This window comes from Neovison vison, chromosome 14 (assembly GCF_020171115.1).
Source record: "Neovison vison isolate M4711 chromosome 14, ASM_NN_V1, whole genome shotgun sequence".
Classification (NCBI taxonomy): domain Eukaryota; kingdom Metazoa; phylum Chordata; class Mammalia; order Carnivora; family Mustelidae; genus Neogale; species Neogale vison.
Window position 1 is genome coordinate 30,954,113 of NC_058104.1, and position 240,674 is coordinate 31,194,786.

The 240,674-nt window shown below is 42.5% G+C and overlaps 7 protein-coding genes and 1 long non-coding RNA gene across 11 annotated transcripts; 6 read left to right on the plus strand and 2 right to left on the minus strand.

Annotated features, from left to right (window-relative positions):
- Window positions 1-5,640: 5,640 nt before the first annotated feature.
- Window positions 5,641-37,837, minus strand: PDILT (protein disulfide isomerase like, testis expressed). Its single transcript, XM_044234156.1, has 11 exons — window positions 37,636-37,837; window positions 27,317-27,523; window positions 21,163-21,296; window positions 19,922-20,059; window positions 16,528-16,638; window positions 16,320-16,445; window positions 13,580-13,777; window positions 11,016-11,136; window positions 8,495-8,673; window positions 7,067-7,156; window positions 5,641-5,874 (listed from the first exon to the last, which is right to left on the minus strand). Exons 1-11 carry the CDS (start codon window positions 37,835-37,837, stop codon window positions 5,641-5,643), a joined length of 1,740 nt encoding a protein of 579 aa, XP_044090091.1.
- Window positions 37,838-51,175: 13,338 nt separating this feature from the next.
- Window positions 51,176-90,270, plus strand: ACSM5 (acyl-CoA synthetase medium chain family member 5). 2 transcript variants are annotated; one of them, XM_044234155.1, is made up of 15 exons: window positions 51,176-51,335; window positions 54,516-54,734; window positions 58,275-58,485; window positions 61,240-61,447; window positions 63,607-63,750; window positions 66,107-66,260; window positions 67,200-67,279; window positions 69,305-69,428; window positions 70,020-70,100; window positions 70,245-70,346; window positions 79,192-79,319; window positions 79,412-79,511; window positions 81,328-81,447; window positions 81,877-82,025; window positions 90,171-90,270. In XM_044234155.1, exons 2-14 carry the CDS (start codon window positions 54,534-54,536, stop codon window positions 81,985-81,987), a joined length of 1,764 nt encoding a protein of 587 aa, XP_044090090.1. In that variant the 5' UTR covers window positions 51,176-51,335; window positions 54,516-54,533; the 3' UTR covers window positions 81,988-82,025; window positions 90,171-90,270. The 2 variants fall into 2 exon arrangements, with proteins under 2 accessions (XP_044090090.1, XP_044090089.1); XM_044234154.1 differs by lacking the exon at window positions 90,171-90,270 and adding an exon at window positions 82,765-83,116.
- Window positions 90,271-91,020: 750 nt separating this feature from the next.
- On the plus strand, window positions 91,021-116,618 carry LOC122895515 (acyl-coenzyme A synthetase ACSM2A, mitochondrial-like). 3 transcript variants are annotated; one of them, XM_044232956.1, is made up of 14 exons: window positions 91,021-91,140; window positions 93,038-93,222; window positions 98,254-98,464; window positions 101,071-101,278; window positions 102,551-102,694; window positions 104,455-104,611; window positions 106,784-106,863; window positions 107,083-107,206; window positions 108,416-108,496; window positions 109,618-109,719; window positions 110,610-110,737; window positions 110,859-110,964; window positions 112,000-112,119; window positions 116,394-116,618. In XM_044232956.1, exons 2-14 carry the CDS (start codon window positions 93,046-93,048, stop codon window positions 116,496-116,498), a joined length of 1,743 nt encoding a protein of 580 aa, XP_044088891.1. In that variant the 5' UTR covers window positions 91,021-91,140; window positions 93,038-93,045; the 3' UTR covers window positions 116,499-116,618. The 3 variants fall into 3 exon arrangements, with proteins under 3 accessions (XP_044088891.1, XP_044088893.1, XP_044088892.1); XM_044232958.1 differs by having other exon boundaries at window positions 110,859-110,958; XM_044232957.1 differs by lacking the exon at window positions 91,021-91,140 and adding an exon at window positions 91,303-91,498.
- Window positions 116,619-126,387: 9,769 nt separating this feature from the next.
- ACSM1 (acyl-CoA synthetase medium chain family member 1) lies at window positions 126,388-177,726 on the plus strand. Its single transcript, XM_044233026.1, has 14 exons — window positions 126,388-126,482; window positions 128,871-129,112; window positions 150,608-150,818; window positions 153,075-153,282; window positions 154,756-154,896; window positions 157,678-157,837; window positions 158,695-158,774; window positions 163,686-163,809; window positions 165,645-165,725; window positions 166,607-166,708; window positions 173,039-173,166; window positions 174,247-174,346; window positions 175,833-175,952; window positions 177,406-177,726. Exons 2-14 carry the CDS (start codon window positions 128,921-128,923, stop codon window positions 177,490-177,492), a joined length of 1,734 nt encoding a protein of 577 aa, XP_044088961.1. The 5' UTR covers window positions 126,388-126,482; window positions 128,871-128,920; the 3' UTR covers window positions 177,493-177,726.
- Window positions 177,727-185,964: 8,238 nt separating this feature from the next.
- Window positions 185,965-192,477, plus strand: LOC122895470 (protein WEAK CHLOROPLAST MOVEMENT UNDER BLUE LIGHT-like 1). Its single transcript, XM_044232898.1, has 13 exons — window positions 185,965-186,055; window positions 186,215-186,303; window positions 186,535-186,609; window positions 186,947-187,057; window positions 187,552-187,615; window positions 187,781-187,919; window positions 188,291-188,398; window positions 190,136-190,237; window positions 190,660-190,725; window positions 190,854-190,968; window positions 191,133-191,200; window positions 191,322-191,416; window positions 192,401-192,477. Exons 1-9 carry the CDS (start codon window positions 185,965-185,967, stop codon window positions 190,688-190,690), a joined length of 810 nt encoding a protein of 269 aa, XP_044088833.1. The 3' UTR covers window positions 190,691-190,725; window positions 190,854-190,968; window positions 191,133-191,200; window positions 191,322-191,416; window positions 192,401-192,477.
- A 1,300-nt stretch (window positions 192,478-193,777) lies between these two features.
- On the plus strand, window positions 193,778-199,544 carry LOC122895507. Its single transcript, XR_006382227.1, has 5 exons — window positions 193,778-194,029; window positions 194,595-194,677; window positions 196,934-197,068; window positions 198,820-198,892; window positions 199,505-199,544. It is a non-coding gene; the product is annotated as an uncharacterized LOC122895507 (long non-coding RNA).
- Window positions 199,545-202,736: 3,192 nt separating this feature from the next.
- On the minus strand, window positions 202,737-203,502 carry LOC122895876 (RNA exonuclease 5-like). The gene is made up of 2 exons (XM_044233645.1): window positions 203,345-203,502; window positions 202,737-203,133 (listed from the first exon to the last, which is right to left on the minus strand). The coding sequence occupies exon 2, from the start codon at window positions 203,127-203,129 to the stop codon at window positions 202,887-202,889; it is 243 nt and encodes an 80-aa protein (XP_044089580.1). The 5' UTR covers window positions 203,130-203,133; window positions 203,345-203,502; the 3' UTR covers window positions 202,737-202,886.
- Window position 203,503: 1 nt separating this feature from the next.
- On the plus strand, window positions 203,504-221,043 carry LOC122895471 (ERI1 exoribonuclease 2-like). The gene is given in 11 exon segments (XM_044232899.1): window positions 203,504-203,653; window positions 211,524-211,591; window positions 211,677-211,760; window positions 212,268-212,391; window positions 213,462-213,622; window positions 215,161-215,261; window positions 215,786-215,867; window positions 216,504-216,530; window positions 216,533-216,591; window positions 216,797-217,550; window positions 221,018-221,043. Coding segments are annotated over 11 exon segments (1,509 nt in total). The 5' UTR covers window positions 203,504-203,630.
- The last annotated feature ends 19,631 nt before the right edge of the window (window positions 221,044-240,674 follow it).

The following is a 240,674-nucleotide window of genomic DNA, read 5'->3' on the forward strand; positions in this document are numbered from 1 at the left end:
ACATCATCAGACCAGACCCATTCTCTAAAGTAAGAGATCTGAGTTTCCATGAGGATAGGCCCCCTGGGGAGGTGGATAACTTCCGTGACTAAGGAGACTGACTTTTGAATCAGTCCATCGGGCTCCCAATTAGCCATTTATTGTGTGCGAGAGGACTCATTTCTTTAATAATCTTCCTGAGGTCATTTTCGTTATCTGTAAAAGGAAAGTACTTATCTCTTAAAAATTGTTATGGTGGGGGTGCCTGGGTGGCTCAGTGGTTTAAAGCCTCTGCCTTTGGCTCAGGTCATGATCTCAGGTCCTGGAATCGAGCCCCGCATCAGGCTCTCTGCTCTGCAGGGAGCCTGCTTCCTCCTCTCTCTCTGCCTGCCTCTCCGCCTACTTGTGATCTCTGTCTGTCAAATAAATAAATAAAATCTTTTAAAAAAAAATTGTTATGGTGGTTAAAGGAGAAGATGGGGAGAACAGAGGTGGTGTGATGATTCTACCTGTCAGTACTGCTTTGCTGATGTATAGTCACAGGGGTCAAAATGGCAGAGCCTGGGCTCAAGCCCACGGGTCCTGACCCAGCCCCACGTAGATGGCAATCCTTTCTAAGAGTCAGCCCCATAGAGAAAAATTTAATATATGTAAACTTTCTCATCCTGTCTCATTTAGTGGTAGGATAACCATCAGTACTATACAGTTGTCTCCTCAGGATAATTCTGTAGGAGTGAAATTTCTGGGTCAAAGAGATGGTGCATATATATATATATATATTTTTTTTTCTTTTTGGTAAAGATTTTATTTATTTATTTGACAGAGAGAGCGCGTGCAAATGGGGGAGTGGCAGATGGAGAGGGAGAAGCAGGCTCCCCGCTGAGCAGAGAGCCTGATGTGGGGCTTGATCCCAGGACCCTGGGATCATGACTTAATCCAAGGCAGACCCTTAACTGCCTGAGCCACTCAGGCACCCCAAGGTGGTGCAGTTTTAAGAATTTTGATACCTCTTCCCAAACAGCGCCCCAGAGAGAGATTTTTAAAAATAACTAGTTTAGGAGCACCTGTGTATCTCAGTTGGTTAAGCATCTGACTTTGGATCAGGTCATGATCTTGGGGTCCTGGGATTGAGCCCTGTGTTGTGTTCCCTGCTCAATAGAGAATCTGCTTGTCTCTCTCCTTCTGCCCCTCCGCCCCACCCCCTGTGTGTGCACCCACTCTCTCTCTTTCTCATAGTCTTTTTAAAAAATAAGTAAACTCGTTTAGGATCCTACCATTGTACACTTTCCTTCATCTTTGTCAAAAAAATAAGTGAGAAATCTCATTGCTTACTTTGGCATTTCTCCAGCAAAAAGGGAAATCATTATCTCTTCCTTTGTGTGTTATTTTTTTTCTGAACTGTCTGTCCTTTTTTTTCTTTTTCTTTTCTTCTATAGGAATGTCCCTGCCCCCCCCCACCCCTCACTTAAGAAGAAAATGAAAGTTCTTAATATTCTTTTTCTCTATTTTGGATGGCGAATATCCCTTCTGGTTGGTGCATATGAGGCCCTGTCTAAACTAGAGTCCGGTGTCTTTAAAGGATTAAAATGGAGGCTCGAGGTGGCTCCTGGAATTGTCTGGGCAAAGGCTATAGGCAGGAATATGGGGCGTTTGGGTTGGAGACTATTCATCAGTCCAGTAACCACATTTTTCTAGTTTTGTATTTGATGCTTGTACATCTTGGGGATTTACTGACCCTGGAGGGATTGTCCCTCTCAGACTAACTAATTCCTAGAGATTGCAAACAGCTGGCTAGAGAGCTGCCTTTCATATGCAAATGAACCACCCAGAGCCCAGCACCCACTCCCACCCCCCAGCCCTCCTTTGCTGGGGGCTCTCATACTCAGGGCCACTATTCCCCTGCCCTCATCACCCCAGGGCCAGACACCAGACAACCAGAAGCATTTCCTCATCCCAGCACCTACTGAAATTATTCAAACTATCCATCCTAAACCTGGTTGCCCTGCTTCTCCTGCTCCCTCCCATGGAAACCACAAGTAAGGTTCTTGCTCATGGCTTCCCCCCTCCCTTGGCCTCCTGAGTGACCTTGGTGCTTCTTCGTGTGCCCCCTCCTCTTGGGATCTGGGAATCTAATCAACTATGTTTTCAGTGGCATTCATCTTCTCATCTGTTAGCCTTGCCATATCTGAATAATAATAACAAAACTACATTTTAAAACAACAAGCATCACCTGCCCTCAACACAGCTGGAGCATCCTGTGTTATTTCTCTATTTGGTTGTTTTTCCAATCTTTCTTCAAAACCTCTACCATCTCCCAGCCCCACACATTTCATGACATTATGGCATTCTCTCTGGAGTTACTAAGCACTGCCTCCCTTTTTGTCCCTGGACTCCTCTTCCGCATCTCCTCCTCTCCTGCCATGGTGAGAGCAGCTTCCTTCTCCCTGGGCTGATAACCTTTCTCCCTCACCTTCACCTACCCCTTCCTCCTATCACTCCCTCTTCTCAGAGGCACTTGAAGTATTCTCATCTGCTCATCCCATCTTTTTTTTTTTTTAATTATTTTTTTCTGCTAGTCCCTTCTGTAGATACCTTCCTTTAACCCCACACTCCCTCCAGCCACCATCCTATTTTCCATCCTTTCATTGCCAAACTTCACAAAAGATTTATCTGCACACTTTCTCCTCAAATTTACACTGATACATGTCCTGAACGGCCAGCTCCATCGACATTGCTCATGAAGATCACTAAAGACATCCATGTTGCTATTCAATCACTTTTTTTTTCTTTATCTTAACTTGCAGAAGAGTAGCCAAAAAATATTTGTTTGTGAACAAACCTTACTTTACTCAGTTTATCAGAAGTTTCCATCTTCTTGGAATGCTCTTCCCCTCTTAACTCTTAAACACTGGTAAGAAATTTATCTTAATAATCTCGACAGCTGTCATTTACTGAGTGCCTCTCTTGGGTCAGAAACTATGATGATTGCTTTTACATTTAGTGTCTCAGACAACGAGGCCCAGCAACACGTTCCCAAGAAGATTGTAGTTCAGAAATACTGAGTTGCTTCCCTGAGATTACCCAGCTTAGCCCGTGGTAAATCCATACTACAGCCCTTCATCTTCTTCAGATTTTCTCCTATGATGCATTGCACTCCTTGGGGTAAAAAACATTCTGTGCTCAGCCATGAGAAGTAAGTGGTTTCAGGTCTTTTTTTGAGGGACTTAAGCTAAGGTGTGGAGAAATTTGAAAAACTGACCAAACAGAATAGAAAGGATTTTTGTGAGAGTGGTGTATGCTAGAGGGGGTAGAAAATGAGCCAAGGGAGACGACTCTCCAGACAGAAGGGTCATCCCTGGCCTTACCTCTGTTTTTCCCAACCTGAGCCCCCACTTCCCAAGGCCTCAGACAGATGCAGGACCTGCAGGTAGCACATGCATTCTCTGGCTGGTGGCCAGCCAGGGACTCTGTTCCATGTGATTTATTCCTAGCAGCCCGCCCCCATCAACCCCTCCTTTGACCTGCAGCCACATAGCCTTAAGACTGAGGCAGGTGAGCCTCACACCGTGTCCTGAATACTAACACCTGCTCCTGTCGGGGCAGTCTGGCTCAGGTGAGTTCCAGGCTGTTTCCTGCTTCGTCTGGATGTGGACAGGCCAGGTTTAGAGGTGGGAGAGGGAGGCCTGGATCCAGAGGCTTGAAGGAATACAAACAGCCTTTCTCTTAGATGATAGGTGGGAAGTGGAAAGTCCTAGAAGATTTGTAGAGACTTTGGTCTGTAAAATAATATCCCTTTTTTCAAGAGAGGAGCTCTTTTATCACTTGGCCAAAACGTTTGTTACAAATCAGCAGCATTGTCTGTGGTCAGCTGAATGGTGACTTTCCAGTATGTCTGTCCTAATCTCCCAGCAGCTGTGAATGGTTCCTGACGTGACAATAGGGACCTTGCAGTATGATTTAAGTTCAGAGAATCGTGATGTAAGGTTGTCTGGGCAGGCCCGTGAGCTAAGGAATGCAGGCAGTCTCCAGCAGCAAAAGGCAAATCAAGGAATTCTTCCACAGGATACCAACCCTGACGACACCTTGATTTTTTTAGCTCAGTGAAATTGACTTCTGATTTCTGGCCTTCAGAGCTGTAAGAAGGTTGGTTACTTTTTGAGCCACTAAATTTGTGGCTATTTGTTAGAGCAGTAATAGGAAGCTAACACAGAATCTAATTTGTGTCTCTAGGCAACACTGTCAGCACCTCCCCTTTTTGGGATGACAGTGAAATCATGTATCTCAGAGATGGGGTGCTGCCTGATATGAAATTTCATTTGATCTATGGATACTTATTTACTAAGCATCTAGTGTGTCTAAGTAGTGTTTTAAGTATTGGAAATACAGCGGAACAAAATACAACAAAATAGCTGATATATCAGCTCCCCAGGGACTTACCCACCAGTGGGGGAAGCAAGTGGTATATTAGTGCACAGCAAAATAAGATGCTTTTAAATATTGGTATCTGAGAAGGCCTATTTGAGGTGGTGACATTTGAACTGAGGTTTGAAGGATGAAAATATACATCTGCATGAAGATCTGTGAGAGTGTACCGTGTGTGCATTTAGGCAGAAGTAACAACCATGAGGAGAGACAGCACTTGAACTATTCAAAGAATAGACAGGAAGCATGGCTGGAGCCTAGAAAGGGAGGGGGAGAGAGGAAAAAGAAGAAGAGATCTGTGGGGCCGGAACTTTCCAAGCCTTGAAGGCACATTAAGGAGACTGAATCTCACTGTAAAAGCAGTAAAGATTCCATTATACTGTTAAAACAGGTAGTGTTGCAAGTCTTCAAGAGTGTGGCTTTTTAAAAGATAATTTCAGCAACTTTATGGGATATGGATGTCTGGTGGGCAGGGATGTACAGAGTAACAGTAGAAGCACACCATTCCAGGAGACTTCCAGGGCTGAGAATGGTAGGTGGTGGTGGAGGGGAAGAGGGTGGAGTCATCCTGAGATAGGGGGGTGCGTCACTGGATGGAAGGGGGTGGAGCCAGTGCAAGTGGGTGGAGTCACACCAATTGGTGGGGTTTCCTTTAGGGTAGTGAATGAAGGGACTTGAGCATTATGCTAGCAGTTTGGTGCTTAAGAGAGTGAGTCACTTACTGAGATATAGAAGACTGGGGAGTTGTTTGGGTCTGGATCTCTTTCTTACTGTGTCAAAATGAAGCATAAAGAAATCAGTCCCCACCCTGGGGACTCCAACCTAGTGGAGGTAGTGTGTGCATAGTGGTTAAATGCAGTCTCTGGAGTGAGCGTGCCTGGGATCATAAATCAAGGGCTTCCTAACTGTGTGATCCTCACTAGTTGCCTAACGTCTTTTTGCCTCAGTTTCCCCATATGTAAAATGGGGATAATGAAAGTGATGTGAGAATTGCATGACTGAGCAGCATGTTGTAAATAATCATTAATTGTTGCAGTTATGGCTTTGCTTGCAACCCTGTACGAATTTCAGACCAAACAGCTCTTCTAAGGCAGCCCCAACCAGGAAAAAGAAGCAATGAGTAGAACAGGGCCAAAGACATTCAGGAGTTTTTAATCATCTAGCTTCCACCCACCCCAATGATATATAATTTTTTTGGAGTAGATTCCCCTTAGAAAATGGCTCTGGGCTTTGAAGAAGCTACAGTTCTTCCTTCACTTTTGGTTTCTTCTCTTGTTTTGGAGGTCCCTTTGGCTTAGCCACCTTCTCCTCCTCCTCAGCTGTTTCCTTCTGTCCAGCTGGCTCTAACAGCACTGTCACATTCTCCAGCTCAGGCAACTTCTGGTCAGGTAACTCTTCCCTGATAAAAGGTACCTTCTTTTCCTCAGCTAATGCCTCCTCTTCGGTCACTTCACTTTGTTCAACAGACAACAGCTATTCAAAAAAAGAAAGAAAGAAGGGAAGACATAGGATAAAGAAATAAAGAGGCAAGAAATATGTGATAATTGTGATTGTAATTACCAAGCCTTCTTTTTTGGGAAATACCCAGAGACACACAGTTGAGGATCAAAAGCCCATTTGGCTTAGGTGAGGAAATTCCCAACCATGGGAATCCTCTAGAAATACGGCCTTTGGAGAACCCCGTTTCTCCACTTGTAGGCCACAAGTGTGGGTGCCCCAGGTCTAGCTCCAGGGCTGGACGTATGACCCAGGCCTTTCATGAAATCCCTAGCCAGGACATTTGCTAGGACTATGAAGAAATAGATGCCTTCTTTTCTCTTCTCTCTCTTCTCTTCTCTTCTCTTTTCTCTTTTGTAGAGAGAGAGAGAGAGACCACCACACAAAAGCAGGGGGAGAAGCAAGCTCTCCGATGAGCATGGAGCCCAAAGCAGTGCTCCATCCCAGGACCCCGGGATCATTACCCAAACAGAAGGCAGAGGCTTAACTGACTGACCCACCCAGGCACCCCAGGTGCTTGTTTTCTAAGCTGGAAGGATATTAGCTTAAAGCTGTGGGGCCATCTTTGACCCTCCATGGGGAAGTGACTGTTTGAGAATAAAGCCAACATAGAGGAAAGCAGAGATGGGGAGACAGAAAATGAGTTTGAGCCCCTGGATCCACCTGTGCCTGATGTTCTTACCAGTTATATGGATTAAGTTCCCATTGTTGCTTAAACCAAAGAGTAATGTTTCTGACATTTGCAACTGAAAGCGTTCTAACTAGTATAGATGGCACCTTCTTACAGATGGCCTCACTGAGACCTGGATGGTATTGGGGATTCTGAGAGGATGGGGATGGTTATCCAGCCATCAGGAAAATAATGCCAAAGAGCTGGATCCCGTCAAGACATCTGGTTACCAACTCAGGAACGGTGGACCCAAGGAAGCAGCCTTAGGAGACCTCACAGCCTTTCCTTCTGTTTCTAAAGTCTGCTGTTTCTGCTTCCTTGCAGTAAGTGCCCTTGAAATTAAATCATTTACAATAGGTGGTTGTTCACCTGTAGTCAGTGATCTCCAGAGAGCACAAGATTATTGGACTCTTGACACATTCTTCCCTAGTTAATTGAGTTCTTGATGAGTTCTTGTGTGGAACAGAATAATCCTGGGTATTGCCGTTTTTGCCTTACCTCATCCTCATCCTCGATCCTTGTCTTGATTTGACTTTCCAGGAAGTCAGAAAAGCCCCTCAGGGTATGTTCTCCTGTGTACAGTACAGCCTAGAAAGAAAACAGAAGAAGGTCACAACAGTAGCCTCTTCCTGCAAGGTAATCAGGGATTGCTATGTAGGATAAATCCAGGGTCAAATTCCTAACAACCTGAGTACAGTGAGCAGGTTCCTTAGCCTCTCTGAGCCTCCGTTACTATGGCTCTAAGATAAGGGTAATAAAAATTCCTCCGTCATTGGCTCAGGGACTTCACAGCCACACTGTCAGGGCTCAAACCCTGTGTAACCTATGACCCAGTTTTGCTATCTAAAATGTACAGATGATAACATTACCTATGACATACGTTATTATGAGAATTTAATGAGCTACTATATGAAAAGCACTTAAAATAGTGCCTGACTCACAGTGAGTGCTGTATATAGTTGTTTTTACTGTTATCATTAAAAAGACTAGTTATTATTTTACAAAGCATCTGATACATGATCATTGCTCAGCCATCCCTAGTTCCCTTTTGTCTTTCAGTCTTTAAGAAGATTCTGAAGCTGCTTACTGCCCACTAGTTGTCTAATGACAGCTGTACCACAGCTGCACCCTCTCAACCCAGCCTCATTTTCCACGACTCTCCCATGTGCACGTTCTGTACCAGAAGGATAGCCTCTTCTTCACAACACTGTGGCCACCCTTTTGCCCACCTTCTCGTGCCTGCTGCAATTCTGCCTATAGTTCACACCCCTCTGCTAATCTGACTTAAATCTTCAGCATTCTTTAAAATCCCATGTCTGCATGGTATATCTGCCCTCCAGAATCTGTCCCCTTCAATTCCAATTGCAAGTAGAGGTGGGCCCACATCATGACTTCTCTCCCACTCTGTCATACTCCTGTTGGGGCAGGAACCTTTGCTTGCAGTTCTTTGATGGACACCCTTCCCCACATGCCAGAGCAGCACAGAGAGTATGTTCCATGGCACTGGCAATGCTTGGTGATTGTGACACTGGTGTGTAAAAGACATTGACCTATTTTTCCATCATGTGGTCTTCCCTCTTTTCGTAGCACCCTACCTCAAAAATTCACATGGACACCCCCCCACCTTATTCCAAATAGTCTGGGTAGAGCTTAGCCCCAATATCAGAGGGAACCACACCTTCCTGACAATAATGACTAGGTCAGAGAAGAGCAGCTGACCCAAGTGGGACCCAATTCTGCAAGTCTTGGGACTTTGGGGGAAGCTAATGGAGAGCACGCTTCAAAGTGAACATGAGAGGATAAGGGGGGCTGGAGCCAAGAATGAAGCTGATTTGGTAGAAGGCAGAGCTGGAAATCAGGAGAAACTGGTTCCATGATAATAACATAACGGTATTTCCGGGTATGTAGGTCCCAAGAGCCCCTCACTTGTTGAGAGTTGATGGGGAAGAGCCTGAAGAAGGGGTACCGGTCCAGGTACATCAGCTGAATGTCATTTGCTGTGATGTCCATCTTGGCAATGGTGACTGTCGAGTGGTTTTGATACTTTCTGCCCAACTCCTCCAACACTGGGAACAGTGCCTTACACTTATCTGACCAGGGTGCATCTGGAAGAGAAGGGCTGTTGTGTAAGCTCACACTAATAAAGACTGAAAGCCAGCGCTACCCCAGAAATACTGTCACTGTGTTCTACTAATGGTCCTGCTATTTCTGCAAATTGCATTTCTTCCTTCTTTGAATACTATATTACTTATTTTACATTTCAGCCACAGTACCTGGTCATTATTAAATCAATTAGAAAAAAATTAATCTAGTCCTCTCTACCCAGACACTAATATTTTTAGCAGGCTAGGACATTTTCTTCTAATTTTTTTTTTTTTTTTTAACATAGCTTTCCACTCCAGGGGCACCTGGGTGGCTCAGTGGGTTGGGCCTCTGCCTTCGGCTCGGGTCATGATCTCAGGGTCCTGGGATCGAGCCCCACATCAGGCTCTCTGTGCAGCGGGGAGCCTGCTTCCCCACCTCTCTCTGCCTGCTTCTCTGCCTACTTGTGATCTCTCTCTCTGTCTGTCAAAAAAAAATTTTTTTTTCTTTAAAAAAAACAAAAAAACGGCTTTCCACTCCAGTTGAAGGAAAAAGAATATGCTAGATGATTCCTCATGTTCTACCAGAAATTGTATGTGTGTGTGTGTGTGTGTGTTTGTGTGTGTGTGTGAGAGAGAGAGAGAGAGAGAGAGAGCATGCACACACAAGAGTTTTCTAGCAGAGGTTAAGCTCACAGCCCAAGGTCACCCAGGTAATTAAGCAGAGGAAGTGGAATTTGAAGTCAGGCTGCTTTGACTTGTGACCATTCTACCACCCTGCCTTTTAGTCCTTAGGGACCATTCTTTAAATCTGAATCAGGCCCTCTGAAGAAAATCAGGGATGAGCTCTAACCTTCCCTCCTTATCAACCCTTTAAAGTTTCTGGCTCTGTGGGAGGGGTGGCCTCAAGGGCCCCAACACTCTGCATTTGGATAATCATCCCTCCATTTACAAACCAAGTGCCTCCTGACAATCTGGGGCGGGGAGATAATGTTCGCAGCCCCAGGGGGCCAATCTGACAGGTCTGCTTTCAAGAAAATGAGGCTGCTTTTGCCTTTTACCACAACCAAATAGGCATTCTCTTAGCTCTGTGTCAGTTAAGTATAGAAAAGTGGTCCCACCTCTTATCTATTGCACTTAAAGGCAATAGATCATGGTTATTCCATCATATGGCCCTTAAACATCTCACCCTGTGGATGAGAGTCCATTTCAGTGAGTTTTTAAAAGGCGTGCATGATGCAATGCAGCCCTCAGGAAGGAATGGTATCAGAGCTTGATTGGAAGTTTTTGCCTTCCAAGTTACTTACTGCGGGACTTGAGGTAATTAATCTTTCTGAGGCTAAGTTCTTTGATTTGTATCATGGGGAAATCTCCTGGACCTTCCTTAGAGGCTTGTTTTGAGGAGGAAATAAGAGCACGTGTATATAGCCAACTCATGCCTGGCTCATTGTCGGTGCTCCATAGATGGTAAAATACAAGAGATTTCTGAATAACTTCAGCGTCATCCTTCTCTGTGTCTCAAGGTGGGAGAGAGGTCCCTGGCTCTCGTTCTCATGTGCAAATCAGAAACAACAGAGAAAGGGCAGTAGTCCTTAGGCAAGCACTAAAAGTAATTACAACAATAGGAATAATAAAAACTGTCATTTATCAAGTACTTGGAATATGCCAGACACTGCTAAGCCCTTAAACTGCATGATTTGAGTCTTCAGTTTGGCCACACCAACTCAGGTAGGTTCAATACGGGCCATTTGACAAGTTACATAAAGCCAGAACTGCTGTTCTGTCCAGCAATGACCAGCCAAGGCACTGGGGTCAGGCTGTCCAGACTCCCAATTCCAGTTCCAGCACTTACTCGCTGCCTGACTTTGGAAGTTTTTTCACCTCCCTGAGACTCTGTTTAGTCCTGTGCAAAGTGGGAGCAATAATAGTAGCTACTTTCAGAAGTATGTTATGAGGGGCGCCTGGGTGGCTCAGTTGGTTAAGTGACTGCCTTCGGCTCAGGTCACGATCCCAGGGTCAAAAAAATGTGTTGTGAGGATTAAATGAGATAAAGTATAGAATGGCCCAGCAAGAGGCCTGGTATACCATAGCATTGAATCAGTGTTAGCCATTAGCATTATTATTGCTATAGAAGCCACAGGACTAGATTATATGGAAGGTATTCCATATGTTCCAAGAATTGGATTTTCAGGGAGAGTTGAATTGTAGCTGATAGCACCTTGATCCAATCCCTTTAGATGTTTGAAGACCATCCTTGGCATGGTGTTTTGATAGATTTTGGAGATTTGGGGCCCCAGAATTCAGGAGCAACACTTGAAAGGTAATATCTGGGCCATGTATTCTATGGCTTCTGTAGATATACTTACAGAACATCACAAATACATCCCTTTCCTTGTCAAAGACCACTACGTTGAAGTTCTTCCCAACGAGCTGCTTAACTGGCCCCTGGTCCCAATATTTTGGAATGTCTTCACTGGATTGATGTTTCTAGGAAGCAAATTTGAGAGGTCTAACAGTCTCCAGAAAGGGGTTGGCAGTTGGGGCTCCCTGCCCTGACGGGAAACAATGAAAATTTTCTCTTGTTCTTACAACTACTTTGGGAAAGAGTTTGAAGTGCTTGATGTCCAGCCTGAATTATTCAGGGAAGATTGAGAGATCAGAGGGTTGGGAAGAGGCAAGGCTTCAAGCTGGGATGAATTCTAGCATTCCAAATACATGATTCTTGAGGTTCTTAGATGAGAGTGGGGTTCACGTCTTCAACATCTTAACTAGTTTGTCCCTCCCTCCTCCCAAAATTTAGCTATTCCCAATTACTTCAAGAATCAAACGCAAGATAATTTACGTGACCTGTAAGACCTTTATCACACTTTGGCTCCTACCAGTCTCATCAAGTCCATTACCATTCTTTCCTTGGTATCTTCAACTGTACTGATCTTCTATTTCCCCAAAGGGGTAGGCTTCTACCTCAGGCCTTTGTTTATGCCGTAGCTCTGCCTGGAGGGTCTTCCCCACTCCTCGTTCCTGCTCTCTGTTCTCCTTTCCCTTTAAATTGGATTTGCAGTAATTCCCTCATCCCCCTAGCAGCCTCTAGAAATGACTTGAGGATTCATTTTGAGGGAGCATAAAGGAGGGTGGAGGCTGGGCATGGTTGATGGGAAATGATGAAAAAGATGAAAATTAGAAGTGAGCAGATCAGGCATTGACATCTCGTGTCATGTGAAAGGTGCTCATCTTTTTCAAGAGCATGGGAGTATGTGTTGGCCCTTGAGGAGGAGACAGACACCTCCCGAGGTAAACTAGTGGGAAGAGAGAGAGAATGGGTAGAGCTCCCGGTAGGTTTGTAGATTTGGTGATGGAAAATGAGGGGCCCCTGTCATGATGATACATGGTCTTTTACTCAGCTGAGACTGGAAGTAGGAATAGGGTATGAGGACAGAGACACTCAGATTCAGAGAATGAACACACTAAGAGAAATTTATATAGAGATGTCAGGACATTTCAAAGAGCCCCTGGGAGATTTGTGATTTCATGAGGCCTGCCTCATGGTGGTAGTCTTTTTCTCTAGCCTTGGCCTAGAAGAAGTAGGGACATTAAGTGGGTTCAACCAGAGTTGTCATTTTGCTTTGTAAATTCTACAGAGTACAAAGAAGTAGAAGGTAGATTAAGGAATAAAGGGATAAAGAAGTTAAGGGAATCATCAGCAGAGCTATGAACCATGGAATCCAAGTTCATGAAGGAAGGCAGAAAAGAGTTTGTGAAAGGAGATCAGGAGATTGGAGCCCATGAGAAAGGTAAAGAATTGTAGCAATGTGGATATTAGAAAAAGAAATTAAGAGGATGGGGAGCTTGAAATCAGATTTTCAGAGGGACTGCTATCTGTAGTGTGTGGCCCCAAGAGCAGATGGCTGGGATGGCTTGGACATACCAGTTATGAAAGGAGAGAAAGAGAGAGAGACCAGGGTTCTGGATGCTGGCGTCTCTGGAAATGATGGCAGAGAAGGGATGGAGGGCAAGTCTGCAATGAGGAGCTTAAGTCTCCCGATAGCGAAAGGGACATGATCAGAGGACAGCAATGGAGGGAGGGAGCAGGGGATCCAAAGTCCAAATGCATAGGATCTGGGGTTTTGAAGGTAGGAAGAGGAGAAATGACATGGAAAATGTCAGCCTCACCACTTGGCTTGTGATGATGATGTGCATCAGAGAAAAAAAATGGCTTTCACTTGAGAAGGCGTGTCTGTGCAGGAATGGACAGAAGGTAATAGGAATCCTCAGAGGGGAGCTGACCAATCATTCTGGTTTGCCTGGAAAGTTCCAATTTATTCCTGTTGTTCCAGAATACTTTTAAAGAATGCACACCCCCACCCATTAATCTCAAAAGTGGTCCCATTTGGAAAATTAAAAATACGGTCCCCTAATTCAGCAGGGTGGCTGGGGGACATTGCAAATGCTACATAAACAGCAGGAGATACTGTGTTACGTCTGGTCCTGCTACAGACTCTCCTTCCTTTTAGCAAAACAGGCTCCTTTCTAGCCTCCCAATAAGAGGCACATAAAATCTTTGAGGCTAAATCCTGATTGCTTAATATATCCCCACCCTATCTCCTCTCCGATAAAATCCATCTATCCTTAAATCTTTCACAAGAGAGTCTGAAGGGAGGAAAGGTGTCTCCTTTCAGAGAACATTGGCCCTGGGAGCTCCTGCATTTCAGTTCTGAAATGCCGTTCAAAATAAAAAAGTATTGGTGGAATTGTTAAATGGTGGAATTATAGAGTCAGGACAGGTTCAAAGGTGAAAAGATTGGAGATGGAGAGATATGGCTATTTCCCCACTTTGAACCACGAGATTCCGCCTCCCCATTCAGATAACCAAAGCCAGCAAAATTACGCAGTTTTGAGGTTCTGAGTAAACCTTGTCCAAAAGCAAACTTACCTTGGCATTTCTATTCAGGAAGCTGTGGCCAAATTTCTTGAGATTTTCATAGGTTATCTCCTCAGAAGGCATTTTGTACCTTGCGTCAGAGCTTAAGTTTAGGATTTGTACACATGGGATATTAACCTCTGTGATACCGAAGTATTTCAAGATATGTCCGTTTCTGGGTTCATCTGCATTCACAAGGATGAAAAGGATCTGCCAAATCAAATAAAACCTGAGTCTCTCTGGGATTGGAGGCCATGAAAAGGGTAAAGATTGAAATTAGCTAAGGAATCCCTTACTGAAAGAAATTTGGGAAACCTTGGGAGAGCCCTAAGGGAATGCGAATAGCAGGGTCTATGGCTATTTCTATCTGAAAGACAGAACAACTTTCTATTGGGCAGGGGCAGCTCTGTGCCCTAGGGCACAGTCAGAGGCCAGCCCCCAGCCTGGTTTCACCATCCTTGTGCAGGGTCCCATCCACACAACCACAGGAAGTCAGGAGGTCCTAAGCTTTCATCCAGGTCCTTGGACAAAACAGTAACTGACCCTCTCTGTGCTTGTTTCCTTACCCATATGGTGGTGATAATAAGAGCACTCACCTTATAGGGTCACTGAGAGAATTAAACAGGACAATGTGTATAAAAGCCTGGTTTGATACTGGGAAGTAAAAATGCTCAATATGTGTCAACTCATTATTATTCTAGATTATTCTTCGCTCAGGGAAATTCATGACTTCATTCACTCGCCATTTAACAAGTGTTCCGCAGAGTACCCGCTAGGCATTTTGCGAAGCACTGGCAATACAAACTGCCCAAGGCAGATAAGATCTGCCCTCATGGAGTTTATGTTCTAGTGGAAAAGACACACAACAAAGGAGTAAACAAATTAATAAATTCAGATAGCAATGAGTGTTAATTAGACTGTAAAACAGAGCCCCGTGATAGAGAATGACCATACAGGTGCAATGAGGTTAGAGCCCAGTGTTAGGTAGGAGGGTCAGGAGTATCTGAGGTGGTGACGTTTTAGCTGGGACCTGGGTGATCAGTTAACAAGTCAGGGGAACATTGAATCAGGCAGTGGAAATTATCAGTGCAAAGGCCTAGGGTCAGGGAGCTTAGAATATTCCTGAATGGAATGGAAAGACCAGTGTGGCTTTAGCACCATGAGGGGAGAGTCAAGGGAGACAAAGTTAGAGATGTGTCAGAGATGAGATCAGAGGTCTAGTAAGGAGGCTGGCTTTTATCTGAGTAAGATAGAAGGTCTCTAAAGAATAGTGAGAGCCAGAAAGTGCTACAATAATTTTTAAAAGATGACTCTGGTTGCAGAGAAGAAGCAAGAGGCAAAGCAGGAATGCCACAGCAAACACTGATACCCTCAGGTCATTCATCTATCAAAATATGAAGGGCCCTACTATGTGCCTAACAGGCTTCCCTCTGCTGGGGAGTGGAAAACAAAGCAACGCGTTAGAACCATCCTTGGGAAAAAAAAATCCTTGAATATTAACAAATATTGACTAGCCATGAACAAGATAAGATATAGGGGAATGGCCTGTGTGAATAATGTTCATCCATTCATCTTTGGCTCTAAAATGGATCACAATCAAATGGCATTCAGGAAGCTAGATAGCTGGGGTAAAGGCCATCTTAGAACCTTATCTCCCAATATATGCTAAAAAAAAAACTCCACTGAGATTAAAGAGTTAAATAAAAAAATAATCTGGGAGAAATATGGCTATGTATTGACTCTTACAATGTAAGAGACATAGAAGGAAGCAGTCAGATTGTGATCAGCTGAATTACATCAAAAATTTAAAATTGAATAAACCAGGAAGTATATCTACAAGAACTATTTATGTAATTGGAACAAACTCCCTGGAGAATAGTGTGGTGGGTTATAGCACGAACATTAAATATGCACCCTAGTGGCTTTACTGAGTGTTCATTTTGGGTTTCAAAGTTTTTAATGGTTTCATTTGAGTTTTAGAGTAATTTTCATCAAAAGGAAAATAATCTGCCATTACTGTACTTCTCATAAAAAATTAAAAAATGAAGCAAATTGCCCCCACAGTCCAGGTGGTAGGACACATAGGTATGGTGCTTGAGAAAAACAGATTTGTTTCTAACAGTGATGAGAGCAATAATAGCGCTGTTCACTGCACATTTGCTCATTGCTTTACCTGTGACACCTCTAATTCTTCCATGAAGTTCTCCATTTTACATAAGGTGATTGAAACTCAGAGGCTAAGACACTCATGAACAAAATCTCTCCCAAGAATAAGAGAGTTTGAAATCAGGTCTGTGCGATGCTAAAGCCTTGAGTCTCAGCAGTTACTTATCAATCCGTGCCACTTCACACCTGCAGGCTGTTCATACTCCCTGACCTCAGATAGGGGTGCTCTCTCCTCCCCCTCACTTCCAGGCCGAAGACCACCCACACGGCAGTCCTTCACTCGTGCTGGAGCATCTTTGATCAAAAAAGCAGCCAAACCATCATGTTCCCATAGTAGACTTCTCAAAAAGATGAGGGAAGGAACAGCATAGGTATGGCAAGAAAGGAAGAGATGCTGGGCAGGAAGGAGGAGGAAGCTGGTTTAAAATTAAGTAGGAGATAATATGTAACATCAATACGCAAATAAGGGAACTTATGCAAATGAACATGCAAATCACCCTGGGCTTAATTTACAATCACCAGTGCGGCAAACAACATTAGTGTCCTGGATACCCATCCAACAAGGGCAGTAGCACTTTCCACAAACCTTGTTTGTAAATTCCTTCGATGCCAATTTATAATGCTGCATTATCAAACCAAATGATTCCCAGCTTTTGGAGGCGAAGAGCAGCATGTGATTCAGGATGTGCAATTCATAAATCAGGTCCTTGTTCTGAAATTACCAGGGAGATGGGTCATCCATGCACACAGCTGCCCTACCTTCCCTTCTCCCAGGGACCCTTTGGCTCACTGACCTCAGTGTTGTATTCAATAACAAAATCGGTGAGGTGCCCTTTTATGACTTGATTGAGGACATGTTTGTTGGTAATGTCATTAATAAGCTCCTCGCGTTTCACAATTTTTCCCTTGGACAAAAGGAGAAAAGCATTGGAGGACAACAGCTTCCATAATGTAGACACTTTATAGATATAAATAACACAGTTTTCCCCATGGACAAAAGGAGAAGACCATAGTGACAAGCCTAATCTGTAATGTAGGTACTTGGTAAATATGAATGGCCGGGTGGATTAGTGTGTGAGTGAAAGATGGGCCTGTGGCAGCTTTGAAAATCTCCAGTCTATAAAGCAGGGCGTGTGGTCAGTGGGCAGCCAGTTGCTTCATTTTGAAATCCATCCAAATAGTTGTGTTGATGCAGTTCCTTGCACACTGCTCCTAACCAGTGACGCTGTGTTGGGGATACTAAGGCAAGCGCATTTCTGGGAGGTACAGGACTTCTCTGGTAGGTGACGGTGACCAGCTTTCTTAGAACTTCTCTGCAAGCAGGGGACCTTCCTTCCTTCCAGAAGGTCAGACCTGTATGGTGGCCTGATGAGTCTCCCCCAGCTCCTTCTCTTTCCCTTCACAAGCATTTTCCCTAATCTTTTGCATGTCTAATCCTGCTTGAAGACTGCTTCTCAGAAGGACTGGATTAACACAGGGAAGGAAATAGTTCTCTGTAGCTCAGGATCAAAATCTGTGTGGGAAGGAGAGCAAAGACGTAGCTGTCTCTGGATGATTTCTCCCTACTCTATCTCTCTTCGCCTTCATGGAGCTTAACCTGTAGTCCAGACCTCTTCCTGGACTCCTGCAAAAGCTGCCTAATGGTCTTCCAATTTCTCGCCTTGTTTCCCTCCAACCTACCCCGCACCTTTAGCCAGAGTGATGGTCTTACACTCTTGCTCAAATACTTCATAGGCACCGTTGTCCTTTGGACAAAGCTGAAACTCTTTTCTGAACATGACAAGAGTCGATAATTTTAATCAGACTTCTGGAGAGCTCATATTGCATCAGCCACAATGCTGAATACATTATATGCAAGAACTCATTTAATTCGCATAACATTCCACTGAGTTACGAATCATTATTTCTCCCATTGTACAGCTGAGGATGTCAAGGCACAGAAAAGTGAAGTGACTTGCCCAAGATTGCTAAGCTAGTGAGAGGGGGAGCCAAGATTCCAACCCAGAAGTCTGACTCTAGAGCTCATACTCTTAACCATTAAAATATACTGACTCTGTCCTAGTCCATTTTTCATGTTTGCGCTTTAGTTCTTTATATTGTGATGAAGTTTATTCTGTGGAAATTTTAACTTTTTATGTGGTCCAAATTTATCAGTATTTCTTTTCATAGTTTTGTGCATTTCTGTCATGCTTTATAAAAGGGCTTTCCAGCTCCGAGTTTAGAAATCGAAGTCCCCCGTGGCATTTTCTAGTCTTTCCATTGTTTGTTATATTTTTAAATCATAAATCAATCTGCAATTTAGTTACATGCATGGAAGGAGGTTATATAGATTTAGCTTTTTTTTTTTTTCCTAAATGGCTACCCAGTTCTCTCAACACCAGTCATTGAATAACATATTTTATTTTAAGTTTTTATTTATTGGACAGAGATCACAAGTAGGCAGAGAGGGATGCAGAGAGAGAGGGGGAAGCAGGCTCCCTGCTGAGCAGAGAGCCTGATGTGGGGCTTGATCCCAGGATCCTGAGATCATGACCTGAGCCGAAGGCAGAGGCTTAACCTACTGAGCCACCCAGGCACCCCTGATAACATATTTTAAATATCATCTTTATCATATACTAGATTCCCATATGTATTTGGATCTCTTTTTGGACTCTTTGTTGTCCCATTCAAAGACGCAAATCAGGTTATTTTGTTCTCCAACTTAAAACCTTGTAATGACTTCTAAGAGCCTAAGTAAAATTAGTGGCTCACAGTCTTAAGCAGGTCTGGCTATCACTTCGCCCACCTCCCGTGTGGCTCTGGGCAAGTAACCTAACCTCTCTAAGCCATATCTGTAAATAACATGATTATTGTAAGGATTTGGCTTTGTGTGACGAGGGAGTAAGACATGTTCCAGGAACCAGATTACAGTGTCTAGAGTTGCACTGTTCAATAGAACTTTCCGTAATAATGGAAGTGCTGTGCTGTCCACTATAGTAGCCACCATCCACATGTAGCTAGTTTTATTGAGGAACTAAAATGTTAATTTAATTAATTGGAATGTAAATAGTCATATGTGATAGCTGCCTTATTAGACAGCTCGGATGATCTGTTCTCAGATCCCAGTGAGGGAAAGGAGGAAAATGTGTAGTAGAGGCCAGACTGAGGAAGGCCTTGTGGGCCTTATTAGGGCCTTGAGTCTTTATCCTAAGAATAATAAGTAGCCATTAAAGGGCTTTCAGTGGGAAGGAGGCAGGTGGCCATCATTTTTGAGTTTTGGAAATACAACTGTTTATTTTTTTTTTAAGATTTTATTTATTTATTCATGAGAGACAGAGAGAGAGAGAGGAAGAAGCATAAGGAGTAGCAGGCTCCCCCCTGAGCAGGGAGCCCAGTGCGGGACTTGATCCCAGGACCCCGGGGCCACGACCCAAACTGAAGGCAGAGGCTCAACTATCTGAGCCACCCAGGCACCCCATTGTAAATATGACTCTTTAGAGGATAAGAGAGAATGTGGCAGACCAATTGGGTGAATGTTGCATTAGACTATGGGAGATCATGGTCACTTGACTTAGTTAGGATGGTAGCAGAAGAGAGAAATAGATAGATTCAAGGGATACTTTGGATTTAAAATCTATAGGTTTGGGGTGATGGACAGTTGTGAAAGGAGGAGAAGAGGGACGGGTTAGAATAATGCCTAAGAGTATTCTGATTGCTCAGATGGGACTTGGGAGAAATGGTGATACCATTCATTGAGAGGAAAAAAAAAACTGAAAGAAGATTTGGAGGATTGGAAGGGAGATTATGATGTTAAGCTTGGTCATGTTGAGACATCTGGTGATGGATATGAAAGTCTCGAGATAGAGAAGTCTGGCTGAAAATGGGAGATTTGTAAGTCATGGGTGTATGGGTGGTAATTGCTAATGGAGGGTGGGTGAGAGAGCAGGGACCGGAGGAAAACACAGGGGAGACGACTAAGCTTTAATGACTGGCATTTACTGGTTAAGAAGAGGAAGAGGAGCTTACAGTGGAAGATGTCTAGAAAGGCCAGAGAAACTCTGGGTGACTGTGATCTAACAATAGCTGCCTAGTCCATGTAGCTTGCAGGTGGCAGTGGCAGAACCAGAATTTGCACCCAAATTTTGTAGCTACATGCATAATCCATTTTGAGCTAGGGACCCTTCACTAGCAATAGAACCCAAGTCTTACCTTTTTGAACACCAGAACACTGTCAAGGGTGACATGGAAACGTCCAATGACATTGCTAATTGATATCACTCCAAATGTTAGCTCTGGGAAGTCTTTGATCATATCATAGAACAACTCTGCTACTTCTTCCTCTAAATCCTGTTTGGAGAAAGAGATTTGGTGGGACTTTGGTGGAAAGAAAAACGTCTGGCTTATTTAAGGTCAAGGTGGAAATGGTGATCAATTGGTCTCCTCACTTTTCCAAGTTCTGGGGTTTTCCTGAGTTCCCTAAGTCCCCTTTCATGAAGTTACATACGCAGAATACTTCTGTGGCTATGACTAAGACCAAAATAGGCCAATCCACAGAGATTAAAGGAAAGAACTGATAAGCTCAACTTTTTCCAGGTATTTTGAGTAAAGCTGTTCTAACACACAGGTTGAGAATTTTTTTTTTAAAGATTTTATTTATTTATTTGACAGATAGAGATCACAAGTAGGCAGAGAGGCAGGCAGAGAGAAGGGGGAAGCAGGCTCCCCGCTGAGCAGAATGCCCGATGCGGGGCTCTATCCCAGGACCTTGGGATCATGACCTGAGCCGAAGGCAGAGGCTTTAACCCACTGAGCCACCCAGGTGCCCCAAGGTTGAGACTTTTAAACATTTATTCCTTAATTGTTTTCAGAAGAGGCAACTGGTTTGACCATGTGGATCACCAGATATTAAACTTGGTATCAAGATATGGCTGCAGTTGCAGCCTTCTTTCTATAACTTGAAAGAAAATTGGGGCTGTCCAAAAGTGAGATGAGACAGAAAGACGTACGTACTCTTCCTGTGTAAAAATATAATGTCAAAGTTCTGACTTCCACTGGGGGAAGGCAGGAGCCATCCTAGTTACCGGAAATGAGTAAAGATATATAAGAAATTCATTCTCCACAAGGAAAAACAATTTTCAAATTACTTATTACTCAGTGATATTCTAAATGGACCTCCACAAGATCAGTTATATTATCAAAACCAATTTAATAAACAATTTCCTCTCCTCTCTCTGCATTCCTGTCCACCTTTCCAGTTAGCTTCTCCTACCCAGGTCATCTTCCATTCTTTCCTTCTTCATTTTAACTGTTTCCCGGAAAACCAGCTCATTGGAAAACAAAGAATGGGTATGGCACTAACCCAAGTAAAAGACCTCTCCTTACCCTACCCCCTCCCGGACACAGGACTGCTCACCAGTCAAAAAGCCACTCCCACCTCTTGACCCCAGTACCTGGAAGAAGCCGATGATGACCAAGGGCCTAGAATTCACAAACTCTACCACCTGCTGGGTGTTATTGAACAAAAATGCTTTCTGGCTAATTTGTCTTCTCAACCAAACGACCAAGGCAGTAGATTCAACCACTCCTGGAGAGAGAGACAGTTAAATAGATCCCCTATACAAGTTTCCTCTTGAACTGGAGCAAGGCCTGTTTTCTCCAAGCTTAATGAGCAGAAGCATCTGGTCTTGGGCTCCTACCCATTGAAGGGCAAGGCCAGTCCTTTCCGCCCCAACCCCAAAGCATGGACTTTTTTTTTTTTTTTTTTAAGATTTTATTTATTTATTTATTTGGCAGAGAGGCAGGCAGAGAGAGATGGAGAAGCGGCCTGCTGAGCAGAGTGCGGGATTCGGGACTCGATTCCAGGGCCCTGGGATCATGACCCAAGCCGAAGGCAGAGGCTTTAACCCACTGAGCCACCCAGGCGCCCACAAGGCAGGAACATTAACAGCAGTAGCTAAATGTCATGGAGCAATTACCAAAGACAAGGCATTGTGCTGAGCCGTTTACATGTATTACATCCCTGCAACAGCTCTACCTTATGGGATATTCTTATTCTCCCCATTTTGCAGGTGAGGAAATTGAGGTTAGACTTGCCCAGTGGCCACCCATTAGTGAACCTGGGAATTAAACTCAGAAGGAAGCATACCCAGTCTTCTTTTCTAACTACCTTCCAAAGTGACAAGAAGGTAGATTTATTTTTTAAAAATGTAAATGAATGAAGTGTAAATAAAAATACCAGCTAGCTTTGTAACCTTGGGAAAATTCCATTATTGCCTGTGCTTCCAGTTCCTCAGCTGAGATGCAGATATTCACTAAGGTCCTAGATCCTGGCATCCGTTTCTCAGCTATTATATGGAAGGTTCCAAGCACACAGAAATCTTAGCTTTTAAAATTGGGAAACATACACCATATCTGGGGAGACCTAACAGTGTGCTAGAATTACATTAGGCTGCAGATGGATATGTGTTTGCTAGGATCATCAATTCCACATGATGGTATATAATGTAAAATATTATTTTCTATCAAAGACTGCTATAGAAGAGAATGGAGCATTTAAACTGAATGAATTTCTTCATTCGCTATTCATTCTTTCACTCATTCATTCATTTGACAAATATATACTAAGTACCTATCATGTTATCAAGTGCTGTACTTGGTCCTGGGGATGTAATGGTGACCAGAAACAAATACATTCCCACTGTTTTGCAGTTCTCATTCTGTTGAGTAGGATATATGTCAAGTAATTACACAAACAAGTATATAATCACACCCAAAGTAATTACTCAAAAGCAAAGTTCTATGAGCCTGTAGCAAAGATATGTGACCTAGACTGTGAAGTCAAGGGGGTCTTCCTGGAGGAGATCAGTTAGGAGTTGAATACTGAAGGATGCATAAGAGTTAATAAGTAGGCAACAGTAAGACTGTAACTGGACAAGGAAGAAGAGGGAGAGGTTTACAGGCAGAGCAGGCAGACTGTGCTGGATTGCTGCATGGGGTTTGATGAACGCATGTTGAGTTGGTAAATGTACTGAAAAGGACTCTTTTTGGCATCTTCACTTACATTTCCTAAGAACTTAGGCCATTTACAAAACTTACAATGAAGTATGTTTGCATACAGAAAGGTATACAAATTATTATGCGTAGTTTGGTGAATTTTTGCAAAATGAACAGACCTGAGTATCACCCAGATACTGATCTGTCAAGAGACAGATCATTTCGCAGCACTCAAGAGACAGTCTGTTACCAGGCTCTCAGAAGTCCCATTATGCCCTGTCCCAGCTCCTCACCTATCCCTACCTAAGGGTAACCACTATTTTAACTTCTAACAGCATGCATTAGTCTGCCTGATCTTAAACTTTATGCAGGTGGAATCACATTGTGTGTTTTGGGGCCTGGGCTTTGTTACTTTATGAGATTCATCCATATTGTTGTATGTGCTGTGTAGCATTTTGTTGCATGAATATTCTATAATTTATTTATCCATCCTCTGTTGGTGAGCATTTGGGTTGTTTCCAGTTTGGGGCTATTAAGAATTAAATTTCATGCATGTCTCTGGGGGCACATTGGATGCACTTCTTTTGGGTACATGCCCAGGAGTAGAATTTCTGGTCATAGGGAATTGCTACGTTTAGTTTTAGTAGATACCGATTAGGCCATTTTAAAAGCCACGATGAGTCAGGCCCATAGAAGTTCATAGAAGGACGATGTCTTGGCCTCAAGGGACAGAGAGGAGTGAGGGGAGACTTCCTGCCGCTCCCAGATCACAGCACTCCACCCTCCACCCTCCTGCAGTCCCCTTCTCCTCCTGGATTCAGCCCCAAGGCTGAGTTTCTATTTTCAGTGTTCCCAGCCATCTTTCTGGAGGAAACAAGCACATATCATGGAAATAGTTCATCTTATAGGCATTTGTCTGGGAAAAAAAAAAATTATGTTGTAAGTGCTCTGGAAGGAACAGTTTCCAAAGCCCTGAAAATACCAAAAAAGGTGAACAAAACCCCACCAAATGCATTTGAATTTCAGCTGATCGGAACCATTGCTCTGATCTCATGTTGTGTGGCTGTCTCCTGGTCTGCACTGTGGCCACACCCCCATCGTCCCGCTCGCCAGGCTTTGATGTCTCCCCGTCCTCCCTCTGCCTGGGCTGCCTTTCCTCAGTGGTCTGGGCAACTCCTCCGGCTTATTTAGTTAGAGGTTTAGACTTCTCTTATCACCCCCACCCCCATCATATCATTCTCTAGGTTATGACCTGTTGCATTTTCTTCATTGAATTTGTCTTTTTCTGAAATTGTGATTTTTGGCTAGCTTGCTCACTAGCGCCTATTAATGTCAGCTTATACTAGATGCTCAAGAAATAATTACATGGTGGGCGCCTGGGTGGCTCAGTGGGTTAAGTCGCTGCCTTCAGCTCAGGTCATGATCTCAGGGTCCTGGGATCGAGTCCCGCATCGGGCTCTCTGCTCGGCGGGGAGCCTGCTTCCTCCTCTCTCTCTCTCTGCCTGCCTCTCTACCTACTTGTGATCTCTCTCTGTCAAATAAATAAATAAAATCCTTTAAAAAAAAAAAAGAAAGAATTACATGGTAAATGGATGAGGTGAGTGAATCATAACGTAAGCTGGTTTGAGGGAATTCAATCTTAGGCCATCTTCTCTGGGATGTCTGGGCTCTGTTTGCCCCCTCTGAACCCTATGGGGCTGAGGTAGCTCTGAACTTGACAAATAGGTTGTTTCTGAGTGCCTGCAGATCGGTCCCTGACCCCCTTGGGCAGGTGTCTCCGCTGGCACTTGGCTCTGAGCCAGAGGACAGGGTAACAACTGAGGTGTGAACGCTATGTCAATGATTGACTGGGGCTGTCCCTCCACTGCATATTTCCAAGCACAAGCTGTGAATGCATCATTAACTGAGGCCCTGGAGCCAACCCGAGTTTTCCTCCCTCCAGAGAGGGGGCTGTGACCAAGTTTCCCATCATCAATCCTTGGGAGACTGGAGGAGAACCAGAACTCTAGCTTTGACCCAACAAGGACTAAACCCCAACTTGCCTCCTGGGAAGGTTTTCAGAAAAGTTGGTGCAGGAGACCAGTAAAGCTCTGTCACCCCTCTGAGCTCAGGAAAGCTCTGCCAGGTTGGCAGAACTGGCTGATTCATCCTGTTTAGGAGATGAGAAGTTGGAAGACTGGCTCAAATTCTCTAACTTGTGTTTGTCCTAAATCTAGGCTCTGGCTCCCTCCTAGCACCCCACTGCCTCTTTCCCTGGTTGGGGGTAACACTAAAGAAAGGGAGGGTTGGTCAGGCTTAGTAGAAATAGGGGCTGGCTCCTTAGCCCAAGTCTGCCTGCAGTGGGTCCTTGCAGTTCCATCCCATTCAAACTCAAAAACTATTCTGAAGAACCTAAGTGTTGCAGGCAGGCACTGTGCAAGGGTCAGAAAAGTAATAGTTTGATAAAAACAAGAGCCCCATCTGCCGTTTATTTTGAGTGCAGCACACCGTAGAGCAAGGGTTGGTCAATGACAGCCCATGGGCCAATTCTGTCCTGCCAGTTGATGTTGTAAATAAAGTTTTATTGGCAGTCAGTGGTTTATATAGGACTACTTTTCCGCTGTATCCGCAGAGTTAAGTAGTTGCGCAAGAGATTGGCCTATAAGGCCTAAAATTTATTATCTGGCCCTTTGCAGAAAACATTTGTGGGTTGCAGTGCTTAGTAGCTGGGGATTCTTGAGGAAGTTGCTCTACCTCTCTGTGCAGTTTCCTGTGCAGTTTCTCTGTGCAGCACCTGCCATGCTGGGTTGTTGTGACATATGTAAGGGGCCCAGAATATAGTGATGGAGCACAGTAAACGGTTCAGATCCATGTCAGGGCTTGTGCCTTCCAATCTTGTTTCACCTCATCAGTAACTGATACTTCCACCATCTCCCTTTCACAGATTAGGAAAATAAGAGTTGACAAGGGGAAGCAATTGTCCTTCAGGTGCGTGGTAAGGATTTAAAGCCAGCTGGTGCCTGCCAGTTTGGGCAACCTCTTCAGAGGACCCAGGAAAAGAAGTGAAATGAGCTCTTGCTCTATGCTCTCGCTAGAGAACAAAGAACAGAATCAGTTTTGTGAGTGAGGGCCTTGAGGGCACGAAGCACAGGTGCTATGGAACTCCTGAGGAGGGCAGACACCCTGATGCGGGCAGTCAGAGGGGACTTCCTAGGGGAGGTGGTGATGCAGCTTTCCTGCATGACAGAGGGAGTCCCAGGCACTGGCTTCTACCAGAAGGGGCCCAGACAGTCTGGAAGTTGCCACATTGTCACATTTATTGCTTCAAAGAGAAGTCAGACCTCACCTGCCCTGCCCCACCCCCTGCCACCATGGTCCCACAAGGTCCTTGGGAGCCACTGCACTGCCTGGTCTTTTATGTAATGCGTGCTGAAGTTGGCGCTTTTGCAGCACCTTCCCCTGCAAGTCTGGCCTGTGTCTCATGCCCCCTTGTGTCTGCTCTTAGAACTGTAAGGCATACTGCAAGCCTCTGCAGGAGGTTGCTCTCTCTGGGCCCTTTTGGTTTTTGCAACAAAACTCAAACAGGCTTATTGCAGACTTGCTAAATGCCAGATGCTGCAAGACTATCTCAGTTTCCTGATTCAGTCATTCACACATATAATGGGAACATTCTACTAGCATAGTGTAGGCTGTGCTGGGCACCTTGGCATTTGTTAGTTTCGTTCCATCCATCCATCAGTTTTATGGACATTTATGATTTATATATTTAGTATTTTTAAAAATTAGGACCTACCGTGTGCCACACTGAGTCACATAATGCTACAGCATTCTTGATACCAAGATAGGGACTGACACATGTTAGTTTCTCAATAAAGGTAATGAATAAATGAATAAGTGAATAAGGTAATGAGTTAATGAATGAAGTGGATGATGATAGAAGCTCCAGTGTTTGGTAGTCACCCTGTCCCAAATCTGTCTTGTTTTCTCATCTCTCAGAGCCCCTATTCTTGGCCTGGGACCCTGTCACAACCATTCTAAAGTAGAAGATTATGGCGGGAGGTGAAGATTGGGGCGGGAAGTGGGAGGTGGAGTTAGGATCTCACTCTCTGGTCTCTGGCAGTTTATCAGCCATGCATCTCACTATCCCACTTCATGGTGCTTCTAGGGCCCACCAGCTGAGATGTATGCTGTGGTGGAGGCAGCTATGTGTTCACCAAAATTGTATTTTCCTTATGGACACAGATCAGGACCATATTGCTCAACCTTTAAGTTGAGTGGGGCCATGTAACAGAATTTTGGTCATTGAAATGAGAAGTGATGTTTGCCACTTCCAAGCCTGGCTCATGAGCGCCATCAGTGGCAGTCCTCTGCCTCCTTGCCCCAACTGCTGGCTAGATATAGAGAAAATGGCAGGGGCTTCAGAGGCTCTAAGGGAAGATAGAGCCACATGCTAGAAGGAACCTGGGTCCTTGAAAAATTGTGTGGTGCTGAGCCACCCACCTCCACCCTCTGGCTGCTACCTGGGTTCTACATGAGCAAGAAATAAACTCGTAGTTCTGTTATGCCACCTAAATGCTGGTGTTTGTGTTTCCGTAGCTAGCACTGCCTTGATTGATGAACAGGGACTCTTACCTTTGCAACTGATGGGTTCTGACCTGTTGCCCTCAAAAAACAGCTTCAGCTCTGGGGCTTTCTTAACATCAAACTCTTTCTGAAGTTCCTTCTCTACCGTGATGTCCACTTTGCCAAAGCCGAGCCCATTCTTGCCTTTGCCCATGATTTCCACAGCTTGGCCCAACTCCTCAGCCAGATTCCTGGATTGCTTGGAGGATGGGTTGTCTGAAAGAGCCAGTATAAATCAGAACTTGCTAGAGCCTCTCCCACTCCCCATTTCCCAAGAAGGAGGCTGGGTTTGACCAGCTTGGCTACTGTGCTCTGCTGTAGTAGATTTTTCAGAAAACATGATGCGATGGGAGGCACATGTTTCATGAAACTGGACATTTGGGAAACGCATCAGGGTTCTTGGGGCTTAGCTACACTGGAAACCATACAACTTTGGGCCACTCATTCCAACTCTGTGAGTCCCATTTTCTTCATGGGTAAAATGAGAAAAATATTATCAACTATCCCATAGAGTTCTCAGCCAAGTAAGATTTAACAATCAGTTATACAGAGCTTATTAATTTCTAAAAGCTTTCCATGGGTTGAGACTCCTCTCAGCACCCCTGTGGGGTAGGTATGGTTATTATCTCAGTTTTATAGATGTGGAAACTGGTAGGAAGCAAAATGTCCTAATTGCCCGGGGTCCTGCGGCAGTGAAAGATATAGCCAGGGTCTGGAACCACTCAATATGCTGTCTACCCAGCACTGGTAGACGACTCTCAGCATAGTGCCTGACACATGATAAGGACATAATGCATTATTATTACTACTGTTATTATTGTACAATTTTTATGGTCAGAAGTCAGAGGAGAAAGAATGAGAGAGCATGCTCGCCATCTGGTGGAAAGTTCCAGACTTACAGGCCAAATGGAGCTGCTCCCGCTGCATGAATACATCAGGGAACTCTCAAGTAAGGAAGGTCAGGTGTGGGAAGCGGTTATGAAGCTCCCTCAGAGCCTATCCCTTGGGTAAGTGGTATTAAAGAGAACTCACACTCTCAATTAGGATTCCTTGGTGCCTCATATTGCTGGGCAGTCAGGTGGGGATTAGAAGTGGGGAGTCCCCTTCTGGAAAATGGCCTCAGGGAGCTGGCATGGGATTCCTGGCCTAAATGAGAGAGGACTAAAAGGCGCTCACATTTGCCTTCCCTCTTCCTGATAATACTGAGAGATTGCAGGCCCCTACCTGCCCTGATGTCTGCAGCAGGTGGGCCAAGCCAGAGCAAGGGGTCACTGATTCCCTTTCAAGTCAGAATGCATTCCCTGTGTCAGTCCCCACTCCTCTGCCCTGTCTATCTGGAACACACTTGGAGGAGGTACAAAGGAACAAGTTCCAAGTTCAACAGAGAGGGCTTTTGTAAAGCAAAACCCAGAAAGCCAGCTCCAGGACAACTGGCACATGCTCCAGCGTCAGTCACCTGCTCCTGCGATGGAACCCGAAAGTGAATGATTGTTTTCATTAAATTCCCAATCAGTTCACAGGAAGTGAGACTTTTTGCCTCTCCACCACCTGCTTTGTCACCATCATTGTCTTCGATACCCCCCATCCATCATCGCCAGCAGGCTCTGGCCTGTTGCCAGTTGCTCCGGCCCTCAGGCCTCTCCCTGGGCGTCCTTGTGGATCTGGCCCTGCCTGGCTCCTGGTGACTGATTGACATTGTATCCAAATCTGAGTTTCTAGGCAACTTAGAGCAAGAAAAACACAGGGAATGATGGTTCAAATGCTGGAGCATTTAGAGGTTCCACACACAGCCCAGTGCTCCTGAGTGTCTGCAATGGAAGTGAGAGAAATAGTCTGTGACAACAGGAATGCTGAGATCCTAAAGGTAGCCGGATAGGATCTAACAATAATAGTAATGGACATTTATGCATGCATCCACCCATCCATTCATCCAGTTGTTCCTCATTCATTCCACAGATCTTTTCTAAGATTTTCCATGTGCCAGACATGGTTCTAGGTTCTGGGAATTTAATAGTCAGTGGATAAAAATCCCTGCTCATGTTGGAGAAGACAGAAAGTAAATAAGTAAAGAAGTAAAATATGGGCACATGGGTGGCTCAGTTGGTTAAGTGGCTGCCTTCGGCTCAGGTCATGATTCTGGAGTCCTGGAATCGATTCCTGCATTGGGCTCCCTGCTCAGCTGGGAGTCTGCTTCTCTCTCTCTCCTCTGCCACCCACCCCCCATGCTTGCTCTCTCTGTCTCACCCTCATTCTCTTTCTCTCAAGTAAATTTTTAAAAATCTTAAAAGAATAATATTTTTTTTAAAAAGAAGTAAAATTTATGCTTTATTAGATGCTAAGTGCTATGGAGACAAGAAGCAAAGCTGGAGTATCAGCTTTTAGGAGTATCAAGGGGACTGAGTTTAAGTAGGGAGGGCTGGAGGAGACCTCACCCATAAGAGACATTTCAATTAAGACTGAAGGAGGTGAGGGAGGCAGGCTATGTGGATATGTGGAGGAAGAGTTTCCATGCAGGGGAACCATAAGTGCAAAGATCCTGAGGTACGAGTATATACAGCATGTTTGAGGAATGACTAGAAGTCTGTTTGGCCTAGAGCAAAATGAGAAGCCTGGGGTTAGATAACATAGGGCCTTGTTGGCCACTGAATAGATTTTGGTCCCTCTCCCTGACGGTTGTGGAAAGATACTGGAGAATTCGGACAGAATTAGATATGATCCTACTTACTGTTTAACTGGACTGTACTGAATATTATATGAACATTAGACCACAAAAGGGAAAGAGATTGGATCCAGGGAGACCATTTGGAGGCCTCTGTAATATTTCAGGTGAGAGCTGGTGATGGCTTGAGCCAGGGTAGTAGTAATGGAGGAAGTGAGAAGTGGTCAGAGTCTAAGATTTTGGAGGGGGAGATGATTGGTGATAGATTGGATAGATAGGAGAAGATGATAGATTGGATAGGGAGTGTGAGTGAACAAGAGGAGTCAAGGATGACTCTGAGGTTTTGACAGGAGCAGCCAGATGGCTGATGTATGGTGATGATGGTGATGGTGACAGTAATGAGAACAAGGTAACAACAATGACAAGTTATTGAGCACTTACTGTGCCAACCGTGTTGCTAAGTGTTACATGCATTAACCTGGGTATCCTCAGAACCACCTCTGAGTTATCTGCCGTTGCAGGTGAGGAATGTAAGCCCAGAGGTCTTACAGCTAGTATGTGGTTGGGGTACGGGAACAATTTCGATGTACACTGTTGCTTGGGCAGAGTGGAGCCCAGTGGGTTGTGGATGGGCAGGGAGCCCTCTGTGGGAGGCAGAGAGCTCCTGCAGGTACAGCCTTCCTTGTGTCCTAAGCTCAATCTAGATGGAGCTCTTTGTCTGCCTGTCATATGGTAGTCCATGAACTTCATTAGGTCGTTTCATAAAGCAGAGGCCGTTCTGGTGGTTTACAGCTCCTGTGGTCCAGGCAGGTTGTTTTTTAAACATCTCTGTACCTCTGTTTCCTCATCTGAAGAATGGAGATACTAATTGATCCTATACCTTAAGATGGTCCTACATAGTAAGGCAAGGTGTGCAAAGCTCTGGCACAGAAGTGCCCAAAAAACATTAACCATTATGATGGCTCAGGTGGAAAACCCTTGATCTTGCCCTGACCAGGTTCTCTCTGGGAAGGGAGGGTCTTAATGGAAATGTCAGGATCCTCAGAACATCTGGTTCTTGGGGAAAGAGAGATAAGTGTGACTAACACCAAGTCATCCAAAACAGGCCTGGGCCTATTGTGGGGCTCTCATGTGGGTTTTGGGGTAAGCAAATGGGACCCAGGCTCATATTAGAAGAGAAAATGGCTCTCTGAATATCTACCGGATGTGTAGATGTGTTAATGGCTAACTGACCTAGAATCAATGTTTGCCTAGGTTTTTAGTAGATAACCCCAGGTTCCCTTTTCTGAGCAACTAGTGTGAGTCAGAGGAGGGGCTGGTTGTTGGGAAAGTGAGACTATAGAGACTGGAAATTAGCTCTCAGCACAGGGAGCTGGAGTCTGCTTTTCTTTAGACAGTGGTTCTCAATGGGGCACCTTTGGCCCTATTTGGAGACCTTTCTGGTTGTCACCACCAGAGTGCTACTGACATCTAATGGGTAGAGGTCAGGGGTGTCACGAAACATCCTACAATGCATCACACCCCCGCATACAGCAAAGAATTGTCCATCCAGCTGAAGTGTGAATAGTGCTGAGGATGAGAAACCAAGCTTAGACCAAGCTCTAGATCAAGTGTGGAAAAATATTCTGAGAATAATCCTCTCCCCATCGCATATAGGGCCATTAAAGTGTAAAGAGGTGCCCACAGGTGATAGAAACTTTGGGATGGTAATTAATCCCTTCTAGATCCTCAAGTGCCAGCCAACAAATTCCTCTGACCATCACAATGACCTGAAGGGCCTAAAGGACTATACATCCTTTGGGATCTTATCTCCCACTTTTCTTCAGCATCTCAACTTTAGCCATCCTGGCACATTCCCACCCCAGGGCCTTTGCGCTTGCCGTTCCCTCTGACTGAATGCTCTCATCTACCAGCTATCTGTATAGGTTGCTGTCTTCCTGCCTTTAGATCTTTGCTGAATTGTCACTTTCCCAGACCACGCTATATAAATTTATATAAATAAATTTCCCAGGCTACCCTCTGTAAATTATATAAGTTTATATAAATAAACTTCCACTAAGTCTTTGGTCTCTCTGTTGCTTTTTTTTGTTTTTCTCCATAGTGCAGTTAACCTGAAGAATACTACCCTCTTTATTCCTTTCCTCATTTGTGCAGATCATTATGGGCCAAAGAAAAGCTCATTTCATTCAGCCATTCATTCAACATCTCATGTAAGCCTACCAAGCTCAGATGTTAGTAATCAAGAGGTAAATGAGATGTGGCCCCTGTCCCCCAGGGAGCCCACAAGCTTGAAAGCAGTTTCAGTACAGTGTGATAAATGCTATGAAAGGGAGGGTCCAGGGGGTTGTATCAGCATAGAAGGCCTGCTAGCAGTGTAGGTGGGAGTGAGTGTGGACACAGCCTCCTGACAAGGTGGCTTCATGAGCTTAAACACCACAATCCAGGCGAGGAAGTGTAGGAAGGACACTGTGGTCAGAGGGAATTGCAAGTGTAAATGTCCCGGGGCTTGAACCAGTGTGACCTGTCTGGCAACCACAAATTACTCCAGAGCTAGAACGTAGCTCTCATGTGAAGTGGGGAATCTGGCCAAGCAGAGGATTCTTTAGCCATGTTAAGGAGTTTGGAGTCTTAGAGAATCACTGAGGGTTTTTAATCAGGAGGTGACCCAATCAGACTTGCATTTTAGAAAAAAGAAATTTCTGGGTGTGCTGTAGGGATAGCTTTGGAGGAGATGGGCGGATGCTCTAGGGGGCTGTTGTGGTGTTTGGGGTGGGGAACTCTGGCTGGAACGAAGGCAGTGGCAAGGGGCTGGGAAAACTGGAGATTGCAGAGGGCTTTAGGAGTGGTTTCAATGGGACCTAGTGACGAGTTAGATGGAGAATAGAGAGGAGTCAAGAATGACCTTGAGATTTCTGATTTTGACATTGGGTAGAGAGAGCTGCTGTCAGTTAAGGCAGGGTGTGAGACAAAGCAAGTTATAGGGAGCAAATAAAAAATGCTGAGTTCTTATTTTGAGCACATGTGGAATTTGAGACACGTGAGGAACACACAAGAAGTAGTCCCACCGACCACTGGCTCTTGAGCCTGGAGTCCTCAGAGAGCTAAGAACATAGACAGCCGCTAAAGATTTGAGAGTTACCATACAGTATGTCCCTGGGACAATATTGGAAAAATCCTTTTTGTAAGGAGCCTGTTTATTCCCAGGAAAAAAGAAAATTTATAATGCTTTCTCCAAGTGATTAGTTTTTCCAAAGGTCACTTTAGAAGGCCTGCCAGTTTTGGAGAACTCATTTTGTTTAAACCATATATTGGAAGGAATCAGATACTCAAATGTAATGAGCCCGAGTGTCTCTTTTAGATAATGAAATCTCTGCTGGTGTTTACTGCTTTGAAATACCGGCTAGTGGGAATGCTTCAAGTTTCAAGTATTCAAATTGGTTTTCATTTAATGTCATTAAAGAATGTAGAATGATTGGTTCTCTCTGTAGCACTAGATTCAGTGTCAATCCCCAAGTTATGTCAGTTAAAGCTGTGAAGAGCCATGGGCTCCCCCTTCTGCCCTGATTAATATAGTCACGGGGCAGAGGTTTGTATTCTCATGCTAACAGGACAGGTTCCTCTGAATATCTGCCGGATGTGTAGATGTGTTAATGGCTATCTGACCTAGAATCAATGTTTGCCTGGGTTTTTAGTAGATAACCCCAGGACTTAGTAGATAACTCCACCTGCTGCATCGTTTTTGGAGGGTAAGTGTGTGTTGACATGTGTGTTGTGTCATGCACAGTGTGTGGCTCTAGTTCCTTCAACATCGAGGGGCCAGGATCAGAGATTAGGGCTGCAGCAAAAAAGAGAAGATGGATGTATTCTTCTTGGATCTCTGATCTGTGCTAACCATTAGCTTACAATTCTGCAGCAGGCAGAGGAGACCTGCAGGTTCTCAGTTCTTCCCAGAAGGGAACCATGAAACAGATGTGTGGGTGGTGGTCCATGCCCTGGGGTGGATAAAGGATGTGGGGAATCAGCTCTAGGAGTCAGTCAGCAAACCGGCAAGGCCTGCCCCGCTCAGGCTTGTGTAAAGAAAATGACCCAAACCAGATCACCTCTACAAGGTCTTGTTCCATAGGCTTGAAGTAAAATCCAGCATGCACCCAGGCACAATGAAAGAGACCATTAACAGCCTGGGCTACATAGAGGTCAGAAGCTTGGAACTGCTGGATTGAAATTTTATGCATCAGGCATACTCTGTGTGGGATGGAAACAAAAATGACCCAGTCAGATTTTCCCTTCTGGGAACCATCAAGGTTAAGGGCACAAAAAGAGTATTTTTGTTTCATGTTGCTATAAAGTGCCTACACAAGCCAGCTGAGGCGGCTTTGGGACACAGGACAACCGAGTTTCTGAGAATGTCGCATACCCAAACTCCCCCACTGACATGACACCACTCAGAGAGATTGTACCAATTAAGAAGGGACTAGAGGCCTGAATCTCAGATGGGGGATACACACTCAAATGCTACAGGGGTGAGGCTGGGTCTGTAACCATGTGGAGTTGGCTTGGTAGGGATGTGGCAAACTCACTGGCATGTTTTCTGATGAAAAGGAAAAATCATTACTCAGTTCCAGCTACTTGTCACTTTGCAAGAATGTGGGCCTGTGCCTCTAGATCTTCTGTTTCTTCAAGAGCAGATGTAAATTCAACTTTAATTGTGAAATGTCTCAATTTTTAAAACACTGTATGGCCCAAACGTAATCCCCGTCCTGGGCATCTTCAGTCCATGAGCTGCCTATTACCTCCTTGATTTCAGGGTTATGGGAAAGAGGAGGAGCCATAAAGACCTGAGAAGTGAGCCAGGGAGATCAAAGGGAACCAGAAGACAGTGGGCTCATGGACACCAAAGGGTAGAGGTTGTCAAGTTAGGGCTCCAAAGGGGACAAGGAAGGCAAGGACTGACAAGTTCCTATTGGCTTTGGGAACCAGGTGTCCTTGGAACATTAACCTGAGCAAACAGTCCATAAATCAGCCCCAGGAAGGAAATTGTTGGCTCTGCTGCCCAGAAGAGAAAGCTGTTCCTGGTGGTTTAGTGTCAGGAAGAATTTATACCATCCGGCTGCCTCTCAGCCAGCCTGGCTTCAGGTTGTGTTTGAATCAAAGGCTGTTTCAAGGCTCCTGTAAAGTGCAGTGTGATTAAGGCAGCCATTGACTGCATATGCCTGGTCTGCATTTGAGCATATGAGATAATTCTTGGATTTAAGTCATCATTAGCCAATTCTTTATTCCTTGAAGCTGAACCCAGTCCTGCCTGACAGAAAGTTGATGATCTGTCTTGTGCCCCAGTGCCACAGCAGAATGAGGACTCATTTACTGATCATCTCCCATGTGCCAGAACCTATGTAGACACTCTTAGTCAGTCCCTACAATGATTCTACCATTTTTGTTAATTCCCACTCCACAGATGAAGGTGAGAAACAAAGAAATTTACCCAAGGCCACCTGGCTGGTCATGGCAGTATTGGGTTTCATGACCAGGTTGACCTGATTCCCAAACCCATGTACTTTACCCAAAACGATGTCACTTACAGACAAAAGTGTGTGGGTGACTCAAGCTAAAATAGAACAAAACAAAACACTTTAGGATTTTCCAGTACTTGGCATATCGTCGTTGATAATTACTGATGTCAGCAACAGTAGCTTCCAGAGTGCTCATTCCACTGCTCTGGCTGAAGACTGCCCATCCCTGGGCATCACTTGGAGGCCAAATAACGAAGATTTCTCTCACTTCAAGCCAAACTTCAAGGTTCAAGATGCATTTGCATTGACCGGGAAACCCATGTGCATTCCAGGATGCAAGGATGCGGGAGCCAGGATCAAGGAGGCTGCTCAGCTGGTTTGCAACCAGAACCATCATTTCGGAAGACACGTCCAAGCTGTCACTTCTCCATGAGGCACCCAGTGTATACTGTTTGGACACTTCTAATGGCATGAATATTATTGTAAAGAGTTTCTCCTGCTTTGTGACACTCCTGACTTCAACCATAAAGTCTTTGAGAACAGAAACCAAGACTCCTTTTCTGTGGGGCTCCCAAAGCGCCCACCCAAGGCCCGGCACTGAGCAGAGCTGAGTAAAAGTGGGGTATATCAGAATGCAATAATAACAGTTTCTGCCTAATGAATGCTCACTCAGCACTAATGACATATTTGAGCCCATTCTCATCACCACAACTTGCAAGGGAAAAATCATTAATGCTTTTGTGCAGAGGAGGAATCTAATAATGATGATAAAGAGAATGACAGCCAATATATTCTAAAGGTCTTATTATGCACCAGGTACTGTGCTAAGCACCCTAGGAATTATATTGTATTATTAAATTCCCTATTTCACAGCCAAGTAAAGAGAGGCTCAGAGTAATCAAGGTCACCTGCACAAGGTCATCTGGCCAGTAAGTGGCCAGCATCAGAGCCCAGCATCTGAGCCTAGGACTGTGAACTTCTAAAGCTGAACTTCATTCCAGGACATGCATGGATCAGACTGGAGAGAAAAGGAAGCCTGGGAGGGGTCAGGGTTTGAAGAGGGCAAATTGACAGAAGGGAGAAAAGGCTACACCAGAGCAGCAGCCAAAAAGAGAGGGGAAGAAAGGCTGCACGGAAAAGGCCAGAAACCAAAAAGGAGCAGCACCCACCCTGCAGTTCCCTGTCCAGGTCTGGAACCTCAAGTCCTGCCTGGCCTCCAGGAACCTGTGTGCTAGTCAAGCCAGGTACATTCTGGAAGCAGGCTTTGGGGATGGATACAGAGCCAGACACTTCCCAGAAGAGGCTGTGAGGGATTCTGGAATCCAGTGTTCACATCTACTTTTTAACCCATGTAATCCTTGCAGGTGGGAAGTGGTGTAGCACAGGGTCTGCAGGCCCCACTTGTGAGCTCTGTGACTTTGGGCAAATTGCTTGGCCTTTGAGCTTCTGTCTCCTCAGCTATAAAATAGGGAGACAAATGGTACCACCACACTGGCTTGTGGTGAGGATTAACTGACTTAGCATGTAGTGGGGCACTCAGGACAATGCCAAGCACACAGTAAGTACTGACCATGTGAAGGCCGATATGAAAATCCCTTCTACCCTGCCCCAAGGCACAGGTCTGTGTGAAAAGAAGAGATGTCTGCCAATGTAAACAACAACAGTCCAAAGGATAAAAGTGGACAGGCAAAGTTCAGATAAAGGTGATGGTTGGCAAATATTTGCTCAAGAGCTTGCCCCTAACTGCTACCATTTATTGTTCTTTGGTTGCATTCCAGCTACTTGACATATTATCTCATTTAGTCTTTACAACAATCCAGTATGACTGTGATGCTCATGCCCATTTTACAGAGGGGAAAGTTAAGTTTCAGAATATAAAGATACCTAAAAGGAAAGCTTGATACTTTACCTTCAGTGAGACTGAGGAGCAACATATAAATCAAGACTAAAGTGGCAGTGTAGTGTCTTGTAAATTGCTTAACCTCCCTGGACCTTAGTATTCTCATCTGGAAATTGAGAATGGGAGTATATACTTATTAAGTATGTTAATAATATGTGTTCTTGTGTGTTTAACAATATATAAAACTCTTCTGGCTGCCGGAAGCAAGGAGGCAGATCTCACCCCACCCATCACCCACCACTGAGGAGTGGGGGACACTCACGAAAAAGCACCATGAGGAATCGAGTCTGGTTCAGCATCTGGGTCAGGCCAGCAGGTGTTAACACTAGCAAGTTGCCTTCCTCCACGATATGCATGGGCTGGGATATGTTGATGCTGGCTTCCTTGATGTCCTCCTCTGGCAAGCCCCAGACAGTGGAGATGCAAAAGGCCACTAGCAGCAGGGACATCCATAGCAGCTTCATGGCTATCCTTCAGGAGCACAGAGAGGAACAAGAGCCCGTATCAGCATAGGTGGCACGGCACCATGTCATCACTTCTTCCCCCAGACCTTCCCTGCCTACCCAGTTTATGCATGGAGAACATGGCCCGAGCATGGCCCACTCCCTCCCTAGTAGTGCCTGCAGCTTGGCAAGGCACTGGAAGAGAGACAAAGTGTCAGCATAAGCTCACTCCCTGTGTAAACTGCATAGGGATAGCTCAGAGCAACAGGGCTCCACTCAGAGCAGTAAGAATCCAAATTGCACACCAGCCACTTGAGCCCACTGGCTCCCCAGACAACAGGTGAGACTTTTGGAGAGATGAGTCCCACTCCAGAGTCCTAGGGTAAGCCTCTGAGCCTCAGAGATGACTGGTCCAATTCCCCATCATGGCCTCTGCTTCATGCTCCTCCAGCCCCCTATTTGAATGCCCCCTTATGGTGGGCAGCTCACTATTTCACTTCCTATTCATATACCCCATTTGATATTTGAACAACTTTTCTCAACTGTTGGTATTTTAAAAGTCATAACTATAAATCACACTTGTAAAAATTCCAAGTAATACAATGAAAATATGTTAAGTAGAAAATAAAATCCCTCTCATAATCTCAACTCTGAGAAACCTATTAACAGTTTGAAATGAATTCCTACACATGTTGAAAATTCCAAAATAAATACACACTATTTGAGTGTACGATTTTTTTAAAAAAGATTTTATTTATTTATTTGACAGAGATCACAAGTAGGCAGAGAGGCAGGCAAGAGAGAGAGAAGGGGAAGCAGACTCCCCGCTGAGCAGAGAGCCCGACGCGGGGCTCGATCCCAGAACCCCGGGATCATGACCGGAGCTGAAGGCAGAGGCTTTAACCCACTGAGCCACCCAGGCGCCCCATTGAGTGTACGATTTTAAACATAAATGGAGTCAGCTAATGCATATTGGTCAGCATTGTTTTTCTTAATAATACGAAATATATCCTATATATGTGAAATATATCCTATATATATGTCTTATAAAAGTATAAAATTACATTTTAGATCTATGACATGATTTCTGTTCTAATTCTTTACTTTTTATTTTATTTTATTTTTTTACAATTTTTAACTGTTAGAATGGTCTGGATCAGAAGCTTCCTTTCTGACTTTTCTTAATTATGTCTTCCCGAACAATTTAGAGCATAGAATCACCTCCTCAGATCTTCATAATCCTCAATCATAGAGCTGTTTCTCTACGTAACATAGACTGTATGAGTGTCTTAAATAAGAAGACCTATAGCAGTATATTGTAGGTCACACCTTCATATTAAATTTATGAGGATCTTCATTTCTTTGTTGACTGCTGTAGCCTAGCACCTGGCATTGTGGTAGGAAAATGAACAAGTGGCATGAATAAATATGTGAATGAATGAATAAGCACTTTATAATTGCCTGGGAAATTGTTTGTCAAACTATCTGAAGGTTTTTAAAAAATAGATCTAATGTAATTTTTTGGCCTAAAATATAGAGAATTGTGGCCAGCTCTAAAGCTAAATTTTGTGAGTACCTATAGCTTAACATTCTTGTCATGTGCCAGACACTGTTCTAGTACTTTCCACACTGTCGTATCTCTTATGACAACCCTAGGAGGTAAGGATAGTACTATTGTAATCCTCTTTTAATGAGTATAAAATAAGGTCCATAAAGGTTAAATAATTTGCCCAAGATCACACAGTTAGTAGGTGTAGAGGCCATATCTGTTTATTTATTTACTATCGTTTAAAAAAGGGAGGGTATGTGCTGTTGTTTAAAAAGGGGAGGGTGAGTGCTGTGAAGTGTGTAAGCCTGACAATTCACAGACCTGTACCCCTGGGGCTAATAATATATGTTAATAAAAAACTAAAAAAAAAGAAATTCTTGGGGCGCCTGGGTGGCTCAGTGGGTTAAGCCGCTGCCTTCGGCTCGGGTCATGATCTCAGGGTCCTGGGATCGAGTCCCATATCAGGCTCTCTGCTCGGTGGGGAGCCTGCTTCCTCCTCTCTCTCTCTGCCTGCCTCTCTGCCTACTTGTAATCTCTCTCTGTTGAATAAATAAATAAAATCTTAAAAAAAAAAAAAAAGAAATTCTTTATTTAAATTCAGTTTAGTTAACATATACTGTAATGTTAATTTCAGGGGTAGAATTTAGTGATTCATCATCTGCATATAACACCTAGTGCTCATTGCATCAAGTGCCCTCCATAATGCCCATCACCCAGTAACCCCATCCTCCCCACCCACCTCCTCTCCAGCAACCCTCCGTTTATTTCCTCGAGCTCAGTGTCTCCTATGGTTTACCTCCCTCTCCCGTTTTTTTCCCTCTTCCCTTCCTCTATGTTCATATGTTTTTTTCTTAAGTTCCACATATGAGTGAAATCATATCTTTCTCTGACTTATTTTACTCAGCATAATGCCCTCCATTTCTATCCGCATAGTTGCAAATGGCAAAATTTCATTCTTTTTGATGGCTGAGTAGTTTTCTAGTTTATATATATAGATATAGGTATACACACACACACATACACACACACAGTATTCCATTATACATACACACACACACCACATCTTCTTTATCCATTCATCCGTTGATGGACATCTGAGCTCTTTCCATATCTTGGCTATTGTGGACATTGCTGCTATAAACATTGGGGTGCAGGTGCCACTTGAGGCCACTTTTAGGCAGACAGCCTTGGGCAATGGAATATACACAGAGCCCAGAGTGACCCCCTGGCTGAATACAGACAGGCCCATTAAATGACCCACCTCAAAATATCCATAGGCCCTAACTAATCAATGGGCTCCTTACAACCAGACACAGTTACCAAACAAGAGGGAATTCCACATCGCCCTAATGCCTCATATTTCCTCTTTATTTTTTATTTGTTTATTTTTAAAGATTTTATTTATTTATTTGACAGACAGAGATTAGAAGTAGGCAGAGAGAGGGGAGGTGAAGCAGGCTCCCTGCTGAGCAGAGAGCCCAGATGTAGGGCTCGATCCCAGGGCCCTGGGATCATGATCTGAGCCAAAGGCAGAGGCTTTAACCCACTGAGCTACCCAGGTGCCTCTCATATTTACTCTTTAAAAACAGCTCCCACCCACTGCTTCCTTGCAGACAGCCTCTTCTCTGCTGTCCTGCCCACTGCTCCCTTGCAGTGGTGTATTCAGTAAATTTCTGTCTACTTTGTTCTGCCTTAGCTGAGTCCTTTCAACCCCTGTGCCACCAGCTTCCACTCCATCGTCACCCCACATTTGGGGGCAGGCAGTCTAGCTACAGATCCATGCCCTAACCACAGTGATATCCTGCCTCTCTGTGGCCCCTTGGTGGCACAGTAGGTTAAGTATCTGACTCCTGGTTTTAACTCAGGTCATGATCTCATGGATCATGAGACTGAGTCTTGCATGGGGCTCTAAGCTCAGCACAGAGTCTGCTTGTCCCTCTCTCTTTTTTTTTTTTTTTAAAGATTTTATTTATTTATTTGACAGAGAGAGATCACAAGCAGGCAGAGAGGCAGGCAGAGAGAGAGGAGGAAGCAGACTCCCCGCCAAGCAGAGAGCCCAATGCGGGGCTCGATCCCAGGACCCTGAGATCATGACCTGAGCCGAAGGCAGCGGCTTAACCACTGAGCCACCCAGGCGCCCCTGTCCCTCTCTTTTTCCCTCTCCATCTCCCCTCCCACCTGTGCGTACCCTCTAAAATAAATAAATAAAATCTTTTTTTAAAAAATGGATGCTGTGAACAATATTTTGAGACGTTAACAGAGGCTCCCCACCCTGATACCCTTTACCTTCCATCATTGCAGGGCTGAGCCTGCAACAGAGAACAGAATCAGATTTTGATTTGGGGTTGTAAAACCGGCTTTTGAAACTCATAGCAGGAATCAGGCACTTTCTTTAAAGCCAGGGCTCGAGTTACAGAAATGGATTGTGGGTTTTTTGTTTTTGTTTTTGTTTTGAAAGAAAGAGATTTTGAGTCCCCCATGGTTTATCCTCTGAAGGAAGTGTTTTTTCAGGAACTGAGGACAAGAGATCAAATGCTGTAACAAAAGATGCTCCATTGCTCTTATTTTATTGCTCAGGAAATTCCAATTGTTTTGAGAGCTGTGAGCCAGGAATTATGGATGAAGACAAATCTAGATGAGAAATGTATTTGGTCATCTGAATGCCCAAATATATATTCCTTACGTTAAAACAGAAAAAGAAAAAATTCCCAAATTGAATAATTTGAGCCCCTCCCCTTGCCAGTGGCAAACAAGACTCAGTTATAGTTTCAGATTATCCCAGGAAAATAACCTTACAAAAGTCAACCTGAAATTTCTTGTTTAGCAAGATAAATTTCTTGCTTAGTAAGCTTTTAATGAGTATAATTAATAATTCTTGTTTAGTAAGATAATCTGCATGATGAAAAAACCCAAAAGACAAACAAAATCTCTGCCTTTCCCTTCTCCCACAAAACAAGATGTTCTTGCCTGAGAAAGTCCTTTCTTTTGCTAATATCTTCCCCCACCCTCCTGCCTATAACCATCTTCCATTTTGTACAACCCCTAGGGGCATCTCTCTGCTGGCTGGATAGGATGCTACCCAATTTGTGAATTGGTTAATAAAGCCAATTAAGATTTTTAAATTTACTGGGCTGAATTTTGTTTTCTAACACTTAAAATCGAAGTATCACAGGGGCCCTACCCTGTTTCTCCTCTGCACTGAAAACCCAGCTTCAACTCTCTACTGACCATCACAGACCTAGTAATATGCCAGCCCATAATGCTAAGTACATATCACCATGTATGAAGCTTGTATTTGAGCTTTACACATACCATCTTGTTAATCATCACAGCATGTCTATGAAGTAGGTGATGTGGGAAGCAAAGGCAAAAGAAAAATTAAATTTCTTTACTACTTATAGTCCATTCATTAACAAGGTCTTGAAACAGTGACATTCCTCTAGGAACTCAGCTGCCTTGGTGTTAATATTTTACAAAGGACAAAGGCAATCTTAGCCCAATCCCAGGGTCCTGTCGAGCCTAATTTAATATACAGAAATTCCTTTGGAAACGTCCTTTATCTCTGCCCCCCAAGATACGTGTTGAAAATCCTCCTCCAAGCATATGACTCACCGGTGAACATCTGAAGGGTCTCATGACTGAGGTTTTACTAGATAGTAATAAGTGATCTTTTCCTAAGAGTAGCTAGCCTCCTCAAGGTCCTGGAAACCTTGCCAAAATTCGTTTGACACTTAAGCTATCCCTAACCTTCTCCCAGCTTGAAAATATATAATTGATCATTCCTCATGACCCAAGGGCAGCTCGTTTCTGCTGATGGGTTCTGTCCCCATGCTATAATAAAACCACCTTTTTGCACCAAAGACATCTCAAAAATTCCTTCTTGGCTCTTGGCTCCAAACCCCACTTCCTGTATCAGTAGGTAAAATTATGATGCCCCCTTCATGAAGGTAGAGATTCTTACAAGACCACCCAACAGGCAGATGGAAGGAACACATGGGCTCAGGTACATCTAAGCCCAAAGTCTGTGGTCTAAACCAGAGTTCAGCAAACTGGCCTATGGCCTGGTCTTGTAAATACGGTATTACTGGATCACAGCCATACCCATTCTTTTGCTATTGTTTGGCTGCTTTTATTACAACGGCCAAGATAAATAGTTGCAACAGAGATGATATGTAGGCCTGCAATGCCAAAAATTTTTATTATTTGGCACTTTCCTAAAAAAGTTTGCAAACCTCAGTCTAAGTCACCATACCACACTGCCCACATGCCCTCACCTTGCACTCACCCCTCAGATCTTGGACTCCTTCAAATTTGTGAGTTTACTATCAGAGCTTAGCATCTCCATCTGTAGACTGCGTGAATAATGCCTGCCTCTCAGGGTAGTTGCAAGGATATGATCAAGAACTTGTGCTCCAGTAGCTCTTCTTGTCCCAGGATATACATTTATCTCACTGGGAGCTTTAAAAAGCTTAAAAAACAGTAATGATGCCAGGCCTCAAGCAGACGTTAATTCAGAATCACTCAGGGTGCAGCCCAGTTATCTATATGTTTTAAAAGCTCCCCAAATGTTTTTTTTAAACTTTCTTTTGGAAAAAATATTGTATGCAAAAATAGAGAAAACAGTTAATGTGCCCAACATACCTGTCACTCAACTTGGGTTACTGTCCCTGCCAGTCTGTCTTAGTTGCATCACTCCCTGTCCAGGACTATTTGAAAGCCAGTCCATGTGTTACGTTAGCTCATCCATAAATAATTCACTATGAATCTCTAAAAGAGAGAGTTTGTTTGTTTTGTTTTTTTGAAGATTTTATTTATTTTTTTGATAGAGAGAAATCACAAGTAGACAGAGAGGCAGGCAGAGAGAGAGAGGGAAGCAGGCTCCCTGCTGAGCAGAGAGCCTGATGCGGGACTCGATCCCAGGACCCTGAGATCATGACCTGAGCCGAAGGCAGTGGCTCAACCCACTGAGCCACCCAGGCGCCCTGATAGAGTTTGTTTTTTTAAAAGATAACCGCCATACCATTGTCTTACTTAATAGGATGAATGATAGCTTCTTTTTTTTTTTTTTTTTAATATTTTGTTTATTTATTTGGCAGACAGAGATCACAAGTAGGCAGAGGGGCAGGCAGAGAGAGACGGGGGGAAGGGGAAGTGGCTCCCCGCTGAGCAGAGAGCCTGATGTGGGGCTCAATCCCAGGACCCTGGGATCATGACTTGAGCCGAAAGCAGAGGCTTTAACCCACTGAGCCACCCAGGCGCTCTGAATGATAGTTTCTTATAAATATCCAGATAATGTGAGAATTACCCTAGTTATCTCATAATTAAAGTTTATTTGAATTGGGATCCATATGAGATCCATGTGTTGTTGTTGACAGCCCCAGGTAGTTCTGTCTTACAGTCTGTAGGTTGAGAACCACACAGTCAAATAAATCAACCCAGGTGAGTCATCCAGCTAGAGTGAACAGTAAGTCATCTAAAGGTCAGCCAGGCCAGTCACAGCTACTGTTGGCTCCCCATCGCATTCTCCTCTCAGGCTTTTGACAAGAATATTCCCGCATACAGATGGCCAATAGACATATGAAAAGGTGTTCAAAACTGCTCATCGTCAGGGAAATACAAATCAGAACCACAATGAGGTATCACCTCTCTCCTGTCAGAATGGCTAGAATCAAGATAAGAAACAACAGATGTTGGTGAGGATGTGGAGCAAAAAGAACCCTTGTATACTGTTGGTGGGAATGTGCACTGGTGCAGCCACTGTGGAAAACAATATGGAGTTTTCTCAAGGAGTTAAAACTGGAATCACTGTATGACCCAGTAACTCCACTACTGGGTGTTTACCCAAAGAAAACAAAAACTGTAATTTGAAAAGATAATGTACCCCTATGTTTACTGCAGCATTATTTACAATCCAAGATCTGAAATCCACACAAGTGTCCATCCATAGATGAATGGATAATGATGATGTGGTATACACACACACACACACACTCACACACAAACAATGGAATATTAGCCACAAAAAAGAATGAAATCTTTCCATTTGCGACAAAATGGAGCTGGAGGGTAACATGCTAAGTGAAATAAGTCAAAGACAAAGACAAATACTATAGGATTTAACTCACACGTGCAATTTAAGAGCCAAAACAAATGAATAAACAAAGAAAAGAAAACAAAAACAGACTCTTAAATACAGAGAACAAACAGATGGCTCCCAGAAGGGAGGTTGGTGGGGGGGGGGATGAGTGAAACAGGTGATGGGGATTTAAGAGTATCCTTATCATCATGAGCACTGAGTAATGTATAGAAATGTTAAATCATATTGTACACCAGAAACTAATATAATACTGTATGTTAATTATACTTAAATAAAAATAATATATAAATAAAAAACTGAAGAATACTTATAAAAAAACAAACAGGGATGCCTGGGTGGCTCAGTTGGTTAAGCATCTGCCTTTGGCTCAGGTCATGATCCCAGGGTCCTGGGATGGAGTCCCATAGTAGGCTCCCTGCTCAACAGGAAGCCTGCTTCTCCCTCTGCCTGCTGTTACCCCCGCCTGTGCTCGCTCTCTCTCTCAGTCTCTCTGACAAATAAATGAAAATCTTTAAACAAAGAACCAAACAAAAAGAGTATTCTCAGTGGTTCCTGATCAGTTCATGGAGATGGGGCAGTGGGAGGCCCCGAGGAAGTAGCAGGTTTCCTACTAACCTGGGCAGATATGAGTACAAGCCTAGAAGGCCTCCAGTGATTGAGCCTCACAAGGAGACCAAGCCCCACAACTGGTGGGGAAATCCCTCCATGGTCAGACTCCTGTGGACTCTGGTTGACAACTCCTATTCATTCACTCATTCGTTTGTTCATTCATTCATTCATTCAGCATATATAACAAGGTCAAATATATCTTGAGTTCTTAATAAATACATGCTAAGTACCATTCCAGGTACTGGAGATAGAAAAGTAAGCAAAATAGACAATACCCCTTGTGTTCATGGAGCTTACACTCTGCAAGAGGGGAACATAGCGAATGAGATAAAGAAATAGAATATATTAGATATTCTAATATATTAGATATGTCAGATGCTGATGAGTGTTAAGGAGAAAAAGTCCATCAGGAAAAATTTGAAAGTGAGAAGGTGAAAGGGGCACTTTGACATTTTAAATACGGCGACCATAAGCAGCATCACTCAGAATTTGCTGTTTGACTTGTTAAAAACAAGACAACAGGCCCCAAATGGAGTTACTTGTGGTGAGTACCATGTCACCTAACTGAGACTTAACTTAATTACAGTCTTTGGCTCTCCAGAAATGGAATATTAAACCACTCAGTCAGGAGTCACCTGATCGGCACTAGCTAGATCATCTGCCACCCCCTAAAGGAAAGCGACCTTGTAATTACCAAGGAGACTTTTTGTCTGGTGTAACTTCCTTGTTCCTGCTCCCTTCAGCCTACAGAAGTCTTTAGTTTTGTACAGTTCCTCGGAGCTCCTTTCTGTCTGCTAGATGGGATGCTGCCTGATTCATAAGTCATTGAACAAAGCCAATAAGGTCTTTAAAATTTATTTTGTTCAACACACTGAAGGGAGCAAAGAAATGAACTGTATGTATTGCTTGCTGGGAAAAGGGTGAGAGGGGGCAGGTTCTTTCTCTTTCTCCCGGCTTCCCCCCACCCCCTTTCCACACATGGCCCCTTGCTCTCTCTCCCGAGACCATCTCTGGCCACAGATCAGCTCATCACAGGAATCCCCCTCAAACTCTGGACCCCATTCTGGTTCCAGCCCCTGTCACTGTGCCCTCAGCCCCACCTGGACCCCTGTCCCTGCCCAGGAACCCAGCCTCTCCCTGCACCCACCCCTCTGGCCTGACAACACTGGTGGCTCCTCTGTGTCCCTCAGGGAAGCTCTCAGTCCCAGACACACACATTCCAAGCCTAGTTCTGGCTTCTCTAACCAACCCCCCACATGCATGCAGTGCCATGATAGGAAACGTTTATGATTAAGAGTAAGTAATAACAGTAGCTAATACGGAGAGGCTTTGCTACCAGCTGCCAGTGCTCTGAGCACTGAATGTCCCTCGTCTCCACCAACAACAACCCCCTGTCCCAGCCACCATTGTCTCTGGTCTGGTCAGAGTAGTGGCCTCTTCTCTGCTTATTCTTTTTGCCTTCCCCCAATCCATTCCTCACACAGACTTTAGAGATTTCCTTCGTGTCAGCCACGCTGGTTCCTTCCCTTTCTTGCGCACACTCTGCCTAGGACCTTTGCTTCTGCCTGGAACACCCTTCCCCTGATCTGCAGCCCTTTTTAGTCATTCAGATCCCAGCATAAATACCAGTCCCTCCAAGAAAGGGTCCTCCTATGTGGCTCTGTCTCCCTACTGCCACCTCTGCCTCTACCGCTCTTGGCCACATTACCCCTGTTTGCTCCAAATCTGGTTTTATTCTTTCTGAGTAGTTATCGTTTGTGTTTCTAAACTTCTTGGTGTAAGTGCCTTTGTTCACAGCTGTTTCCCCACCTCCTAGAACAGTGCCTGTCCAGATCTGGAGCTCAGTGAATGTGTTTGAATTAATGAATGAACAAATAACCTAATTTAATTCTCACACAAACCCTCGGGTCAATTTCAGTGATTCTCAACCATGACTGCACATTAGGATCTCTTGGGGAAACTCAAAAAAATACTGATGCTCAAACCCAAACATACTAGGTTCTAATTTCCTTGATATCTATGGTTTGAGTCTGGGCATCTTTCTTTTTTAAAGCCTCTTAGGTAATACTAACATGTAGCCATCTATGCAGTAAACCGCACTGTATTTGTAACCACCTTGGCAGAAGCAAGGCAGCCCAGCAAGGCCCTGTGGTCAGAATTGCCATATTCACTCAAGCCCATACCTGTAGGAAGCCTGGTTACACTTGGGCCTGCTAGGGACTTGAGGAGGGAAGTCAGGTCGTGGCCTCAAGAGAAGGCTCCTAGCTTCCCTTTGCAACACAGAAGGACCCACAGGCAGCTGAGTGTTCTGAAGAAATCCAGAAGCAGAAATTAAGTCCCTCCTTACTGGGCACGCAGGGACTGCAGCAGACTGAACCACAGTGTTCCAAGTTCTGGGATTCTCCAGGGTGGCCCTGCAGAAGAATGGCCATTGTTGGGTAAGAAGGCCCTGACCTGCCTGTGCCAAAGGACAGTGGTGGGGCTGGAGGTCACAGGAGGGCCAGAAACAAATCACAGCCTGGGATGCCGGGAGGGGCATGGTAGGGTGGGCTCTGAACTCGGTGCCTAAACATCAGAATCTGAGTCCCAGCTCTGTTCCTCTTAGCTGTGTGGCCTTGGCCATGTCACTCACCCTTTCGGAGTCGCGTTTTCACATGTAAAATGGTACAGCTCACAGGGCTGTTGAAAGGATTAGCCCAGCTAACATGAGCCATGTGAGCCACAGGGTACCCGGAGGGCAGAAAGCTGGCCCTTGTCCCACCTCCTAGTCTCTGTCCCACTCCCTGTTGCAGCCACACTGGCCTTCTTGTCATTTCTCCAGTATGACTGTCACATTTTCATCTTAGGGATAATTGTGGTTTCTTCTGCTGCCAGCTCTAAACCCGGATGTATTCAGGTTCACTCTCTTAATCTCCTGCAAATATCATTTTGCTCAAATACCACTTTCTCAGTCTGGGTCTTTCTTATTCCTTTGTTAAAACCATTAACTTGTCCACTCACTCTTGGGTACTTTCTGTCTCTAGGCTTTATTTTTCTTCACAGGACTAATCACCTTCTAAGTTCCATATAATTTACTTTGCCTGGCAGGTAACAGGTGCTCCAAAATGTTTGTTGAATGACAAAATAAAAGGCAGTTATTGTTATTATTAGCATCATCATTTTTGTCAGTTTGTAGCCCAAGTTCTGTGCTGCCTGACTCTTACCAAATACTAATGGACAACAATGATATTGAAATCAGGCTGCCTGAAGAGCAGGTCATCTGTCCATCCACCTCCCTGAGAGTAGAGATTGTATCTTTAGTTCTGACTGCAGATTTGCAGATGAGAACGTTTGCCTGGGACCCAGCGGAAGCCTGGGCATTGAGGGGAAATGGAATTTGAAGGCCAAAGAGGTGATTTTTCTGTGGCCACACTTGGTGGGGAGGGAGAGGAGCTGCCTCCTAGAAATGGGCCACCCTGACCTGGCCAGGAAATGAGCCAAAACACAGTGCAGGACCAACACCCAGTGTGGTGCTAACTAGAGGCAGCTGATACATAAGCATCCTCTCTTCCATTGGAGGGACTTTGAGCCACTTCCAGGGATAGCTAAGGAAGGTGCTTTGAACAGTAAGTGAACCTGAAGCTCTCACAGATCCTGGAGACTGAGAGCTTACACTGCATTGGATGTGATTCTGGGAAAAAGCAAAAAAATAAATTTTGTGTCTAGAATGCTGAAGGTCAATTTTTATCTGCTACACATGGCAATGTCTGGCAGATAAAAAATGTTCACTAACTATTAGTTCTCCTTTACTCTTCACTGGCTCAATATTTACTGAACTCTGACAATGTGGCAGGGCACTGTCGTGAGGATACGGCTATACTGAAAATCTACAATCTTTGTCGTTGTGGAGTTTATATTCTAGTGTATGTGTGTGACAGGGGACAGATGACACAGTGAGTAAATAGAAAATATTGAACAAGTATGAGAGGTGATGGTTGTATTAATTAAGCTTAACTGTGTAATGTACATGTTGTATACCTTAAATATGTGGAATTTTATCTGTCAGTCATGCCATAATAAAACTGGAAAAAAATAAAAAATTTTTTATAAAATACATTGAATGTTAGAAAGTCATAAATGCCAAGGAGGAAAATCAAGGAGAGAAGGGAGAGTGGGAAGTGTCAGATAGGAGAAGGTTTTAGTTGGGGGTTGGGCGGTGGCTCAAGGCACACTGAGCAGGGCCTGTGTGTGAATGGTGAGGCCGTGAACCATGTGGAAGGAATGTCCTGGCAGCAAAGGCTCGAAGCAGCACTGGCTGGAGCCAGCTCACGGGGGCGTACCAGTGACCATTAATAATTCTTGTTAAATCTTTGGTTGCTTGAAATTGGCTGTGCCACCATGGCAGTATTTAACCGCAGATATTGGCAAACACTGCAAGAGAGGATCTTTTTTGCTGTTGTTCCCAGAGATTCAGGTTACCAGCAGCAGGGAGAGCAAAAGTCGGGCAGACCAGTGCAATGTGGTGGGAGCAGAGCTTATCAAGTGGGTAGGAATGGAGAGCCAGGAAATCACGTAGGGCCTTGCAGACTGCTCTTGGAACACTGGCTTGGACTGTGAACCAGATAGGGGAGCCTTAGGAGGCTTACAAACAAAACAAAAAGCTTTAGGTTTAATTTTACATACCATAACTCATTCAAGTATGCCATTATTACTACAATTATCAGTAGTAGTAGATAGTAATAATACACTTACAGATTTATGCAGCCGTGATGATCACTGTCCAAATTTAAAACATTTCTGTCACCTCAAAGAGACCCCTTGTGTCTATTTGCAGTCATTCCCTGTTCACATACCAGCTTCAGGCAACTACTAATCTACTTTCTGTCCCTATGCATTGGAGGCTTTGGAGGAGAAAAGGAACACAGTTAGCTTATCTCATTGCTACTATTATATCCTTTCTGGTAAAACGTAAGGAAGTTCCTGTTCTCTTTTCCGGTGAGGTGGTGGTGACCTGAATTTTCAGAGAAGATATCCACCAGAGCCACTGGAAGCTGTGAACATAGCTTAGCAGGGCCACTCTCATTGGCTTCAAGCGTGCTGGCCGTGTCCTCTGTTGATTTTGGGCTCTGCTCTCTCTTGGCTGCATCTGGGGCCAAAGTTCCCAGCGGGAGACCAAGTCAGCAAATTGCCTTCTCCAGTGTCCTGGAAGAACCCGAATGTTTAAGGCCCATATTCAGCTGAAATAGGATCGAACGCCTTTTGCATTTCTTGGGTTCAAAAGCAAGGTAATGTAGAGAGAAATCTTTTTAAGGATAGGTGTCAGCTGCCTCTGAGGCCTTTGCTGCTTAAAGCAAGAAGGGGCATGCCTGAAATGGCCTTGGGTTAGCAGGGAGGCTGATTCTAATGATCAGCTGTCAGGGGGCAGAGGAATCCATGGGAGGGAGGCATAGGAAAAGGCTTGGGGGAGAGTTGAAGTGGGGGGAAGATGGAAAAGGGTCAGGGACGGGGAGTCTGAGGACTCAGGGCTCACAGCCAAACAGAAGCCCAGACCTGGGCATTTCTGGGAGGTGAGACCTGTGGTCACTTGTCCTCTTGAAACCTGCCTTTCTGGTTCCATACGTGTTTTGGGATTATTTGTTCCAGCACTTTGAAAAATGCTGATAGTATTTTGGTCAGGATGGTGTTGAAAGTATAGGAGGGGGAGACAAACTGTGAGAGACTGTGGACTCCAAGAAACAGAGGGTTTTAGAGGGGACAGGTGAGGAGAGGGTTAGCCGGGTGATGGATATTAAGGAAGTCACATATTGCATGGAGCACTGGGTGTTATATGTAAACAATGAATTTTGGAACACTGCATCAAAAACTAATGACATACTGTATGGTGACTAACATAACATAACAAAAAAAATAAAATAAAACCCCTATGTTTGTATTTGCATAGGAAAAAAACCCGACTTTATCTGTAAAACAGAAAATAGCATTATATCATAGAGTTGTTGTCAAGATTTAAGGAAATAACATCTATAAAGTACCTTCCAAATGCCTGGTACACAGTAAGCCTTCTGTAAATGGCAGTTATTGTTTTTCTTGTTACTGCCACACATTATTATTGTTGGTGTTGGGGTCTGTTATCAAAGGAACGAGACTGAGACAAAGTGAAAGTTATGCAAAGCCTTATTCTATGCCAAGCATTAGAAGTTAGACTCACCCGCCAGGGGAACGAGACTGAGACAAAGTGAAAGTTATGTGAAGCTTTATTCTATGCCAAGCATTAGAAGTCAGACTGACTGGCTAGGGCTGCCTTCGAAGAGAGCGACCCTCTCCCCCTCTCACAGGCTTGTTTTATAGGGCATAACCGCAGACCCAAGGTATGTGGCTTCTATTGTTAAGGCATTTACTCCCGGACTCGATGCCCGGAACCATACCAGGACAGGGGCATTTATTCCCGGAATGAAGTCTGTGGTTGTAAACAACAATATGGCTACCTAGGCAATATGGAGTTACTCTGGCTAAGCAGACCCTAATAGTTAAACAGGTTTTAACATTAAATTGGCCCTAACATTGGTTACGTCTTACTCAGTTTGGGCAGTTGTCATTTAAATAACATTTATTTCTCATAGTTCTAGGGACCAGGAAGTCCAAGATCGAATTGCGGCAAGTAGATTCATGTCTGCTGAGAGCCCGCTTCTGGTTCATAGACTCCTGTCTTTTTGCTTTGTCCTCCCCATTCAGTAGGAGCCACTGAGTTCTCTGAGGTCTCAGAACCTAATCACCTCCCAGAGGCCTCCACCTCCTGTTACGATCACACTGGGGGCTAGGATTTAATAAAACAATGTGGGAGAAGCTCAAACTTTTAATCTCTGGCAGTTACAGGACCATATTCTGTTATTATTATGGCCGAGAGGAATTTGGTGGGAAGAACCTGCATCTGCTTCTCAGTGCTCTTTAAACAAAGTGCACACAACTCTCTTGGGCTCCTGTTGAAGTGCAGATTCTAATTCCCCCTGCCTAGGGTGGGGTCTGAGGTTCTGCAGGTATCCCAGGCTCCCAGATGATGCTGATGCTGCTATTCTGTAGATCAGACTTTGAATAGCAAGACACCGAGACTGCCCTGTCCCGTATGGTAGCCAGTAGCCACCTGCGGCTGCTGAGCCCTTGGAATGTGGCTAGTCCAAACTGAGGTGTGCTTGTAAGTGTAAAATAAATGTTGGATTACGAGGACTTAGTACAATAAAATAAAATAAAATGGTAAAATATATCTTTAGTAATATCTTTTTACACTGGTTACATGTTGAAATTATAGGATATAGCCGGTGTTGAGCAAGAAAAGAGGCAAAGCTAATGTTTATTTGGAGGTTTCAGAATTGCAATTCAGAGAACACAGATTTGGGCAGCAACCCAAATGTGCCACCACCCCCCACCCCACCCCATACTCCAGGGAACAAAAGGCAAGGGTTTTGTTCTGGTTTTGTTGTTATTGTTGTTGTTTGTTTTGTTTTTTCTATTTTTAAGAGAGAGGAGAGGTGGGCAGAAGGAGAAAGAGAATCTTATAAACAGCCTTTATACCCAGCATGGAGCCACTGTGGGGTTAAGCTGGGGCTTGATCTCATGACCCTGAGATCATGACTCTGAAATATGACCAGAGCTGAAATTAAGAGTCAGATGATTAACCGATTGAGCCACCCAGGTGCCCCAAACGGCAAGGGTTTTTTAAAGACAAGAGGGAATGTTGTATATATTGCTTACAAAGAATTTTGATTGATGTTGGTGGCAGAAAACCAATCTTGACTGAGTATAGTTGATTGCTAAGGCTATCACTAAACAGTCTCCTGCTGTGTAGCAAGTTGCTGGTGTTCAGCCTGAGTCCTTGGAGTATTTGTGGTTTGGTGCAGTTCAAAAGTTCTCGGTTCTACCAGTGAGGACATGAATAAGGTCCACTTCCTTCATGGTCTCCAGGCTCATCCCTTAACATATATGACTCCATTTTTTCTTTTAATCTTTCATACTGGCTAAATAAAATACTATTTTAATTCACTTCACCTGTTCCTTTCCTTTCCTTTTTTTTTTTTTTTTGAATGAAGCTTCTGGAAAATTGTGCATAACATGTGTGGCTCACATTATATTTCCATAAAGCCCTAGAACTTTGTTGGCTTTGTCAGGCCAGTTCAGGATTTACCTTGGGAAAGTGGGCTTGGGAAGCCTTGAGAAGTGGGCTCTGAGTTAACTGACCTCAGACCCACAGAGATCCATAGGCCATGAGAGGTGGAAGGGATGGATCTCAGGCTCAGAGAGAAGAAATGACCTAAATCACACTGTGGAATTAAAACTAAAGCCCAAGACTGTGTTTACAAGTCGGCGTGTACTGTAGTCACCATTGGGGCTGACTGCAGATTTCTCCTCTAGCTCAGTCTCCCCACAGAACCCATAATTCAAGGTCGCGTTCTCTCTCTTCTCTTTTGAAACAGGCTGCAGGCAATAGCAGGATGCTATGGCTAAGAGGATGGGTCCCCCAGGTGCTGAGAAATGCCCGGGGATTCTGTGGGCCTCATGGGCAGCAGCCACCTCTACCTGACCCTCAGAAGATTGTGGCCACCTGGGAAGCCATCAGCCTGGGGAGGCAGCCAGTGCCTGAGTACTTCAACTTTGCCCATGATGTGCTGGACATGTGGAGTCAGCTGGAAAAGGTGAAGCCCACTGTGTCCTAGTGTCCCTCTTGGGCCACAGAGACTGCCCTCAGTTACCTCAGTGTGACTCAAGGCTACAACACAGGTGGACATTTTGACCTGGGAATTTTGCAAGTCCTAAAACTTAAACTGTTAGCATTGAATCCTTAAGGGGGAAAAAAGAATTATGACCAAGTTTCATGAGCCTTAGGTACTTAGCCCAGTGTGTCTCATATTCCTGAACACACATCACATAGTTGAGACAGTTATGCCCTCTTTGATTCCGTTCCCATCATTCTGATCAAGTGAAAGAGAAAATTTTGTTTTGATTCTACTGTCGTTAATATTGCTCTCACTGTTGTGTACTGAGAGAGCACAGAGGTGAGGGTCGGAAGGAGAGAGAGAATCTGAAGTAGGATCCACACCCAGTGCAGAGTCCACATGGTGTTCAGTCTCCCGACCCTGAGATTATGACCTGAGCCAAAATCAAGAGTTGAACGCCTAACTGACTAAGCCATCTAGACATCCCTGTATTTCCCTTTTAAATAAGCAAAGAGCATGCCTGAGGCTCAGAGCTTTTCACAGATCATAGCAGATTCATAGAATTGAATTAGGATTATCTTGATTTCTTTGTGTGTCTCTGAGCATATAATTCCTTCTTTTTTTTTTCTTTTCTCTTCCTTAGGTGTCTGTTGTGTCTCTGTATTTTATAGTCACTTTTTTTATGTTAAGGATGCTAACCTTTTATAGTAAGAGACTACAAACTTTATCTCCATGCAATTTACTTATATTAATTTTAAGAACAGCTTGTGTAAAGAAAAACAGTGAGGAAAATAATACTGTTAGCAGATTCAGTGAAAGTATACTGTCAGTGGATATAGTTAAGTATGAAGGTGGCTTTGCAGTTAGACATGGTCTTTGGATACATGCCCTAAGCCCTTTGGATCTCAGTTTTCTCACCTCTAAAAAGGAAGTCATACCATCTGCCTCCTGGAGTTGTTGTGAGAATAAAATGAGAAGCATATGTAGGAGATGGAACTGGGGTGCCCTGTTCCTGTCTATAAAATCTGAGCTCTTTATCCACACTGGGATCATCCTTGGAGGATTTCTTCTAAAGATATATACAAATAGGGTTATATCAGCAAAAATGATGGAATAAGGACATTCTAAAATTTTGTCCTCTGTAAAAACAACAACCATAAAAAATCTTAGAAAAATTGCCAGAATGAACCTCTTAGAACTCTGGAAACTAACCAAAGGCTGGAATAGGTCAGGAGTGTTTATTAAGGAAGCACTCGTTAAAGATTTGGGTGAATCTCAGAATGCCCCGAGATACTACCTCATTATACAAAAATAACATACCCCTTGATGATAGTTTTGGGAAGAGTCTAAAACATCTGAAGAAGTTCAACTTTCGGGAAACAGGAACAACCAGAAAATATTAGCCTCTCCATTATGTATGCATTTAGCAGCTTACTGAAGTCTGCCTTTGACAGGGTTGAACTGTATGTTTTTTAGACTTGATTCCATTGAAGCAGAAATTATAAAGCTGCAAAAAAAAAAAAAAAAAAAACCAAAACATATCCCAAATTGGTCTAGATACTCAAAGTAACCTTTATTAAAATCTCAGTAGACTTCTTTGCAGAAATAGATGATCTTGTCCAAAGCTTCATGTGGAAAGGCAAGGGGCACATAATAACCACAACAGTCGTGATAAATACAATAGGACTCACACTTCCCTATTTCAAAATCTACTGCTAAGTGACAGTAATAAAGACTGTATGAGAAAAAAAAAAAAAGGTGTGGCACTGGTAAAAAGACAAGTATAGATGCATGGGATAGAATTGAGAGTCCAGAAATAAATCTGTGGTTGGTTGATTTTCAACAAAAGTGCCAGTAAATTCAGGGAGGAAAGAAGCATCTTTCCAACTAGTGGTGCTGGCACATATTATATGATTCCGTTCATATGAAATATCCAGAATAGGCAAATCCATAGAAACAAAAAGTAGATTAGTGGTTGCCAAGGGCTGGGGGGGGTGTGTGGAAATAGGGAGCTCCTGCTAATCTGTATGGTATTTCTTTTTAGGATAATGAGAATGTTTTGGAATTAGGTTATGGCAATGATTATACCACTTTGTGAATATATTAAAAACCATTGAATTGACCTTAAGGGAAAAGCTCTCATCTTTTCCCTATTAAGAATGATATTTGCTGTGGGGTTTTCATAGATGGCTTTTATGATACGAAGGTATGTTCCTCCTATCCCTACACTCTGAAGAGTTTTAATCAGGAAAGGATGCTGCATTTTTTCAAATGCTTTTTCTGCATCATTTGAGAGGATCATAAGGTTCTTGTCTTTTCTTTTACTAATGTGATCTATCACACTGATTGACTTACAATATTGAACAGCCCTTGCATCCCAGGGATAAATCCCACCTGGTCGTGATGGATAATCCTTTTAATGTACTGTTGGATTCTGTTGGCCAGAATATTTTAGCATCCATGTTCATCTGGGATATCGGTCTGTAATTCTCCTTTTTGATGAGGTCTTTGCCTGGTTTTGGGATCAGGGTAATGCTGGCCTCATAGAATGAGTTCTATTTTTTTTTTTTTTTTGAAACAGCTTCAGTAGAATAGGTGTGATTTCTTCTTTAAATATTTGGCAGTGGGGCGCCTGGGTGGCTCAGTGGGTTAAGCCTCTGCCTTCGGCTCAGGTCATGATCTCGGGGGCCTGGGATTGAGCCCTGCATCGGACTCTCTGCTCAGCAGTGAGCCTGCTTCCCCTTCTCTCTGCCTGCCTCTCTGCCTGCTTGTGATCTCTCTCTCTCTCTCTTTCTTAAAAAAAATATATATATATATTTGGTAGAATTCCCCTAGGAAGTCATCTGGCCCTGGAGTCTTGGTTTTAGGGAGATTTTTGATTACTGCTTCTTGTATCGTTGAATAACACTACATCAAAAACTAATGATATGTTGGCTAACTGAACATAATTTTAAAAATAAAGTGAAAAAGATCTATTGTTAAGTTGAAAATATCATAATTGGAAAATGCATTTAATACACCTAACCTACTGAGTAGCTTTGCTTAGCTTCAACATGCTGAGAACACTCATGTTAGTTAGATGGCAGAACTGTTGGTTAACACAAAGCCTACTTTATAATATCTTTAAAAATCCCACTGAATTTTGCACTTCAGAATAGTGAATTTTGTGGTATGAGAATTATAGCTCAAAAAAAGGGGAGGACGCAGAACAGTGTGAATCATATGCTACCTTTTGCATTAAAAAGGTGTTACGGAAAACAGAATATACTTATTTGCCTAAAGAAATACTGAATGGATTTACAAGAAACTAATAATATTGGTCACACGTTGAGGCAGGTAAAGTGGGGAACAGGGTAGATGGGCACAAGGATAGGAGTAAGACTTCTCAATGCATCTTTTTATTGTTTTGAATTTGAACCCTGTGACTAGTAATTACAAAAAAAAAATAAAAAAACAACAAGCAAACAAAAAATTTCAACAAATGTGTTCTATTTCTTTTCTGCCTACACTGCTGTCTAGGCTGGGCACCGGCCCCAGATCCCTGCATTCTGGTGGGTCAATGGCAAGGGAGCAGAGGTCAAGTGGAACTTTGAGGAGCTAGGGGAGCAGTCCAGGAAGGCGGCTAATGTGCTCCAGGGTATGTGCGGCCTTCAGCTTGGGGACAGGATGATGCTGGTGCTCCCGCGACTCCCAGAGTGGTGGCTGGTCAGCGTGGCATGCATACGGACAGGTCAGTGAGCAGAGCTGAGGCTACCAGTTGGGATGGATACCACCTGCCAGAGCTTTGCAGAGTCACATGGTTTGGGAGATGGAGAAAATCAAACCCTATGTAGTTTTGTTTACCTCCCTTTTGCCCCACAATCACAAACTTGATTGAACACAAGGGTGAGAAGGTAATGTAACTGATGAAAGCAGGTCAGTGTGAAGCAATAGGGAGCACTGGGGACTGGAGTAAACTGGAGCTCACGTGCCTCATTATGTGGGGTGGCAAGTGCTTCTCGACCCCAGCTAGATGGGCCCCAGGAGGGCCTGTGTTGCCAGCACTTCTGACTTTGTGATGGCAAACTGGATTTTTATGAAAAAACCTTCTAATTTTTTAATATTGAGAACTGAGTAAATTTTTAAAAAATTCTGAGTAGACAAACCAAACTTATTTTTTTGCTGGTTGTGGTTTAGGAGCTGCTACTGTATAGAGAGCAATGCAGTTATGGATAAGAGACCTTCATTATCAATCTATATTAGTTTCACTCTTAGATTTTATGACTTTTACCACCATAGCATCTACCAGCTCTCAAGGGAAGGAATTGAAGGAGAAAATAATAAAAACAATAAGATTAGCCCTTGAGAGTTCCTCGTCCCACTGTTATGAATGGCCTAGGCAGTGGACCATTGATCTTCCTGGGATGATTCTTCCAGCAGAGGAGGCGAAAGGACACAGTCCAGAGAATTCAAAGGGCCTCTGCTGACCCTGTCTGATGCTCTTACTCAAAGGGCTGGGTTTTGTTTTTGTTTTTTGCTGATTGTACAAAAACAAGACAACTACTTTTGATATCCACCGGGAAATTTCCACCACTTGGAATGTTTCATGTCCATAGAACAACCTACCTGAAAATGCAGATGTTTTCACAAATAATGCTTGCAAAACAGAGGGATATAAACTCACACCAGAGAATTAGCTTTTCTAAGTTTTTTTTGTTTGTTTGTTTGTTTGTTTTTTGACCGATCACAAGTAGGCAGAGAGGCAGGCGGAGAGAGGGGAAAGCAGGCTCCCTGCGGAGCAGAGAGCCCGACAAGGGGCCTGATCCCAGGACTCTGAGATCACGACCCTAGCTGAAGGCAGAGGATTAACTCACTGAGCCACCCAGGCGCCCCAAGAATTAGCTTTTCTATATGAACAAGTTTAATTAACCGTTTTTGTGACTGGATTGCTCCTTCCCCCGAAAAAGGCAGGAACTTTCATTTTATTTTTATATATATTTGCACAATATATCAAAGTGAATGCCATTCTAGTGTATCTAGCTAGAGGAAAAGAAATAGGCACACAGGTTTGAGGCGTTCTCCATATTCTGCCCTGACATATAAGGTTTATTTAAATGAGGGCCAAGGTAAGGGAGCCCTTGTACTTTTCTTGAGGACCTACTATGTGCCAGGCATTGGGTTGGGCAGTTTGCATGATCAAAACTTCCTTTTGGGATATTATTTTCATTCTTTTCCCTATTACCTACATGTCTCCAGCTCCCCCAGTTATGCAGATTCACCCATTTCTTTGATGTCCAAATAAAATAACTCAAGACACTATCACACATGACTGTGTCAACCCCAACATCCTCTCCAGTATCTTAAAGGATACCCAAGCTGGATGTCCTCACATTCTCACATTCCCTTGTTCTCCTGATGTGCACTGATCACCTCTCCTCCAGTCTAAGGTATTGGACTCATTTCTCTCGCTGAAAGCCCTAGCTCTCTGCCCTCTGACTGGGCTCCGAAAGCACCATGCACATCTCCAGGTGGGACAAACTTGTCCTGAAAATAGCTAAAGCAGAGAGATGAACTGAAGAAACACTGTTCAGCTTCCAAAGTGTTCATGTTGGGGTTTAAACCCTGTAAAAGTTTAGGAGATAAAGCGAAGAGTAATGAGAACTCTGGTTTGGCTCCCACAACATTTGGGATTGGCCCCTTCCTTTGTTTATTGGTCTCACTCACTGGCCATGGAAGGATGACTGACTCCCTTAGGATCTCTTTCTTCTCATCTGTGAAATGAGAGTTCTGGCTTCAATGGGGGTGTTTCATCTTCCATTCTGAGATACTCAGGTGGTTTTTCAGGTGTCTGACTAAAATTTGTCCCTACTTTTTGCTTACTCTTCCCTTCTACTTGAAAAAAGATGGACTCAACTTCCTTCAGAATGGCTTTGGTTGAACTTACAGGAGTGCTGGAGTTCCCACCTACTATACTTACCCTCCTGCCTCCCACCCCAAGAGATCCACTCTCAACACTAGGATTTATTGTAGCCTTTTGTATGCAGGCAGGGAAGACCATAGAGCTAGGCCATGTCTAAGGCAGTATAATATATTGGAGATAATGGACCCCTAGGCTTACCTCCTGGATTCACTATCACAGCTCTACAGCATGTTAACCATGTGATCTTGGGCAAGTTATTCCATTTAATTAAGGCTAAGTGTCTGTCTTAGTTGTCGTTGTTGCAGTTTTAATCAGCAAAATGGGTATAATAATAGCACCTACTCTCCAGAGTTGTGAGAATTAAGTGAAATAATGCACATACAGTTCTTAGCATGTGTAATTCCTCCATAAACATATTCTGGATTTCATTATTATCATTATTGTTACCTTTTCCAGTTCAGCCATTCCACCCCTTTCTAATCTCTTCCTATTCCTGTCTCTGATGGGGATATCTGGTCTGGACCTCTTCATAAGGGTCTTCCCCTGCTGCCCCCCAAAAAACATCCCTTCTCTCTCTGATGCCAGGGGCTGTCATGATCCCGGGTGTCTCTCAGCTGACAGAGAAGGACCTCAAATATCGGCTGCAGGCATCCAGGGCCAAATCCATTATCACCACTGACTCCCTGGCTCCGCGGGTGGATGCCATTAATGCTGACTGTCCCTTCCTCCAGTCCAAACTACTGGTGTCAGACAGCAGTCGGCCAGGCTGGATGAACTTCAGGAAACTCCTCCGGTAGGTTGGGGCTCTCTAAAGGACAACATGAAGAGGAGGCCAAGGCTTTTCCCCTTTAAACAATAGGAGATGGAATGCATTACTGACTACAGCGAGAGAGTAAACCAGAAAGGAGCACTCACTGTAGGGCCCAGATGGACCTGGGACCTAATCCTGGTGACCACCTTAAGATCCTTCAAAGTCACTCACTGAGCAGTACTACGATTGTCCCTAGTTTTTGTGGGCATCATTTGCTTCAGTATTGGTGATAGTGGTTGCAGAGCTATGAGCCAAAGTAAACAAGAGAACCCATATGATGCATTTAGGGCATAGTAGGTGATCAGTTAGCAATATAATAATAGCTACCATGCATTGTGTGCTCAGTGTATGCTAGGCATAGTGCTGGGTAAGCATTTACCTACATTCATTCATGTACCACAGATGTGATGAAGACCTGTTTTGTTATAAGTGTTGTGTTTGGTGCTCAGAGCCCAATAATGAATCATACATCATCTTATTTAATCCTTGGAAAAAACCCTATGAAATGCACTTTAACCCAATTTTACAGGTGAAGAACTGATAACTGACTTATATAAGATGCTAACAGGCAGTTACAAAAGCCCTTTGTCTTTAAGCAATGCCCTGGTGGAAGCCTACCTGGCTTCCTGATCAGAGGCAGAAGCGAAAAGGGGCCCTGCCAGGGGCCTACACCATTAAGTCACAAGTCCCACGGACCAACTGCCTCACATTCACCTGGGTGTTGTTCTACTTTATTTAATTTATTCATTTTTTCTTTACTAATATCAACATTTGTTTCCTATTAGTATCTTCATTTGAAAAAGAACTATATGCTGCATTCTCTTAGATGTGTCCCAATTTTTAGTATAAGACCCATAACCATGCATTATAAATAATGTATTATATTTTCCAAAATATATTTCCAACATATGACTTTTTAATCGTATATTATTATATTTCAGTGTAATGATTAGGAGCAGAAACTGAAACAGAAAATATTTAACATGTGTAGGTAATAAAGTTAGGTACAAAAGATATATTTCGAAGTTTGCATGGACATGGTAAATACTCTTCAGATTATTCTTGACTACTCTAGAATGTAAACTTTCTACCATGAAATTATGGAAAATTCTCTTTTTAAAATTTTGTTTAGCTATTTATCTTTGGGTGCTGTTTTTAAATTCAGGTGCCAAGGTCCCCCATCTGACTGACTTAACTGGACATAGCTGAGCAAAGGCCCTGTGTTGTAAGAGATCTGCCCAGATGATTTTGATGAGCTGTCAGGTTGGCCTAGATAAGTGATTCTCAGTTTCAGCTGTCTTTAGAATTACCTGAGGAGCTTTAAGAAAAAAGCAAAAAAAAACCCCACAGGGGTGCCTGAGTGGCTTAGTTGGTTAAGCATCCAACTCCTGATTAAGCTCAGGTCATGATCTCAGGGTTGTGGGACGGAGCCCTTTGTTGTGCTCTGTGCTGGGCATGGAGCCTGCCTAAGATTCTCTCTCTCCCTCTTCCCACCACCTCCCCCACCTTGGCCCCTCTGCTTGGAGTACACACTCTCTCAAAAACAAAAAGCAAAAAATAAAACCACCCACACAAAAGAATTCCAATGCCTAGCCCACCATTGAAGATTCTGGTTTTTCTCTAGTGTGGGGCGTTAGCGATGGAATTTGTTTTAAAAACTAACCAGGTGTTCCTATGGTGCAGCCAGGGTTGAGACCCAGTTGGAGAGAAGATTCTCCAGATCACAGAACTTTAGGAATTGCCCAGATCTCAAATCTCTGAATTGAGGAAACCCTTCATCCCTAAACTATGGGAAATTGAGGTGGGGGTAAGGCTGTGGCCCAGTGTGAAGAAGCACAGGCATGGAAAAGGGGCACGTTCCTCCAGAAGGTCCTCCTGCCCTAGTGGAGGAGCACAGGCACTTCAGAGAGAGTCACTGCACCATTTTTGAGTCTCCGTTTCCTTATTTACAAAGGCTGCTAATGATGGTTGTACTGACCCCGGAAGGTCATTGTAGGCCTTAGAGATGCAAGCTGGAGCATCCAGCACAGTGCCTCATGGTAGTATTTATTAAAATGGTGGCCAGTATTGTTATAAATATTATTATTATTATGACTCTTTTTACTACTTGTAATGCTACCGAGGATTTTTATATTTTACAGCGAGGCATCCACAGAGCACAACTGTGTGAGGACCAAGAGTCAAGACCCTCTGGCCATCTACTTCACAAGTGGCACCACCGGAGCGCCCAAGATGGTTGAGCACGCCCAGTCCAGCTACGGGCTGGGTTTTGTGGCCAGTGGAAGGTACCAAGGGACAGTTCATCTGCTGGTTCCAAGGAACAGAAAGTAGGGAGTGAGCTGGAGGAATGTGAGTAAGGGACGTAGTGGTAAGACTGAGGTCAGAGAGCTAACAAAGTGGCAAATCCAGTAGGATCTGAAGGCTTTGGGCTTTACTTTGAGTGAGGTGAGAAGCCATCAGAGGTTTTTTGTTTTTATTTTTGTTTTTAATTGTGGTAAGAGATGCTTCACCTAAAATTTACCATTTTAACCATTTTCATTTGTAAACTTCAGTGTCATTAAGGACATTCACATTGTTTTGCAATCATCTCCACCATCCATCTCTAGAACTTTTTTCCATTTCGCAAATCTGAATCCATGTGTATTACATAATACACATTACACAATACTTTGGCATTCCCTCTCACGTCTGCCCTGACATTCATCGTTCTTCTTACCGTCTCTATGAATTTGACTACTCTGGGAGCTGCCTGTGGGTGGAATTACACATATTTTTCCTTTTATGTCTGACTTATATCACTTAGCGTAATGTTCTCAAGTTTCATTCATTTTGTAGCATGTGTCAGAATTTCCTTTCTTTTTTTTTTTTTTTTTAAAGATTTTATTTATTTATTTGAGAGAGAGAGAGAGACAGTGAGAGAGAGCATGAGCGAGGAGAAGGTCAGAGAGCGAAGCAGACTCCCCATGGAGCTGGGAGCCCGATGTGGGACTCGATCCCGGGACTCCAGGATCACGCCCTGAGCCAAAGGCAGTCGTCCAACCAACTGAGCCACCCAGGCGTCCCCAGAATTTCCTTTCTTATTAAGGCTCAGCAGTAGTCCCATATATGTGACATTCCAATGCAGTTTATCCAGTCACTCATGGATGGACAGTTGGGGGGCTTCTCATCTTTTTGGCTGCTGTGACTAGTGCTGCTATTAACTTGGGGATATAAGCATCTATTCAAAACTCTGCTTTTAATTCTTTTGGCTATATTCCCAGAAGTGGGATTGCTGGATTGTATGGTGATTCTATGTTTAATTTTCTGAAGTACAGTGGAGTTTTTGAGCAGTGACTTGATCTGATTTTTTTTTTTTTTAAGGTTATCTCATGAGTTTGTGTTGAGAATCAGCTGTAGGGGGCAAGAGATGAAGCAGAGACCCACTTCAGAGGCCAGTGCATTAAGAGGGAATGGTGGAGGCTTCCCCAGGGGGAGTGAGAGGAGCTAAGATTCTGAATGTATTTTGAACGTAGGCCTGGAAAGATCTGCTGATGAGTTTGACATAAAGCAAGAGAGAAAGTGAAGAGTCAGGGATGATGCCAAGATTTATGGCCCAAGCAACCAGAAGCATTAACTGATAGCGAGGAGGCTGGGATAAACTGTCTGATGGGAGGAGCACAAGGGCTCTGTGTTTGAGACGCATGGTGGACATCTCCATACCCTGAGTTAAGAATGGAGATATTGGGGAGGCAGTTGGAGATTCATGTGTAGAGTTAGTGGAAAAGATTCATGGTGGAATTATCAGTAGTACTTAATGCCATGAGATTGGATGAGATCGGTGAAAAGTAATGGACACTAGGAAGAGAAGAGGCCTCAGCACTGAATGCCTGAGGCCTTTCCACAACAAAGGGAGAAGCAAGGAAAACTCAGAGGAGAAGACCAAGAAGAGCATCTATTGAGTAGGTTGAGGACCGGAGACCATATGTCCCCAAATCCAAGTGCAGAACATGATCACTTTTCTATGCTTGCAGGTACTACTTCCCCTTCCTGGGATGTCGTTCCTTTTCTGCCTCCCCAGTGTAGCTCCTGTGCATCATTACATCTCGCTTAGACCCCACCTCCTCTGGGGAAGCATTTCTCAGATTCCATCTCCATTCTTTCTCTGGGTTTGGTGCCCATTATCTGTAATTGCATAAAGCTATTGGTTTAACCCTATGAAAGCTTGTTCTCCAGGGGCCTCCTTGATGTTTATACTTACCAACCTACAAGCCCCCCAAAGCAAGACTAATCATTCTTTCCTACAATCTAATGCCAAGTCCAGAAGAAGTATTGGATAAAGAAAGTGCCCTCATCACATTGTATGGCGATTATGTGTCCCCTTATAGATCACTCCCACTAGACTGTGAACTCTTGAAAGCATGGAATCTGTTTTTTTTTTTAATTCTATATCCTTCCCTTAGGGCATAAAAAGCAAGAATATGCTCAATAAATGCTTGTTGAGATAAAGACTGACTATGGTTCTTGTACAGATTTGATAACTGTCATACCCACAAGTGAGTACTCACTGTGGGAGAGGTTCCAAAGAAGGTGACATGGATAATGTAATCCTTTTTAAAGGTAGAAGCATTGCTGAGGGTTCTGACGTTCTTTAATTTTTGGCAGGCGGTGGATGGACTTGACCAAATCAGACATCTTCTGGAACACGTCTGACACTGGCTGGGTTAAGGCAGCTTGGACCCTCTTCTCTGCCTGGCCTAATGGATCTTGCATTTTTGTGCATGAGCTGCCCCGAGTTGATGCCAAGATTATTCTGAATGTAAGAAACAAAAACATGGCTTGTGTGTTGGATGTAAATGAGATGAGTGGAATTTAGGTTTTGAATTTGCAGGAGAAAAGGCATGAATAAGTGACCATAAGGCTTCTTTGGTATGGATAGCAAACAAAATGGCTCCCAGGACCTTGCCCACCTTTCTAACTTCAATTATTGCCTATCCTCTAACTAGATCCTTAGACATAAGACAATTTCATATATCTGCATATTCTGTTTTTTCCTGCATTGGGTTCTTCTCTGTCTACCACTTTCTTCCCTATGCTCCTGTTAAAACCCTAGTTATTTTTCAAAACTGTGGTGAAAATCATAATCAGAGTGTGTTCTTAACACGTTGATTATCTTTGCCACAGTCAAGCTCACCATCATCATTATTCACTGAGGGCTTGATCAGCCAGTATATGCCTTGTTCCCTCTATTGCCCCCAGGACTTACATGGTATATTAGTTATCTATGGTAGTCAATTACCCCAAAACCTAGTTGCTTAAAACAAATATTTATTATCTCAGTTTCTGGTGGTCAGGAGTCTGGGAGCAGCCTAATAGCTAGTTCTGAATCAGGTCCTCTCATGAGGTTGTGGTCAAGATGTCAGCTAGGTATATCCGTGTTCCAAGCGACATTATTCCTAATAGCCCAAACGTGGAAGCAACCCAAGTCCCGTTGGCTGATAAATGGATAAACAAAATGTGCCACATACATACAATGGAATATTATTCAGCCTTTAAAAAGAAGGAATACGCATGCTATATCATGGATGAATCTTGAAGACATTATGTTAAGTGAACTAAGCCAGCCACTAAAGGACAGATACAGTAGGGTTCACTTATATGATGTATCTAGAGTAGTTAAAATCCAGTTTCCCTGCTCCATCTCCATGAAGTCCCACCCCAGTACCTCTAAGATCTTCTGTCCTTTGTTTTTGCTTAGACTCTCTCCAGGTACCCGATCACCACCCTCTGCTGTGTTCCCACCATCTTCCGGCTGCTGGTACAGGAGGATCTCACCAGGTACAGCTGGCCCATCCGTCTGGTGCTTTGGGGACCCAAATATGTGAATATACAGCAGTATATGCCCACATGCACACCCACCCTCTCATACCGACTCTGTTTCTGTCACTCTGTCCCTGTCTCCTCTTTGTCTCTCTCTTTCTCTATATATGTACACACACACATACATATACACATATGTCTGTGATTCTTTCTCTCCATATAGAATATATATCTAGAATATTATATATATCTGTGGTCCTCTATCTCACACACACACACATACACACACATGCTGAAGCATACACATCTATATCCTTTGCACATGCCCCATAAAAACCCTCTGCACCACCACTCCCTACCCAAGAATTTGTATCCAGATGGAATTGGATAGATTTAAGATAGTCTGGAATTTTAGCACTTGAGGTGGGCTGTCTCTCCATCATACACGCACAGGCCATTCTCTCAGCAGTATGTCTGCTACTTGTGTGAGGATGGAGAAATTGTTGGGTAATTGTTAGCCACCTGTGGAATGGGATTTGTGGCCAGGGCCTGAGGTCTGGTGGGACCAGCAAGCCCACCACAATAGATGTTCCATCCCTCAGCCCCATACTAACTCCATCCAGCCACTCTCTGAGTGAATGTCATTGGGTATCCCACAGAAGGCAACAAGACACTATGTGCATGTGGCTCCCATCCTGGGTGCGTCCAAAGCAATATCTGATAGCAGGACAAGTCTGGTTGCTGAGGTGTGCGGAAAGAGACCTATGACTCTTCAGTAACTCACTGACTGATCTGTCTGCCTCTTCTGTTCTCTTTGCTCATCGCATGTATCTGTCCATGAAGAACCTAAGGGGGAGTTTTTACATGATTCCCCTGTTGAATTCTTTGTTTTAAGAATTTATCCCATTCATTGATCTCTTTTGTATACCTCAAGATCATTATTTTAATTGTAAGCAAACTCTGAATGATTTAAGAACAATTTTGTTGAAAGCTACTAGGTAGTATTAATTAATAGTCAAACCAAGTTTATCCAAAGGGGAAAAATGGTTGAAATATATTTGCAACCACTCATTTTTTACATTTTGGATAATCTGTTGAATGGAGGGGTGGTTTTATAACATATTTAATATCTGTAGGAATTTGGGGCCCATTTGTTAGAATTGTCAGATTCCTAGGGGGCTCCTTTCTGCCTTACAAATTTGCAACTGATTCATTCCTACTGGACTACTTTCTACCTTTTAAATTTGTAATGATTTATCTTTTCTTTTTAAAAAGATCTTATTTATGTATTTGAGAGAGAGAGAGAACACAAACCAGAAGGGGAGGGGCAGAGAGAGTGGGAGAAGCACACTCCCTGTGGAGCAGAGAGCCCGATGTGGGGTTCAGTTCCAGGACCCTGAGATCATAACCCAAGCTGAAGGCAGACACTTAACCAACTGAGCCATGCAGGTGCCCCATGTAATTGATTTATCTTTTTTTTTTTTAATTTATTTTTAAATTTTTTTTAAGGGTTTTTTTTTTTTTTTAAAGATTCTATTTATTTATTTGACAGACGGAGATCACAAGTAGGCAGAGAGAAGAGGAAGCAGGCTCCTCGCTGAGCAGAGAGCCCGATGCGGGGCTCAATCCCAGGACCCTGAGATCATGACCCGAGCAGAAGGCAGAGGCTTTAACCCACTGAGCCACCCAGGCGCCCCTGGTTTATCTTTTTTAACTAGGTGGTTGTTCTAACCAATTTATCATCATTTTGTTTTTAACTGATTTTGGCCAGTTCATGTATAATTCACTATGTTATACCAAAACCTACAATACAAGGTTCTGATTTTATTCCAAAATCAGATAGGATTGATTTTTTAAAAAATTTACTTGCCCATGAGGAATATGCCTACAAAGCCAGAGTATGGGGCACTTGGAATAGGTGATAAAAGCCTGGACTTTACCCTCCAGTGGCTTTAGATGTCTAGACCTGAGCAGTAATACTGGGGGTACAGTGTTGGGTGGAGGGATCCTGACACAAGTGGTCTTGTTTCCCACCTGAGAAAGGTACCAGTTTCAGAGCCTGAGGCACTGTTTGACTGGAGGAGAGGCACTGAATCCTGACGTGAGAGAGAAGTGGAAGAGCCATGTGGGCCTGGAGCTGCATGAAGGCTATGGCCAGTCTGAAACAGTGAGTGCTAGTGGAGCCCGGGTCCCCGGCACAGGTCACCTCTACCCAAGCCCTCAGCCACTTGGTGGAGATGACCAGCTCTCAGAGCCTCTGCCTTCCCGGCTGCCACACCTGTCAGGGACTGCCCTGTCCCCTGGGAGAAGCTGATAACAAAATCCCAACAGTTTATTTTTTCCCTTTTGGCTGATAAAATGATTTCACAAGACACCATAGCCAAAAACCTACTCTCGTGGCCTCGGGTACCATTTGTCTCCACCAGGACAGCCTCTTTCTGTCTCTGGTCAGAGCCAAAGATCTTACCCAGTACTGCCCATAGCCATCTGGGCAGCAGAGAGTTGAAGGGTCAACTGAGTCTTTTGATTTAGTGACACATTTGGTTCTTTATGTGTCAGTGTCCAGTATAACATTCAATAAATGTTTGTTGACTATGGAAAGAAGAGAAGGGAGGAAGGGAGGAAGAAGGAAGGGAGAGAAAGAGTGAGTAGGAGAGGTAAGGAGAGGCCGAAGGGAGAGTGAGAGAAAAGGTGGGCACCAGGAAGGAAGAAGCTACAGGAATACATCTCCACCTTTTTGGAACTGCTTTCTCTCCAGGTTTTAATCTGTGCCAATCCAAAAGGCATGAAAATCAAGTCTGGATCCATGGGGAAAGCGTCCCCCCCTTACGATGTGCAGGTAGGCAGCCTTGCCCAGCTGTTGCTGAGGCTTGGTTCAAAGAGGAGAGCAAAATGCATGTCCTGGTCAGCAACAGCAGGCTCAGCTGGTGGAGTGGTCTGGCTGCACAGATATCCAGACACGGCCCTCTGATCTCTCTGCCAGATCGTGGATGATGAGGGCAACATCCTACCTCCAGGACAAGAGGGGAATATTGCTGTCCGAGTCAGGCCCACCCGGCCCTTCTGTTTCTTCAGTTGCTATTTGGTAAGTGGCAGGGAATGGCCATTTTCACAGTGATTTCTGTGTGCTGAGCATTGTGTTCTGAGATTTATAAACACTTGTTTAACCCTTACAATAACTGCATGAGGTAGGTTGGCACTATTATTGATAAGGAAATGAGAAAGACTGACTTACCCAATGTCAAGCAACTAGTATGTCCAGGACATGGATTTAAGCACAGATATGTCTGAGAGTGAAAATTTATAACACAGAGGACACCCCATCATTTCAATGCTGACAATTTTTTTTTAATATTTTATTTATTTATTTGACAGAGAGAGATTACAAGTAGGCAGAGAGGCAGGCAGAGAGAGAGAGGAGGAAGCAGGCTCCCTGCTGAGCAGAGAGCCCGATGCGGGACTCGATCCCAGGACCCTGAGATCATGACCTGAGCCGAAGGCAGCGGCTTAACCCACTGAGCCACCCAGGCGCCCCATCAATGACGACAATTTTTTTAAAAAGATTTTATTTCTTTATTTGTGAGAGAGGGAGAGGGAGCACAAGAAAGCACAAGCAGCGGGGAGTAGCAGGCAGAGGGAGAAGCGGACTCCCCACTGAGCAAGCACAATGTGGGGCTGGGTCTCAGGATCCCGAGATCATGACTTGAGCTGAAGGGAGTCACTTAACTGCCTAAGCCACCCAGGTGCCTGTAACGATGAGAAAATTGAAGCTCAGAGAAGAGAAGGCACTTCACAAAAGTCAGAGCTTATTATGTCCAAGGACTCTAGTTTGAATTTCTGTGATAATCCAGGAATGACCTCTCCCTCATGCCTGCTTCAGTGAGTGTTTATTATGGGCTTTGTTTTTGCCACACTCTCTCTGTAAATCTCTACTGACATGGTTTCAGCTTTGGTTGCACATTAGAAACACCTTGGAAGCTAAAGCATGACTGATACTCGGGCCCCACTGAGATCAAAGATGAGATCAGACTTTCCTATGATGTGGATCATGTGGTGATTTGACAGTGGAGCCAAAGTCAAGAACCATGGCTTTATTAGGAATTCCACCTGGCGTGTATATGATGCTATCGCTCAGCTACAACACTGGAAGAAACAGTGAAAATCAGTCCATTTGTTTTTAGAATGAATTCTAGTGGCTTTTCTATAACTACAAGAGAGATAGTCTTTCATGGTATTTCATTTAAAGTCACAGAAACTTACCAGCCAGAATAAACAAAAGACAAAACAAAACAAAAAACGTGGGTGGCTCAGTTGGTTAAGTGACTGCCTTCAGCTCAGGTCATGATCCCAGAGTCCTGGGATCGAGTCCCGCATCAGGCTCCCTGCTCCATAGGGAGTCTGCTTCTCCCTCTGACCTTCTCCCCTCTCATGCTCTCTCTCACTGTCTCTCTCTCAAATAAATAGATAAAATCTTTAAAAGACAAAACAAAACAAAAAACCCAAACAGTAATGCAATAATACACTAAGCAGACGTAATTTTAAAATTTTAATCTATTTCCTTATAATCATTTTTGTAAGCAATAGCAAATCCTTGACTTTTCTGAATAATTTATTCATTCATTATTTATTGAGTGACTACTTCATGCCACTAAGTCTACAGCAATGGGGAGGAATGACAAGCGTATAGGTCAGTGACTTTCGACACCTATATACACTTGTGTGACCACCACTGCAATCAAGATATAGAACCTTCTTGTCACCCCAGCAAGTTCCCTTGGGCTCCCTAACAGTCAATCCCCAAGCCATCAGCTTTTGCTAAATTATTTGGTGTTGCTAATAAAATACTTTTGCCTTTTTAAAAAAGAACTTTATGTAAATGGGATTATAAATATTCATTTTTGTATGTCTCGTTACTTTTTTAATAAGACATTTATTTATTTGATAGAGAGAGAGAAAACACACAAGCAGGGATAGAGGCAGAGGCAGAGTGAGAGGGAGAAGCAAACTCCCCGCTGAGCAGAGAGCCTGACATGGGGCTTGATCCTAGGATCCTGAGATCATGCCTAAGCCAAAGGCAGATGCTTATCTGACTGAGCCACCCAGGCACCCCCCTGGTTCTTTCTTTTAAATTCACTTTTTATTTTATTTTTTAACTTAAATTTTACTTAGTTAACATACAGTGCAGTATTGGTTTCCAGAGTAGAATTCAGTGATTCACCACTTACATATAACACCCATTTCCTTATCACAACAAAAGCCCTCCTTAACGCCCATCACCCCTCTAGCCTGTTTCCCCTCTGCCTCTATGAACCCTAAGTTTATTCCCTATTGTTAAGTCATTTAATGGCTTGTTTCCCTCTCCTTTTATTCTTTTCCCCCTTCCCTTATGTTCATCTGTTACCTGTCTTAAATTCCACATATGAGTGAGATCATATGGAATGTCTTTTTCTTACTGACTTATTTCACCTAGCATAATACATTCTAGCTCCCTCCATATCATTGCAAATGGCAAGATTTCATTTTTTTGATGGCTGATAATATTCCATTATAAATACATACCATATATGCATGTATATCTAAATACATGGATATGGCATACACACACACACACACACACATACACTCTACATCTTGTTTATCCATTCATCAGTCAGTGGACACTTGGGCTCTTTCCATAGTTTGGCTATTGTTGATAATTCTGCTATAAAAATCAGGATGCATGTAACCCTTGAATCTGTATTTTTGTATCCTTTGGGTAAATACCTAGTAGCTCAATTATTGGATCATAGGGTAGTTCTATTTTTAACTTTTTGAGGCACCTCCATACTGTTCTCCAGAGTGGCCCCACCAACTTTCATTCTCACCAGTGGTGTAAGAGTTTCCCTTTCTCCACATCCTGACCAACACCTGGTGTGTCCTGTGTTATTAATTTTAGCCATTCTGACAGGTGTGTGTTATCTCATTGTGGTTTTGATTTGTATGTCCCTGATAATAGTGATGTTGAGCATCTTTTCATGTTTCTGTTAGCTATCTGGATGTCTTCTTTGGAAAAGTGTCTATTCATGTCTTCTGCCCATTTCTTAACTGGATTATTTGTTTTTTGCGTGTTGAGTTTGGTAAGTTCTTTATAGATCTGGATACTAACGCTTTATCACATATGTCATTTGCCAATATCTTCTCCCATCCTGTAGGCTGCCTTTTAGTTTTGTTGATAGTTTCCTTCACTGTGCAGAAGCTTTTTATCCTGATGAAGTCCCAGTAGTTCATTTTTGCTTTTGTTTCCCTTCTTGGCATTGTGTCTAGTAAGAAATCACTACAGTTGAGTCCAAGAGGTTTCTGCCTGTGTTCACCTCTAGGATTTTGATGGTTTCCTGACTGGTATTGAGGTCTTTCATCCGTCTTGAATTTACTTTTGTGTATGGTGTAAGAAAATGGTCCAGTTTCATTCTTCTGCTTATTGCTGTCCAGTTTTCCCAATGCCATTTGTTGAAGAGACTGTCTTTTTTCCATTAGAAATTCTTTCCTGCTCTATCGAAGATTAGGTGACTATATAGTTTTCAGTCCATTCCTGGGTTCCCTGTTCCATCTGTGTCTATTTTTGTACCACTACTGTACTGTCTTGATGACTAGAGCTTTCTAATACAGCTTGAAATCTGAAATTGTAACACCTCATTTTGTTTTTCTTTTTCAGGATTGCTTTGGCTATTTAAGGTGTTTTGTGGTTCCATACAAATTTTAGAATTGTTTGTTCTAGATCTGTGGCAAATGCTGTTAGTATTTTGATAGGGAATGCATTAAGTGTGTAGATTGCTTTGGGTAGTATAGACGTTTTAACAGTGTTCTTCTAATTCACGAGCATGTAATGTTTTTCCATTTCTTTGTGTCCTCTTCAGGTTCTTTCATAAGTGTTCTATAGTTTGCAGACTCTTTAGTTAGGTTTATTCCTGGGTAGCTTACTGTTTTTGGTATGATTGCAAATGGGATTGATTCCTTGATTTATTTTTCTGCTGCTTTGTTATTGGTATATAGAAATGCAACAGGTTTCTGGACATTGATTTTACATCTTGCAACTTTGCTGAATTTGTGTGCGAATTCTAGCAATTTTTTGTGGAGTTTTTCAGGTTTTCTGCATAGAGTATTATGTCATCTGCAGACAGAGAAAGTTTTATTTCTTCCTTGTCAGTTTGGATGCTTTTCATTTCTTTTTGTTGTCTGATTGCTGAGGCTAAGATGTTCAGTACTATGTTGAATAGTAATGGTGAGAGTGGACATCCTTGTCTTGTTCCTGACCACATGGGAAAGTTGTCAGTTTTTCTCCCACTGAGGATGATACTAGCTGTGGATCTTCCCGCATATGGCTGTCATGATGTTGACGTATGTTCCATCTATCCCTAGTGTAAGGGTTTTTATCAGGAAAGGATTCTGTATTTGGATCAGATGCTTTTTCTGCATCTAGTGATGATCATATTGTTCTTACTTTTTCTTTTATTAATGTGGTCTATCATGTTGATTGATTTACACAAATTGAACTATAGCTGAAGCCCAGGGATATATCCTACTTGATCATGATGAATAATTATTTTAATGTACTATTGAATTTGATTTGCTAGTATTTTATTGAGAATTTTTGCATTTATGTTCTTCAGGGATACTGGTCGGTAATTCTCCTTTTTTGTGGGGGTCTTTGTCTGGTTGAGCCACCCAAGTACCTCTCTTCTGCTGGCTTTAGGCTTTATTTGCTATTCCTTTTCTAGCTTCTTTAGGTGTAAGGTTAGGTTAAGTATTTGAGATTTTTCTTGCTTCTTGAGGTGGGTCTGTATTGCAGTATACTTCCCTCAAGGACTGCCTTTGCTGCATCACAAATTTGGTGTGTTTTTATTTTCATTCACTTCACTGTGTTTTTTAATGTCTTCTTTAACTTCCTGATTAACCCATTTATTCTTTTTTTATTTTTAGATTTTATTTATTTATTTGTCAGAGAAAGAGCAAGCACAAGTGGGGAGGAGTGGCAGGCAGAGGGAGAAGCAGGCTCCCTGCCAAGCAAGGGGCTTGATGTGGGACTCCATCCCAGGACCTGGGATTATGACCTGAGCTGAAAGCAGGCACTTAACTGACTGAGCCACCAGCCATCCCCCATTCATTCTTTAACCTCCATGTACTTGTGGTCTTTGCAAATTTTTTCTTATGATTGATTTCAAGTTTTGTAGTGTTGCAGTCAGAAAATAGGCATGGTATGATCTCAGTCTTTCTGTACTTGTTGAGGGCTTGTCTCTAGTATGGGATCTATTCTGGAGAATGTCCCATGTGCACTTGCAAAGAATGTGTATTCTGCTGCTTTACGATGAAATGCTCTCAATATATCTGTTAAGTCCATCTGGTCCAGTGTGACATTCAAAGCCATTGTTTGCTTGTTGAATTTCTGCATAGATGACCTGTCCATTGCTGTAAGTGGGGTCTTAAAGTTCCCTACTAGTATTGTATTATTATCGCTGAGTTTCTTTATGTTTGTTATTAATTGTTTTATATATTTGGGTGCTCCCATGTTGGGGATGTAAATATTCACAATTGTTAGATCTTCTTGTTGGATAGATCGTTTAATTATGATAAAATGCCCTTCTTCATCTCTTATTATAGTCTTTGTTTAAAATCTCATTTGCCTGGGTGCCTGGATGTCTCAGTCAGTTAAGCAGCTGCCTTCCACTCAGGTCATGACCCCAGAGCCCTGGAACTGAGCCTTGTTTTGAGCTCCCTGCTCAGTGGGGAGTTGGCTTCTCCTTCTGCCTCTCCTCCTTGCTCATTCTCTCTCTCTCTCTCTCAATTAAATAAAGTCTTTTAAAAAAAATCTAGTTTGATAGAAGTATGGTTGCTCTGGCTTTTTTTTTTTTTTTTTTGACATCCATTAGCTTGATAAATGGTTCTCCATCCTTCACTTTCAATCTGCAGATGTCTTTGGGTCTAAAACTAGTCTCTCATAGGCAGCATATAGATGGGTCTTATTTTTTTATCCATCCTGATACCCTATGCCTTTTCATTATAGAGCATTAAGTCCATTTACATTCAGAGTGATTAGTAAAAGATACCAATTTAGTGCCATTTTGTTATCTGTAGAGTTGGTGTTTCTGGTGATGTTCTCTGGTCCTTTGTAGTCTTTGTTGCTTTTGGTCTTTTTTTCTCCAAGCAAAGAGTCCCCCTTAAAATTTCTTGCAGGGGTTTAGTGGTCACAAGCTACTTTTGTTTCTGTTTGTCTAGGATATTCTTTATCTCTCCTGCTCTGAATGACAGTCTTATTGGATAAAGAATTCTTGGCTGCATATTTTTTTCTGTTCAGCATGTTGAATATATTCTTGCACTCCTTTTTGTCCTGCCATGTTTTGGTGGTCAGATCTGCCAAGAACCTAGGTTAGGTTCTGTCTTCCCTTCTAGCTTAAGGACCCCTTGTCCCTTGCAGCTTTCAGGATTCTTTCCTTGTTTGTGCATTTTGTGAATTTGGCTATGATATGCCTTGGTGATTGTCGGTTTTTGTTGAATTGAATGGGAGTTCTCTGTGCTTCTTGAATTTTGATATCTGTGTTCTTCCTCAGGTTAGGGAGGTTTTCAGCTATAATTTGTCTGAATAAACCTTCTGCCCTTTTTTTCCTCTGTCTTCATCTTCTGGGATTCCTATGATATGAATGTTACAATGTTTTAATAAGTCACCTTTCTTACCCTCTTTTTTTTCAACTCATTATTTTCCTTAATTTTGTCTACTGTATCACTGATTCAGTCCTCTGATTCATCCATCCTCCTTTTTATGGCCTCTATCTGGAATTGCATCTCAGTTACAACATTTTAAATTTCGGTCTAACAAATTTTAGTTCTGTTATCTCTGGAGTAAGGGATTCTCTAGGATCTTGTATGCCTTTTTCAAGCCCAGCTAGTATCCTTTTAATTGTTGTTTTAAATTCTGGTTCAGACATCTTACTTATGTCTATATTGATTAAATCCCTGTCCATGAGTTCTACCTCCTGTTCTTTCTTTTGGAGTGAATTTCTCCAGCTCGTCATTCTGTCCAGAAATGAAAAGAAGAGAGAAAAAGAAAAAAGAAAACAACAACAACAAAACAAAACAAAAAAACTAGACCCTGGGTGTTTCTTGGTCTGCTTATTAAAAGAACCTAGATCCCAAAATAAGAAAGAAAAAAATTACAATGAAAGTAAACAAAAAATAGTATATATGAAAACAAAAATTTTAGAAATTGATAAATTTTTTTAAATAATTGAAAAAATAAAATAAATGAAAAAAATTTTAAAAATAAAGAATAAAAGTACAAAGGAGTCTAGACACTATTTTCCCTTAGAGCTGAAGCTTTGCAGCCCTCTATGATCAATAGACTTTGTGTGAGTGAGTTGTTTGTGCAGGTCTTCTTGGGGAGAGGTCTGTTGCACTGATTCTCAGATGGACTTGCCTTAGTGCCTGTGGGCCTTCAGATTGCAAATGGCAGGCGGGGGTTGGTGTTAGAGGCTCTGGACTCCACCAGGTAGTGCTCTTTTTCTCCCTGAAGCCTTTCAGTGATGATGCACAGGGTGACTAGGACAGCCCCCCACCTTCTAGTCCTGCAGTTGAAAGTTCATGCCCCCCACTCTTCAGTGAGCCCTCATGGAAGAGCAATTACTCTTGTGTCCCTGGTTTCCATTAGAACCCTACATTTACCCTGCCTGTCTCTGAGAATTTTTTTTTTTTTTTTTAAATCTCTGGCGCACAACTGAATTTCAAAACTCCTACATTTTAGGGACTCCTGCAGGTCAGACTGTGCTGTTCTCCGTGGAGCACTGGGGAGGAGGGTGGGGGGGGGTGTCTCCCTACGCTTCTGCTGTTTGCCAGGCCTGTACCAGGAAAGCGGTCACAGTTTCACAGTTGTCAGAGCAATTCACAGTTTATGGCAAAACAGAGCAGAAAGCCAGCACCTGCACTGGCTGTTCTCAGCCACCTTCTATGCTCCTGTGCCTGGAAACAATGCAGCACTTAGGTGCCATCTGTCCTTCTTGTGACCAGGGGATCCTGAGAGACCATGTGAGTTCTGCCCTGCTTTGCCACCTGAGCACCTTTAAGCCAGGCACAAATCCATGGTAGCAGACTTCTAAAAGTTCCAGTTTTGTGCCTTGCTGCTTATAATGCTTTGTGGTAGCCTCCACCTGTGGGTTCCCTCCCTGCCACTGGATCCACAGCTATGTCTCCCCAAATTCAAGTCTCTGCATCTCCTAGCTACCAAAAGGTAGTCACTTTTCTACTTGTAGACTGGAGTTTTTCTTCTCTCAGAACTCTGATTGATTTCTCAGGTGTTCAGAGTGTTTGGATTACTATCTAGCTGTATCTGAGGGACGAGACAAACTTAGGGTTCCCCTAATCCCCCACCATCTTAACTCCTTGTCTGGTTTCATTTACTCAGCATAAGGGTTTTGAGACACACCTGGATAGTTGCACACAGCTGTAATTTTGTTTTTGTTTGTTTGTTTCAAGTAGCTTCTTTAAAGCTTTGAGAATCAGAGTTTGATTAGCTTTTCGTCTTTCCTCGACTCTTGCCTTTTGGCCAACTGCTGTCTTCCTACCTTCAGGGATTCCTGAGCACAAATAATATCAGTATGTTCTTTTATCTTAAAAAATAGAGCCAGTGACCCTGTGTCCACTGTCCTACATTTAACTATGCTTTCTTGGACCCTTCCAAGGAATGGTAGCAAGTGGCTGTCCTTAACCATTTCTGGGGATCTCCTTCTATTTAAGAGAGAGAAAGTGTATAAATTCACAACTCCTAGTCCAGTGGGAAATTCTGGCCTGCATGGTCTTTGGGAACTTCTTTTATAGGTCCCCAGCCTCCTGCATGGGCCTGTGAAAGCCAGAGGTGGCTTGAGTGGCTGTTCGAAGATGGCCCTTCATGTGTTTACTTTGTCTTCCAGAACAATCCTGAGAAGACAGAGGCATCAGAACGAGGGGACTTCTACATCACGGGGGACCGAGCCCACAAGGACAAGGATGGCTACTTTTGGTTCACGGGAAGAAATGACGATGTGATTAATTCCTCAAGGTCAAGCTGTCTACTCTGTCCTTCTCCCTTTGAAGCTTTCTGTGTGTGTGGGGGGAGGGGGTCACTTGGAAGAGTTTGTTTTTCTCTTCCAGCTACCGGATTGGGCCCGTTGAAGTGGAAAATGCCCTTGCTGAGCACCCTGCTGTTCTGGAGGCTGCGGTGGTCAGCAGTCCGGACCCCATCAGAGGGGAGGTAACAGTCCAGCCAAGAACATTGCCTCCTGGTTCTTTACCTGTTCACACCCAGCAGAGTGAGCTGGAAGACCCACATTCCCCCCTATCTCACTCCACATGGGTACTACAAAGTCTGAAATGCCACACATTCCTTTCGGTTAAGCATTAATGTCATGTCTTTAGAGGCCGACTCTTGAGAGGGTCACGAGGAGAGGATACCAACACTTTTGTGTCAAATGGACCTGGAACTGGGTCCAAAAGAGGTGGACATTAGACAGGAGAGCTTGGCAGTGGGTTCAGTCTCTGTCATTCGTCCTGGCCGACAGAGAGCCCTTTCCCATTTGCAGATGAGGATATAACAAGCACACATGGCTGCTGAGAGTGCTAACCTGAGAGGAATATCCATCTTAAGGGATGACAGAATAAGTATCCAGCATGACCCTGCTGTATCAGAAGGATGAGCCAAATTTAATAAGCTGACCTCTCCCAGGAGAAATGCAAATTCCTTCCCATGGGTCTCAGAGAAGTAGACAGAGTGGGAGAAATGAAGCTTTTCACTGGCAAATCCAACATAACCCTACAGTATAGTGTAGTTAACTTACGAAAGTTAGTACGACATCAGACTATGTGTGTTCTCAGAAGCACCAGGGCCAGAGGAGTGGGTCTCTAAGTCAGGGCCCTAGACTACTCACAGCTGCATCATCTGGGATTCTTGTTTAAAATACAGATTTCTAAACTTCAAGTCAGTCTTGCTGAATGAGAGCGATTGAGGATGCAGCCCAGGCCTTCTTCATTTTGACTAGAAGCTCCTATCCAAGTGATTCTGATGCCTGTTAAAATTTGAGGCCAATGATTTAGAATAAGGGAGGTGGGAGCCCCATATATGTTCTGGAGAAATCACACCTGGAAAAGTATACCTCGCATTGTATATCGCAAGTTAGCTTGGGTTGTGACAGATGGGTGTGTGTGGTTAATCTGCGTATACTCAGAATGGAGCCTGGGGCATAGAAAGTAGTCAGAACATGTTTGGTAGTTTTAAGAGTCAGAGAGAGCCTTTTCCAATCACCAGATCTATCTGAACATGAAATGTAGTGAGATGCTCGCTTTTGGGAAGCATGCAAGGATGGTGAACCCCCACCTAACAGGGCTTGGGATGGTGAACCCCCACCTTAACAGAGCTATATGCTGGGGTGGGTTAGCAACCTACTGGCCTTTGACCTCTTCCACTCCTGTCAGAAACCATGTGTCAGGTTGCAGTGTGTCAGGACTCTTCGTTCTTAATGGGAGGCAGCCTGCTAAGAGAGGCTCAGGCAGTAACAGCCAAGATAACAGAATGTCCCTCAGGACACGTGGCATGGAAGCTGTGCAGCAAAATGTTTTCTGGCTGGAAACACGTATACGGGCAGGCTCAGAAATACCCACTTCCCCTCAGTGCATTATTCCCAGTCCTGCATGTCCAAACCTCTGCCAGGTACTTTTCCAGTCACAGAGACTTGGAAGTAAGGGACCCTGGGGAGATTGTGAAGCTTCTCTTTCCACAGAGTATTTGCATCAGAAAAGAAGCTCCTTGGCTGCTTACAGTATTATTTTAGGAAAGAGAAGGAAGCAGTTTGGGAGACAGGTAGGATCCAGGAATCATTCTACAAAAGTCAGTGCTTCCAATAGTTGGTCCTGGAATGGAGACAATAGGAAAAAAAAAATGATGTTGTCTATTTTGCTGGCTGAGCCAGAGGCGCTGGCAGAACTTTCATGCTTGGCTGGCAAAAGGAGAAGTTGTTATAAAGGGATTGATTCTTTCTGGTTTTGGAGGGTTTGTTTTTGTTTTCTTCTGGCAGGTGGTGAAGGCCTTTATTGTCCTTTCTCCATCTTATTCCTCTCAAGATCCTAAGAAACTAACTCAGGAGCTCCAGGAGCATGTGAAAAGGGTGACTGCTCCATACAAGTATCCCAGGAAGGTAAACATCAGGGGTTCTAGGACTTGATGAGCTGAGAAATCACCTGAGCACACACTGCATCTGCTCTCAGTCAGGGCCAAGCCCCGGGTGTGAGGGGTGTGGGTGATGAAGGTACAAATAACAGAGCTTCTCCTTCAGCCTTCTCTCCCTGTTTCCTCACTGGGCCCGCCCCAAACCAGTTTGTTCCTACTCTAAGAAGTGACAGACATCAGATTCAGGGGGGTGGGAGAATGGGGGTGTGGAAGGGCGGGGCTGAATCTCTGTGGGCAAGATCATGTGCCCCAGACCCTGGCCATTTTGGTCATTGCCATTTAGAGAAAACTATGAGTCATGGACACTTTCAACAAAGTGGCAGAGGGTAATGATTCTTTCAGGTCAGAAGTCCTTCTAGGAAAAGATTTCAAACTGTTTTTGTTTTATGGTCACTAGGTGGCCTTTGTTTCAGAACTGCCCAAGACGGTTTCTGGAAAGATCCAAAGGAATAAACTGAGAAACCAAGAGTGGGGGGAGATGAGAGGCAACCCCCGAAAGGCCCCATAGGCCTCTGAAGCTTCTAAGAGGAAATGATGGGATCACTGGTTAGTCCTTGTCTGGGGCATCATCCCTTCAACCCTGTGAACATCGAAGGTTTTCAGTTACAAATGAGCAGGACCCTGGAAGAGAGCAGAAGAATGTCACTAACCTAGATGCACAGCCCCTGCCAGCCTAGTTTATGTTTGATGGCTTGACTTCCCCCTCCTCTGTCTGAAGGCATCCTCAGCAGCTGCCCACTGTCTTATTTCCAGCTGATCCTCTGAGGACAGGTCGCCATAAAGTCAAGGCTCCTGTGATCTCGAATTCACTGCTGGTGGGGAGTCACCACTTGACCCTTTTGATAAAGCCATTTGGTAATCATATCCAGGGACATGAAAAATTGGTCCTACCCTTTCATCTGGAAAGTCCATTTTCAGTAATTACTGCAAAAGAAAGGATTCAAGGATATGTACTGGAGCATTGTTTATAACTATAACAACAACAACAAAGAAAAAAAAAACAATGTCCAGCCAGTAGGACAATGACTAAGTTGTAGTAGCTTAACTCAGTAACGTATTATGTGACCTTTAAAAATAGGTCTTGGGGCATACTTGAGCTAAATTAAGTTTAAATCAGAATAAAAATAATATATGTGTAGTGGAGAACCATAACTTTGAATGGTAAAGGAAAAACTATGGAAAAAAAGCCTGAAAGGAAATACTTATGTTAAAACCAGTATTCCTGGGGATTGAAAATAGTGGTTGATAGTTTTTTTCTTTCCTCTGTGTTTCTCTATTTTCCAAGCTTTCTCCCTAAGTATGTATAACTATTATAATGAAAAAAGTATCTTAAAGAAATGATTCCCCCAAACCACACTCTGCCTCCAACAATCATCTGCTGAAGACTAGTGTGTTATGTTGTGCCCACCACAAAAGATGCAAGGACCCAAAACCACATCTCAGGCCCAGAAACGGAAAGAAGTGGCTCTGGGCCTCTGACACCAGCCACGCAGAGATGAAGCAGATGGAAACTCAATGTGATCTTCAGTGCTGCTTAGCCAACCTGCGGGACCTCCATTCAGCCACCAATCAATATTTATTGAGCACCTACTCAGTGCTGGGCTCTGGAAATATAACAATAAACAAAAGTCAACCCAGTCAGTAGCTGTATTAATCTGTTTGGGCTGCCATGACAAAGTACCATAGACTGGGAGGCTTTAACGAGAGAAATTTATTTCATTGGTTCTTGAGGCTGGAAGTCCAAGATCATGGTGTCAGTGGGGTTAGTTTAATTCTGAGGCTTCTCTCCTTGGTTTGTAGACAGCCGTCTTCTGTGTCCTCACATGATCTTTCCTCTGTCTCCTGTCTGTCTCCTGATCTCCTCTTATAAGAACACCAGTCAGGTTGGATGAGGGCCTGAGGACCTCACTGTAACTTAAGCACTTCTTCGAAGGCCCCATCTCCAAATTCCAACCACATATTGAGGTGCTGGGGATTAGGACATTAGCATATGAATCTGAGGGGACATGATTCAACCCATGAAACTACCCTTGCGGAGTTTACAGTTGAGTGGGGAGGTTGATGTTATTCATCAAAGAGTAAGGCAAATAATGCACAACTGTGATAAATTCCATGAAGGGAAGAGTTTAGTTAAAACATAGATTGTGGGGACTGACTAAGACTGGGAGGACTCAGGATAGCAGGAAACCTTCCATAAGGAGGTCCTTGGTGAACTGGGATTGAAAGGAGAGTGGAAGTAAACTAAGTAAAGAGATTGGGGCCCGGCATTCTGAACACAGGAGACAGCATGTGCAAAGGCCCTGAGAGGGGAGAGATAGGTTAGTGTTTCTAAGAACAGCACACTGAGCAACCAGCTACAGTCAGGCACAGTTCTGTCTATTTTAACTGTCAACCTTCGTGCTGAACAGTACTGATGACATTCTCATTTTACAGGCAGATCAAAGAGGTTAAGAAATTTGCAGTTCAGGATGACTGGAGTTTTGTCTTCAGGGAGTGCTAGGGAGCCACTAAAGGTTTATGGCAGAGGAGTGATCCTTAAAATTTTAATAGCCCTTAAAAAGAAAAAAAAAAAAGAACTTGTCAAAATGGTTTACTTGTTCTTAAGTCTTTTGTCTTTAAGTCTTAAGTCTTTTGTCTTTGTGGCCTTCCTGGGCTGAGTAAATTTTCTTTATGTTAAGGTGGAAATGCACAGAGCTTTGGTGATTTACCCCAGACCCGATAGGTCTGACTCTGCAACCTCATTAGTGTTCTTGGGGTGGGGTTTGGAGTCATGCCTTAGACACTGCTAGAATTCCTAATGAGCCCCCCAAATGTCAGTTCCTTCCAAGCCAGGGGCTTGGATGGAGATGCTACCTGGGGGAAGTGGCTCCTGACATCACTGTGTCATTGTCGTTACATTGTTCCCTTCTCTTAGACTCAGTCTTAGATGCAGAACAGATGATCCCTGGCCTCTCCTCCTTTAAGGTCCTGGGCTGAACCATTCTGTTCTTCTCTAGCTGTAATCAGAGAGGTCCTTTGTCCAGACTTCAGTCAGCATAAGCCTAAAGGGTGGGTGATGATGAAGGGTGGTAGCGGGGTGTGGGGAGGCCCACCCACCCTCACCCCTTCCTGTCCACCCTCCCCAATTCTGCCTCAAACCTCCTCTCCACCCCCTGATGCACTTGACCAACCCCCACCCCTGCTAAGCCAACTCTCCACAGTTGCCTCAGCCGAGCTCAGCTTTGAAAGGAAAAAGGCCAAACTCCCAGAGGCTGCTGAAAGGTTGGGAGCCAGGCACCAGCAATCCACACTTCCCCACCAGCAGCCCCAGCCCTAGAAGTCATCATAGCAGTGACAAGAACGGCTACCATCCCTCTATTGACAAGCTGGCGCTGTGCTACATGCTCTGCTGAGGTCCTTTCACTCTGTTATTCCCCACCTTCACTCACTCCCATGCTGCCTTTGGGATTGTGACTCTCTCCACATACCATGTGTGCTGTAAATCAAATCCTCTTTAAAAGAAAGCATCTTTGCCCTAAGCAATATATACATGCATTAGAGGATGAGTCTGAAGTTCTGTTCATTTTCTTTCTTTCTTACTTTTTTTTTTGCCAATATGCACCAAAAGAACCATGAACGTGAATGCTGCTCAACCAAAATCACCTTGCAAAACCCACATTGGGGAAAACAGAACCAACCCATTTCTCACTCAAATCCTGAGAAGGCATTAGGCTCTCTCCACTTCACAGATGGAAAGACTGAAGCTGGGGATATCTTGCATAGCAGCCCCTCCCTGGGTCTCCACCCCTCTCCAGTCTCTGCCAGGACCCACTTCTCTCAGGTTCCTCTTTCTCCTTCTCACACTTTTCACCCCATTCCTTTCCCTTTTTTGGTAAGTTTTTATTTAATTCCAGGTAGTTGACGTGCAGTGTCGTATTCTTTTCAGGTTTGCAATATAGTGACTCAGCACTTGCCTACTGCACCCCATGTTCATTTACCACATGTGTCCTCAATCCCCATTACCTGTCTCACCCCTTCCCCACCCCCCCACCTCCCCTCTGGTAACCATCAGTGTGTTCTCTGTAGTTAAGGATGTGTTTCTTGGTTTATTTTTCTCTCTTTTCCTTTGCTTCTTTGTTTCATTTCTTAAATTCCACATATGAGTGCAATCATGTGGTATTTGTCTTTTTCTGACTGACTTGTTTCACTTTAGCATGATACTTCCTAGCTGTATCCATGTCATTGCGAATGGCAAGATTTCATTCATTTTTATGGCTGAATAATATTCCACGCTATGAACACATCTATATCCATCTAGCTGTGGACACTTGGGCTGCTTCCATGTCTTGGCTGTTGTAAAAATGCTGCTATCAATATAGGGAGGCATGTATCCCATTGAATGAGTGTTGTTGTATTCCTTGGGTAAATACAGTAGTGTGGTTGCTGGTTCCTAAGGTAGATTTATTTTTAATTTTTTGAAGAAACTCCATACTGTTTTCCACAGTGGCTGCACCAGTTTGCATTCCTATTAACAGCCGGGAAGGTTCCTTTACCTTTTTCTCCACGTCCTCAACAACACCTACTGTTTTTTGTGTTGTTGATTTTAGCCATTCTGATGGGTGTGAGGGATATCTCATTGCAGTTTTGATCTGCATTTCCCTGATGATAATTGATAATGAGCATATACTTTTTGGCTATCTGTATGTCTTCTTTGGAGAAATGTCTATTCATGTCTTTTTTTTAATTGGATTATTTTTTTAATTTTTAATTGGATTATTTATTTTTTGGGTGTTGATTTGTTTGAATTCTTTATGTATTTTTGGTAACAACCCTTTTTTTGGTATGTCATTTGCCAATATCTTCTCCCATTCAGTTGGTTCTCTTAGTTTTGTTGTTTCCTTTGCTGTGCAGAAGCTTTTTATTTTGATGTAATCTCAATAGGTTACTTTTGCTTTTGTTTCCCTTGCCTCAGGAGACATATCTAAAAAAAGCTGCAACAGCTGATGTCAGAGAGGTTACTACCTGTGTTCTCTTCTAGGATTTTTATGGTTTCAGGTTTCACATTTGGGTTTCTAATCCACTTTTTAATTTATTTTTGTGCGTGGTGTAAGGAGGTGGTCCCTTTGTTCACCCACTTTGCCTCTTCCTGGCCTGAGGGCTCAGTGGTACTAAGGCTCAGCTTTTAAGTCTTCTTTTGCAAAGCTTACCCTTCTGCCCATCTCAGGGATCTTTTTGAGGGATCCCGGTATACCCTACCTAACCATATGGTGGCAGCAATAATGGAGATGTTAAGTAGGCTGGGGTTGATGGGCTACAGTCAGACAGTAGCTTTGTATTTTTTTTCCTCCTGCCGCTGATATTCAGACCCACTATGTCCACTTTCTCTTCCTCACCCAGAGGATTGTATGCCCTTGGATATACTCCTTATCTTTTTGTTTCTTCTCATACCTCATTTTCAAGCATTAAAATATTTAGTCCAATTTAAATCTAAACTGAAATCCAACTTAGAGCTATCTCTTTTTCCCTAGCCTAGGCTTACCCAGGGTGTGTGTGGTGTTTTTTCTTACTTCTGCAGTCTGTTGGTCTTAGTAGCCCTTATTCATTCACTGTAATGTTTATTGAGTACCTACTGCGTGCTAGATACAGTTCCAAGTTCTTGAGCTAAATAACCGCCAAAACAGGCAAAGATCTTCTTCCTCGTGTGTTTTAGATTCTAATGGAAGGAGATACAGGCCCAAAAAAAAAAAAAAAAATGAATAAGTAAATTCTATAGTGTGTTAGAATGTGATGAGTTTGCAAGAAAAAGTAACTCTCTCTTCCCTCCCCGACCCCTATGCAGTATTACTTTTTCTTGAAAACTTATCACTTTCCATGTCATTAGCTACCTTGCCTCCAAACTGGGAGAGATCTGTATCAGTCACATTTGTGACCATCTGAGAACAGCAGTCAATAAGTATCTGTTGACTAATTGGCAAAACCAGATATTTGCAGGGAATATGGTATTCTGCTTATCTGGGGAAAATTGGCTCCAGAACTTCCAAACCAGATAGGACTGTTGGTCATTTTGCCCCTATTTCTGGGAGGATAAATTACTTTTTCTTGAGCTTCCTTCCACTTGTGGGACCCTAATTATGATTCCAGGACCACAACCCTCAGTCCCCAAATCTGCATCAGAGATTGGGGGTGATCTCTGGGATCTCTAAGTGATCAGTAGGAATGGTTAGTGACTCCCAGACCCTCTGTACATATGGGTGTGTGGAGTCCAAACACTGTTCTCCAAGTCTCCTATTCTAGTCTTGCTATAATTTTCTGAGTGTTTTACTATATGAGAATGCATTTTTTAAGAAAAACTTTTACCTTCTACTTTTTTGAAAAAGTAAATGTAGCTGGGGCAAAGGTGTGCAAGGGCACCCGGCTCTTGGGGTCTCAAACAGAACAGGTTCAGCCACTCACTGCTGATAAAATCCAAAGTTAGACAAGTGGTGGTAAATGAGAAAGGAATTTGTTTCAGTGAGGCTAACACCAGCAAGACAGCAGACTAGCATCTCAAAGTCTCCAAAGTGTTGAAAATATTTCCAGGCTTATATAAAGAAAATGTGAGACAAAGGTCAGTGAGTATGGGTGGCGGGGGGGGGGGCGGGGGGGGGAGTAAAGGTCAGGTGGAACATTGCCTTGAAGTCAGTCACACAGGGTCTTGTTATTATTGCTTGAGGGGTAGTTTCTGTTCAGTCAGGAGGTGCTTTGCCCACAGGGTCTTTTGCCTGAGTTAAAATGTAATCTGGAAAGAAGAGTTTAATTTGTTAGAAGGTACAGACTGAAGTCAAAGTGCAGGTGGTTGAAGTCCTCTTTGATAAGTAAAAATTTAATTTGAGTTAATAAGAAAACCCACTTATGTCTGTTTAAGTCAAACTTGCTCCTTTCTCCAGAAGCAACTGAGGTGACTGGTTTCTAGCACTCCCTACCAGAGGTATCCCAAACAGCTATCAAGTTCAATCCTCACACATCTGAATGGTCTCCTAGGACTAGCCCCCATTTTCAAGTAAGAAGACTGAAATTCCCGGCAGGAGTAACAACTTCTTTAAGAGCACACAGCTCAGGGGCATCTGGGTGGCTGAGTGGGTTAAACCTCTGCCTTCAGCCTGGGATCGAGCCCCGCATCGGGTTCTCTGCTCATCAGGGAGCCTGCTTCCCCCCTTTCTCTACCTGCCTCTCTGCCTACTTGTAATCTCTCTCTCTGTCAAATAAATAAATAAAGTCTTAAAAAAAAAAAAAGACTGGAAGAACACACAGCTCAGTAACAGGGGAAGCCAAATTAAAATCCAGACAGACTTCATGTTCTTGGTCCTTAACCATGAACTTCTATAGCTTCTATATAGCTGTACTGTGTAGTCATGGATAAAGATGCTGATAACCACAGGAGCTGAAGAACCAGAGGGTATTTGCACAGGGAATAGGGTGTCACGGGCACAGGAGAAAGGAAAATCCAGACTTCAGAAGAGAGCTCTGTAAGGCAGGGAGAGTAGCAGTGAGCAGGAATGCATGGGATGGGGTCAAGTCAGTATCCCTTCCCCAGACCAGGGAAGTAAAAGAGGCAGAGGTGAACAACTTCGATGTTTCTAATAGGTGCCCAAGAAAGAAGCGTAGTTGATCATTTGGGACTCCTCGTAGACCAGGAGAAAGACTGGTAAGGTAGATCCCTTATTTCCACCAGATATCTATGGAAAATGTCATCTCCCTTTCCCAAGCAGATAGAACTATTTCTTAAAGTCCTCTAACAGAGCCTTAGAGAAGGACAGCAACTCAGGTACCTAATTCTGCAGGATTTAGGTCTCTGGGGGGTCCTGTTTTCCTCCCCTCCATGGCAAAGTGATCAAAGTAAAAGAAGTGACTGAACAGAAGGGAAAGGGTTGTTCAGCTGATTTCCTGTTTCTGGTGCCTGAAGCCCCATTGTAGGTAATTGGTGAGAGGGCAGAGAACAGCAACAACAAGAGATATTTAGGGCAGACACTGGGGAGGACTTTCTGGAAGAGAATTAAGAGACTCCTGACAGTGTGATTCTGAGATTTTTAGGAATAGCTATTGCAGGGGTATTTAAGAAGGGACAAAAATCTTCAGGGCCAGAAGGGCTAGGTGGTAGAGTTCCATGAATTTTCCTGGGGTAGAAGAGGAGTTCTTCCCAGGATATGATTGCTGCTCAACATAAACAGGTTTTTCAAGCCACATCATTTCTAGGTTGCCCAGAGAAAAGTATAAAAAGGGACTAGATTGCTTTTAGTACCTTCTCTAGGTCTATCTCTCCAGACTCCCACCTTCAATCCTGGCTTCTTGGGTCTTTAAGCCCTCTAACTTCTTCAAATGTCTCCTGATGTGGGTCTCTGGTATTTGTACCCTCAGTGATGAGTCATTGCTCAGTAACTGGCACCCTAATCTTGTCCATTTCCAAGACTCATGTCTCCAACAGAGACTTCTGCATTTAGGGAGCCCCAATCCCTGCTGGCCATGGGGGCCTTTTTAGCATATGAACCACTGATGGTCAACACCTCAGAGGACTAGCTCTCTGAGTAGATCCTTGGGGTGCATAATGGCCAGAGTGAGAGCAGAAAGGCAAGCTCTGTGGCATTGGGGTACTCTTTCCATCTGAGAAAATATAGGATCTGAGGTGACCTGTAATGTCAGAAGTCCCTTATTCAGCTGCAATATTTTTTCTCTTAGGTTAGTGTTTCTGGAAGACAGCTTGTCTTAGAGGCTGAGAGCCCTCTGCTTTCCAGCTCTTGTCTCAGGGTCTGATGATCCAGATGCCAGTCACCAATTTGGGCAGGTGAGAGCCATTCTACTGGGAGATTAGCATTCTAGGCGTGGGTCTGGGATTGGTTAGCTGTGTGACCTTAAGGAATTATTGTCCCACTCTAGGCTTTCATCTTAACTCCTTGATGACCTGGGAAGGTCTTTGTTTTTCTGATCCTATGGGCCAAACAAACTACAGAAGAGGTATTATTCATTGAGTTGGACAAGACAATATAGGTGGAGTGGGATAATTTGCAGAGACAGAGAATATTAGGTGCCCAGATTTGGGCAAAGTATGTTTGATGTGAATGACAGATATCCAAGGGGAGAAGTCAAGCAGGTTGGGATGCAACAGAGAGATACAGGCTGGAGACACATGTGAGGGTCATTTGCAAGGAAGCTGGGGTCCTAGCTACGGTACTGGGTGAGACCTTGTATGGTCTGAGTGTGGATAAAAGAGATGAGGCAGAATCATCAAAAGAGAAAGTGAAGAAGGGGTTGAAGGAAGTGAAAGAAAGTACATCAAGCCCATGGAAGTTTTGTTTCTCTTTCCCTGGTTGGAGCTAGAACTTGCTGTCAGGCCTGAGCATAAATCTCCTCTTTGCTCCCTGAATTAAAAGAACTGTCTCTGCTGCTTCCCCTCCCCCCTACCCCTACAAGGCTCTGGGACTGTACATTCCATAAACACAGCAGGGAGGACTGCCATCACCCATGTAAGACCCTGTGATTGTCCATAGTTAATGATTAGCTCTGGTCTCCATGAAGGCCCAGGGATTCCTGGAGCTATCTTCTTGATCAGCTGCATTCTTATCAAAGGTGGTAGGGATTCAGGAGCTGTCTGCTCAGGTGGAGGGTGGACCAAAAGATCCCCAGAGAAACTTCCCAAAGGACTTGGCAGGTGAGCACTGTTGTCAGGAATGCTGGCTGATGAGTCACTAGCTGATTTCTAGAAGTCAGGGCTGTGGAGGAGAGTGAAAATCTCCAGGAAAAAGCAGTCTGCTGCAATCCTAGGAACCTTTACAGGGCGGGGTCTTAGTAAGGAGGCAGCCTGGAGCAAAGGAAAAGTGTCTATAGCACAGCAAAGGGAGGGACTGAGGTGGCTGGGAGAAGGGCAGTCAAAGGGGGTGGGAGTTGGATGGCCATCAGGAAGGAGGCCTATCTGAGGAGGTAAGGCCAGAAGGATGAGCAAGAGCCAGCCATGGAAAGAGAGAGCGACCAGAAGGTACAAAGGCAATAATATTGCTGCCTAGGAGTTGGTAAGGATATTTTCACTTGTTCATGTGGAAAATAGGAGAGAAGACACAAGTGTTCATTGACTTTGAGTATTCTGGCTGCTGGTGTCTAGAAAATGGGGTATGGGAATCCAGCCACTGGCGGGACTTCTAGCTAGATTCATTGAATCAAAGGTCCTAGAGTTAAATTCTGTAACCCCCATCAAGGTGAACATGTTGGAACTCAGAGACCAGCCTACACAGCCTTGGAACTATGTTCCCTGGAGCCAACACATAGATGAAAGCAATAATTACAGTAATTAAATTTTCTTTCTGTTGTTGTTATTTTTTTTAACAGTTATAATTTCTAATGTGATTTTAGGTGTAGGCCCCATGTGCTAGGTGCATAGTATTCAAGATACCTCAGTTAATTAAAAGTTTGGATGTTATTAGTTTAGATAGTTACCTGAAAGACTAATGTATAATACAGACTTGTTTATTTATGATTGTTAATAAGTAGGGTAAATAACAGATCCCTATACTATTAGTAAAGTGCTTTATTGCTTTGAGGTATACCTGTAATGAATGTTTCACTCCTCAAATTAAATTTTTCTTTGCTTGAAAAATGATATCTCAGTCAAGATTCAGCTGAAGGAAGTAGATGTCATTTGTATTAGTCAGCATATACTATAGTAACAGTTATACCATATGTCTCAGGAGCTTTTTTTTTTTTTAAAGATTTTTATTTTTATTTATTTGTCATAGAGAGAGAAGTGAGAGCAAGCACAGGCAGACAGAGTGGCAGGCAGAGGCAGAGGGAGAAGCAGGCTCCCTGCCAAGCAAGGAGCCCGATGTGGGACTCGATCCCAGGACGCTGGGATCATGACCTGAGCCGAAGGCAGCCGCTTAACCAACTGAGCCACCCAGGTGTCCCATGTCTCAGGAGCTTATTATATCCACACATTTTTTTTCTCATGAGTCTGTGTGTTGGTTGTGGCTATTAGGGCTTAGCTCACCACTACATGTGCTACCATCCGGGGATCCAGGCTGAAGGTATAGCCCCTATCTGTGATACATTACTCTCATAATAGCAGAAATGCAAGAGTTCCTGACCAACTACACAGTCTCATCTGCTGACACCTCATTGACAAAAGCATTTCCCATGAACAAGCCAAAGTCAATAAGAGGTGAATACATCCTTTTCCCCAGAATGCACTGGGCAAGTCACATGAAAATGAATGGGGACACACAATCCTATGATAGGGAGGAGGCAGTTGTTGGAAAAAATAATTTAATCTACCACACCATGGTATTTTAAACACAAAAGTATTTATTGCATGAAATTAGATGTTTATAGGACTGTCAAGAAGGGCTGGAGAGGTAATATTTAGACTGGGTGTTGTGCTTTTGGAGAATGGCACACCAGAAGGAAACAATACTGAATGCTGAGTGCCAATTCACACATAACCACCACAAATTCCTTTCTGGAAGAACCCTATAAGGTTGTGATGAATCTCCTTAAGCAGCTGACCTAGAGCTGTCTATAACAGAAAGACTCACTACTGTAACCTCTTTATTTTACAGATCTGACCATGCACTGGCTGTGGAAACTCCAGCGGGTTTGCATCCGATGGGGGACCCAGATGTCTAGTCGCACTGTCCACCTTCCTACCAAGCAACTGACATCCCTGCAGTGGGGTCACCAGGAGGCCCCTGAGAAGTTTAACTTTGCTAGTGATGTGATAGATCACTGGGCTTGTATGGAAAAGGTAATGGGGTGGAAAGAGGGCACAAAGTCAAACAAAGTTCATTAATTCATCAACTCATTCTGTAAATATTCATTGAGCACTTATGGGTCAAGTACTATGATGAGCTATAAAGACGTCCGTCTTCCATGAAGACAGCATGGGTAGGAGCAAGAGAGCATGGACTTGGCAGAAAGGGGCACTCTGGGGCTGGTGCCAGGTGGATCAACTTGAACACTTCCCCACCCCAGCCCTAGCACTGACACACAGTTTGCCTATATGTACATGCTCTCTTGTGACCTCTTAGGGTAAAATAAAAAGGGAGCTGTGGTCATAGAGGAAGTAGATTGGAGTTGAGTAAGAGAAAATCAGTAGTGACCAAGGATGAGTTAGTCTTCTCAGAAAATTATGTGTCCTTATCATCACAGGTGTGTAAGCAGGGTGGCCACTAGGCAGAGATTGTTCAAAAGGGCTCTACCATGAGATAACAGAGAAAGAAGGCAATGTGGAAATTTCCCTCCCTGAACTTCTAGAATTCCACCCCATTCAGTGCACCATTCTAGAACATGGACGATGTATCCCTGGCTAATATAGAGGAAGAGGCAGAACATGATGCTCAAAAGGAGTCATACCATGATGTTGGCCTGAGGTCCCAGCACCATAATACAACCTTGATGTGCAGATCACAAATGCTGGTCCTCTAGGTGAAGATGGCCCATGGTGCAGACACTCTTAAAAAATAATAATAATAGGGGTATCAGGGTGGCTCAGTCAGTTATGTGTTCGCCTTTGGCTCAAGTCATGATCCCAGGGTCCTGGGATGGAGCTCTGTATCAGGCTCCCTGCTCAGTGGGGAGCCGGCTTCTCCCTCTGCCCCTCCTACCACTCATGTGGTAGGAACTCTCTCAAAGAATAAGTAAAATCTTAAATAATAATAATAATAATAATAATAATGTAAACATTTTATAAAACAAGTTTTTCAGATAAAAATTTAATCTAAATTAATTTTGGCTTTTCTTTAAAAGTTATACCTCCTTGGGGTGCCTGGGTGGCTCAGTGGGTTAAAAGTTATACCTCCTTAGAATAATGAGGAAGGTCTTTACTACCATGACTCAGAATCCTGACTCCATAAAAGAAATAATTTAATAAATTAGCTACATAAACATCAAAAACCCACTACATTGACAAGTAATGCCATAAACAAAATAAAGAAACTAGTGACAAGTGATCGAAGCTATTCAACTCCTGTGATAGCATAAGAGTTAATATTCCCAAAGAGCTCCTTGAAATCAAGAATAAAGAGACACAACCAGGGGCGCCTGGGTGGCTCAGTGGGTTAAAGCCTCTGCCTTCAGCTCAGGTCATGATCCCAGAGTCCTGGGATCGAGCCCCTCATCGGGCTCTCTGCTCCACGGAGAGCCTGCTTTCCCCTCTCTCTGCCTCTCTGCCTACTTGTGATCTCTGTCTGTCAAATAAATAAATAAAATATTAAAAAAAAGAGATACAACCAAATACAAGTGGGCCAGGTATATGAATGGACAGTTTATAGAAAAGGGAGCTCAGGAGCTCCTGGCTGGTTCAGTCAGTAGAGCATGTGACTCTTGATCTTGGGGTTGTGAGTTTAAGCCCCATATTGGGCATAGAGATTACTTTAAAAATAAAATGTATAAAAAAAAGCAAAGTGAGCACAAATGGCCCTTTAATATAAGAAAAAATGCTCAACCCCACTCATAATAAGAGTAATGTAAGCTAAAACTTCATTGAAATAATATTTTTATCTACCAGTTTAGTTAAATATAGGAATTTGACAACATACTCTGTTGATAGAACTATGAGGAAAATGGCACTTTTACACATTACTGGTCAAAGTACAAAATGATACAACTCTTGGGAATTTTTAAATAATACCTAACACAATTACTATTAAATTTTCTCTGACTTTGTAGTACTGCTTTCAGACTATGATATGGAATCCCTGAAGATACCTGAGGCTCTTTCAGGGTAATCTGTGAAATCAAAATTATCTCAGAACAAAACTAAGACAAATTGGAATCCTTGTGTATCACCAGTAGGTATGTAAAATTATACAGCTTCTATGGAAAATAGTATGGCAGCTCCTCAAAAAAAAAATTTCAAGTAGAATTTCAAAATTCCAAAATTTCAAACAAAATTACTATATAGTCTATATAATTCACTCTTATTATAATACCTAATATAATATAATATAATATTAATATATATAAATATAATATATACCTTAATATAATATAATATCTTAATATAATACTCTTAAAATAGTATGGCAGCTCCTCAAAAAAAATTTCAAATAGAATTTCAAAATTTCAAATAGAATTACTATATAATCTATATAATTCACTCTTAGGTATATATCCCCAAGAATCAAAAGCAGGGTCTTGCTTAGGCAACTCAGTGATTCCATCAAACATAATAACTTTTATATTATAGGAGTACCAGAAAAAAGAAAAGGGGGCAGAAAATTTATTTAACAAAATAAAAGCTAAAAACTTCCCTAATCTGGGGAGGGAAGCAAATCCAAGAGCATAGAGAACTCCCATCAAAATCAACAATAGTGGGCCAACACTAAGACATATTATAATTAAATCTGCAAAATAAAAATGATAAAGAAAAAAATCCTAAAAGCAGCGAGATAAAAGAAGCCCTAACTTAAAAGGGAAAACCCATAGGGCTAGCTGCAGATTTCTCAACAGAAACTTGGTAAACCAGGAGAGAGTGGCTTGATAAATTCAATGTGCAATGGACAAATCAGCAGTCAAGAATACTCTGTCCAGCAAGGCTGTTATTCAGAATAGAAGGAGAGTTAAAAAATCTCCCAGCCAAATGAAAACTAAAGGAGCTCATGACCACTAAACCGGCTGTGCAAGAAATATTAAAGAGTACTCTGAGTGCAAAAGAAAAACCAAAAGTGAAAAAGACAAGAAAGGAACAGATAAAATTGCCAGAAGCAACAACAAAACAAGAAAATGGCACCAAATTCATATCTATCAATAATTGCTCTGAATGTAAATGGACTAAATACTCCAAACAAAAGACGTAGGGTGTCAAAATGGATTAAAAAAAAAATACCCATCTGTATGTTGCCTACAAGAGATTCATTTTAACCGTAAAGACACCAGCAGACCAGAAGTGAGGGGGTGGAGAACGATTCGTCATGCTAATGGATGTCAAAAGAAAGCTGAAGTAGCCTTATATCAGACAAACAAGATTTTAAACCAGACTGTAATAAAAGATAAAAAAGGACACTATATCATAATAAAGGGATCTATCCAACAAGTTCTAACAATTGTGTTTATGCTCCCAACATGGAAGGACCCAAATATATAAAACAATTAATAACAAACATAAAGAAACTCAGTGATAATAATACAATACTGGTAGGGAACTTAAGACCGCATTTACAGCAATGGACAGGTCATCTATGTAGAAATTCAATAAGCAAACAATGGCTTTGAATGTCACACTGGACCGGATGGACTTAACATATATTGAGAGCATTTCATCGTAAAGCAGCAGAATACACATTCTTCTCTAGTGCACATGGGACATTCTCCAGAATAGATCACATACTAGTCACAAATCAGCCCTCAACAAGTACAAAAAGATTGAGATCATACCATGCATATTTTCTGAGAGCAACACGATGAAACTTGAAGTCAACCACAAGAAAAAATTTGGAAAGACCAGAAGTACATGAAGGTTAAAGGACATCCTACTAAACAATGAAAGAACCAGGAACTTAACTTTAACTTCAAAGAAGAAGTTAAAAAATACTGGGCACCTTGGTGGCTCAGTCAGTTAACCATCTGCCTTCGGCTCAAGTCAAGATCTCAGGGTCCTGGGATCAAGCCCCACATCTGGCTCCCTGCTCAGTTTCTCCCTCCCCCTCCTTATGCTCTCTTTCTCTCTCTCTCTCTCTCTCTCTCTGTCTCTCTCAAATAAATAAATAAAATCTTTTAAGAAACATTAAAAAAGGAAATTAAAAAATAAATGGAAGTAAATGAAAATGAAAAGCAGGATCTTGAAGAGGTATTTGTATACCCATGTTCATAGCAGGATTATTCACAATAGCCAAAAAGGTAGGATCAGTGGATGAATAGATAAATAGAATGTGGCACAGCCATATAATGGAATATTGTTCAGCCTTTTAAAAAATGAAATTTTTGTCATATGCTATAATAAGGATGAACCTTGAAGATACTATGTTAAGTGAAATAGGCCAGTCACAGAAGGACACATGTTGTATGTTTCCATTTATATGAGGTTCCTAGAGCAGTCAAATTCATAGAGACAGAAAGTAGAATGAATGCTGGTTTCCAGGGACTGGGAGGGTGGTGAACTGGCGAGATCTTATATACTGGGGACAGAGTTTCTGTCTAGAAAGATGGGAAAATTGTGGCAATGGATGATGGTGTTGATTGCACAGGAATGTGAATGCACTTAATACCACTGAACTGTATGCTTAAAAATGCTTAACATGGTAAATTTTATGGTATGTATATTTGACCATAATAAAAAATAAATACATAGAGAGGGGAAAACAAATAAATAAATCTAAGATAACATTTGCCTTTTTCACTGTCACGTTCTGACAAGTATGTAGGGTCTTTTGCAGAAACTACATGGCAGGTGGTACTGCAGGAAAGTAATGGAATCCAATTATATGCTATTAAGGAAGGTGTTAAAGAAATTTGCAAAAACGTAAAACAAAGCCATTCTTTTGTTTGTTTTAGAAAGTATACTTACCTCTTTATTAAAACATCCTATTTGTGGTAATGTATAATGGTTTGTTTCTGTTATTTGTAAAAGCACACATTTGTAAAATTTCTCAGTTTTAATTTCTAATGTAGTAAGTAGGGATAGATAGAGCCCATGTAAATAAAAGGTCTTTGGAGTGTGGAGGGGATCCTGAGATCAGCAAGTTTACTAAGCACTGATATGACAATTGCAAGGCAGGATTTATTCTACACGCATGTGTGTACCAACCCACCCTAATCAGCAGGCCTTCTCTTTCTTCAGGCTGGCAAGCGACCTCCAGGCCCAGCCCTCTGGTGGGTGAACGGTGATGGGGATGAAATAGTGTGGAACTTCAGCCAACTGAGGGAACTCAGCCAGCAGGCAGCCAATGTCCTTTCGGGGGCATGCAGCCTGCAACCTGGGGACCGTGTGGCGGTGGTGCTGTCCCGCGTGCCTGAGTGGTGGTTGGTGACCCTGGGCTGCATGCGAGCAGGTTGGTAATGAACCTCCTGGCCTGGTCACTATCTCCCTTATGAAGCCGTTGGTAGTGAAATTCTACCACCCCTCCCAAAAGTTGTCCCCTCTCCGTAGCATGCTGTCTTTCCTCATATGTTAATGCCACCCTTTGTTCGATTTTCTAAGTGAATTGTGTACCAAGCAGTGTGCTAAAGGTTGCTAATATAGAGTAGACAAAACGCATACTCAAATGTATAAACTCATGGTTTATACATTCATGGGGCTTAAAGATCTTTGGAGGGAGATTGCCTTTAAACTATTAGTTGCACGCTTAATTATTGAATCACAATTTTGATAAATGGCATGAGAATTTAATAAGAACATATTGAAAGAAAAAAAAGTTGGCAAACGACGACCTATAGACCAAATCTGGTCTGCAGCTTGTTTTTGTAAATAAAGTTTCATTAGAACACAGCCATATACCCTGTTTACACACTGGCTGTAGCTGCTTTTGCACTACAATGGCAGACTTGAGTAGCTGGGATAGAGAGCATCTGGCCCACAAGGCCTAAAATATCTACTATTTGGCCCTTTGCAGAAAAATTTTGCCAATCCCTGTGATAAAAGGAGACCTGAACTGACTAATCTGAGGGGGTCCCAGTGGAATGGTATTTGGGCTGAGATCTGAAGGGTAAGTGGGATTCAGCCAGGAGAAGATGCAGAGAGGAATGTCCTAAGCAGAGAGAACAGCACAGAGAAAATGGAAGCTTGCAAATTATGAGAAAACCTGAAAAGATATCTGTGTGTTTAGAGGCAGCAGGGAGAAAGTGACAAGTGAGCCTGGAACAATGGGCAGGCCCGTGAGGTCCATGGTGAGGGTTCTGAATCCTTATCCAGTGAGGAATGGAAAAGCATGGATGGATTGAGGGACATGATCATACTCTTTGTAAAAGGTCACCCCGGATGGTGCATAAAGATGGGATGGGGGAGGGCTAGAGTTGGAGTGGGAAACCCAGAGAGGAAACAAGGAATGATGCTGGCTTCAACCTTGGATGGGGTGGTAGAGATGTGGTAGAGAGTGGGTAGATTTAAGAGACAATTAGGAGGACTCTCAGAACACCATTTTTTGATGAGTGACATATGACAGAGAAAGAGAGCCATGGAGAGATGGAGAAGTCATAGAAATTCTGGCATCTGGGTGGATGCTTCGAGCTTTCACCAAAGTGAAGACCACAGGGAGAAGCAGGTATGGGGCTGTCAGGTTCAATTCGGTAACTGTTGAGTTAGGGGTACCCATGTGATGTTCAAGAAGGGATGAGAAGTTTCAGTTACAATATAGATAGGTCTTGTACAGCATGGGAACTATAGTTAACAATGCTCTATTGTGTAGAAAAATATTTGTAATTATGTGTGGTGATTGATGTTAACTAAGCATGGTGATCGTTTCATAATATATTCATATATCAAATTATGTGTATGACTAAACCTAGTACAGTGTTATGTGTCTATTATATCTCAATCAAAAATATGTATGGAGAAAAGAAGGGATGGAAAGTGAGCTGTTGCATTGAAGGGCACAATGTCTGAGATGGGGATAGAAATTCAAGAATCATCAGCCTTTAGATTCGAGAGACGAGAAATGGAAAGTTATGAGAAAGCCAGAGAAACACCTGCACAACCTATCTTCATTCCCACCCTACCCTTCCTGGCCTCCCTCACATGCAACAGGTATTCCCATCAATGAGGTGGAAGATGGAAGTATGGTCAAATAATCAAAGGAAGTGTAGGAACAATTGTAGGCACTTGAGGCCCCATGAAGAGAGTGAATAGGCCACACAAGGAAGATGACACTTGGAGATATTACAGTCTGAAAGGAAGGAGAACTTAGCGAGGGACATGTGTCTCTTCTTCTGTGGACCTGACTCGACATGGCCATCGTGTTGGAGACATACTTGGGATGGTTAACAGGTCTGCAGTGTGGATCCTGAAGTGTTAAGAGTGGGAATAAAGTAAGCCAGGGGTACAAGCTGTTCATGAGGAGGAACATGTGAAATAAGCTTTGTAAATGGTGAAATAGAAGTCTAGTTATTCTCCAGAAGAATAAACAAAATCACATGGACCTTATCAAGAAAGAAGACAAAAACAAAGAAAGCTAAGAGCACTCTTGGCCAAGATAATTCTGTGTTCCAGGCTTGGGAGAAGTAAGAAGTAAGCTGAGAGCTAGACCCGTGTTGTAGGATGGAGAAATTCCAAGAGCCTTTCCTTAGTTCAGTTACTGTGCTCACTTTACCAGCACAATCTTAGTTTAATCACTGTATGAAAGTCTTTGGCTACAGGAAGCTCCTGTAGGGCATTGTATGTGGATGGGGAGCAGGAGCAAGGGAGTTAGACTGTCCATGGCATGACATCAGGCAACTCATTTTCTCTCCTTAGTCCTGGTAGACTCCTTACTGTTCTAACACACCCAGGAAATCAGTGTTGAAATCTGATCTTTGGTGCCTTAATATTGATATTCCCCATTGGTCATCCCTTCCTCAACCCCTCTTCCCCCATATGCTCCCCACTGGTTGTTTATATCAGTCTTCTCTAGGAAAGAAGATAACCCTCCCACCTAGTTCTCTCTAAGACATTTGGCTTCTCTAGGCCTTGTCTTCATGCCGGGAACTATCCAAATGAAAGCAAAGGACATCCTCTACAGGCTGCAGGAGTCTAAAGCCAGCGCCATCGTGGCTGGGGATGAAGTGTCCCAGATAGTGGACACCGTGGCCTCTGAGTGCCCTGCTCTGAAAATGAAGCTACTGGTATCTGAGAAAAGCCGGGATGGGTGGCTTGACTTTAAGACTCTACTACGGTGAGTAGCTACATGTCTCAGCCTGTGTTTTCACCAAAAGTGGAAACTGAGCAAAGCACTTATGTGCAGGTGCTTTGTTTGGGAGCTCCAGGGAGCAGAGTGTGGGCCTGGGGAATGTGAAGCAAGGATGAAAGAAAAGCTATTTAAGAGTTTGTTATCGAGTCACTACATGGCATAAGTGGGCTTGATCTGCAGGGACCACACAGAATGCCTCTCAGGATTATTCACTGGAGGACTGCCAAGGTTTGAGCCATCAGTACCTGAGCCCCGTTGGTGGAGGGTTGTATGGGTGGTGGGTATCATCGACCCCACACTTCCAGGCTGCACAAGCATGCGTGCATGCAGAGTAGGCTCAGAGTCCCATGTTCTCGTGGCAACAGAGAAATCCCGGGGCACAAAGTGAATCAGCCATAGTCCACACCAGAAGCTCCATGAAGTGGATTGAAATGCTCAGAGCTGTTTACTGAAAATCTGGCAGGAGTCAGAGGTGAGCCCAAAAGCATACGCAGTAAAATGGAGAGGAGGCTGATATACTGAATATCCTCTTCTTACCCTTGGTATCTCTGGGCTAGTCTTCTGAAGCAGAGGACTGTATGAGTCCTTCCAAGAGTGTATGGCAAGCTTGACTGGAAGAATGCATTTCCCTGTCACATACCTGGACTGCCTCCATTAGAGACATAGACCTTAGAAACCCCAGGGAGAACAAAAGCTTTTCCTAATGTCATGATCTTTAAGATAACTGTCAGAGAAGTTGACAACATGCAACCATCTTTGAGAGCCTTGAAATCAGGACAGGAGAGGAGACAGATGTTCAAGAGAGGAAAGTCAAGGAAATAAAGGAGGTTTTACTGTGAAAACTGATACTAAATGGGCACCAACTATTAACCTGGTATCATGCAAGGGCTTCCAACAACCATCAGGTTAACATGTACTGAGTTTTTTCAGGGCAAGTTGCTCATTATCTTTGTGTTACAGTTAATTTTCTCAGTAACTCTATGAGCCATCTCATATTATTGATGACATTTCACAGATACAGAAAGTGAAACTCAGAGAAGTTCAATAGTCTGAAGTCACATAAAGTGCCAAATCTGAGTTGTTCTTGAACCCAAGTGTGACTGACTCAGAATCCATTGATCTCAACCATTCATAAGCACCCCTTCTGAAGTGAGTTGGCTGACTTGCCCTTGCCAGCATCAGGGAAGGTAGGAATAGGTGAGTTGCTGGGACATCTAGTGTCCCGGTGAGATCTGAGAATGTCTTTGTCTTTGTCAGAGAAGCATCTACCAATCATTGCTGTGTGGAGACTGGAAGCCAAGAAGCAGCTGCCATCTACTTCACCAGTGGGACTAGTGGTCTTCCGAAGATGGCGGAGCACTCCCACGCCAGCCTGGGCATCAAGGCCAAGATGGATGCTGGGTAAGAGAAACCCTTTCTCTCCAGAGAACTACACGACCAGGGCATGAGACATTTCTGAGCTCAAATCCGGTTCTCTTTGGATGGGCTACCATCTGGTGCTTCTGAGAAAGACAGCTGGGAAGGGGGCAAGAGGGAGCATGGCTTAGCAAGTTGGATATCTAGTGACCTTTAGTGGGACATTTTTGTTTCAGGTAATTTGGGATCTCTAAATCTCTTCAGAGCATTAAGCCATGTGTCTAGTAGGATTAGCACAAGGTAGATATGCATTTTCCCCTTCCAGTCCAATCTATATTTTGTCCTTCGAAATGCTGGTTATTTGCACTAATGCTGCCCACATTCCAAGAGGGCATTTTGGATACCAGCATCAAATTACTTTTAAAATCTGTTGAGATGGAAGCTGTGATTGGATTATAGTTTACTCCTGAACAATATAAGGGTTAGGGACACTGGCCCCTGGGTGGCTGAAACCCAGGTGTAACTTTTGATTACCCCAAAACTTAACTACTAATAACCTGTAATTGACCAGAAGCCTTACTGATAAGATAATCAATTAACACCTATTTTATATGTTATATGCATTATATATGGCATTCTTTCGATAAAGTAAGCATGAGAAAAGAGCATTTTATTAAGAAAGTCATAAGGTAGAGAAAATACAGATATAGTACTGTACTATATTGAAAAAATCTGCATTTAAATGGGCCCATGCAGTTCAAACCATGTTGTTCAAGGGTGAACTATAATGAAATGAACTGAAATTCAGAATTTCTGGATCTCAGATCCTATAATTCAGAATTTTCTTTAACTGTATCACCCTCGCCAATGGAATTAGAAAATACAGTGCCAAAGTTGTCATGCAATAATAAGAGCTATTCAGGGTCTTTTTTCCCCCAGGATATCCTGCTTATCATGTTAAAAGTCTAGTATTAGAACTGGAAAAATATTTTAATGCCAAAAAATCTAAAACACTTAAATGCCCCATCTATGTGTCTGTAGTACAGGAAAATTAAATTATTTAATAGAAGAGTTAAAGTAAAGTGCAGTTTCTAAAAGATGGGGTGATAAATCACTTAAATGTAAGTAAGATACTAAATTTCCACCTCTCACCCCTTATAGGCTATGACCCAATTTCCCTGCAGAGCTGAAAATATTAATCTTTTTCAGTAAGAGTCACAAACTGTGATGATTCCCAGTCACAGGGAAGTTCTTCATGTCTAGCTTAAATCATTTTTTGTTCAAGACAGGGCTAATAACTTTTATTCTGGCCTGAAAAGAGAAAAGAGACACATTTCACCCTGTACAAGACCTTCAACTATGCTTAAGCAATTCATGATTCTTTAAGAAAAGAGAACCAAAGGTCTATCTGACCAAACGTGAACTTAGCAAGGTCACTTTTTAGGATATTAATTTAGATGTCTTTTGTTAGTAAACATTTTTTGGGTGGTTACCTCATGCCAAAATCTGTACTAAGTTCTGGGGATAGAATGAGAATGAGACTCAATTATATGTAAGGTCATTGTCAGCTGGATACTCACTCCTTCTTTAAATAGGACATGTGTTTAGAACAACTTTCTTTCCTCCTGCCTGCTTATACTTACATACAGTGCTACAACACACACACACACACACACACACACACACACAAACACATACACACGCATGTGCACACTCACACCCCTCTATGCCTCCAACTCATGTTCCACCCACCCCAGCATGCTATCATGTACTTGGATGTACATGTATTTCTTCTTTATTCTCAGCATATGGATGGGCCTGCAAGCCTCTGACATAATATGGACCATATCAGACACAGGTTGGATACTGAACATCTTGACTTCATTTCTGCAACCTTGGATAGCAGGAGCGTGCACATTTATCCATCTTTTGCCAAAGTTTGACCCAGCAGTCATTCTAAAGGTAAGACAGGATCCAGTTTGCACCAGAAGGTCAGAGATGGCCCAAGGTTTGCACACTCCAGTTTATTACAGGTTCTTTCAATTCAGCAAATATTTACTAACTCCTGCCACATGGATGGACAGTAATCGGTAAGCAAGATGGAAATGGTCCCTGCCCTCATGGAGCTCCTGGTCCAAGAAAGGAGAGACTTATATACAGATAAAAGGGATATATTCAGGAGGCAGTTATCATAGGCCCTTTGTTCAGTCAAAACATATTTAATGGGCTTTTGCTTCAGTGTTAGAGTTAGATTTTTTTCCTGTGGAACTTAATGGGACAGCCATTAAATAAAATCTACATATTTTATGACCCTGGAGCAACAAAGCAATGGAAATGGGGTTATTTTGCTTGCAAAGGCATGCCCTATGTTGGATCTCCAACATAGATGGGAAGTTGGGCCCCTGGTGTCCTGGGGCCTCCAGGTCTCTGAAGCAATTGACAGCCCACTCAGGCTTCTGTTTGGCTAGCAACAGAGACCCTGGGGGCAATCTGAGGCATGGATGGCATACTTAAATGTCCAAAAGTCAAGCATGGTCTGGATTCTCTCAAGAGATTCTCTTCAAATGGTTCTGTCATTCTCTGTTTTAAACAAGTGTAAACAGAGTAACTGCCTCTTTCCAAAAAGGATTTGAAATGGCTTTTGTTAACTGTCACAAATGGAAAACAGCAGCATGAAAACGGATGTAAAATTGTAAAGCATATTAGGAAAATATAGAGTGGAGATATCAGTGAGTTGAGTAGGTTGGGTTAAGGAGAGTAAGAAGTATAGCAAATAAGTAGCTACTTTCCTGTTGAGCTTCCTATAAGGCAAAGCAATAAGGGAAATGAGAAGTTTTTCATCATTTATATCAGTTCATCAGGAACACTCAGAGGAGGGACACCTGGGTGGCTCAGTCAGTTAAGCGTCTGTGTTCAGCTCAGGTCTTGATCCCGGGATCCTGGGATCGAGTCCCACAACTGGAGCATCGGGCTCCTTGCTCACTGGGGACCCTGCTTCTCCTTCTGCCTAATGCTCACCCTGCTTGTGCTTGCACATGTGCTCTCTCTCTGACAAATAAATACAATCTTTTTTTAAAGCACAGTTTGAAGAAATAATTGCATGTTGTGCTAATGTTAATATTTTTTTCTAGACACTTTTGCCTGAATCTCTCTTCGTGATACATTTTGCACAAAGCAAAACGTGGGATGGAGGTAGTGTTGCAACACTTTGAAAGTAAGGGCCAGAAATGTTGGTTCTAGTCCCTGTTAGTTGTATGACCTTGGACAAATTACTTAACCCTCTGATTCACAGTTTTCCTTCTTAAAATGTGGGTGATAATACACACTCCATGAGGTTATTGTGAGAATTCAGTGAGATGGCACAGGGGCTGGCAACTAATCAGTACTAGCTATTTTTAATAACACTTCTACTGAATTGTTTATAGGCACTTCTGACTTTCCTCTTTTTTAGAGGTTTATGTGTTTATTTGAGAAAGAGAGCGCATGTATGTGTGTGAGAGGCAAAGGAAGAGGGAGAGAGAGAATCCTCAGTCAGACTCCACTGAGCATGGAGCCCAACAAGAGGCTGAATCTGAGGACCTCGAGACCATGACCCAAGCCAAAAGCAAGACTCAACCACTTAACTGACTGAGCCACCCAGTTGCCCCCGTATTTTTAACTTTTCACAGCACTTTTCTACCTGAGTTATGTCCCAAGAATGCTTCAGGAAAATAGGGCTGGAATTTATCTATTAACAAAGCGAGACCTGGAAGGTTAAGTGACTTAACCAAGACCATACAACCAATTTGCAACAGTGACTTCCCTTGGGGACTGATGGTTTACATAATTCTAGAAGTGTGTTATTGGAGGTGAGTCATTAAAGTGGCAGGAACAGTGAGCCAGAATTTGACAAATATTACAGGACCTGTAATCTAGTCCTTTCAGCCTGTAGTCCTGGACCTGTATCTCTGTAATGATAGGTGGTTATTTCTCTGTTATTTTTGGCTTGAGGATTTGGTCTGAAATAGACAGAATAAAGAAGGTAGGATTTAAATCCAGAGCCCAACTCCAGGCCCCATGCTTGCAACCACTGTGCATGCTGGTAAATTCGGCATTTAGCCCGGTGGTTAATGTCAGCCGGCTCTCTCCCTCCAGGTGCTGTCCAGCTACCCCATCAACAACATGGTAGGAGCACCCATCGTTTACCGGATGTTGATACAACAGGATCTTTCTAGGTGATGGGGCTTTGGGGGTTGGTATGAGCCTCTGGGTTTATTGGTCCATCCTTGTGTCTCCACCACATATATGTATATATGCTCATCTCTAGGACCGTTAAGCATGGGTTGCCCTTTGAAGCCTACCTCATCATTAAAGTACCTGGAGTCCTCTTGCCTAGACAGAGTTTGGTTCCAGGGAGGCTCAGGGGGAACATTTACCTCCCTTCTCTCCTTCAGTTACAAGTTCCCACATCTACAGAACTGCTTCAGTAGTGGAGAATCCCTCCTTATAGACACTTTGGAGAACTGGAGGGCCCAGACGGGACTGGACATCCGCGAATTCTATGGCCAGACAGAAACGGTATCTGCTCCTAGGGGGGAAACCAATGGGCTGGTGCACCTGGTGGGCTTCGAAAGGCTTTCTGAGAGTAAAAATATGAGCCACCACTTATCAGGCACTTATTCAATAAATATTTATTGAGCACCTGCTATGGAATAGGTATTGACAACTGAACAGAAACAAAGTAGCCAAAGCTCTACTGTCTTGGACATTATATTCCAGTGGGAGTGGGGAGCTGAGACAAATTAATAGATGTAGGACATGGTAGTCAGTGAGATGTTCTAGGGAGGAAAGTAAAACAGGTGAGATGGGGTGATGTGGGATGAGGGACTGGTATTTCCGATATGGTTGTCAGGAAAGTCCTCTGTAATGCGGTAACATTTTAGCAGAGACCCAGATTTATCAAGTGCATCAGACTTTGCCCTAAGCTGCTCAGACAAAAGTGAGCAATGAGGAGAAGAACCCAGTAGGACCCCACCTTCCCTGCTGAGATGACTTCTTAGAACTCTTGGGGCCCCTTGAGCACCAGGTTCATTTGCATTGCTCTGTACACCACTGCTTTATCAAAACAACCTGAGGAATAGTTTCCCCAGCAACCTTTCCAGTGCCTCTTACCTATGACTCTCAGTACCTCTGGTCCCCTCTCCACTATTTTATCCTACACCCCTCTATGTCTAGCGGGCCCCCTGGCAGGATTCCTGCAGGGCTTATAGATGAGAGCGTTGGGATGTGGAAGAGCTTTGCAAGTGAGGATGAGGACAGTGGATGTGTTGCAAGGGCTTCTAGCCTTTCTGAAAAAGCCATATTTAAGGAATGTTCCTTTAAACACCAGCATCTCTGTGGGATTCACTTTAGCCTTCAAGCAGAGCTAGCTCTCTTATGGGAGGTAATTTAATCCCATATTGTTTTAAAGGACTTTTGTGGTCCATGGTCACTTATTAAAGTATAGCTCCCACTAAAGAGATTAAAATGTGGTTGTCAGTTCCTTTTCCCTGGGGAGGGGTCAGTCAGATTGCTTTCCAAACAAGTTAGGGCAACCCCGGGATGGGAGTTCCAGTAAAGGGAAGGGAGCCAGGAACAGGGGTGGAAGGGAGCTACTAAAGAAAAGGCAACTTCAGGACTGTTTTAGAATTTGCTCTGCTTAATCTTCTTCTTTTTTTTTTTTTTTAATTTTTCTGTGACCGTATAACTCCTCCTAAGATTTGTCAATCTGTCTACCATCTTCTGCAGGGACTCACTTGCAGAGTTTCCAAGACCATGGAACTCAAACCTGGTTACCTGGGAACTGCTATTCCCCATTATGATGTGCAGGTTTGTTAGGGGCTCTTAGGAGGGAGGGAAAAGTAGGGAATACACTAATTTTTCAGTAATTTATTTATTGCATTGTTCACTGAGGAAAAATTAAAGATATTTAAATAATATTTAAAAGGGAGGGTAAGGATGAAAAGAAGGAAGGGAGGGAGAGAGGAAAGACCAAAGAAAATGAATCATATTTTTATCGTCCAGAGAAAACCACTTTGAATTGCCAGCAAATTAAGTAGCTAGCCATTTCTATAAATGTATACATTTTTTAAAAATAAGGGTGAATCTTGACATATCATTTTTGTAAGTTACTTTTATCTTGAATAATTTTGGGTGACTATCTTTCCAAGTCAAATAATACCTACCTACAATATGAATTTTTAATGACTATATAGTAGTAGATTGGATGGTTCCACTACTGTTTATGCCTTTTGTTGGTCAGTGGATGATTTCCAAAATTTTCTTTAGTAAAAACAACAAGCAAGATGTCTTAGCCAGAATTTTGCTCTTTTCCCTTATTATTTCTTTGGGCTAAATTCCAATGTATAGAATTTGTGTCTATGGTTATGTGCATAGGTATATGTATCTAAAGTGTTAACAACTTTTACTCTATTCAATGTTATTTGTAATTGCCTGCTTCTCCCTCCCCCTGACTATGATAATCATTTTTAAATACCTTCTTAAAAATACCTTCCTTCATTCTCGTATAGTTCTGTGACATAAGCTATTATCATCCCTGTTAGACAAATGAAGGCACTGAAACATAGAGCTCAGTCAGCTCAAAGTCAACTAGTAAGGTAGCAGAGGCATACTTTGAGTTTTGATCTGTCTGATGTCCAAGTTCATGGCCCTCAAAGAAAATGGGAGGCTATTATATTTACTGAGCTCCTACAGCCAGAAGATTCTTCCCAAGCTCAACTGGTCCTGTCTCCATAAGGGGCTTTGCCTCAACCATCCCAGGCTTAGAAGTTGAAGTGTAAAATTCTTTGCTGCCCTTGGCTTCTTGTTCTTGTTTTTGGTCACCACTGGAGTAAGGGGGTCTTCCATCAGACCAGCCCAACTCTTCCACATTGCCACTCCAGCCACCTCCTGTTATGCAGAATCGTCTTCCTATCTGTTTCCTCTTTCAGGTCTTGGACGACAAGGGCAAGATCTTGCCTCCTGGTACACAGGGAGACTTGGGCATCAGGGTAAAGCCCATCAGACCTATAGGCATCTTCTCTGGCTATGTGGTGAGGAACCCACTCCTCCCCTCTGTTCTCTGTGGGGATAGTGGAGACTCTGAGAGGGATGGTGGGGGACAAAGTTATATACATGCCAAGAGGTAAACCGTGACAGGACTTGGAACAAAGGGTGTCCAGTGTCCAATAATGGGCACTTTGCAGAGAGAAAAAACTGGGTATTCACCCCTGTCATCCTTAACCTACCCCTAAGTTTCCTTTTGAAGAATTATCTTCCTCCTGTTACCCTTTTCCACCCCACTCCAAAACTGTTTCAGGCCAAAAAAGTTTATTGCCCCCAAACTACATACAGCAGTACTCTCCCAAGGGCAGCCCTGCCTCTCTCCAAATATTTCTCCCCTACCAATGTCCTTTAGAGTCACGCTAGATATGACATTGAGATTTCACCAATAGTTGAGAGCATCCCTGTCTTCAGACCTTGGAACATTAGAATTAGATGATCCTTAAGTCCGACCACTTTCCTGTATAGGTGAGGATGGATAGTGAAGTCAGAGATTATAAGAGTCAGCCAAGACCACTACTATTTAAAAAATGGACAGGGAAGACCTCAAACACACACCTTCTTATACCAAAATGATAAAACAATCAAATAATAAATGCCATACTAATAGTTGCTGCCATTTATTGTGTGCTTACTACAAAGTAATGCCCGAGAGCAGAGGTGAGTAAATGCATCAGTATTATCCCTCGGACTGGACCCTGGGGAGCAGGTCAGAGGCACTGGGGACAATAATTGGAATAAAGGGGTAAGTTCCAGGTCCATCTGAGGCTGAGGTTGGCAGGCCCGGTCAAGATCATCAAGTATAGTTATTCGTGCCAGCCCTGGGGAAGAGGATTTCAGCTTTGCAGCTACAGTGATTCTGACTTCCTATGGTCGCTAGGACAATCATGAGAAGACAGCAGCCAACATTCGAGGCGATTTTTGGATCCTTGGAGATCGGGCAATCAAGGATGAAGATGGCTATTTCCAGTACCTGGGGCGGGGAGATGAAATCATTAACTCTAGCGGGTGAGCTTGGTTTCTGGGCTGGGAAGGGAAACCTGGATCTTTATTCTGGCCATCTCTGAGCTTCTGGGCTGGCCTAGAGGCTGCATGCCCAGCGTTCTCTGAAAGACAGGCTCTTCTACAGGTACCGGATTGGGCCCTCAGAGGTTGAGAACGCACTGATGGAGCATCCGGCTGTGGTTGAGACGGCTGTAGTCAGCAGCCCTGACCCTGTCCGAGGAGAGGTGACGGTGGGAGCAGCAGCCTGGGGTTGCAAGGGTGGGAGGTGGGGGTGTGCAGATTTTGGAAACAAAGGCACAGTTCATGGTAGTTAAGATCATGGAATCTGGAGGCTGGAGAGCCCTGCTGCTCACCAGCAGTGTGATCTTGGGCAAGAATTGAACAAGTTAATGTTTGTAAAGTTCTTGCAAGAAGGCCTGGCACATAGCAAACACCATATGTGGTCTATTATTATGAGGCTACAGGGATTCCATTCTGCTGGTTGGCATTTGAATCAGAATTTGATTCCTGACCAGAACAGAGGAAGAATTAGAGCCAAGAGGTAGAGACCCTGAGCCATGGGCTTTACAATGAGAACACAAGGAAGAAGAAAGACCCCTTTAATGCTATGATCATAGAAACAGGCCCAGATGGAGTCTAGCAGAACTTGGTATATGTATAGAGAAAGATAAGGTACAGAGGTGTGGGTCAGTGTCCAAGTACATTTCAACAGGGTACACGTTGAATAAATTCCTATCTCTGGCAGGTGTTGGCCATATCAGCCATTGAAATCACAGAAGCCACTAGGGAAGGGAGGCCCAAAGGGGATCCCCTACCAAAAATCCCTCTGTGCCAAGCACTGGGCTAAGGCTTGCTATATATGGTTTCATTTAATTTCCCATGAATTAAGTATGATAATTGGATCATCATTTTATAGATGTACAAATTGCAGTTTGGAGTGGTTAAAAAAATCATTTAGGTTTATGGCCCCCAGTATTCATTTTTTGCTCTTGTCTTATAAGGAGCTTCTCTCTACCACTGATATGAGATGAGGGTGGTTTCAATTTACAGTCCTACCTGCCCATCCAGCAAGCACTTGAGAGAGAGCTGGAAACTTAGCCATTGTTATCCCTACTTTCTCCCTTTCTCTCACCCAGGTATCTAGAGGCACATTTGAGCGTATATAAAGGGGGTGCTGTGTTGGAAACCTTAGCCCTGCTTCTGCATTATTCCAGGAGACAACAGTACTCCAATGCCTTCTTTCTTGGCCCTCATCTTTGTTGCAGGTGGTAAAGGCATTTGTGGTCCTGGCCCCACAGTTTCTGTCCCATGACTCTAACCAGCTCACCAAGGAGCTGCAGCAGCACGTGAAGTCAGTAACAGCCCCATACAAGTACCCAAGGAAGGTGAGGTCTCTGAGCTCCCTTGCTCCCCCAACTTGAAGAAGGAGAGAAATATCTCTTCTTGTATTTCTCTTCTTCAGACTCTGGATGAGGCCTGTAATTCCAAAGTTATACGGGATTATGACCATCTAGAAGCTGTCTGGAGGCTTGAATATTTGCCTCAGCCTTTAGGGGGCTTTGAATTGAAAGTTGGATGCTCCCAACTTCCTCACCACATTCCTACTCTCTGCACTGGGATCTCGCTATTTATCCAGGATTCTTTCGGTTGTCAGCAACAGAAAGGAAGGCACGTATTGCACGGAGCACTGGGTGTGATGTATAAATAATGAATCTTGGAAACTGAAAAAATTAAATTAAATTTTAAAAAAAAGGAATTAGGGGCGCCTGGGTGGCTCATTGGGTTAAAGCCTCTGCCTTCAGCCCAGGTCATGATCTCAGGGTCCTAGAATCGAGCCCCGTATCGGGCTCTCTGCTCGGTGGGGAGCCTGCTTCCTCCCCTCTCTGCCTGCCTCTCTGCCTACTTGTGATCTCTGTCTGTCAAATAAATAAAATCTTGGAAAAGAAAAGAAATTGAACACAAATTGTATTGCTCACACAACTGTCCAGGGGAAGGGACAGCTTTAGTTGTGGCTGGTACCAGGCATTCAAATAATGTGGTCAGTGATACTTCTTTCACCCTTTGACCCTCTTTCTTTCTGTATTGGCTTCATTTCTTAAAATGTTTCCCCTTTGTAATGGCCAACAGCAGGTCCAAACACAGGTCTTTAGCAATTTAGCTAATCACAGTAATAAAAGAACATTTTTCCCCCAAAGGCACCAGCGAAAATCTTCAGGTTGATTCTCATTGAACACTTTAGGTCAGGAGCCCATCATTAAATAATCCCTAGAACCAGGGTGATGAAACACTCTGGCCACTTCTGGGTCTTGTGATCACCTCTGAAGCAAGTGTAGGAGAGATGGAGCGAAGACTGCCCTGTCCCTATGATCTGGACTGAGGGAGAGAGGGGTGGCTTCTCACAGGAAAGTGGAAGTGCTCTTACCAGAAAAGGCAAAAAGCATAGAGTCCACTCTGCCTGTTTTCGCTCTGGGGCAGGGAACTAAGGCATGGAGGCTGACACTGAAGGGGGGAGCCAGTTTTTGGAAGTGGGTCCAAGATAGGAACTTGCCCCAGAGAAAAGGAAAAGTGTATATATTTTTGAGTCTTGGGTAGAGAAGAGAGCAACTATGTTAAGCCTAAAGCTACTGAGATGTTTATAGAACCCAGATGTTCACTAATGCTTTGTCAGCACAGGCTGATTGTCATAGATGGATTTTCTGAGAAACAGACTCTGGGCAGGAGATAAACATACAAGAGGTTTATTAGTGAGTGCTTTGGAATCAACACCTGGGGAAAGAAAGAGAAGGGAAGGAGAGTGAAGGGAGCAGGACTCAGCAGAAGGTGAAGGGGCACTCTGATGTAGCCTTACGGGGGGCCTCAGCCAACCCCATGGGGACTTCTGCAGCTAGGACAACCTTTCAGAGTTGCCTGAGCTGTGGGCAAGGTTGAAAGGGTAGTTTATAGCCCCATGTAGATCAGACCTGGATGCAGGCTGTGCTGGGATGGGGCTGTGGCCCGGGGAAGGGAATCTGTCCCTGGCTGCAGCAGTAGGGGCTGGGAGGGTTAAATCATTCTTGCAGGGATCTCTGAGCAGCCCATCAAAGAGTCCACCACACAGACTTTCAGCCACAAACTCACAGTGAGGCAGTCAGTATAGCACAGTCTCTGGAATTAGCTTCATTAAAAATTCATCTCCATCAACTTAACAATCTCTCTGTGCCTCAGTTTCCTTATCTGTGAAATGGGAATAATGGTGTTACCCCTTTCCAGGTTGTTAAGAAGAAGAGTTAATATTTGTAAGACTTAAGGTACTCAGAAGACTAGCGCATAATAAGCATTTTAAAAGGAAACTAGAGATTATGCTGAGTGAAATAAAGAGTCAATTATCATATGGTTTCACTTATTTGTGGAGCATAACAAATAGCATGGAGGACAAGGGGCGTTAGAGAGGAGAAGGAAATTTGGGTAAATTGGAAGGGGAGCTGAACCATGAGAGACTATGGACTCTGAAAAACAATCTGAGGGGTTTGAAGTGGCGGGGGGGTGGGAGGTTGGGGTACCAGGTGGTGGGTATTATAGAGGGCACGGCTTGCATGGAGCACTGGGTGTGGTGAAAAAATAATGAATACTGTTTTTCTGAAAATAAATAAATTGGAAAAAAAAAAGACCTAAAATAAATGGAGCAGCACCTCCTTCATGGATTAAAAAAAAAAAAAGGAAACTAGAAATCAAATCAACCCCAAAATACAATGAATTTTGAGTTGTAACTTGATATTTTGGAGTATCCAATGGATCCACAATATAACATTATATTATTCAATATCAATAGATGTGTCTCTTTTTAAATGTCTCTCCTCTAGGGGCGCCTGGGTGGCTCAGTGGGTTAGAGCCTCTGCCTTCGGCTCAGGTCATGATCTCAGGGTCCTGGTGATCGAGTCCCCACATTGGGCTCTCTGCTCAGTGCGGGGCCTGCCTCCCCCCCCAACCCTGCCTGCCTCTCTGCCTACTTGTGATCTCTGTCTGTCGAATCAATAAATAAGAATCTTTTTTTAAAAAAAAGTCTCTCCTCTAGAATGCCTTGGGCAGCATTCTTTCTATCTCTTCCCTCCTTACTGAGACCAAACCCTCCTCAGATCTCCCCTGCTGGCTTCTCTTTACCCTCTATCCCTACCCTTACTCTCTCTCTGCTCAGTTCTGCCTTGTAGTGTGAAAGATCCAGAGACCACTGGGAATGAATGGGTGTAGCTGTGTTGAAATAAAATTTACTGGGGCGCCTGGGTGGCTCAGTGGGTTAAGCCGCTGCCTTCGGCTCAGGTCATGATCTCGGGGTCTTGGGATCGAGTCCCGCATCGGGCTCTCTGCTCAGCAGGGAGCCTGCTTCCCTCTCTCTCTCTCTCTCTGCCTGCCTCTCCATCTACTTGTGATTTCTCTCTGTCAAATAAATAAATAAAATCTTTAAAAAAAAAAAAAAAAAGAAATAAAATTTACTTTACAAACACAGGAGAAGGGCTGGATTTTGCCCTCAGGTTACAGTTTGCCAACCCCTGCTCCATCCCATTGTGAATTTTAACAAACCCCTTCCTCAACAAGTTCAGTCTTGCCTGTGGAAGACCCCCAATATCACCTTTTAAGCAGATACCTTTTTCCATATTGGTGTCAGTATCCCAGTTTTTATTATTTCTATCAAACCCACGACCATCTGACTCCTAGATCAATGCCCTGGCAAGCTGGACCTTGTAACAGGAAGTAAATTGTCTTCATTGTCCATATGTTAGGATTCAGGAATATTAGAGATGGAGTCCTCGACATCAAATGTTTTTTTCCAAAAATCTTTAAAAAAACAAAAAAAAAGGGACGCCTGGGTGGCTCAGTTGGTTAAGCAGCTGCCTCCGGCTCAGGTCATGGTCCCAGGGTCCTGGGATCGAGTCCCACATCGGGCTCCTTGCTCAGCAGGGAGCCTGCTTCCCCCTCTGCCTCTGCCTGCCATTCTGTCTGCCTGTGCTCACTCTCTCTCCCTCTCTCTCTATGATAAATAAATAAAAATCTTTAAAAAAAAATTTTTTTCCCCGCAGATAATGAAAAATGAAATTGGAGAGATTTTATGATTTTGCCAACTGGAAACAGCTGAGCTGGAATTCAAAGTCAGGTTTCCTAACTCTTAAATATTTACTGTCTGTAGTCCAGGTTAATCACAGCCACTGTTTTTGAGTGTTTACCTATTTAGTGTTTACCCATCAAGAACTCAGTCTGCATAATTTCATTTTATCTTCAAATAACTGAGCAGAGTTGTTGCTGCCTCCAGTTTACCCAGTGCAGAAATTCTTAGAAAAGCCAAGTGACTCGTCCAAAGCCAGGCAGGTAGTAGAGGAGAGATGGCAGTCCAGGGAGTCTGATGTGAAAGCTCAGGTGACTGAGGACCATGTCACGTTGTGTTTGCATCAGGCACCATTGACTAGAACTTTATGTCCCATTCCAGCCATCTCTTCTTGCCTTTGTCTCAGAGCACTTTCCAGAGCTTCTTATTGCCTAAGGGCTGCCCTTGGAGTGTTCCAGGCTCAGTCCTCACTCACCTGGAGCCTCCAGCCTTAACAGCTTTTTGTCACCCTATAGCAGTTCCTCTGAAAAACCCATCCTCACTGAGGTCACAGATGGCCCACCCTGGACTAACTTTTCCCAACAGGTGGAGTTTGTCTCAGACCTGCCCAAGACTGTCACAGGGAAAATCCAGCGGAAGATTCTTCGAGACAAGGAGTGGAAGACATCTAGGCAAGCTGGGCCCCAGTGAGACCTGTATGGGCATCACTTTGGGTGCTATACTTCTACTTACTTTCATTTCCCTTTGGGCCTTCTGCCTTCCTCTGCGGATATGAGATTCCTCCTGACAATACAACAGATTTCTCTCTTTCCCTGGTTATTAGCATAAAATCTTGCCATATTAGATTTTGAAAGAAGAAAGTGAGGGAATGAAAGAGTGGAAAGGAGAGAGGAAGAGAAAAGAGGAAAATTAGAGTAAAAATGAAACAGTGAAAGCTATTAGGAAAGAAAAGGAGGGAGGCAGGAAGGTGGGATGGAGGGATGGGGAAATAGAATTGGAGGAAGGGAGAGAAAGAGAAGAAGGAAAGGAGGGAGGGAGGGAGGGAGGGGGAAATAAAAACTCAATAAAAATAGTAAGAGTGACTGATAAAGAAAAATGATGGAAGATGGGAGAAGGGAGAGCAACTAACGATTAGTCCTGCAGATAGAAAACCAGACAGTGGCAGAGTCCAGCAGAACCCTGCATCTTGGGAAGGAAATGAAGGGTCAAATCACTTCATCTCAACCCTGGACAAGGGTCCATACAAACAGGCTCACACACATGGATAGGACATTGGAGCCCTCTCCAAGTCACCCCAAACCTCAGGACAGTCATGACCAGAGGAGGGAAATCTCCATTTATTGAGCACTTGCCATATACCAGACACTGTCCTAGGAATTTTATAAATACTATCATGTTTCACCTCTGTGTGGCATTTACAAACCTTGGAACATAGGTGTAAGAACAATATAGGCACCTCAAAGAAAGTGTCCCTTCCGCATGGCTCATATTTGTGGTAGTATCTCCTCTTCCTGTAATCAAGTAATAAAATTATTTTACAATCAAGACCATAGGGGTTTCTTTGGAGAAAGTAAAGTGGGGGGGTGGTGGGGAGGGAAGGCATCGAACGATGAACCACAGACTCCATTCCTGGGGCCTCTGGGGGCATCATTTCCAACCCAGGGATGGAAGATGAATCTTCCTAGCAGTTTCAAGTAAGCTGGAGAAGAAAGCAAAGAATCTCTGAGGGTCTAAGGCTCTTCTCTGTCAGAATACTTAGTAATAATAGCAATAACAGTAATAAGAATATCAAACACTTATCAGGCTCTTGCCAAGTGTCAGATACTATTCCAAACAATACATATACTGATTAATGTTCACAGTCACCCCTTATTTTCCACATTTTCCAGAGAAGAAAGCAAAGACTTGGAGAATTAAGTGACATACCCCAAAGACTTGTAGCTGATAAATGACAGCTACAGGTTCAAACCTAGATCCATTTGCATACAACACCTATGCGTCCTTTCCTCTTGTTTGCCTTCTCTTCCAGCCCCTGACAAAACACTTCTCTTGCAGTCATCTTAAAATACCTACTAGGCACATGATCTGATGAGCACTGGATGTTATACTCAACTAGTGAATCACCGAACACTACATCAAAAACTGGTGATGTACTACATTTATACTAACGTTGGCTAATTGAATGTAATTTAAAAAAATGAAAAAACCTACTAGAATGTGTACATCCTGTCATATACTCCTCCTGGAATCCACTGGGTGACACCAGAGTTTTATGTTCGGCCTAGTAGAGAGAGACAGTCTGCTAATCAAATAGCAGAACTTTGTCTTTCTCAGTCTGGATTTATCTACGTTTAAGGGAGCATCATTTAACTGACAGCTTCCAAAAGCTTAAAATCTAGCAGATTGTTCATTTTGACACTTTCACTGCTATCTTCATCATTTTTTATCATGTCCCCTTCCTCCGTGCCTAACTTGTAGGCTCAGGAATGATTGGTGATGGGAACTTGGCCCGTTAGGGGAAATGTATGACCCACGCAAAATATACTGTTTTACTCTCCTCCCTCCACTCCATCCCCTTCTCCAGACAGCTTGTATAAAGGAATCATAATATTTAGTCAGTCCTTTTCACAAAGATTGGCTTCCTGTGACTACAATGAAATCACTGAATATGGTCTTTTTCAGGATGAGCTAAAGATAGACCACCTCATCCTTCTTGTGCTTATCAAGCAAAAGCCTGTAGTCTACACCAGGAACGCTGAAAACCAAGAAGTAAGGGTTACCAAGTCCCATTGGTCAAGTATGAAATGTGTATAACTTCCCCGGGCAATCATTAGCTATGGGGGGAATCCCCAAACTAAACAATTTGTGTGTGTTGATGGCGTAAGTTGTCCTAGGCTTGTTGCCACTATTTGTAGATAGAAGGAGGACTTAGCCTGGGAAGGTACACTCAATATTATTTCAACATCAGGTTCAAGTTCTGAAGTGACAAAGGGAGGATTATTTTAACACATGCATAAATGGTTTGGACTTCATCTGGAGGGTAATGAACTTAGGCAACAATGCATTTCTAAATGATTGTGTTGGTAGGTGAAGGGTGAATACATTAGAGGTATGTTTACTTGTTTATGTAATTTTTATACCCAATGTGGGGCTTGAACTTTTCCCCCCAAGATCGAGTGTCACATGTTCTTTTTTTAAAAATTTTTAAATTTCTGGGACGCCTGGGTGGCGCAGTTGGTTAAACGACTGCCTCCGGCTCAGGGCGTGATCCTGGAGTCCCGGGATCAAGTCCCACATCAGGCTCCCAGCTCCATGGGGAGTCTGCTTCTCCCTCTGACCTTCTCCTCGCTCATGCTCTCTCTCACTGTCTCTCTCTCTCTCAAATAAATAAAATAAAATCTTAAAAAAAAAATTTTTTAAATTTCTTTTCAGCATAACAATATTCATTGTTTTTGCACCACACCCATGCAATCTGTGCAATCCGTGCCCTCTCTAATACCCACCACCTGGTTCCCCCAACCTCCCACCCACCCCGCCCCTTCAAAACCCTCAGATTGTTTTTTCAGAGTCCATAGTCTCTCATGGTTCACCTCCCCTTCCAATTTCCCTCAACTCCCTTCTCCTCTCTAACTCCCCTTGTCCTCCCTGCTATTTGTTATGCTCCACAAATGAGTGAAACCATATGATAACTTCTGACTGAGCCATCCAGGTGCCCCAAATTTGAGAATTCATAGCAGAAGAAATTCTATTTCTTGGAACTTGGTGATTTATTGACTAAATAAGTCAGGTGGGGTAGGGGAAAAGAGGCATTTAAGGACGATGTCTAGGGTTTTGATTAGTTACACTGGGTAGGTAATTATAACACTTTCTGAGAGAAACAGGTTTAAGGTGGGAATACTGAATTCAGTTGTGGTCATGTTAATAGAGACCATAACAAGGCTGTTATATATTTAGTGATCAGTTGGATATTTAAGTTTGGATTTGGGAGAGGTCATGATTTTAAATGTGGTTTAGGAAATTATCCAGAGCAAGAGAGAGAATGAGATAGAAAGTTCATAGGGAACGAGAGGAACTATTCACTGAGGATAGGTCCTTGGGGGACAGACAAGGATATCTAAAGAGAAGAAAGAGGAAGAGGATCCTGTGGACAATATTGAGAGAGAAGACTCAAAAAAGGAAAAGTGTGATAACAGAAAGAAGAGAGCAATTAAAGAGTTCATTGATATCGCCCAGAATGGCCAAGAGTCAGAACTGGAAAGGATTCATTCATCTGGAAGCAAGAATATTAGAAAACTTATTTCCAGAAAACAGCAACAACAACAACCAACAAATCAACCATTTCAATCAGTAATTAAGGGGAAAAAATTAGCTATGGCTTATGACAGAAAAGATGGTAACAACTAATGTATTCAGCTATGTCCAATAAACACTAATTGGAAGGGGAAGGAACAGAAGAAAAGATACATAAGCAAGGAAGCAACTTTTGGAGGAGGAAAGGACTTGAACAAATATGGTGAACATTGCTTTTCTCCTGTTCTTATGGCCTGAATTGTGTCCTCCAAATTTCTTATGTTGTAACCCTAACCCCCAGTACCTCAGAATGTGACTATACTTGGAAATAAGGTGTTTAAAGAGTCAATTAAGTTAAAATGAGGTTATTAGAATGGGCCTTCATCCAACCTGACTGGCATGCGTAAAAGAAGAGCAGATTACGACCCACAGAAAGACACCAGGGATGCATTGCACAGATGGATGACCATGTGAAGAGATGGCAAGAGGAAATCAACCCTGCCAGCACCATGATCTTGAACTTCCAGCCTCCAGAATTGTGAGGAAATAAATGTCTGTTTAGAGCACCCAGTGTACAATGTTTTGTTACAGCAGTCCTAGCAGTCTTATACACCTACTCAGTGGCCTTCCCCACAATCACCTCTACCCTGCCTTGTTCCTTGCTAAAGGAACCCTGATTTTGTCCAGAGCCAGAGCTTACCCTTCCGATTTCTCTTCCATTAAGTCAATTACAAAGTCTCAGTTTGTGACTTCTATGTCCTCTGCTCCTGTGAGGTAGAGTAGATTTTTTTTCCAGCAAATACTTGCTTTCTATTCACCCCCTCCCCCATACACACTCTCCTGCGGAGAGGAATATGATTCTCTGCTCCGTGCTGTTGAGCATGGTCTTTGGCTTGTTTTGGCCAATAGAATGTTAACAGAGATGATGCAAGCAGAAATTTTAAATGTAAAAAAAAGTAAAAAATAAACGTACTTATAGGTTTTGGCTTGATTTTGGGTGCCTCTGCTGTCCACTATGCAAAGAGCCACTAGTCTGAGATTTATGAGAGAGAAATGTGTGTTAAATAAATGTGTGCCACTCTTTGTTATGCAGTATTCTCACAACAACAAACAACTGATCAAATCTTAATCTCCTTTTTTTTTTTTAAACAAAAAGAGAACAAGACTGGTCTCATGTATTTGACAGTGAAACTCTATTGGAAATGGGATTTAATAACAGCAACAATTTTTACTTTCACTGTACTCATTTTTAGTTTCTTCCCTGTGGAAAGTAAAATAATTGCTTAATTAGGGATGCCTAGGAGGCTCCATCAGTTAAGCGTCTTCCTTCTGCTCAGGTCATGATTCCAGGGTCCGGGGGTCACGTCCCACATCAGGCTTCTTGCTCAACAGGGAGCCTGTTTCTTCCTCTGCCTGCCACTCCTCCTGCTTGCTCAGCCAGTCTCTCACTCTCTCTGATAAATAAATAAAAAATTTTTAAAAGTAATAATTGAGTAATTATAGTGGTGGTACAGAGCTTCATTTAGACTGCTATGGATTTGTTTGTGGTTTTATTTAATATTTTAATAAGGAAATTGATGTAAAGGAGAATATTGAATAAATAAGAATAGAGGTAATTGTGCATGGTTATATGAAAAAAGAAGAAAGGAAGGAAGGACATGAGGGAGAGGGGGAGGGAGGGAGAGAGAGAACAAGGAAGGAAGGGGGGAGGAAGAAAGAAGAAGGAAAGAGAAGAAATGAAGGTGAGGTATGGCTGAATAAGTCTGAGAAACAGTAGGAATGGAGCAAGATTGCAAAAGAAGAAGGAAGGAGTGGAACCTGTATTCCTTAAGAAATTAAAAATAGAGCTTCCCTATGACCCTGCAATTGCACTACTGGGTATTTACCCCAAAGATACAGATGTAGTGAAAAGAAGGGGCACCTGTACCCCAGTGTTCATAGCAGCAATGGCCACAGTCGCTAAACTGTGGAAAGCACCAAGGTGCCCTTCAACAGACAGACGGATAAAGAAGATACGGTCCATATCATATATACAATGGAGTATTATGCCTCTGTCAGAAAGGATGAATACCCAACGTTTGTATCAACATGGATGGGACTGGAGGAGATTATGCTGAGTGAAATAAGTCAAGCAGAGAGAGTCAATTATCATATGGTTTCACTTACTTGTGGAGCATAAGCAATAACACGGAGGACATTGGGAGATGGAGAGAAGTGAGTTGGGGAGAGTCGGAGGGGGAGACAAACCATGAGAGACTGTGGACTCTGAGAGACAGAGTTTTGGAGGGGGGCTTTGGGGAGGGTGGAGTGAGCCTGGTGGTGGGTATTAAGGAGGGCATGTATTGCATGGAGCACTGGGTGTGGTGCACAAACAATGAATTTTGGAACACTGAAAAAAATAAAACCTGAAAGAAAAGGCAAGTAGTGTCATCTTCACCTAAAAGGAAGTAGCTAGCTAAGGATCCATGGTGAAAGTAGCCAGATTTTATTTTTTATTTCTACTTAAGGAATATACATTGTAAAGTTTTTAAATTCCAGTTAGTTAATGGGGCACGTGGGTGGTTCAGTTAAGTGTCCCACTCTTGATTTCAGGTCAGGTCATGATCTCAGGGTTGTGGAAATCGACCCCTGCATCGGGCTCAGCCGGGAGTCTGCTTGGGAATCTCTCTTTCTCATGCTGAACCTCACCCCTCAAAAATTAAAAATAATATAAAATAAAATAAATTCCAGTTAGTTAACATACACTGTGATTAGTAGTTGTAGGTGTACAGTTCAGTGATTCAACACTTACATACAACACCTGGTACTCATCACAAGTGCACTCCTTAATCCCCATCACCTATTTTACGCATCGCCCCACTCCCCCCAGCAAGAAACAGACACTTAACTAGAGTGCACAAACTGATGGTTACCAGAAATGGGCCAACTTTGAGAGTCGCCAGTGTGACTTCTAGTTCCGTTGCCACAGGGACCCACCCACTGGGAAGCGGTCTTTCTCCAACATCACCACACGGGTGCAGTAGAGATCCGCCAGAGTGACACCCATAGAGGCACCGCCCTGGGTTCACACAAAGCACTAGGAAAAGATACGTGTTTGAGAGGCGCAGTGTGAGGGGCAGAGTGGGGACCAAGAGAATCAGCTTTAATCAAAGGTGCAGTCAGCCTGGGCACAGTATATCGGCTGTGAGAACTCTGATCAGAAGTTAACCTCTTAATTTTAGCTCCCTTTAACTAACCCTTCAGTAGGCTAATAGAGCCAGTTTGCCGCCAAAGGAGGGGTACCAGGGAGGAGTGAGCAGGAAGGGGGCATGTGCTCAGAAGAGCGGGGGTATTTACAGGAACTAAGATGCAGCTTTTTGATTTAGTCTTTTTTTTTTTTTTTGGTCATTCTTTTCTCTCTGCTTGTGGTTATCATTCCATCTCCCATATTCTTCCAGTCTGAGTACTCTGAAAAGAAGTGGATCCTGGCACACCTGCGTGGCTCAGTTGGTTAAGTGTCTGCCTTTGGCTCAGGTCATAATCTCGGGGTCCTAGAATCGAGTCCTGCATCAGGCTCCTTGCTCAGTGAGGAGCCTGCTTCTCTGTCTCCCTCTGCCCTTTCCCTCTCACCAACACCCCCCCGCATGCATGTGCACGCGCTCTCTCTCTCTCTCTCTCTCAAAAAAATAATAAAATCTTAAAAAGAAAAAAAAAAAAAGACAGAGTTACATCAAATTGAGAACTTAAAACATCCAGCTTAGCTGGGGAAGTCTCATGGAGACAGCCAGGCCAGCATCCCCATGGAGAGGCCTGGGTGGAGTGTCCTCCCCCAAGCTGAGACTTCCATCTGACCATAGGGCCATAGGGCAAATGATGGGCTCTGAAGCGAAACATGCCTGCCGAGGCACAGTTTGGAGTGAGCTAAATTCCTATTTTGTGATTTCTTTACATATTCAAGGAGACTGGACTAGCTGTGTTTGCCTTCCCTCCCCTTCAGATTCCATTCTGGTGGGGCTAGCCCAGCCTGGAGCCAGAAGAGCTGCAAGGCAAAATGTATAGCTCTTAGATTCCAGACCAGAAGGGCCAGTTCTGACCTGGAAGCCAGCTAATAATTAACTCGGCTCCCAAGGTCCCTTATGCAGCACAAGTCTCCCAAAACAACATTCTTTAGCCTACCTGCGCACATGCAGGTCCCCGTGGCTGGTCAGGACAAGTCACAGAAACCTCTATCCACACAATACAACAGAGAATGAGGCTGATAGTGTCTCTGCCATATTTTGATGTTACTCTGTCCACACAGGGTTTCCAGGACTACTGAGTCAGGGGAAGAGAGTATAGAGAACTCATAACTGCTCTTCAGTGCCCAAACTAGATGTGACTTGTGTCTGTCTAGTGTTCAATATCCAGACCTGGAATTCAGTGGGCTCATTCAGACTACAAGAGAGGCTTTGAAATGAAAAGAGAAGTGTGAACGGAATCTTCAGAGAATTCCACTATCTCTATCATAGACCCATTTTTACAGATCACCAAACCAAGGCACAAGAGACTAAGAAACCAACTCAATGTCACAGAGCTGGTAACTGGTGAAAGCTAGACTGAACCAGGCTGCCTGGCCCAGAGCTGGACTTCTTCACCCACAACACCAGCGTTGCAGTTCCACATGGGGGAGCCACTGAGATCCAGAGTGTGTCTTGTAGACTTTCCTTCCTGTCCCCATTTTCTTCCCCAAAGTATCTGCCTCTTCTGCTTGAGTATCAGGGCCTTTTATACTTTGATATTTTGGCTGTTTAATCTTTCCTTACTATGGCAAGTCAACTTATCACTGCCTTCTCACTTACTCCTCTCCATAAAAAGTCTGTCTTGAGCTGGAAATTGATCATAAATGAATTGGTCAGGACAACCCACCTCTTGGAAGCCAGGCTTGCTCTCAAATCCGGGAATGTCTTAGGTGTCTCCAGCAATCTTTGTGGTACTTTTGTCCCTGCTTCATTGGAGGGTGGGAGTGAAAAGTTGCTGTGAAAGTTGGGCCGGGGTCCCCAGCAACACCCCCAAAATGGCTCTAGTAGAAGACTAACAATACAAGCCACTTTATGCAGCAATCCAGGCTTATTTAATGCAACGTTAATATCAACGCAGTGTTTACATGTCTGAGCCAAGCACTATGCAGACTTTACCTGGTGCTGTTCTTTCAAGGAACCTGAGGAACATATCTTTTTTTTTTTTTTCATATAAACATTTTTCTCCTTTATTTTTTTTCTTTTTTTAATTTTTTATTTTTTATAAACCGAGGAACATATCTTATTAACAACCACACTCCTCTGTTTTGTTAGAAGAGGCCAACGGCTTGTCCATCAGCCATTTTGTAAGTTGTTGAGCCAGGATTTAAGCCCAAGACCTTGGGATTCCAAAGACCCTGCATTTGTTAGTACACTGAACTATTTCTCTACAAATCCCAAATTAACAAAAATAGCCAATATTGATTAGGCCAAGCACTGTGCTATGTGCTCATCAGGAATTATTCCGTCTAATCCTAACAACGTAATAACAAGACAACCATAAGGTGTCACTGTTATCATTCCCATTTTACAAGAGCTGAAAATTCATTTCATTTATGATCAATTATGAATTACCAATTCATTTATGATCAATTTTCAGCTCCAGACATTTTTTATAACAGTAGAGAAAGGACGTCAGTGAAAGTCAAAGAGATGGTACATGAAAGACTGGAGACTTAAACTCAGATCTTTCTGCTTCCAGAGCGCAGGCATTAACTACTAAGCCATATTGCCACTTGGCTGTCATTTAAATGTGAGCACTAGAGGCATGGGGCTGGGAAAGAGGGCAGGTTAGTCCCAGAGTTAGTGAGAATTCTCCATTTGATTTTGTTTCTTTTTTTTTTTTTTTAAATCTTTTTTTTTTTTAAGATTTTATTTATTTATTTGACAGAGAGAAATCACAAGTAGGCAGAGAGGCAGGCAGAGAGAGAGAGAGGGAAGCAGGCTCCCTGCTGAGCAGAGAGCCCGATGGGGGCTCCATCCCAGGACTCTGAGATCATGACCTGAGCCGAAGGCAGCGGCTTAACCCACTGAGCCACCCAGGCGCCCCTGATTTTGTTTCTTTACACCACAAGTCATCCCGTAAGAATTGGAATGGCTTCATATGGTTTATTTTTCCAACCCAGAGTCTCTCCAGTGTAGGGTTGGGATAGTTTCCTGTCCTGTTCTAACTGAGCATCTCCTCCCACTTCAGAGTTGTCCAATTCCTGATCTCCACCCCTAGATATGGGCAGTCCTTTCTGTGTGCACACCCCTGGGAACTTTCCTCATTAGAGAGAAGTGAGTATATTAAGTCCCCATTTCTCTACAAGCCCGAGATAAAGCCCAGCTGTTTTCTAGACACTGCCAGGTAAGGCATGTAAATGACAACTTCTTTGTGAGGTGTGTGTGTGTGTGTGTGTGTGTGTGTGTGTCACAAGGCAGTAGAATATTTACAGAGACCTGGGTTTAAAATCCAAAGGCCCAAATCCAGATGCTTGTAATGTCATTTATCAGTTAGTTGACTTTGGGCAAGGCTCTTAACTTCTTTGATACTTTGCCTCCTTGATGCAAAATGAAGACGGTGATATTGAATAAAAAGGATAAATGAGAATATATGTGTGATATGCCTAGCACAGTGGCTGGCATGTAGAGGGTGATCTGTTTAAAGTTAGGCAGCTCTGAGTATGGTGAGTCATGCAGGAAGGTACAGAAGAGAGTATGAAGACTCAGAAAGTGAACACTTGAAAGAAAATTCCACTATGCAGAAGTTGGTTCATATTATATAAAGTGAATACCTTTCATCTAAAAAATTTTTTTAAAAATATCTAACCGGAAGAATGGTTTGTTTCAGAATTTGCTGGAAGTCAGAGAGTGTTCCAGTATTTATCGAGCCCTTAGTATATGTTAGGCAGTAGCTGGCAGTGTCGTTTATACAGATTATCTCACTAATTCTCTGGGAAGTCAGGTGGTAGATATTACTAGTGTGTCTTCAGTTTCAGTGGCCAGGGTCATCAAGGTCATCTAATGAACTTGTTTTAACTTAATCACCCCTGCAAAGACTCTGTCTCCAAATACAGTCACATTCTGAAGTACCGGGGATTAAGACTTTAACAGATGAATTCTAAGGGACACAAATGAGCCCATAATAAAGGATTAATTAATTTCCTCATTATTTCTGTCCATTTGCTTTTGTCTTCAGCCACTTATTGAGGGGTTGTTTGGGCTGACCGTGGGTCTTTTAGACCTGAGGTTATTTTAGACTTAAAATCCAAAGGCCCAATTCCAGACTTTTTAGACTTTTAGAGTCTGAGGTTATTTATGTATCTGTGCCTTAAAATAACAAATGAGTCAGGTATTCCTGCTCTGAATCGGTTCAGGCTTATAGAGGGTTAGACAACAGAGAAGGCAGGCTTCTAAAACCAGGTCTGCGCAACACTTGCCTTGCAAACTTGGAGAAATCCCCTTTTGGTGTGTTGGTCTTAATCAAATATTTTAAGCTCAAATATCCAGGGACTTGACAGGAACAGTAAGTGGAGAAGCAAGTAGGCATGACAAAATAAGGAGTGGTGGAAACCATGTGAAATTGGAGAACATTCTATTTGCGTAAGATTCTCAGCTCCAGCCATTTGTGCTGGTTTGATTGCCAGACTTCAAGACTTTTAAATGAAATCTCCTAAGGTTTAAATGTTGACAATTTAAATTTTTCCTCCAAAGACCGAGAGCCAGCAAGAATATGTCTGAGGGCCAGATCTGGGCCTGCGGCGATCTTAGTGTCTCTTTCTTGCCCCAGAATGCTCTGATGAAACCTAAGGTAGTACTGTTGATTGACAGGGATTAAAAAGAGGGCATTACTTTAGTTAAGTCACAAGGCCCAGGGATCCATGCTGACAAGCAAACTGTAATAGATGAACTTTTCGTATATCCTCTCTTCTGGAGACATTAACACAAGGGCATATTTAGCAGTCCCTCTCCCTGCTAGGAATGTGAGGTAGGCTTCTGGGGGCAGCATCAAAATTGGGGTTAGGTTATTATAGGTCTAAACTGGCAGAAAATAAACTAAGGTTTTATTGATCTATTGATCTATTCTATCAATATTCTATGGTCTGTTGTCAAACAGACATAGATCACAAAAATTATGTGATTGCTGAAACTAATGAGGAGAGGAGGCTTTATTAGTTTGGGCGGTAAGGGGCTTGACTCTCAAGCTGTACCTGAAGTGGTTTTCTTCAGTTAACATTCTCATGGAAAGATTGTTCTAGCTTAAGCCAGTTTTCACAATAAGACTTCAACAATAATAAAAGAAGTTTCCGGTCCCATGTAAAAGGGGCCTTTGTTGGAATCTGGAGTGGCAAACAAATCGTATTTCATGTGTCAGCTCTCATGGGTTGGACGTAGCTGCCTCCAATATTATCCTGGGAAAGCCCCCTTCGGCCAGATCTCAGTCCACAAGGGAAGTTGTTGTGATATTAGTACTGAGTATGGTGTTGTCCTGAGTATGGTGATGTGTATTTGTCACATACAATGTGTATTTGTCACTGATTGTCTCAAGTGACAGAAACCCAACTTCACGCAGGAAAAATTGTTGTCCCACAGAATTCAGGACAGGATATTAACAAGAGAGGGAGTAGAGATGTGGATGGGCCTTGGGCCTTCCAAATTCTGGTGAGCTGAAACAAAACTATTACTCTAACAAAGCTATTGCTTTCCTTTTGTGGATGAAATTACCATTCCATAACCAGTCTATTAACCATCCAAGGCAGGTGACGACCTGAGAATTCTGTGCTGTCTTCCTGAGCACTGTCCACCATGCAGCAGCTAATGAGGTTCCTGGGCCTCTGGAATATCCACAAACCCTCCCATGGCTTTCACTCTGCCTTTGGGTACCTTCATTGCCAGGCTTTAACAGAAGTTGGAGCCCCGAGGTGGAATGACTATGATGTTCCCAAGGAATTTAACTTTGCAAGTGATGTCCTAGACTACTGGACTCGAATGGAGAAGGTAAGAAGCCACCTGTGATGAGAAGTGAGGACAGGAATGGCCTCACTGACTTCGTCATGCTCCTATTAGACTGAGAGGCACTGAACCAGGAATGGCTTCCACCTCAGCTCACCACTGGTGTGGGAAAAGCTCATGTTTGGGGGTTCAATTCTCAGCCTGGCCACTTTATCACTTCTCTGAGCCTCGGTGGTTTTATCTGTAAAATGGGGATAATATCATTTAGGAAACAAGAAAGTGGGTGAATATATCACATAACTGTGACCAAGTGCAAAGCTGCTAATAACAAGGTTAGCAAGGAGATGTTAGTCTGAATTCTTACCTTCATCTAAGGAGACTATGAGCCTAACTGGCATTTGTCTCATCAGACTTGGGTCTCACTTCAGGCTTCACTCGTAGGGAAAGGACAGATCACCTGACTGTACAAATGAGTGTCTGGCATCTTTAGCAAAGTCTTGTCATCTCTCATTCTGTGAAGAGGGCTAGTGCACTGGATTCCTCTCTATCAGCTGCCTACTTGAGCATGGCTTTAGGGTCTATCCAGAGAAGAAAGTCTAGAGGTTACACGTCTCTGCAGAAGAACCTAAGTGCTTGGTTTGTCTTTCCCAAGAGAAAGACCAGAGAGTTAACATAAAATGGAGTTAGAGAGTTAATGTGTTAATTAATTGAATTTAAATAAAATAAAATAAAATTTTCTTAAAAAAAGAAGGGTAGAGAAATGTTTAACCTACACTTGTAACATTTGGTCAGAGGTCATAAATAGTAAAATGGTATATTTTTACAAAAAATAAAAAGGAAGTTCATATAATTTAAAATTTCCCATGAACCTGTGTTTATATGTTAGTATTCAGCTAACATGGGAGCTTCCTCCCCACCTCCTTCTTTCTCCTTTCTCTGAATTTCCATAGTAACACCAAGGAAAATAGAGGGCTCAATTAGGGAGAGCAATATATATATATATTTTTTATATTTATATTTATATATATCATATATATTTATATAATATATAAATAATATAATAAATAAATAATATATAAATATATATACTGTATATTTATAATATATATTATATATTTATAATATATAAATATATATGGGCCAAATCAAGCACTTTGCATTTAATACTATGACTAGATGGATACTTAGCCCCATTTTCCAGACAGGAAAACTGAGGTTCCAAGGATTTTAAATAACCCTCAGAAACCACCACATACTCAATAAATGAAGGAGCAGGATTTGGATCCAGGCTGTCTGAGTCTATAATACTTTATTTAATTTGGTCTCACAGTCTGATGATGTCAAACATCTCTGCCTTCAGACTCTAAAATGACTTTGGTCACTGCCCTGACCAGTAATCTAGTTAAGAACTTTTTTGAACCGTGAGACAGGCTGGAGAGGGAGGAGGTGGAAAGGAAGAAGAGTTGCCATCACTTTCCCCCTGATTTATCTTTATTTAGTCCTTATAGTTAGTTAATGCACCAACCCATGGAGATAAATGCCAAGTAAATATGACCCCAGGGATGCCTCATCTTTGTTGGGTTTTCTGTCTTATTATCAATCCTTGCCAATTTGTCCATGTCTCCAAATTCTCCCCACCCCCCAGGATCCTCATCCCCTTAATATTTATTCTCACAGCATTTCTTATTTGTCTGTTTCCACTTTCCCAATTGCCTTGATCATAATGAGTGTCTCTTTAATGAGGCATGGCACCTGTCACCTAGCTCTAGCTTTCCCTCCATAAACATTGGTGGAATAAAAGTTTTGAAACCTGCCTTACAAGCTCTCTAAGTCTTGACGTTGTTCCTATGAAAGACACTTCAGAAGGTCCACTGCAGTCCGCTCTGGCTTCCTTACAGCTTAACAGGTACCACCTGAGAACTGATCCATGACCCAAACAACACAAAGCCATAATGAGTGATAAAATTTGTTTTAATTCACATTTCAACATATTTTACTTATAAAATACGTTAGAAATCCAATTTTTTTTTCAAAATGTGTGTGTGTGTGTGTGTTGGCAAAGAATTTGTTATAAGACGAAAGAGAGTACCTGGTGAGCCAGGCAACATATGTCAAGGCATGGAATACAGACCACCAATTTATAACCCATGACTATTCTTGGAAATTAAATCCTTTGTTACTCTAGGCTCCTAAGATAGATAATCTACTTTAGTAGATTTCTGGAGCAGCCTCCCAAATCTGAGAGGTCACATTCTGTCCAAATTCATTCATTCATTCATTCATTCATTCATTCAGCTAAGACTTAGTGAGCCCCTACCCCGTGCCATTATTATTCTAGATGATGGGGGTAGGAAAGTAAACAAAATATACAACTATTCATTTTTTCTCTTTAGACAGTGATTTCCCCCTTCATGTCTTAGGAGAGGTGAGTCAGTATTAGTGGAGTTGCATTTTTTGTTTTGGCAAAAATCATAACAGAAACAAATTCTTCCTATCACCCCTGATGTACCTTAATATTAAACATTGCTCAGTAAGTAGAGTCAGTTAGGTATTAACCACAAAACTGAAAAAAATCCACAGGTCAATGACATTGACCCATATCACCTGTCTCTTTTACCCATAACATTTGCCAAAAGAAATTAATTTATGAACTACCAAACATTCCAAGCTCCTTACTATTCAACAGTCAGGTCTGCCTAGATTTCTCTGAGTTAGTGACTCTGTGTTTTGTCGCTCCTAAATTTAATTCTGTAATTTTTAAGGATTTTTTTTTTTCATTAGAAAGAGAGCTCTCAAGAGCACAAGCGGGTTTGAGGGAGAGAGAAGCAGACTCCCTGGTGAGCAGGATTCAGGACTCCATCGCAGGACCTGCAGAAGATCATGACCTGAGTAGAAAGTAAACACTTAACCAACTGAGCTACCCAGGTGCCCATAATTCTGTAATTTTACATAAAAAATTAGCAACAGTCCTAGGACCTGTACAGTTCAAGAGGGTCCTCATGTTCTTTTGAAACTATTAGACTTCTATCCTAGCATCCCAGCATAGTATTGCCAAAAGGTCTGTACCTTTTGTAATTCTGATACACATGTAGGATCAGCATCACTAGAATGTAAGTTCAATGAGCAAGTGGAATTTTTACTATTTTGTTAATTATTGTGTCCCCAGCATATAGAACACACCTGCAACATTTCATTACCTATTGAATGAATTTGAATGTGTCAGCTCCCTGAACAGTGGCACAATCAGCACAAGATAAGCAATGTTGGTGTTTGGCCATACTTGGTTGTATTTTAGCAATGGGCTGTTAACATTCTCATGGATATGTTGTAAATATGTATGTGGGAAGAGGGAAGGCTTTGGCTCAGAGAAAGCAACAGAGTATAGGAACCAGAATCAGGATATGGGGTTTCTTTTGTAAAGTCACATTTCATAGTACTAAATGTTCATTCTTATATTGCAACAGTCAATCTGTAGAGCTGAATGGTTGCTCCCAGTTGAGAGACACTTGGCTCTCCAGTTTATGCCAGAGGAACATGGCGGGTTTCTCTCATTTATGTATTTGCCTGACCCATACAACATCTGAGTTTGCCACCGCTGGTGTAAAAACAAGATTATCTCAATTTATCTAAAATCATCCATTTTCCAAGTCAACTTTTTAAAAATTTATTTTTTAAATTTCTTTTCAGTGTTTCAGAATTCACTGTTTATGCACCACACCCAGTGCTCCATGCAATACATGCTGTCCTCAATACCTACCACCAAGATCACCCAACCTCCCACCCCCCTTCCCATCCAAAACCCTTCAATTACTTCCTCAGAGTCCACAGTCTCTCATGGTTTGTCTCACCCTCCAATTTCCCCCAACTCCCTTCTCCTCTACATCTCCCCATGTCCTCTGTGTTATTCCTTATGCTCCACAAATAAGTGAAACCATGTGATAATTGACTCTCTCTGCTTGAGTTATTTCACTCAGCATAATCTCTTTCAGTCCCTTCCATGTTGATGCAAAAGTTGGGTATTCATCCTTTCTGATGGAGGCTTAATACTCCATAGTATATATGGACCACATCTTCTTTATCCATTTGTCTGTTGAAGGGCATCTTGGTTCTTTCCAGAGTTTGGCGATTGTGGCCATTGCTGCTATAAATATTGGGGTACAGGTGCACCTTCTTTTCAATATATCTGTATCCTTGGGGTAAATACCCTGTAGTGCTATTGCAAGGTCAGAGGGAAGCTCTATTTTTAATTTCTTAAGGAATCTCCACTCTATTTTCCAAAGTGGCTGCACCAACTTATATTCCCACCAAATGTGTAAGAGGGTTCCCTTTTCTCCAGATCCTCTGCAGCACACGTTGTTTATTGTCTTGTGAATTTTGGCCATTCTAACTGGTGTAAGGTGGTATCTCAATGTGGTTTTGATTTGAATCTCCCTGATGGCTAGTGATGGTGAACATTTTTTCATGTGTCTGTTATAGATTTGCATGTCTTCATTGGAGAAGTCTCTGTTCGTTTTTTTAAACTAATTAATTTATTTATTAAATAAATTAATTAATTTTTTATTTTCAGCATAACAGTATTCATTATTTTTGCACCACACCCAGTGCTCCATGTAATCCGTGCCCTCTATAATACCCACCACCTGGTACCCCAACCTCCCACACCTCCCCACCACTTCAAACACCTCAGATTGTTTTTCAGAGTCCATAGTCTCTCATGATTCACCTCCCCTTCCAATTCCCCCAACTCCCTTCTCCTCTCTAACTTCCCATGTCCTCCATGTTATTTGTTATGCTCCACAAATAAGTGAAACCATATGATAATTGACTCTCTCTGCTTGACTTATTTCACTCAGCATAATCTCTTCGAGTCTCGTCCATGTTGCTACAAAAGTTGGGTATTCATCCTTTCTGATGGAGGCATAATACTCCATAGTGTATATGGACCACATTTTCCTTATCCATTCATTCGTTGACGGGCATCTTGGTTCTTTCCACAGTTTGGCGACCGTGGCCATTGCTGCTATAAACATTGGGGTACAGATGGCCCTTCTTTTCACGACATCTGTGTCTTTGGGGTAAATACCCAGGAGTGCAATTGCAGGGTCATAGGGAAGCTCTATTTTTAATTTCTTGAGGAATCTCCACACTGTTCTCCAAAGAAGCTGCACCAACTTGCATTCCCACCAACAGTGGAAGAGGGTTCCCCTTTCTCCACATCCCCTCCAACACATGTTGTTTCCTGTCTTGCTAATTTTGGCCATTCTAACTGGTGTAAGGTGATATCTCAATGTGGTTTTAATTTGAATCTCCCTGAGGGCTAGTGATGATGAACATTTTTTCATGTGTCTGATAGCCATTTGTATGTCTTGATCGGAGAAGTGTCTGTTCATATCTTCTGCCCATTTTTTGATATGATTGCCTGTTTTGTGTGTGTTGAGTTTGAGGAGTTCATTATAGATCCTGGATATCAACCTTTTGTCTGTACTGTCATTTGCAAATATCTTCTCCCATTCCGTGGGTTGCCTCTTTGTTTTTTGACTGTTTCCTTTGCTGTGCAGAAGCTTTTGATTTTGATGAAGTCCCAGAAGTTTATTTTCACTTTTGTTTCCTTTGCCTTTGGAGACATATCTTGAAAGAAGTTGCTGTGGCTGATATCGAAGAGATTACTGCCTATGTTCTCCTCTAGGATTCTGATGGATTCCTGTCTCACGTTGAGGTCTTTTATCCATTTTGAGTTTATCTTTGTGTACGGTGTCAGAAAATGGTCGAGTTTCATTCTTCGACATATAGCTGTCCAGTTTTCCCAGCACCATTTATTGAAGAGACTGTCTTTTTTCTACTGTATATTTTTTTCCTGTTTTGTCGAAGATTAATTGACCATAGAGTTGAGGGTCCATATCTGTTCTGTCCATTTTTTGATATGATTATCTGTTTTGTGTGTGTTGAGTTTGAGGAGTTCTTTATAGATCTTGGATATCAGCCCTTTGTACTGTCATTTGCGAATACCTTCTCCCATTCTGTAGGTTGCCTCTTTGTTTTGTTTACTGTTTCCTTTGCTCTGCAGAAGGTTTTGATCTTGAGGAAGTCACAAAAGTTCATTTTTGCTTTTGTTTCCTTTGCCTTTGGAGACATATCGAAAGAAGTTGCTGTGGTTTATGTCAAAGAGGTACTGCCTATGTTCTCCTCTAGGATTCTGATGGTTTCCTGCTTCACGTTGAGATCTTTTATCCATTTCGACTTTATCTTTGTGTATGGTGTGAGAGAATGGTTGAGTTTCATTCTTCTACACATAGCTGTCCAGTTTTTTCAGCACCATTTATTGAAAAAACTTTTTTTTTTTCCCACTGTATATTTTTCCTGCTTTGTTGAAGATTAGTTGACCATAAAGTTGAGGGTCCATATCTGGGCTCTCTAGTTGGTTCCACTGGTCTATGTATCTGTTTATGTGCCAGTACCATGCTGTCTTGGTGATCACAGCTTTGTAGTAAAGCTTGAAATCGGGCAATGTGATGCCCCCAGTTTTTTCTTTTTCAACATTTCCTTAGCAATGCGGGGTCTCTTCTGATGCCATAAAAATTTTAGGATTGTTTTTTCCAGATCTTTGAAAAATGCCAGTGGGATTTTGATCGGAATGACATTGAAAGTATAGATTGCTCTAGGGAGTATAGACATTTTAAGAATGTTTATTCTTGGGCACCTGGGTGGCTCAGTGGGCTAAAGCCTCTGCCTTCGGCTCGGGTCGTGATCTCGGGGTCCTGGGATCGGGCTCTCTGCTCAGAGGGGAGCCTGCTTCTCTCTCTGCCTGACTCTCTGCCTACTTGTGATTTCTGTCTGTCAAATAAATAAATAAAATCTTTTAAAAAAAGAATGTTTATTCTTCCGATCCATGAGAATGGAATAGTCTTCCATCTTTTTGGGTCTTCTTCAATTTCTTTCACGAGTGTTCTTTAGTTCCTTGAGTAGAGATCCTTTTCCTCTTCGGTTAGGTTTATTCCCAGGCATCTTATGGTTCTTGGTGCTATAGTAAATGGAATCAATTCTCTAACCTCCCTTTTTGTATTTTCGTTGTTAGTTTATGAGAAAGCAACTGATTTCTGTAGATTTATTTTGTATTCTGCCACATTACTGAATTGCTTTATGAGTTCTATTAGTTTGGGGGTGGAGCCTTTTGGATTTTCCATATAAATTATCATGTCATCTGTGAAGAGAGAGAGTTTGACTTCTTCATTGTCAATTTGAATACCTTCTATTTCTCTTTGTTGTCTGATTGCTGTTGCTAGGACTTCTAACACTATTGTGGGACAGGAGTGGTGAGAGTGGCCATCCTTGTCAGGTTCCTGATCTCAAAGGGAAGGTTATAGATTTTCACAGATAGATTTTATGAAGTTCAGGAATGTTCCCTCTATCCCTATACTTTGAAGTGTTTTAATCAGGAATGGATGCTGTATCTTGTCAAATGCTTTTTCTGCATCAATTGAGAGGACCATGTAGTTCTTCTCTCTTTTCTTATTGATTTGTTCTATCACATTGATTGATTTGTGAATGTTGAACCACCCTTGCCACCCATGAATAAATCCCACCTGGTCATGGTGGATAATCTTTTTAATGCACTGTTGGATCTTATTAGCTAGGATCTTGTTGAGAATTTTAGCATCCATATTCATCAGGGATATTGGTCTAAAATTCTCTTTTTTGGTGGGGTGTTTGCCTGGTTTGGGGATCAGGGCAATGCTGGCTTCATAAAAAGAGTCTGAAAGTTTTCCTTCTGCTTCAATTTTTAAAAACATCTTCAGTAGAATAGGTATTATTTTTTCTTTGAAAGTTCGGTAGAATTCCCCAGGGAATCTGTCATATCCTGGGCTCTTGTTTTTTGGGAGGTTTTTGATCACTGCTTCAATCCATTCCTAGATATTGGTCTATTCAGGTTGTCACTTTCTTCCTGATTCAGTTTTTGGAAGTTCATAGGTTCCAGGAATGCATCCATTTCATCTAGGTTGCTTAACTTACTGACATATAACTGTTGGTAATAATTTCTGATGATTGTTTCTACTTCCTTGGTGGTAGTTGTGATCTCTCCCTTTTCATTCATAATTTTATTAATTTGGGTCTTATCTCTTTTCTTTTGTGTTATTTTAGCCAGTGGTTTATCGATCTTATTGATTCTTTCAAAAAACCAGCTTCTAGTTCATTGATGTGTTCTACTGTATCTCTAGTTTCTATGCCATTGAACTCTGCTCCTATCTTGATTATTTCCCTTCTTGTGTGTGGGGTTGGCTTAACTTTTGTTGATTCTCTAGTTCTTTAAGGTTTAAAAACAGATGGTATATTCTGGATTTTTCAGTTTTATTGAGGGAGGCTTGGATGGCCAAGTATTTCTCCCTTAGGACTGCCTTTGTTGTATCCCATAGGTTTTGGACTGAAGTGTCTTCATTCTCATTGGTTTCCATGAATTGTTGAAGTTCTTCTTTGGTTTCCTGGTTGATCCAAGCATTCTTAAGCAAGGTGGTCTTTAGCTTCCAGGTGTTTTAATTCCTTCCAAACTTTTTCTTGTGGTTGGGTTCCAGTTTCAAAGCATTGTGATCTGAGAATATGTAGGGAATAATCTCAGTCTTTTGGTATCAGTTGAGTCCTGATTTGTGACCCAGTATGTGGTCTATTCTGGAGAAAGTTCCATGTGCACTCGAGAAGAATGAGTATTCTGTTGATTTAGGGTGGAATGTTCTGTTTATATCTATGAGATATAAAGTCCAAAGTATCATTCAATGCTCTTGTTTCTTTATTGATTTTCTGCTTGGATGATCTGTCTATTGTTGAGAGTAGTGTGTTAAGATCCCCCACTATTAGTGTATTCATATCAATATGACTCTAGATTAACAGTTGTATTATGTAGTTGGCTACTCCCATATTGGGGGCATAAATATATACAAGTGTTAGATCTTGGTGGATAGGTCTTTTAAAAATGATGTAGTGTCCTTCTGTATCTCTGACTACAGTCTTTAGTTTAAAATATAATTTATCTGATATGAGAATCACTACCCCAGCCTTCTTTTGAGGCCCATTGGCATGAAAGATGCTTCTCCATCCCTTCACTTTCAGTCTGGATGTATCCTTCAGTTCAAAATGGGTCTCTTATAGACAACAAATGGATGGGTCCTGTCGTTTTATCCAATCTGCAACCTTGTGCCATTTTATGGGAGTGTTTAGGCCATTCACATTGAGAGTGATTATTGAGAGATATGTTTTTATTGACATCATGTTTCCTGTGAAGTCATTGTTTCTATAGATTGTCTCCATATATTTCTGTTCAGTGACACTCTTGGGTTCTTTCTTCTTTTATAGAACCCTGCTTAATATTTCTTGCAGTGCCGGCTTGGTGCTCACATACTCTTTTAAACCTTGCCAGTCTTGGAAGCTCTTTATCTCTCTATCCATTTTTGAATGTCAGTCTTGCTGGATAAACTATTCTTGGCTGCATGTTCTTCTCATTTAGTGCCCTGAATACATTTTGCCAGCCCTTTCTGGCTTGCCAGGTTTCTGTGGACAGGTCTGACATTATTCTGACGGGCTTTCCTATGTATGTAAGGGATTTCTTCACCCTAGCTGCTTTCAAGAGCTCCTGTCTACAATTATGATTCATCATTTTCATAATCAGGTGTCTCAAGGTCTTTCTAGATTCTATGATCTTGAGGGGAGACTTTTCTGCCTCTAGGACACGAATGCTGGTTCCATTCCCCAAACTGGGAAAAATTTCATAGAGAATTTGTTCAACTATATCTTCTAGTCTTCTTTCTTTTTCCTCTCCCTCAGGGATTCCAATAATTCTGACGTTGGAACGTTTCATGGCATCATTTATTTCCCTAATTCTGTTTTCATGGCTCCTAAGTTGTTTGTCCCAGGCCTCCTCCTGATCCTTTTTCTCTATCAGTTTGTTCTCTAGATCACTAATTCTATCTTCTGCCTCAGTTACCCTAGCTGCTAGAGAATTTAAATTAGATTGGAACTCATTGAGAGCATTGTGAACCTCCTCCCTGGTGGCTTTCACTTCTGCCCTAATCAATTCCATTTTGTCATCAAAAGCTTTCTCCAACCTAGCCATTGCCTGGATAATTGTTAGCCTGAATTCCCTTCTCCACATACTGTTTATGTCCATATCCAATAGCTCTGATGGAGAGGGCACAGTCTCTGAATTTTTCCTCTGTTGGGCATTCCTCCTCCTAGTCATTTTGGTGAGAGATGGCTGAACCGATGTGTAGCTGAATGTATCAACCGCGATCCAGGCAAGGTGCACCTTGGAACGCTTCTGAGCAATCGAGAGTCCCTACCAAAAAGAAAGGAAAAGAAAAAAAAGAGAGAGAGACGGGGGAAAAAAAGGATAAAAGAGAAGGCCCAGCCCAAATGGGCCCCAAAGGTATACTTTATAAAAACAGATAAACAAAAAGACTGAAAAGTAGATGACAAGAGAATAAATAAATAAATAAAGAACCCCATCAAAATGAACCCCAAATATAAGATTTATATACTACCAGAACAAAAACAAATACACAGGAACACTGACAGAAGAAAAAGATGGGAGAGTGGTTATAAATTCTCAGTGTGGGCAAGGAAGTTTATTTTGATTCTTCCTGAATGTATCTTGATATCTTTGTGAAAGGACTCAACTTTCCTGAGATAAAGGGGGTTTAAAACTGGTTTACCTATAGGGGTAGCATTGATTGGGGAAAGGGGATTACCTTGAAGCTTATCTCTATATGAATATAAAATAAAATAAAAATAGAAAAGCAAAAGAAAAACATGGGTATATGTATCACAAAAGTTCAGGTTAAAAGGTTATTATGGAATTTGGTGTACTGAACATCTCATTGTGATGGTAAATAGGTTAAAAAGTTATATTAAAAAAATGAAAAGAACCAGAATAGTGAGAACAAATTAGGAATAAAAGTTCTATCTATGAAGTAGTGGTGGTTGTCTTCTTGGTTTTTTGTTTGTTTGTTTGTTTGTTTTGGTTTTTGTTGGGGGGGGTACTGGCTTTCTGGGGTAGGGGCCTGCCACGTGGTTTTTCAGGTAGTGTTGCTAGAGTTAAGTCCTCCTGCCTCCATCAAGGGGCTGGGCTCTGAGGAAACCGGTTTTTCAGGCTTTTGTTGTGTGGAAGTTTTTCTTTTGTTCATTTGTTTTCTCTCCTCTTGGCTGCTTTTGGCGGTTTTTGGAGGTTTAGTGGAAAGCAAACTGCATCCAGACCTCCCTCTCTGAGAGAAGCCTCCGTTTCTAACCCTCTGGGTGCTCCAGAGTACATAAATTCCCCCTCTGCTGCTGACAGAGCACATCCCCAGTCGTGGTCTCTGGGGTCACAGGAACTCCCGCTTGTGCCCAAAACCACAAGAAATACTAGCTGCGGCTGTCTGGGCAGGTCCAGACCGCCAGTGAGGTCCCAAGCAGAGAGAGCGCACTGAGATTTTCATGCTGGCCCGGGCTGAGAGTGCTCAGACTCACCTGCACGCACCTCTGTCAGGGGAGGGTGTAGGGCCTGACTCAGACTCTGGTGCTGTGGCGCACGCGTGGAGAGTGCAAAAGGCTATGGTTCTGCCAGCTGGTGAGGCTCCCTCACCTTTACTGGCACCACCACCCAGATGCTCTCGGGGCATGCTGGCGGCTCAGAGACCAAGACCTGGCTTCTTTGCTGCACTTGCTCTGGCTCAGCACCAGTGGTGTCTGTCCTGGGTTGGTAGCCCTTGTCCCTAACAGCCTGATTCCCCCAATTTCCCCCTACGATCCTTTGCTCTTTTTGAGTGCTTTCAACCAGACTCCAAATTAATGCTGGTCCCCAATTACAAGGCACTCTCGTATTGGGCTATTACTTTCTAATGGGTCGCTTCTGGTACCTCCCTCCCCCTTTTGTTTATCTTCTGATATCAGTCTGATCGACGTTCCCACTCCGCTTTACATGCCCACTGGTGTCTTCTGTCCCCTAGAGGTCCAGAAGTATATAATTCTAATCTCAGGCTGATTTCATGGGTGATCAGAGTTCTTTGGTAGGTAATCAGCTCACTTTAGGGGACCGGTTGAAACGGTAGGCGCCTCCTCCTACTTCTCTGCCATCTTGTCTCCCTCACACCAAAAGTTTTAGACATGAAGTCTGGAGCTTTCATTGTAGGAAGGCTTTTAATAATGGATTTAACTTAATAGATATAAGGTTATTAAGATTTTGATTCTATCAGTTTTGGCGAGTTGAATTTTTCTTTTTTTAGCAGCAATTTGTTCATTTCATCCAAGTTGTCAGATTTATTGGCATAAAATTATTAATAGATTCTCTTGTTGCTATTTTAATGTCTATAAGAACTGTAATTGCAGGGGTGCCTGGGTGGCTCAGTTAAAAGTCTGCCTTTCAGGGACGCCTGGGTGGCGCAGTTGGTTGGACGACTGCCTTCGGCTCAGGGCGTGATCCTGGAGTCCCGGGATCGAGTCCCACATCAGGCTCCCAGCTCCATGGGGAGTCTGCTTCGCTCTCTGACCTTCTCCTCGCTCATGCTCTCTCTCACTGTCTCTCTCTCTCAAATAAATAAATAAAATCTTAAAAAAAAAAAAAAAAGTCTGCCTTTCAGACAACTATCATATGATTTCCCTGATATGAGGGAGTGGTGATGCAACATGGGGGCTTAAGTGGGTAGGAGAAGAATCCATGAAACAAGATGGGATAGGGAGGGAGACAAACCATAAGTGACTCTTAAGATCACGAAACAAACTGTGGGTTGCTGGGGGGAGGGGGGTTGGGAGAAGTGGGGTAGGGTTATGGACATTGGGGAGGGTATGTGCTTTTGGGTAAATTGGAAGGGGAGATGAACCATGAGAGACTATGGACTCTGAAAAACAATCTGAGGGGTTTGAAGTGGCGGGGGTGTGGGAGGTTGGGGTACCAGGTGGTGGGTATTATAGAGGGCACAGCTTGCATGGAGCACTGGGTGTGGTGAAAAAATAATGAATACTGTTTTTCTGAAAATAAATAAATTGGAAAAAAAAAAAAAGTCTGCCTTTGGCTCAAGTCATGATCCCAGGGTCCTAGGATCAAGTCCCACATGGGGCTCCTTGCTCAATGGGGAGACAGCTTCTCCCTCTGCTGGCTGCTCCCTCTGCTTGTGTCCTCTACTTCTCTCTCTCTCTCCCCCTTTCTCTCTGACAAATAAATAAAATCTTTAAAAAAAAAAAAAAGAATTGTGGGGTACTTGGGTGACTCAGTGGGTTAAAGCCTCTGCCTTCGGCTCAGGTTATGATGCCAGGGTCCTGGGAGTGAGCCCTGCATTGGGCTCTCTGCTCTGAAGGGAGCCTGCTTCCTCCTCTCTTTCTGCCTGCCTCTCAGCCTACTTTTGATCTCTGTCTGTCAAATAAATAAATAAAATCTTTTAAAAAAAAGAATTGTAATTGCATACACTTTTTCATTCCTAATATTGTTTAATATCTTTATTCTCTTTTTTTCCCTTGAAAAGTCTTCCAAAGAGTTTATCAATTTTATTTACCTTTTGAAAACCAGCTTTGGCTTCACTGATATTCTCAGTTGTGTTGGTTTCCATTCCACTGGTGCACACTCTTATCTTTATTATTCCCTTCCTCCAACTTTCCTTTGATTTGATTTCCTTTGATTTCTTTTTTTAGCTTCTTGATATGGAAGCTTTTGGGCCTGCCTTCTTTTATAATGTATGCATTTAAAAATATAAATTTCCCACTAAGTATTCCTTTTAGGTACATTGTAAAAATTTTGATATGTTGTATTTTATTAACATTCAGTTGAAAAATTTTCTATTTGCCTTACGACCCTTCTCTGATTGATGGATTATATAGAAGCATATTAGTTAGTTTCCACATACTTGGGTGATGGGTTTCTCGTTGCCTTGTTGTTAATGATTTCTAGCTTAATTCCACTGGGGTCAGAAAACATACCCTGTTTTAAAATTTTGAGATTTTTTTGAGGTTGGTAAATGTTCCATATGAAATGAAAAAGATTGTACATTATATCATTATTAGGCAAAATGTTCTATCTATGTCAATTAGGATATAAATTATATTAGTCTATCATATCCCATCATTAATTTATGAAAACATTGAATTTCAACTTATATTTCATTGTAAATAAGACTGAGGCTATTTTTCTTTTCTTTTCTTTTTTTTTTTTTTTGTGGAGGCCATAAGCTCTTACCTTTTTTTTTTTTTTTTAAGATTTTATTTATTTATTTGAGAGAGACAAGAACATGAGCATGGGAGAAAGGCAGAGAGAGAGGGAGAAACGGACTCCCTGCTGAACAGGAAGCCTGACATGGGACTCCATCCCAAGACCCTGAGATCACCACCGGAACTGAAGGCAGACACTTAGCAACCCAGGCGCCTCTCTCATGTGTTTTGATATTCAGAAAGAATCATTTCATTTTGAATACTTAAAGTAATTGATCTACCTTTCTAACTTTCCTTCTTCAAAGAATATTTTAGTTTGAATAGCTCTGTAGGTTTTTATTTATTTAAATCAACTATGTTGTATAATTTGCATAGAATGAAATGCATACCTTTTCAATGTAAACCTGGAGTTTTAGAACATTTCTGTCACCCCAGAAGTTTCCTTTTGTTCTTTCCTGGTCAGTCCCTACCCACCCAACTCTGAGCCCATACTGTTCTGCTTATACTGGAGATTATATTTCACTTTCCTAAGGTTTCAAAGAAATAGAGTAATACACAATGCACCCTTTTGTGTCTGATATTTTTGATTCAGTATTACTGTTTTTATCGTCCCTGTTGCCTTGTGCATTAGTTGTTCATCCTTTTTTTTTTTTAAAGATTTTTTATTTATTTGTTTGACAGAGAGAGATCACAGGTAGTTAGAGAGGCTGGCAGAGAGAGAGAGAGAGAGAGAGAGAGAAGCAGGCTCCCCGCCGAGCAGAGAGCCCGATGTGGGACTGGATCCCAGGACCCTGAGATCATGACCTGAGCTGAAGGCAGCAGCTTAACCCACTGAGCCACCCAGGCACCCCAAGTTGTTCATCCTTTTTATTGCTAAGTTAAATACTAAGCATTTTATCTTGTGGAACTACATCACAATTTCCTTTGGCTTCAAACATTACCACATAAAAATTTAAATTTCAACTCCAAGTTTAGAAGGTGTTTCTATCTTCTGGGAAAAGAACTTTATCTGAGTTTCACATTATCAGATTAATCCTCAACACAAAAATCCATCAATGCTTAAGCAATACCTCCTTCAAGTTGTGAGAGTTAGGGTCTAAAATACTGCCTGAGTTCTGAGCAACAAATGTTTTCTATCTTGATAAGAAGCTTTATCATCACTTTTAAAACTCCTACAGTAACATTACATATTCTGCTTCCCTTATATAAGCAGTGCATAACATAACTAGTCACTACACTTCCTTAATGTTCTGTAATCAGTTGCGGGAGGATTGTGTCATAACACTATTTTTTCATAAATATGAATACTTATACATGACTATACATATATATTAATCTTATCTTATCCCAGTGAGGGAATAATATATATAATTGTATCTTATATAATATATTATATTAAATTATTAAGTTATATTTAATATATAATTATATTAAATTACTATAATGTAATATAATGATATATATGTCTTATCTTATATAATATATATAATCTTATCTTATTCCTTTACTCTTTGGTTCCAATCATATGGGGCAAATGTGGTGGGATCAGGTTTGCACATATGTGGGAAAAAATTGCTGGAAGAATATACACCAGATAATTATCAGTGTTGACCTTCAGGTAGTGAAAATGTGATGAGATATTTGAGGACATTTTTCTATTTATAACAGATTTTTCTGTTCATAAGATTCTGCACTGCCTGAACTTTTACTCTGAACATGCTTTGGAAATTAATTTTTAAAAATCTTTTAAAAAAGAATGCTTGTTAGAGAAAACTTAGGGAAAATAAGAAAGCTTACATAAACAACAAAATGAAAGTTGGCTATAAATATTTAAAACCAGGGTGCCTGTGTGGCTCAGTTGGTTAATTGTCTGCCTTCAACTCAGGTCATGATCTCAGGTTCCTGGTATTGAGTCCCACATCAGGCTCTCTGCTCAGTGGGAGTCTGTATCTCCCTCTAATTCTCACTCTGTGTTCTCTCTCTCTCAAATAAATAAATAAATAAAATATTTCAAAAATATTTAAAACCATGTACATATGTTTGTATATGTATGTCTTCTTCACCATTATATTCTTTGGTTTAAGAGCAGTGCTTAAGGGACGCCTGGGTGGCGCAGTTGGTTAAACGACTGCCTCCGGCTCAGGGCGTGATCCTGGAGTCCCGGGATCGAGTCCCACATCAGGCTCCCAGCTCCATGGGGAGTCTGCTTCTCCCTCTGACCTTCTCCTCGCTCATGCTCTCTCTCACTGTCTCTCTCTCTCAAATAAATAAAATAAAATCTTAAAAAAAAAAAAGAGCAGTGCTTAACAGATAATGGGAATTTAGTAAATGTATATTGAATAAATGGATACTACTGAATACATTTGGATTATAATGTAAATACAGTTTTGCTTTTTAAGATTAATATTGTATTGTGAAATTTTTATTCCAAAATAATTTCTGGAAGTCTTGGGATGGTTTTATCATATTCCATCATATAGAAATAATGGTTTTGTAGATGCCAAATAGTTGGATCCTGTTTTCTTTTTTTAAATCCATTCTGCCAATTTAAGTCATTTGGGAATTTAATGCACTTACATTTAAAATAATTACTGATGAGGAAGGACTTACTATTGTTAATTGTTTTCTTGCTATCATAGCTTTTGGTCTCTTATTTCCTCTCTTACTGTCTTTCTTTGTCTTTAGTAGTTATTTTATAGTGATATGTTTTGATTCCCTTCTCATTTCCCTTTGTGTGTATTCTGTAGGAAATTTCATATAACATCTTAAAGTTATAACAATCCATTTTAAACTAATAGCAACTTCATTTGCATAAAAAACCCCTAAAATCTTTTCTGGCTCCCTCTTTCCTCCCCATGTTATGTTACCGATGTCACAAATTATGTGTTTATATATTGTACACTTGTTAACATAGAATTATAATTCATTTTTAGGCTTTTAGCTTTTAAATACTGCAAAAGAATAAGAGCTGAAGTCCCAAACTAAAATTACAGTGATACTGGTTTTTATATTTGTCCATATTTTTATATTTGTCCAGGTATTTATTATTTATATTTTTGTATTCAAGCTACTCTGTAACATCCCTTTATTTCAACTTGAACTCCTTTCAGCATTTCTTTTTTTCTTAAGATTTTATTTATTTGAGAAAGAGAGAGAGAGCGCGCACACATGAGTGGGGGTTGGGGCAGAGAAAGAGGGACAAGTAGACTCCTTGCTGACTGAGGAGCCCAATGCAGGCTGATCCCAGAACACTGAGATCATGACCCGAGCCAAAGTCAGACACTTAACCAACTGAGCCACCCAAGTGCTCCTTCTTTTAACATTTCTTATAGAGAATGAATTTATAGACCCTCAATTTTTTTTAATGAATTCCCTCAATTTTTGTTTATCCGAGACTGGCCTAATTTTTCCCTCATTTTTGAAGGACAATTTTGCTGAATATAGAATTTCTTGATTGACAGGTTTCCCCCCATCATTTTATTTTTTTATTTATTATTTTTTTTTATTTGACAGAGCGAGATAGCTTTTTCACGTCTTTTTTTTTTTTTTTTTTTTGCCCCCATCATTTTAAATATACAATTGCACTGTCTTCTGGTCTGTTACCCACTTAATAATCTTTATCAAGGATTTATACATGATGGGTCACTTTTCTCTTGTTCTTCGAAGAGTCTGTCTTTGGCTTTTGTAGTTTGATTACAGTGTGTCTTTGTGTGGGTCTGTCTGGACTTTCTTATTTGGAATTCATTGAGCCTTTTGTATTTGTGTATCCATATACTGAATGAATGAGTGAATTAATGAATGGATGGATGAATGAGTACTACTGTAAAAATTAGTGTTTTTTTTTAAATTATTGTATTATGTTAGTCACCTTACACTACATCATTATTTTTTGACATAGTGTTCCAAGATTCATTGTTTACATGTAACACCCAGTGCTCTATGCAATACAATACAATACATGCAATACATGTTGACCCATCACAGGGCCAGCCCATTCCTCTCATCCCCCTAGTCCCCTCCCCTCTAAAACCCTTACTTTGTTTCTCAGAGTCCACAGTCTCTCATGGTTTGTCTCTCCCTCCAATTCCCTCCCTTCACTTTTCCTTTCCTTCTCCTAATGTCCTCCATGCTATTCCTTATATTCCATAAGTAAGTGAAACCATATGATAATTGACTCTCTCTGCTTGACTTATTTCCCTCAGCATAATCTCCTCCAGTCCCAACCATGCTGATGAAAAGTTGAGTATTCATCCTTTCTAATGGCTGAGTAATATTCCTTTGTATATATGGACCACATCTTCTTTATCCATTTGTCTGTTGAAGGTCACCTCAGCTCTTTCCACAGTTTGGTGGTTGTGGACATTGCAGCTATGAACATTGGGGTACATATGGCCTTTCTTTTCACTACATCTGTATCTTTGGGAGTAAATACCCAGTAGTGCAATTGCCAGGTCAGAGGGTAGCTCTATTTTTAATATTTTAAGGAATCTCCACACTGTTTTCCAAAGTGGCTGCACCAACTTGCATTCCCACCAAATATTTAGAAAGGTTCCCTTTTCTCCACATCCTCTCGAACATATGTTCTTTCCTGCCTTGTGAATTTTGGCCATTCTAACTGGTGTAAGGTGGTTTCTCAATATGGTTTGGATTTGAATTTCCCTGATGGCTAATTATTTTCCTGATTCCCTGATTGTTGCTAGTTATTTGTATGTCTTCCTTGGAGAAGTGTCTATTCATGTCTTCTGCCCATTTTTTTGACATGATTATATGTTTTCTAGATGTTGAGTTTGAGAAGTTCTTTATAGATCTTGGATATCAGCCCTTTGCCTGTACTGTCATTTGAAAATATCTTCTCCCATTCTTTGGGTTGCTTCTTTGTTTTTTTGGCTGTTTCCTCTGCTCTGTGGAAGGTTTTTATCTTGATGAAGTCCCAGAAGTTTATTTTTGCATTTTTTTCCCTTGCCTTTGGAGACATGTCTTGAAAGAAGTTTCTGTGGCCTATGTCAAAGAGGTTACTGTCTATGCTCTCCTCTAGGATTTTGATGGATTCCTGTCTCACATTGAGTTCTTTCATCCATATTGAGTTTTCATACCATTTGGTGTAAGTGAATGATTGAATTCCATTCTTCTATACATAGCTGTCTATTATTCCCAGCACCATATATTGAAGAGACTGTCTTTTTTTCACTGGATACTTTTTCCTGTTTTGTAGAAGTAAATTTGTGTTTAATGCAAATATGGTTTTGCTTTTCCTCAGCCATTATTTCTTCAAATAAGCTTTCACTCCTTTTTCTCCCTCCTCCTCCTCCTCCTCCTCCTCCTCCTCCTCCTTCTTCTTCTTCTTCTTCTTCTTCTAGGACTCCCATAATGTGTATATTGCTCTGATTGTTTGTATACTATGTCCTTTGGATTCTACTCACTTTTCTTCATTATTTTTATCCCTTTGCCCCTCAGACGCCATAATTTAAAATGACTTATGTTCAAGTTCACTGATTCTTTCTTCTGTCTGACTGAGTCTGTTGTTGAACCCCCCTGGTAAAGTTTTCAGTTCAGTTAATGTATTTTCAAATCTAGAATTTCTGTTTGGTTCTCACTTTGTTCATATATATTTTTTTCTGGTTTGCTTTAGTTCTTTGTCTATTTTCCTTTAGCTTTTCCAACATGTTTAAGGCAATCATTTTATTTTTTTAAAGATTTTTATTTATTTATTTGACAGAGATCATAAGTAGCAGAGAGGCAGACAGAGAGAGAGGAGGAAGCAGGCTCCCTGCCGAGCAAAGAGCCCTATGTGGGGCTCGATCCCAGGGCCCTGGGATCATGACCTGAGCCAAAGGCAGAGGCTTTAACCCACTGAGCCACCCAGGCACCCCTAACACAATCATTTTAAAGTTTCTGTCTAATAACTGAAACCTATGTCTCTTTAGAGTCAGCTTCTGGAGCTTTTTTTTTTTTTTTCCTTCAAATGGGCAACATGGCCTTGTGATCTGTTGTTGAAAATTGGATTATTTGGAAAAAGCAACCAGCCTCTGTTTTTGTAGCTGGTTCCTTGTAGAGAATGGCCTTCAGTAATGTAATCGTATGAAAATGTAAGGTCTCAGGCATGTGTCTTTTCTAGGCCTATCATGTATGTGCTTTTTTTTCCTCAATTTTGCCAAATAACATTGTTGCTTTTTCATGTTTTAATTTCCTTCATACCTGCTTCTTCGTGGGGCCCTAGAAGTTTTATTGCCTTCATCTGTCTTTATTCCCCACCACCTGCCCTCCCCAACCCCAAGTGGCCAGTCTGCAGTTTTCACTCATTGTGGCATCTGCCACTGTTTTCAACACCTCCAACCTAATATTCAAACTTATGTCTCCATTTGTATCTGAGCTCCAAGTTGAGTGAGGCAGAAACTAGTCCTGACAACCCAGAATACTGAAAAAAATTCTAGTCTTTTTTTCTGTCCCAAGGGAGGGGTTGGGAATTAGGTGGCTTCCTCCTAACCATATTTCACAACACCAGAGAGGGGATGAGGCAAAGGTAAGCAAAAATAACATAATATTTCTTACCATTTTCAGTGTGAATTTCTGTTGTTTGGACATTTGTTGGTTGCTGCATATCTTTGACTGTTTCTAGAGTTCCTACAAAGCTATGTTAGTCTGTTGGTTACTTGATGTTTCTGTGAGGGAAAAAGGGTTACCTGGGTGCTTCCAGGTTTGCCTTCTTGCTTATTTCACCTCTAGAAGTAACTTTTAATTTTAATTTTTTAATTTTAAAAATAAATTCTGACAAATATTCATTAATTAAATTAGTTTCCTGTTCTGTTGTGATAATAATGATAGTAATTTTATGAGCACTTACTATATGCCAGGCACTGTCATATACACTTTACCTCTTTAAATAACTAATTTAAACTTTACTACCTTCTAGGAAGTATTGTACCCATTTCATAGATGATAATACTGAGGCACAGAGGTGAACCTACTGTCCATATGTAACTAAGACAGACACATGGGGGAATGAAATTTTAAGGTTTTAACAGGTGACATGAAGGCTATTCATGGTTTTATGTGACTCGAGAGGAGGTGGAGACAGTAGACCAGAAGAAGCTGGTTGGATCACACCCTATACCCAACTTTTCATCGTTCCATAAATTCTTTAACATTGGATCTCAGTCCTTGAGCAACATTTTCACTTTAATGTGTCTATGGTAATAGATTGGCCAAATGAGTTCCTTTAAAGTTCCTTTATCGAGTCCCACATCGGGCTCCTTGCTCGGCAGGGAGCCTGCTTCTCCCTCTGCCTCTGCCTGCCTTTCTGTCTGCCTGTGCACGCTCTCTCTCTGATAAATAAAAAAAAAAAAATCTTAAAGTAGGAAGTAACACATGGTGTATGATCTTTACCAGGAGGGCAAGAGAGGTCCAAACCCAGCTCTGTGGTGGGTGAATAACGAAGGGGATGAACTGAAGTGGAGTTTCAGCGAGTTGACAGACTTAACCCGCCGTACAGCCAATGTCTTCACCCAGATCTGTGGCCTGCAGCAGGGAGACCATTTGGCCGTGGTCCTGCCTCGAGTGCCTGAGTGGTGGCTGGTGGCCATAGGCTGCATGCGAACAGGTCAGTGACCCAAAGAGACACCAACAGACTTTAGATCTGGCCCAGAGCCAACTGGTCCTGAAATATTAATATTCCCCTATCTTTTTTTTCATATTCTGCATAGACTTTTTCTTTCTCAGACTCCCTCAAATATTTTTTTCCTCCTTCTCACTCACTGTCTCTCTCATACTTACACACCCTCAAATACAGTGTCATAACTCTTTAAGTCATCCATGCACACACTTTCCCCTGCACAATCTCATTTTTTGGTTTTAAAGATCGATCGGGTAATGAACACTGGGTGTTATATAAGACTGACAAATCACTGAATTCTACCTATGTAACTAATAATACACTATATGTCAATTAACTGAATTTAAATTAAAAAAAAAGAAAAAAAGAAAAAGAAAAGATCCATCAGTTCTTAACATTTTGCACTCCTCCTACACTGAGTCATTTAAGTATCAATTGCAGATATTGTGACAACCATAAACACCAGATAAACCCATAAGCAAGCACTGGAGTATTCATCTGCTATGATCCGAGACCTTCTCCACACCTCAGTACAGCAGAGTTATCACACAAGACTCTAACACTGATACATCCATAGCCGAAATTCTTTTATAGTCCCAATAGTGTCTTCTGTAGTAATTTTTTTTTGTTTGAATCCAAAATTTAATAGAGGATCATGCATCGCATTCAGTTGTCACATCTCAATATCCCTCAAGCTGGGCTTTTCTGTATGACCACATTTTGGAAATGTCTAAACTAGTTGTTTTTGGAAGGTCCCACAAAATTTGTGTTTCTGACTCCTCAGGACTACATTCAGTTAAACATTTTTACCAGGAGTACTACAAAGACAATTTGCCTATCTCAGTGCTTTACATAAGGGGATACATCAAGTTGGTTTGTCTTATCATCAGTGTTATTTACAAACACCTTTGCAAGGCATCTTTTCCCTTTATAATTAGTGGTCTATGTAAGTAATTAGTAATCAGTGCTGTAATATTTATGAGACTGGTTGTCTGAATAACCTGTTCTCCAGTTGTCTTTATGTGAATAAAGTGTCTTTATGTTCTGAAGTTGCCTTTCACCCTAGGATTTGAGAATCCATTAATGATTCTTGATTGAATTGAATATTATTATGGTCATTTTATAGAAGAATTTTTTACTTTATATTATTCTCCCTACATTTATTAGTTATCATTCTTTTGTGGAGATTTCCCTTTCCTTTTTAATTGCCTATCTATTTGCCTATATAATTTAGAATTCATGTGGGACTCATGGATTCTCTTTTGATGTGCTTTATAATGCATGTTCATATATTCTCTCACCAGTAAAATACTAGATTAATCCATCCAAGTCATGTGGAATGAAGAATTAATAGCAATGGCAGAGAGAGTATAGAGAAGCCATGTCATCTGTAGACCTAAGAGATGGCCCATGGGAAGTCCAAGATATGAGCTGAGCCCTCTGGTATAAGCAGTAGTAAAGAGGGAGAGAAGCAAAGAAAGAGAATACTAAGAATGGGCAAGAGTCAGGAGAAGCCTGTGTGAAGAACAGCCATATTGAAATAGAGAATAGATTTGGTAGAGAGAAAAGTGGTGGGTGGGGAGTGTCTTCAGTGTTGGGAGGAGAGTATGTTGGTTTCCTGGAGAGAGGGTACAGGTGCTGGTGAAGAGAAGAAGAGTGGCATGGGAAGAATCAGTGTTCTATGGAACCTGAAGTAGGAAGACTCAAGACAAGGCACCTGGTGGAGAGATTAGAACCCAACTCATGAAGACATGAACTAATTGTTGGTGATAGAAGATGGAAGGGAAAGCAGGGAAGTTCAAAGGATAATGTAGTTAAATTTAGATATGCAGAGTGAGTGAGAGGAGATACAAGATGACACAAGGGACTGACAGAAGAGGAAATGAGAGAGGAAAAATCTAGATAGGGATGCAGCTAATCCTGATGTCAGGGATACTGTCCTACTTACATTCATAGTCCCAGATCCTATGTAAAGTAGGATCCACCTGTCTACTGGCTAGATCTATCTAGAGCAGAAGAGGTTAGGGCAGGTTTTTCAACTTTCAGTGTGCATAGGAGTCCCTTGGAGATCTTATTAAAGTGAAGATTCTGATTCAGTAGGTTTGGGATGGGGCATGAGATTTTGTGTCTTAGATGGTGTGGTTGGTGCTGGTCCATGGACCATACTTTGCCCAGCAAGACACTGGTGGATTTCTATGCAGATAACCCAAGCCTGAAACCCAAAATTTCCTTTATCATTCCCAGGAATTGTCTTCATGCCAGGAACCATGCAATTGAGGAGCAAGGACCTTCTCTACCGATTACAAGTGTCTAAAGCCAAGGGCATCATCACCACAGATACCCTTGCCCCAGAGGTGGATTCTTTCGCTTCCAAGTGTCCTACTCTGAAAACAAAGCTCCTGGTGTCTGACCATAGCTGTCAAGGGTGGTTGGACTTACGATCATTAATTAAGTGAGTTTCTGTTCTAATGAATGTGCTATCTAAGGAAGGACAGGAGGCGGCCATTCACTCCCAAGTGCTGGTAGACAAACAACCAGTAGGGGGAGACTCACCAGGTCTGATGGCCGAAACCTTCTCTTCCCAGTTATGCTACGGATTTGCTGTGTGACCCTGGACTGGTACCTTCCCTCCCTTTTTAAAAAAATTAACATGTAATATATTATTTATTTCATATAATAATATATTAATATATGTATATTAAAATATGATGTATTATTTGTGCTTCATCAGTGAAGCACAATGCACAGTATTCACCATAGCACATACCCTCCCCAATTCTTCCCCTTTCTTGGATGCAATTGCTTTATCTGTAAAATAAGGATATTTAAGGGAAAGCTTGAGATTGCAAGAAAAATTGAGGCTATGGCTGTCAAGTAGCTAAAGGAGCAAACACTTTCCATTTTTTAGGGGTTGCATACCTTTAGGGACACCTTGCAGGAAAAGTTAAGGAAGTGTTTGACGTAAGTAAGACCACTTCCGCTTCCAAAACTCTGATTCTGTAAACCTTCAGGCATTTTTTTGTGTCACCCACACACCATGCTGGGTTTGTTTTCTTGAAGTAACCCCTCAGTTTTTAAAGTCCTTTCCTTTGGCCTCAAAAGGCAAATATCACACTGAAGTCACATCTTACACTGGATTTTAAAGTCACACAATTAAACGAAAATGGTGTGAATAAATATTTTCTAAAATGCCCTTAAATTGCCAAAAGTCAATATGGTATCATATTGCACGAAGAGTCAGAGTGTCCTGGGATCATTTGCAATTTCTCTGATCAAACACCATAGAGAACTTGCATTTATGAGCCCAAGAGACTCTCAGTCTAGGAGAAACCCCCAAGAATCAAGGCACACTGGGGCACCCTAGAGATTCTACTTTCCATCTCAAGCTTATACCAGGGTGAATGTGCATGGTTATGGGGTAAAAGTCCTATTAACTTGGTTCATATAAAAAACAAGCTTAGCAGTGTGACTAAGAACACAGTTTTGGGTGTATTTGAATCCTGGCTGGACCACTTGCTGGCTACAGGTCTTCAGGCAAGTTATGAAAACCTTTCTGAGCCCCAGTTTTCTAATCCACAGAATGGGCACAATAAGAACAGTACTTGCCTTTTAGGGTTGGTCTGAAGATTAAATGAGTTGTTATTTGTAAATCACTTAGAGCACTGCCTGGAAGGGCTGTTTCAGTGTTTGTTACATGCTAAACAATCCATTTTGTTTCCCCTCTTTTTAAAATGAAGAAATGTCAGTCAGCTTACTCAACTCACTCTCAAACCCCATTTGGTTCCTAATACCAGGAGAACTGGTTTTCCCTCCAGTGTTAGATACCTCCATTTTTCTGACTCCAAGCCTCATATTGTTCCTTTTGCTTCTCTGGATGGAAAGAGAAAATATGACTTCTCCCCTTTTGTACTGAATCTCTTTGCAGATCAGCATCCCCAGATCATACCTGTATTAAGTCAAAGACCCTGGACCCAATGGCCATCTTCTTCACCAGTGGGACCACAGGCTTCCCCAAGATGGCAAAACACAGCCATGGGTTTGCCTTGCGATCCTCTTTCCCTTCAAGGTAGGAAAGAAGTCATTGACTTATGAGCTGGGCTGCAGATCTGGGGTGGTGTGTGCATGTGTGTGCATGCATGTGTGGGTTGGGAAAAGAGCTCTAAGCAGAATTGACCTTATTATGCTTCTCCCTTCTGTGCCCTTTGGTTCAGACTGATGAAAATCTGAGAGGTAAACATTGAGAATCCTAACTATTTGCTGACAGAGGCCTCTGATGACAAAGGAGGCACAAGGCCTGAGCACTTTGACCGGAGGTGTGTAGGAGAGCCAGTTTGTCTCTGTCAGTTAACTCAGGGTTTGGTAGGAAAATACAGAATGAACTCACAATGTCACCTGAACAACAGGTCCTTCCTTCTCCCCATTTATGGACAAATGAAACTTGAAATTACCCAGTTATGAGCCGTTAGGAAAAATAATACCTGGGACCAAGCCACATCATGGCCCTGTCCCTGATCTAGAATAGTCATAGAGGCTGAAGCTGTAGCCTTGGGTTAATCATTTAATCAGTTTATTTTTTGTTAAGATTATTTATTTATTTATTTAACAGAGAGAGAGAGAGAGAGAGAGAACACAAGAGAGGGAGAAGCAGGCCTCCTGCTGAGCAGGGGGCCGGATGCCAGACACTAGGATCCTGACCCAAGTCGAAGGCATATCCTTAATGACTGAGCCACCCAGGCAGCCCCATTTTATCAATTTTTAAACAGCCTCTTCTCCTTTCCGCCCTTTCTCTAGCTAATAATATTCAGACCAGAACAGATGCTGTATATTTTCTAACTTATTAACCAGATCAGAGGGCACCAAAAGTTTTTTGGTAGGCTGTGGCTAGCTGTGCTGATGAAAAGTTATACAATGATAACTGAATAGCAAAACCCTGGAGTAATGGGGGTGGGAAGAAGGGAAGGGCTTTCTGTGCCTCTGAATAACAGGAGCAAAGGCACAAAGATATAAAAAGTAATGTTTATACAACTACTGAGATTTGAGGGTGGCTGGTGCTCAGAGTGTGAGGTAAGGTATAGTTGGGAGAAGTTGAGAAAGCAGGGCCCAGATCCCATAGGATCTCATGGGCCTTGGTGTAGAGTTTAGAAGTTTTTTGTTTGTTTACTTGCTTGTTTATTTGTTTTTGTTTGTTTTTGTTTTGTTTTGTTTTGAGAGGGAGGGGAGGTGTTGGAGCCATGGGACATATTTTAGCAAGGGAAAGACCTGATCAGATTTGTGTTTTGAAAAGATCACGTGGCAGCACCTGGGTGGCTCAGTCTGTGAAGCATCTGGCTCTTGATTTCGGCTCAGGTCATGTCCCAGGGTCATGAGATTGAGCCCCACATTGGGCACTGTGCTGAACGTGTAGTCTGTTTGGGATTCTCTCTCTCCCCCTCCCTCTGCTTCTCCCCTCCTACTTCCTATTTCTGCATGTGCACACTCTCTCTCTCAAGAAGAAAGAAAGAAAGAAATAGAGAGAGAGAGAAAGGGAAAGAAAGAGAGAGAGAGAGAAGAAAAACGAAAAGGAAAAAAGATAAAAGATCACTAGCTGCAATATGGAGACTATGTTGGGAAAAATCAGAATAGAGTTAGATCGACTAGTTGGAGGGTCTTAGAATAATCCAAGATGGCAGTGGCTTGGCAAAGGTGTCAGAGACGTGAAGGAAGTTAACATATTTGAGATATTAGGAGGTAAAATGGATGGGATCTACTGTCTGTGGGAGTGATGTGGGAGACAAGAGAGGAGCCAGTCAATGTTGACTCAGATTTGGGGCTTGGACAGTTGCATGGATAGTAATGACATTCACTGAAATACAGAGAACACTGGAGGAGAAAGAATTAGTCAAAGGGAGTCAGGAGAAATTAGGATCTGGTGGATTTGAGGTGCCTGAGAGACACCCCAGAAGAGATGTTCAGTGGGTAGGGAGTCCGACGCTGAAAAGACAAATCCTCCTAGCTAGTAAATTCTTGTGGGTGAGCCACAATCCTGAGAGAGCTGGGGTGAGGGAGGGTTGATCATTTATCAGAGCCCTTCCCTATTAATTGTAAAGTTCCTCAAAGCCATAACCTGCTAATGGGAAAGGAGTTATGCTCACAGAGGTTCCTCAGTAGCAGTAAGGTAGGGTAGGGAAATGAGAAACCTTCTCCACTCCACCTTTCAGTTATTGCTTATTGTCTGTTTCCAGTCCTTTGCCAAGATAGAATATTAAAAATTAAATCTCTCTCTCTCCCTTTCCTCTCTCTCTCTCTCTCTCTCTCTCTCTCTCTCTCTCTCTCCCCCCTTTCTCTTTCTTCATCACAAATGACAGAAAGACCAATCTAAACATCTTTAAGCCAAAAAATGAGTACAGGAATTTAATGGATCCTGAGACAGAGCACTCCAGGGTTTGGCTTCAGACAAAAATAGTCTCTAGATTAGGTTTTCATCTCTCCATCTGTCAGCCCTGTTTCTGCTGAGTTTTGATGGTATTCTCAGAAACACTTATTATTCCTTGTTATCCCCAAATGGCTGCCAGCATTACCTGGGACTGTATCAGTAACAGAGTCAAATCCAAGAAAAGAGCTATAGATTTGTCCCCATATTCCCAGTCTTAAGAATCATTATAACTAAACCAGTTGAAGGCACACACGACCAGAAAATGGGCTTTGGCATACTCTACGGACGTGCTGTGGGAGTGTGTCTGGAGCCCCATTCAAACACATGCACTGAGAATGAGTGGTGGGTCACCACCTGAAAATCAGAGTCCCCAGCCCTTGATCACATTCTCTCATGGTCAGTCACGTAGCTGAGGTCACTATATTTTGGAGTTAGCAGGAAATTTCTGCAACTGAAGACATCTGATATCTTGTGGTGCCATTCGGACACGGGCTGGATTCTGGCTGTCTTCGGGTGCATTTTGGAACCATGGACAGCAGGGGCTACACTCTTCATCCATCATATGCCCCAGTTTGACCCCAAGGTCGCTGAACAGGTAAGAACACTAACCTTCCAGTTCTGAGAAACTCCTAGAAGAAACTTGTGCTTCCAACTCAAAAACCAGACCGTGCTGAAAAAATGTGACTTAGTTGAGGGTCCCCTATGCTGCTTTCCTAATGGCACATGGGAGAAGAATGAGGCACAAACAAGTCAGCTGTTAAGAGAATGGGAGCAGAGGACCACAGCTGGAAGGACTGTCACCCCAAACAACTCCTCAATCCTGAATTTATTAGATATGAGATAACAAAGGAGAAGAAAAGAAGGTTATACATTAGCCATCTGTCTAGTAGGTAAACAAGAAGGAGTGTGAGTCATATGTTGGTCACAAGTTTTAGAGGTAAACAAAGTAAACAAGAAGAGAAGTAGGGTGTGTCTGGGCCAGCAGCATGAGATTTGTAATTTTGCAAATGCACTTAAATGGATTACCTTAATAGGTGGCTTTCTCTGAGGTAGGGGAGACAAAAAGGCAAGTAGGGCAGTGTTCTACCCTGAGCCGGCCAAGGTTCCTAGCCGTTGGGCTTCAAGGATGTGTATCATCCCCTCCACCAGAGGCCTGCTGCTTGTACATGTTTTTCTCAAGGTCGTCTTTAAGCATGCTTGCATGACAAGCATAACTTCTCATTAGTTTAAGTTATAGTGTAAGCAATGTATTATCCTTACTCTTCTTGCTTTCACTCAGCAGTGCCTAATGCATGCCATGGACAAAATTGATGCTCAATATAGGGATAGTGAAAGAATTAAATAAATAATGGGCTCTCGTTAGAGGGGAGATCAGAATTAAAATGCTAATAATTAACTGATATTTTAAGTCTTTACTATAAAAATGAAATTTCTTCTCTCCTCCTTTTCTAGATGTTGTTGAAATACCCCATCACCCAGTGCCTTGCTGCGTCAACTATATATCGAATGATTCTACAGCAAGCTTCTACCAGGTATATTAGAAGTGGTGGTGGCTGGTCATAACAATCTTTGGGAAGGAATTAAAGGGATCCAGTGTACCATGGTCTATTTTTAACTGTGGTTCTTTGACATGTGTGTGCTTGTGTGTGTGTGTGTGTGTTAGGTAAGTGTTGGTGGTGATAATTAGTTCATTAAAGCAAGACTCCAAGATCCAAATGAAAAACACTCAGTAAGCCTTACATCATTGTGAGTTTATTCTTTTTTTTTTTGAGTTTCTTTTTTTTAATTTTTTTTCCAATTTATTTATTTTCAGAAAAACAGTATTCATTATTTTTTCACCACACCCAGTGCTCCATGCAAGCCGTGCCCTCTATAATACCCACCACCTGCTACCCCAACCTCCCACCCCTCCGCCACTTCAAACCCCTCAGACTGTTTTCCAGAGTCCATAGTCTCTCATGGTTCACCTCCCCTTCCAATTTACCCAAATTCCCTACTCCTCTCTAACGCCCCTTGTCCTCCATGCTATTTGTTATGCTCCACAAATAAGTGAAACCATATGATAATTGACTCTCTCTGCTTGACTTATTTCACTCAGCATAATCTCTTCCAGTCCCGTCCATGTTGCTACAAAAGTTGGGTATTCATCCTTTCTGATGGAGGCATAATACTCCATAGTGTATATGGACCACATCTTCCTTATCCATCCGTCCGTTGAAGGGCATCTTGGTTCTTTCCATAGTTTGGCGACCGTGGCCATTGCTGCTATAAACATTGGGGTACAGATGGCCCTTCTTTTCACGACATCTGTATCTTTGGGGTAAATACCCAGGAGTGCAATTGCAGGGTCGTAGGGAAGCTCTATTTTTAATTTCTTGAGGAATCTCCACACTGTTCTCCAAAGAGGCTGCACCAACTTGCATTCCCACCAACAGTGTAAGAGGGTTCCCCTTTCTCCACATCCTCTCCAACACATGTTGTTTCCTGTTGTCCTAACTAAAGAGGTAAAGGATCTGTACTTGAGGAACTATAGAACACTCATGAAAGAAATTGAAGAAGACACAAAAAGATGGAAGACCATTCCATGCTCTTGGATCAGAAGAATAAACATTGTTAAAATGTCTATACTGCCTAGAGCAATCTATACTTTAATGCCATTCCGATCAAAATTCTACCGGCATTCTTCAAAGATCTGGAGCAAATAATCCTAAACTTTGTATGGAATCAGAAGAGACCCCAAATCGCTAAGGAAATGTTGAAAAACAAAAATAAAGCTGGCGGCATCACCTTACCTGATTTCAAGCTTTATTACAAAGCTGTGATCACCAAGACAGCATGGTACTGAAAGATCCCCCCGGGTTTTAAGCACCCCTCCTCTTAAGCACTCTTCCTCAGGAGGAGACCCCGGGACCCAAAAACCGAGCTGAGGCCACAGATCAGATGCAAACAGCACGAGGTTTATTGAGTAGTCACAGGTACCTGCGGGCGATCAAGTCTTAGGAGGACTCGCGCGCCAGCCCTTTCTTCAGGGCCTTTTTATAGGGTTTGGGGAAGCGAAAGCATACGTACAGAAGCAGAAGCATAGTTACAAGGTTCTCATTGGCTGGTTTGAATGTAAAGGCATACTCGGTGTTTGCGGATTGGCTTTGGAGGACCCCAGCGCGTGAAGAAAAAGGCGGGGAGGGGGAGTGAGGAGGGGGAGCTGGACCTTATTACTCAGCAGAGAAACATCCTGCCTACGTGACTAGGCCCACGTACCTAGGCGACCCTCCTTGCCTACGTGACTATGCACATAAGGTATCCTGTTTAAACAGGAGACCAGTATCACCCCCTAAAAGCCAAGCGGTTACAGAAAGGCAAGAGAGCGGTTAAACAATTAACTGGGGGAAGGGTCTAACAGGGGAAGGGCAAAGCCAAACGATTACAGAAAAGCCAAGAAGCAGTTAGTTAATCAATAGCTGGGGGAGGGGGTTGTCTATATGCGGAGTCTTTCAGTACTGGCATAAAAACAGACACATAGACCAGTGGAACAGAGTAGAGAGCCCTGATATGGACCCTCAACTCTATGGTCAATTAATCTTTCTTTGACAAAACAGGAAAAAATATACAGTGGAAAAAAGACAGTCTCTTCAATAAATGATGCTGGGAAAACTGGACAGCTATATGTAGAAGAATGAAACTCGACCATTCTCTTACACCGTACACAAAGATCAACTCAAAATGGATAAAAGACCTCAACGTGAGACAGGAATTCATCAGAATCTTAGAGGAGAACATAGGCAGTAATCTCTTTGATATCAGCCACAGCAACTTCTTTCAAGATACGTCTCCAAAGGCAAAGGAAACAAAAGCGAAAATAAACTTCTGGGACTTCATCAAAATCAAAAGCTTCTGCACAGCAAAGGAAACAGTCAAAAAAACAAAGAGGCAACCCACGGAATGGGAGAAGATATTTGCAAATGACAGTACAGACAAAAGGTTGATATCCAGGATCTATAATGAACTCCTCAAACTCAACCCACACGAAACAGACAAACACATCAAAAAATGGGCAGAAGATATGAACAGACACTTCTCCAATCAAGACATACAAATGGCTATCAGACACATGAAAAAATGCTCATCATCATTAGCCCTCAGGGAGATTCAAATTAAAACCACATTGAGATATCACCTTACACCAGTTAGAGTTTATTCTTTTTTAAATTTTTCTCTTATGAAAGGTCAAACATACAGAGTAAGACATAAATGAGTAGAGGCACCTGGGTGTTTCAGTGGGTTTAGCCTCTGCCTTCGGCTCAGGTCATATCTCAGGGTACTGGGATCAAGCCCCACATTGGGCTCTCTGCTTAGTAGGGAGCCTGCTTCCCCCTCTCTCTCTGCCTGCCTCTCTGCCTACTTGTGATTTCTCTCTCTGTCAAGTAAATAAAATCTTTTTAAAAAGACATAAATGTATAAATTAATGAACTGTTGAAAAACACCTGTGTCACCACTCACCTGACTCACAAAAATAGAATATTGCCCACACCCCTGAGATCTCTATATAGCTCTCTTTCTCCTCTAAAGAAATTTACTATCTCAACTTTTATGGTGTTCATTTCCTGTTTTCTCTGATAGTTTATCTCCTAAGGAAATATCCCTAAACAAATTATTATATTTTACTTGCCTTTGATCTTTATGTGTTTAATCATATATTATTCTGTAATATATGGCTTCTTTTTTCAGCATTAGGTTTTAAGATGTGTCTATGTTGCTACAGGTTGCTATAGTTAGTTTTCATTGCTGTATAATATCCCATAGTATGAAAACATCATGCTTTTTTTAATCTGTTTTACCATTAATGGACAACTTGGATAGTTTTCATTTTGGGACTATTAGTGATTAATGCTCCATTGAATTCTTCTACATGTATGCTGATACATATAAGCATGTATTTCCGTAGTATTTTTCTGGAAGAGGAATTGCTTGTTCACACTTAACATGACGTTTTACCATGTGATTTTCCAAAGATTGAACCAATTTATGCTCCTGCTAGCAAGATAGGAGAATTCCCATTGTTTCATAACATTGGAAATATTTGTTATTGTCAGAATTTTAAAAAATTCTGTCAGTCTGATGGATGCATCATGTTCTCTTACCGCAGACATTTATTTTCGCATTTCCCCATGTTTGCCAGTTAATTTTAGCTAAACTGAAATATGCTCTTTGAAATGTATGGGCATTTATTTATCTTTTAAAGAGTGTGAGATAAAAATGGCTATTCAAAAATCAGAGTAACATGTCTTAAATATAGAATTAAAAAATTAAAGTGTTCTACGACTACCCTTATGAAACTAACTCTGAAACACTGTTTGATTTTATTCATGAAGCCTCAAGCTGAAACAGAATCCTCAAACAGAATCCAACGATTCTGTTTCCATCTGTATTTCAAAGCTCATATTAAGCTACTTTTTGAAACATTCCTCAGATTATGATCTTTGTCCAAACCCAGTAAAAATATAACCAAAACATAGCTAATCAGAGCATCAGAGAATCTGCTTGTTTTATCTACTTCGGATAAAGCTGCAGAAGGATGAAGAAGACACCCTCAGTGAACTCAACCCTCCTGCCCTTGACTTGGACTCTGGTGTACCAGGACAAGGGATGAAGATAAGAAGGTGAACCAGGTGTCTGCTACCTCTCTCATCCCCAAGAGATGACCTGACTCAGCCCAGGCCACCCGGTACTCAGACCTCAATCATGTCTCCCCACCTCCTTCAGGGAATCCATCATTATTTTGTGGGGTTTTTTTTATTAGCAGAAAATTTTATGGGGAAGAATGAAAAAGAGGATTTACGTCATGCAGTGTACCTACTACTGATGTTCACAGCTGACTTTAATGCTCTCTCTGAAATTCTTTCTCTTAGGGCTGCTACAGCAACACTGTTTTCTTTTCCTGAACTCACCCCAGTCTTCCTCGATGTCCTGGGCAATTCATTTCTACCCTCTAACTTGCATCCTCTGCTCACAAATAAAAAAGCCCTTCAATTTGCATGACCCTACTCTTCAGAGAAGGCAATGCAGTTCTGTTAGCCTCCTAACATGCTCTTAGGATCTTATCCCCCAGCACATTATGGTTTATGAAATACCCCTTATAGCCATAGTGAATGTGAAGACAATGTCTGATCAATACATCTTTGCCACCTTTTTATGTCAGCTTCCAAAGTTGATCCAAACCTTTGATCCAAACCCATTAGCCTCACCACCATCACCTACCCCTTGCCAGGAGATGAGTGACCTCCACTTGGCTTTGACCAAATTGCCGAAAAGGCAAGTAAGAACATGAGGAAGCAGAAGCATGAGTGATCCAGATGAAGAGACTCTGAGCTCTTAACACTCTGGGCCTGGGGCAGAGCTTCCAAGGCCTGACTGCAAGTTCTCTTGTCACTTTGCCTTCCCTGAAGTCTCAGGTTCCCCACCCTGGAACACTGCACTACTGGCGGGGAGGCTCTGCTGCCGGAGGAGCAAGAGGAGTGGAGAAGAAAGACAGGCCTTCTGCTCCATGAGGTCTATGGCCAGTCAGAAACAGTAGGTTGATGTCCTTTCTGGGTCAGTCAGGATGTGCTGAACTGCTGAGCCCAGCAGAAGAGCTGAACAATGAATGTGCAGAGGCCCCATTCTGCTCCCAGCATTGCCTGAGGCCAATGGGTGGCTCCAGATTTCTAGGCTAGTTTGCCCCAAATCAATTTGCAAAAAGACAATTCACAACTCATCAGTCTGTCAGGAGGCCAATGTCCAGAAAAGTATTGGACGAAACTTTAAAAGGGGTCTAAGGATGTGGTGCCACCGTCCCTGTGATCATGCACTCTAGGGAGCCCAGAAGGGGTGGCAGGTTGGGAGGTTCTCTCCAGTAACACGGAGGCCCCCATCTGTAAGTCCTGCCCACTTCACCATCCCTTCCTAGGGTGAAAATCACAGGCAGCTAGGAGCTGGCCCCAGAAGTTCCTTTCTGGGTGTTTATATGGACAACATACAGGTTTGACTGTGGGACACTAACTGGTGTTGTGGAGGGAGCAGAGACTTTCTTTATATACCACACACACACACACACACACATAGTATGACTCCCAAAGACATCACTGAGCAGCCAGGTGGCAGGGCATTCATAGTATCATGCATGTCTTGAACCACAAAAACTTTATCAATGATAGTAGGGGAAGGGACAGGTATCTTTCCTCCAACACAATTCTGAAGCCATTTCTGTCATTGGGTAGAAGCACTTTCCCCAACCTCCTTGTTTTCCCTGTAGCTGAGAGAGGGATGACTACCATTTCAGGATCTGGAGGCAAATGACTATTTTAGCCTCAATTAACTTACTTTTCTGACTTCTTTGCAAAAAAAAAAAAATATATGCTTTTAAATCATCAGTTAATTGATCTGCTTTGAGGCCTAAGAAATACTAAGACTCTAGTTTTGTCCTTGGATGATTCATGTTTATATTTGGACAAGGAGGAAGGTGGGTTGAGAACTACACTATGCCCATGACCCAGGTCCATTTGCAACAACAGAATACTTCCTAATACCTGGATAGTGCTTTATTTCTGAAAGTATTTTCATAGCTACTGACTCACTTGTGGAACATTTCCCACATGCCTGCACCATGAGCAGCAGCATAGCAAAGGGGGAAAGAGCTTTCCTTCTCAGGAATTCAAACACTGGTTCAAATCTCAGCTTGCCAATTACAGGCTTCAAGACTACAGGCTGAGCATTGAACCTTCCAGAGTCTCTGCTTCTATGCCTCCAAATTAAATATATAACCCAATCTTGCTGAGTTGTGATAAGGGAAATGAAAGGAGGTGTAGAAAACTCTGGGTACAATGTTCAACCCCTTGTACATGCTGACCTTGTAGTTACTCTTGTTTTTAAGCAAGTGTTACACTGGATGCTAGGATAGTAGAGATGTTTGGGGCAATCGTTGTGGGAACACCACAATCTGAATATTCTTCACACAGCTCTGAGTCATTGAGACAGGGTTCCTGTCACTGTTTAATAGCCTGAGTCAGTGTTAAATGATTTTATGTCTTCCTCTAGCCATCAGACACACGTCTCACATACAGTGGGCATATAACACCTCTTATTACATGGCCACAGCACCAGGATCTTCACTTGCTTCTTTTTTGGCTTTTCTCACTGGACCTGGTAGCCCCAGGAGCTAGCACAGGCCCAGTCCATGTCAGATGTGGTTAATATCTGCTGACTGGAGTTGGGCCAATGCCTTATGCCTAGAATCTGGGCTTTCTAGCTTCCCTGTAAAGGCTCCACATCAAATGACATTAGTGGGTGGGGATGCTGTGTGTGGCTCTTGATGCTTTATAGTGAGCCTGGATCTCTGACCAACCCCATTTTCTTTCTTTTGTGAATAGGGAATATGTTGTAGCACTCTCCGGGGAATGAAGATCAAGCCGGGTTCCATGGGGAAAAGTGTGCCCCCCTTCGATGTCCAGGTCTGGTCCTAAAGGCATTTGTTGGGAGCAGTTAGAGCTCAGCTGGAATTGGACAATTGTGTGACACCAGACCACCGAACCAGCTGTGCCCTCTCCACCCCACCCCCTACCCCAGTTGTTGTCCTCTCCGCTAGAAGCCTCACACATAACAGATGGCACCAGAGCACCTGAAGAGAGCACTGGCAGCTCTCTCCATCAGCTGGTGCTTCTAGTTTTTCCTGATCTGTGTTTTCTTCTTTTTTTTTTTTAAAGATTTTATTTATTTATTTGACAGAGAGAGATCACAAGTAGACAGAGAGGCAGGCAGAGAGAGAGAGGGAAGCAGGCTCCCTGCTGAGCAGAGAGCCCGATGCAGGACTCGATCCCAGGACCCTGAGATCATGACCTGAGCCGAAGGCAGCGGCTTAACCCACTGAGCCACCCAGGCGCCCCACTTTTTTTTTTTTTTTTTAAGATTTTTATTTATTTATTTGACAGAGAGAGATTACAAGTAGGCAGAGAGGCAGGCAGAGAGAGAGGAGGAAGCAGGCTCCCTGCTGAGCAGAGAGCCCAATGCGGGACTCGATCCTAGGACCCTGAGATCATGACCCGAGCCGAAGGCAGAGGCTTAACCCACTGAGCCTCCCAGGCGCCCTGATCTGTGTTTTCTAGCCTGAAGACTCATTTGCCATGTCTGCATATCCATGAGACCAATAGACCCATAACTTGGGTTTTATCATTTCCTGATTTCAAAGAGTTCTGACAGTTGTCATCTATTTTCTGGCGGGGCTCCTCCCCCCATTTATTCTCAGTGGTGTCACACAAATGGGCAAGTACTGTGCGGGTGGGGCAGGCATGCTGGCATGGCCCAGCAGTGTGGGATTCACGACTTCTTTTTCCAGATCATTGATGACAAGGGCAACAGCCTGCCGTTCAACACTGAAGGTAACATTGGCATCAGGATAAAGCCCACCAAGCCCATTGGCATCTTCATGGGCTATGAAGTAAGTGGCGATCCTCACCTACCCCCTTCCAGGCCCCCAGAATCCCTTCAGGGACCTGTGTGGGTGCTAAGGTGGTAGATTCAACTCTGCACCATGAAGCTTCTTCATAGCTCCCTTCAGTCACTCCAACTCAGTAAAGCCTGTTCTAATTAATCTCTAAGCTCCTAGGGTGTTCTCACATCCCTTCCTGTCCCAGCCATCTGGCACTTAAGTGCCGAAGGGTAGAAAGTAGCACCCCAGACTTGGGTTCCAATGATCTCTTGAGGAGGCTGAGTATGCAAGAAGCCTTGATTGGGTTCCAATCCTACAGTCCCACTTCCTAACAGGGTGTGCACAAATCTATTATCCTTGCTGAGCCTCCAGAGAGGACAGTGGTGCTCCCATTTCACAGAGGAAGAAACTGCAGATTACAAGCTTTATATGTCTTCCCTATGTCAAGTAAATGGCAGGTCTAGGAATCAAATCAATATCTTTTTGGTTCTCAAACCCTACATACGAAAGCCAGGGATTACATTAAACTATAATAGGCTCTAAGGAAACCTGAACCTCTTGACCACACAAACGCTGAGATTCCAAAACTGGTCAGGGGAGAGTGAACAGACCTTGAAATTGACTTTAGGCTCATCTCCTTTCTCCATAGGAACAGCCATTGGTGTCACTGTTGGCCTCATTCTGTGGCCTCCGGTGGTGGGTGGTGCTGCTCCTTTTATGATGTTATTGCCCCAAAGCAAATATGCAGGCCCTAGGTTTATTTCACAGTAGCACAATTTTAGGCTTGGATAAAAGAAAAAATAAACGGAGTAACATGTATATGGATCAGTAGCTCTCAACACTGCTTGTATGCTAGAATCAGTTGAGGAGATTTAAAAAAAAAAAATCAATTCTTGGATCCAACCACAGAGATTCTGGTTAAATTAAACTGGGATGGTCCAAAGCAACAGCATTTTTTTAAATTGGAAAGAACGTATTTTATTTTACACAGATGTCCTTTCCTGTGCCCACACCTATGTACATATATACCCCATTCCACTTCACTGGTCTCTTCACTATGATATGTTGCCACTCCTCCACTGAGAGTTGTTTGTTTTTTTTCATTCTTTTCTTTTCCTAAGCTAAAATATAAAATTTACCCGTTTCACCATTTTTAAGTGTAGAATTCAGTGGCCCTGAGTAAATCCACAACACTGTACAGCAGTTACCACCATGCATCTGCAGAAGCTTTTTTCATTCCAAATGGAGACTCTGTTCCCATTAAACAGTAACTCCCCCCTCCTCCTCATATCCCCAGGATTTTAAACTTTAATATACTTTTGGCTTTAAGAATTTGCCTATTTTAGGTACCTCTACCAAGTGGAATTATACCTTTGCCCTTATGCGTCTGGCTTATCTCACCTAGCACATGTTTTCAACGTTCATCCATGTTGTAGAATGTGACCAAATGTCATTTTTTTCAGGCTGAATGGTATTGTCTGGGTGTACCATATTTTGTATATCCATCAATTTCTTAATAGATATTGAGGTTATTTCCACCTTTTGGCTTCTGTGAATAATGTTCCAATGAGCCCTGGTGTGCAACTATCTGTTAGAGTTCCTGCTTTCACTTCTTTTGGGTGTATACCTGAAAATGGAATTGCTGCATCATACGGTAATTCTATATTTAACTTTTTGAGGAACTGTCAAAATGTTTTCCACAGTGGCTGCACCATTTTATATTTCTATCAGCAGTGCACAGGTGTTCCAATTTCTCCATATTTTGCTAATCCTTATTATTTTCAGGTTTGTTGTTTATGTGTATAATAGTCATTCTAGCATGAGTGAAGTCATATCTCATTGTGGTTTTGATTTGTGTCTCTTTAATGACTTAATGTTGAGCATCTTTTCATGTGCTTATTGGCCTTTCGTGTACCTTCTCTGGAGAATTGTATATTCAAGTCCTTTGCCTATTTTTAAAATTGGGTTGTTTGTTTTGTTATTGATTTGTAAGAGCTCTTTATATATTCTGGATATGAGGTATATTATAAGATATATGCTTTGCAAATATTTTCTCCCATTCAGTGCATTGTCTCTTCACTCTTTAGATAGTGTCCTTTCACGTAAAATTTTAAAAATTGACGTTTTATCTATCTTTTTCTTTTGTTTCCTGTGCTTTTGGTGTCATAGTCAATAAATAATTGTCAAATCCAAAATCATTAAGACTTCCCCCTATGTTTTCTTCTAAGAGTTTCAGAATTTTAACTCTTATGTCTAGGTTTTTGATCCACTTTGAGTTAATTTGTGTATATTGTATATAAGGTAACTGTATTCATTTGTATCCAAACATCCCAGTTTCTCAGTGCCATTTGTTGAAAAGATTGACTTTTCCCACTGAATGGTCTCAGCATTCTTGCCTAAAATTCATGGACAATATATGTGAAGGTTTCTTCATGGGTTCTCTGTTCTATTCTGATCATTATGCATCTTTTTTATTAATGCCAATATCACACTGTTTTGATTACTGTAGTTTTGCAGTAAATTTAAAAATCAGAAGTGTAAGCCTTCAACTTTCTTATCCTTTTAAAAGGTTGTCTTTGACTTTTTTGACTAAATTTATTCTTAGTATTATATTCTTTTTTTTTTTTAAAGATTTTATTTATTTGTCAGAGACAGAGGGAGAGAGAGCGAGTGAGCACAGGCAGACAAAGAGGCAGGCAGAGGCAGAGGGAGAAGCAGGCTCCCTGCTGAGCAAGGAGCCCGATGTGGGACTCGATCCCAGAACCCTGGGATCATGACCTGAGCCGAAGGCAGCGGCTTAACCCACTGAGCCACCCAGGCATCCCAGTATTATATTCTTTTTGATGCTATTCTAAATAGAATGTATTTCTGAATTTCTTTTGTCCCTATATAATTTTTTCTGTCTTTTAGTTTTTTGTCCATTTTTTTCTTAGTTTTTGATCACATTTAGCAGGTTTGACTTATTATTATTTCTTCCAAGTTTTTACTTAAATCCAGCTAGTCAACATATAGTACAATATTAGTCTCAGGTATAAAATTTAGTGATTCATCGCTTACATACACAACCCCAGTGCTCATCATAACAAGTACACTCTTTAATCCCCATCACCTGTTTCACCCATCCCCCTGTCCCTCCTCTCTGGTCACCATCACTTTGTTCTCTACAGTTAAGAATGCGTTTCTTAGTTTTCCTCTCATTCCCTCCGCCCAATGTTCATTTGTTTTGGTTCTTAAATTCCACATATGAGTGAACTCTAGAAATCAGATTCTCCCACTTCCCTAGAGGTTGAGGTTTGGGGGGTTTCATTGTTTTGTTTTTGATTTTGGACTGTTGAAGTCTATAGTAGTCTTTTGTTGTGGTACTTTTGCAAATTCTTTAAAGTCTATTATTATGTGTGATCACTGAGGTCTCTGATTCTTTAGCTCATGTTTAGGTAATGTTTTGGCAGAGATTTCCTTGAGTGGCAGGAACTCAAATGAACAAAGAAAAATGTCACCAACCAAAAAAGAGAGAGGACAACCACTGTGCAGATGGGTTCTGTGCTGGGGCACGCCTTCACTGCTTAGCTGAACTTGCTCTGAGCCTAGGGATCAGCCCGAGATGAAAGCTTAAGGTCTTCTCAGGACTTTGCTGAGCATGGTTCTTGCTGGGGGAATGTTCATGGCTATCTTAATTTCCCCATGTACATACCTGTCTTGAACATCTGAAATTCAAAAAAACAAACAAAACTCACCCAGCATCTCCCCCAGACCTTGATGGTCTATTGTATATCTCCACCCATAATCTCTTACCTCAGGTGTCTTCACTTTTGTAGTTTGCCTGGTAACTTCTATGACCAGTGCCTGCTGTTTTTTTTTCTGAGTTACATAAAATCAGTACCTTGCACCTGTCCTTCAGGCAGCCCCCCAGATAGGTTAGAACAAATGCATGCAATAACCAATATTTTACTTCAAAATATCCATTTTTTTTTAAAGATTTTATTTATTCATTTGACAGAGAGAGATCACAAGTAGGCAGAGAGGCAGGCAGAGAGAGAGAGAGGAGGAAGCAGGCTCCGTGCTGAGCAGAGAGCCCGATGCGGGACTCGATCCCAGAACCCTGAGATCATGACCTGAGCCGAAGGCAGCGGCTTAACCCACTGAGCCACCCAGGCGCCCTCAAAATATCCATTTTTTGAAAAGTTGATTTAGTATCACAAATGGAAAACAGTAGTATTAGAAGGCAATTATAACCATAACTGTAATGCAAAACAAATTTTTTTCATTAAACAATTAACCAATTTTTTTCATTAAACAACTAACAAAATTGTTTTCATAAAACAATTTTTTTTTTCATTCTAGCTAAACCCTGTTCCCACTAAAAGCTCTAATCCTGAAACTCACTCTTGGTAGTTCCAGAGATTTTAAAAACATGTCAGAGCATCTCGTTAATACAATCAGAACAATGGGAAGGGAACCTAAAACGGGATGTCATTCAGTGTTTTTTTAATTTTTTTTCCCCTGGAACCTCTTAAAATCATTTTATGTTTCATGACAGGGATGATCTCAACACATTGCTTAGTGGTCGAGTGCATAGGCTGTGGAGCAAGAATTAAATTCAAATACCGACCCTACCTCTGCCAGCTCAGTGACTTTGAAGAAGATATTGGGCTTCTCTGAGCACTCATTTCTTCTATTATGAGTTATGAAAATCTAGCCTCACATAAAACCTGCACATAAATGTTGAGGGCAGCTTTATTCACAATGGCCCAAGCTGGAAACAACCCAGAGGCCCTTCAATGGGTTGACACCCAAACTGTGGTTCATCCATAACATAAACTACCATTTAGTAATAAATAGGATCAAAGTATTGATGAACATAAGATACTGGATGAATTTCCAGGAAATTATACTCAGTGAAAAAAATAAAAACAGAGCTAGTCCCAAAAAGTAACATACTATAGAATTCCATTTATGTAACATTCTTAAAGTGACAAAATTATAAAACTGGGGAATAGATCAGTCCACTGCCAAGGGCTTAGGGGTTTGAAGGGAGGTGGGAGGGAAAAGAGGAGGGAGATGGGTGTGGATACAAAAGAACAAGACAGGAGATCCTCAGGATGAAAGGATTCTTCTGTATCTTCACTCTGGTGGTATATACAAACCTGCACATTTGATACAATTGCATAGTACTAAACACACCCAAACACACACAAAAAAGCACAGGTAAACTGCTGGGAGATCTGAGTGAGACTGGTCAATATCCTGGTTGTGATACTGAGCTGTAGTTTTGCAGGATGCTACCATTGAGGAAAACTAAGTAAATGGCCCAAGAATCTCTCTGTGCTATTTCTTTTAACTGCATGCAAATATATATCTTTTTAAAAAGATTAATTTATTTGAGAGAGAACATGCATGCATGAGTATGTACATCAGTTGGGGAAGGGGCTGAGGGAGACAGAGAATCTCAAGCAGGCTTTACACTGAGTGTAGAGCCCTATGCAGGGCTCAGTCTCAGGACCCTGAGATTATGACCCTGAGCCAAAATCAAGAGTCATCTGCCCAGGGGCCCCTGGGTGGGTTAAAGCCTTTGCCTTCGGCTCAGGTCATGGTCTCAGGGTCCTGGGATCAAGCCCCACATCGGGCTCTCTGCTCAGCAGGAAGCCTGCTTCCTCCCCTTCTCTGCCTGCCTCTCTGGCTACTTATGGTCTCTGTCTGTCAAATAAATAAAAATAAAATCTTAAAAAAGAAAAAGACTCATCTGCCCAGCCAACTGAGCCACGCAGGTGCCCTGCAAATATATAACAATCTTAAAATAAACCATTTAATTGGAAAAATAAAAGCTGAAATCAAGAATCATCTGCCCAGCCAACTGAGCCACGCAGATACCCTGCAAATATATAATGATCTTAAAATAAACCATTTAATTGGAAAAATAAAAGCCTATTAGGTTTTCTGGGAGGAACAGATGAGGTAGTATTTTGGGAAGGAATTTCATTTAACAAAATTTTATTGACATTTCTCATTTGTCCAGGCACTGTGTGAGTGCTAAGCTGAGACCAATAAATAAAACACAGCATCCATGTTCTAGTGGGAATTTTTTTCTGAGAGTGCCACACAAAAGAGAATTGTTACTTTTTAAAATTAGCCTTAAAATTGGCTCAGTGCTGTCCTCTAGTTGAGAAGTAGTGTTCATTCAGTACTTGGATATAATGAAAGTAGACTCAGGGAGATTACAAAACTTGCCCAGGTGGCAGGTAGAGCAAGGAGCAGGATCCAGACTCAGATCTGAGCAGCAGGTTGTGGCTCATCATCTCTAAACTCATTGCCTTCCACAAAGGAGTTTTGTTGTCTTTGCAGGACAACCCAGCAAAGACAGCTGAAGTGGAGTGTGGGGACTTCTACAACACTGGAGACAGAGCAACTATGGATGAAGAGGGCTACATCTGGTTCCTGGGAAGGGACGATGACATCATCAATGCCTCTGGGTAGGTATGACTGACCTGAGCCAGAGACATCACCCTCACATGCCTCATGGTTTCTAGCTTGTTTGACACTTATCCAAGCTTGGTGACAGGACCCTCAGGCTAACTCTGAACAGAGCTTTGTCTATGGGACCCTTTCCTGGGGATATTAGTACACCTCCCCCAAGCCCTGCATCCAGAAAAGTCAAAATGTAGTTCAGGAAGGTCTGCAAAGGGGAACCATAATAAGACACTATGCAATTTAAAGGATTTAGAAGGAAGACTTTACTTAAGCCTTTATGGGTTGAGGAAGCTTCCTCTATGTCTGACTCCTCTAATGGCATGTAACGTGTCACTGAAAATTTTAATAATAAATGACAATGAAAACCTTTTGGAGCACTTACTATGAGGAATCATACTCTATACTGCCTCATATAACCCACCTCTCAATGCTAGAAGGTAGGTGCAATTGTGCTTATTTTACAGATGAGGCAACTGAGTCACTGACTAGTCAAGAAAGTTCCTCAAAGAGGGCTATATACAACCCAGACTTACAAAACTTGTCTGCCTCCAGGTCATTTGTCCCTAACCTAAGTGATTTGGAAAGAAAGAAAAAAAAAATGACACATTATGCCAGAGTAACAAGTTCTCTTGGATATTTCAGGGAATATTTCAGGGAAATTGAGGAAATTATTTACTTTTTAAATTTCTGAAACCTGCTAATCTAATGGGGAAGAGTATGCAGAATTTGCGTGAATATTTAAGATAAAGGTTGAGAGTTCCATTAGGTTTCAGGCCAAGGGAAGCTGCTAGAGCCAAGGCCCAGAGCTTGGGGAGGGCTAAATATTCACCCCCCTCCCTGAGCAGAGGCAGTGAGGTGAAAAACTCTGGGGAGCATGCGAGTGTTGTATCTCTCAGCACAGAGTGTGCATTCTTCATGTTTGGGGCCCATGACAGAGCCAGGTCCCAGGTATCTGGCTCCTTGTGACAGTTTTCCTGCAGAGCAGAGGTAGATGTGACCCTCCAAAACATGAGCCCTGAGGACCTGGGTCTCCTGACCTGGGCAGCTGCTCAGAAACCAAGCAAGAGCCATTGATCCTGCAGGAACCGCATTGGGCCCTCAGAGGTGGAGAACGCCCTGAGCGAACATCCGGCGGTGGCTGAATCAGCTGTGGTGAGCAGCCCGGACCCGATTCGAAGGGAGGTAAGGAGGAAACAGAGGTTGTTGTGTCTGTGTGTGGGCATTAAGGCAGGTGCAGGGGAAGGTTCCTGTCTCCCCTGCGTGGGACCTAGGGTGGAGGGAGGCCCAGGGAACGTGTATGTGCATTTACACTGTGTGGTCAGCAGAGGGCAGTGTGGCCCCCCTCGTGTGTGAGGGATAATGATGCTTGTGAATGTGGCTTGCTGCTGGGTTGCCTCTTTGTTTTGTTGACTGTTTCCTTTGCTGTGCAGAAGCTTTTGATCTTGATGAAGTCCCAAAAGTTTATTTTTGCTTTTGTTTCCTTTGCCTTTGGAGACATATCTTGAAAGAAGTTGCTGTGGCTGATATCGAAGAGGTTACTGCCTATGTTCTCCTCTAGGATTCTGATGGATTCCTGTCTCACGTTGAGGCCTTTTATCCATTTTGAGTTTATCTTTGTGTATGGTGTAAGAGAATGGTCGAGTTTCACTCTTCTACATATAACTGTCCAGTTTTCCCAACACCATTTATTGAAGAGAATGTCTTTTTTCTACTGTATATTTATTTTTTCCTGTTTGGGCTGCTGCTGCCCATGTCCTAGTTACTGTGCCCTTCCTGCCTGCTGGCTTATTTCCCTCTCACTGCAACCCCATTAATTAAGGACTCTGAGACCCTCTTTTACAGAGACAGAAACAAGCATAAGGAGATTAAATAAGTTGCCTGATCACAAAGCTCTAAAGTGGTGGAGCCAGAATGGGAACCTAAGCAGCCTACTCCAGAACACGCATTCATTGATTCACTGTGTGCTGAGCGCCTACTGTGTACAAGGCCCTGTGCCCTGTAGTAGCGACATAAATAATATCAACAGAGTTCATCACCACCATTTATTTAATGCCCACAGAACTCTGTTTACAGTAATAGTGAAAATGGTGATGATAGGCGTACCTGGGTGGCTCCGTCAGTTAAGCATCTGCCTTTAACTCACATCATGATCTCAGGATGCTGGGATCGGGCCCCGAATCGGGCTCCCTGCTCAGCGGGGAGCCTGCTTCTCCCTTTCCCCCTGCCTCTGCCCAGGAGTTGTGCTCACTCTCTCTCGAATAAATAAATAAAATCTCTTTTTTAAAATAAATATGAACTTTATTTAGCATAATGTTTAGAAAAATAAGTTCAGTCTTTAAGAAAAAATGCTGATGATAATGATAGGAATAAAAATCAGTTTAAACTAGCTTCATGGTTTATATGACCAATCTTGATGAATCTTGGCATCCATAGCCTGAGGAATGAAGCTGTGCCATCCCCACATCACAGAGAAGGACATGGAGGGTAAGAGAGGTGAAGTAATTTTCCAGGCAAAGAGTAGAAATTGGAAGTGTGGAAACTGTTCCTATTCTCTTCCAGAGGCTCAACTGTCAACTTGTTTTTCCATTTACTTAATAAACATTTACTTTTTAGACTATACATGTAGTTGCCACCCACCCTGAGCCTCCACTCTGGTTCTGCACTGCAGGTGGTGAAGGCATTTATTGTCCTGACCCCAGAATTCCTTTCCTATGACCGGGATCAGCTCATCAAGGAGCTTCAGCAGCATGTGAAGTCAGTTACAGCCCCGTATAAGTATCCCAGGAAGGTGAGTAAGGACAAAGAGATAGGATCTGGTCCCCTCCAGTGGGCCCAGGGCTTTGCTGCCCCAAATCTCCTCAGGTGAGCCTTATGTAGCCCATGGAATGAGCATTTTTCTCTACAAAAGAAGCATTCAACTTAAGGGTTTAGGTGAGATCAGAGAAACCTGTATCCTGTGTCACAAAACAAAAAGGCTGACAGGTCAACCCACAGAAAAAAAATCAGACAAGAGCCTAGAAATATCCAAGAAGGTTATTTGTAATCTTCCACAATTTGAAAAAGACATTCAAGTTAACAATTGCCACACTTTTAAAAAACATTATTTGTGGTAAAAAAATGTATTCTAAATCGAAGCCCAATATAGATACACAACAAACCAAAGTTAGCAAAATAATATTTATTGTAGCATAAAATACATTCTGAGAGTTTTTACTCTTTCTGTTTTGTTTTCAGTACCATGTGCAAACTATGAAAATGTCCAACAATAGAGAAATGATTAAATTATTCATGGTATTTAATGCTGTCCTGTAATTTAAAAAGATGACACAGATTTTTTATTTGTAATATAAAACATCATAAAAATACCTTATTAAGAGAAAAAAGCAGGCTGTGAATAAATACCCATGTTATCTGACTTGTTGAAAAACGTTTGAAAGGACACCTGGGCCAAAAATTTAACGTCCTTCTATTGTACTAATATGTTGCTGTGTTTTCTGGATGTTTACCTTACAAACATAAAGGCAGACAGGTAATATTTATTGAACTCTTAATGTGTGTGCCAGGCTCTGGACTCAAACTTTACATGTATTATTATTTCATTTAATTCCCCCAAACCTGAGATGGTATAACCATCCACCTTATAGAGTGGAGATGGAGGCTCACAGACTCGCAGTAAATTGCCTGAGGTTGAAGTGAAGGAACAGGCAGAGCTGGAAGTCACACCCATGTGTCTCAGACAACAGAGTTCATGCTTCACCTGTGAGGCTGTGTTGCCTCATAGAGTGGAGACAGGAGGATGCATGACAGTTAGGAAGGGCCAGATGTCACTGTGAGTAACCCAAAGCCATGTGTCTTAGCGGCTTCTCCTAGGGAAGCATGTTAGCACCTGCCACATGTCCACATGGTCTTCGTGGGACCAGGATAAAAGAGCGGCCACCATAGGGACCTGCCAGGTGCTCTGTGAGATGGACGGAGGGGGAGCCGGACTCAGTCCCAGGTGCTCTGTTCGAGGCGGCACGTCTCACTCCATGCGCATCTCACTGGTCGGAGCTCATTACAGGACTACATCCAACTTCCTGAGTCAGAGGACAGCCTGACATTCTTGGTGTGGAGGCTCTTGGGGTCACAACATGGTGCCAGTCCATCTGGGGGACTATGCAGGGTCAGAGGAGGGGCGTGGGATATTGGTAGGAAATGACAGCAGGACTAACTCAGGGTGGGTTTGCTTTATCCTTGACCAGGTGGAATTTGTCTCAGAGCTGCCCAAAACCGTCAATGGCAAGATTAAAAGAAGTGAACTTCGGAAAAAGGAGTATGGTCAGATGTAATCAGCAAAACCCTCAGAAACCACTGAGCCATCTTCACGAAATCCCTGGTGCCTCGGTTTCCCCACTGTGGGGAGGATAAGGAAGGGAGTGATTGAGATTGATTTGTAAAAACATCAGGGGTGCCCACATTCCAGCATTTTTGCTCTTTTTATATTAGTATCAGTCTCTTGTTTCCAAGTCCACCAGTGAGCACTCAGAATGTGGCCAGGGTAATAAACCGACATTAGCATCCAAGGGGGACTTGTGTTGTGCTTTTACTTTGTAAATGAACTGGTGCTAAATTCTGTCCCTCCAGGATTCTCCCCAGGCCCCATCAGAGAGGACTCTAGGGCCAGATTCTCCCTCCTTATTCCAGGGACCTGGGTGACTCCTTCTGTCTGTTCAACAACCAGGACACAGAGGACTGGGGAGGGACCCTTTCTTGGCATCAGGCACCTCTTCCTGGCTTGCCCACGCTCTGCTGGAGGGTGAGGTCAGGGTCAGAGGTAGTGAGGTGGCTGGGGAAGGAGGAAGAGGCTGAGGGCAGCCCAGCCTGGTGATTCCACTTACCTGCCAGACCATTCTTCCCAGATCCATCCAGCATCCCATTGATCTGCTGCTGCTGTTGCTGCTGGTGCTTCCAGACCCCCGCCAGCTCCAGCAGAGGTATGGGAGGGATCTGCCCTGTGGGGACCCAGGAATCCTCTAAGATGCCTCCAGCTCTCTCCACAGTTGCTCAAACCCCAATCTTCGGAGCCCCAGAGCTCTGTTCCCCAGCCCTGTAGGATGCCTCACTCACTCACCTTTCCCAGGGTCAAGGAATCTCTCAGTCTCGCCAGGGGCCCAGGGTTCTCCCCACAGTTCATGGGGTCCTCCTGCCATCTGGAGCCTGAGAGGTGATGTGGGCAAAGGGCAGGGCATATCACAGGCTTGAAACAGGAGGGACCTGTGGTGGTCACCTGGGCTGCCTTTAATAACTGAGATGTGAGGCACTGGATCTGGGAAGACTCTTGGCCCATGGAGATGATGACGCAAACGTCTGTATGTGCTCAACATGTGGCTTCCTCTCATCTTTTGCACAATTACGGACACAGGCATGGACAGTCCCCGTTCACTGAAGGAAAATAGCTCAGGGTCACACACCTGGTAAGCAGGACGGTAATCAAACTCTAGATTCCTGGTTTGTCTCCAGGGGCTACAAAGGGTTTCATAGATGGGAGGCTGACACTGGCTTTGGGGACACATCCTCAACTCCATGACTGATCTCACCTGTTCAAGGCCCCCAGACTCTGTTCCCTGCTGCTTCTTTCCCTGCTCCCAGTTCCAGTTCTAGTCAAGGTGACTCAGGCCATCGTTCGTGGAATTCCCTGGTCCGCCTTATAGGCTGGGCCTCACTTCTGTTCACTTTTGGGCTAGTCTGACGCACCCCTTCCATTGCTGCTCTCTCCTTCTACAACCAGGACGGCCCAACTCTGGGGCTCTTGAGGTGGACAGCAGCATCTAAACAGACTTTAGCACTATTGTTTTGTTATACTTGTTGGCTTGTTTTTTATGGTTTCTTCATCTTTATGTTAAAGATGTTCTCCTAAGTGAGGGTGGTTGGAGTGGAGACAGGGTGGGAGGGGTGGGGTGTCTGGGCGATGGACATTGGGTGGGGGGTATGTGCTATGGTGAGTGCTTGAATTGTGTAAGACTGATGAATCACAGACCTCTATCCCTGAAACAAAAAATACATTATATGTTAATAAGAAAAAAAGCCATTGTTCTCCTATTTTAGCAGTGCTAGAATGGTTCCTGTTTAAAAGAAATTTACATAACAATAAATTGGTGGTGTGTAGAGCACTGATTTTCAGCTGTCTTGGGCTTAAAGGAGTTGAGGAAACATTGTGTGAGTCCTAGGGAGACACTGTTTAAGAAGTTCAGCTCAGGACAGGGCCCAGGAGAGAGGATAACATGGGGTTTGTCTAGTCTCCTGGGCCCCTGGCGCTGCCCACATGCTTGGCTGTCCCCACCCAGCACATCTGGAGCTCCCAACTCTCTGGGTGTTGTCCTGCATCCCCCAGGGGAGAAGCTGGTGAAAGTCTTCTCTTAAAATGCTCTCATTCCTGGAGGTCCCAGGAGATGACACGAGAGTCCGATTGGATTGTTTCCCTCTGAGCTTCATCATATAAAGCCGAAGCTAGTGGGTAGGAGGGTCACAAAAGAGAAGTGACAGATCTACTTTGTTCAAATGGCTCAGCCAATTAGGAATGATTTTGAGACCATACAGTCTTCTCACACTAATACCTGAGGATATTCCAGCCCAGAAGACATATTTGATTACAACTGTATCATGCTCATATCATTCAGTCACAATGTTGCTCTTTTTTTCTTTTTCTTTACTTCTGTTTCATTGATAGAGGTACTTCTCAATTTCTAAACATACATAAATTTCTAGTTAGCTTTTAATCAGTGATTTCTAGCATGTTATGTTACCACAAAATGCTCTGGTTGTTGTCTGTGATTTTATGCGTCTGAAAAAAATTGAAATTTCCCTTCAATTTTGATGGCCAAAGCAAATCAGGAGCATTTTTGTAACGGTCTCCTATGTGCCCAAAATCTGTGTGTCCTCCACAGTGGATATGGATATGGACAGATGTATGGAGACAGCTGTGGGATTCAGATGGTTTGCCATCAAGATTGATATCTTGTGGATGTTCTGTCTGCATTGAGTTGCTGGGAAAGGGCTGGAGCCTCCTACTCTGGTTGTGTATTTGATTGTTGTTGCAGTTTGGTCCTCCTTTGCTTTCTCTGTTATTCAGCCAGAGGCTCTTGGATGGGAGTTTGGAAAGGAAGGAGAGCGCACCCAGGAGAGGGAACAGGGACCGGGGTTGGAGGGAGCAAACAGGAAGGATGGCCAAAGTTCCAGAGAGGACCTGTCGTTGGGATGGCACGTGGTGGGGTATCAGGTGGGAAGGGGCTTTGTACCAATGAGGTCACCTGTGGCATCCATGTTGAGGTACTAGGGGCAAAGGCAGCTGATTGGTGGAGAAATTAGAAAGGTTCTAGGTTGCTAAGGAAACGTTCAAACCTGGGAAGGCTTGGTGGAAGATGGATTCTCCACACCAACTGCTCCTGAGAGTTCACTTTACCTGCTAATGTGTCCTGCTGACCTTGTACTTTACTAACCTGCTGACCTCCTAACCTTTCTGAACTGTGCTCCTTCCCTTCAAGTACTCATTCTCACTCTGACACTGTCCCTGACCCCTTCTTCTCCTGACCAACACTTCCCCATCCTACCCTCTATTTCCTCCCTATTCCCATCTCTAATTACCACATTGTCCCCTCCCCAACCCTCCCTAACCCCCCCACCCTTCCCTCTCCTGCCCCCCAACCATCTCCACATCCTCCCTGGGGCCACAGTGCCCCTTAAAAGGACGAGGACATGATGCTGCAAAGGCTTCTCTTCTGGTTCCTCCTGCTCCCATGTCCCAGTTCCTCAAACCCAAATGTGAGTAAACATGACACTTCAATGGTGTCTTCCTCCTTCTAATTTTTTTTTTTTTGGATATTATTTATTTGAGCAATGGAGAAAAAGGGCACAGGTATAGGGGGAAGAGCAGAGAGGGTGGGAAAGAGAGAATCCCAAACCAGCTGTGCAGTGAGCCCAGAGCCCAAAGAGGGGCTCTACCTCAGGACCATGAGATCATAACTTGATCCAAACCAAGACTTGGTCACTTAACTCCCAGGAGAGAGAGAGTCAGACAACAGTTAGGGACCACCCCTGGAAATAAGTAGACTTCTTTAGATCTGCTTGTATCAGATTATGAAAGAGGGGTCCGGAAGTGTCAGGAGGGACCCTTGTATTGAGGTAGACTCATCCCACACGGTGACCTCTAGTCAAAATAGACTTCATTCTGTTTCATTTGAGTCTTCAGAAGAGGGAATTTCTTGGTCGTCTTGATTTCAATTAATCCCCTCTACCTAGGCTGCATCTCATGGATCGGTTCACCTTTCTCATTCTACCCCAACTCTGAACTCTTGCCTAAACGAACTGGTCTTGCGTTTCCCACCTCCACCTGCTCATGGCCACTATCAGAGAACCGAGTGGTTTTGGCCCCACTGGCTGTGATCTAGTTAAGAGTCAGCTACTCATATCAGCATCCAGATAGCTGCCAGATGTCCTGAGTGCCCACGACTGGGTGTGTTTGATATTTATGACAAGGTGGCCTTTATCTTTTGTACATTTGATACCCATGATCAACCATTGTCCTGACAGCTACTGCTCTCTTTCAGACAGTGGCTATTCGAAGGCAGTGTACTTTTCCCGCTAGCACACATTTTCCTGACCTCAGCTGTGAGGGATGAAGAGGAAAATGTTATAGATTTCAGGAACTCCTTTCTAGAGAGGTGTGTTTGCACAAAATCAACCCTGATGTGAATTAGTATGAATTGCACTGTGTCTTTTCCTGAAATACTTCTAAATGTAGTTTTTGTTAAATGATGTGTTCCTTGCCTTGGTGTTCATATCCAGGAATTCTGTATTCTTTTAGAATTACTGGTCACATGGGTGGTTCAGGCAGTTAAGTGTTTGCCTTAGGCTTGGACCATGATCCTAGGGTCCTGGGATTGAGCCCTGGTTGGGCTCCCTGCTCTGCTGGCAATCTGCTGCTCAGTCTCCCTCTGCCCTTCCCCCTCTCTCTTTCAAATAAATACATTCTTTAATATTTTCTCTCATTAAAAAGTTAAATTTTATAGATTTTATTGCCTGATTTAATTACAGTACTAAGAAATAGGAACATGAATTCCTTCCATCAGCTTTTTAGAGATACAAAACATCATGGATATCCTTAGGGTGTACATGATCACCTGTTATGCAAATCCTTATGTACTTCAGAAATCTGACATCTTGGACTGTGATTCAAAAGCAAAGTGAGCATTGAAAGAAAACATTAATGTTTTCAGAAACTAAGCCATAACTAATTTATTTTTATGGGAAAGTAATTACATATCATATTAATGAGCAGCCTCCCGTCTCTCTCACTTATGACCTAATCTATAAACATCTGTCCATATAACATGTTCATTTGTATCTCTAGTACATTATATTCATGCTTTCTCTCATTCTTCCAAAATTTTGGGTTTAGTTTTGGAAATGTTGCAAAGGAGTTTATCCAGGTCCTTCATGAATGTACAAAAGAAGTCACTGACTTCTTACCTACTCTAAGTTTACATTGACTTATTTTGTGTATTTTATGTTGGCTTATAAATTCTCAAGTTCTGTTAGCTATAGAAAAAAAATTTTCAATCTGCTTGTAGGTAAAGTAAAATCTCTTAAGATCTATTAGATTTTGCCTACAGCTTCAGTGTGTTATAATATATATGTGATCACAACATCTTTTCAAACAATACTGTTTGTTGATATTGGACAGAGGTAAGCAACAAGGAAACCATCACCATGGTAAGATGATAAACACACTCATCACTCCTCAAAGTTTGCCCCAGCTCCTTGGCCATCCCTCTGTGCTCCTTCTCCTCCAGGAGGAGGTAGCTGAGAGGTATGATTACCTCCTGGAGGCCGGTTGAGGGTTTGTAAACTAGATTCTTTGTGACAGATACACAGTAAATGTCTTTGAGATTCCTCATTGTCTCAAATGGTATTTCAGCTTGTCCTTTCCTTGCCTGACCATTTCTGTGTTGTCCCTGATGTGATTGAAGTTCTGTGGAAGCTTCTCATTTTAACTGCCTCCTTGGGAACCTGTGCCTTTCTCATTTACCTCTGGAGAACCATCCTCGCTGAAAGTATACTAATAATGTACCTTCTATACTTTCATTCATAAATAAGCAGAAAATTTTATAGTCACTGGACATTTTTACGTCCATTCAGTACTACAGATTTCCCTCTAATATGTCAATTTTGATGATCACCTAGATTGATGTAGTTTTAAATTTCTATTGAAGTGCCTTCTTGATCCATTTTTTTTTTTTAAGTTCAAGCACAATTGGCAAACAGTGTAATAATGTGAGTCTCAGGTGTACAATATGACTCAGCAATTCTGTACATTTCTCAGTGCTCACCACAAGAAGTGGACTCTTCTTCCCCTTCACCTCTTTCCCTCATCCCTCCATCCACCTACCCTCCCAGCCTTGTCTTTTTTAGAAGTGTGCTGTTGAATATGCATTTTTTTGGCCATTCTCCAGGTATCTTTCTGTTCTCTACCTCTAGTTTGAGTCATCTGTGGTCTGAGAACATACTTCCTGTGGTTTCGATTCCCTTGGTGGTTCAGATATGTTGTGTGGCCCCAAATATGACCTCTTCTTATTTTTTAAATTTCTTTTCAGCATAACAGTATTCATTGTTTTTGGACCATACCCAGTGCTGCATGTAATCCATGCCCTCTCTAATATCCACCACCTGGTTCCCCCCAACCTCCCACTCCCTGCCCCTTCAAAACCCTCAGATTGTTTTTCAGAGCCCATAGTCTCTCATGGTTCACCTCCCCTTCCAATTTCCCTCAACTCCCTTCTCTTCTCCATCTCCCCTTGTCCTCCATGCTATTTGTTATGCTCCACAAATAAGTGAAACCATATGATAATTGACTCTCTATGCTTGACTTATTTCACTCAGGAAAGCCAAACAGCAATTAACTGGAATAGAAGTCAAGACCAGCTCTTCCAAGGGACCCACGGATGCCCCTCCGGGTTTCCCCCATGGTGCCTACCAAGCTTCCCTGGTTTATACAGATCACCTTATACCTTCCTTCCAACACAGCATATGCTCCAATCTGAAGGTTCTCCCAGACTATTCTGTTGGCCACAAAATAGTCCCTTTGGGGTGCTACCAAGACCCTAACATCTACTTCCTTTTTCCCATTATGGAATCTCAAATTCTTCCCACAAGTTTCACTGCTAGTTCTCTTGGTTCTTCATCTCCACAAAGAACTTAATGAGTGAAGCCAGACACAAAAGGTCACACATACTGTAATGATTCATGACGATTCCCCTCTGAGAGATTTGAGATCCACGCAACATGGATGCATCCCAGAAACATGCCCCATGAAAAACAAAAAGGACACTCAAGCACCCTTAGGATAGAATTGAGTGGAAAGAGGCACTCAACAAACTGATAGTGATGGGAATGTTTTGTGTTGTAATTAGGATGGCAGGAACCTGCACTAAATTCATCCAAAGACACAGAACAGCAATACTCTATTACATACACACAAAAAGCAACCATGGGGCCGGCTGAAGGATCAGCCATGGTGGTAATCATTTTGTGATCTATAAATGTATCAAATCAATGCACTGTACACCTTATACTTGTATCTCAGTAAAGCTGGGGACAATGATTAAACTCTATCTCAATAAATATATACAATGAAAAAACAACTAATGACACTCTATGTTACTAACATAAAAAAAGCTAGGGAAATGGTGAAATAATGAATACTTTGTAAATGTATGCATGATCCCTTATCAACATTGAATAGGTTGAACATTCATTGAATAGAATTTGAATAGATTTGGGGGTCAAAAAGAAGTCATACACACTTGTGCTCTTTATCAGAAATGGATTGTGAACCATGACGACTTAATCAGGAAATTCTAATTTTGTCTTCTTTTTTTTATTTTAAAGATTTTTATTTATTCATTTGACAGACAGAGATCTCAAGCAGGCGGAGAGGCAGGAAGAGAGAGAGGAGGAAGCAGGATCCCTGCTGAGCAGAGAGCCCGATGCAGGACTCAATCCCAGGACCCTGAGATCATGACCTGAGCTGAAGGCGGCAGCTTAACCCACTGAGCCACCCAGGCACCCATAACTTCTTTTTTAATTCTGTGAATTAATTCTGTTAAGCAAATGCTTATTCTAATATCTTTGGATTACAATTTCGGTATTTATGTGTACTATAGATTTTTACTCATAATATGTTTAGACATCCAGCTTAGCCTTGTTTCTTCCTCTCTTAGGTAAAGCCTCAAAAATATGAAGGTAAGATATTCAGCTTCAGTTTTCTTTGCCAAAAATTCTCGGTATGGGTGTATGATGTGGGTATAATCTGACAACGGATAACTATGGTGACTTCTAATGTCTCACTGACTTGTTAAGTCTTGAAAATGGTTCTCTTCCCCATGTGGAGTCTGAGTGACAATGTGGAGGGAGTTGCCATCTCTAAGAGACCAGGAGGAGGAAGACCTTATGGGACTAGGGAGAATACAAGGTGTAATTCTGCAAAGAGATGTTTAGGAGGCAAGTGATGATCACAGCCTGAGGTCTGGAGGGAGTACTTAGCCATGAGCTGGATCTTGGTGAAATGTCAAGAGGAGAAAGCTCTCTGAGTCTAGCAAACAGGCTACACTGGGAGAAGAAGGCAGATATTGCCACGCAGAGCATGTGTCATGGGAGAGGATCAAAGCATGGTTTTGAGTCTGAAGTGGAGGGAGCCTTTCCTGCCAAGGGAAAATGAATGGAATCAAATGTGTGCCAGCGGGGATAATGGATAGTGTCTGGGGCTCATGGATTGTGGTGATTCTGTGGTGCTGGCTGTTGATGGCCTGGGTGGCCAACAGGCGCTTTGGAAACCGTCGAATGCCGTTGTTTATCGCTGTGAGTCTTGCTTTCTTCAGGCACAATGGGAATACTAGCAAGTTAGTGACACCCACGTGTCAGAGAATGTGTCCCTGGTAGGATTATTCAGTCCCACTGGGATTATTCAGTGTCGCTGGTTTTGCTAATTATCTTAAAATTCTTTTTTTCTCCTTTCAGTTCCTTTAGACCAAATAAAGAGGAATATTAATGAGGTGCAAAGAGAAAATAAGGATCTTGAAAAAACCATAGCCAGTTGGGAGGAGAAGGTATGTGTGCCCTTTCAAATATTTTTTGTGATTTCATTTTGGTTCCCTCCTCCTCGGCTAGTTCATTCTATTGATCTAGTTCATGGGATCCAGAGTGGTCCTTGAGTAAGAGAAGCTTGACAATGTAGAGCACTGCCTCTCTCTTCGAGAAAGGAGTTACACATTGTTAGATAGGATTCTCTAACATGATGCTATTTTGGGATTCTGATTCCTTTTTCCTATGCTTGACAGATCAGGGAAGCAAAGAAAGAAGCGCAAAGGAAGAGACAGCATAAGGTTTCCCTTGGCGAAATAAATAAATGGAAAGTAAGAATCCTTTCTTTGCCCGGATTGTGTTCTAACAGTGGAAATAAAAATAATGAATTACTCTTACTATTATTATTTCTAAGATTGATGGATTTGAGAGAAGGAAAGAGTGAGAGGAGGGGGCCTGAAGGAGAGAGAATCCCAAGCAGACACCGTGTTGAGTGTGTAGCCCGATGCAGGGATCAATCCCATGACCCTGAGATCAGGACTTGAGGCCAATGAAAGCAGGAGTCAGACACTCCACAGACTGGGCCACACAGGGGCCACCCAAGCCCCAAGGAATGAATCCTTGTGACTCATTCAATACATATATATATTTCCATATATTTTCTTGAAGGAGAACATCAGAATCGTGGAAGACATCAATGAAAATTTGAAGGACACCCTTCGTTTGAAACAGGCTCTCTCAGAAGTTGTGAGAGCCAGAGATATCCAGACTGTGGATGTGGTAAGAGGTCGATGTTCTTTGTCCTAGAATGCTGCTCGGGAGGCTTTTGGCTCAGGGGGGGAGGTGAGTGCAGTGTACCCATGAACTGTTTACGCAGTAGAGAGTGGACGTCTAGGCACTGCAGCTTCTACTGAACAGCGAGCTACAATTTCAGTTGGGACCACCACGATGAGGTTTGCCACTTCGAGGTCTAGAAAGTATGGTTTATTTCACAGTTGGGTAATCTTCACATCATTCAGAGCTGCCCTCCACATTATGTAGAAAATCTCACAAAATATGTGAGTGATGAAGGGCGATAGCAAGTCCAATTATATAGTAGAAGATTTTTTTTAGTATCTGTTCCACTGAGAAAGCCATTTGTGCGTTTTTTGAAATGAACCAGTTGTCTTACTTTCTCCTTATTCTATTTATGCCTCAAGGACTTTCTTTGTTGCCCTCTCTGATGCTGTCCTGCTAGGTGCCCTCATAGGTCTTTTCTTACATCTGTCTTAAAGGTCCAAGATGAATTGGATGATGAAGTGCTGAGAGCCGTCACATGCAAAAACCAAGAACTGGAAGGTATGTTGTTTAGGGGGAAGAAATCTCCATAGGGTGGCAATGAGTTTGCATCAGGCAGGGAAAGAATTCCTTCCTGCCTTCACGGTCTTGCCCTTCTCCTTCCCCATCAAAACCAAGTTCTCAGGTCATGGCACAAACACACAAAAGGAAACTCATCCTTTACAGAGAGCGAAAGGTTCCTGGAAGACCGGTATAATGCCCTGAGTTCTCAGAAAACAGCTAAAGAAGCGGAATTGAACCTGCTAAGGAAGAAAGTGGATATGATGGTGGAGTTCACTGAACAACAAAAACGGACTGCAGAAGAGTAAGCTCTTGCTGTGTTGTCATAAGTACCGTTGTATAAATTTATGTGGCGTCAAGTCTAGATAACTATATTTGGAACTTCTGGAATTGGATCATAGAGTACTTTTGCCAAATGCATTTTGTAGAATTGTGCCTGCCCTTTCTATTTTGATATGTGTAACCTGCATTTTCCTTTCTGTTCTAAGGACTTGCGGGGGCAGGTAGCAGCATTAATCAGTTGGATGCCTGGATCCCCTCTGGGTCGGTCTACACTGTCCTTTCAGGTTCACTCTCCTCACGTGCTCTTACCGCTCCTGCATTAGGTCCAATTCTTGTGCAGCATGAAATTTGGGTCCAGAATGTGGAGAGAAAAATGGAATTCTCTTCCTGCAGAAACCAGGAAAGTTTCTTTGTGGAACGTGGGCTGGGGCTCCAGCAATACTGGGTCCCTTCATCTGGTGTACAACTGAGATCATTCGGTGCAGCCCAGTCGCTAAGAAGGTCAGGGTATTTCCTGTCCACGTGATTTTCTTTTTCTTTCTTTCTTCTTCTTCTTCTTTTTTTTTTTTTTTAGAAAAGATTGTACATTTACCTATTTGACAGAGAGAGACACAGTGAGAGAGAGAACACAAGCAGGGGGAGTGGGAGAGGGACAAGCAGGCTTCCTGCCGAACAGGGAGTCCAATGTGGGGCTCGATCCCAGGTCTCTGGGATCATGACCTGAATCAAATACTTTTAAGCAGATACGTAATGACCAGGCCACCCTTGTGCCCCTCCACATGTTTTTCTAGGTGGAACTCTCCCGGATCCCATCCAAAGCCTGCAGTTTTACTAAGTCTCATCTTTGCTGGCTGAACCGGAACTTTGCTTGTTGCATTCCAACCTAGTTCTTTTACTTTGTATTCACTCGCCTGTTCCAGAATTCACTGATGTGTCCTGGGGAGCTTGGCTCCCACTGCCAGGCTGGCTTTCTCCTAGGCTTCCTCCTTCTCCATCTCGTTCTCATGTTTCCTCATGTGCTCTTTCGAAATTAGGTGTACTCACAAGTTTGCTCTCTTGTCCAGTGTTTCCTTTTGTTTCTCTCGAGGAGATCAGGACGTTGGAGGCCCTCATTCCTGTTGAAAAGCAAAACTGTTCCCTGTCTCCCTGAAGACTCAGCTTTGTGTTATTCCTCCCCTCTCCAGGGGTAGGGGCTGCTCTCTCTCACAGGCACCTGGGTTCTGTTCATTAGTAAGTTCTTCTTGGGGCGAGTCTAGTGTCCTCTCCACCTTTCTCTCTTCAACACCATATGCCTGAGCCACACATTGACTGCTGCTCCAGAAGACATTTGCTGAAGGATAGTTGAGAGGTCAGAAGCAGATGCTCATGTCCTTCTCTTTCTCGAGGTTTTGTCTCAGTCTCTAAAGTCTTTCTGCACTTGATTCTGGACATGTGTCCTGTTGAAACCTTTGAATCAACACCATGAACAAGAGTCTGAGGCAGCCCAGCAAACCAACCTTGCTAACATCACCATTTGCTGCCTTCACCATCCATGAACTTGGTCTTGTATTCGAGAAGGTTGACTCAATGGAGTTGACAGTTTTCCATCTGAAGTCTGTTCCCTGGACAAAACACCCTGAATATGTGACAGTTCACATGGATTATTTGAGGACCTATTTTTGGCAGTACGGTTGGCCTTTTCCTACACCAGGATCTTTCAACAGGGGGCAGGGGTTGCACTTCTCAAGCCTAGAGATGTGTGGGAGTGAGTTTCCATGCCAGTGAAGCCCTATTCTGGAAGGTTCCTTTTGGGCTGACTGTGTTGCCCAACATTGGTCTGAGGATCAGGGCTCCCCATGGAGGTGTGAGACTAATGATGGGCCACTGCTTCATCCTAATGCGTGTGGCTGGTCAGGCTTGGCTTTTCACTTTGAATTGAAATGAGCCTTCACCATCTCAACCCAAAGACCAACTCTGAGAGGGCACAGAGTGCAATGTTATTTGGTGACATGGTGAATGAATTGAAGTAGGGAAGTATAAAGTATAAAGACAGTCCCGATTGGAGGGAACTTGGCAGTAGCCAGAGTTTGATTGTTCTTGAACCTTAAATGGGGCCTTCATTCCTCTCCCTGTTGTGTTGTCAGTCTGTGCTTTTAGCGGGGACATTCCAACCTAGGCCATCAAGTGTGCTTGGGAGGATAAATGGCAGAAATTCAGGACCTTGTCTCCTGGACAATGTACATACCTTTCCCATCTTAGGAAGTTAGAAGAGACCATTAACAAACTGAATGTAACCAGGAATGAGCTGTCAGCTGCCAAAGAAAAGCTGAAGGTGACCGAAGATGAAATGGAGAAGTATAGGTAAGTCCAGACACTACCTACTACTGGCTCCTGAAATCCCTGTTCCCTTTGGATTTTTCATCTTGTACATTATTAGTACTCAGGTTATACACACAAAAATTCAGAGGATATATCCAGAGAGAATTAACAGACACAGAAAGATGAGGAACAAAACAATTACGTTACTAAACATGTCCTGATCCCCAGCGCTGGCGTGACTCTGTGGAAACGGGCTCCACACCAGTGTCCTTGGTGTCAGTTGTCCTAATCTTGAGGAGAGCAGTTTGCCTAGGATGAATCTTACGTATAAACGTTGTAGTGCCATCTGATGGTGATGGTCTTTGCAACCCTGGGAACCATGGCGAGGATAGAAGTTCAAGGAGAATAGAGCTTCGTGACAAAAGACACTTGTCATGTGATAACTGATAATTCTGAACCTGCAGGCGAAGGAAAACGATTAAGGAAAGGCTGTAACAATAGCTTTGATCCTACTGTCCAGTTATAATCAGGTGAGAGTGTTTCCTGTGTCGGGACCCGTTGTATGAGGGGACTGATAGAGGAGGTTGGTCACTTGGGCAGATGATGGAAAATCACACCCAATGTTGGGTTTTGTCTGATGAAAACACTTGTCCCTCAGACAACAGGTGGAAGACATGCAACATCAGCTTTCAAAGGCGGAGTTCACCTTCCAAGGCCAGGGAACCGGAGTTGTGCCCAACACACTGACCCCTTGGCGCCCCCTGCAGATGACGGTAGTGGCCCTTAGAGCCCTGAACATGGGCTTTTGGTGCGCTGGCTTTTTTCAGATCGCAGTTCAGGAGTGGAAAGCTGTGGCTAACTGGGTGTTTTCCTTTTCCTCGTCTTCTCTTGGGGCACGTCTGGCACAACCGATGATAGGTGTGTTTTTCTCCCACAGATGAAGGCTCGGGATTGGGAGAGAAGGATAGTGCAGCAGAGCAGGGAGAACGCCTACCTGAAACACCGGTGTGAGAGTTTGACGTGCTTTTTACGGTGTTTGGAGGGGTGACGGCTATGCGGTTTAGTGCCTAGGAGAGGACGTGGTGTTTTAATTCTTAGAGATGTCCATTCTTTTTCTGTGTTCAAGACTGCACATGATGGAAGGGGAGATGCTGCATGTGGGATCCATGCGGCACGGACCGATGCCAGGAAGGCCTGAGTTGCTGAATCCTCTGTGGCAAGGTAGGGAGCACGATGTGAAATGCAGCAGCCTGATTTCTGCTGTGAAACCACACGGTGTTCTTCCCCTTCCTATGGGTGATCGCTGTGTGTCCTGGAGAGAATCACAAGCACTAAGGACTGCAGGTTGTCTGAAGGGGTGACAGGAGGGTGTTTCCTCATAGGCCCCCAGACAGCAGGACACTTGCCCCTGTGACAGGTGGAGCTCACACCCCTCCACACCTTCCCCCTTGCCACCACCTTCTGAAGAGCTGAGCCTGAGAAGGTGGGAGCCGAGCTCCCTTCCCACCTTGACTCAGTGGTCAAGCCTTGGGGGAGAAAAAGACTATTTGTGAAAAGGGGCATTTATTTGCTCGTCATGGAGGTTCCTATATTTTTGTTTTATTTGTAAGCTATAGGACCATATTCATCAGTGAAATATATTTTACTCCTCTCCTGTTATTGGTGCAATGCCATATCTTTATTGTTCAACACAATATGTTTTCTTTGTTTGTGACTATACAACTGTCAAAGTCCATTTCTTCCCTGAAATGTTTACTCATTGGCCAGTCACACATGCTAGGTCTCATCTGTAGGCTGGAAAAATGAACCATCCTTTGTGGCCTGAGAAGAGAACGTGGGCTGTTCATGTTGGGGGTTTGTGGATGTCACCCACCCAAGGCTTTTCTCACTTAGATGTTTAATCTATGAAGAAAAAGTGATTTGCCTGATGTGTGTTGAGCACCCCAATTTTAGTGTTGATTTTAGCCAGTTGTACCCTAACCTGTCCACACGTGATGGATTACTTATGGAAACCCTGGAAGCCGGGTCCTGGAGTGTCTCCCGCAAGAGTCAGATAACTGGTGTCTCTCTTAGCAAAGGAGTCACTTGAGTCACGTGGGAAACCCTCTAATAAGGGACCCGAGTGTGGCAAAGAGTGAAAGATGGGAGAAGAAGGCATGGAGGGCATGCAAACCACAGTAAACCTCTGTGCTTTGTCTGATCCAGCACCTAGACCAGTTCAAAGGATGAACAGCAGCAGCAGCCCTCAAAAGGACCCAGAGATGGCTACGGTAAGTGGTGTGGGCATTTTTAGTTGTGTCCATTTCTTGAAATGTATTGCAGTGTGGACAGCACCCTGTCCTGGCCTTGTGGTGTTGCGTGTGATCTACAATCATCCCTTTCAGAGTGCACGCCATTCACCCAGGAGCCTGCGGTCTTCTCCATTAGAGATCCTCAATTTCGTGCTTCCTCCCAAAGCTGTAGATGCTTAGAGACACGTGACGGTAGGAAGCTCACCTCATGCGTGTGTGTGTATGTGCACGTATGTGTGTAAATAACTCGAGGAGGATGACGTCTCACTCCACAGTGAAGTCAGCTAGTCCGGCTGGGTTTGTGGTTTGCTTTCCTGCGGGAGCAGGAGCATTTTTGGTTTTTCGGTCAGGAGACTAACCCGGGAGGATGTCTGTAGAAGTCCTCACAGAGGGAAAATGGGAACAGCCAGGACTGCCTCACACTTGTGCCACGTGCTTTGGGCAGCTTGAGTGTTGGTGGAGAAGGTGAGTTGTGACCTCCTGTGCTTTCCAATTGTGTGGGCAAAGACGTGAGCTGGAATCCCTCCAGTTGGCCCCTGGGTGAGATGATGGTGCCCGCTGCCAGGTGCCAGGTATGTCTTAGAAAACGCCCCCTGGTGCATCAGCCCTGAAGCGGGAATCCCGGTGACTCCCCGCAGGACCCATCCCCACACGTGTTTCAGTTGTGCTCCCTTGAGCGGGTTCTGATGGCGTCTCGTGGTTTTGCCAGCTCATAGCTTCTCTCCCAAACCATCCTGTAGCATCACACATACTCTCTAGACACACTGGTTTTCATTTGGCAATGCTGAATCGGCCGCTCAGTGGCCCAACACTTTTCCAGTGCCCCTGTCAGACCACAAGCCCCTAATTCCTCAAGGGTCTTTGTCTATGGACAGAAACTGTAGAGAGTAGAGGACCTTTTGTCAAGAGGTGAGGCAGCGTGGGGAGAGTCGGGGACTTACAAGCAAACGATTCCCCTCAAGTGGCTCAGAAACTTTGTGGAGAAAGGGCATTCAGTTTCATCCCATTCTCTCTATTCTGACCTAACCAGAATCTTCTCCAGGGGCTGAGGAGGAAAGAGGAAGTGTTGTCCTGGATGCTGATGCCGCTGTGTCTGGAATGTGCTGTTTTACTATTTTTAGTGATACTTTTTCATCTTTAAGACACGACTTCTTGCTGGTGAACGTGGGCAGACCTGGGCAGTGATGTTTGGTGACAGCCTATTCCTGTGACAGCCATTGCCCTCTCCCCCATCTTTCTACTGGCACCAGCTGGGAGGGGCAGGTCAGGTTTGCAGCAGATGCAGCTCTCCGGAAGAAGCCGCGTGCTGAGAGCTCTTTGCTTTGGTTTCTTCTCTTGGTGTTGCAACTTTCGTCTGTTTTACCAAAACATTTTCTTGTCTGTTCTGCAGATCGGTACAGGTGTGGGAGTGTTTCCTCATTGCCCAGGGCCCCTCCGTCTGCCCTACCACATGGGGCAGAATATACCAGGCTTTCCTCCTCCTCCTCCAGCTCCACACTGGGGTCCTGGGGGCCTCGGCCCCATCGCGTTTCTCCACCACACGGTGAGATGATCTGAATTGATGTGTTCCATAAAGCACATTCACAGTTTAGCCACTTCCGTCGGTGGAGAGGATGCAGAGGTGGTACCACAGGGCTTTGCAAAGCAAAGCTAAGCCCGAGTGAGGACATGGTCACATTCCTCCACTTTGTATGGAGGATTGTCTGGTTCACTGCACAGAACTAGGCAGCAGGTATCTGCCATGGAGAAGAAAGGTGACATTTTGCAGAGGACAGACACAGAAGCATTGCGCAGCTGCACTGCGCAGACACGAGGTTTTGGGCTCTGGGCTGGATGAAGCACAACCTTCACATCACTCTAATGTGTGGAGGCCCCAGTTGTCCAGCATTATAGATTAGTTCTGGAAACATCTGTTCCTGGGAAGAGTGGTCATATCTGCGAGGGTGAGGGACTATTCCCTCCTTTGTCCACAATGGTCAGGGGAGTCCAGTGAGAAACAGGAAGGACCCTCCAGAGGGAGAGCGTGGAATAGGCGGGGGCAGGAGGAGAGGGTTGGCTTGAATCCTACGTTGTCATCGCCAGTCTGAATCCACCTCCATCCCTTCAAGGGCTTCCTTCCCATTCAAAAGCCTGTGGAGCTCAAGGGGACAATAGCAGCACCATGCCCAAGAAGGTCCCAGAGGAGAACCAAGTAAGTGCAGGGGTGTTTTCAGTTGTACCCATTCCTGGAGTCCTGTTCCTCTCTGGGCAGCACAGTGTCCTGACCTGTGTGTGTTGGGTATATCCTGGGGTCGATGGATGGTGTCCCTTCCTGCTCAAAGTGGCAAGTCTTCGTGTGGAGCTTACAGGTGTCTCTGTTTCTAGACCATCACCTTGCAGTTGTGTCAGTGGGGCAAAAGCAGAGTTTGTGCTCAGGACTTGACATTCAAGGGGAAACCAGGCTGGGGGCACTTTGAAGATTCTGAAGTTCTTCAGGACACACGTTTGTGCTGGCTCTTTGCACACACTGAGCATGGGCAGGTGCCATCGTTGGGAAGGAAGTGTCTCTGTTGCACAACAGCAGACATCTGTCTCTTATTGTCGTGAACGTCCCGCATCTGCCTTTGTTGTTCTGGGAGGGATGAAACAACTCTCACTTCATCTGCGGCATGTAGGGTTTGAGCTGTCATTTCATTAGTTGTATAAACACCTGACACAGGGCTGTGGTCCCTTCATGGATCATTAGGGTAGGGATCTGCCCTTGTCCTTTGCAGTCTGGAAACTTGTGGGAAACGCTCTTGTGTAGTCAGGGAGGTGAGAATGAGAAACAGTGGCAGATGCTGGAGGCAGGTGTAGAGAGTTCGTTGGAATGTTGCTCAGTCACTTCCAGGGGGAGAAGCTTCTGTCTTTTCTATGGTGTGAGTCAGATACAGATGCTGGAGCGTCCTCCACAAGGACCAGCGGTGCTGCCCACAGGCCTCTCATGTCATGGCAGAGTGAAGGCCGCTAAGGACATGGTACCTTTCTTCTGGTTGTTCTGTAGATACGATTGATGGACCTTATCTTCCAGTCATACTGAGGAGGTTGGCAGGTCCCTTGTGATGGAGAGCTGCCCTTCTCTGAAAGCTGGGCACAGTAGGTGTGCGCATGCACATGGTACAGAGACGACGCTCTGTGCTCTGGGAGGGATGAGACATGCTCTTAATGTGAGCAACTGAGGGTGTGTGTCTTGAGAGAAGTGAGGGACTCACTGATGAAAGGACACAGACGATGTGTTCCGTATAAGGGAAGAACAAGAGATGTATCCAGAAGGAATGGAGGGAGCCCCAATCACACAGAAACTGGAGGTTGTGGATGCTGAGAAGCCTGGAGGTGGTCAGGGAGAGGCTGGTCTTCTCTCAAGAGGATGAGGCCATTCCCGGAGGCCAGCAGCTTGAGAGTGAGTGTGAGGACACCGTGCGGTCCACACCAACACACAGATAACAACCTGGCAGCATGTGTTCATGCACAAAGTGTGGATCATGCCATAATTTGTCTCAGAATGTCGTTTTTGCCGTGAAGCCATTCACTCATAGTCTATGAAGAACATTGTTTCCTTGAATTTCTGAAGGTTCTGAACCATGTGAAAGACTGTCATGGAGATTTGGGGAATTTAACATGATCTCTGGGGATTCTCGTCTGGCTGAATTTATGTTCCCCAGTGAGAAAAGCTGAACACGGCCCTTTAAGGCCCTTTTTGCCAATCCCTTCTGCCACAGAGCTGCTGGATTCTGCAAAGCCCTCCTTCTTCCCAGGTCATGGACGCAGCCATCCTCCGGCAGCTTTGGGGTCATGGCAGGGCCACTGAAGTATCAAGTCAGTCTGTTCACATGCTGCCAAGGAGCAGGTAGTAACTGCACTGTGGCAATCAGAGTCGCCTGAGCAGCCTTAGTAAATGGGATTGTCACACCCTGTGACAGGGAAGGAGAGAGGGGCAGACAGGAGAGGTGGATCCCTGTGGTGTCCCTGGACAGAGCTGCACAGAGCGGGGGTCCTGAGGGCCTGTGGAGTGATAAAGAGACTGTCAGGGGGAGACACTGAGTGAGTGGTGGGGGGATTGGGCCAGTGCTAGCAAGGGACAGGAAGTAAGGAGACAAGGTAGAGAGAAGCAGAGACAAAGAATTTCAAGGATGAAAAGAGGTTGCTGGCCTAGGTGTGTGGGGTGGAGAATGGACTGCGGTGGAGGAGGACTAGGAAGGGGCTCTGAGCTCTCACCTAACCAGATGGTTCCTGGGACATGAATATTGGCTGTATGGTTCCTGCTCTTTATCCTCCCTAGGCACTTATCCATTTTTTCTTTAAAAACAAAACAAAACAAAAACAAAAACAAAAAACTGCTCTTCTGTTTAAGGTAGTTAGAATTGACCTTTGTTGTTTGCAAGTATAAACTTGACTGATAAACCCACAGCATATCCATAATGTCTTTTAGAATGAGCAAATCATCAAACGAGAGTCACAACCATACCTTCCACCATCTTGGATAGATCTCCTGTTGTTTGCTTCTTTTGCAGTCCAATGATATCAGCTAGAAAATTAGATGATGGTGGTGGCAAGCGGAATTTCTGTAAGTACATACCAAGTTTTTATAAAAATGCTTGAAAGCAGTTAAAATACTGCCAAAGACTTGTACTTTTATTGTCAGCTGAGTACTAAGAAACGTTTGGACATTAACTATTTGTATTAGAAAATGAGGACTGTCTCCTTAATGTGTAAAAGTGACTAGGTAATAATAATGATTAAAAAAAAAGTGGCCAAGTAAGTGAAGCCACCTTTATCCCACCCCCAGATATTTTCTTTGGTTCTGATTACACACCGGAAACAAAAACAAGCATTACACAAATGTGTAACTCAGAAAAAGAAAGTCCCTTATATTTTTCAAAGCACTTCTGTATCTATTACTTTAGTGGACAGCTTGCCAGGTAGTTAAGACAGACGACACAGCAAAGCTGAAAGGCTGAGATCTCCAGCCTTAGGCTCACCTGTGCTGAAATTTCAGCTCCACCACTTCGAGCTCTAACCTGGACAAGTTATTCAGTTTCCTCACATATAGAAGATATTTTTCTCTCTCACAGAAGTACTTTAAGAATTAAAGATGATGCATGCAGAGTGATTGATGTATGTCCTAGCATGTATGTAGCCTTTGATAAATGAAAGCAAAAAAGAAAATGGAGACCCAAAGAGATTAGGACTCATCAACTCAAATCCCTCAGAGGTAAATGGATGAAACAGTCCAATAAAGACTGGAGGTGGCTATGGGAAGGAAAACAGGGAGCACATGCCTCTTCTAAAGATGACAGCTGCTATTCAGCTCCAGATACTGTTCTAAGGATGTCCAATTTTGTGATGTTGTCAGGAGGCCAAAAAACACAGACTTACATAGAGTATACAATTTTTAAAAACATCATAGCCCGATTAAAATAGGAAGAATCAGCCTGGGAACTATATATAGATTGTAATCTGGTAATAAATATTTTGCCTAAATTATCAAAGAAAATCAGAGGCAAACCTAATCTCAACAGGAGATCTCTGAATCTTAATCTTTCTTGCTTTCTACAACCTCTACTGCTTGTTCAATAAGGTTTCCCGAGAGCATAGTTTGAGACGTGCACTAGTCTCTGGATGAGAGGACTCAACTCGGGCCCTAATACGTGTAAGTTAAGAAAACTTACATGTCTGAATGCCTTTCGGAGAAATCCAAACTCCAAGTAGAACCTGTAAAAGTGTAGCTGGCTCATTCCCTGCAGTACGAAAATCACCACGTTGTTCAGGTGGTTTTGGTGAAAAAGCTGGCACCAGCTGTTGAAAAATCAAACCAGTACCGCTAAAGGTGATACCATCAAGTCAGTTATAGACATACAAAAGGGAAGTGTGGGAAAAAAAGTAGTGAACAACAGTTAATGAAATTTACCATTACTCAATGACTCCCCAACAAAGAACAGCTACTATTGTACAGAATTCAAATAAAGATTTCTTGAGAGGGGTTCCTGGGTGGCTCAGTTGGTTAAGCATCTGCCTTCAGCTCAGGACATGATCTCTGAGTCTTGGGATCAAACCCCTCAGCAGGCTTCCTGCTCAGCAGGAGTCTGTTTCTTTCTCTCTTGCCCCTCCCACCATTCACTCTCTAATAGATAAACAAAATATTTAAAAAATTAGGACTATTGAGAACAGGATTATAGCAAAGCAAATTATATGCAAATATAAGGAGGGATCTAATTAATTGGAAATGAAGGTCTAAAACAACAACCTGTGATATAACATTAATATTTAATAAACATTGGTAAGAAACCTTACTACAGATACTTGGTTACTTGCTAGGAATAACAGAATGAATGAAACATGATTCATGCTCTCCAGATCATTCTACTAAGAGAAAAGAAATACAGAATGGGTAAGTGCTATTATAAAAGTATAGGAGTAAAGAGGCTAACTGCCTTGGGGACTAGAGTGTTTGGGGGATAGCTTCACTGATATTGAAAATACTGGGGTTGTCCTGGAAAGGGGAACATTGTATCTAAACACGTAATTTTGTTTGGCTGGAACCAAGATGGCGGGTTGCAGAGCAGTAGAAATCTGCAAGTAGAGAAAAGAGGAAGTCAGGTCATAGATCAATGGGGCCTAAGCTAAGGAATCTGACATTATTCTGGGGAAACGGAGTTCACTAAAGCTTCTCCCTCCTAAAAAAAAAAAGGCCCTAATTCTTTATATTATACTGCCCCTACAGAATTAGAGTACACATTCTGTTTGGAAATGAACTCTGCAACCCTCCCATCCCCCCAAAATCAGTAAATATCTTTTCATATCAGTTAAATGTAACAAACACCAATTTTAATAGTCCATTCTCTAAATTTATCTCAATACTTACAACGTATATGAAAAAATTCCCTATTGATGACACTTTTAAAAAAACTATAAACAGTATCATAAGCATCCTTTCAAACATTCCTGTGTACCTGGATAAATTTTTTTTTTTTTTTAAAGATTTTATTTATTTATTTGACAGAGAGAGATTACAAGTAGGCAGAGAGGCAGGCAGAGAGAGAGGAGGAAGCAGGCTCCCCGCAGAGCAGAGAGCCCGACGCGGGACTCGATCCCAGGACCCTGAGATCATGACCTGAGCCGAAGGCAGCGGCTTAACCCACTGAGCCACCCAGGCGCCCAACCTGGATAAATTCTCCAGTAAGTTCCTGGTCAAAATAAGCACCTATAGTTGACGCTTAAACAACACAGGTTTAAACTGTGCAGACCCACTTATATGTGGCTCATTTCTGGTAAATATAGTATAGTACTGTAAATGTGTTCTCTTTTTTTTTCTAAGATTATTTATTTATTTGACAGAGAGAGAGAAGAGAGTGAGAGAAGAGAGAGAGAGAGATCCCAGTACCCTGGGATCATGACCTGAGCTGAAGGCAGACGCCTAATGACTAAGCCACCCAGGTGCCCCAAATGTATTCTCTTCTTTATGCTTTTCTTAGTAACACTTTCTCTGGCTTACTTTATTATAAGAATACAGTATATAATACATGTAATTTACAAAGTATGTGTTACCCACCTGTTTATGTTATCAGTAAGGTTTTTGGTGTACTGGTTGCCTGTATTATTGGTAAGGTTTCTGACTTTAAGTAGTTAAGTTTCTGGGGACTCAAAAGTTACACATGGATTCTGGCCTGCACAGGGCAGGGAGGGTAGATGGTGGTTTGGCACCCCAGTCCCCCATGTTGTTCAAGGGTCAACTTTTTAATTGTGACAAGTACTATTAATTTTTGAAAGAATACACCAATTTATCTTTACTAATCAAAAACATGAGATTGATAAAGTGAGACTAAGTGAGGTAGGTAGGGCCTATGTGGCAGTGAGTAAATATGGTTGCCAAGTATGAGAGTCTGAGCCTGAGTGGGGGAAGGAGAGAAGCTATAGGGGAGAGAGCTAGGAATAAGGGTAGGAACCCACGGCATACATGTAGAAGGATGGCTCATTGTGGGGTGTCAAAACCTGAGCGGTATGAAGGCATCCATGCAGTGGGCAGTGGACAGCAGTGAGGGCTGGTATCAGATATCAGAAAGTATGTAAGGAAAGGAGGGCATCAATACTGAGGGACAACAGTGGCCTGTTACAAGATTCAGAGCCTGAACAGGGTGAGGGTGTCCATGTACGTGAAGGATAGCAGCCTGTCACAGTAGTGACAGGAGCATTCACACAGGAGGGTGGCCTGGCACATGATGCAGGACAGAGCCCAAGCAAGGTGAAGAGGGTGTGGGAGTGTGGGGCAGTGGCACCATGGAGAACAGGTCAAATATACTGAAGGTAATGACAGATGTCTCACTGAATAGAGAAGGAAATTATAAACATGAAGAGAGAAAGCAAGAATGAACCTTGTGGAAACACACTGCAAGTAGAGCTTTTAGTATGTATGGATAGAAAAATGTTTAAATGTAAACATGTATGTGTGTATATATAGGTATACAGATATATAAATATATTGTTTTTGGGGGTATTGACATCCAGTGGCACTGAGCACATCTAGTACCCAGAACCTTGGGCTTCTAAATGTCATTCTCTACTAAAAAGAACCAAGAATCCCCCCCAAAATTACTGATTCCAGTGCTGGGGCAGGAAAAGCACAGATGAGCCTGGAACACCTTTTTGTGGCAAAAAAGTAAAGAAATGCTCAAAGAATTATGAGGTCATGTGCAAAGGACACAGAAGCTAGCTTAATGTTCAAATATGGGATATTCTGAACATCAAAATAAATATAGTAATGGATTATAACTTATTGAATGAAATAGGCAATAAGTTCATACTAGTAAAAAAATGAATTAAAAGTTTAACAAGAAGCATCTCTCCATAGAATTAGAGAAAAAGAAAACAAGAATGAGACAAATAAAATCATGTACAACCTAACAAAATACAAAGAAAGAATGTCACTTCTGTGATACTCCTGCCACACATGAATAACTTGAAATTAATCAATGAGAAACAAACCTAACTTGAGGGACATTTTACAGAATAAGTGGTACAGGATTCTTCAAGAGTAGTAAGGCCATAGATGTCAATGAAAAGACTAAAGAATTGTAGGGATTGAAGAAGACAAGACAACTAAATGTAACACATGGTTCTAGACTGGATCTTATTGCTAAAAAGGGTATTACTGGAACAACTGAGGAACTTGAATGTGGTGTGAAGATAAGATGATAGCAATATATCCATGTTATTTTTTTTTAATTTTGATGGTTGCATTGTGGTTATGCAGCACTGTTTACAGATAACACATATTAAATACGGGTGGGTGGTCATGGAGCATTGTCAGCAATCACTTTCAAATGCTGGTTGGGGTTGTTTTTGGTACTGTTTTTGCAACATTTCTGTAAGTTTCAGATTGTTTCAAAATAAAAGAGTGATGAGATGGTTTATCTCCTTATACTTTTCACCATATTAACCTTTAAAAAGTTGTTTTTCCAGTTTGATAGGCAAAAAAAAGAATCCATTTTAAATAAAAAAAATATTTTCAAAGCACTATTTCCCATTTTTACATCCTACAGGTATCCCCACCTTTCTGAAAGCTTGTGTTCTGCCACTTCCCTTTTACAAGAGACCTGTTAGCACTGTGCCTTTCTTCACTTTTACCTTCAGCATTTGTTTCACAACAAACCAATTATAAAAGCAGCACACCCCAAGCAAAGTGGCACAGCCAAGCTCCTTCCCCAATAACTACACTTAGCATGAAGCCCTCATAGTTTTGAATTGTGTCTGTGAACATCTGTGCTTTACCTTGATTCTGTGCATCAAGTAGCAAAATCTGTCTTGAGATACGAGTAAACCTAACAAAGGTTATTTTGGGGAGTCTGGAAACGCTTCCAGTCCCCTTCACCGTCCCCCACCCCCCAGCATAAATCAATAAATGCTTCTTTGCTACTTTCCTATAGTGGGGGAAACCTGTGTATAATTTCTATGTATTGTCTGTCTTCGGTCTCTTTACACTGGAACGAAGTAGTAACCTCTTTCTTCACTGACGTTCCTCAACTGCCTAGGGCAGTGCCCAGCACAGGAGAGACAACAGAAACCTGATAACTGAAGGGATGGACCACGTATATTTAATTCTCAATACAGCGCAGGGACGCTCATCAGCCTTATTATTCCCTTACTGGCGTGGCATGTAAACTACATGAGGGCAGGGACTTTTGGGTTCGTGCACTGGGATATCCCCTGAACTGGCAAAGATACAAAAGACTCAATTAAGCATTTGTTGAGTGAACATTCTTTTGGGGTCCCGAGCACCACACCAGTTTTAAAGAGCCGTATCAGCCCTGAGGTAGGTGGCATTAACATTATCGTTCCCATTTTACGGACTGGAAAGCAGGATTCCGAAAGGACAGTGGTGGATGAGGCTAACCCTCAGCCTCCAGGGCAGGCAGGGCCCGGAAGGCGGCTGGGGGGAGGCCTTGCCCCTCCTCACCTCCCCGGGCCGCCCACCTGGGGTAGTCGTTACTCACCTTGGCCTCGGGCTGCCTCTCCTCCAGATCCCGACGGTCTCTCATCGCCTCAGCCGCCCCGACCAGCATGTTCGGGGCCCTCCTCCTCTTCCTGCCCTTCTTGGGGTGCCCCCCGCTCCTCTCCCTCTCGGGATCCATGAGGCTGTGGAGAAAGACCAGCGAGACGGGCGAGAGCTGAGGAAACGCCGCCTCCGACGGGTGAGCAGGCGGGGCTTCGACAGCCTACAGCCTCCCCCAGATCCTCTCCTAAATTCAGTGCACGGAGCTCTCCCAACCCTCCCGGAAAAGCGAGAGCGCTAACTATCCTCCCTGTTCCGCGGCGGGGAAAACCGCACCGACACCAACGGTTTTACCGTCCGCGCTGGAGGCCGGATTCGAAACGGTTCCCCAACGGCGCAAACGCGCCTCCGCCCGTTGAAAAAGAGGGAAAAAGCTGCTGCCAAGACGACTTCCCTGCAAAAAGACACTTCCCGCGCCCCCGAGCCCCGAAAACACCGAAGAGAAACCGGGCACACAGCCACAGCCTCCGCCGCCGCAGCCGCAGCCGCCTTCTCAGACGCGCCAGGCGTTTGAACGGACCGGAAGTGGTGGTTTAACGACTTCCGGCAGTTGGGCACAGAGGAGTCAGGAGTGCCGGGAATGGCGACCAAAAAGCTTTCACGGTACGCGAGGGGTTTCTGGGCCGAGGGTGGCTCCTGGTCGAGTGCTGGCGCCCGCAGCGGGCCTGGGAAGTGCGCATCCGCGCGGTGTCAGCTTTCATTCTCTGCAGCCCAGGCGTCTCCGACCTGCACTGTCTGCCCTGGACTGAAGGGTCTCTGCTTGGATCTCGGTCTCGAGGTTCTCAGGCCGCCCTCTGCGCGAGGGTGGAAGAACCAGGGTTCGGACTGTGTGGCCTTGAGCCACTGTCAGCCCTTTCTAGGCCTCTGGAAACGAACTGGACGTGACAGCACCTGGTAGGCCATTCCGAGGTCTCAGGCAGCCCCCTTCCCCGTCAAGCTGTTCACCCGACCACTTCCTAGTGACCCGTTCAGTTCGTATTGTGATTTAGTGTAGCCTTCTCCCTGATTCCTGGTCACGCTGTACACATTTCTCATTTCAAAAGAACAGTTGTAATGTAGTGGTAAATAGCATGGGCTTCAGAGTTGGTCGATTCTGCTTTCACATACCACATCTGTGTTCTTTGGTGAATTACTGATTCAAAACGGATTCAGTAATTCGCCAAAGAACACAGATTACTGAAACACAGAAACGGATTTCTGAATCCGTTTTGAATTAGTAATTCCGAATTACTGAATCCGATTTTTTCATCCATAAAATAGAGGTAGCAACAACTCCTACAGTTTTTGACGATTAAGTGAGATCACTAGAGCTCAGTGTTTGCTATGTAGTAAGAAATTAGATAAATGTTCGCTGTTATTCCCAACTCCTTGCATTTCCCATCACAGGTCTTAAACAAAAACAAACAAACAAAAAATGGCAACAGAAAGTGTCCTACTTAAGCTTGACCTGTTCCTCGAAGTAATTGTCTTACTTAACACCTAAGGAAGCTCATCCCTTTCTGTGAATTCAAGTATTGCCTTTGCGGATCCTTTGTCATGTATTACCTTATAGTAGTTTACCACGGGGGTCTACTTTCTTTACCCAGCTGTAATTTTGAGCTCCTGGAAGACTGGATCTTCACTATCTCCTCAGAACTGGTCTGTGCACATAGCAAGGGCTTTTAAAATGAAAAGGCAGAAATAAGCTTTTCTTTTTTTTTTTTTTCCTCCGAATTTATTTATTTTCAGAAAAACAGTATTCATTATTTTTTCACCACACCCAGTGCTCCATGCAAGCTGTGCCCTCTATAATACCCACCACCTGGTACCCCAACCTCCCACCCCCCACCCCCCCGCCACTTCAAACCCCTCAGACTGTTTTTCAGAGTCCAGAGTCTCTCATGGTTCACCTCCCCTTCCAATTTACCCAAATTCCCTACTACTCTCTAACGCCCCTTGTCCTCCATGCTATTGGTTATGCTCCACAAATGAGTGAAACCATATGATAATTGACTCTCTCTGCTTGACTGATTTCACTCAGCATAATCTCTTCCAGTCCCGTCCATGTTGCTACAAAAGTTGGATATTCGTCCTTTCTGATGGAGGCATAATACTCCATAGTGTATATGGACCACATCTTCCTTATCCATTCATCCATAGAAGGGCATCTTGGTTCTTTCCATAGTTTGGCGACCATGGCCATTGCTGCTATAAACATTGGGGTACAGATGGCCCTTCTTTTCACGACATCTGTATCTTTGGGGTAAATACCCAGGAGTGCAATTGCAGGGTCAGGGAAGCTCTATTTTTAATTTCTTGAGGAATCTCCACACTGTTCTCCAAAGAGGCTGCACCAACTTGCATTCCCACCAACAGTGTAAGAGGGTTCCCCTTTCTCCACATCCTCTCCAACACATGTTGTTTCCTGTTTTGTTAATTTTGGCCATTCTAACTGGTGTAAGGTGATATCTCAATGTGGTTTTAATTTGAATCTCCCTGAGGGCTAATGATGATGAGCATTTTTTCATGTGTCTGATAGCCATTTGTATGTCTTGATTGGAGAAGTGTCTGTTCATATCTTCTGCCCATTTTTTGATGTGTTTGTCTGTTTCGTGTGGGTTGAGTTTGAGGAGTTCATTATAGATCCTGGATATCAACCTTTTGTCTGTACTGTCATTTGCAAATATCTTCTCCCATTCCGTGGGTTGCCTCTTTGTTTTTTTGACTGTTTCCTTTGCTGTGCAGAAGCTTTTGATTTTGATGAAGTCCCAGAAGTTTATTTTCGCTTTTGTTTCCTTTGCCTTTGGAGACGTATCTTGAAAGAAGTTGCTGTGGCTGATATTGAAGAGATTACTGCCTATGTTCTCCTCTAAGATTCTGATAGATTCCTGTCTCACGTTGAGGTCTTTTATCCATTTTGAGTTGATCTTTGTGTACGGTGTAAGAGAATGGTCGAGTTTCATTCTTCTACATATAGCTGTCCAGTTTTCCCAGCACCATTTATTGAAGAGACTCTCTTTTTTTCCACTGTATATTTTTTCCTGTTTTGTCGAAGATTAATTCACCATAGAGTTGAGGGTCCATATCTGGGCTCTCTACTCTGTTCCACTGGTCTATGTGTCTGTTTTTATGCCAGTACCATACTGTCTTGGTGATCACAGCTTTGTAATAAAGCTTGAAATCAGGTAAGGTGATGCCGCCAGCTTTATTTTTGTTTTTCAACATTTCCTTAGCGATTCGGGGTCTCTTCTGATTCCATACAAATTTTAGGATTATTTGCTCCAGCTCTTTGAAGAATGCCGGTGGAATTTTGATCGGAATGGCATTAAAAGTATAGATTGCTCTAGGCAGTATAGACATTTTAACAATGTTTATTCCGATCCAAGAGCATGGAATGGTCTTCCATCTTTTTGTGTCTTCTTCAATTTCTTTCATGAGTGTTCTATAGTTCCTCAAGTATAGATCCTTTACCTCTTTAGTTAGGTTTATTCCCAGGTATCTTATGGTTCTTGGTGCTATAGTAAATGGAATCGATTCTCTAATTTCCCTTTCTGTATTTTCATTGTTAGTGTATAAGAAAGCCACTGATTTCTGCACATTGACTTTGTATCCTGCCACGCTGCTGAATTGCTGTATGAGTTCTAGTAGTTTGGGGGTGGAGTCTTTTGGGTTTTCCATATAAAGAATCATGTCATCTGCGAAGAGAGAGAGTTTGACTTCTTCATTACCAATTTGGATACCTTTTATTTCTCTCTGTTGTCTGATTGCTGTTGCTAGGACTTCTAATACTATGTTGAATAAGAGTGGTGAAAGTGGGCATCCTTGTCTTGTTCCTGATCTCAACGGGAAGGCTGCAAGCTTTTTCCCATTGAGGATGATATTTGCTGTGGGTCTTTCATAGATAGATTTGATGAGGTTCAGGAATGTTCCCTCTATCCCTATACTTTGAAGCGTTTTCATCAGGAACGGATGTTGGATTTTGTCAAATGCTTTTTCTGCATCAATTGAGAGGACCATGTGGTTCTTCTCTCTTCTCATATTAATTTGTTGTATCACATTGACTGATTTGCGAATGTTGAACCATCCTTGTAGCCCAGGGATGAATCCCACCTGATCATGGTGGATAATCTTTTTAATGTGCTGTTGGATCCTGTTGGCTAGGATCTTGTTGAGAATCTTAGCATCCATATTCATCAGTGATATTGGTCTGAAATTCTCCTTTTTGGTATGGTCCTTGCCTGGTTTGGGGATCAGGGTAATGCTGGCTTCATAGAAAGAGTCTGGAAGTTTTCCTTCTGCTTCAATTTTTTGAAACAGCTTCAGGAGAATAGGTGTTATTTCTTCTTGGAAGGTTTGGTAGAATTCCCCAGGGAATCCGTCAGGTCCTGGGCTCTTGTTTTTTGGGAGATTTTTGATCACTGCTTCAATCTCGTTATTAGATATCGGTCTATTCAGGTTGTCGATTTCTTCCTGGTTCAATTTTGGTAGTTTATATTTTTCCAGGAATGCATCCATTTCATCTAGGTTGCTAAGCTTATTGGCATATAACTGTTCGTAATAACTTCTGATGATTGTTTCTACTTCCTTGGTGTTAGTTGTGATCTCTCCCTTTTCATTCATAATTTTATGAATTTGGGCTTTCTCTCTTTTCTTTTGGATTAGTGTAGCCAGTGGCTTATCGATCTTATTGATTCTTTCAAAAAACCAGCTTCTAGTTTCATTGATACGTTCTACTGTATCTCTGGTTTCTCCCTCATTGATCTCAGCTCTAATCTTGATGATTTCCCTTCTTATGTGTGGAGTTGGTTTGATTTGTTGTTGATCCTCCAGTTCTTTAAGGTGTAGAGACAGCTGGTGTGTTCTGGATTTTTCAATTTTTTTGAGCAAGGCTTGGATGGCTATATATTTTCCCCTTAGGACCGCCTTTGCTGTATCCCATAGGTTTGGGACCGAAGTGTCTTCATTCTCATTGGTTTCCATGAATTGTTTCAGTTCTTCTTTGATCTCCTGGTTGATCCAAGCATTCTTAAGCAAGGTGGTCTTTAGCTTCCAGGTGTTTGAGTTCCTTCGGAACTTTTCCTTGTGATTGAGCTCCAGTTTCAAAGCATTGTGATCTGATAATATGCAGGGAATAATCTCAGTCTTTTGGTATCGGCTGAGTCCTGATTTGTGACCCAGTATGTGGTCTATTCTGGAGAAGGTTCCGTGTGCACTTGAGAAGAATGAGTATTCTGCTGTTTTAGGGTGGAATGTTCTGTATATATCTATGAGGTCCATCTGGTCCAATGTGTCATTCAATGCTCTTGTTTCTTTATTGATTTTCTGCTTCGATGATCTGTCTAATTCTGAAAGAGGTGTGTTAAGATCACCTACGATTAGTGTATTCATATCAATATGACTCTTTATCTTGATTAACAGTTTTCTTAAGTAATTGGCTGCTCCCATATTGGGAGCATAGATATTTACAATTGTTAGATCATCTTGGTGGATAGTCCCTTTAAGGATTATGTAGTGTCCTTCTGTATCTCTGAGTACAGTCTTTAGTTTGAAGTCTAATTTATCTGATATGAGAATCGCTACCCCAGCCTTCTTTTGAGTCCCATTGGCATGAAAGATGCTTCTCCACCCCTTCACTTTCAGTCTGCGTGTATCTTTAGGTTCAAAATGGGTCTCTTGTAGACAGCATATGGATGGGTCCTGTTGTTTTATCCAATCTGCAACCCTGTGCCGTTTTATGGGTGCATTTAGGCCATTCACATTGAGAGTGATTATTGATAGATACGTTTTTATTGACATCGAGTTACCTTTGAAGTCTTTCTTTCTGTAGACTGTCTCTATATTTCTGTTCAATGCTATTCTTTGGATTTTTCCTCTTTTATAGCACCCCCCTTAATATTTCCTGCAGTATCGGCTTGGTGGTTGCATAGTCTTTTAAGCCTTGCCGGTCTTGGAAACTCTTTATCTCTCCATCCATTTTAAGATTTTTTTTTTTTTTATTTATCAGAGAGAGAGCGTGCACAGGCAGACAGAAAGGCAGGCAGAGGCAGAGGGAGAAGCAGGCTCCCCGCCGAGCAAGGAGCCCGATGTGGGACTCGATCCCAGGACGCTGGGATCATGACCTGAGCCGAAGGCAGCTGCTTAACCAACTGAGCCACCCAGGTGTCCCATCCATTTTGAATGTCAGTCTTGCTGGATAAAGTATTCTTGGCTGCATGTTCTTCTCATTTAGTGCCCTGAATATATCTTGCCAGCCTCTTCTGGCTTGCCAGGTCTCTGTGGACAGGTCTGACGTTATTCTGATGGGCTTCCCTCTGTAAGTAAGGAGCCTCTTTGCCCTGGCAGCTTTCAAGAGATTATACCTACAATTATAATTTCTCAATTTGACTATCAGGTGTCGTGATGTTTTTTTGGAGTGTATAATCTTGGGTGGAGACCGTTCAGCCTCTAGTACATGAACGCTGGTTTCATTCGCGAGATTCGGAAAGTTTTCATGAAGGACTTGTTCCACGACATCTTCTAGACTTCTTTCTTTCTCCTCCCCTTCAGGAATTCCAATAATTCTGACGTTGGAACGCTTCATGGCATCACTTATTTCCCTAATTCTGCTTTCGTGGGATCTAAGCTGTTTGTTCCAGGCTTCCTCCTGATCCTTTCTCTCTATCTGTCTTCCAGATCACTAATTCTATCTTCTGTCTCAGTTACCCTAGCTTTGAGAGAGTTTAGATTGGATTGGAACTCATTGAGAGCATTGTGGACCTCCTCCCTGGTAGCTTTAAGCTCCGCCCTAACATTGTGAACATCCTGTCTGGTCGCTTTCAGTTCGGCCCTAATCAATTCTGTTTGGTCATCCATGGCTTTCTCCAACCTAGCTATTGCCTGGATAATTGTTAGCCTGAATTCTCTTTCCGACATATTGTCTATGTTGATAGCCGTTAGCTCTGTTGCGGAAGGTCCATCCTCTGTATTTTTCTTCTGTTGGGCATTCCTCCTCCTAGTCATTTTGGTGGGAGAAGACTGAACAGATGTAGCTGGATGTATCAACTCTGGTGCAGTCAAGGTGCACCCTGGAACACTTCCTGATCTCCGTCTCAGAGAGAAGCCTCCGTCTGGGTGCTGAAGCTGAATAAATTCCCCCTTGGACGCTGGCAGTGCAGGTTCCAGGTTAAAGACCCTGGGGGCGCAGGATCTTTTGCTTGTCCCCAAAGCCAAGGCAGTGGTGGCTGTCTGGGAGCTCCTGACCGCCAGAGAAGTTCCAAGCAGCGATCACACACTGAGATTTTGCCGCCGGCGGGGGCTGGGAGTGCCCGGCTTGCGCGCACCTCTTTTCAGAGGCGGCTGTGGGTCGGGCGCGCGTCTGGGGCACTGAGAACGGGGCGCTGGTCCGTAAGCCGCAGGCTGGGCTTTTGCGCGCCTCTGTCCGGGGAAGAGTTTCGCACGCACGCGGCTTAGACTTTGAAACAATGGCCCGGGTCAAGAAGCGCCCCTGGGCCTTAGAAACCCAGGAGAGCTGGAGCGACGTGCGCGCGCATCTCAAGCTTTGTGGTAGGGCTAGCGCGCGTTCTGCAGACTGGCGTGGCTCCCATCCCCTCACAGGAGCCGGAACCCACGCGCTCTGGGGCGCGCTGGCGGCTTAGGGACCAGGAGCCGGTTTCCCCGCCGCACTCTCTCTGCCTCCGCGCCGGGGAGGCCGTCTGGGACCGGGGACTTAAGCCCCTGCCCCTAGCCGCCCCGATTCCCACAATTTGACCCTGCGATCCTTTGCTCTTTTGGAGTGCTTTCAACCAGTCTCCAAGTTAATGCTGGTCCCCAGACGCAGGGCACTCTCGCTTGTATCGGGGTATTACTTTTGCACCGGTCGCCTCTGGTGGCTCCCTCCCCCTTTTGTTTATCTTCCGATATCAGTCCGCTGTTCCATTCCGCTTTACCTGCTCACTGGCGCCTTCTGCCCCTGTAGAGATCCAGACGTGTATAATTCTGATCTCAGGCTGATTTCATGGGTGATCAGAGTTCTTTGGTAGGTAGTCAGCTCACTTTGGGGTACCAGCTGAAAAGACGCCTCTTCCTAGTACCCCGCCATCTTGTCCCCCCCAGAAATAAGCTTTTCAATGCATCTTTACCTCTGCAATCACTCACGTTCCTCAGTATTTACTGTCAAATAAGGAAAGCAAAAGGAATTACTCTTAAGTTGGCAAATATGAACTTTGAGGCTCATGCAGGTAAAATGACTATTAAAATTTAACGACTGTTAAAATCAAAAGAGATTTTGGCAGTCAATATAAGAACCAAGGTCTTCTGTACCCTTGGGACAAATAATACATTATATGTTTATAAAAATAATTAAAAAAAAACAAGGTTGTCTTCTCTCAAAGTTGTTCAATTTCCAGTCTCTCACATTAATACATTAATAATGAGGGTTATAATATTAGTTTGTTAGCATATTCAAACAGGAGTGTGAATGCTTTTGTTGAACATACTTGGTTGTTCTACATTTTAGGCAGCTTGGATTAATTAGAAAAAAGTCAGTTGCACCAGCAAATGAAAATCTAGGAAGAAGCAAATCCAGTAAGTATTGTGCTTCATTTCTTTACATTTTGTATCCTTGCACTTTTAATACTGATAAACCGTAAGGACACCCATTGTTTTGCAGAGCAGTTGTTTGACTACTTACTTGTCATCGATTTTGAGTCGACATGTTGGAATGATGGGAAACGCCACCAGAGCCAAAAAATAAGTAAGTCTGGACTGCCAGTGGCCAGAGCTAGCCCAAGAGGAGTCACTGTAATAGATATAAAGTAGTCAACAATTAGTTTAAAGGAAATAAGATACCCTATGAATTGGTAGTTTACTATAAAACCTGACTTGACAAAAAAACAAAAATCTAACATCTAAAAGTATATAAAATTACTTTAGAATTTCATACAAAATCTCAATTGTATAGGGACAGAAAAAATAGCTTTGCTAAAAGAAATACATTTTAACTTCCATATGGTCTTAATATTTAATTTTAGAAATATATTCAAGAATTTTAAATAGATACAACTTTAATATTCTGATTTAGCCTTTGGTACAATTTTATTATAACTATTATATCACACTGCTTTGGTCATTTTAATATGCTTTTACTGAACTAGTGAATGTCTAATAATGCTATATGATGGTTAAATATGTTTAATTTAGAGTGATGACAGCATTAATTTAACAATTATATATTCAAGTGTCAATTGAATTTTTCGTGTAGTTGAATTTCCATCATTATTGCTGAACACATCAACTGGGGAGATTGAATCTGAGTTCCACGCTTATGTTCAGCCTCAGGAACATCCGATTCTTTCTGAATTTTGCATGGAACTGACAGGCATAAAATAGGTATGCCCTTTTCTTTTCCCTACCTCTCTTCTCACCCTGCCTCCCCCAAAAACAAGTATGATGCAAGTATGATGCAAATATTAAAATTCAGAAATCGGGGGCACGTGGGTGGCTCAGCTGCCTGAGTGGCTGGCTCTTGATTTCAGCTCAAGTCATGATCTAGAGGTCCTGGGATTGAACCCCACATCGGGCTCCAACTTCAGTGGGGAGTCTGCTTTAAGAGTCTCCCTCCGTCTCCTCACCCTGCACATGCTCTCTCTCCCACTCTCTCAAAAAATAGATAAATCCTTAAAAAAAATGAAGTGGCGGCAGGGAGGGAGGTTGGGGTACCAGGTGGTGGGTATTATAGAGGGCACGGATTGCATGGAGCACTGGGTGTGGTGAAAAAATAATGAATACTGTCTTTCTCAAAATAAATTGAAAAAAAATTTTTTAAAAAAATAAAATTCAGAAATCAGTTTTTAAAAGAAAATAAAAAGTATATACCATTTGAAATTAGATTTATGTACTGTTAGAAATAACGTTCCCTCCAGAACTCTGTTGGAGTCTTTAAAAATTAGAATAGTGTTGTAAAAGTGAATATCAAACTTATTTCATGGAAATTAAATTAATTTCATGGAAATCAGTCAGGATTTAATTACTATGTTTCTGTGTGATTTTAGGTAGAGCAGCCTAATTTTTCTTATCTTGCAGAGTTCTAATCATTATATTACCTCTCTTCCATGTGTTTTAGCATCTTTTTCTAAATTCTGGCAGTCAGAAGCTCTTTTTTTTTTTTTTTAAGATTTTATTTATTTGCGAGAGACAGAGAGAGAGAGAGAGAGAGAGAGAATGAGTTGGGGTGAGGGGCAAAGGGAGAACCAGGGGAGCAAGGAGCCCAATGTGGGACTTGATCCCAGGACCCTGGATTATGACCAGTGCCAAAGGCAGATGCTTAACCAACTGAGCCACCCAGGTGCCCAGAACCTCTTCTTTTTTCCCTGCCTCTTTAGTGCTTAATTTTGTGCTAATGATGTATTCAGTAATTATGGAATTCGATTGTTAAATTCAGATTTTGTGACTTTACTCGGGCTCAAGTAGATGAAGGAGTCCCTCTGAGGATTTGCTTATCTCAATTCTGTAAATGGGTTCAGAAGATTCAGCAACAGAAGAAAATTATTTTTGCTACTGGGATTTCAGATCCGCCTAATTCCAAAGTAAAATTATGTGCATCTGTTACTTGGTCAGGTAAAAAACAAGTTGTATCTATCAAGCATAAATGAGTGGGATAACCACTGTGAATTCTTTATCTGTAGTAAGAATTGTACTTGTTAACCTCTTAGGCCTTGAAAAGAAATCTCAGTGCCAAACAGATGTTAACGAAGGAAAATAAATTTATTCATATTTTTCAAATTTTACCATCCTGCGATACTTTAAAATTTTTTAAGACTTAACCCTAAGAATTTTTCTAGATTGTACTTCTTTGTTCTTCTGCTCCAGGCAAAGATGATTTAGTGAAAACTCTTATGCTAATTTCTACAACCTTGAATTAAAAAGAGTCTTTATTCCACTCACATCCTTTGCTTATACTTTCATATTGGGAAAAAATGGGCCATTTAAGTAGATCTTTTGTATGCCTATGATACAGCATTGCAATTAGTAGTCATTGATAGCAAGGCTGTGCCAATTGTTAGTGATATTTTTGGTTTTAGGTTTCTATAAGATGTCTGGTTTCTCAATTACATTAGTATTTTCTAGAATGTTGAAAGCAGATAACCTTCTCCAGGCTTTGTACTCTTCTTTCTGAGATACTCCGTGTGTTTAATTGGGTGTTTAAGCAATCATTTTGAGACTTAGTTACCAACCTTATTTCTTAATAGTAAATTATGTAAAGTGAATAATTGTTAGATATTAACAACAATTAAATCCTGTTTTGTTTTATATAGTATATTCTTATAGTATATACAGTATAGTTTATATTCTTTATATAGTACATATTATACTTTTGTATATAGTATGTAATGATTGTATAGTATTTAATGATTTATATAGTACATATTATACTTTTGTATATAGTATGTAATGATTGTATATAGTATGTAATGATTATATAATTATTATATACTCATAAAATGTATATAAATTTATATATAAATGTGATTTTTATAATTTAATTGATTTTTTAAAGATTTTATTTATTAAAAAAATAAAAAATTAAAATTAAAAATTAAAAAAAGATTTTACTTATTTACTTGACAGAGATCACAAGTAGGCAGAGAGGCAGGCAGAGAGAGGAAGGGAAGCAGGCTCCCTGCTGAGCAGAAAGCCCAATGCAGGGCTTGATCCCAGGACCCTGGGATCATGACCTGAGCAGAAGGCAGAGGCTTTAACACATTGAGCCACCCAGGCGCCCCTAAATGTGTTATTTATATAAATATTATATTCTATGTGTTATTTCTTTCTAAATCTTACATAATATTTGAACCTTTTATTTATAAATGATTTATATTTATATCTTTATATTATATATTTTATATTATATTATTTGTATATTATATGTTATATATTTATATATAACATATATATTTTATAACATATTATATATTTTATAGATAACATATATTATAGTGTATTATACATAATATTATTTATATATAATATATTTATATATAAATATATTATTTATATTTACTTATATTATATATTTATAGTATTAAATTTATATTTATAAATATAAAAACTGCTGGCATTATTGAATTTGTTCTATTTTAATACAGTTAATGCAGACTGGGACCTGGGGGTTTGCCTGGAGTGTGAGTGTAAAAGAAAACAGCTGATAAAATCCTTGTTCTTATATTCTTGGATTGATCTCAGAGTAACTTAAAAGGTAAGGGTCAAAAGTGGGGGCATGGTCACTTTCCTTCTATGGAAAAATGATTAAACTTCATCCCATGCAAGTGTATAGGTTACTACAAATAAATATTTTTTTAAACTTTAAACTTTCACATAAATACATTTTTTAAAGGTTGTATTTATTTATTTGACAGACAGAGATCACAAGTAGGCAGAGAGGCAGGCAGAGAGAGAGGGGGAAGCAGGCTCCCCACTGAGCAGAGAGCCCGATGCAGGGCTCAGGGCTCGATCCGAGGACCCTGGGATCATGACCTGAGCTGAAGGCAGAGGCTTTAACACACTGAGACACCCAGGCACCCCCATAAATACATTTCTTAAAGAACGTAAAAATGACAACAAAATAAGCATATTCCAAATCTAATAGAATGAAAAATTATGAGTAGTAAGTGGTTAATACATAGTTTTTCTTTTTCTTTTTTTTTTTTTTTTGCTTTTTTTTAAAATACATTGTTTTTCTAATAGTAACTTTTTTTGGATATGTTTCTTTTATTCAGTTAGATTTTCTATAGAAGAAAACCAAAAGGACTGAGTGGTGCCCTGCAGGAAGTGGGAATAGAATTCTTAGGACGAGAACATTCTGGTTAGTATAAATTGAAAGTAATTTTATTATGTAAGTTTTCTTATTTCTACAGTCTTTCATATGAATCTCGTATTTTTGGTGATGTCATTCAATTTTATTTTGTAAGTTTTCTTATTTCTATAGTCTTCCATATGAATCTTGAATTTTTGGTGATGTCATTAATAAGGAGTATCCTTTCAGGCTAAAGAAGTTCCTAGTCTATGCAATTCAAAGATGTCTGACTTTCAAATTATACTACCATAACGTAGTATAAGATAAAGACTGCCATCTAGTGGCTTTCTGGTTGCTAAAAAGAAGGAGAATTAGCTACATCAGATGGCGATTAAACACCCAAATTAGTGAATTAGTGAAAAAACTGAATAAGACCATTAGATTATTCACAAAGCGTGTTCCCTACAGAATGTTGCTTGCATTTTTTTGAACTGCGACAAATTTTTATCTCCTCTGTAAATGTGGGAGATCTTGTCTTTTTTGTTGGTAAGCCACAGCATTTGCTAGTCCAATTTATCATAATTAAAATTAGTAGTGATCATGAAACTAATAGTATGTTCCAATGTTAATTATGATTTCTTATTTTTTTTATTTTGTTATATTTCTGTTACTATTAAATTCAGTGTTTGTTTTCTATTTCCTCAGGGTTGGATGATTCTCGGAATACTGCCCTGTTGCTTGGAAAATGATCAGGGATGGTTGCTTAATGAAAATTACAAGGTCCTTGAACAAGGTTAGTGGTGTCTTGCCTCTTTATCCTGTTATCTCAAACTCCAGAAATAATCGTAGGTTCATTGAAATATAGATATCATGTGTGGAATCCTTGATAAATCATTGAATGATGACATTTTTCTTTTTTGTCAAATCATATAATGTGTACTAAAGAGATTATGAATGCATAGTTTCTAAAGCTGTTGGATTTGTCTGTGGAATCATAGGTTCCCACTAAGAAGAATTCCAGCGTTTTCACCAGAAATTTGAATACGAATCAAGTTGAAGAAAGGTCAGCCTGCAACAGTAGCATTCAGGGTCTGAGCATATATGATAGGGAGCCTAAAAATACAGCAAATGCTCATGAAAAAGTTCAGATGAGGTCAGTTGGTGTAAATTCTCCTATAAAGGTACAGCAAGATCAGTTCCAACTAAAAAGCTATGTAAAAGCAGGTCTTCATAATGCCAAAAGCTATTTCTCTCTTTTTAATACAAAGCCCTCTACTTCTGTGGAGCAGTTGCCGTCTGCCAGCTTGAATATACCTATGCAGAAGCACATAAGAAACGAACACCTTGCATTTAGTACCAAATCTAAGTCTTCAGCAATTGGTTCAGAATTGGTACTTGTATCAACTACCATTTCATCTGTCAATCATGTTTCTGATACGGAAATGAGTTCTGCTCTTGATTGTTTACCTATGTTGGCGGATTGGGAGGATGTAGCTTTACTGCCAGCATCTCAGCCTGAGCAAAGTATAGATTGTATACCTTCCACTAGTGACTCAAACTTAGATACATCATTTAATTATATAGAAAGATTAATGGCTTTAAAAGAAGGCACAGAAGAAACCCCTCAAAAATCTGGGACCTCTTCCCAAAAAGTTAGAATTCTTGCATCCTTTTATGTTCTCTCATTGCTATATCTATACCTCATTCCCTATGATTTCTGGCCATTTCTGACCTTCATACTACTACTTTTTGGTATTTTTAAGAAGTTAACCTATAGGGGTAACTGGGTGGCTCAGTGGGTTAAAGCCTCTGCCTTCAGCTCAGGTCTTGATCTCAGGGTCCTGGGATCAAGCCCTGCATCGGGCTCTCTGCTCAGCAGGGAGCCTGCTTCCTCCCTCTCTCTCTGCCTGCCTTTCTGCCTACTTGTGATCTCTGTCTGTCAAATAAATAAAATCTTAAAAAAAGAAGTTAACTTATAATCATACATTTTTATAAACCAGGCTTTCTCAACTATGAAACTAATTAACATGTTGAGCCACATAATTTTTTGCTATGGGGGACTGTCCTGTGTATTAGAGGATACATAGTAGCATCCCTGGCCAAAATTGTTTCCAGACATTTGCCCTGGGGTCAAAATCACTTCTATCTGAGAAGCTGTAGTTGGACTGGCCCTTGATCCTTACCTTTTCCACATTGGTCCATTCGTCCAGAACATCTTTAGCAAAGTTGAAATACTCTGGAATCTGTTTCATAGATTCATAATTGGAAAAATTCTGAGGTGAAACTGTTCTATAATCTTTATGGAGTACTCTCACAGAACCAGGGATTGCGAGGCGCTGAAAACACTTGACACGAAGTAATGTCTCCATGGTGACACTCAGGATTTCCACAGAAACTGGTTCATCTAAAAGACAAGCTAATGAACATGCATTTGTCTCTGTCCTACAGGTAGCCATACCACAAAGTAGCTAAGTTATATTATTATTATTATTTATAGTCATCATACAAGTGCCATTCTCTGAGCACTCAATATGTTTCGAACACTGTACTCAGTGCTTTACTTACATATGAATTATAGTAAATTTTCAGAGTAACTCTGTGAAGTGGATATTATTTCTGTTTACAGATAGAAAACATTACTAAGAGGCTGTCTTAGTGAACTCTGGCCACCATAAGAAAATACTATAGACAGGCTGGTCAAAACAACATTTATTTCTCACAGTTCTGGAAGCTGGGAAGTCCAAGATCAAGTGCTAGCCAATTCAGTTCCCCAGTATGGGCTCTGTTCCTGACTTGCAGATGACCACTTTCTCTTTATGTACTCACATGGTAGAGAGAGTGAGATCTCTGGTTTTTCTTCTTCTTCTATTAGGATACTGAGCCCATCACTGGGGCCCTACCCTTATGACCTCATCTAAACCTAATTACCTCCCAACGACCCCACCTCCAATACCATCACATTTTGGGGGTTAAGTTTTCAACATATGAATTTGGAGAGAGGCACAAACATTCAGTACACCACAAAGGCACTAGCTGGATTTGAACCTAGAGCTGTCTGGTACCAGCCCATTTTCCTGACTATGTACTGCATGCTATTGTCTCCCATATGCATTTCGAAAGAAGTAAAGGTCTGAGTCACCCAGTTACTCCCAGTGAAAGCATCTGACTTTGGCTCAGGTCATGATCTCAGGGTCCTGGATAGAGCCCCACATCGGGCTCCTGCTCGGCGGGAAGCCTGCTTCTCCCTCTGCCCCTCCCCTTCTTGTGCGAACTCACTCTCTCCTCTCTCTCAAATAAATAAATAAATAACTTTAAAAATATTTATTTATTTGACAGAGAAAGACACAGTGAGAGAGGGAACATAAGCGGAGGGAGTGGGAGAGAGAGAAGCAGGCTTCCCACTGAGCAGGGAACCCCTATCTGAGCAGGAACCTCTATCAGAGAATTGTCACAAAGATTAAATGAGATAATGCATGCAAAGTGCTTATCATGGTGTCTTGCCTATTACTACCCACCCACTGGAGTGGGGGTCAGCAAACGTTTTCTGTAAAAGTCCAGATAGTAAATATGGCTTTGTGCACCATATGGTCTCTGTGGCAAGAGTTTACCTCAACTCTGGCTGAGATAGCAGCCACTGACAGACAATACATGACTAAATGGGCATGGCTGCTTTCCAAACAAAACCCATTTATGGATATTAAAACTTGAACTTCATGCAATTTTCTTTTTTTTTTTTTTTAAGATTTATTTATTTGAGAGAGAGAGAGAAAGCACGTGGAGGGGGAGGGCCAGTAGGAGAGGGAGATAGAGACTCCCAAGCAGACTCCCTACTGAGGGTGGAGCCTGATGCAGGGCTCGATCGCATAACCGTGAGATCATGACCTGAGCCCAAACCAAGAGTTGGACGCTCAACCAACTTTGCCACCCAGATGCCCCTCATGAAATTTTCATATGTCATGAATTAGTATTCCTCTTTTGACTTTTTTGAAATATTTGAAAATATAAAATAAAACCATTCTTGGTGGGGCACCTGGGTGGTTCAGTGGTTTTAAAGCCTCTGCCTTCAGCTCAGGTCATGATCCCAGGGTCCTGGGATCGAGCCCCACATGGGGCTCTGTGCTCAGTGGGGAGCCTGCTCCCCCCCGCCACCCTCCCTGCCTCTCTGCCTACTTATGATTTCTGTCTGTCAAATAAATAAAATCTTTTAAAAAAATTCTTGGTTTGTAGCCTGTATAAAAACAGACAGAAGGCTGGATTTAACTCATGGGCTGTAGTTCACTGATCTTTGGTGCTATAGTGTAGGTTTTGTCAGGGTGGGCATTTTGTCTGTTATGTTCATGGTACTATCCCTAGGAAATAACATAGTGTTTGGTTTGCAGTATGTGCTTATTTTTTGAATGAATAAATGATGTTTTCAGAAGGGAGAACTTTGTATATGGTTTATTTCTATAGCTAAATGTTATATTAGACCTGAAAAGTACCTCTGTTGCTTAACTAGATTTATATGACTGTGTGTACTGTTCATATATGGCTATTTAAATTTAAATTTAGTACTATTTAAAAACGCTGGCTGCATTTCAACTGCTTAACAGCCACAGTGACTAGTAGCTACTGCATATAGGTAACTGCAAACACAGAACATTTCTATCATTGCAGAACATTCTTGTGGACAGTGCTGATCTATATTGATAATCACTGAGAACTGGATGATATGAAACATTAAAATACAGGCAGTTGGGGCACCTGGGTGGCTCAGTGGTTTAAGCCTCTGTCTTTGGCTCAGGTCTTGATCTCAGGGACCTGGGATCGAGTCCCGCATCGGGCTCTCTGCTCAGTGGGGAGCCTGCTTCCTCCTCTCTCTCTCTCTGCCTACTTGTGATCTGTCTCTATAACAAATAAATAAATAAAATCTTTAAAAAAAATACAAGCAAACTGAGGTGAATGGTTTCCCAGGTAAGATTTTTCCAAGGGTTTCCAAGGGTTTTGGATTAGTAAAGTACTGCCCCCCACTGTTGTCTTGTTTGGCAGTGGGGGCTGAGTCGAGAGGGAACCACCCTTCTCTGCTGTTTGCTGGCAAGTTAGAGCCCACACCTTGGGAAGTTACCTCCCATATTACAGAATTAGTGTCAGGACTCCTCCAACCGAAGGAAGAAGTTACGTAGTACTTAAAACTATGTTTTTAGTGTTGTGACTTTTTCTCTTTTTTTTCAATTTTTTAGAGGTCTTCAAGTGGTTCAAATGTTAAATGTCCAAATGTTAAAAATTAGAGTGAAAAATTGCGCCGTTCTCCCCCCGCCACCACCCACCCGCCTGGGTTGCTCGGTCTGTTAAGTGCCTGCCTCTTCATTTTGGTTCAAGTCATGATCTCAGGGTTGTGAGGTTCAGCCGATGTCTGGCTCCTCACTGGGCATTGAGCTTGCTTACGATTCTCTCTCTCCCTCTCCATCTGGCCCTCCACCCTCTCTTAAAAAAAATATGCCCTCTCCCTCCCCCATCTCACAGCTGCCCAGTTTCATCCCAACCTACTCCCTCCAGGAACTATGATTAGTTCTATGTATCTCTTTAGGATTTCTTTCCAATTATTTCAGCAGATGACTATAGATCCTTATTTCTTCACCACTTTGACACAACAGGTAGCCTAGAATACTACACTGTTCTTGTAGTTTAAATTTTTTTATAACAAGTTCTTGAAGGTCCATCCATGTCAGTACATGAGGATCTTTCTCATTTTCTTTCCATTTTTCTTTTATGTTTTGTGTTTTTAAAGAGCTGCATGGCATTCTACTGAACAATTGCACCATAATTTCTTTTTTTTAAAAGATTTTATTTATTTATTTGACAGAGAGACAGATCACAAGTAGGCAGAGAGACAGGCAGAGAGAGAGAGAGGAGGAAACAGGCTCCCCACCGAGCAGAGAGCCCCATGCGGGACTCGATCCCAGGACCCTGAGATCGTGGCCTGAGCTGAAGGCAGAGGCTTAACCCACTGAACCACCCAGGCGCCCCTGCACCATAATTTTTTAAGCCAGTCCCCTACTGATGTCATTTGAATTGTTTCCATTATTGTGCAGTTAAGATGAAATTTCCTCTAATACATTTAGAATCCTTCAAATATACATTGAAAAGAAAATTGACCAGTCAGTTGGAGCTTAAAATGAGCCTAACCAGTCTGTTCTACTAAAAAGAAAATATCAGCATCGTTCTGATCAGAGATAATAAGATTGCCTTCTCAACAAAAAATTTTTTTGTTAATCTTAGCACTTCACAACATCTATTTTCCAGCTTTCCAATATTCTTTGTAGGTAAAACAGTTGAGATATGAGTCCAGATGTTTGCACTGAGCCACAGAAAACTCTTCTAAGAAAGAAAATACCACTGCTGGTCAGTTGGGTGTGAAAGTATTTGTGGTCTCATCTGACATGCAAGCTCTACATCGTATAAACATCAGTGCAGAGGAGGGCTTAACCCACTGAGCCACCCAGGCACCCCTATGTTCACAGCTTTTTGTGAGCACATACTCTTAGATAGACTTACACAACAGCTGAGAAATTCTGATAGAAACACTTGGGCTGCCTAAAACTTCCATGAGAACATTTTTGGTCTGTTGCTTTTGGTTGCTTTTTTGTTACCTTGGCTCAAAAGTATGTATGCCAGACCGGCAAACCTTACATAGGAGACAGGGTAGTATTCACTAAAGTGACGGATTCCGACACAGCTGGAGGTGACGGCAGCCCAGTTTCCTGGGAGAGCAGGCCTGACACGTGAACTCTCGCTTCTGTTAGTCCTGGTAGTAGCCAAAAGAAGAGGGAGAAGTAGTAGTCTGACAACTGGGAGACACAAGACATACCCAGAGGGCCTTTCCTGGATTGGTGGAGACATTCCAGAGGGAGGAGCCAGAGTGCTGGGCTAAGATTATGCTCAAAGTTTATGCAATCTCCTGCCACCCTCCAGTTCATAGTTAATGATTTAAATACACTGCAAGGTTTTGCTGGTGGGGGGGGGGGGGACTGGGAAAGTAATTTATTCACAGGAAGGGAAGTGACCGTGGAGTTGCTGGAGGGTTTGGACTTGTGAAGGGGTAGAGCAAGTTATATCTCAGAAGGAAGAAAGAACAAAGTATGGAAGAGGACATAGAAGAGTTTTGAAATGGAAAAGAAAGAAGTTAAGTGGCGCATTTGAGTTGTTCTACACCTCAGAGAACCAGTTCCTGTGTTCATCTGTTGAACTGGTCAGGACTAAACATAAATGCTCTCAGGTTGCTCCTTTGCTCATATCCTGCAGTACTTCCCAGTTTACTCCAGGTAAAATCTCAAGTCCTTACCTTGACTACAGGGAACTGTGTGATCTGGCACAGGGTTCTCTCTGACCCATCACCTGCTCCTCCTCCCCTTACTCAGCTGGGGCCACATTGGCACCCTTGCTTTTTTGTTTTGTTTTGTTTTTGAACATACCATGCATGTTCCAGCCTTGGGATTTTTTCCACTTCCTGGAACACTCTTCCCTTAGATACCCCTTGGCTAAATCCCCATTTGATGAGGTATCCTATCAAAGAGGTCTTCCCTTACTACATTTTCTAAAATAGCACACCTCAATTTTTCTCTTTAATCTCTTTTAACTTTTTACATCTCTTACCACCACCCTTAAGAGTAAGAAATTTGTTTTGTTTGCTGATACATCATTGTTGTGATGCGTTACAGCAGTTGTCTAGAACACTTACTGACAAATTTTAGGCATTCAATAAGTAGTTGATGGGTAAATGAATAAATAAATAATTTTTTCAGTTATATGTGACAGAAACCCAATTTAGAGTCACTTAAGCAAAATGAGGAATTTATTGGACTCTTTTTGGTTCAGTGAAGTTTTGGTTGTTGATTATTTGGAATTTTCTTTTCTTTTTTTTTTTTAAGGATTTTATTTGCTTATTTAACAGACAGAGATCACAGGTAGTCAGAGAGGCAGGCAGAGAGAGAGGAAGAGAAGCAGGCTCCCCGCTGAGCAGAGAGGCCGATGTGGGGCTCGATCCCAGGACCCCAGGATTAACGATCTGAGCCAAAGGCAGAAGCATTAACCCACTGAGCCACCCAGGCACCCCTATTTTGGATTTTCTATGTGGATAATCATATAATCTGCAAACAGGGACAGTTTTACTTGTTTCATTTTTTTTACCGATACAATTTTTTAAATTTAAATTCAATTAATTAACATATAGCATATTATTAGTTTCAGAGGTAAACCTCAGTGATTCATCAGTTGCATATAACACCCCATGCTCTTTGAATCCCATGGCCCCTTAATGCCCATCACCCAGTTACCCCATTCCCCCACCCACCTCCTCCAGCAACCCTCAGTTTGTTTCCTATAGTTAAAAGTCTCTTATGATGTTTCTCCCTCTCTGATTTTGCCCTATTTTTCCCTCCCTTCCCCTATGATCCTCTGTTTTGTTTCATAAATTTCATGTATGAGCAAAATCATATGGATTTTTCTCTGATTGATTTGTTTTGCCTAACATAATACCCTCTTGTTCCATCCATGTCATTGCAAATGGTGAGATTCCTTTTCTTGATGGCTGATTAATATTCCTATAAAAATATATATATATGTCACATCTTTTTATCCATTCTTCTATGAATGAACATCTAGGCTCTTTCCATAGTTTGGCTATTGTGGACATTGTTGCTATAAACATTGGGGAGCAGGTGCCACTTCCGATCACTATGTTTGTATCCTTGGGTCATAGGATATTGCTGGGTCATAGAGTAGCTCTATTTTTTACTTTTCGAGGAACCTACATACTGTTTTCCAGATTTGCTGTACCAGTTTTCATTCCCACCAGCAGTGTAATAAGGTTTCCTTTTCTCCATATCCTCGCCAACATCTGTTGTTTCCTGACTTGTTAATTTTAGTCATTCTGACAGATGTGAGGTGGTATCTCATTATGGTTTTGATTTGTAGTCCCCTCTGGCCAAATGATGTTAGCATTTTTCATATGTCTGTTGGCCATTTGTATGTCTTTTTTGGAGAAATGTCTGTTCACGTCTTCAGTCCATTTCTTGACTCTATTTTCTGTTTCTTTTTGGGTGTTGAGTTTGATAAGTTCTTTATAGATTTTAGATACTAGCCCTTTATCTGAAAAGATATTTGCAAATATATTCTCACATTCTATTGTTTGTCTTTTGGTTTTGTTGACTGTTCCCTTTGCTATGCAAAATATTTTATCTTGATGAAATCTCAATAGTTTACATTTGCTTTCCTTTTCCTTGCCTTTTTTTTTTTTAAGATTTTATTTATTTATTCATCAGAGAGAGAGGGCGAGAGAGCAAGCACAGGCAGACAGAGGCAGAGGGAGAAGCAGGCTCCCCGCAGAGCAAGGAGCCCGATGCGGGACTCGATCCCAGGACGCTGGGATCATGACCTGAGCCGAAGGCAGCCGCTTAACCAACTGAGCCACCCAGGCGTCCCGTCCTTTTCCTTGCCTTTGAAGATGTGTCTAGCAAGAAGTTTCTGCAGCTGAGATCAAAGAGGTTGCTGCCTCTGTTCTCCTCTAGAATTTGGATGGGTTCCTGTCTCACATTGAGGTCTTTCATCCATTTTGAGGGTTTTTTGTGTATGGTGTAAGAAAATGGTCCAGTTTCATTTTTTTGCACATGACAGTCTAATTTTCCCAACACCATTGTTGAAGAGACTGTCTTTTTCCCATCAGATATTTTTTCCTGCTTTGTTGAAGAAGAGTTGGCCATAGAGTTGAGCGTCCATTTCTGGGTTCCGTATTCTGATCCACTGAACTATGTGTCTGCTTTTATGCCAGTACCATACTGTCTTGATGATTACAGCTTTGCAGTACAGCTTGAAGTCAAGAATTGTGATGCCACTAGCTTTGGTTTTCTTTTTCAGTATTCCTCTGGCTATTCAGTTCCTTTTCTGATTCCAGACATGTTTTAGGATTATTTGTTCCAGCTCTGTGAAATATGTCAGTAGTATTTTGATAGGGATTTCTTGAAATGTGTAGATTGCTTTAGGTAGCATAGACATTTTAACAATATTTGTTCTTCTAATCCATGAGCATGGGATGTTTTTCCATTTCTTTGTGTCTTCCTCAATTTCTTTCTTAAGTATTCTGTAGTTTTTAGAGTACAAATCCTTTACCTCCTTGGTTAGATTTTCTTGTTGGATGGACCCTTTAATTATGGTATACTGTCCTTCATCTTGTATTACAGCCTTTGGTTTGAAATCTAATTTGTCTCATACATGGATTGCCACCCCAGCTTTCTTTTGATGTCCAGTAGCACGATAAATAGTTCTCCACCCCCTCACGTTCTTTCTTGGTTTTTTTTTTTTAGTTTTTAAAAAATCCTATTTATTTATTTGACAGAGAGAGATCACAAGTAGGCAGAGAGAGAGAGGGAAGCAGGCTCCACGCTGAGCAGAGAGCCTGATGTGGGGCATGATCTTAGAACCTTAAGATCTTGGCCTGAGCCGAAGGCAGAGGCTTAACCCACTGAGCCACCCAGGTGCCTCTATATGCCCTCCCTTTCAATCTGGAGGTGTCTTTATGTCTAAAATGAGTCTCTTGCAGGGGCGCCTGGGTGGCTCAGTGGGTTAAATGCTTCTGCCTTCAGCTCAGGTCATGATCCCAGGGTCCTGGGATTGAGCCCCACATCAGGCTCTCTGCTCAATGGGAAGCCTGTTTTCCCCCCTCTCTCTCTGCCTGCCTCTCTGCCTACTTGTGATGTCTCTCTGTCAAATAAATAAATAAAATCTTCAAAAATTATTTTAAAATAAATAAATAAATAAATAAATAAAATGAGTCTCTTGCAGACAGTGTATGGATGGGTCTTGTTTTTTTTCTCCAATCTGATACCCTGTGTGTTTTTTTTTTCCAATTGAAAAAATTGGATCATCCCCTTATGATCTAGTAGTTCTTTATCTCTCTTTTTCTAAGCTTCCTTGTTCTCCATCATTTGTCTTCTATATCACTGACTCTCTTCTGCCTTATTTATCCTAGCAATTAGAGCCTCATTTTTTTTGTTTTTTAAAGATCTTACTTATTTATTCATTGGAGACAGAGAGTGCAAGAGAGAGGCAGAGACAGAGGGAGAAGCAGGCTCCCTGCGGAGCCTGATGTGGGATTCAGTCCCAGGACCCGGGGGTCACTACCTGAGCTGAAGGTAGATGCTTAACTGATTGAGCCAACCAGGCACCCAGAGCCTCTATTTTTTAAAATTATTTTTATTAACATATAATGCATTATTTGCCCCAGGGGTACGGTTCTGTGAATGATCAGGCTTACACACTTCATAGCACTCACCATATCACATACCCTCCCCAATGTCTACAACCCAACCACCCTGTCCACAACCTCCCTTTCCCCAGCAACCCTCAGTTTATTTTGTGAGATTAAGAGTCTCTTATGGTTTGTCTCTCTCCTGATCCCATCTTGTTTCATTTTTTTTAAGATTTTTAAAAAATTTATTTATTTGTCAGAGAGAGTGAACACAGGCAGACAGAGGGGCAGGCAGAGGCAGAGGGAGAAGCAGGCTCCCTGCTGAGCAGAGAGCCCGATGTGGGGCTTGATCCCAGGACCCCGGGATCATGACCTGAGCCGAAGGCAGCTGCTTAACCAACTGAGCCACCCAGGCGTCCCATCTATCTAGTTTCATTTTTTCCTCCCCTACCCCCAAACTCCCCACTCTGCCTCTTGAATTCCTCATATCAGGGAGATCATATGACAATTGTCTTTTCCTGATTGACTTATTTCACTCAGCATAATACCCTCTAGTTCCATCCACGTCATTGCAAATGGCAAGATTTCATTTCTTTTGATCAGAGCCTCTATTTTTTATTGCATCTCAGTAAGTAATGTTTTTTATTTTGACCTGGTTAGATTTTAGATGTTTTATTTCTCCAACAAGGGATTCTCTAGTGTCTTTTATGCTTTTTTTCAAGCCCAGCTAGTATCTTTGTAATTGTTGTTTGAATTCTAGTTCTGACATCCTACTTATATCCACATTCATTAAATCCATGGCAGTGAGTACTGCCTCTTGTTTTCTCTTTTGGGGTGTGTTCTTCTATCTTGTCATTGTTTCCAGAAAAGAACAGAAGAGAGAGAGATAATATAAATAATAGCAACAAGACCACCAGAAAAATATACACGAAGCAAATCAGAAGAGGACAGAAACAAAACAAACAAACAAAAAATCAAACAGAAGTTGAACACAAAAGAACAATAAATTAGATCCTCGGTATATTTTGGTCTGTTAGAAGAAACCCAATCCCAAAATAGGAAAGAAAGAAAAAAAAAGTATATATATATACACAAAAATAAAATTAAATACAATGTAGGAAGCCACAAATGAAAAATACATTTGTAAAACATAAATGTAAAAATGAGAATTAAAAAAGACTTTAAAAAAGAATTGATAAAGTAAGAAAATAGCTGGAAAGGGAAAAAATATAAAACTGAGAAACTAAAGAATAATAAGAAAAAAGCATGAATGCTAATACTGCTCCCCCCCCCCCCACCGAGAGCTGGAGTTTTGCAGTAAACTTAGTATTAGCTGGAATTTCCTGCTGGTATCCTGGGGCAGGGGCCTGTTGCACTGATTCTCAGGCGTCTTTGCCTTTGCAGAATCACACTGACTTTGCTAGGAGGCTGGGTTCAGTGCGAGTGGCTCCAAGCCAATGTGGGGATGGAAATGGTGGTGCCCTGATCTCAACCCCAGAGCTGAAAGTTCGTGCTGGTCCCCCTGCCCACCCCATCTTAGTGGGCCCTCACAAAAAAGCAGTCCATCACTCTTGTCTCCCTGATTTCTGTCTGAACTCTGGGTTCACTGACTGAACATTTTTAGCTTAGGCACATGACCCTGTTTAGAGTCTCCAAATGTTACAGACTCCTGTGGCACATACCTGTGCCACTCCTCCTTGGGGAGGGGGGTCTCCTCAAGCATCCATTCTGCCTCATGCTGGGCCCCTGCTGAGAATGCAGTCGCTAGCTCCTGGACTCACTGTTTGCAGCCAGCTTCCCTGCTCCAGTGCTTGGGGAACTCCACCACTCAGGCACCTCCATTCTTTTTGTGATGCTGGGGATCCTGAGACCACGCTGTCCCACCTGGGATTCTGCCCTGCTTCACACCCTGAACATGTTTCAGGCAGACTCGTAAAATTTCCAGTTTTGTGCTCTGCTGCTTATAATACTTTCCAGTACCCAGCTTAGGAAGGCTCCCTCCCCCCGAGTTTATCTTCTGATATATTGCCTTGGATTCATGTCTACACACCTCCTACCTTCCAAAAAGTGGTTACTTTTCTATTTGTAGAATTGTAATAATCTTTTCTCAGATCTCTGGTTGATTTCATAGGTATTTGGAATGATTCGATAACTGTCTAGAAGAATTTCAGGGACCAGACAAAGCTAGAGTCCCCTACTCCTCCTCCATCTTAACGCCTCCCCCTACTTCTGTCTTGCAGATCTATGTGCCTTTTATTTCCTTTTCTTGCCTAATTGCATCACCTAGAATTACATTATTATGTTGAATAAGAATGGTAGGAGCAGATATGCTCCTTTGCATTTTCCCCGATATTAGGAAGAGAGCGTTCAGTCTTTCATGCTTGAGGGTCATGTGAGCTGTAGGTTTTTTGTAGATGCTGTTTATCAAGTTAAGGAAGTTCTCCTCTATTCCTCTTTTTCTGAAAGTCTTTATCATGAATAAGCCTTGAATTTTGGCAAATACCTTTCCTATATCAATTAATATGATCATGTGATTTTTATTTGTTAGCCTATCAATAAGGTGGATTACATGGATTGATTTTTTTTGATGATTTTATTTATTTATTTGAGGGAGGGAGTACATGAGCGGTGGGAAGGGCCAGAGGGAGAGGGAGAGCAGACTCCTCACTGAACAGGGAGCCTGACACAACATTGGGCTCAATCCTAGGACTCTGGAATCATGACCTGAGTTGAAGGCAGCTGCTTGACCAACTGAACCACCCACGCACCCCTGCACTGATTGATTTTTAATCACTAAACCAGCCTTGCTTCCTTGCAATAAACTCCTATTGGTTCTTGTGTATAGTATTTTTATATATATTGATGAAAAATTTTCAGTCATTATTCGAGAAACTTTCAGTCATTATTTATTTTCCAGCTCTGTCCTCTTTTCTTCTCTCTCTCCCCTTTTGGGATTCTGATGATACAATATTAGATCTTTTGTAATAGCCCCACAGGTCTCTGAGGCTCAGTTCTTTTTATTCCTTTTTTTTCTTTTCTTCTTCTTCTTTTTTTTTTTTTTGGTTGTTATTTTTTGTTTTGCTTTGTTTTGTTTTCCATTCAGCTGGCTTCTCTCATTACTATTGGGTAATTTCTATTCTATCTTCTAGTTCACTGATTATTTCCTTCTCTTCCTCCCATTCTGCTGTGGAGTCCACACAATTAGCTTTTTATTTCTCTTATCATATTTTCTAATTGTATTTTTTAGTTTTAAAATTTCCATTTGATTCTTTTTAATATTGTCTATTCATTTCGGAGGCTTTGATGTTTCAAGCATATGTATTTGTAATTGCTTGTTGAAGCATTTTTAACATGGCTGCTTTAAAACCTTTGTCAGGTGCTTCTAACATCTTTGTCATCTTGGTCTTGGCATCTATTGATTATCTTTTTTTTTTAATTCAGTTTGAGACCTTCCTGGTTCTTGGTATGGTGAGTGATTTTCATTTGAAACCTGGATAGTTTTATATTATGTAATCAGATTCTCAGTCTCATTTAAACCATCCATTTTAACTGCCTTTGTTCCACAGTGTTCTGGCAGGGAAAGTGAGAGGGCACCACCTCATTAATGCCAGATAAATATAGTATTCCAGGTTCTCCACTAAGTCTCCAATGAAACTGGGAGGAGTTGCTTTTTAGTGCTGGATAGGATGAGTTCCAACTCCTTATGGGGTCTCTATTGACACTGGCTTGCTCCCTACTTGGCATTCTCTGATACTATCCCAGTGGAGGGTACAGGGATACAGCCTCATGAGAGTAGAAGTCCAGGCTTCCCATTCTACCTTTGTTGGCATAGATAAAGATGAGTGGAGCCATGATTTTTTTCTGGGGTACTTGGCTAGCGTAGAGGATTTGATGTTTAAAAGTATTCTGTCTTGCTGGTCTGCTCCTTTCTTGGCCCTTTGGTGAAAGACGGCAGGCTTTTTTTTTTTTTTTTTGGTTGTTGTTGTTGGTGGTGGTGGTACCGTTGGTGTTTCCAGGTTTTCAGCTTTTTCACCTCCCAAGTCTAGGATATATGGGCCAGAAAGAAAACCCAGGGAACTACCTTTGTGTCATTCCTTAGGTCTCAAAGTCTGTAACCAGTCTGCCTTCTTCTCTATACCTTCCAGAATCATCTTATGTTTGTTTTATAGGAATGTCAGGACTTTTAGTTGTACTTAGCAGGAGAAAAGAGAAAGGTCTGTCTCCTCCATCTTCCCAGAGTAGAATTCATCCAATCTTATATTTTAAAAAGATTTTATTTATTTATTTGAGAGAGAGAGAGAAAGAAAGTGAGAACACACAAGTGGGGGGAGTTGGCAGAGGGAGAGGAAGAGAGAAAATCTACAGCAGACTTCCTACTGAACAGGGAGCCCAACACGGGGCTTGATCCCAGGACCTGAGATGATGACCTGAGCCAAAGGCTGATTCTTCACCAACTGAGCCACCCGGATGCCCCCATCTCATTTTTTGAGGTTAAAATAGCATTGATAGCATTTTTAGACAAGAACACTGCTAAAAAGAAAATCACAGGCAAACTGAAAAACTGAACATAAATAAAAAGCCTAAAGTAAATTATTAACAAACTGAAATCAGCAATGTACAAAAACCAAACATCCATTCTGACCAGTTTGAGTTTATCCTAAAAAAGATAAAAGGAGGGGTGCCTGAGTGGCTCAACGTTGATTAAGTGGGGGATCATTGCCCTTGAAAGTAAATACAAATAGAAGGGAATTTCTTCAGTATGATAAATAATGGATATCAACAACTTAATTTGATACTGAAACATTAGCAAATTTTTAAAAAAGATTTTATTTATTTGACAAGGAGAGATCACAAGTAGGCAGAGCAAGAGGGAGAAGCAGGCTCCCTACTGAGCAGGGAGCCTAATATGGGGCTTAATCCCAGCCTCTGGGATTATGACCTGAGCTGAAGGCAGATGCTTAACTGACTGAGCCACCCAGGTGCCCCGAAATATTAGAAACATTTAATGGTAAAATGTTGGCAGCATTTAATGAATCAGGAATAATGTCTAATTAATATTATACCAAAGGCCTTTGTTAGCCCATTCCAGGTCAACTAGAATGCAAGTACTTTAACTGTTCGCTCATTACTGAATTTCAGATAGGTAGAACAGGGCCCAACACATAACAGGCATTCAGTAAATATTTGTTAAGTGAGTGAGTGAAGAAGCCATATCTATGAAAATGATATACTTTAAAAAGCCCAGGAAAACAGAGAATAAATATTTTATATGTAAGTAATTCATATTAATTTTAAAATTCTAGCAACGTAGAAAAATGCGAAGAGGATGGTAAAAAACCATTTCAAATCTCACCACGAAAAATCAACTGTTAATAACTCTGGGCTCACATCATTTTACATATTACACTGGGCATATTCACAGAGGGAAGGTAGGTAGATAAACTGATAAAAAGTGGATCTGGGATATGCACAATATTTTAAGTAAAATGATATTGAACTGTAACCCACAGAAAAACAATTGAAGCGAAACTGAAGAATAGTCAAATACCAGGAAGGTATTTTTTTTATTTTTTATTTTTATTTTAAGTGGGCTCCATGCCCAGTGTGGAGCCCAGTGAGGGGCTTGAAATCATGACCCTGAGATCAAAACCTGATCTGAGATCAAGGGTTAGATGCTTAACCAACTGAGTCACCCAGGCACCCCCCACATAGGTGCTTCTTAACTAGACATGTCATCAGTTCCTAAAAGATCTCACCAAAGTTAAGGAAAACCTTAAGTGATTGAATAATTTTTAAACCTACATTTTTCTAATTAAACTCTATCAATCAGTATCTACTTTAAGAAATTAATCAATTGGTTCATTCTGTTTCTCTTATCTCCCTTCCCCTAGCCCCTTGATGTCTGTTATATTATTGCCACGTTTGGAGACCAGTACATTCTCTTCTATAACCATAGCTTCCTCAGTTACCAACCATTAGTTTATGTCACTGATTCCCAAGGTTGGGGGGGGGGTGCAGTTGTGCCCTAAGGGGATGTAAGGCAATGTCTGGAGACATTTTGGTTGTCGCACCTGGGGGGAATGCTATTGGCATCTAGTGAGTGGAGACTAGGAGGGCTAGTAGACATCTTCCAATGCCCAAGACAGCCTCTGCAACAAAGAATTAATTATCCAGCTCTTAACCTAAATGCTATGGCTAAGAAACCCTGATCTAATGTCTATGTGGGATTCAGTGCTACCAATAGTCCTTTTCATATAGCTTCTCTTTCCTTGTATTCTTTACTGTTTTTCTTTATTAGCTGAATTTAACATCTAGGAGATTTTTTTTTCTTCACAAGGGCTTATAATAACTGTGTTCCTTTGCTTGGTTGATAATGCCTGTTTACTGACTTTATATGGAGAATAACTTGGCTGGGTCTGAGTTTCTTATGTTAAATTTTCTTTCCCTCAGAAAACTGTGGACCTTGTCCCACTGTTATTTGGCATTAAATATTACTTTGGAGGAGCCCAAGGTCAACCAAGTTCTTTTCTCCTGGTACATGTCTATTGCACAATAAAAAAATGGACTGGCCTTTGTCCTTGGTTCTTGTCACTGGAGACTCTAAATCCTTAGAATTCCTGAGTAACAGGAGTGACTTTGTTATTCATGAAACCCCTTAAAGATTGTATGTATTTATTTGTCAGACAGAGAGAAAGAGAGCACAAGCAGGGGAATCAGCGGGCAGAGGGAGAAGCAGACTCCCTGCTGAGCAAGGTGCCTGCTGTGGGACTGATTCCAGGACCCTGGAATTATGACCTGAGCCTAAGGCAGATGCTTCACCAATTGAGCCACCCTGGCGTCCCTCATGAAACCCCTAAATGACACCCAAGTTTATCCTAGCAAGATGACTCAGGAGGAAGGGTCTTGTCACCAGAAAGGTCAACCATGAGATTACAAGCTTTGAAGCTAGCCCAGTGTCTGGGGAGAGAACTGGAGATTGACTGGAGATTGTCACTTGGCTAATGATTCCCTGATAAAAACCTGGTGAAGCTTCCTGTTTGTTGAACTCATCAGATGTACTGGGAGGGTGACATGCCCTGATTCCATGGGGAGGGAGCACAGAAGCTCTATGTTTGGGACCCTCTCAGGCTTTGCTTTATGTTTCTCTTCATTTGGCTAGCACTGATCTATGTTATTTGTAATAAAACTGTACTCCTAACTATAGCTCTTCTTTAAGTTCTTTGAATTCTAGTGGCTTAAGGAACATGAGGGAGTTGTGGGACCCCCTGATTTTGTAGCCAGTTGCCCAGAGGTTTAGGTGGCCTGGGAACCCCTGAACCTGCAGTTAACATCCAAAGTGAGGAAAGTCTTGTGGGGACTGTGCCTTTAAACCTGTGGGTTCTGATGCTAATCCCAGTTAGTGTCAGAACTGAATTCAAATGTAGTATTGTAAAGCCTCACTTACTCTTCCTGGGTGCTTATGTAATTTTTTCTTTGTTCATAAGTTAATAAACTTCAACCCGAGGTGTCTTGATGTTGTTAGTCCTATTGTTGTTAGATCTTACCTAGAAAAAAATGTGTTCTATTGTTCTGCAGATCCTTTCTCTTTTGTGCTAGTTTATAGTCATTCTCAATCATTGGTCATTCTCCATCATTCTTGTTGGTAATGTTACTGACTTGGGTCCTTGGGCTCTCCAAGCAGTATAAATTGACTGGGGCCAAATGGGAATTTCCAGGCAAGGCTCTTATTGGGGCTTATGCTTGAGCATAAGGGAGACACCACAAAGAGTGTCCTTCATGCTGGCTCTCAGAACAAAGGCCAGGAAAGTTTTTAAAGAAGCTGACAGGATAGGAGTGACTTCTAAGTGATGAGGGAGGAGAAGGCAAACTGAGGACAAAGCACAAGCTAACACCTCACAATCCCCTCCTCCCCATTCCCAGGTGGGCTATGTGTGACATTCTCCAGGCCCTCCTGGCTGCCCTAAAGCTAAGGGAAGGAAAAACAAATGGTTAGCTTAGAGCAGATCACTGTCCAGCAAGACATGTGTCTCCCTCAGTTATAAATGTCTTAGTAATTTACAAGAAAAAAGCATTTTTAAAATAATTTTATTTATTTATTTAACAGAAAGAGCAAGATTACAAGTAGGCAGAGAGGAAGACAGAGAGAGAGGGGGAAGCAGGCTCCCTGCCGAGCAGAGAGCCCGATTCAGGGCTCGATGCAGGACCTTGGGATCATGACCTGAGCTGAAGGCAGAGGCTTAACCAACTGAGCCAACCAGGTACCCCAGAAAAAAAAAAAGCATTATCAGTAACCTGACTTCCAGAAGGAAATGTAGATAAAATTAAATGTCCTTATGACCTGCAACCCATTGACAAATACTTGAGGCAGGCAAAGCTTCCTCCAGGATGCACCCAACTGTCTTCACGTTAGTGCCTTGCTAGAGGGAAAAACAACCTTGGGTTGACAATAGCAAGGCCTCAGATTTCCTGTGAGTCTTCTTTAGCACGTGAAAATCCACTTCAAAACTCCCTTATCTTTACTTCCCCCAACCCCAAAGTATATAATCAATTCCTTCTCACCACTGCACAGGTGAATCTTTCTGCCCACAGGTCCTGTCCTCATGCTTTAATAAAACCACCTTTTGGGGCACCTGGGTGGCTCAGTCAGTTATCTGCCTTCAGCTCAGGTCATGATGCCAGGCTCCTGGGATCAAGCTCCATGTCAGGCTCCCTGCTCAGCAGGGAGTCTACTTCTCCCTCTCCCTCTGCCCCTCCATTTGTGCTTGCTCTCTCTCGTGTACTCTATCTCTCAAATAAATACAGTATTAAAAAAATAAATAAATAAAATCATCTTTTGTACCAAAGGCATCTCAAGAATTCTCTCTTGGCTCTTGGCTCCGGACCTCACCTGCATTCACAACTACATAAGCGTGTGGGGGTGGGGAGAGATCCAGGAAGTTGGGCACACTGGCACAGCGGGACAAAAGATGCTTCTTCATGTATATCGTTTCTCATTAGCATGCTAAATCTTTACCCTGGGCGTTTGTTAGTATTATAAGGGGGGGAAAAGTCAGTGAAAGGTCAGTGCTGGGGTTCAACTGCAGTCCTGTGACTTGGTCTTTGCCAGTCAAGTCCCTCTTTGGTGAGCATCCTGCTTTCACATTCCTGCAAGAGCAGAGTTATATCGAGGATTGCTGGATTTTGTTGTGAGGATTGAGGGGACATCAGTCCAGTCCCTGCTCTGTCTCAGTAATTTCAGTCCTCATGTGAACAATCCATTTAATACCCTGGACTTCCATTCCCTTGAGATCCTGTCTCCCAGTGACCTTGATCCTACTGAGCCTTAGTCTCTCATTATTGTGACTGTACCCTATACCTTCTTTTCTTTTTTTTTTTTTAGATTTTATTTATTTATTTGACAAAGAAAAAGAGAGCACAGGAAGGGTGAGCAGCAGGCAGAAGGAGGGGGTAAAGCAGGCTCTCTATTGAGCAAGCAGCCTGATGCAGGGCTCAATCCCAGGACCTTGAGATGATGACCTGAGCCAAAGGCAGATGCTTAACCATGAGCCACGAGGTGCTCCTATGCTATACCTTCTTATTACACCCATAGTACTACTCCCAAAATGTTTCAACATCCTTCCCCCTCCTTTGTAAGGAATTATTTAATTCCTCCTGTCTCGTCACCTTTGCTGTTTTTATTAAGGTAATTCCTTGGCCCCACAAAAATCTTTAGTTCATTGACTTGAAAACTGTCTTCTTCATGCCCTCACTTGCCTCTTGCCCATCTTGGCTTCTAGGTGCTACTCAGCTCTTTTGCACTGCTCTCCCTCACCATACTCACCTGGAAAACCCAACTCTCTGCAGAACTCGACTGCTATCTCCCTTTTCTGGGACTGCACATGAGCTGCTTAACATGGTTCAGGAGAAATGGTTCTGTGGAAACATAGTTCTGCCCTTAGGACATTGATGGTACTGATGAAGTTCTAGAACCTAGGTGAGGTTCGGTGGGCTGAGGTCTGGAGCCGATGACCAAGAAAGAATTCTTGAGACATCTTTGGTGCAAAACGGTGGTTTATTAAAGCACAGGGACAGGACCCGTGGGCAGGAAGAGCTGCTGCCCCGGGTTGTGAGGGTCGGCATGTTATATACCTTGCGGTTGAGGGAAGGTGAGGAGAAGGGAGGTTTCAAGGGGAGTTTTCATATGTTAAAGAGGGCCTACAAGGTGCCCGGGGGGGGGGGGGGGGGGCCTTGCCCTTATGTCGTTATCAATGTCATCTTTAGGTCAGGCATTAACATCAAGATAGTTGGGAGATTCTTGGTGGGGTGTTATGATCCGGCTATCATTTACATTTTTTTCTACCTCAGCCTCCTCCAGTTAATGGTGGGGAGGGAGACATTAGGGCTTCAGGAACTGAGAGTTATTTGCCTCTGGAAATTTGTGCTATTGATAAGGTAACATCCCTGTTTGTAGATCTCTAGGACATCCATCCGTAGAGCAAGGGAGATTCCTGTTCTGCAGGATTGTGATCTCTGCAAGTTCACTATTTATCGCTTTATGGCAATCAGGGGTGCCTGAGGAATGCTACACATATTACGGAGGGGAGCGGGTGGAGAGAGGGGTGCAAGGCACCAGCTTTTGCTCTGTCCTCAGCCAGCCTCCTGGTCCCTCATCAGTACTTGCTAATGGTCTTAAAAAATCCAAGCAGGCCCTCCTCACTGCTTGATAACCCCATTACGTATCTCTAGTTGGAGATAACCATTTCCCACCTTCTCTTTCTGTAACCTTCACCTCTCCTTTCTCCTGATTTTCACTGAGATTTTTGCCAGAAGAGAATGTCTTCAACCCCATAGCACCTAATCAACCTATGCTCCTACAGCTCTGCCCACACTCTGCATTCCTTCCTGGGACAATAAATACTGTCAAGTTCCGAGCTTGGGCCACCCTCTCCACTGTGTCCTCGACATCATCTGCTCTCCCCTACTCAAGAACATTACTTCCTCGGGGCGCCTAGGTGGCTCAGTAGTTTAAAGCCTCTGCTTTCGGCTCAGGTCATGATCTCAGGATCGTGGGATCGAGTCCTGCATCGGGCTCTCTGCTCAGCAGGGAGCCTGCTTCCTCCCCTCTCTCTCTCTGCCTGCCTCTCTGCCTACTTGTGATCTCTGTCTGTCAAACAAATAAATAAAATCTTAAAAAAAGAACATTACTTCCTCGATTACCTCTCTCCTATACCATCCATTTCTTCCTTTTGTTGGGACTAGGAATTGTAGTAAAGAGATAGTCGGCCACAGACACATGGTAGTATCTCCTTTATTAAAATATCTTATCTTCTTCCACCTTTTCCTTCCTCTTATCCTTTTTATAGCAGAATTTCTCAAAATAGTTATCCAACTTGTTGTCTTTAATTCTTTATTCTGTCTCTCTCTCTTTCTCCATCATGGAGAAATTTCAACCAGATACACTAACAGCTAGAATAGTATAACAAATCCATATGTGTATCCATCATTCTGCTCCAGTAATTGTCAATGCATGGCCAATTTTGCTTCTTTTATACCCCCACTCACACCTCCCTCTCCTTGCATTACTTGGCAAAAAATCTAAAAATCATATCATTTTACTAATTCAAACCTGTGGCTGAATTTAACCTATTTTTCTGTTCCCGTACTTTCTGTAAACTGATATATTGAGGCCAGATCAGTATTTAGCAAAAAGATTGCATAAATAGTATTGCATAATTCTATTACATGACATCTGGGGGACATAAAGTCTAGTTGACTCACCTATTGTGATGTTAAGCTATCAGTCTGATCCATCAATTACAAGGTTCCATCAGCTTTTCACCTAAATGCAGCTTTGGACAATCATTTCCTATATCAATTATTTCATGATGATCCCTATTTTCTCTGGAATGGGGTCAGGTTTTCTTCTCTAGTAATCAACTGAAATGTAATCCCCTTCAAAAATAAAGACATTTTTAAAAACTGTTCTAAAGGAAAATAGAGTTTCATAGTACTGTCTCAACTATTTTGTCAACAACTTACAGATGGAAAAATTTTAATTCTATTTCATATACATTTTGTAAGGAGGGAGCAAGAGGCATCTCATGGTGTCCCAGCAAGAAAACAGAAGCCTGGCCACTGGTCCAGGATTTCCCTCTGAGTCTTAAAGAAAATACCAGCACTGGGCTTTCTAATCATGTCTCTTACTTCAAAACCCATAGTGTCTTCACTTCATTGTGAGCTGTCTTATTAATTTATCTGAAGGACAGTGTTCATCATCTCTGTGGACGATAAGACTGACAAAAAGAGTAAAGACATTTTGAACAAACTCCAGATTCCCAGTGTGTTTTTCAAGGAGTGCTAGGTCTCAAATAAATAAAATCTAAAAAAAAGAAAAAAAAAAAGAGAGAGAGAGAAAGAGAGAGTGCTATATATGCTGTAGAAACAACTAACCCAAAGCTCAGAGGCTGAAGTCTAATGCAAAAGATCTGGGTTGATGGGCTTTCGTGGCTAGCTAACCTCCACACAGTGACTCAGGACCCTCATATTCAGGGACTCCACTCTCTCTCAGGCCTCCTATAGGCCCTGTGCTGGATCCTTTGAAATCAGCCAACTGATAAACAGAGCAAGAGCCAGAGCAAAGAGCTGAGAGAGACAGTTGTGGAGGATCTCATATGAATCTAGGCTAGAAATTGGCCCAGCTGTGGACCCAGGAGGAAGATAAATACTTTGGTGAGCATCCACATCAAGAAAGCAACAGTTTATTTTAATGTAAAAATAATACATGCATATGGATAAAAATAAAAGATACAGAGTAAGAGAATAAAGTAGTTACCAAATGTGTTGCAAAACAAGGGGTGTGTGTGTGTGTGTGTGTAGGGAAGTGGGTGCCATATATATGTAACAAAAGGTGTGCAAGTACTCTCTGCTCTCCCATCCCCAGTCTTTGGATGTAGGCCCCAAAGCAGAGTGGTGTCAAAGTAGCAGGACAAGTTGAGCCACCTTTTCACAAATCGGAGAGAGTTACCTAACTTAGTCTCTTCTGACAGTTCTCTTTAGAATGGAAAGGGCAGTGACTTAATGCCTCTTAATTCTTAGCTTTGGGCTTTAGTTGAGAAATGTGAAGAAACACCTGAAGTCTTATGAAGTATCATTTTTATATACATGTAGGATGAAAACATATATGTTAGTGTTCATATTATGTGTACACTCACATATGTATGTGTGTGTATGTACATGTATGTATATATATTCCCTTTTAAAACGTGAATCGGTTTATAGTACACATACCTTACTTTTCCCCTTCATTTCCCAGCGTATCTTGTACATCTTTCCATATTAACACATTTAGATAAAATAAGGCTTCTCTTGGGTACTGGAAATTAGTAAGGGGTGGCTGGAGACACTTCAAAGCTAAATGACCAATACAAAAAGCCTGGGTCTTCACTTCAACTCTTGTTTGATTATAAATTAACCTCCTGAAACCTCCCAATTAGCAGCAGCCACAACGAAACAGAAGTAGCTGACATTTATTGAATATTTCTATATATGATTAGTATGCATTATTTTATTCAATACTCACAATGACCTATAAGATATATATTATAGCTAGTCCCATTTTACAGATGAGGAATATGAGGTTAGAGCAGTCGATTTGCCCAAGGTCAGAGATTCAGAAA

Excerpts from the sequence above, each read along its gene's own strand:
- PDILT (XM_044234156.1), bottom strand. The coding sequence starts at position 37,837 with ATGAAGCTGCTATGGATGTCCCTGCTGCTAGTGGCCTTTTGCATCTCC. Across the intron at positions 21,297-27,316 it reads AGAACCCATCAGTTGCAAAG|GAGTGGTTGAATCTACTGCC; the intron begins GTAAGAGTCCCT and ends CTCTCTCTCCAG. Across the intron at positions 11,137-13,579 it reads TCCTGAATAGAAATGCCAAG|AAACATCAATCCAGTGAAGA; the intron begins GTAAGTTTGCTT and ends TTTGCTTCCTAG.
- ACSM5 (XM_044234155.1), top strand. The coding sequence starts at position 54,534 with ATGCTATGGCTAAGAGGATGGGTCCCCCAGGTGCTGAGAAATGCCCGG. Across the intron at positions 69,429-70,019 it reads GCTATGGCCAGTCTGAAACA|GTTTTAATCTGTGCCAATCC; the intron begins GTGAGTGCTAGT and ends CTTTCTCTCCAG. Across the intron at positions 79,512-81,327 it reads CGGACCCCATCAGAGGGGAG|GTGGTGAAGGCCTTTATTGT; the intron begins GTAACAGTCCAG and ends TTCTTCTGGCAG.
- LOC122895515 (XM_044232956.1), top strand. The coding sequence starts at position 93,046 with ATGCACTGGCTGTGGAAACTCCAGCGGGTTTGCATCCGATGGGGGACC. Across the intron at positions 98,465-101,070 it reads CCTGGGCTGCATGCGAGCAG|GCCTTGTCTTCATGCCGGGA; the intron begins GTTGGTAATGAA and ends TGGCTTCTCTAG. Across the intron at positions 104,612-106,783 it reads ACCCAGCAGTCATTCTAAAG|GTGCTGTCCAGCTACCCCAT; the intron begins GTAAGACAGGAT and ends CTCTCCCTCCAG.
- ACSM1 (XM_044233026.1), top strand. The coding sequence starts at position 128,921 with ATGCAGCAGCTAATGAGGTTCCTGGGCCTCTGGAATATCCACAAACCC. Across the intron at positions 150,819-153,074 it reads CATAGGCTGCATGCGAACAG|GAATTGTCTTCATGCCAGGA; the intron begins GTCAGTGACCCA and ends TATCATTCCCAG. Across the intron at positions 158,775-163,685 it reads CTACAGCAAGCTTCTACCAG|TCTCAGGTTCCCCACCCTGG; the intron begins GTATATTAGAAG and ends CCTTCCCTGAAG.
- LOC122895470 (XM_044232898.1), top strand. The coding sequence starts at position 185,965 with ATGGATTGTGGTGATTCTGTGGTGCTGGCTGTTGATGGCCTGGGTGGC. Across the intron at positions 186,610-186,946 it reads GCGAAATAAATAAATGGAAA|GAGAACATCAGAATCGTGGA; the intron begins GTAAGAATCCTT and ends ATTTTCTTGAAG. Across the intron at positions 187,920-188,290 it reads CAAAAACGGACTGCAGAAGA|AAACCAGGAAAGTTTCTTTG; the intron begins GTAAGCTCTTGC and ends CTCTTCCTGCAG.
- LOC122895876 (XM_044233645.1), bottom strand. The coding sequence starts at position 203,129 with ATGGATCCCGAGAGGGAGAGGAGCGGGGGGCACCCCAAGAAGGGCAGG.